The 237886-nt window shown below is 40.8% G+C and overlaps 2 protein-coding genes, 1 long non-coding RNA gene and 1 other non-coding gene across 11 annotated transcripts; 3 read left to right on the forward strand and 1 right to left on the reverse strand.

The window, feature by feature from the left end:
- Positions 1-2937: 2937 nt before the first annotated feature.
- On the forward strand, positions 2938-135287 carry Osbpl9 (oxysterol binding protein like 9). 6 transcript variants are annotated; one of them, XM_027402438.2, is made up of 25 exons: positions 2938-3084; positions 30021-30071; positions 45733-45811; positions 67363-67439; positions 85914-85982; positions 91292-91387; positions 92720-92767; positions 94056-94085; positions 95215-95265; positions 103276-103314; positions 106573-106663; positions 107649-107753; positions 110873-111032; positions 124154-124266; positions 124370-124488; positions 125377-125462; positions 128551-128722; positions 130053-130137; positions 131121-131231; positions 131448-131511; positions 131619-131759; positions 132747-132825; positions 133945-134036; positions 134647-134782; positions 134958-135287. In XM_027402438.2, exons 1-25 carry the CDS (start codon positions 2974-2976, stop codon positions 135030-135032), a joined length of 2280 nt encoding a protein of 759 aa, XP_027258239.1. In that variant the 5' UTR covers positions 2938-2973; the 3' UTR covers positions 135033-135287. The 6 variants fall into 6 exon arrangements, with proteins under 6 accessions (XP_027258239.1, XP_027258240.1, XP_027258242.1 ...); XM_027402439.2 differs by lacking the exon at positions 103276-103314; XM_027402441.2 differs by lacking the exon at positions 85914-85982.
- Positions 135288-135861: 574 nt separating this feature from the next.
- Positions 135862-200989, reverse strand: Nrdc (nardilysin convertase). 2 transcript variants are annotated; one of them, XM_027402436.2, is made up of 33 exons: positions 200499-200989; positions 186828-187095; positions 183624-183757; positions 182715-182784; positions 182488-182569; positions 181257-181410; positions 176013-176086; positions 173909-174004; positions 172551-172673; positions 168055-168112; positions 167187-167260; positions 165915-165984; positions 162583-162660; positions 159955-160075; positions 159817-159875; positions 159519-159573; positions 155908-156012; positions 153356-153479; positions 150560-150646; positions 148956-149075; positions 147279-147330; positions 145363-145513; positions 143894-144021; positions 142907-143069; positions 141309-141340; positions 140960-141098; positions 139146-139193; positions 138810-138862; positions 138386-138469; positions 137512-137602; positions 137222-137338; positions 136479-136568; positions 135862-136404 (listed from the first exon to the last, which is right to left on the reverse strand). In XM_027402436.2, exons 1-33 carry the CDS (start codon positions 200834-200836, stop codon positions 136210-136212), a joined length of 3633 nt encoding a protein of 1210 aa, XP_027258237.1. In that variant the 5' UTR covers positions 200837-200989; the 3' UTR covers positions 135862-136209. The 2 variants fall into 2 exon arrangements, with proteins under 2 accessions (XP_027258237.1, XP_027258238.1); XM_027402437.2 differs by lacking the exons at positions 182715-182784; positions 183624-183757.
- Positions 200990-201019: 30 nt separating this feature from the next.
- Positions 201020-201614, forward strand: LOC118238297. Of its 2 annotated transcripts, none has more exons than XR_004768178.1 (2): positions 201020-201272; positions 201444-201614. It is a non-coding gene; the product is annotated as an uncharacterized LOC118238297 (long non-coding RNA). The 2 variants fall into 2 exon arrangements; XR_004768179.1 differs by having other exon boundaries at positions 201447-201614.
- A 1042-nt stretch (positions 201615-202656) lies between these two features.
- LOC113834320 lies at positions 202657-202760 on the forward strand. Its single transcript, XR_003482772.1, has one exon. It is a non-coding gene; the product is annotated as a U6 spliceosomal RNA (small nuclear RNA).
- Positions 202761-237886: the final 35126 nt, after the last annotated feature.

Here is a 237886-nt window from a genome sequence, read left to right on the forward strand (position 1 = left end):
TAACAACGCTTAATATGCTACATCATATTAAGGGTTTTGTTGTGTTAGACCCCCGGAAAACTCAGGTATCTGGGGTCCCAGGCCACGACCACGGTTACCCCAATCACCAGGCAGATTCGAGAGCTTGATGCAAACTGCATGAGGCTTTATTGGTTTTTTTTTTTTAACGAGCTAACCCCATGTTAGCTTGGGTCTTTCACCCACCTGCCATGGCGGATGGCTAGAAAGACCCCTGGAACTGGCTGCTGAGAGATCTTGTAGGGCAGCGTGAGGGGAGTGTCTAGGGGTACACACAGGCTCAGGATTGGTGTGCCTCCAGGCTTGGAGAGCTTGCTCTGTGTTGATTGGCCAATTGGTTGTTATGGCCCATAGGCCCGCCCAAGGTGGTTGCTATGCTCTGCAAGTCATTGCTGTGCACTTGTCCGTAAAGCACACCCAGAGTCGTAAAGCATAGAGCCACTAGCTAACTTCTGATTCGTTCCTTGTCACGAGGCAGGCACCTAACCTCTAGTGACTAAGGCAAGGTCATAGCAAGCATGTATTACTGTCATGGCTGCCGAAATGGGGGGCTGGTTCCTTCAGTTGTCTATTCCTGCCTTCCTCTCTATCTTCTGCAAATGTTCTCAAAGCCTTAGAAGAGTGCTTAGGGCAAAACAGCATACATTTAAATGTGGTCCTCTGATTCTGGGAATTGAATTTAGGGACTCACACATGTTAGCCAAGCACTCTACTACTGAGCTACATTTCCAGTCCATGGTTATTAAGTAAATGGTTTGTGGAAGGAGGGGGTGACATCTTTTTTTTTTTTTTTTTTTTTTTTTTTTTTTTTTTTTTTTTTTTGTTTTTTTCGAGATAGGTTTTCTCTGTGGCTTTGGAGGCTGTCCTGGAACTAGGAACTAGCTCTTGTAGACCAGGCTGGTCTCGAACTCACAGAGATCCACCTGCCTCTGCCTCCCGAGTGCTGGGATTAAAGGCATGTGCCACAACCGTCTGGCGAGTGACGTCTTTTAAAGTATAAGGAATGACCTACAAGTTTCCTTCAGTGAAGGCAGGTGTGATGGCCATTCTTGGTTGTCAACTTGCCTACATATGGAATTAACTAAGAATCAAAAATGGCTTAATTGGATCATTTAAAGTGGGAAGATACACTTCTAATCGAGATTTTTGAGGTGGGAAGACCCACCTCTAATCTGGGCCACACCTTCTCCTAGAAGCCTGTATCAGGGCACAGACTAGGAAAGCTCCCTCTTTTTTTTTTTTTTTTTTTTTTTTTTTTTTTTTTTTTTTTTTTTTTTTTGCCTGCTTCCTCCAGCCCTCCCTAGTAAATCCATTCCTTCAATGGTATTAGAACCTACTTTTTCAGGATTCTGGCATACACTGAAGACCAGCTGAGACATCTAGCTTCTTGGATTGAAAAATTACTGGATTCTTAGACTATCTGTACATAGGCAGCCATTGTTGGATTAGCTGGACTGAAGCCTGTCAGTCATTATATACATTTATATGTATATATGTATGTACACACACACACACACACACACACACACACACACACACACATTCCATATGTTCTGCTACTCTAAAGAACTTTGATTATTATAGCAGGGGTGGAGCGCTTGCCTGGCATGTATGAAGCTGTATGTTTAATTCTCAGTCCTTACTGGGTTCTTTTCCTTTACAGTACAAAAAAAAAGTATATGGTTATTTTTGCCTGCATGTATGTCTGTGTACCACATGTGAGCCTGGGGCCATGAAGGCCAGAAGAGGATTTTGTATCCCTGGAACTGGAATTACAGATAGTTTTTAGCCTTCATTTAGGTGCTCGGAATCTGACTTGGGTCCCCTGGAAGAGCAGCCAGTACTCTGAGCCATCTCCCAATCAATCACTGCATTCTTAAAAAAAAGAATTCTTGCTCTGGGTCGTGGTGGTGCATGCCTTTAATCGCAGCATTCAGGAGGCAGATCTCTGAGTTTGAGGGCAGCCTGGTCTGCAGAGTGAGTTCCAGGACAGCCAGAGCTACACAGAAAAACCCTGTCCCAGAAAACCAAACCAAACCAAATGAACAAACAAAAAAACAAGAAGAATATTTTTAGTTGACACTTGCCTTTAATCCCAGCACTTGGGACGCAGAGGTAGGCAGATCTCTGTGAGTTCAAGACCAGCCTGGTCTACAGAGTGATTTCCAGAACAGTCAGGACTACAAAGAGATTCTATGTCAAAGAAAACAAAAAGTTCTTATGTGAATAATCTTAAAGAATGTCTTATGTAGTCCATATTACTCTTGAACTCATTATGCAGCCAAAGATGAGCTTGAACTAAAAAAAAAAGATTTATTTTTAATTATATGTACTTTTAGCATGTGCGTCTCCGTGGGATAGTGATATTTGCATGCAAGTGAAGGTGACCTCAGTTCCAATGGCCTGGAGTTTATAGGCAGTTCTGAGCACCCCCCACCCCTCGTGTGGGTGCTGGGAACAGAATTCGGATCCTCTGCAAGAGCGGTACTTGCTCTTAAACCGCAGTGCCTCGATTCTGCTTTTGAGATTACGGTTCTTCCTTCCTTCTTCCCTCCCTCCCCATTTCCTCTCTCCCTCCCTTCCTCTTCCTTCTTTCCTTCTTCCCTCCCTCCCTTCTTTTTCTTTTTTTTTGGAGACAGCCTTACTTAGCTGAGTTGGCTTTGAACTACTGACACCATCGCGCACGGCTTGGAAACATAATATTCACGCTTGCTTTCTTAGCTCGCTCTCCCCCATAACAACCCGCTCTACACACAATAGGCAAAGAGAGAAAGAAAGCATGCTTGACTGTGATTGCTAGGGGCGTGGGTCCACCGGCTGCAGGAGGCCCCGCCCCTGACCCCGCCCACCCAAGTCCCGGTCCCGCCTAGGCTCTCCGGGGCCCCGCCCCCTGCATGGCGAATGCCTTATAGGCGACTGACGTCAGGCCGTTTGTTGTCATTGGCGGCTCCCAAGATGGCGTCTATCGTGGAAGGGCCGCTGAGCAAATGGACTAACGTGATGAAGGGCTGGCAGTACCGTTGGTTCGTACTGGACTACAATGCAGGGCTGCTCTCCTATTACACGGTGAGTGGCTGAGGCCGCGCGGCTGGAACGGCGGGCTACGGGGAGCCGGGACGGGGGTGCTCCGCTGTGGGGACCGCCGTACGCGAGGTTCCCTTGTGGAGGAGGGCTTTGCGTGCGGGTAGCCAATGACCAGGAGGGAGATGCGGACCCAGCCAGTGAGCAGCGCCGGCTGGCTGATTCATGGGCCGGGGGGCGAGCCGGGTGCCTCAGGGAGTGGTACCGGGGCAAGGTGGGGTCTGCGCGGTGGCGAGGTGCGGGTGGGCGTAGCCCCGGTGCTGCTTGTCAGCCGTGCGATCCACACTTTCATCCCGTTGCCTCCCTGCTGGACACCGGCCGCACCCCTTAGTTCCTCCGGGGTTCGAAGAGCGCTGCCTTCTCGCAGCAGTGGTCAGACGAGCCTGGCCAGGTCCAAAGGTGACCCTCGTCAACAGCACGGGCTCTCAAGTCCCTCCCGTCTGTCCAGCTCCGCAGTCCTACATACTCTGGGGATGCACCCTTCTTCTTTCCAGCGGGGCGCGAGTGTAACGGACTCTTAACTTTTGAGAGCAGAGGATTCCCTCTGCGCGAGTCTTGGCTCTGGTTGCGGAGATGTAGACAGGGATGGTGCGGTTGCCTTGAAAGTTGTGTTCTGGGGAGGGCCGACTATGCGCTTTGACTGACTGTTGTTGGCAGGAGTCCGTGGCCCTGGGTAGGTAGATGAAGTGCTGTGAAACCTGTGTTCTGACTGCCTCTTCCACCCCCAACGCATTAGGGATGGAAGGTGGATGGTGTTAGAGAAATTACTAACGGGGCTACTTCTTTGTATAGTTAATGATCGCCTCTGAGAAAAAGAAAAGCACTCAGGAGGACAAAATATAGAATGTCTTGAAGGCTTTAGAAAATGATAGAAGAAAAAGGAAGAAATACAGTTATGGGAGAAGGGTTAGTGTTGATGAGAGAAATAGGGATACATAGTTTATTCATTCATTTAAAAATATCATTGAGTTTCTGTTCTGCTTGTTCCCATGTCCTCAAGAATCAACAGCGGTGTAGGCACTGCCTGTCTTCTCGAGAGCTTTTAGTGTAGTCTAGTGGGCACCTTAATTCATTTACTTGTAATTCATTTGCAAGATAGGTATTCATTATCCCCATTTACTGTCCCTATTTTACAGTTTTGGAATCCGAGGCTTCAGGCTTTTAAGTAATTAGCTCAAGATCACATAGGTAGCTATAAATGGTGGAGGCAGGATTCCCATCAAGTTATTCTTTTGCTACAGGAAGGGAGAAAAGTAAATGCTGCAAGTCATTAAGGTGGGCCTGCAAGAGTAAAAGAGCATTGCCTTTGTCATTCTTCCGATGTGAACTTCTTGTCTCTGCATCATCATCACCATCATTATTTTGGTTTTTCCAGACAGGGTTTCTCTGTGTAAGCTTGTCCTGGAACTCACTCTGTGGACCAGGCTGTCCTCAAACCCACATAACTCTGCTTCCCAAGTACTGGGATTAAAGGCGTGTGCCACCACTGCCCTGCTATTATTTTCATTTGTTTTGGAGCCCCGGGTCTTGAACATGCTAGGACAACACTTTACCACTGACCCAAAATTCCTAGCCCCCCTTTCTACATTAGTTTTAAAAGATCAAACTTTACTGAGACATAAACATTGCTCAGAGTTGAATATAGTGACCCATATATGTAACCTCCTAATTTCCACGTTTTGGATTGCAAATTTTAAGGCTAAGCCAGGCTAGGGTACTTAATGAGACCTTGTCTCAAAAAACAAACAAAAGCAAAAACAAAAAAACCTCAAACCAAAACCACTCAAAAGCAAACACACACACACACACACACACACACACACACACACACACACACACACACCACATTGTTTAAGATTATATAGGATGGAAAACTGAAGAATTATGAAATCCTATGACTCAAAGAATAATATCAAGTGAATGTGATTATCCAGCAAATTCCATGGAACCTAGCCATCGTATTCATGATGAAGTAATTTCAATTAGTGGCACTTTAGAATTAAGTTCCTCTTCAAATTTGTGTGTGTCTGAATCTAGGGCCATCCTGCAGAGGTCCCAAGTTAGGGCTCTAGGGAGCTCCTAGCCCCGACAAAATGTTCCTTTTCCTTGTTTTCTTCCCCCCACCTCTATCCCTCTCCCCTTCTTCTCCTCCTTCCTCCCTCCCTGTCTCTCTTGTCTTCTTGTCCTTGTAGATTTGGAGTGCTTGGACTTCTTGTCCTTCTGACTAAATAGAAGTTTTTCATAGACTTCTTTTTTCTTCCTTAGTACTGCCCTCCCTTCTGAGATTAGATTCTATGAAACATCCTTGCTAGGGGAAGGATGGATCATATTTCTCACTAATGGCTGTTTAGAAACATTTCTCCTCCATGCTTCTGTTATTTGCTTTCAGAGAAGTGTACTAGCTTGTGAGAATAAAATGATAGCCCAAAGGAGAGTAAGAGTCCAGTTGAATTCGGGCATCTAGTTCTGTCATTGTTTTAGTACATCAGACAAATTAAATCAAATCCAACAGAGCAGCTGTCAGTTAGTGACGATGCCTCTGTGTGTTCCCACTTCCAGACACTTGCCAGTTTCTGGGTACGCTCCATGAGGAAGAAGGCTCTGACTCTTATTCATATACATCTTTCTTATTTGCAAAATAATCTTCAATCTCTTGTGGACCTAATAACTTCTCTGCATCTATCTCAGGAATTTCAAATCCAAATTATCTTTCCATGACCATAATAATCTCTACTTGGTCCAAACTGTCTAAGCCCAGGTCCTTTATAAAATGTGGATTTACTGAGAGCTTTTCTGGGTCAGTCTTGTCATAGTGTCAAGACATACCACACTTGGTTCTTAAGTCCCTCCACGTCAAAGGGGGTACATCACTGTACAGGCGATACTAGTGTGTGACCCTTCCAGGCACATGTGCAAGCGCCAAGCTGGCTCCTGAGTCCTGTGCTTGGTTCAGGTTCCCACAGGGCACAGAGCTGTGATAAATGCCTGTTCCAAGGCCAGTGTTGGGAGCCAGGGTAGCGTGGGAAGGCCAAGGGTAGGCGGCAGGTACAGAAGAAAAGAACACAAGCCACCATGGCTACATTGACCCAGGACACACTTGCCAGTGGTGCCACATTTTAATCAGGGCAGCAAATAGTCACTTTATTCTTTGTTTCCAAAATTACTTGAGCTCTAGGATGGCACTATGATTGTTGATCTCTTCTAGGCTATCCCAGAAAATTCTAAATTAAACTAGATTGCCCTTGCTTTAGAGTCAGCTCTATTGAGAGTCAGTATTAAATAATTTCAGGATTGAGCCAGAGCTTCACCAGAATTCACCAAATTCTGGGGATGGAATGATCCTTTTTTAAAAAAAGTAAAATTTACACTTTTCATTTGTGCATGTATATGTGTCAGTGTGCAGGAAGGTTTATGCCACAGCTCCTATGCAGAAGTCAGGACAACTTGAAGCAGCCAGTTCTCTCCTTCTACAATGTGGGCCCCAAGAGTAGAACTTCGGTTGTTAGCTTTGGTAGCAAGTGCCTTTATCCACTGGGCCATCTCTCCAGCCTGGAATGATATTTTTACTTTATTCTTTTTGTTTATCTTATAATCTCTTTGCCAGGCTGACGATTGTACCCACAGCCTTACACATGCTAGGCCAACATACTACCACCAATACGTCCCCAGCCCAATGTTTTGATTTTGAGGGAAAGCTTACTGTTTTGTTACAGGGACTCTTTTTCAGGTCTGACTCATAATCGAGAGTGTGTGTGTGTGTATGTGGTTTTTGAGACAGGGTCTCACTAGCCCTGGCTGGCCTAGAACCCATAGAGATCTGCCTGTTTCCATCTCCTGAGTGCTGGGATTAAAGGTTTATGCCACCACACCCAGCTTAACTCAGTCTCTTACTCATTAGATATAATATATTCTAGTGCTAGTTCATTTAGCAAGCATTTTTGGTACAATTAGTGTAGATGTTTGGAGTGCAGGTGTGATTCCTTCATGTAGGAACTTCTGGTCTAGCAGAGCAGCTACCTAAACATAATTTTTAAGCAATATGACAAATGGCTGCAGAGATGGCTTAGAGAACAAAGTGCTTGTTGTACAACCACAAACCAGAATTCAGATTCCCCATATCCTATGTAAAAACTGGGCAACATGATGGCTGCTGTAATTCTAGCACCTTGGAAGCAGAGACAGGGGATCCACTGGGCAAGCTTGCTGCTAGAGTAGGCATTGGTGAGCTATGGGTTCAGCAAGAGACCCTAACTCAGTAAATAGAGAATGATCAAGAAAGATACCGGGTTAACTTTGGGTCACCCCCCCCCCACATGCACACACATATGTGCCCCCACACCTGTGAACACATGTACACATAATACGCATTACACACGTGCACACAATACACAAAATCAGTGTGACAGAGTCAACAATAGAAATAGAAATCTGCAGAAATATTGCCTAGAAAAGACCAGAAGGATAGCAGCATTAATGTAAAGATATATTTGAGAGCTGATCAGAGATTGATCTAGAAGGTATTTGGAGTCATAGTTCAGGCCTAGAGATAGATAAGAATTTATTGGATGATAGCACAAAATTGTTTCATTGTATTAGTGTTATTATTATTTTAGTTTTTCTTAATTGTTTACGTATGGGACATGTATGTGTCCACCTGGGTATGTGTCAGTGTGTGTGTGTGCATGTGGAGGCCAGAGGGTTGACATTGAGTATCTTCTTCAGTCGTGTTCCTCCATGTTTATTTATTTAAACATTTTTTATTTTTCTGTACATGGGTGTTTTGCCTGCACATGTGTCTGCATCATGTGTGTGCCTGGTTCCCTGAAGGCCAGAAGGAGGGAGTCAGGTTCCTTGGGACTGGAGTTACAGCTTGAGCCTCCATTTGGTGCTGGGAATTAAAAATCCAGGTGCTTTGGAAGAGCAGTCAGTGCTCTTAACTGCTGAGCCATCTTTACAGCCTCTTCTGCTTACTTTTTGAGATGAAATTGAACCTGGAGCTCATCCATTTGGCGAGGCTGGCTGGTCAGTAGGCTCCAGGGATCTACCTATTCCTGTGTCATCCCACCCCCGACTGGTGTTTCAGATGCATGGTTGGTATGCTTGTCTTTTATGTCGGTCCTAGGGACCCAAACTTAGGTCCCCATGCTCATGTGGTGGGCAGTTTACTGACTGAGCCATACCTTTAATTGCCCCCACCTTTTTTTTGAGAGTAGACTTTTGTGTCCAGGCTGGCTTCAAACTTGCATCCTCCTGCATCCACCTCTTGAGCAAGTTCTATTTTTATTATTAGATGAGATAGTCAGAGAAAGCTAAGGATGTGGGGCTGGAGAGATGGCTCAGTGATTAAGAGCACTGGGTGTTCTTCCAGAGGACCTGGGTTCAAATCCCAGCACCCACACGGCGGTTCACAACCGTCTATAATGGGATCTGATGCCCTCATCTGGCATGCAGGCACACATGCAAACAGAACACTGTATACATAATAAATAAATAAATCTCTAAAAAAAAGAAAGCTAAGGATGTAAATTTGAGAACACTATGTGAACTATCAGCCATAGTTCACACAACTATCAGTGTGAATCATGGTCATGAAAAAGAGACAGAAAGGAAGGAAGATTGCAGGAGATACAGTTTTGTGAGGAGTTAGAAGATGAGGAAGTTGGTTAGAGTTGGTATAATTTGCTGTAGAGTTAGCAAATGAGATGGAAGCCACCCATATTGTTGTAATAGCTAGAGTGGCGGAGGACATAGCAGGTAAAAGCATTGGGGACACACATGATGTTTGGAGTATGGCCCTGTCAGTGTACCCCTGACAGTTTTAGCAGGTTAGGATAGGCTTTCTAGAGGAAACAAGGTGATTGTGACCTGATTGGTGAGTACTGAGGTTGAGCATGTGAGCAGGGAGGGAGCAGGGCTGGAGACGGGGAGTGAAAGCTTTTAGAAATAAGGAGCCTGTTGGCAGTGCAGCGCAGGCTGGAAGTCTATAGTGAGATGACCTTGCAAAGCAAGCAGAAGTGGGGGTGTGTACTAGATCATGAAAGGCTTTCTTGGCATTTCAATTTGAAATGCTAAGCAATTTGAACTTTATCCCTAGGGCTCTGAAGAGCCATATTCTAAGTACTTTTAATATTCAAAAGACTTTTACTGTAGACAATTTTGAACATATATAAAAGAGGATAGAATAATAAATTATTGAGGTCTATCCATACAGTTATCAGCATATGGCTAATCCTGTTTATTAATATTCCCATCGATCCCAGCTTGATCCTTCCTTCCTTCCTTCCTTCCTTCCTTCCTTCCTTCCTTCCTTCCTTCCTTCCTTCCTTCCTTCCTTCCCCCCTCTCTCTCTCTCTCTCTCTCTCTCTCTCTCTCTCTCTTTCTTTCTTTTGAGACAGGGTCTTGTGTAGCCTAGGCTGTCCTCAAATTCTTGTGAACCCAAGAGCTTCTGATCCTCCTGCCTCTGCCTCCAGAGCAGAGGGATCACAGATGTATGCTGCCACACTCAGAGGATTTTTTTTAAAGACAGGGTCTCGTGTGTAGTCAGAGCTACTTATTTTGTTTATTTGTTTTGTTTTGTTTGGTTTTCCAAGACAGGGTTTCCCTATATGGCTCTGGCTGTCCTAGAACTTGCTTTATAGACCAGGCTGGCCTGTAACTCAGAGATCTACAATTTTAAAATTAAAATTGTATTGTGTATGTTCATTTGTACATGTGTGTGCTCATAGTCAGAGAACAACTTACCATAGTTAGTTCTTGCTGTTCAGCATGTGGGTTCTGGGGTTAGAACTCAGGCTTGATGATAAGTACCTCTACTCTGGACATCTCAATGGTCCAAAGATTTTTCTTTTAAAAAAATGTTACCAAAATCATTCCCTTGGCAGTTGCTTTGAGTAAGCGTTCTGAAAAAGATCTGCACATAAAATTCTTGAGTACCTGGGGCTGGAAAATAGTTCAGTCTGTAAAGTGTCTGCTGTGCAAATATGAGGACCTAAGTTTGTGTCCCCAGCACACATGTAAAACACTGGGCAATTGCTGTTTCCCAGAGCTGGGGAGGTAGAATCACATCCTGGAGTTTCTATCTTAAGAGCCAAGATGAATTCGGGAAGGGTGGTAGTTTTGGGGCTTGACGGGTTGAAGTGAAATGTTAAAGGTGTGGAGTTTGGGCTGAAGATAGATGCTAATTTTTTACATATGAAGAATTAAGTGACTGAAAACTGCTATCTTTGGAGACAATTCAGGAAAATACCATTAGATTAGTTACTGATTGCCTTATATCCAGTTACTCCAAAGCATAGCAACGACAAACATTATCATGTCATAGTTTCTGTGGGCCAGAACTTTGGGTATTTCAAACTCAGGGTCTCATGAAATCCCAGTCAAGACATTAGTCAGGATTGCGGTTATCTGAAGCACTTGGCTGGGACTGCTTCTGAATTTCCATTGGTGGAAAGCCTTGGTTCCTTGCTGGCTGTTGGAAGGTGGGTCCAGTTCCTCAGCAGGTAGCCCCTCCATTGGGATACTTGAATGCTAATATGCTGGGGAAGCCAGCTTCACCCAGGTCATGTAGGAAGCCATCATCCTTTCATGACCACTCAAAACATTTCTGCCATTATTGGTTCAGCTCATTGATCCTATAGATGGAAATTTTACATATGGGGAGAAAATTAGGCTTTGTCTTTTCAAAGATATTGTACTGAGATTGTAATTCATGACAGCCATGTTTAAGGGAGTGATAGATAGAAAAAGAAAAAAAAAACTTGTACAGGAGAGTGAAAAGCAACAGCCATAGGTAGAAGAAAATGGTAGTCTTGGAAGTCAAAGCGGGAAGCATGAAGTGGTCTGAATACTGGTGAGACATTTGTACAGATGGGATCCAATACATGCCCCACAGGATTAATGGACTTGGATATCACTGATGACGTAGTGAGAGCAGCTTCTGTGATGTGGTAGGTGTAGGAGGCTGACTGGAGTGGCTAGAAGACTACACAAGTGAGTGTAGGGTATGCAAGATATTCCACTGCAGAAAGAAACATGGCAGAATGGATGAGTGAAAGGACAGGTCCTGAGTAGCAGCAGTGTGTTGTAAGGTAGCCAGGTCTAAGGTAACAAGGAGAACAAAATGGATGTGAAGAGTGAAGACAGGATAATGGCCATGGGAACTAGGAAAAGGAAAAAGCGGTTGTGAGGAAAGAGCTGGGGCTCTAACATGGGTGACTGGGAAGATTAGAACCAAAGACTTAGCAAGACTGGGTCTGTGATGACTTTGTATTAAAACCCTGTTAGTCAAACAGTTTAGCATTATTTGACAATTGATGGCGATGTCTAGAGGATGGCTTTTTAAAAAGTCTGTCTAACTTACTTGGATTTTAGGTTTCTTCTTTTTAAAGATTTATTATTTTTGTATATATGCATGTTTTGCCTGCATGTATGTCTGTGTACCATGTGTATGCCTGAGGCCCACAGAGGCCAGGAAAGGGCATCAGATACTCTGAAATTGGAGTTACTGACAGTTGTAAGCCACCATGTGTATGCTGGTAATAGAACGCAGATCTTCTATAAGAGCAGCCAGTGTTCCAACTGCTTAGACATCTCCCCAGTTCCTGAACTTTAAGTTTTTGAAGCGCTAATATGTGTCTATCTCTCTTGTAAATATATAGAGGTAGTTTCATTTTCTAGAACAGTGTTAACATCGATCTTATCATATATTCAAAAGTAAAAATTTTTCTTTCCCAAGTAAGCTTTTTTTTTTTTTTTTTTTTTTTTTTTTTTTTTTTTTTAATGATAGATCTTGGCTTCCTGCATCCTGAGATTACAGGGCATGGACCAACTAGCACACTCAACCATAAACTGCATGTAATCAAATGAACTTTTCTTTAAGCTTGTATGGTATGCATCAGTGCATGTTGAGTATGTCTGAAATGCTTGAGGCCAGAAGAAGTTTCCATTTTAGAATTTTAAAAATTATTTTGGAGGGGCTGGAGAGATGGCTCAGAGGTTAAGAGCACTGGCTGCTCTTCCAGAGTCCTGAGTTCAGTTCCCAGCAACCACATGGTGGCTCACAACCATCTGTAATGAGATCTGGTGCCCTCTTCTGGTGTGCAGATATACATGGAAGCAGAATGTTGTATACATAATTAATAAATAAAATCTTTAAAAAAATTATTTTGGAATTTTCACCTACCATGAAATATTTTGGGATTAGGGGCCAAGTCCAGGTTTAATGAGAGATCTTGCCTCAAAAAGTAAGGAGAGTGATTTGGGAAGAGAGAGTGGACTCTGGCCTGTGTACACATGTGAACATGTATACACACACAAATTTCAGATTCTGGAACATTTTGAATTTCAGATTAGGGATGCTTCATCTATATGTAAAGTAGCTTTAGATTTGTAAAAGGAATGAAAGCAAAAGTGCATTTGAATTTAAGTACCTCAAAGTAAAGAGGTAGTACTCTTTCGTACTCTGCCAGGTGTGTCCAGGTTTTGACAGTGTTATCACCTACAGAGTTCATTGCTGAGAACTGAGTAATCAGTTGCACACTCCCCAATTGCAGTAGAACCTGGCGTTTTAAGCAAGTTAGGGTTCCAGTAACAGTTATGCTGAGGATCTTGCTCCATTTGGGTTTCAGGGTGGACATGGCTATACAAGCCTTGTTTTTTGTTTTTTCTCTTTTTTGAGACTACAGGGCTTTTCAGTCTAATTTTTTGGGGGCATTTAGTCATTTATATCTGTACAGCCAACTAGCCATATCTCTAGTACATTCTTTATCTGTACAGCAAGCTTGTAACCTCCTGGATGGCAGTTTGTACTGAACATTATAATCTTCAGGACCCACAGTGTAGCACATTCCAGGGAATGGAATGTCCCTGTTCCTTCAAACCGGGCTTAGAGGTGAGATACAGGAGGCAGTTAGGGATTCCAGTTTACAGAGCAGAATTTGTAAGGTTTGCAGAATATATTAATTGCAAATATGCCCATGTCTATGTCTTGTGTAAAACCTACTTGAATTTATAGTAACTATAGTGGCTTTTAATCATCTGGAGGCTGAAGAACTGTGAGATCTGCTTCTTGTGTTAGTTTAGACAGGCTGTCAGTTCTTGCCGCTGTTGTAGGGAGCTGTTTTGTTTATTTGTATTTGTATTTGTTTTGTTTTGAGACAGGGTTTCTCTGTGTAGTCCTGGCTGCCCTGGAACTTGCTCTATAGATCAAGCTGGCCTTGAACTCAGAGATCTGCCTAACTCTGCCTCTGGAGTGTGGGGATTAAAGGTGTACACCACCACCCAGCTCTTGTATTTGTTTTTGTTTGTGGAGACTGGGTCTTGTCTGTAGCCCCGGCTGGCCTGGAACTCATGGGGCATAGACATACATGCAGGCAAAACATCTGTACACATTAAAATGGAAAAGGAAACCAAAAGAGAGAAAGAATTGCTAGTCTTAAATATGCCATGTCTTTATGTGGCAAATTACCTCCAATTAGATATGTAATAGGCAATTGCAACCAAAACTAGAACAACACGTAAGTGATTTAGATTAATACTAATAGAGAAAAACAAACAAATGGCCAGCTGAATAATTTGTGTTCCTTCTTAATGACTTCATTATAAAGGACTATCTTCTCAGACTAGGACCATCCCACTTCCTATTCTCCCTGCCTCCCTACCTCCCTCCCTCTTTTCTTTCTTTTGAGACATTCTTGCTAGATAATGCAGGGTAGCTGAGAGCGCCTATTGTTCTGCTTCAGCTTTCTGAGTGCATGAATTTCTTTTTAAAAAGAGAAAAATTAAAAAAATTACTGCTTTTAGAAATTAAGTTTATAAGGTACATGGATTCATATAAATGGAATCATATTCAAAGAAAGTATTTGAGTTACAAATAATTTATTTTTTTCTCCTCACCTGAGAAGGTTAAGTTCGTTATGGAGGCTGATTTTCTAAGTGGGGTGGGGTGACAACGCCTTTATCCCAGCACTCAGAATGTAGAGGCAGGGGCATCTGGATTTCAAGTCTGTCCTAGGCTGCACAGTGAGCTTGAGACCAGCCTGGGCTACATGAGGTCCTGTCCCAAAAATTGTAAAAAGGGGTAGGATAATTCCTGGATTTTGTTCACATAAAGCCTCTATGTTCACTTATTTCTTGATGTTATTTTAGCTGTATTGTGTTTTTTGAGACAGGGTCTTGCTATATAGCTGTTTTCAAACATGCCATCCTCCTGCCTCCACCTCTTGGTAGGACACAGCTGACTTAGCAGTAATTATGGCACAGCTGGTTATATAAATATCTGGGTGAAAATGTGCTGTGTCCCCCTGAAGCTCTGTAGGATTTCACACTCCCCTTCCTAGTTCCTCACAGGAGTGGCCTCACTACCCAGGGACAATAAGCTAGTCTTGCTGGCAGTGCTCAACATCCTGCTCTCTCATGTATTCTAGATACTTGTTTTTTGCTCCCCTCATATGGAAGAGGCCATCCTCTGTGCACTGGGTTTCATTGGCTCAGAGTTTTCAAGGACTTCATTCTGTGGGTTTTATCCTCCTCTGCTTTATCTCCTCTTTCTCATTGTCTTAAAGCCCTAGCTCTCTGGGCTTCCATTGTCTGTTAAAGATCTTACAAAGCAGTAAACAAACATTTTAGTTGTAACAGCTTAAAAAAACCCCACCTTTTAAAAAAATCAATTTCATTGTTATTTTTAGCTATGTCTAGTTGTGTGTGTGTCTGCATGGGAGTGTGTGCATGGGAGTGCAGGTGCTGGCAGGGCAGAGGCTTCCTGGAGCTGGACTTACAGAATGCAGGTCCTCTGGAGTAGTGCTCTTCACTGAGGAGCCGGCTTTCCAGCCTGTAACAGTCCTATGTAGATTTTAGGTTGCCTGTTGTTTTTCATCTTCCTGAAGATTGTTACCCCCCACCCCCAAGCTGAGGATGGAACACAGACCCTCATGCTTCCCACCCTCAACACCTCAACAGCTTCATTTAGATTTAATTTACATGCCATACAGTTTATTTAGTGAAAGTAATGCGATTCACTGGTTTTTGTGACAGTTCCCACAGTTGTAGAAACTTTTCTTCACTATTGAAACTGTTTCTGTTAACAATCATTGGTCTCTTGCCAGCATTTCATATGCAAACCCCTTTAATATTTTCAAGGTTCATACAAGTTTGGTGCATACCAATACCTTTTAATCACTGAGTGCTTACTTGTTTATCGGAAGATATTATATTGACTCCTCATCCCACTTTTTTTCTTGTTGCTTAAAAGCTTCTTCACACAGTACATTTTTTTTATCATATTCTTTCCGCTCCCCCAAATCCTTTTAGGTCCCCCCTTCCTCCATACCCAGTCAAATTCATGTTCTTGTTTTCTTTGTCTTTCTCCCTCAGACAAAACATACCAAACAAACAAAAACCCCAACAAAAAATGAAAATCAGAACCAACCAATAAACAAACAAACAAAACTGACATAAATGCCAAACAAAACAAGCAAAACAAAAAATACACAAAATACACAAAAACCATGGAGTACCGTTTACTCCTGAGCATGGAGTCTGTCCTAGTGTGTGATTGGTAGACCCAGTATCACCCCAGAACCAACTTTCCCTTTCCCAGCAGCCTTCCATGATTACAAATAACTTCTTGGTCAGGGGTGGGGCTTTGTGTTCAAGTCACCTTCTCCGTGCTGGATTTCATGTGGTTTTAACTTGTGCAGATCTTATGCATGCTGCTGCCATAGTCTCTGTGAGTTCATAGGTATATCAACCCTGCTGTGTCTGGAAGATGTCACTGGAAATTTAATTGTGTGCATATTCCACATTTTCATTATCAGTTGATAGATGAGGAGTTGTTTCTGCTTTTTGACCGTTAGGACTAATGCCGTTATGAGTTTTGGCATGCAAGTTTTGCTGTAAGCATTTTTATTTCTTGAGCATAGATCTAGAATTGGGATTGACCTGTCATGTGGTTTCTTTGTTAAACCTTTTGAGTAACTGCCAGACTGGTTTTGTTGTTGTTGCTGTTTTGTTTTTGTTTTTCTACTGGCTCCTACTAGCTGAAATAAGAGTTCCAACATTTGTTACCTCTATTTTGATTCTAGACATCCCAGTGGGTATGAAGTACTCTCTTTTTTACTTGTATTTTCCTTATGGCTGTTACAACTTTTCAAGTGTTATTGACCGATTAAGTATCTTCTTTGGAGAAGTATTGATTCATAGCCTAGCCAATTTTAAAATCAGGGTTTCTTTCTTACTTTCTTTTTCTTTTTTTTTTTTTTTTTTTTTTTTTTTAAGTGGCCAGTGAGATGGCTCAGTGGGTAATGGTGCTTGCTGCCAAGATTGATGACCTGATTTGGAGCCCTGGGACCCACATGGTAAGGGGGAGGAGAGGACTGACTCCATCCAGCAAGTTTTCTTCCTGTCTCCATATGTGTGGTATGTATGCATGTGTGCACACGTGCACACACATACAATTAAAAAAAAAAAAGACCTTGATTTTTGTCTTTTTTTTTTCTCCCCACTTTGTTGAGACAGAGTCTTTCCTTTTCCGAGACAGGGTTTCTCTGTATTGCTTTGGAGCCTGTCCTGGAACTCATTCTGTAGACCAGGCTGGCCTAGAACTTACAGAGATCAGCCTGCCTCTGCCTCCTGAGTGTTGGGATCAAAGGCATACACCACCAGTGCCCGTCAAGACAGAGTCTTATGTGGGTAGCTGGTTTCAAACTGACTTTGTAGCTGAGAATGACCTTGAACTTCTGACTTTCCAGTTTGAGTACAGGTGTGTGCTACCAAGCCTAGCTGAGTTTTCTGTTTTCAAGATACCAATTTTGTATCAGATACTTAATTTGCAGATGTGTTCTGCTTGAGACTTTAATTCCTTTTTTCTTTTTTGGTGCAGCATTAAGGATCATACCTAGAGCTAATGCATGCTAAGCAGGCCGTCTGCCATTGACCTGCAAGCAGCCGTGATGTGTCCTTGTTGGTGGTTTCCTTTGATGCACAGAATGTCCAGTTTATTCTTCTTATGGTACCTATGCTTTTGGCATCAAACCTTAGATGTCATTGCTTACTCAAATGTTATAAAATGGCCTAAGGCCGTACCACCTGGGAATGTACCTGATATTGTCTAAAGTCACTAGATATTGTCCATGTGCAGTTTTTTGCTTTTCTGCATTTTTGGCTTTTATTATCTTTTTTTAAACCTGTGTTTTATTTTAAGAAATTGATAATTTTGGCTTCAAGGTTTAGGTCTTTGTTTTGTTTTGTTTTTTGAGACAGGGTTTCTCTGTGTAGCTTTAGAGCCTGTCCTAGAACTTGCTCTGTAGACCAGGGTGGCTTCGAACTAACAGAGATCCGCCTGCCTCTGCCTCCAGAGTGCTGGGATTACGACTACCAGGCTCTAACTTTATTCTTTTGTATATATAAACCAGTTATCCCTGTACTATGGAAAAGATTATTCTTCCATTGAATTGCCTTGGCATCTCTCATGGTCCAGTTTGTATTATAGAGAAAAGAGGTTTATTTAGTTCACAGGGTTTTGCTTTTATTTGTTCATTTTGTGAATTTTTTGAGATAGGGTCTTATATAGGCCAGGCTGTCCTTGATCTCACTTTGAGCTGAATCTGGCTTTGAACTTGCGATTTTTTTGCCTCTACCTCCCAACTGCTTGGTTATAGGCATGTATTACCATGCCTAACTAGCTCACAGTTCTAGAGGCCATGAACATGGTACAGGTATCTGGTGATGACTGTATGTGCCAGAGTGATGAGTGGGTACGTACAGAGACTAAACACACAAGGATGCTTAGCCTTCTAAGATCCCAATTTTGTGGTAATTAGTCCATTTCTAGGAGATGAGCATCAATCCCTTCTAAGTGTGGTCTTTTGTGACTGTTGTTTCCTGAGAGTTGTGACCTCAACTATCTATAGTTGTGTTCTCAACCTGTGGTTTGCCACCCCCAAACTCTTAAAGGCTCTGCCATCTCCTAATAAGATTGCATTAGGACTCTAGTGTCTAGCGAGTGAACTGCTGAGGACAAATGAATTAACTATAAACATGTGAGCTTATTTTTACATATTTTTGTGTGTGTGGTGCTAGGGATCAAACTCAGGAACTCATGCATAGGCAACACCCACTGTGATGTGGAGCTGTGCCCAGCTGGAAGTTGACTTTTTTTTTTTAAGATTTTATTTATTTATTATGTATACAACATTCTGCTTCCATGTATATCTGCACACCAGAAGAGGGCACCAGATCTCATAACGGATGGTTGTGAGCCACCATGTGGTTGCTGGGAATTGAACTCAGGACCTCTGGAAGAGCAGTTGGTGCTCTTAACCTCTGAGCCATCTCTCCAGCCCAGGAAGTTGACTTTTTAGACTTAGGACTAGTCTGCTGATTAATGTTTATCCTCATGCCACTTCATACTTTCTCAATTACTGTAGCTTTGCCCAAAGAGTTTCAATTTTGTTTCTGGTTTTGGAGGTTTTTGTCCATGGTTGGTCTGCTCTCTTGCTTTTGAGCCCAAGATGAGGAACAATCATCATTGCTGGGCTCTCAAAAGCGTGGCTATTCAGGAAGCAGAGAAGGAGACTTGCTGAGGAAGGGGCATGTCCCTAGTGAGCTGCTGCCTTTACCTAGGCCCATTTTCTAACATTTCCATTACCCATAACCCCACTATAGTAAGGATCCAGTGAGGCATTCATTCACTGACTAGGTGAGAGTCTTCAGGGTCTGATCTTACCTATGGCAGCCAGACCTTTCACGTGCATCTCTCGTGGTACACACTTTAATACCCACATTATAACAGAGACCATTTTGCCTTTGAATTTTAATCATCTGAATTTGGGGGCTAAGAATAAATTTCTGATAGTTACCGTCCAGCATGACTAACCTCCTGTGTTGTGTGTTCCTGCATTGTAACTTTCAACGTCTGCTTTAATTTTGTTTTGTATTTTAGTGTCAGAGTCTCACTATATAGCCAGGGCTGGCTTCAAGCCTGCTTTCAATCCTCCTGCCTCTATCACATGCATATTGGGATTATGGAAGTGTACCAACATACCTGTCTTTCCCTTTTGTAAATCTGTAAATTTTGAAGTCATTAGGACTAGTAAAGAACCAGGGCTTGTTTGTGCTTTGATTTTAAATTGCCTTACAAAAGTGGCTTTCCTGTCTCTCTCTCTCTCTCTTTTTTTTTTTTTTTTTTTTTTTTTTTTTCGAGACAGGGTTTCTCTGTGGCTTTGGAGGCTGTCCTGGAACCAGCTCTTGTAGACCAGGCTGGTCTCGAACTCACAGAGATCCGACTGCCTCTGCCTCCCGAGTGCTGGGACTAAAGGCATGCACCACCACCGCCGGGTGCTTTCCTCTCATTTTAAAAGCAAATGTATACCTTGTCTAAAGTCGTGGGGAATTTCTTAACCTCTTTGGCATGACTTTGGATTCTCAGCCACCTCCTTATTCTTTTGTAATCACATTTCCCTTAAGCACCAACATTTGAGATAGAAATTCTTTAAGGAATTCTTTTTTTGAGGAAGTATTTGAATTTTTAAGATTTACCCTCTGTTTTCATATTAATATACTAGATTTCAAATGCTTTCCCTAGCTAACTTGGGAGCCAAATTTAAGTCTCTTTGCAAACACTTTTTCTGAATCCTAAACTCCAAAAATGAACAAAGAGTTTTGAAGCACAGCCCCTTTCTAAATTGGGCTCTTCAGAATGAATCCTGGGACTAGACAGCATCCAAGCTCCACGGTTCCAGCTATTCTCAGTAACCAGATTTGTATCTACTAGATTTGTATCTGTATTGTACATATTTTCACACACATTTATTTTAAAGTTTTTAGGGGGCTGGTTTTTGATTTACATGTGTGTGTGTTTGCATGCATGTGCATTTACATGTGTGCAAATATTTACCATAGCACACATGTCGAGGTCAGAGGACAACTTGGGGTAGTCAGTTCTTTCCTTCTACATGTAGGCTCTGGGAATTGTCATTATTTTGCAGTAAGTGCCTCTCCCTACGGTGCCAGAGCTCACTCTTTAAAATGTTAGGGGCTTTTTCTTCTTCTTCTTCTGTTTTTCTCATTTTATTTTGTGCCCATAAGGTCCTCAGGCGATTTTTGATAAAGACAGGAAATTGAATGATAAATAATAGATTATAATTTCACAGTTTAGTGGGAGAAGTACTAATATTGAAGCACAAACCACTTGGAGTTTAACACTTCCCCATTATTCCCCTCAAGTCAACTCTCTTTAAAAAAACATGAATCAATATTTAGTGTTTTGGGCAGTATTTGGGGAAAAAAACAAGTCTGCCTTGAGGTCCAGCACACATACTGATGTGATGTGAATAATTTGTGAAGTGTGTGTTGCTCTTTAGTATTTAATATTTAAGTTGATAAAGAATGCAAAGCCCTAAGTCATCATGGTTGTCCTTAATTGAACCTGTGGCTCTGTTCCCTGAGCTATTAGCCTGAAATTCTCCCTTGAAGATAAAATTGTCCTTTTTAAAAAGAAGAGTGAAAGAGTGGAGTCTGTTGTTACATGCCCTTGTCATCCTAGCGCTGTGGAGGCTGAGGCAGAAAGATGGCCTAGAATTCCAGACTGTGCTGGGATACATAGTTTCAGGCCAGCCTGGGCTATAGGACACTCAGGTTTCAGAGAACCCCAAACAAAACAAAATGAAAAACAGCTAAAGGGCTGTGCAGTGGTGGGGTGCTTGCCTAGCCTATGTGTCATCCTAGATTTGGGCCTCAGCACTAAGAACCAAAACCAAATGATGCAAAAAGCTGCAAATCCAAGGTAGTGAAAGTGTTCGGCTTTGGTGCAGCAGGTAAACTGGAGATAAATAGATAAATACCTGAGCACCAGCTTTTACCCCTAATTTTGAAATCCCGAAAGCTTTGAATTCTAAAAGCTTTTTCTTTAAATTTATGTGACATTTTTTGTTTGAAAGCAAAGCCTGTCTTGAATTAATGTGTAGCTATTTATAATCTTCATTACACTTATAAATATTTATATGCTGTACTGCAGAAATAGTAATGTGCTTGTGAGATTTGCATGCCTGGTTACCCCAGAGCGTACTGCAGGTCTGGTTCTTACTGTAATTTATGTAATGTATGTATATTACCTTTTTGCATTTGTGAGTTTGAAAAGATCCAAAAAGCTCTTGGCTTAAAGGATGCTGACATAGGTTTGTGATCTGGTGATCTGGGAGTGTTCAGGAAGGCAGGGTGCTGTCCCCTAACAGCAGTCCATGGGGGTGACATCTATCCAACTGAAGACAGGACAGTCACACATTTTACATTTATTCTCTATGGCACAGAGACACTTTAAGGTAGATGTAGATTGAGCAGGCTTGCCCTGACTGTTATAGATGTGCCTGGGATTTGCCTTCTGTTTCTCTCATTTGCTGTCTGTGAATGTCCATGGCCAAGTTCCTTAAACATTTCCCTTTGCTTTCTCAGCTGTAAAATAATGTGATTAGGGCTGGTGGCATGGCTCGGCAGGTAAAAAAGCTCTTGCTATGGGAGCCTGACACCCTGAGCTCAGTCCCTACAACTCATGGTGGAAAGAAAGAATGGACTCTTAAAAGTTTTTTTTTTTTTGTCCCAGCACTTGGGAGGCAGAGGCAGGCGGATCTCTGATTTCGAGGCTAGCCTGGTCTACAGAGAGAGTTCCAGGACAGCCAGGGCTACACAGAGAAACCCTGTCTCAAAAAAAAAAAAAAAAAGTTGTCTTTTAACTTCTTTCCACATGTGAACCTTAGCATGCAACCCCTGTTCCCCCACCACATACACTGAAATAGATGCTATAGAGAGTCCTTTGATGCTGGGTGTGGTTGCTCTTGCCTGTAACCCCAACATTTAGGAGACTTGAGGCAAGAGAATTGCTGTGAATTCCAGGCCAGTTTGGATTAGAGACTAGAGTGAGACCCTGCCTCAAAAAGTAAAATAAAAGATCGGTTTCATAAGCTCATTGTGACAATGTAAGCGTGGCAGGAAGTAAAGCCCTAGCATAGTGTCTGGTCTAGAACACGGTAATGATAACAAAGCCAGCGTTTACGTTTGCTTTAGTATTACTCAAGAAATGTACATGCTGTCCCATTATGAAAGCCTGTGTTCCAGTTCATTATTTCATAGCAAGGTGTGCAGCGGTTCCTTTGGCCGGCTGAGTGCTACATCAGTGCTTTCAGTTTCTGAAAGTAGGCAATATGGGATGCCAAGTTTATATGCAGCATCAGGTCAAGGGGAGCTTCATGTTACAGATACTTAATGGCATCGATGTTGACAAGAAGATGCATTATCTCCATGTCAGAGACACACACATTGGATCAACAAAACTTCTATATTGGCCTTCTGATTCTAGTTTTGACCTGCTTTCTGTAATGCTAATTCTATCAAGTAAAAAAAAAAAAATCTACTTTAAGTCTATAGTTAAATAAGTTTTCACATTTGTTTATGACCTCATTACTGTATCCTAATCAAAGCACAGAGAATTATTGTCATTGTGCAAAGTTCCTTCCTGTCCCTTTATCTCTCCCACTTCCAAGAGCAAATGTTTCTGTCTTTATGGTGCACTGGTGTATTGCTGTCCTGCCGCCAGGATTGATTGGTGGTGCTTCCAACACTGGCTAGGCACACACCTTGTGGGCGTAAGCCAGCAGCAGTCTCAGCGCTGAAGCATTTTGACATTTGTTGCATTCTTTGTCCACATGATGCCCACTATTATTTACTAAATGTTTTTAGTTTTGCAGAAGGGTGGTTGGGTGCCAAATTAGGGGGAAAGATACAAGAATAAATCAGACACTCCGTCTCTTTAGAAAGTGATGAGGCACTCATATCCATTATCATTCGAGACAGTAGGAGTGCTGTTCTCAGACACAGGTCAGAGGTCTGATCAGAAGTCAGCTGCAGCTGTGGAGAGATTTGCAGCAAATCAGGTGAGATTCTTGTTTAAGACAAATGTATTTTAAGCAAAGTAAAATTAACATTCAAGTAGAAGATTAAATGTCTTTATATAACAGGCTTGGGAGACATTCCTTTGTGAAAGGATAGCAGGATTGGCTTAAATGGCAAGCTAATCTTCTCCAGTGAGTTTTAAATATGTTTGTGCAAAACTTTTCCTAACACATTTACTTTTGAAGCAGTGTAACCCATATTTATATTTTAATTAAATAGCTTTTAATAGATAGCATGGTATGCTGGCTTCAAGCCAGATTCTGAGTCAGTTAAGGCCTCTCCCCTTCTTTCTTTGCAGTGCTTAGATCCAGGATCCAGGACCTTATGTGTGCTAAGCAATTCATCTATCACTGAGCTGCATCTCCAGCTCTTCTTATCTTTGAGTAGCTAATGTATGCTAAAAATATACTGAGCTGATTTTCTTAAAACTTATAAAAATGCTGGAGAGCTAAGTAGTTACAATTAACATACAATTAAGTAGATACTCCAGGATTGAAGAGATGGCTCAGCAATTAAGAACACGCTTCTGCTTTTGAAGAGGACCTAGCACCCACATGGTAGCTCATAATTTATACAACTCTAGTTCCAGGGGTTCTGACGCCCTCTTCTGGCCTCCTCGGGCACTGTTGCTCATACATAAAATAAATAATATAAAAAATAATTAATAGTATAAATAGTATTGTAGGGGAAGCTGTAGCCACGCCTTCTTAGGGGCTGGCTACAGGTGTGCCTGACCACGCTTGTGAGGGCATGGTCAGAGTGACGTAGTTTGACTGCATTTGTTCTTTCGGTTTTGCTTTGGTACTTGTTGTCACTTAGGATAATATATATACCTAGTTAGGGATAGCTTCCTATTGTTTATGATTGGGATTGGAAGGAGGTGTTCAGGCTTGGACACCTCTTTCAGATGACTTTAGGGTTTAGTTAAAATAGATAGTTAGGATGTGACATAAGCAGATTGTTGTATCTTCTTATATTTTACCTTTATGATTGTTAATTTTGGATACTTTACACTGTTAAGTTTTATTCCTCTTTTAGACTAAAAGGGGAATTGTAGGGGAAGCTGTAGCTACGCCTTCTTAGGGGCTGGATACAGGTGTGCCTGACCACACTTGTGAGGGCGTGGTCAGAGTGACGTAGTTTGACTGCATTTGCTCTTTCGGTTTCACTTTGGTACTTGCTGTACAGACTGCTGCCATGCCGGCTGGCTAGGTCGCTCTGTAAGTAAGGCTTTTCCCTATTAAATACCCTTATATTTCTACCTGACTCCGTATTGGTAATTTCCCACTATATAGTATAAAATAAGTATAAGTAATAGTATATATAGTATAAAAATAAGTAATTAACTTTGGCATTGTTTTGATTTCATGTTTATATAGTATTATTAACCTGTAATGGTTTTATGGTACTTTTCAAAATGCCGATGAAAAAATTTGGTCAAAAAAATCTGAAAGTGGGGGTGGGGAATTGGTTCATCAGATAGAGGTGCTTATCAATCTTGATAACCTAAGTTTAATCTCCAGGATCCATATGATAGGAGGGAAAACTGACTCCTAGACATTGTCCTCTGACCATCTGCATGCCCCTCCCCCATAAATAAATGTAATAAAAAGGGAAAAACATCTGGAATGTTGCTTCCCAGTACTTAGGAAGTGAAGGCAGAAGGATGAAGAGTTCAGGCTTATCCTCAACTACATAGCAAGTTTGAGACCAGCCTGGGCTACTCTGTCTCGACAAAAAACAGCTTGGAAGGTTATCAGAGAAAGAAAAAAAAGTTTCTTTTTTTTTACCTGGGAGTGTTGAATAACTTGAATTGGGGCTAAATAAGCATATTTCAAGTAAATTATGTTTGTTGAATGAGTTGGATACCCAAGAGAGGAGCCTGGGGCCATGCATGCATTTATTTAACACCTCTCAGGTCCCAGATATTAACCAAACTCTGGGAGATAGGCTGAAGGTAATAATAGTGAAATGATAATTAGGCTTCTTCCTATTTGACAGGAAAAACAGGGGCACAAATGTTCATAACACACTGTAATAACCAGTGCAACAGTAACAGCTGTCAGCCTAGGTGAGCAGTTTCTTTCCTTTTCCTTCCTTCCTTCCTTCCTTCCTTCCTTCCTTCCTTCCTTCCTTCCCCCCCACTTTTTTTTTTTTTTTTTGTTGTTGTTGTTTTGAGACAAGGTTTCTCTGTGTACTGGATGTCCTGGAACTCACTCTGTAGACCAGGCTGGCTTTGAACTCACTGAGCTCTACCTGCCTCTGTCTCCCAAGTACTGGGAGTAAAGGTATGCGCCATCACCGCCTTACTGAGAGCAGTTTCTTGTGTGCCAGTGAGGGAGGGGAAAGGATGCAGAGGAAGAGTGTGAGCAGGAAGGAGGGGAATTACAAACTTTTGGTGCTTTTTCTTCTTTTTCTTGGAGTGGTCTTTTTGTTATTTAAAGCAGATGTGCGCACGTACACAGGTGTGCCTGATTTATGTAGATTGGCAAAGTTGATGAGGCATGTTTGAAATAAAGCATATATAAGGAAAGGAAATATCCCTACCTTGAGTCTGCAACTTTGATGAACCAGATCAACCACACATTAATAAGAGAAAGTGTATCCAAGTTTATTAGGGCACCTGGAGCTACACAAAAGAGGAATCAGATGCCTGTGACTTAGCATCTTTTCGAAAGGAAGAGTAAAGTGAGGAGCTAATGACAGTTCTAAGGGGGAAGTAAATGGTTTTGGGGGTGGAGGACCTGAGGAACAGGCAGTGACCTGAGACTGAGTTCCGCTGGCTCTGGGTGGTTTGATTTTCAGTGTCTTCCTCTGTGCTCACCTGATTGCTAATCACCCTTGGTTAATGCAGTTTTAGTAAGGAAGTTACAGATATCCTGCTCCTGTGCAGTGGATCTGCTCCTTAGGAAGAGACCTTGGGCTGCTGCATAAGTTTTAGGTGTTAAGGTGTCATATTTGGGAGTGTTTGTTCTTGTTACCAGAGTTATTACGGTTGAAGTCTGGGCCCTAGAGCCCTGACAAGCTACACTCAGTCCACCTGCCCTCAGTGAGCCCATTAAAACAGCAGAGAAAGAGTTTGTTCAACGTGGCCATGCTGGGTCGAGGAAAAATGAAGAGGTCCAGTGACCCACTCGTTCCAAGTTCATCTTCAGGGTCCAGATTCCAGGCTTAGATTTAAATAGAGGGCAGAGGCATGCATAACTAAACAGTTGAGTCATGGTGTAGTCCTGCCCATCACTGACCCATCATTGACTTCTGGTTCCTCGTCTGTCTTCCAAGAAGTTAGCATTGTGTGAAATCTGTCCGATAAATAAATCTCTCTGCAGGCACCAGCATTCCTGGGAAATTCCAATCCCTTGGGGTCCATGGTCTCAGAAGTCTGATACCTGAAGGGAGGAGGCACACATGCCTTTCTTTAGAATACCTTTGCACTTGCCTGCATCTTTAATTGTGTCACACATGAGAATAGGACCTGTTTAGTTTTAAAGAGTTTAAACACTACAGTTTGTGTTTGCTTTACTTAAGGTAGGAGCAGGGAAGGGGTGTAAACCTTGTGCCAGCTCTACACAGGTGTCCTGCATGACTTCCTTGTTAAGTACTTGGGACAAATTCTTGAGTGTAAGTCATGTCTTCATTTTACAAACAGGTAAACTAAGGTGAGAACAGAAGGGATCTGGTCAAGGCTACACTGTAGGTATACTGGCAGAGCTGGATTTCAACTGTACAGCCACCTTGTTCCATTATGGTGCTGTCTACAGATACATTCGTGTGTGTGTGTGTGTGTGTGTGTGTGTGTGTGTGTGTGTGTGTGTGTGTATGCTAGAAATTGTAGGGATTGAAATGATTTTGTAATTTAAAGACTAAATTTCATATAAATGGTATCTTGGAGCCTAAATGGAAAATATTTTGAATATTTTTTAATTAACAAATTTGTGTGTGTGTGTGTGTGTGTGTGTGTGTGTGTGTATGTGTGTGTTGTATAGCAGATATGCCAAGGCACAGGCACAGTATGCAGGCCAGAAGACTTGGGAGTCAGTTCTCTCCTCCCACCAAGGGTTCCAGGTCAAGCCATAGGGTTTGTGTAGCAAGCAAGCAGTTTTAACCACTAAGCCATCTTGCCCTGACCTCGAAAATTAAGAAGTTTTATTTTATGTACATGCTTGCATGTATGTAAGTGCCTGATGTGTGTACAGTGCCCATAGAGTCAGAAGAGGATGTTTAATCTCTGGAACTGGAGCTATAGGTGCCTATGTGGTAACAGGTGTTACCGTGTGGTCCTGGGAACTGAACCCAGGTTCTCTTTCTGCAAGAACAGCAAGTGCTATTAACCAGAGAGTCATCTCTCTGCCCCCTGTAGATGACTCTTTAAGTAGGATACTGAAGTTCATCTAAAGTGATAAAACATACTCAGAGCACAATAGCTCAGCCCTGGTGGGCAGCAGCTTTAATATACTGAGCTGGATGGTTCTTAGTATGCCTTTAAAATGACTTCCCTATTACAGATATAATTTCTCAGAGTCTGCTGGGAAAGAAAATATTTATTATTCTTTGAGATCAGAGAATAATGAAAAATTTAATTTTTATGACATTCATTACGGCATTTGGTTGGAACACAGAAATCCAGGGAACTTTTATTTCCCCCACAGTATTATCAAGGGAAAATTGTCTTTTAAAAAAATGGCTCATGGCTGGAATGGTTATAACATAGTCCTGGGCTTCAGCTAGAATTCTCTGAGGGTAAGCAGGAATTAGCTTGTTAAGGGACCTGGAATGTGTGCAAACACTGCAGGCAAGAGAACAGGCTGTAAAAATCCCTAGGCATGAAGGTGGCTGGCTGGTCCAGGGGGTGGATCAGATCTTAGCAGGTTAGGGCCACTGAAGGTTGTTTTGCTTTACATATTTACATGTATATTTTCTTTTTTTCCCTTTATTTAGATGTGTTTTGAAACAGTCTCAATATGTACTCAGGCTGACCTGAAGCTTTCTGTGTAGATCAGCCTGGCTCAGACTTCAGAGCAGCCCTGGGGGTCTTGATAGCAGGATTCAGTGGGCACCTCCTGGGGGTGGTTCCAGATGATTGTGTTCTGGAAGAAACAATGAAACTTCGGGGGGAGGTGTGTGTGTGTGTGTGTGTGTGTGTGTGTGTGTGTGTGTGTGTGTGTGTGTGTGTGTGTGTGTGTGTGTGTGTGTCTGTCTGTCTGTCTGTCTGTCTGTCTGTGTGTCAACTGCAGGGGAGGGGTGTGTGTGTGTGTGTGTGTCTGTCTGTCTGTCTGTCTGTCTGTCTGTGTGTCTGTGTGTCTGTGTGTCTGTGTGTCTGTGTGTCTGTGCGCACCCACGCAGTTACAGCAAAGGAGACAGCTTACTGAGAATGGAGCTGCAGGAGGGTTGGGCTGGATCACACTGCTGCAGGTTCCTTCACCCACTGAGCCAGAATGTATTCACTCTGCTGCCCAGGCCCAAACTCTCTTCTCTTAAGCCGAGGTTTGAAACTGGAGATCTCTGGTCCCGTCTGAGTTGCCCTCTGGAGTTTGTGACACTTTGTGCTTGTTTTGCTCTGTGTTAAGACTGTGTTAGGCTTTTCTTTTTTTTTTCCACGTTTTATAAGAGTTCATCGGTTGTTTTGTAGAAAGCTTCATATTCTGATTCTCGGGGAGTAGGTCCTTAGTGAATTGCTTCCAGTTGTGTCTTTTAGTGTTTTATAGTTCATAGTTGAAATGGTAGCCTCGTCACTGGCCTGTCTGGCCCTGTGTCTTGTGATTTTAAAACTGCTTTACAATTTTGATGGCTCCAGGATGAGTATACAGGCTTTCACCTTTTTAGCTTACTTTGCAATCTAATCTCATTGGTGGTTTGTAACCTAATGAATGTTTTTGTATCCTGCCTTTATTGTTTTGGAGAGAAGATAAATATAGGTCCATAGAAGGGTTGTTAAATGCTTAACAGATGCTTTTCTTAGCAATGTTTTCATTAACTGTGTATTATTAGTAAAGGACTCTTTAATTGTGCTTGGTAGTGAGGATATTCTCTTCCTAAAATGTATGTCTTTGTTCTTGCATTTATTTGTAAGTAGAATAAAAGCAGACTGTCTTTAGTACATCCATAACCACTCTGAACATGAGTTTCCATGGCTTAGAAATTTGGAAATTATAGGGTATCTGTGGCTTCAAGTGGGACAATTATGCAGTCATGTGGATTTCGCTTGTTTAGATTTTTTTCTCATATAGGTAGGATATGGAAAATACTAGTTATTCCACAAGTATTATATATTTATTAAACCCCCTTGCCTATATTTTACTTTATTTTGCATTGCCAATTTACATTCAGGAGCATTTCCTGAATGTCAGCTCTGTGCTTGTTGTGACAGCCTGTGTCCCTCCTCGTCTAGTGAGGGGACAGAAGGGACAGCAGTGTCTCACCAGGAAATGCTTTTTGAGCACCTAATGTATACCAGCACTGTACTAAAGCATAAGATAAGGCAAGATAGACTTGTCAGCCTCCAAGGAATGCCTGCAGATGTACATGCCACAAACAGGAAACACACAGGAGGCTGGATGTTCAGGGGTGAGACTCCAGGTCAGATGGCTAAAGCACTTTGATGAGTGGCAACGAAACAGGAAAGGCTCTAGATGAAAAATGATGTCTGGGAACTGCACAGATAATCTTGAGCACCATTTCTAAAGTGTGATCCTTTCTTTTTGTCAGCATCATCGGGGAGAGATTCTTAAACACGTAGGTGAGAAATGCTTTTTTACAATGAGGGTGTGTAGAAAGTTCTGTGCTCAGGTTGATTTGTGTAAACTAAAAAAAATTTTCATTGAAAAGCTGGTCATTCCCCTACAAGAAATGATTTCTTTTGGGGCAGGTGATGGGCAGAAGGAATGGCCAGATCTGTAAATTTTACTTGATTTTTAGCTTCCAGGTGACATTAAAAACAGTTACCTGTAACCTTTTATTTACTGAATGTTTTGTTTTTCTTTTAGTCTAAGGACAAAATGATGAGAGGCTCTCGAAGAGGATGTGTTAGACTCAGGGTGAGTATTCCTTCATTTTATGAAGACCGATTTCAACAGAAAATACATATTTTGATGGCATCATGGAGCCTGGATTTAATTTAATTTCCTTACTTAGCCATTGGGTCAGATGACCAAGTCCCACGGAGGGAAATTGGGTTTCTCCAAATAACTTATAGAAGTATCAGGACCAGGACTAGACTCAGTTATTTTGATCTGTCGTTTAATCCATGATTTAAAGCACCTCCTGACTTTCCTTTAAAACCTCATTTTACATGGGATAAGGCTAGAATTATACTGTTGGTGTTACAGCAATAGTAGAAAAGACTCAGAAAAACCCTCATTAGCTGCTCTATTTTCTTTGCTTTTTTTTTTTTTCAGTGCTGTTTAGTAGTGACGTATAGCAGTGCCGGACAGTAGAAAGATAATTTGAACCACACATACAACTTAAAAATTGATGCTAGTCCAGCATCCCCCCCATCTGTGATATGCTGGTGCATGTGTGTGGGGGGGGGTGGGAGGGTGGTCAGTACTGTGAACCCAGGGTTGCAGGGTCTCCATGACACAGGGCAGCAATGGGATGTCCAGGAAGAGTCCCAGTGAGGGCCCAGCATCATTCAGCAGAGATCATGGGCCTCAGAGATCATGGGCCTCAAACCAGACCAATGGCTCTTTGTGATAAATGCCTGCATGTAAAAATGTTTGGATAAAGGGGTTTACTGCATGACTCACTGTGTCACGATGCAGCTTTCATGAGATTTTACTCTTTTTTTTTTTTCTCTTAAATTTTATTTTGTTTTATTTTGGGGGCAGGGGGGATGGGTGGGATCAGGAAGCATAATGTGAAAGACACAAAGAGTAAATCATAAGAAATATTGGTGGTAGCCCACATTTGAAAGGTAAAATTAAACAGATGAAATTAATGAACTAATATATCTAAAATATTATTTTAACTTGTAGTTAATATAAACTTTTTGTTGTTGTCTCTGTGTGTGTTTGTCTCTGTCTGTCTGTCTGTCTGTCTCTCTGTTATGATAAATCTTTCCTCCACCCACTTGAATTCTGTCCGCCACATGGATGGCCAAAATAATACACAGAGACTTATATTAGGTACAAATGCTGCTTGGCCAATGACTAGGATTTCTCATCTGCTAGCTCAGTCTTAATTATCATAAATCTATATATTTTATAAGACTTATCTTACAGAGGGTGCCTTCCGCTGGCACCCTCTCTTGCCGGTAGATCACATGGCGACCCCAGAGCAGAGACCAGGAGGAAGAGAGAAGGGATCCACTTCCTTCTTGCCCTTGTTTATGAGTCTCCCTGTGCTATGTTAATTCCTGCGTGGATCACCACTTCTTTACTACATTTCCTCATTGGCCAAACAGTACTTTACTTATCATCCAGTAAGACAAACACATACACAGAAGCACTTACCCCATCCCCTCTCTCTCTCTCTCCCTCTCTCTCTCCTTTAAAGACAGGATTTCTCTGTGTATCCCTGACTGTCCTGGAACTCATTCTGTAGATCAGGCTGGCTTTGAAGTCACAGAGATCCACCTACCTCTGCCTCCTTGGTGCTGGGATTAAAGGCGTGCTGTCACCACCGCCTGGCCCAGGTGGAACTCTTGAGTTTGAGGCCAGCCTGGTCTCCATGTTAATCAGAATTACATAGTGAGACCCTGTTTCCAGAGAAAGGCAGACATTTGGCATGACTCTTTTCATTCTGGGTCTTGGAAGCCTGGCTTGTCTTTTGCGATGATCACACATCTGGAGGAGGTGTGTTCCGTGTTTGTCTGTGGCTAGTGGTGCCTTACTGAACAGCACAAGTCCGGTTTCACATGCTGCTTTTAGTTGCTCCTTCAGTTTCTGCAGCTTTTGAGTTAAGGAGAGCTAAGGAGCAGTCCATGGCCAGGGGCATGGCTCCAGATTCACTCCTGTATTAATTCCTTTCCCCAACTAGGTCCCCCGCTTCTGGAAGCTTTCCACATTTCAGAATTCTTTTTGCTTGTATGCTTTCTGTCATCGCCCCTCCTCCCTGCCCTTACGTTTTTTATTTGTGGTGCTTTGAACTGATGGTAGGGTATACCCTTACTTTTGAAGATGTCAATATATTGGTAAACATTGTTACCTTTATCGTCAGTTCTACCAAGAATTGGAAAACAATCACTTTATTTTTTGGGAAACAATTCTAAGTTTAGGCATAAAGGGAAAAAGTCTTGAGTCGATACAGGAGTAAGTATGGCTGGTTTGCAGAATAGAAACTAGACTAACATGAATATATGACAACACAAAGATTTTTTAAAAGCAACTTAGGCTGTTTTTTAATTTTTTATTTGGTCTTCTTCCTTGTTGTTTTGAAATAGAATCTCACTGTCACAGGCTGGTCTTGAATTCATGGTGATCCTTCTGCCGCAGCTTCTCCAGTACTGGGGTTGCAGCATGGTAAATCATACCTGCCTTTTGTATTTTTAAATTTTCCTGTGATCCTTCTTGTTGTGGTCAGATTGCTTTCCTGAGTACTTGTTATTGATCCCAGTTCCCACTGGGTCTGATTTTAACTGCTTTTTTTTTTTTTTTTTTTTTTTTTTTTTTTTTTTTTTTGGCTTGAGGTAGGCCTGTGGTGAGGCTTGGCAGGGCTGTGTTGAGACAGCAGGTCAGCTGATTGTATTTGGAGTTAGACCACTGTCTTGTCACAGTTAATGTGCTGGCTTAGTTCTTGGTTTTGGTTTTAAAATATAGTTGAGTTCTTAACCCTTGTGCCTAGCACTCAGGTTAAGAGAGAGAACTTTGCCAGCTGCCCGAAAGCTCGGATTATGCCTCCTGTCTCCTAGCTATTTGCCCTCTGCGTTGCTTTATAATTTTATAGTGTGACATCCCTAAATTTTGTAGTTTTTAGATTGAATATTTTAGATGCTTTACTGTGTCCTTCTGTCTCTGTCTCTGGAGTGCTGTTGGGATTACAGTGGCCCAGCACCCGGCAGTTCTGTATTGCTTATTTAAAAATTCTGTGCATTTTGTTCACAGTTTACCCAATGAGGAATCCTACCCTTAGACCTCTGGGATTTGCATAGTGTGCATTTTCCTGATAGCACTCTGGTGCAGCTTGGCACCTTTCTCTCCTCTGTTTCTGCTCTGATTGGTGGTGCATCCAGAGACTGAATCAGACTCACATTCTATCCTGTTGACCAGACTGTTGGTGTTGTGTCCTTATAGCAGGAGACACATGTGTCCAGTTCTTGTTCCCTATTGATAGTAGTGGATGATAATGCCTGGTGACTACTTATACTCATTAACTCACTTGGAGTTGGCAAAATTTAGATAGTCTATTTTTATGTTAATTTTGTGAGAGCTTTCTTCCCCTCTATTATCTGTTTACCTAACAGTGTGGTTCAAGTAGGCAGGATAACTGCTTCATTATTTCCTTTCACTTGCCCAGTTAAGATAATGACTTTGTTTCAGGCCACAAAGAAAAAATGGAAACAAGGACCTAAGTAAATATTTGTGTACCATTTGTTCATAACAGTATTAGTCACAATAGTCCAAAAGCTAAACATTTTAAGGGCCTTTACATAGAAAACTGAATATTATATGTATTGTATGTGAATATACCCAGAAACACAGTAGAATATTGTGATGGGCTACCTCAGTCATCGATTTGAGATCTAGAATCACCAGGAAGATGGGCCTCTGGACATGCCTGTGGGGATTATCCTGATTAGGTTAATTGAGATGAGAAGCCCTACCCACTGTGGGCAACACCATTCCCTAGGCTGGGATCCTGGACTGTATAAATGAAGAAAGGAGCTGAACCAGACCTGTTAGGCCTTGCATTGCTTTTGTCTCAGGGTGTTTTATCACAGCAACTGGTCTAGAAACTCAGAGAATATACTATCTAGCCTTTAAAAAAAGAAAAGAAAATTTCACATATGCTAACGTGATGGACCTTGAGAGCGGTATGCTAAGTGAAATAAACTAGCCACAAAGCACAGATAACATTGTGAGTCCTATTAGATATGAAGAGTCATCCAATTCCTACGAACTGGAATAAAATGGTTTCCAGTCTAGGTATGGGAAATAAGTTGTTATTTGGTGGGTATGGAGTTGTTTGAGTTTAGAAATGTAGTTTCTGGCTGGATATTGGTGGCACACACCTTTAGTCCCAGCACTCTGAAGGCAGAAGTAGGTGGATTTCTGTGAGTTTGAGGCCAGCCTGGAACAAAACAAAAACAAAGATAAAAATCCAAAACAACATATGTGGTCTGCCTTGAGAGGGAGCCAGGACCTGAGGGCCAGGACCCAGAGGCTGGATACCCCAGAGACCTAGGCTAAAACCAAACATGACTTTGGGAGGGGTAGTTTCTGGAGATGGATGGTGGTGACAGTTTCATAGCAGGATAAATGTCCTTAATGATATACAACTAATTTGTTTTGCCACCATATACAAGAACATACATTGAGTTCTCCATAATCTCTCTGTCTCTGTCTCTTGTTTTTTGAGGCAGGGTTTCTCTGTGTAGCCCCAACTATCTTGGAACTCTGTAGAACAGGCTGGCCTCCAATTCACAGAGATCTACCTGCCTCTGCCTCCCAAGTGCTGGGATTAAAGTCCTGTGCCACCACCACCTGGCTTCACAGTTCTACTGGTAAACACCTCACTTGGATTTTCTAAGGCTTACAAGGCTGAAGTCAAGAAGTTGACTGGGATGGGTCCCTATCTGGAGGATCTAAGAAAGAACCCTTTTTGGACTGTTGGCCAAATTTAGTTGCTTGTAGTTAAACTTCTGAGGTCTCTTTGTTGCTGTCACTTGTGGCCCTTGCTCTGCTTTTGGGGGCTCTGCTTAACTGTTATGTCTCTTCTCTGTAGGAGTGTGTGTCCCTCTGACACTTCCCATTCTGCTGCCAGCTACAGAAAGCACTGTCTTTAAAAGGCTTATGCAATTAGGTCAGGTCAGATAATCTTTTTGCTGTTTCATTTAACAAAAGCATTGCAGTGATCTCATCGTATCCGGTTTGCATCTATAGTCCCAGGAGAAGAGATTATCCAGGAACAAGTATCACTCTTAGAATCCTGCCTGCCACATAGCAGGACAGAGAACCTTCAGAAAGGTTAAATCTTAGTAATTTATCAAGGCCACACATTGATGGTGAATCAGAGACTGAACTTTGGTCTGTTCCATTCCCAAGCTACCTTTGTGTATTTTAGGGCTCCATTGTTATTGTTATTATTATTATTATTATTATTATTAGACAGGGTCTCTAGCTCAGGCTGGCCTTGAGTTCCCTGTAAGACCTTGAACTGAACCTCTTACATCTTTAATGCAGACATGCCAGCCACATTGTGGCAAAGCAGCAGGAAATCAGCAGGGAAAGTAGGGAAGTGAAACACTTCCTCCTTCTCTGTCTCTTTCCCTCCCTCCCTCTGTCCCTCTCTCTTTGAGACAGAGACTTGCTTTGTAGATAGGCCTGAAATTCACTATGTAGCCTAGGTTATCCTCAAACTCATGGCATCAAGTGCTGTCATTACAGGTTTGAACCACCATACCGGTCAGCAAAATTTTGACATTGTTGGTTACAAAGTGTGTACCACTAGATGGCACCCTTGACCCGAGGAAGTAGGATGGTTGGTGCTTGAGTCTGATCTAACACTTTACCTCTGTGTTTTATCTGAAAGCAAAATATAAACATTGTAAGGAAATATTTACAAAATGGGTAAGTAACAACATTAAAGAGGTGTATGAGGTAGAGGCAAGAGCATGGCATCTTTGGAGTGGAGATTAGGAATGACCTAGGCCTTTTTAACCAGCCTCTGAATTGAGCCAACTCTTTCCATTCACTTTTGAGCTCTTACAAAAAACATAACTGGCTGGAGAGATGGCTCAGTGGTTAAGAGCACTGGCTGCTCTTCCAGAAGACTCTAGTTCAATTCTCAGCACCCACATGGCAGCTGAAAACTGTCTCTAACTCCAGTTCCAGAGGTTCCAACACCCTTACACAGACATACTTGCAGACACCAATGCATATAAAACAAAAATAAATAAAATAAATAAATAAATACCCCAAAACAAGACTGAGTATCATACTATTCACTCAAAGAATTTTCAGCATCAAATTTGTGATTATATTTGAAAAGTAGTAGTGATTGAATCTAGTGCCTTGGAGATCCTAGATGTGCAACCCGCCACTGAGTGGTATGAGTGGTATTCCCAGCTGCCTTTTAAATTTTTTTGAGACCAGAGTTTACTGTAACCCACCACAGTGAAGAGTACAGGCTGAATATCTCGTATATGGAATGTTTGTATCCCTCTTTGGGACTTTGGGATATTTGCATGTATATAAAGATCTATTTTAGGGGAGGGACCCAAGTCTAAATGTAAAATTCAATTAAGTTTCACATATACCTTATACACATAACCCACAGGTAATTTTATACCATATTTTTGTGCCTTAATACATGAAACCAGGTGTAGAATTTTCTGATTGTGTTGCCTGGTTGACCCTCAGAAAATTTTGGATTTTATAGTGTTTTGGATTTCAGATTTTCTTTTTTAAGTCAGGATGCTCAACTTGTATGACAAATCTGCCATGTGTAGGGTATAAATGGATTTTTTCCCTGTGCGAGCTGTCATCTGTTCTCTTTTCTCTTAGCTCATCATGAGAGATCAGCAGCATACCACATTAGATTATTAATACCTTCAGTGCTGATGGATACTAATGCTTTATTTTAGCCCTGTGACATTTTCCCATATCTCTCATATTGGGCTGCATCTAACAATAAGTGGCATCCTAGAGTGGATATCGGGAGGTGATTTAGATTAATGTATAAACTTATAAATGTCCTCTTCTATCCTGCAAGCCTATATCCTACAAGAAATGCTATCATTGTCTTGTCATTTTATGTTGAAAAATTACTCCATTGATTTAGGGCTCACTGTTAATGCAGTAGCCTTTTGCCAGCTCTGTCTGTTTCCTATGAATTTGACATTGAAATGTCCTTGAATTCCCAGTTCTCCTGCCTTTGCCTCCCAAGTGCTGGGATGATAGGCGTTTGCCACCATACTCAGATCAAAATAAACTTCACACATACACATTTTCTCTCTCTCTCTCTCTCTCTCTCTCTCTCTCTCTCTCTCTCTCTCTCTCTCTCTATCTCTCTCTCTATCTCTATCTCCCTGGCTCCTGGAGCTCACTCTGAAGACCAGACTAGCCTGGAACTCAGAGCTCTGCCTGCCTCTGCCTCCTGAGTACTGGAAAATAGGTCAATGCTATAGACCTGACCAAATGAGCATTCCTAAACCTCATAAAGAGTGTTTGTTCAGAGGCTGTTATGTACTTAATAATGAAGCAGTATATGAGTTCTTTCTTTCTCTTTTGGATGCATGTTCTCATGTGTTTTTGGGTGCATGTACATCTATGTGTGGAAGTCTGAGGTTGACATTGGGTCTTCCTTGATTGCTCTCCACCTTATATTAAGGCAGGGTTTCTCAAGTGAACTCTGAGCTTGCCATGCTAGCCAGTTTGCTTCAGGGTCCCCTGCCTCTCCCTTTAAATGCTGGATTCCTAGGCAGAACAGCATTCATGTGGGTTCAGGGAACCCAAACAAAAGCTTCAGGGGTCTTGACAAAAGCTTTCACAGTGAGCGCTTCAACTACCGGTCATCTCCTAGTCTCACAGTCTTTGTAAATCGGCAGCAAGATAGGGACCTGCATTTGCTGTTGCTTCACTGTTATACTCTGCAGCTCCCAGAATGTGAAATGAAGAAAAAGCAAAAGATGAACTAGACTAGTGGGCCCAGCACATGTGGTAATATGAGAATAAGGAACAAAGAAAAAAAGATCAGAATGGGAGAATAATAGTTACTCATATTTGAGGATATGATTATGTGCATAAAATCCACAAGAACTGGTGGGATGGCTCAGTGGGTAAAGATGCTTGCTGCCAAGCCCGATGACTTTAGTTCTGTTGCAGGGACCCACATAGTGGAAGGAGAGGACCATCTCCAACAAGTTGTCCTTTAACTTCTACATGTGTGCCATGGCACATAAGTACAGCTCCCCGCCAATAAATAGATGAATGTGAAAAAATTATAGAAAATTTATTTGTATAACTAGCCTTGTAAAAATTTTGGATGTTGAGGGACGAGAGAGATGGATCAGTGATTCAGAGGAACTGAGTTCATGACCCATAGCTCCAGGATAACTAACACCTTCTGGCATCCTCGAGCATCTTTACATAAGCAGCATACATGCCCAGAGATACACACAGACTTGTAAATAAATAAAAAGAAGTCTTAAAAATATGTGGGGCTAGGGGCTGGAGAGATGGCTTAGTGGTTAAGAACACTAACTGGTCTTCCAGAGGCCCTGATTTCAATTCCCAGCAACTACATGGTGGCTCACAACCATCTGTAATGAGATCTGGTGCCCTCTTCTGGTGTGCAGATATACATGGAAGCAGAATATTGTGTACATAATAAATAAATAAAATCTAAAAAAATTATATGGGCTGGATGTGGTGGCACATGCCTCTAAACCAGCACTCGGAAGGCTGAGGCAAGTGGATGTCTGAATTTGAGGCTAGCCTGGTCTACTAAGGGAGTTTCAGATCAGCCAGAGATATACAGTAAGATTCTGTCTCAAAAACAACAGCACATTGGATATGAGATCAAAAAGTAGTAACATTCCTCAATAATTCCCATAATCAATTAGGAAGAGAATTAAAGAACAGTGTTTGTAATTATAGGTAGAACTCACCTAGAGATATGTTTTACAAGACAAATGCATTATTTTAAAGCAGAAAATTTATAAGCTATTGTTGAAAAATTATAGGGAGACCTGAATAACAGCAAAATTATTACCACAATCAAAGAGGAAAAGGCAGCTGTGGACAAGAGGAAAAATATAAGGCATATGTTTGACAAAGGATTAATATCCAAAAAGTATGAAGAACTACAAATTAAGAACAAACAAATACACAAACAAAAAACTAAAGAAAACCTAAAGAATGCATGAAGTCAGAAAGAAAACAAAAAGTATACTTAAAATAAAAATGTATATTCAACTCATATAAAAGGAAATAGGAGGGTAAAATAGATATGTTCTCAGAATGGATAATAAGGGTAGATTCTCAATGTTGAAGGTGTTTTTGTATGTGTAGCTTTTTAAGACTCCCGGAAAGCTCAGGCCTCCAGGATCTCAGCCCAGGACCTCGGTCACCCCAATCACCATGCGGAATTGAAAGCTTGATGCAAACTGCACGAGGCTTTATTGTTGTTTAATGAGCTAACCCCATGTTAGCTCGGGTCTTTCATCCACTTGCCATGGCGGATGGCTAGAAAAGACAGCTCGAACTGGCTGTATAGAGATCTTGTAGGGCATCATAAGGGGGGTGTCTAGGGGTACGCACAGGCTCAGGATTGGTGTGCCTCCAGGCTTGCCCTGTGTTGATTGGTCAACTGGTTGTTATGGCCCATAGGCCCTCCCAGGGTGGTTGCTATGCCCTGCATGTCATTGCTGTGAGCTTGTCTGTAAAGCACACCTAGAGCCGTAAAGCATAGCACCACCAGCTAACTTCTAATTGGTTCCTTGCCACGAGGCAGGCATCTGACCTCTTAGTGAACTAAGACAAGGTCAGACAAGCACATGTTCGGCTGTTATGGCTGCCGAAATGGGGAGCTGGTCCCTTCAGCTTCAATAAACAAATGGTGAGTGTAAAAAAAAGTTGTGTGGGGCAGTGGTGGTGGATGCCTTTAATCCCAGCACTGGGGCCGGGGCAGTGGAACTTAGAGGTCTGCCTGGTCTATAGAGTGAGTTCTAGGACAGCCAGGGCAGAGAAACCCTATTGTGTGACCACAAGAGATGAACCGTAGTCAGTATGGTCGAGATATCTTTATTGAGATAAATACCAGCCAAACGCAAGCCAGAGCATGCCCAGGGCAGCTGAGCAGCAGCGAGGCCAGGGAGAAGGGGCTTCCCATGTGCTCCCTGTTCCTTAAGAACCTATCCCATGTCATTCTGACCTCACCTTGACCACGCCTTGACAGGCGTGGTCAGGCACACGTGTAGCCAGCCTCTAACAGGCGTGGCTTACTGTCCCCTACAAAACCCTGTCCTCAAAAATAACCCCCAACCTCCAACCTCCCCCCTCTTCCGCCCAAAGTTGGTTAGTATATTACTGGTTCCTAAAACCATGCCTGAAAAACTCAGTACTTGTTGACTCAATGAATGAATGGCTGAATGATGCTACTGCAGGCTCTCCATTCAGCACCTTTGTGAGCAGGCTGAATACAGGCATTCCTGCTTCCCTTTATACATTGGCTTCTTTTTTGTTTCCTCTTGCATGTTCCTTCAGGGTGCAGAGACACCTTATTTCTTTTATATTTCCTAGCTGTCGGTATTCCTGGCCCAGTATAGGTATTCAGTAAGTTTGCTGAAGTAATTAGTAAATATTGCTTTGGATCAGGAATTGCTAAAACTGGTGTCTGCCTTTTAACTGTTATCTTTGAACAAATGCTTTACCTCTTTGAGGCTGTTTCTTCTTCTTCTTTTTAAAGAATTATGATATATATATATATATATATATATTATATTATATATATATATATCATTATGCCTGCATGTATGCCTGCAGGCTAGAAGAGGGCACCAGATCTCATTATGGATGGTTGTGAGCCACCATGTGGTTGCTGGGAATTGAACTCAGGACCTCTGGAAGAACAACCAGTTCTCTTAACCTCTGAGCCATTTCTCCAGTCCTTGAGCCTGCTTTCTATTCTCTAAATATGAGTTACCAGTTGTTCACCCTAAATTTCAGCAACAATGTTTAAAGCTCTATGTAAATGTAAAGTTCCACTGTCATTTCTGCAGCGAGGGGCAGTGTGTGGTTAGTGTGTAGGGGTAATCATTATGCTGTGTGCTTAATATCAGGCATATTCCTTTTAGGGGGTATGTGAGCAATTTATGCTCTGGAGTAATCATTTCTTTATTACCTTTGGAATCAGTTCACCAACCTACTTTTTTCTTTTATGTAAAAAAAATATGCAAACTGGCCAGAATCTTGTCTTGTTTTGTAAATCATGAAAGCAAAACTGTTTTCCATTTTAGGTATTCGGACCATTATTCATGTTTAAAGTATTTTGGGGTATATAGAAAAAAAGAGAAAACTTAGAAATCCATTCTCTTTGTCTTACTTAGTGTTTCTATTGCTGTGAAGAGATAGCATGATCGTGGTAACTCCTTTTTTTTTTTTTTTCCTTGAGACAGGGTTTCTCTGTATTGCTTTGGAGCCTGTCCTGGAACTTGCTCTGTAGGCGAGGCTGGCCTTGAACTCAAAGAGATCTGCCTGCCTCTGCCTTCTGAGTGTTGGGATTAAAGGTGTGCACCACCAACGCCTGGCTCCTGGCAACTCTTATAAAGGAAAATGTTTAGTTGGGACTGGCTTACAGTTTCAGAGGTTTAATCCATTATCCTCATGGTGGGACATGGCAACATGCAGGCAGACATGGTGCTGGAGAAGGAGCTGTGAGTTCTACATTTTGATCCACAGGCAGCAGAAGGAGACTGTGTGCCACACTGGGCATAGTGTAAGCATAGGAGACCTCAAAGCCCACCTCCACAGTGACATACTTCCTCCAACAAGGCCACACCTCCTAATAGTGGGAATCTCAATGGGCAAAATATAAGATGAGTCTGTGGGGGGCATTCCTATTCAGACCACCCCATTCCACACCCTGGACCCCGAAGGCTTGTCATAATGCATCATATAATACAGAAATGCATTCAGTCCAACTTTGAGAGTTCTCATTGTCTCTAACAGTCTCAACCCTGTTCAATAGTCCAAAGTTCAAAGTCTCTTTTGAGATTTATGCAGTCTAACTTTAATCCCCTGTAAAAATCAAAATGAAAAAAAAAAAAAACCAGATCACATACTTCCAACATAAAATGGCACAGGATATTCATTACTATTCCAAAACGTAGGAAAGGGAGCATAGTGAGGAAATATTGGACCAAAGCAAAACTGAAAACCATCTGGCCAAATGTAAAACTCTGCATTTCCATGTCTGATGTCAAAGTGTTCTTCAAATATCCACCTCCTTTTATCTTTGTTGATTGCAAAACACTTCTTTTTCTTGGACTGGTTCTTGGACTCTTAGCAGTTTTCCTCAGCAGATATCCCATGACTCTGGCATCTCTAAAATTATGGAGTCTCCAAGGCATCCGGGCTTCACCTTCACAGCTTTACACAGTGGCCTCTCTAGGTCTCCAACACAGGGACACTTCTGCCGCACACCTGGCCTCAGTGACTTTCCTTAGTCATAGAGGGAGATTCCATAGCCCCTTCCTTCTATCTTTTACTCTAAAGCCAAAACTGCATGGCCAAAGCTGCTAATTTCTGCTGCTTGCTGTGGATGGAACATGGCCCCCTTGTTTAGTTACATCTTCACTAACTTTCTGTTTTTGATGGTTTCCTTCACAGCCTAAGCTTGTCTGTCCTAGAACTTGATCTGTAGACCAGGCTGGCCTTGAATTCAGAGATCCACTTGTCTCTATCTCCTGAGTGCTGGAAATAAAGACATGTACCACTATGACTGGACCTAAGTTGGTGTTTAATTCCTTTTCACAAGTTGGAAGCTTAGCTGGGTGGGGTCTTGCTCTGAGGTTACCACTTTTATTTCATTTCTTAATCAGTTTATATCCTTGAACATAGGATTTAGCTCCATTCCACTTCCCAGTGCCCCTTTTCTCCTCAAATTATACATTTTGTGTTTTTTCTTTGCTCAGCTTGTTCCTTTTCATTATAGGTCTGTATAAGAGTGACCATTAATAACCACAAACAGACTCAATACTAGGCTGGTTTGAGATTTCCTATGCCAATGGAATTAATCCAAAACTCTTCAAGTTAGCCTCAGGCAGACTTTTTGGACAAGGGCATAAAACAGCAACATTCTTTGCCAAAATATCACAACAATAGTCTCTAGGCCACATACTAGCATTCTTCTCTTCTGAAGCTTCTCTCAGGCCCCCACAGTTCAGATCACCCCAGCATGACTGACTTCCATGTTCCTACTAGGATGGCCCATTAAGCCCCACTTAAAGCATTCAACTGCTTTTCTAATCTACAGTCCCAAAGTCTGTATTCTTCCAAACAAAAACATTGCCTGGCCTATGACAGTGATACCCCAGTCTCTGGTACCAATTTCTGTCTTAGTTAGGGTTTCTGTTGCTGTGAAGAGACAGCATGATCATGGCGACCCTTACAGAGTAAAACATTTAATTTGGCTGGCTTACAATTTTCAGAGGTTTAGTCCATTTTCATGGCAGGACATGGCAGCATACAGGCAGATGTGGTACTGGAGAAGGAGCTGAGAGTTCCGGGATGGAGACAGCTCAGTGTAGAATCATTGCCTAGCAGCTGAGATGCCATAGTTTCAGTCCCCTGCACTGAAGGAGAAAAAAGTAAAGGTAAAAGTTCCAAATGTGCATAAAGTTATGGGATGAGGGCATTTGTGAGCCCTCCTGATGCCTGTCTTGAGTGATTAGATGATGGACAAACTTAGATTAAAGAAACTTCAAAGAACAAAGGAACAGACATTTGGAAGTGGGTATTACAGCTTGGTTGAGTTATAATTTACATACTGAGCCTGGGGATGTATCTTAGGTGGTAGAGTGCTTGTCTAGCATGTGGACTGGATCCCCAACAACAAATAAACTGGGAATAATGATGCATACCGTTAACCCTTGTACTCAAAAGGCAGAGGCAGGAAGATAAGGCATTCAACGGCATCCTTGGCTACATGGAATTAGAGGCCAACTTGGGCTATATGAGACCCTATATTAAAGAAAGAAAATTCACATACTGTACAGTATTGGTTTAAAATATGTGGTTAATGTTTTTGGTATATTCATAGGATTGTTCAGCCACCACAAGGGTATGGTCAGTTTTAAGAATGTTTTCATTACTCCATGAAGAAATATAATGCCAGCCAGGTATAGTGTTGTGTGCCTGTAATTCTAGTGAAAGACTGAGATACAAGAATTTATTGAGCTCAGGAGTTAAGGCTTTCTGGGCAAGATAACAACACCTTGTCTCCAAAACAACCCTTCCCACCCCTGCTCCCTAGCGTTCAGTCCCTATTCACCACACCCTCAGGGAGCTACTAAACTACTTTCCACCTCTGTATTTGTCCATTGTGGTTATTTCCTTAGTGACAAGCTTCTCTGATACTGTTTCCAAGATTCACCCAGGAAGAGGTCAGTGCTGGGAGTGTGCTGCACTCTCCTGTCTGTGTTTTATCTTCTGTTCTGGAGCAGAAGGGCTTTAAAAGCAAGGACCATTGTTCCATGTCTTAGAGCTAGCCCACATTCCTGTACTTGGCTATTAAGTACTACTGTATTTGTGTCTGGACCCATGGAATGTTTGGTTTATTAGAAATTCATGAAGTTAGCCTAGTTAACCACTCCTGAGTGTTGGGATTAAAGGCGTGTGCCACCACCACCCCACTCTGCTGTGAACTACTTGTTAGGTCTAGATTAAGTCTGAAAACATTTCCTTATTTGAGAATGGGGACAAAATTTCTTACCTACTCTGAATTAAGCAAGCTAAATAAGGTGTGTAGAATTTAGATGGAAGTAAGGTTTAGCTACATGGTATCTGGGAAGAAATGAATAAATGTTTGGCTCTATTAATATTTTTGAGACAATAGTAGTCACCCTACATACCACCTTTTTGATGTGATAAGGTTGTTGTTGTTGTTGTTTTTTCTCCATTCTTTTGACCGTTTCTTTCAAGGTATCTAATAATGGACTGTGTGAGAGAAATGTGTTCCTGTGGTGTGGTGTGTTCTCTAGCCCCTCTTGGATATGCAAGATATTGATTCCTTGAAAAGATTTCTCAGTAGACTTTGATTTTTGTATAGCTTCCCCACACCCATTAATTCTGGTTGTCTGAATAGGATGCATATAGTTGTATATAAAAAATGTTAAAAGTTCTTGAAACAACTAACCAATGTAGTTACCTGCCCTCGCTGCATTCTGAAAGTTATGTTTTCCTTTAGAAAACATGTGTTTGAGTGCTGTGTGTCAAAATAAGTAAAATTGTCCTGGTTCCCAAAACATCACAGCAGTTTAGTGGGAGGAGGCGGACATAGGAGCACACAGTAACTCAGTGTGAAAACTGCAGCGCCCACCAAAGCACAAATATTATGGGAGCATCTGGTCATTGGGCAGTGTTTTGGAGCAAATGTCAGCTGGTGTTTCTGCACTAACAAGCGCAAGACAGAAGCAGCCTGATGAAGAGCACCTGCCGTCTTTGAACTGCACAACAACCTGGGGCAGTATAGGTTTCTGACTCCCATTTTAGAGAGCAGTTTAAAGCTCAGGAGAGCTCCCTGGCTGGCTGTTAAGCAGATTTCAGATTCAGCATCTGTGTTTGTCCCCTCCCACTGCATCCATGTCCCTTAGCAAGGCATAGAAAGCCTCTGTGCAAGGTACTGCTAAGGCATCCCGCCAGCCCTTCTCCTTTAGTTCTTCCTCCTTAAGCAAAACAAGGTTCTCGGATTTCTCTGTTCGTCTAGCCTGTTTCCAGTGTCCTTAGTGCTTCGGGTATTCCAGGGCCGGCTGTAGCAGTAGTGAATATTGCTGATGTCATTGTTTGCCTTATTGGGATTTTGCTCTTTGTTTCGCAGGGAGCTGTGATTGGTATAGACGATGAGGACGACAGCACCTTCACAATAACTGTTGATCAGAAAACCTTCCACTTCCAGGGTGAGCTGAAAGGAGAGATTCTGTCTCTTCATAGTCCCGCCTGCTCCTTCCCTTCTCTCCTGGGTTGTTTGCTGAGTGACTTGAATGGTTTTGCAACTGATCCTGCGTGAGCGAATGCACAGGAACCTTCTGGATGAAGTGGTACTGCAGGTTAGGCAGGGGTTTGTGTCTGCAGTGGATGCACATTAATTTGAAGCGACTGTGGATCTGGCTGCAATTGGAGATAAAAAATTTAAAGGATAAAAATCAGTGAGAAGCAAGCGTAATGGGCTGCTGCTGCTGCTGGCTTGTGCTCACAGAAGGTTGCTGATCTTCTTTATCGAGGAGTGTGCTTCTGCTTCTGCATGAAGAGTCTAAAAGACTGAATGTGAAGGCTGCCGTGTTTGTCCGTGTGAAGCTCAAAATGTAAATTCAATTGAAGCTAGAGGCAACCTTTGCGGGAAAGGTTTCGCTCTGCTTCAAGAACTCCAAGTTTGCATTCATTCCATCTGCATTTCTGTGTCTTGTCTGCCAGCCATCATTCCTCTACTCTTATCCCTTCTGTAGTTAATAACTCCAATGCCATCTGCCACTGCTATGTTTCGGCATTGCATGCTATGGCTCACCGGTAGAAAGGGTAAGGTACTGTATGATCATTCACATTTCATCTTGCGTTGGAAGCTCTAAACCTGCAAATCAAAGCTGATCTAAGCGATCTGGTCCTATGACCCTGTTGTCTGTTAGGAGTGCCTATTATTGTTGGTGCTGGTGTTTTTGTTATTTTGTCTGTCCAGAACAACCTCTGTTTTAGGTTTAAAGCAATCCAGGAAACTTGGAAATGAAACTATTTGTAGATGTTAGCACTTTCTCTGAACTTGTGATTATTACTGTTATGGTTGCCAGATACATCAAGGTGAATAATTACTAATACAGTTATAGCTTAAAAACTGTTTTAGTTATGAGGTCTGTTGGTGACCATATACACTATGTGAAGGTGTTTAGGCCACTGCTGTCCTATACTAGGACAGTATGTTGTAGTTGTTTTTTTTTTTTTCATTGTTTTGCTTAAGAAATTGATGTGTAGAAATGAAAGATGCTGCCGATGAGCAGTAAAGAAAGGTCAGTGTATGCCACAGTACATGTCTAATGTGTCGTCATGCTTATTCTTAAAATATTAACCATGCTTTAGGATATTATTTGTTTGGAACTGCTTAAAAAATGGTGCTCCCCTGGAAATTTCCACTCCATTTAACTTCATAAAACCTTTTAACCATATTATAAAGTAGCCCTGGTTTTTAGGCTAAATATACAACACTGCTTATAAATCAAAGCAGATAACTGTGACTCTTTACTCCACCCAGCTGAAGTTGAATACTTCACTGCAGTTCTAGCAGGAGCTGCTGGGTGCAGGGGGGCTGCAGCACAGGGTTCTGCGGTTGCTGGGGAGGCCCCTCTGGGCTAGAGCAGCTTTGTTTGCTTGTTGGAAAGAGAGCCTTGGATCTCTGAGCAAAGGCACCTCTACCTTACCTTAAATTATTTATGTTAAACTGATCTCCTTAGCATTTTTATATTTATGTGGCTTGCTGATAAAACAAGACATTGTTTAAATGATAAAGATAAATAAGAATTTTAAAAATGAACCCCAGTTCCTAGATTGTCAGCTTGTTTGTTTTCTTCCCTAGTATTTGTGGGGTGTTAAGCAACGTGGGCTTGTACAAAGAACTTAGACTGTTCATTGGTTTAGTCGATTAGGAAGATTGCTTCACTTAGAGACACTCGCTTAGCAGAAAATCTGCAAATTTTATGGAAAACATTTCAGTGTCTGATAGAGCTTAAATTTTATGCTATTCTTTTTGATCTTAAATTGCTGATGAGAATTGAAAGCAAGTTCAGGTTGATATATATTATCATAACAAGTTTGAGTGTTACCTTTTTCCTGTGTGAAGTTAGAACTCGGAGTCTACAGAGTGAGTTTCAGGCCTGCCTGGGCTGCAGAGTGAGACCTTATTGTCAAAAACTAAATAAAAATAAATAAAAAGGAATTTTTATTGCCGTGAAAGACCATTAGGATGACATTTTGATCAGAGAGTGACATGATGAGATTCCTATTTTACAGGGTTGCTCCAGGCACTGTGTTGAGAATAAGGTGCAGAGGGCCATAGACCCAGGAAATCATTTAGGAGGCTACTGTAGACAAGAAGAGAGAAAGAGTGAGAGTTTCCATACTGCACCAGTGGGGGTAGGAAGGTAGCAAAAGTGGTCCAATTGTATGTGTGCTTAATCAACTTTAGTGGAGTATAATTAACGTGAAATAAAATTTATGCATGAGGAGCTGATGAGATATGATGGCTTAGTGGGTAAAAGCTCCTGCTGCAAAAGCTTGATGAGTTTGATCCCTGGGGTCCAGTTAAAGGTGGGAGGAGAGAACCAACTCCATACAGTGATCTCTGGTCTCACACATACTGTGGCATGCCTGAACTCCCTCCATCATACATGTATTCATGTTACACATACACTGAAACAGTAATAATAATAATAAATTACAATTTAAAAAATACCTTCAGATAAAAACATTTAAAAATATATGTATCATATATTTTAGTAGGTTTTGGCCAGTTTATTTAAATATAGCTGCTACCACAATCAACATAGATTTCTATCACTCCAAAAGATCGCTGCCCTTTCAGATACCCCCTCCTATGCAATTACTGATCTGCTCTCCATCAGTAGAGGTGAGCATGCCCATTGGGGAGTTTTACACTAATGGGACCATATTATGTGTATTCTCTTTTGCCTTACTTTATTTTAGCTAAGAGCAGTGTTTTAAAGTTCATCCATATTGTTGCATAACTTAGTTACTTTTATATAAGCTAAGTCATATTCATGTTTTATGTTGTTTTATTTTTCAAAACAGGGTTTCTCTGTGTAACAGCATGGCTGTCCTAGAACTTGCTGTATAGACCAGGCTGGCCCCAAACTCACAGAGATCCACCTGTATATGCCTCCCAGTGTTGGGATTAAAGGCATGTGCCATCACTGACCGGCCAATGATGTTGTATTTATTGTGAAGGTTGAGTTGTAGCATATGATGGAAAGGCATGTTCAGGTTGACACAGAGTTTTGGTTGGGGTAAAAAGAACAGAGTTGCCATTAACTGAAGAGGATGATTCTGAGAAGAACTAGTTTGGAAGAAAGGAGAATTTGGTAAACCTGATGACTGTGTAGTTTGGATATGGAATTCAGGGGAAATTTTCTGGTTAGAAAAATAAACCTGGGAACTCACTGGCACAAAGATGGTATTTATGGCTGTGAGAATTTGGGAATAAGAGTAGAAAGAAAAAAGTCCGAACACTGAGCTGTAGGCACTTTAATGTGTATTTTAGAGGCTTCAAGTTGAGGCAGAATCTGCAAGAGAGACTGGTAACAAGAGGGTACAAAAGCAAGTGGAATCTAGAGACAGTGCTTTCTAGGAGGGAGAGGGATCAGCAACTGTGCCAGATGCTGCTGACAGACCAGGGAAGTGAGCAGGAATGGATGATGTCACAGTGGAGTTAATCGTGAGTTTTTGACACCCTCGAGAAGAGCCACTGTAAACCAAGACAGAGTGCTTTCAAATTCTGAGCTGATAGCAGGAACAGAAGAAGGGATTTCAAGCCATGGGAGTTTGGAGAGATTTTAATTATGTTTAAGGACAAAAGGAACATCAATAGCATGTTTCTGTGTTGACAACAGTGATTCCATGAAGAGGAAGAGCTGATGATGCTGGAGAGAAAAGGGGTGGGGTGGTGGTAGTTGAGTGGGGTGTTGTTGGCTCAGTGTTCTGGAGAAGGCAAGAGCTGATGGGACCTACAGCACAGCTGCAGACATTGCTTTTGGCTGGGAGGATAGACAGATCTGTGGTGAAATAGCTGTGGCTGGTAATGGGGCCCTGAACAGATCAAAGCAGTGGTAATGGGAAAGCAAAGAGGAATAGATTGACATTTGTAGTGGGTAAATCAGCAGGAGCTGGTGACTGGTTTAGAAACGTGGGAGGAGAATTTAGTAGTAATGGTGTTCTTGGCTTGGTTCTTGATTGAACTTTGTCACCTCTGAAACGGTCTAGAACTAGTGTCTTGAGGAATTTAGTTTGGAGATACAGAGATGATGGGAACTGAGCCTGATATCAAGTGCAAATGAAGATAGTTATTAGCATGTTGCTATTAAGTAGAACTAGAGGTTGAACGTTTGAATGGCTAAGTAGGATTGAAGCTAGACAAAAACTAGCATTTTGAGGTCTGCATGTCTGATGACCAGAGTTCAATTCCTGGAACCAACATGATGAAAGGAGAGAACAGATTCGCAAAAATTACCTTCTGACCTCTGCACATGTGTTATGGCACACATAGACAAACAAGCACCATACACATACAGCATGAAATAAAATGTAGGATAATAACGAAGACGAGCAATGTGGAAAGGGGAAGCTGCTGTACTTGGTCCAGAGACTTGTTGAACGTTGGCACATTCTTCACTTCTTTTCAAAAGAAGTCACATTTACTTTTTCTTACTCAATGGGAAATGAGTATGTAAAATTTCCAGATTTTAAAACATTTGAAAAAATGTTGGCCAAACTGTGCCTTTGTGAGCTACATAAAGCCTTTTATTTTTAAATCTTTGGTGAAAAACATTGGCAGTAGTATCTATTGTCTGTTTTGGAGGTCACAGGGCGCAAAATCTAAGGTCAAATAGGATGGAATGCCGGCAGACTGGGAAGAGCAATCAGAGAAGTTAGGATGGAGGCGTGTGTGTGTGTGTGTGTGTGTGTGTGTGTGTGTGTGTGTGTGTGTGTGTGTTATGTGTGTAAATCAGGTCTACATCAGATGTCTTTCTCTGTCACTCTCTTGTTTTTTTGAGCCAAGGGTCTCTCACTGAACTTGGTGCTCACACATTGGCTAGTCTGGTGGCTAGGTCAGCAAGCCCAGGGGAACTGCCTATCTCAGCTTCTAAAGTTAAGGGGTTCTGGGAACCCCTGACTTTTCATGTGAGTGTTTGGATCTAAGCTCAGGTCTTTGTGCTTGTGTGGCAAGCACTTACCTCATTGAGGCATATTCCCAGCCCAGAAACTAATCATCTGAAATTGTTGTTTTCATAGATCAAAAGTAGTCTCCTATCAGCATTTTATATGACTCAGACTAATAGAAGAGATGAAGGTCTGTAGTTCACTTTAATGATTAGAAAAGTCCAGTTGTTTGAATTTTACTTCCAAATAAAGTTGTAACTTTTTTTGTCTTCATTTTGAGACAAGATCTCATGCAACTTAGGCTGGCTTCAAAATGAGGCTGAGAATGACCTTGAATGACTTAGCAGTCTGCCTGAGCTTCCCAGGTGCTGGGATTGCAGGGGTGAGCTACTATGTCTGGCTTGTGAAGTTGTATCTTTGATTTAATATATGTAATGATTTATAACATTATGGATATTGGGATAATAATAGCAAACACTTATTGAATGTTTATTTTATACGAGACATTATTTGGAATTCTACCTTTATTAAGTCATGCAGCACACTACATTGCAAAGTAAGTACTAGTGCCATTTTTATTTTATAAATAAGGAAGTTAGGGGCTAATGTAAAGCAAAATGAAAACTGAACACAATATTTAGTACTTTATTTTTGAGACAGGTTCTCATGAATTCTTGGCTAGCCAAGAACTTGCTCTATGGCCAGAGAGGATGACCTTGAACTTCTGATCCTCCTGCCTCTACATCCTGAGATGTGGGATTACAGGGCTGCATTACCTTGTTCAGTTTATGAGGTGCTGAGGATCAAACCAAGGCCTTCATGACTTATTATAGACATAAGTCACCTAGCTATCATGAGCTATCATTTTATCAGGAAGGAATTAATGTAAACTAGGAGGACCTTCAAATAACAATGCAGTTGAATGCAAGTATAAAATACCATGCAATGTTTCTGTGTTCCATTACTTAGAAAGCAGTAGCAGTGCTGTGTTGCTAACAACTATCGGGTTGCTACTAAGTTACTGATACGAACCAGACGTTGTTCAACAAAGCTACACCACTTATGTAATCGCTAAACCCATAATCATAGATAGCTTCACTTCTAAAGTGGGAGAAACTGGGTTTTAGGAAGCTCAAGTGGTAGAGCCAGGTTTTGTGCTTAGATCCATCTAGGTCAGTGGTTCTAAAGTGTGTTTGTAGACAAGCTAATGGTGAAAAGTCCTGGGTGGGGGGCTGGAGAGATGGTTCAGTGGTTAAGAGCACTGATTGCTCTTCCAGAAGACCCAGGTTCAATTCCCAGCACCCAGATGGCAGCTAACAACTGTAACTCCAAGATCTGACACCCTTATATAGAATATATGCAGGCAAAACACCAATGCAAATAAATAAAAAAATAATAAAATGTCCTATTGGTCAAGTATATCAATGCATTGATGTCTCCAGTACACTAACTAACACTGGCCAGCTTTGCACACACCTGCATGGTCAGTTGTTTAGAATAGATAGTTGTTGTCATACTAAAGGTTTAAGTGTCTCCTGCTTGGAGAGCTGTTAACCTCAGCATTAACACTGGTAAACGTGGTACTGTCTTCTATTGACTTGTGATAGTGCCTCTGTAGTTTTATGTTTCTGATTTTTATATGGCAACTGTTCCGAAACAAAAATCTACAACACAGTTCATGTAAGGGAAGTAAATCAGCTGTAATTAATTCTGTAATTAGCTGTTATAATTTCAGTGGTGCTTGGGATGTTTGTGGAGGGTGGATAGGGCTGGATTCATTTGTTGGGAGTTTGTTGTATTACTGTGGGAGGATTAGATCTCACTAGTGTACCTATGTTCTTCTTAATTTGCTTTCTGTTCATGATCCTCCCTAAATATTTGAAATTACAATCTTCTCAAGTCTAATTATGGACTCTAGTATAATGAGTAGCTAGACCTCTCCAATCCAGTTTTATTTTTGTTAGTAATTTACAACTTATTCCACAATTTGTTTTTCTTAATTGCTAATGTAAAATGTCAGTGTGACAATCTGGGAGAGTAATGTAAGGGTGATGCTAAGTATCCCTCCAGTCCTACTGCCTGAAGGGGAGAATGATCTGCTGTTTGTCACCTCCCTGACCCTCCAGTCCTGCGTTTGTGTAAGAACAAGTCATCCTGTGGCTATTAGTAACGTCTCTGTAGTGGTGACCAGATACTTGATGGAAACAACTCATAGGGAGGAATTCTTATTTCAGCTCTTGGCTTCAATGGCATTAGTACATCATGCTATGGAGGGTTTGACAGAACAACGAGTGAACCAGAGTTCATTTGGGGTAACTTCAGGAGCTCGGCAGCTGTGTCATGGAATGCCCCGCCCCAGAATGGGCGGTGACTCTTGGAAGCTGCATCTGCAGAGGTCCCTGCTGGAGCTATCGATTTCTGCCCCAAGCAATTGCTGTTGCTTAGATAGCTTGGTGCTGGGGAGGGGGAGGGGGATGGGGGATGGGGAGGACCTTGTGGCTCTTAGTGAGCAATCTTTTTAGTTTGGGGCACATTGCTCGGTGTAAAGAGTGAGTAAAGCTACATAATGAAAGGAACTTTTCCTCTTTTTACAATAACTTGTAGAAATACTAGTGTTCAATTTATTTCTTCTACTCTTTTTGGTTTTTCTAGACAGGGTTTCTCAGTGTAGCCCTGTCTGTCCTGGAACTTGCTCTGTAGACCAGGCTGGCCTCAAACTCAGATCTGCCTGCCTGTGCCTCCTCAGTGCTGGGATTAAGGGTGTATAGCCCTTGCCCAGCTCACCCTCTCATTTTTAAAAATTGATTTGTTTTTGTGAAGTCGGCAAGTACCTGAGTGTGTATTGTAACACAAGGAATTAGGCTATCTTCTCGGTGTAAAAAGAGGTGAACACAGTGAAATTCACTGATTAAGAAACTAATTTCAAATTCTCGTTCCAGCAGCAACTTCTTGGTTGTACACAGTTTCTGATACTTTCCATATTATGGGTTAAATGAGTTAAAACCTTGGCAATTCCCGATAATGCCTGGATTGCACTGACCCTTGTTTTGAAGTTTCAGATTGCCTAGTTCTGCCACGGTTTCTTTTCAGCCCTTTTGTTAACTCTTACACATTCAGGGTATGAATATTCATTTTCATGACCATTATACTCTTACTAAAACACTCCATATGTAACATCAGTTTATCATATGAGCTAAAGTTATATTGTATATTGCTGTGTGTGTGTGTGGTTCTCATGTACCCAGGCTGACCTCAAGCTTGCTATCTGAGGATGGTCTTGAACTTCAGATTCTCTTTCATTTCCTAGTTATTGGATTGGTGTGTACACCACAATACCTGGTTTATGCAGTGCAGGGGATCAAGCCCCACAACTTTGTACATGTTTGGTAAGCACACTACCAGCTGAGCTACATGCTTAACCCACATTTTCTTAAAATTAAATTAAGGGGACCTTAAGACAACTTGACTGACATTTGGAAAGGGCTCAAATTTAAATGAATATAGACAGCTGTCTGGGTAGGCTGCTGGCTGCAGTGAGGCCATCTTCAGGTGAATGCATTGTTGGAGAAGTCGGGTATTTGTTATATAAAGGCTGTTGATCCAAGTGCTTGCGTGCGGGTGATGGAAGGGATATGGGCAGGGATGTGACAAGTGGCTTTTGTTTTGCTTTTTTTTTTTTTTATAGAAGATGATTGGAGATTTTTTATTCCTAGAGAAGGTGATTAGAATACACAGTAGAAGTGAACCTCTGGTGAATAAAAAAAAATGACTTGTGGAGAACCAGCCACTAAGGGTCAGCGTAATGTTATGCTAGGCACCATAATCCTTGCTGGGACTACATTCACGCTAATGAGGTAGAGGGTATCATGCTAGCAGCTAGGGTTGTTGTCAGGATTCTTCTGTGCTCAGTGTGTATCCATGCAGAGATGCAACACTGTGCTAGGCCCACCGAGGCAAGGTTAACTGGGATGATGGTCAGAAGAGATGGTAGTGAATCATTATCACAAGACATTCACAGGTCTGTCACCAACTGTTAGGGAGGCTTAGGAGCCTGGCCACAGCAGGCATGGGAATGTTCTTTGAATGGAGTTAATGAGCAGTGTGTGGGAGTCAGCCATTGACCTGACTCCATCTTAATTCGGTTCTGTTCATACCATTCAGTTCTCTTCTTATGCCGACAGAGGGAGCAGTTCAAAGGTTTTGAGGGTAACAATCCAATATATCTTCTCTTAGTTATTTGTTCTGTTCACAAACCTGCTTCCAGTTGCAGAGAAGGAGAACTGATGAGCAAAGGGGTCCATACCAGGCTGGTGAAACCCACAGAAACAGCTGACCTGAACAAGGGAGAACTCTTGGTCCCCAGACTGATAGCTGGGAAACCAGCATGGGACTGATCCAGACCCCCTGAATGTGGGTGTCAGTGAGGAGACCTTGGAAATCTATGGGGCCCCTTGTAGTGGATCAGTACTTATCCCTAGCATAGGAATGGACTTTGGGAGCCCATCCCACCTGGAGGGATACTCCCTGAGCCTAGACACAATTGGGTTGGCCTAGGCCCTATCCCAAAGAATATGACAGACTTTGAAGACCCTCTATGGAAGGCCTCACCCTCCCTGGGGAGCAGAAAGGGTATGGGATAGGTAGGGTGTTAGTTGGAGGGGCAGAGGAGGAGGGGAGGGAGAGGGACCTGGGATTGACATGTAAAATAATTTTCTTTCTAATATAAATAAATAAATGTAAAAAAAGAGAAACCTGCTTTTTCTAAGAAAAATCAGTGTGGAATATGAGGTATTCAGCATTGGTTTAAGCATAGTGATTTGGCAAAAATATAAATACCGTGTTGTAATGAGTGCTGAATCAATGACATTTTGTTGTGTCTAAATTGTCTTTTACAGGACAATTTAGGGCTGAAGCTTGTGGAATGTACAGGATTATAACTACAGTCTTGATCTAGAAGAAGTGTATCCTTTCTGAAGGAAAGGCAAAGATATTATGTTAACAGTTTAGCGCTAAATATAGAAGAGAGAGGAAGTGGCTTTGCCCAGAGCAGAATTCTTTGGAGAAACTGGAGCCAGAGTAAGACCTTTTGAAGGAATATTATACATGATAATGCAGAATGCCTTCCTGCTACTCTGCTCCAAAGAAACATACACATTTCTTCTTTTATGTGCAGAAGGAGAATGTGTAAAGGAGAATGTCTGTTTTCTCTAAGCATTTAATTTAAAAATTTAAAATCATACATCAATTATTATAACTTCTTGATAGGATTCTATTACTTAGATCTCATCTATTTGATCTTGTTTACTTCAAAAGCAAATAAAAGAGTTAATAGCTAATTCTCTTTTTCACATATGTTGCTTGCTTTGTTTTAGTCTATTTCCCGAATTTTACTTATTATTATTATTGTTATTATTATTATTATCAGCAGCAGCAGCAGCATTATTGTCATGCCTTACTCTGTAGCCTGGCTGACCTGGAACTCTGACTCAGCTTTCCAAGTGTTGGGCTTACAGGCACAAGCCACCACACCCTGCTTTTTCCAAGTGCTGGGCTTATAGGCACAAGCCACCATACCCTGCTCTTTCTAAGTGCTGGGTTTATAGGCACGAGCCACTACACTCTGCTCTTTCCTGGATTTTTTTTTTTAAATAGGCATTGATTTTTCCTTTTAGTTTCCTTTCATCTATTTTCTTTTCTTTCTGACGTGTTCTGTATTTCCCCTTGTGGGCTGACACTTGGCTTTGGACTCTTAAAATCACCTTCCTCTGCCCCACTCTCTCTTCTTGACCCCAAAATGCATTAAAGATATATTCTCATTTTTGTTTTTCCCCTGAGAGGGAAGTTTTTTCTAATAACATGTGTATGAGTACTTCTTGTTCATAAATTCAGTAAAACTTTTATTATTTTCTTAAAGATGAGACCTGCTATATATAACTTTGGTTTGCTTGGTTATGTATCTCAGGCTGGCCTTGAATTCACAGAAATCCTCTTGCCTTACCTCCAGAGGGCTGGGATTACAGGCATGTACAATTAACTTAGAACTTCTAGGACTGGAGAGATGGCTCAGTAAGTAAAGTGCTTGCCACACAAGCATGAGGACCTGAGTTTGCTTTCCAGAATTCTAGCAAAGAGCTGGGTGTTGAGCTCCAGGTCAGTGAGGTACCTTGTCTGAAAAAATAGTGTTTGAGGAAGATACCTTACTCCACTCATACACACACATATTCATGCACACATACAGATGTACTCCCCCAAATGCACATGCCCCTACATACATCTCATGTACACACATACTTACACACATGTACTTGCGACACACACACACACACACACACACACACACACACACACACACACACAAGCATGCACACACTTTAACCAGAAAACAACCAATTTCTGACAGTGAGGCTTTTCAGACCTCAATAAAAATTTTGAAGCCATCTTATTTTTCATCTTGTATATTCTTTGCTGTGTTTTGTTTGTTTAAGATCTTGCTGGGCTGACCTTGAACTGACAGTTCTCTTATTCCCGAGTGCCAGGGTTGTGTGCATGTGTCATAGCCCTTGGGGTTTGCCAGCTAGCCAAGCCGAAGCCTGCTCTTGCTCTCCATCTCCTTGTTTGTATTCATGTGGCACTTTGTCCATTGGATGCTCCTTCTGTCTCCTGAGTCCGTGACTTGACTCAGGCCTGTATCATTTCCTTCACACTTTCTGCTGCTCCACTAACTCCCCCTCTCCCCTTTCCCAGTTCCTGTGCTGCCCAAGCACTTTGCTGTTGAATGTCTGGGTGAACTCTCTAAAACCACAGCCTTCCTCAAATCTCCTGTATTCCCATGTCTTGAAAAAGGACTTAAAGTCTTGTTTTATTAAAGTTCAGGAATAGTGACTGACTGATACTTTTACTTCTTCACTAAAACCTGAAGTTAATGCAGTATAGAAAGCCCCTGTAGGAGCTAAAAGTATTAGTATATATTTGCATATTAATTTGTCAAGAATTTTCATTGAGTAGGAATAATTTGACAAGAATGTGATTGGTGAATGAATTGAAAAGAACTCACGGTTTTCATTGTCTTTGACTGAATGAACACACAGTTGTCTAATACAATGCTGACTCTGTCCTGGAGACTCACAATATTGCTTCATATAATCAAAACAAGTTGTGGAGGAGAGACACATTTGCAAATATTTGCATGCATTTTGACAGTTTAGAGACTTCAGCTATAACTATTAATAAATCTTTGAAGGAGCCAATTATGGAATATTTAATAAGATCAAGCAAAAATAATTTCTTAGAAATAATTTTTTGAGTATGGTAGTACATGCCTTTAATCCCAACACTCGGGAGACAGAGGCAGATGGATCTCTGTGAGTTTTGAGTCCAGTCTGGTCTACAGAGTGAGTTCCAGGACAGCCAGAGTAAGTAAGTTAGACCTTGCCTCAAAAAACCAAAGAGAGAGAGAAAGTGTGTGTGTGTGTGTGTGAGAGAGAGAGAGAGAGAGAGAAAGAGAAAGAGAAAGAGAGAAAGAGAGCCTAACTTTTGATTATAAACAAAATGGAGCACTACACTCAGTAATATTATTAGTGTGTCATCAGTTTTCACTCAATAATTATTTTGTTGAACAGTTATTTCTCTGATAAGATTCTGCCTGGTTGGGATATGACAAGAAGTAAAAGACTGACTCCTGCTTTGTTTGTTTGTTTTGAGACAGGGTTTCTCTGTGTAGCTCTGTAGGTCAGGCTGACCCCGACTTCACAGAGATCCACCTGCCTCTGCCTCCTGAGTGCTGGGATTAAAGGTGTATGCCACTCCCACCCCCCAGAAAAACCCCTGCTTTTGTGGAGCTTAATATTCCAGTGACAGGAAAGTTGGACAATAAAGAATAACCATGAACCAGCATGAATGTTAAAAGCATAAGAAAACTAAAGAAACAGCAGGGCAAGGTAGTGGGAATGGAGGATGCTGGGTTAGGGGGCAGTCTTCTGTAAAGACTTATGATGGTTAGGGTTAATCGTTAGTTTGACAGACCATAAAAGAGAGTCCTGGACCCCGGGCATGCTTATGGAGGGGGGTTATCTTGACATTCATTGATGTGGAAAGACCTATCTTAAATGTGGGCAGAACCATTCCCTGGGCTCATGGTCCTGGACTGGATAAAATAGAGGAAGAGAACTAAACCACAGTATGCTTCACTGCTTTCTGCTTGTGAACAGATGTGATGTGCTGCTTCAAGCTCCCGTTGCCCTAACATCCCTGCTGTGCCTTGCACTCTGAGCTAAAATAAAACCATCCTCCCTTAAGTTCTTTTTATGAAAACATTTAATCATAGCATCAGGGGAAAACAAACAAAAAACAAAGACAAGGCTGGTCAGGAGGCTTCATTGAGAAAAGGCATCATGCTAGAAGACAAATGACCATTTGTTCTGTAATTGTGAGTACTGGTTATTTACTAAGAAAATGGTAGTGTTACAGAATTAAGAAAATGTGGACCAGATTCTAGTCCAGACATAGCTGACTTAGAGAAGTGGGGGTGAGATGGGGTCATAAGCCTGGAGCATTCTATCTGGTTTGATTGAAAGGTACACAAGGTATAAAATACACATATCTTTTCATCTGCTCTCCCCTCTAACTTCTATAATAAGCAGCTTATTAAAACCACAATTCTGAAAATTTCTGGCTATAAAAACATTGGCTTAGATTTGGTCGTTCTCTTTCCATATCACCTTACTGCCTTCTAAAAATAGCTTCTCCTGGGGGTCTGGCTCAGTGAGCTAGCTTTGGTGAAACATGCTATTCTGAGGACCTGGACTGACCACTGTGCCAACAGAATGAAACATTTTGACTATTCAATATGTCAGTTGCACTTTGAGCTACCAAATTATCTAAGAGGAATGGTTGTATTTAGTATCCATCCATCCATCCATCCATCCATCCATCCATCATGTGATGAGCAAGGTGGTTTGCTAGGTACTTGCAATAGAGCAACAAATTAGACTGACCAAATTCTGTTTTCTGGGGACTTAGAATTCAGTGGAAGGAGTAATAAGTAATCCAGTAGGATATTATATATATGCCAGCAGTTCTCAGAGTTTCTTTTTCTTTTTCTTTTCCGAGACAGGGTTTCTCTGTGGTTTTGGAGGCTGTCCTGGAGCTAGCTCTGGAGACCAGGCTGGCCTCGAACTCACAGAGATCTGCCTGCCTCTGCCTCCCAAGTGCTGGAATATATATATATAATATATATATATATATTATATATATATTTTGATTGATGGCTTAGGTGTCTTATTGGCTAGCTCTCAAATATTAATCCATTTCTATTAATCTGTGTATCTCTATGTGGTCTTGGCTTTCGGGTGATGCCCAGGTCTCTTGCTTCCTTAGCAGCTACATGGAATCTCCCTGACTCTACCTATTACCTTTCTCTATCCCTGTTTGGATTTCCCACCTAGTTAAATCCTGCCTGTCCATTGAACAGCTTTATTCATCAACCCGTAAGAGAAACATATATTCACAGCATACAGAAGGACATCTCTCATCAATGCTGACTTGCTGGGAAGTCCCTGGGATCCCCTATCTCCATTTTCTGGTGCTGCCATTACCTTTTGTTTGGATACTAGACATCCAGATTCAAGTCCTCATGTTTGTGTGGCAAATTTTCCTATTAAGCCATCTCCTCAGCCATACTCCCCATCATCATAAAAGTGAAACATAAAGAGAGAACATGCTGGGCTTCATAGTGTACACCTTTAATCTCAGCACTTGTGAGGCAGGGAGGGGCAGGTAGATTCCTACCAGTTCCAAGCCAGCCTGGTCTATAAAGTGAGTTCCAAGCCAGCCAGGGCTATATAGTGAGTCCTGGGAGGGGTAGAGAATGAATATTAATAACATGTTGTAAAAGCAAGTATTGTTTTGTGAATCTAATGTTCTGGTTTTATATGTACATATGTATTTATATACATGTATATATGCTAACCAGGCCATGTTATAAATATGTCCCTCGTTGTGAGTCAAACGCAGCTTACTGGCTTAGAGGGTATAAAACAGGTTTCATCATGTATGAAGAGGAATGGTGGATGCTAGAGAACACCTTGAGATGAACTGGATGTCTAAAACCACATGGGCTGGGGATGTAGCTCAGGTTGTAGAGTGCTTGTTTAGCATGCCCAAAACAGGAAGGGAGTAATCCCAGAACTTGGGAGTTGGAGGCAGGAGGATCAGCAGGAGGCAGGAGGTTCAAGGTGGTCCTTGGCTATGTAGTAATTTCTAGCCTTATCTGGGGTACGTGAGACCCTGGATTTAGAAAGATGAATAAAAGGAAAAGGACTATTATTGACATGTACATGAACTGTTGGCACATTAGTAACAATGTAGTCAGTACTTAGAGTTGTTGTAACTAACTTACTAAGTCATACTCTTGAACACTGAGCACAGCTCACTCAGAACTAACATAAAAACTTTCATTTTCCTTATGGAGAGCAGTCTGTGCAGGTGGTCTGTGTCTTATGTCATTAATATATTTCTCATAGGAACAGATACCTTGTTATGATTGACTAGCCAGTCACCTCATTGTACACAAAGGTATCTTCCCCAGTAGATTTCCTAGGGCAGAAGTTGTTTACTGACGCAGGAGAATTGGAGAATATGTACTAAACCAGTCAGAATAATAAAATCTAGAATTTTCAGCCAGCAGGGATGATTTCATTCCAGCCCCTAATTTAGAGACACAGCAGTGAGTACTTGGGTGCTGTACAAGGCTTGCTAAGGTCAATGACAGTACAGGTAGCCTGGCATGGGCTGTGTTTTCTGATGCTCACTAGCCCTTCTCTCAGTCACTCATGTACTTTATTTAGTCTGTCCTTTCTGCTTGGGATATTCCTGTCAGGGCCTCTCCTCTCCACATAACCTGTACCCATACCCTGTCTTTGCTTCTGATTCCTACTAGTCTGTAAAATTCAGCACTAATCTTACCTCAGAGCCTTTCTTGAGCCCCCCCCCCCCACTCCTTGGGGTAGTTTATGTCATTTTTCTTTATAATTAGGGGTTTTGTGTCCCCCTTAGGAGATTTTTTTTTCTATAGAAAAATTAAAAAGACTCTTTGCCTTCAAACTCTGATTTTCCTTTCAAATTAAGAACTAAGAGTATTTGGATTGATTATGTTTACAAGGTAGGGTCAGATTTCATTTTTCTTCATTATTATTCCTAAAGAGTTGTTCCTTACTGCACACTAGTGCACTTTTGTCTCAAATCAAGTGTCTACATACACAGTGGCATCTATTTCTTGTTTTTAATGTTTCACTCATTTATTTATATTTGTTCCAGGGCTAGAGAGAGAACTCAAGTTAAGAGCACTGGCTGCTCTTCCAGAGGTCCTGAGTTCAATTCCCAGCAACCACGTGGTGGCTCACAACCATCTGTAATGAGATCTGGTGCCCTCTTCTGACTTCCATGCATACATGCAGGCAGAATACTGTATAATCTTTGCTCCAATAGCCAAGGATAACCTTGAATTTGGATCCTCCTGACTCCCTGGCTGCTGATAGAACTAGCTCTCTCATGTCAGAGAAACTGGAGTAGGCGAACAACTGGGTAGACACACAGACACAGGCAGGCACTTAGATCTGAGGGCCAAAGTTTATTTTTGTGTGTGTGTGTGGGGTCATGCTCATCAGACTTGGTGGCAAGTGCCTTTACCCAGTGAAACATCTCACCAGCCAAGATTGAGATTTTTAAATACAACTATTAAATTGTAAAATGGACATTATAAGACAAATATAACCTAAATAAATGGAAACATGATATTCATGAAGAACTCCCATTCTATAATGCTCAATTTTAATTCAATTTCTAGACTAAATAAAATGATAATTAAAATTCAAAAATCTGAATTTTCCCAAGCTGATTCTAAAACTTTTCTAGAAACGCAGAGTACAGACAACAGAGCATGACCTGAGTTTGCTCCTGGGACCTACATGGTAGAAGGAGAGAACCTGCATCTTCAAGTTGTCCACTAACCTCTGCACAGGCACACACACTACAAATATGTTAATGCCTAAAAACAAATTTAAAAATTATCTCAACCTTATAGTATTAAGAACCTTCTGAATTCTTTATTTCCCTAAATGGAAATTTCCTGAATATGTACAATATAGCCATTAGCATTAGAAATGTTAATGTAAGGAGATTGGCTTTGATATATTAATGCCACCTGATTCATTGATTCTCAAGTTTCACCAGTTGCCCCAGTAATGTCCTTTATCCCAAGAGAATCTAAGTTGGTAGCTCATGTTGCTCGTGCACGAGTGTGTGTACCCGAGTGCATACACACACACACACACACACACACACACACACACACACACACACACACACACACACACGCCTACATAGTTCTGTATGGTTTATCCAGCCACTTTACTCTGGAGTATTGAGAGTGCCTTCAGTATTTGTTGAAATATTTGATTCTATAGTGAGTAACCTGCCTGGGATTTCGAGAGCTTCTGAAATCTGTGGCTTAATGTCTTTCATCCATTTTGGAAACTTCCCAGCCAGGTAGCGTCACTAGCAGTGAGCAGTGCAGCTTCGTTAGCTGTGACTCCTGAGTGGTGATTTAAGAACCTCTATTCAAGTGAAGTCAAGATTCTGATTCAAGTGACACCACAGGATTTCAGGAAGTTAGAATGAAGCAAGACTGGGGTTTATTACAAACAGGCATCATGCTCTCTCTCTCTCTCTCTCTCTCTCTCTCTCTCTCTCTCTCTCTCTCTCTCTCTCTCTCTCTGTGTGTGTGTGTGTGTGTGTGTGTTGAGGATGGGGATATTGTACACACAAGGAAGTGCAGACTTCTTGAGAGAGGTTAACTGAAATTTCTTAGGAGCACAGGTGTGTGTGCCTTTTGTGGGTTTTGAACTGAAGCTGTGTTTAAAAGATTAAACTGTTTTGGTGTATTTTATCTAATGGTAAATGAGAGTGTGTAAAGTGATTTATGGAGATGTATTGTAGGGGTTTGCAGATAAGGTGTGCTGATTATGTAAAAGTGTAGGACAAGAAAGGTCAGAGACTCTTACAACACATAGGTCATACACTGTAAGACATCTTGAGTGTTGGCATGATTCATAATCGTGGTAAGATTTTCTCAGAAAACTCATACTGTGTGTGGTTACTAAGAGGTCATGACATGTGTTTTGACTGTAAACATGTTTTGTAATCTTGTTCATGAAATTTTTCTTAGAAACAGGAGTTTCATGCCCTTTGCAGGTATTGTCAGAATTCTTGACACTCAGCCAGCTAGGAATGGACACAGGATCCAGGGGAATGATGGGCTCTTCCTTTCTCATGTCCTCATATTTATTCTTGCTTTTCTCTTTCCTCAGTGGGGTTTCTTGTCTATTCTTTATTTCCCCCTGCTATTCCAGTCATGGGCATATATTAAATTTTCTTACCTTTTTTTTTTGCGCCCCTTTATCTGTACTTTCAAATTTGTTTACTTACGTGTGTGTGTGTCACATGTGTGCAGGTGCCCACAGAGGCCAGAAGAGTATGTGAGATAGTTCTGGAGTTTCAGGAAGTTATGAGTTGCCCAGTGTGGACACTGTGAACAGAACTCAGGTCCTTTGGAAGAACAGCAAGCGCTCTTCACTTTTGATTTTCCAGCTCACCATGAGTACTCCATACCCTTGACTGGCTGCTGCTGCTGTTTCTTATAATCTCTTCCAGCTCTCTAATTGTCTTGTTAATTGTACTTAATGTGCTGTTAAACTCATTCATTGAACTTTTTTTAACATTTTATTTATTTATTATGTATACCAATTCTGCTTCCATGAATATCTGCACACCAGAAGAGGGCACCAGATCTCATAACGGATGGTTGTGAGCCACCATGTGGTTGCTGGGAATTGAACTCAGGACCTCTGGAAGAGCAGTTGGTGCTCTAAACCTCTGAGCCATCTCTCCAGCCCCAAGCTCTTAATTTTATTGTTATAGATATTAAAAATGTATTTCACTTTGAGAATTCATATTTGGTTATTTTAAAAATACAATGATGCTCAAAATAGATGGTTCAGCATGACCTTAATTTAACCCTTAGAACACAGGGGAAGGTAGAAAGAACTGACCCCCCAAAATTGTCCTCTGACCTATATGCAGTACCCATACAATAATAATCAATTTAAAAAATTAAAAATAGCACCTTGTTACTTATAAATCTGGTCTTGGTTTCAGTTATGTATGGTTACATCTGCAGCGGCACCTCCATTTATGTGTATTTGCTTGTATGCTGGACTATATTTGAAAAATTGTTTATAGAAATACAAGTCAGTGGTGGCACACACCTTTAATCCCAGCACATGGGAGGCAGAGGCAGAGGCAGGCAGATCTCTGAGTTGGAGACCAACCTGGTCTACTATAGAGGGAATTCCAGGACACCCAGAGTTACAGAGGGAAACCCTGTCTCAAAAACAAAATAAAACAAAACAAAAGAACAATGAAGGAAGGAAGGAAGGAAGGAAGGAAGGAAGGAAGGAAGGAAGGAAGGAAGGAAGGAAGGAAGACAGATAGTCAAGTCAGTGACCAAGATGAGGTTGCCATCCTGTAGAGGAGATTTTCACCAGCTTTGGTAGCCAGATGCCAGAATCACTAACGATATGGGACTCATTAGTCTATTTCAGGTATCAGGATTTTCCTGGACCACACAGATGACCAGGCAGTTGGTTTAATTCTGATTTATCCTTAGTTCCAAAGTGAAGCCATTTTGGGATCCAGTCCAGACATGGTCTAATTTACCAGACTCCATTTTGTTCGTAACCCTTTAATACAGTTCCTCATGTTGTGCTATTACCCAACCATCAATTATTTTCATTGTTACTTCTTAACTGTAATGTTTCTACTGTTATGAATTATAATGTAAATATCTGTTTTCTTATGGTATTAGGTGACCCCTGTGAAAGGGTTGTTAGTCTCTTAGAGGAGTTGCAACCCACAGGTTGAGAACCGCTGTGCTTGTGGGTCCTATCTTCAACTTTTCTCTTAAAAATACTTTCAGGTTTGGTGTTGGGCAGTGGTGGCACACGCCTTTAATCCCAGCACTCAGGAGGCAGAGGCAGGCAGATGTCTGTGAGTTTGAGACCAGCCTGGTCTACAAGAGCTAGTTCCAGGACAGCCTCCAAAGCCACAGAGAAACCCTGTCTCGAACCACCCCCCCCCAAAAAAAAAAAAAAAACTTTCAGGTTTGGTTTCAATTTTGCCAGAAAGTAGAGTTCCCAAATACCTTTGGCACACACACTGACAAATTTTAAGTGCATCATCCGTATACAACTCCTTCTTAGGAATTTACAATGCTGCCAGGCAAAGAGCAGACTTCTCCTTCAGATGTTTGCTTTCTACAAGATGCTGACTGGTAATTCTTTACTACCTTGGTTTGTGGTAGCTTCAACCTGATTTTCTTTTCTTTTTTTACATTTATCTAAGTTAAATTTATTTCTTCACTGATACATTAAAGCAAGATCCTGCATATGGGCTAATGTTATGCCTTGGTGCATGTATACATTGTGTTATTTTCAATCAGGCTAAGTGTACCTATGGCTGCAAACATTAATCACATCTTGATGGTAAAAACTTTAAAAATATTTTCTTTTAGTTATTGGTATGTGTTGTTGGAAGTTTTTCTCTGTCTCGCCTGGTCCCACTGGACTGGTTTCTCTCCTGCTGTTGTGCCCTTATGAAATAACACTTAGACAATTACAATTCTTTGGCCAATAGCTCAGGCTTATTACTGGCTAGTTCTCCCTTATATAGCAACCCATTTTTATTAATCTATGTATTGCCACAAGGCTGTGGCTTACAAGTAATGCTCCAGCGTGTTACCCTTTGGTGGCTATATGTGGTCTCCCTGACTCTACCTTCCTTCTTTCTGCATCTTTGTTTGGATTTCCCACATAGCTGTATTTTGCCTGGCCATTGGCTGAAACAGCTTTATTCATCACCCAATAAAAGCAATGCATATTTGAAGCATATAGAAGGACATCCTGTATCAGGCATTGACAGTCACCCAACAGTACAACAGCTTACCAGAGCTGCTTGCTTCTAGCTAATGTAACTTAATACCCAGCAGCCTACCTTTTCCCCATCCTCCCTTCTCTCCACTCCACTCACCCTCTCATAACCTGCAATCTACCATCTATCCTCTGCTTGAGGATCATACAAGTCAGATCATATGGTGCTTTTGTGTCTATGCCTGGCTTATTTCACTTGTTCCATCTGTGCTGCCACAAATAACAGTTTTTATTTTTGCTAATGACTGGCTGGTATTTCACTGTATATATGTGCCACCTTTTAAAATCCATTCATCAGTTAATGAAGCTATTAAAAAATAATCAGCCCAGCTTTTTTGGTTGATCTCCACGGGAACATTGGTCTGTGATAAAAGTAACCTACCTATTATTAAACATAATCATTCCTTTTGGTAAAATTGTTGTAAGTAGTTTGTAATTCTTCCTAGATATTGGATCTACTTAAGAAATCAGATACTTCCTTAAGTTGAACCTGTTAAGGAAATGACACAGCGAACTCTAATCTTTTGTTCTAGCTCGAGATGCAGATGAACGAGAGAAGTGGATCCATGCCTTAGAAGAAACCATTCTTCGACATACTCTCCAGCTTCAAGTAAGAGGCTTTACATGGTGTTTGGATATTTTGTGTATGGCTTTCTTTTTGGGGAAAGGAGGGTTGTTTTTTTTTTTAAAAAATAACTGATATAAAACAATGAGAACTCTTAATTTCTGAGTTGATTATTCTTGCTTTTTAGTGTTTTGTAGAAAAGTCACAATCATTTATTTTTTCTGCTTTCTATAGGGCAAAATACAGATTTTTATCAGGAATGAAGTTATTATAAGGCGATTTGAATGTGAAATGATATGTTAAAATGTGCCAGATTCATTTTAAGTGTTTTGTGTCAATATTGAGCTATTGATAAAACCAAATTATAAAGTCAGGCATAATAATTGCTAAGTGTTCAGGAGTTTACCTCATTTTCTTGTTAATAGAATTTGGTCATTGCCACATACACCTGGTCAGTACTAATTAGGATAAAAATGAAAGAAAACTAAGCACAAAATGGGTCAGGAAAAACAGTCTAGCTGATGTCTGGATTGCACTAGAGTCCCTCCCCATTTCTAGACTCTGCTTACCCTGATTAGGACTTATTCTCCAATGGCTTCCCCCTGTGGTAGTGAGATGGTTACAGCAGTTTTCAGCCTCATATTGTAGGAAGTCTAGGTCCATAGTCAGTAAGAGTAACGGGTACAGTGGCTGAGTGGCAGAGGAATGACAGCAGGAGGACCACTGAGAGTTTAAGGTCAGCCTGGGCTACAGTCTGAGATCCTGTCTTAAAAAAAAAAAAAAAAAAAAAAAAAAAAAGAAAAAAAGTAGCTGGCGTTGGTGGCACACACCTTTAGTCCCAGCACTTGAGAGGTAGAGGCAGGCGGATCTCTGAGTTTGAGGCCAGCCTGGTCTACAGAGTGAGTGCCACGATAGGCTCCAAAGCTACACAGAGAAACCCTGTCTCGAAAAACCATAAAAAAAAAAAAAAAAGATGTACTGGAGAAACACCTTGCTAATAGGTTATTAGATGTCTTTACCCCATCCCTGCCCTAGCAGCTTGAGAACAGGAAACAGCTTGAGTGACAGACACAGCACATGCCTCTTCTAGCACAGAGAAAATGCTTCTTAAGCCTAGCCTCTAGGAACTTACATGTGTGGCAGATAGGGGATTTTGTTTTATTTTTTAGTCTTGAATTGTAGAAAATGGGTGCTTTGTGACCCCCTTCTACTTTGTCTTACCCAGAAACTGCTTGATTTGGTAAGGTTCATCTCAGGTCTTTCCACACAGTGAGCTCCCATCACCTAAAAGGGCTTGAGCAGAGGCTTAGAAAACAGCATTTGATGATGTAGTTATTAAGGGATGGAAGAAATGAATATGGAGTTGAAGAGGTTGGTAGATTACTCTGAGCTATGATTTTTAACAGCAGTTTCATGGTTGCCATCCATTTCTTTTTAATTTAGGTAGTTCTATAAATAATATAGATGTGGGGTCCAATCAGAAGGTAGTTGTTTTACATTTAATTGCATTGAATGTGACAGATGAGACTTCCCTCTTACTGGCTAAACTGACACACAGGTGTCTGGTGTGTCTTCAGCCTGCCCTTAGAGGCCTCTGCTGTACAACCCTGTAAATCCATCGAGTGCTCTTACTTGCTTGCTTTCCTTAACGCTTTTTAAAGCTTTCAGGCCTCTCCATTCTTCTGAATGTGAATGATTTAATCCTGAGTGCTGGGATTAAAGGCGTGCATCACCACGCCTTTAATCCCATTTTCATAGCTTCAGCTAAACTCTCTGTGGATGACTCTCCTGTCTTCATAACGATTTCAGTCCCTCTGCCTTAGGAAATCAGGAATTTCCTCAGCAGGACGAAGGCTGAGCTTCCACCCCTTTCTTTCTCAAACCCTCATCTTTAAGCCTCTCTTGTCTTTGATGATGCCAGCCTTGACCCTGATCTAAGGGATGGATGTGAAAGCTTGGTCTTTGTATGCTCAGTCTGTGTGACCTGCTAGAGCTGGGCTGCTTCTCTCACAGAATCATTTTCCTCTCTTCCGTCACTGGGTATCAGTGCAGTCACACTCAGCTTAGGTTTTCAAAATATCTTGGCAGCTCTGTTTCTTGTACTATCCCAACCTATACTCCTTAATTTATTTTCTTTTTCATCCTTTAAATAAACAACTGTCATTAATGATCCTGAGGCATTCATAAATGAGGAATAAGAAAAAAAAAAAACCCTCTAGAGCAGTAGTTCTCAATCCCTTTGGGGTTGAGTAAGCCTTTCACAGGGGTCACATATCAGATGTTTACATTATGGTTTATAACAGTAGCAGAATTACAGCTATATTGTATCTATTATATTAGAACACTCTGCAGTGTAATCTAAGCAGTGAAATCTGAACACTTGTTTTTGCTGGGAGCGGTGTGGGCTTCACGTATATCCTCTCTTCTTACTCATACATCCCCCTCTTAAGCTTATGAAGTGCTTGAAATTAGAGAGAGACTCATTTTACTGATAATATGCTCATGGTACAGAGGGGACAGGGTCTGAGACAAGGTTTCTCTATGTAGGTTTGGATGTTGTAGAACTTCCTATATAGGCTAGGCTGGCCTTGAACTCACATAGATCCATCTGCCTCTGCCTCCCGAGTGCTGGGATTTAAGGTGTCACCATTATTCCTGCTTCAACCTCAGTTTCATCATCTTTAAAGTACCATAAACCCTCAGCAAAGGTAGCTGTGTGGTGGTAATTTGGTATCTCTAACCTGCAGTGTCTGCACACAGTCTTCCATTCCGACTGTCATTTCAGCTAAAGCTTTCTTTACCTTTTCTTCACCTTTGTTCTCTTCCTTCTTTTTCTGGTTCACCACTGCTTCATTGTAAGTATCAGCACATTGTAATTAGAGTGGTCTGGAGATGGAAATACAACTGAAAATCTCTGTCCATTTAAATCCCGTGAAGCTGAGTTTCCTACAGTTATATATGTATGTACTGTAGGCTCTTCCCTCTTTTTTCTTTCTTCTCTCTTAGCCTCTCCCACCCCTTTTCCTTTTCACAAATTTTTTATTGTTCTTTATTAAATTTGTTCTCTGACAAATTTGTTTTCATCCCCACTGCTGTCAACTGCTTCCCCCAATGATTCTCTTGCCACATCAGGTCTTTATGTTTTGTTTTGTGACCCACTATCCCTGTTTTCATGCCTTTATAGCCTGACAAGTTTGGAAGCTTTTTGTAAAGAGCCAGAAGGTCATTGAGTCTCTTACCTCCCTCTCCAGCCTGTGAGCAGCTCACCTGCTTGCTGTATGGGTAATAGGCAGTATTACTAACTTAAGTTTGGGCTCAAATTTTGAAAACATTCTTGCAGGCCCCAAAGGGGGTAGTATTTGAGTTTTATGTTACAATACTTATTGTAGACAAGTATAAAGCAAAATGTAAATGCCTCAGGTTTAAACTCTTATAAAATCACTCAAAAGGAACTTCCAAATGAAATGCAAATATAGCATAAAGCAACAGACTCTAAACTAAGATTTCTTTAAGCTCAGCTCAGTGGCAAATGCCTGTACTTCATTTAGTAATGTAAGGTTTTAAAAATGAAAATCTAGAAGTTCTTTCAGAATAAAGTTAAGTGACCAATGCAGAATCTTACCTATGAAAATTAGGGAAATAGTACATCAAAAAAAGCATTAAAATTTGAATGGTACTAAAGACTCATAGAGGAAAACTAGTCTCTTGTCCTCTGACTTCCCTGATGTGTACCCCATACAGTGTATTGAGGCTGTTACAGCACGGTGCCTGACAATTCATTACCCCAATAGACATTTTCAAGCACCTAATTGTTATGCCAGTCCCTGTGACAAGAAGTTGAGGATACAGTGGTGAGCAAGGCTTTGCACTGTCATAGGCATTGTGGGCCTGTGGAGGGGCTGCTAATTCTAATTCTGAACAAAACATTTCCGTTTGACAGTGTGTTAACTGCAGTTTCCCTTGGTGAAACATGGCAGCTTTGATGGTAAGATAGGTAATGCTTCTTCCTTATGCTGAGTGGTATATGTACTCATCTGGCCTCTGTTCCTACATAGAAACTGACTGGCTGACTTCAGTTTAAAATTTCTGAAGACTTAGGCTAAAATACTGGGGCTGTTTAGACTTCCGAAAATTGAATAGTCTTTTATCTGTTCTGGTCATTTGGCCTCTATGCTAGGTCAATGCCTAGAGAAATTGGTTTGACTTAAAATACAACAGAGCATTATATATTTTAGCTTTACATTCAAAGAAAAAAAAAACCAAAAACAAAAACCCCAGGAGATTCAGTGATTTCCTGCTTATCGTATCCCTGTTCCACATATGCATAGCTTCCCCTGTTATCAGTATTTCCCACCAGGATGGTACAGTTGTTATCACTGATGACTTCTAGTGATTCATCATCACCTAACAGATAGGTTTTGTTTTCTTGTGGTTGTTTTGAGTTTTTTGAGACAGGGTCACATGTAGCTCAGGTTGGCCTCCAACTCACTATTTAGTCAAAGATGATCTTCTTGTGTTCTACTCCTAAGAGATGTTATATGTAGTATTTGGAATTATACAGACTTTTGGGATAGGTTTCTAATACTGAAGAAAATATACATGTGTGCTGGACATCTGGGAAAAGGGAACTTTGAGAGACTACCTTCATCAGCTTGCCTGTGTTCTGGGGGGGGCATTTTAGGATTGCTAATTGATGGGGTGGCAGCCTATCATAGGTGATACTGCCCTTGGGCAGGTTATAATAAAGCAAGCTGAGCAAGCACTGGAAGCAAACAGTAAGCAGAGTTTCTCTGTTGGTTTCTGTTTCAAGTTCTTGGGCTGAGTTCCCTGGTTTCCCTCAATAATAAGGTTCCCCTTAATCTGTAAACCAAACAAACCTTTCTCACCCTGGTTGCTTTTTGGTCACAGCTTTATCACAGTAGCAGAGAAGTGTGATAACATGACTTGATGGGTCATTTTGTTTTTTATTCTTTATTTTTTATTATTGAGGAGTAAATCCAGGGCCTCGTGGGAAACCACACAATCACTGAGCAACATTCCCAACAAGGCCACACCTCCAAAATCCTTCCCAGATAGTTCCAATTAGAGAACATGTGTTCAAATATATGACCCTTTGGGGGCCATCCTCATCCAAACCACCGCATTGTATCACATACGAATTAAGACTCAAAATAGCTACTCAATAACTCAAATAATAAAAGCGTATTATAGCTGTGATAAGTTCCACAAGAAAAGTTTCATGGAATAATGATGACCTAAAAGAAGAATTTACACTGTGTAGAAATGAAGGTGAGAGGTAAATTAAGAGTCAAAGTTGTTGTCAAGGAGATAATGTGAAAGGAACAGCAGCTGTCACAGGGTCCTGAAGTGGGAAGGTCCTTGGCAAATTAAAGGAGCTTGAAAAGTACCTTTGTGTGGAAGACCGAAAAGTAGGGAGTATAAGTTGAAAGATGCAGGAAGGGCTATAAACCTCTGTATGGGTCAGTGTTAAATGTTGAGTTATATCCTTTTGTACCGTGCAAAGGTATGGAAGTTTGTTAATTGGCAGTGAGATGTTATGGAAATAACACTTTAGCTCTTAGGTTGAGAGTGAATTGGTAGATTCAGGAAGACTGTGGTAAGGAAATTATTCCAAGAGGGACCATTATTTGGGATATGAGCAGAGGTGGAATTGAAAGCACATTGAGGAGGTAAGAATTACAGAAGTTGGTTGATAGATTTGGGTATGGACTGGGGAGGCAGGCCCCTGAGAAATGATACACTTTTGGTTTGCCTTTTAGAGTGGATAATTAGTGGTTTCATTTACTGAGATAGAGATCATGGGAGAACTAATTCTGTGCTTATAAAAGGGAAAGCAGAATGAACTTCGAAACAATTTACATCAACTAAAAATACCAATGAGTTCAGCAGTGCAGTTGGAGTGTCGCGAGTATTTCTTCAACTGTGCGCCACAAAATTACAGCCTTAGAAGGGTCGAGATACCCAGGAAAAATAGAAAAGGAGATTGCTTTCCAGATCTATAAGCCAATCACTGGTGTCTGTGATTTCCTGCATTTTGGGCCTCTGCCCAGGTGCTCCCAGCCTGAACTTCACAGTTACAGCATTTGGATTCTTGAAGTTCTTCACAAGCCACCTACACTCCTTACGGCGCTGTCAAAACAGTAAGCCCACGGACACTCCACCAACAAATAAAACAGACACCCAAGCTCTTGTTTACTAGTAGGTTGTAGTGTTTCCTCTTCTCCCGCCTTAATCGACGACAGGAACAACTTTTGGAGGCAAAATCAGTAATCAAGATGGAACTTCTGAGCTCAGGAGCTGCCAAAATACGGCGATGGCCAGTGAAGCGAGTTTCCCCGGCCTTTCCCCCTCTCTCGGGGGAGGGGGTGGGCGGGGGTGGGAGTCCTGAGGGGCTCGGCTCCTTCGGCCTTGACGCCTAACGGGGCCAACCGCCAATCGCCAGCCGCTCACCTCCCATGCAGGTGACCTGTGGCCAATCGCCAGGGGCCTCTTTGCCTGGGCCAGCCAATCGGGGCGGCGCCTGGGCCGCGGCGCAGGGGGAGGGCGGGGGAGGGCGTCCTCCGACTGCTCTGGACTGGGACGCCAGCCGCTGAGGGGCATCCGGGGCGGGGACGGAGCCCTCCTCTCCCCTGGGACGGAGGCCGGCTGCGGCGAATGGCTCTCCTGCTGGCGGCTTGCGGAGTGAGTAGACCCCTCGGGGCCCCTGGTCTAGGGGCCGCCTTCCCTCAGCCCACGCCCCCAAGCTCCCCTCGGAGGGACCCGCTGTGCAGCTTAGGAAATATTTCTGTGGAACTCGGTTCTCCTTTCGAAGGTTGACTCACAATGACCAGTCACAGTTGAGCTCCAAACGCGAAAGCTCAACTCTGATCCTGCGCCTGTTGGTAGAATCTTCACTTGCAGGCCAAGTAGAATTTGGGATGTTTTGGCGTTGTGCTGGTGCTTGGTCCTGCATTTGTGTGTCGGTCATGGATGCTGCTGTTTGTGGGTGGGTGAGGAAGGAAGTGGTTTTGTTTTTTAGTAGCTGCTGGAAATATTTTGGAAGCTTCAGGATAGTTTTTTGGGGTTCACGGAACAACTGTAGTGCAGGTTTTAGGTTTTCAGCCTTAGCTTAGGTGTGAAAAGTTGCCTGTGATTAATACAGCGGGAAGGCCCCTGCCGCGGTATTCCTGCTGTACTTGACATTTTCGTTTTCCCTCAATCATAAAAGATTGAGAGTTAAGTTGAAAAACATTTTCTAATTTGCAGGCATGATTTTCCATGATTAAATTATTTTCCTTTTTAGCTGTTTTTAAAGCCAAATGATTATTACAGGTTACTCATTGGGGAAGTTTGTGAGGGTCTTAAAGTGGTAGTTGCAGATTAAAAGCCTTCCCATCGACTTTAAAAACAGGAACTCTGATGAAGTTACTCATAAGTCATCTTTCAGAACACCGCCTGTGTTGGAACAAGCACTAGAGTCCTTTAGTAACCAGTACTGACATTTCTTGTCCTTCACTTTTACTTGGGGATTTTTTTTTTTAACTTTTATTTTTGGTGCATCTCTACAAGAGATTACTTAAATAAAAGTCAGATGGTTTTCCCTACTCCAGGGTAGGCATACATCACTAAAAATGGAATTTTAGTTTGAGAATTTAAACAGAAACATTTTTGTTTTAACTTGGGTGTTTCCTGAGTGTCCTCAGTTTGGTTTGAGCAGGGATGACATTATCCTTGAAGCATGTCTCATTTAGTAAATAGGATGAAATATACTTTGGGCACAGTCAAGTTGAAGATAGCAGGGAATTTAGATTTGTTTGTTTGCTGTGATCTCACCATGTTCTGCTTATTGGAAAGCCAGTAGTTGTGTGGTTTGCACTTTTTTGAAACAGGGTCTTGGTCCTTGAACTCTTGGCCTTCCTTCTGGGGTTACACATGTGCACCACCACACCCATGTTTTGCACTCCTGATTTAGAAAGGTAATAATCATGACAAAGCAACCCATAATCATGCATTTATTATAAAATATTCCAGGATGGCCTCTGGGATGTGTCAAGTTCTGTCACTAAATGCTGTGTTATGGAGAAGTAACTGATGTTTGTAATAATTCTTACACTACAAGGAAATGTTTTTATGGTTACTATAATGTACGCAGCAGAAAATTGTGTTTTGAATTTTTTCCCATTAAAGATTTTCCCATTAAAGAATAGTGACTGTTATTCTTGAAGCTAGTCTTCGTCTTTAATTATTTTAACTCAGTCTACCATCTACCTTATTCTCCATGTCTAAAGCTCTGTCAGCCTTAGTAATATTAATATCTCTTGGGTTTGACCCTTTTTCTTGTACGATAGTGCTCTGAGTCCTTCATCTCTCAGCTGGACTTTTGGGAAATCTGACCTAGTGTGTGAGAGGCAAGCCACACCCATCCTCGTTACTCAAAAACACATTGAGTCACTGCCATGCTTCTGTTTTGGGTGCCTTTCCAAGTCCAGTTCCTGGCATGCCTTTAAGGCCCTCCATAGTCGGGACTAATTCTTCTCACAGCTGTCTGAAACCAGTGGTAGGCACTCAACTCAAGGCATTCCCTGTGATCGGATTTTCATCAGATCATGTCTAGTCTCTGAGTTCTTTCTCTTCACACCACCGTTTTCTCTTGCTTAGATTACCACCCACATTTCAGGTGGTTAAGCTCTGGTTTGGCCCCTAGTGCATAGCACCTAGTCCCCATTCCTTGCTGCCTGAAGATAGCAGGAAGAGAGTGAGTTACTTTGTGTGTTATTACAGAATTTGTCCATGTCTCTTACAGTTTTTGCTAAATTGTAAATTGTTTGCTCATATGTATGATTCTTTTTTTTTTTTACATGTATGATTCTTGTTAGGTCATAAATTTGCTAGAAATTAAAGGTTTGTACTCATTTATCTTTGTCACTAATGGAATGTCTGGCTATGTGGACTGGGCTCTTATGTTTCCTTATTCATAGGGTATAAACAAAACAGGTTAGCAAGAGAAATTACTTTTTTTTTTTTTTTTTTTTTTCTGATAGGTTTTTTTTTCTAGTAGCCTTGGCTGTCCTGGAACTCACTCTGTAGACCAAGCTGGCCCAATTCAGAGTTCCTCCTGCTCTGCCTCCCAAGTGCTGGGATTAAAGGCATGAACCACCACCACCCAGCAGGGTTCTGGTTCTTAAAGCTAGCCATCAGGGAAAGGAATTCTAGTTTCTCCAACTGCTTTGGGAGAAAAAGGGAACATGAAAAATTCAGAGACTACTTCTAAGCCCTTCCAGGGTCCTTTATTTCAAGGTGTAGCATTCACAAGTGCCATACTTGAGGTTTGGCTTTCTGAGCTCCAGTAGAACATGATAGGTGTTTAGAAAATGGGTAAGTTGTATAAACTGATGACATGACTGCTCATGCTATGGTTAAGGGGAAGATTTTTATTGTATATATGGGGAAAAGAACAGGCATTGCCACGAGAGAAGCAGGAGCAGAAGGGGGACAGAGGAGAGCAAGAGATGAAGAAAAAGAAAGAACCAAGAGAGTGCATGGCTGACATTGCAGGGTTATAAGGAGAATGAGAAGCTCGGGGAGGGAAGCTCCTGAGCAGGAAGAAGTTCTCTCTCTCTCTCTCTCTCTCTCTCTCTCTCTCTCTCTCTCTCTCTCTGTGTGTGTGTGTGTGTGTGTGTGTGTGTGTGTGTGTGTGTGTGTGTGTGTAACTAGGATGTTATTATGGACCCTGGCATGTATATAAGTTACTTGTGATACTGAGGGAACCTGGAGGCCTTCGTGTGTTTTGGTATGCTAATAGGCACCATAGACAGCATTTGTCCCTCTGCCAGTGTAAGGGAAATATCTCCTTTGATAGAGGGGAACTAGCTCCACAAATTCCTGTGGAATGCTGGCTTTTGTCTAACCAAAAGAATTTGGACAAATGGAATTTCCTTTGGCCCTGACATAAGTGATCCAAATATGAGCCACTATAATATCCTAAACATACAAACCCTTTACTCCATTGTTTTGGAACTAGATTTTTTTTTCTCCTGTGAATTAAAATGTTTCTTGGGTCAATTGACTGAGCTGGTTATGTTACATGAATAAATAAAAGGCCCAGAGACATATATTGGGGTTCAACCTGAAGATCAGGGAAGCAAAGGAGCCAAGCTACAAGAGAGCTCTTACCTCTAAAAGGGCTGGGGCATTCCTATTCTCAATGTGGCTGGAGAATGAATGCCTGATACTGAGACCTTGCTCCTGTCTTAGATACCTCCCTAATGTTGGGATTAAAGGTGTGAGATCCCAGGTGCTGAGATCATCTTTGTGTAAGCTGTTTCTCTTTTGGACCAGGTCAGTGGTGGTCTCGTGCAGATCTGGGTGGTCTTGGACTCACAGAGATCCATCTATCTCTTAATCCTGAGTCCTAGGATTCAAGTGTGTACCACTACTTCCTAGCTTCTGGCTGCTGGGATTAAAGGTGTGTGCCTGGTTTTATGGCTTGTATCTGACTTTGCTTTCTGAATCCTCAGGCAAGCTTTAATAAATCGTAAATAATTTATCATCACATGGGTTACTTACAAGTATTACAGGGAATTGGAGAAAATGTTTAGAAACAGTGCTGTGATGGTGGGCAGATTCTGTATGTCTATATGTGGTTTCCGTCTGACTTCTGATGTACCTGAAACAATACCAATAGCAATACTAACACAGATTGGGTTGGGTGTACAGTGTCATGGGAAGAAGCATAACATTGGTTAGAGCAATCAAGGGAACTTAGGAAGGCGTAAAATTTTAGTTTCTTTTTAAAAATTTTTTCAAGACAGGGTTCTCTGTGTAGCGCTGACTGCTCTGGAACTCGCTCTGTAGACCAGGCTGGCCTCAAACTCATAAAAATCTGCTGTCTCTGCCTCCCTAGTGCTGGGATTAAAGTTGTGCATCACCACTGCCCAGTTTAGAGCTTGTTTTAAACGTTGGTTGCCTTAGTCTTTATAAGTTTCAAGGTTATAGGGAATGAACAATAGTTCACTTGAATTTTAACATCTTTTGTCATACTCTGGAAGACCTTGTAGTTGGAACCTACAACTTCCTGTTTTTATTTAAATGAGATCAGCTATAGATCCTCCCAGTGTAATGAAATTTTTGCTGTCTGCATGAACAATCATTAACCTGGAGGCATTTGCTTCAGGAAATCCTAGAACAGGGAGGAAGGAAGCCTAAAATCTAATTGATCTCCATTCTCCCCCACCTCCCACCACCACCTTTTATAAGTAATGGAGGAAGGTGTCTTCCAGAAACCAAGTGATTTGCCAGGTCTGGAATAACTAGGGATTGAGCCTGAGTCCAGGATGTATCCTGGTGCCCTTGGCACATCTCTATCCATTGCTCACCTTGCCTCTCAGACTTTAGGGCTTCTCCTAATTCAGCCACTAATTTGGTTTCCTTTGAAGTCAGCATCTAGATCTGAAAAATACTCCTCAATTGATGATTCTCAGTCTGTATCCTGTGCTCTCCCTTCTTCCAGAATCATTCTCTGTTCTGTTTGTGTGCCTGGGGAGGCCTTTCAGCCAGTGTTACAGGCTCTCTATCCTTGGGCTTTTGTTGGCTTTATTTAGCCAATGGGAGGCAGTGACAGAAGACAGAAGAAGGAAAATGAACTTTTAGAGGTTACTGCTCCCAGCACCTCTCTGCTTTGCAGCCAGTTGTCCTGTAGCTATTGTGAACAGTCCTTGCTCTTCCTTCAGGCCCAGAGTGATAAAGCTTCCTCGAGGTTCCTAATTCCTGGACTTCCACAGAATCTTTTGTTGGCTTGCTCAGCCCTGAATAGTCATCATGAAAGAAGAGTTTGAAAATTGCATTTGATGAGCCAGGGCCCACTGTTCTAATACAGACTCATGCCTTTGTGCAGAGCCTGGATTCCCCAATGTTGCCCCTTAAAACTCCTCTTACCCTCATTTCCTCTGAGTCTTCTGGTGCCTTTCCCATTGCACACTTATAATACTCTGTTCAAATCAGATCGTCTAGACCAGTTGTTTTCCACCTTCCTAATGGTTTGACCCTTTAATACAATTCCTCACTTTGTGGTGACTCCCAACCATAAAATTATTTTCATTGTTACTGTAACTTTTCTGCTGTTATGGCTCATAACACAAATATCTACATTTTTTGATGGTCTTAGACCACCCCTGTGAAAAGGTCGTTTGACCCTAAAGGGGTCATGGGCTACAAGCTGAGAAACCACTGTTTTAGACAGATGTTGATCTCAAATAGATGGAAACTCTTAGGTCAGTATCAGTTTGTGCTTCACCTTGGCATCTCCAGGGTGTCTGGCACAGAGTGTAGTCACAGGAGATGCCAATGAATAAGTAATATTGTAACATAGGATTGTAAAGCCTAGAGTAGTACATGTAAAAATGTGCTCATGACAAGACTTGGCACAAGAGAATGAAATTTGTCACTGCCTGATCATCTTCTGTGTCACATTGCTGATTATTGCAGTAACCTTTAGTCCTGTTGCCTCTTTTTATATTAAAATTCCTCATTATCATTGGACCTCAGCATCTGTGTAGCCTTACTAATGGAGTGATGTACTGTTTCAAGGGATACTGATGTAGAACTTGCGGGAACTTCTTTATCTTCTTTATGTACTGTTAAGTAAGCATAGTGAAGGATTCAGTAATCACCATCTTTTTATTTTTAATTTTCCTCTTAAGCATTTGCCACAAACCATGCACTAGCTTGGTGAATACAGTAAAGAAGAATGAATCCAAGTTATCTTGGTGGACATCCAGGCTTTTAAATTGGATAATTTTGTGTGTACTTTGAGCAACTTTAACAAAACTGAGCCTGTGTTTCCTCCCACTGGACATCCACAGGCAGCAGAAATCAGTCATACAAAGACAGTTTGGCAAACGTGGTTTAAGGGACACAGCCAGGACAGCTTGGAACCTCTTCCTTTAAAGGTGGTTTTGGTATGAGTAGTTTATCATGCAAGTCCCCTTGTGAGTTAATTTGACAGCTTGTTATCTGCTGTGCAGAAGTCAGGTCATGTCAGAAAAACATAGTGGGTTTGTTTAGAAAATATTGCACAGGGGCTGGAGAGATGGCTCAGATGTTAAGAGCACTGGCTGCTTTTCCAGAGGTCCTGAGTTCAGTTCCCAGCAACCACTTGTGGCTCACAACCATCTGTAATGAGATCTGGTGCCCTTTTGTGGCCTGCAGGCATACATGGAGGAAGAACATTACATACATAATAAATAAGAACATTTTTAAAAAATAGAAAAGAAAACATTGCATAATCACAAGTTGTTGGGAGAAGTCTCAGTGCTTGCTTAAATGCTCAGTTTATGGAATTACATGGTTAATTTTACTTCCTCCTGCTTGCACATAGAGCATATTTCCAGGAAATTTACTAAAATGATTGCATTTGGTAGGACTTTAAGAATAGATAGAATAAAATGTTGATAGTCTCAGACTAGGGAAGGGAAAAATGTTTGTTCCTCTGCTTCACAGTTTACTTAAATGCTGAGATAATTTAACCTGATTGATAACCTGAGAAATGGCTTAGAGGGTAAAATAAAGCCCCCGCCATGCAGGCCTGCTGACCTGACTGTGAGATCCCTGGAACCCACATAAAGGTAGAGGGACAGCATCTACTCCATAAGAGTTGTCCTTTGTCTTCCCTGTGGCATACTCCCACCCAAGAATAATAAATAACAAAATAAAATAAAAAGCCTTCAAGTAGCCCAGATAACTCAGTTGTCTCTGAAGAAAAGCATTTACAAACACCTCAAGTTTGTGTTCTTAGAAGTTGAGTCATGAGTGTGTTGGCAGAGAGATCATGGGATTGCCCTTCAGTGTGTTGGCTTTGTGTTTTGTTAAGGGGCTCATTTTTTCCAGTATGCCGACAGTCTCTGGTTTCAGGTTGTTTGCTGCCTGGCACTTTACCTTTAAGTGATGTTACAAATTTGGCTGCGATTCATTTTGCTTCGAAATGAGGTCTGAGTAGTTTCAGCAATGCCAACTCTTTTAGCATGTTTTAGGATTTCATAGATAACCTTAAAAGAATAAAACTGGTGACTTTGCATATTTTTAAAAAATATGTATAATGTGTTTTCTGAATATTTTCCCATGAAGCCTTGATGTTTTTATAAAAGAAATACTTAGAAAAATTAAATATGCCAAGCAAAAACTGTGAGAGTCTCTTGGTCTCCCTGTTTCCTCAGTCCTACTTGAGAAGTAACAGAATTTCATCCCCCCACCCCACCCCATCCCCATATGATTTCAGGAAGAGATAGGGTATGGGGTGTATAAACTTAAAAACACAGCTTACAATTTATAACTAAAATGGCTTCTAAAATATGCAGTTTCAATGTCATTCATGTCTTTGAGATAAACATGTTAGTGCTAACTATTTTTTTTATTTTTTAACTTTTTAAATTTGAATTAGAAAGAGGATTGATTTACATGACAATCCCAGTTACCTTCTTCCTCCCGTCCTCCCCTACCACCACCCCCAACTAAAACCCTACCCATCATATATCCTTTCTGCTCCCCCTGGATGGTGAGGTCTTCCATAGAGTGACATCAGAGTCCATCATATCCTTTGGGATAGGACCTAGGTCCACCCCCGTGTGTCTTGGCTCAGGGAGTATTCTCTGTATGGAATGGGCTCCCAAAGTCCACACCTATGCTAGGGATAAGTACTGAACATCTACAGGAGGTCCCATAGATTTCCGAGGTTTCCTCACAGAAACCCATGTTCTTGGGGTCTGGATCAGTCCCATGCTGGTATTCTAGCTATCAGTCTGGGGAGCAAGAGTTCCCAGATGTTTAGGTCAGCTGTTTCCGTGGGTTTCACTAGCCTGGTCTGGACCCCTTTGCTCTTCACTCGTCCTTCTCTGCATCTGGGTTCCAGTTCAGTTCGGTGATTAGTTGTGGGTATCTGCTTCTACTTCCACCAGCTGCTGGATGAAGGCAAGTTTGTCCTTTCGTGATTGGGTTACCTCACTCATAATGGTGTCTTCTAGTTCCATCCATTTTCCTGCAAATTTCAAGATTCCATTTTTTTTTTTTTTCTGCTGAGTAGTACTCCATTGTGTAAATGTACCACATTTTCTCTATCCATTCTTCGGTTGAGGGCCATCTAGGCTACTTCCAGTTTCTGGCTATTACAAATAGTGCTGCTATGAACATCGTTGAAACAGATGTCCTTGTTGTATGAATGTGCTTCTTTTGGGTATATGCCTAAGAGTGGAATTGCTGGATCTTGTGGTAGACTACACATCAGAGAAATCATCCACCATGATCAAGTAGGCTTCATCCCAGGGATGCAAGGCTGGTTCAACATACGAAAATCCATCAATATAATCCACCATATAAACAGACTGAGGGAAAAAACCCACATGATCATCTCACTAGATGGCCAGAAAAGGCCTTTGACAAAATCCAACACCCCTTCATGATAAAGGTCTTGGAGAAATCAGGGATAACAGGAACAGAATAAAATATATATAATAAAATATAATAAAAGCAATATACAGCAAGCCAACAGCCAACATCAAATTAAATGGAGAGAAACTCAACCCAATTCCTCTAAAATCGGGGACAAGACAAGGCTGTCCACTCTCTCCATACCTCTTCAATATTGTCCTTGAAGTTCTAGTTAGAGCAATAAGACAGCAAAAGGAGATCAAGGGAATACAAATCGGAAAGGAAGAAGTCAAACTTTCACTATTTGCAGATGATATGATAGTCTACATTAGTGACCCGAAAAACTCTACCAGGGAACTCCTTCAGCTGATAAACACCTTCAGCAAAGTGGCAGAATACAAGATTAACTCAAAAAAAATCTGTAGTCCTACTATATACCGATGATACATTGGTGGAGAAAGAAATCAAAGAAACATCACCCTTTACAATTGCCACAAACAACATAAAATACCTTGGGGTAACACTAACCAAAAACTTGAAAGACCTGTACCATAAGAATTTTGAGACTCTAAAGAAAGAAATTAAAGAAGATACCAGAAAATGGAAAGATCTCCCATGCTCTTGGATAGGTAGGATCAACATAGTAAAAATGGCAATCTTGCCAAAAGCAATCTACAGATTCAGTGCTAACTATTTTATAAAGGCCTATACACTTCTGTTTCCATGATTTTGGCCTTTCTTTTTTGTTTGTTTTTGGTTTTTTTTTTGTTTTGTTTTGTTTTATTTTGTTTTGAGACAGGATTTCTCTGTGAAATAATCCTGGCTGTCCTGGAACTCACTCTATAGACTGGGCTGGCCTCTGACTCACAGAGATCCACCTGCCTCTGCCTCTTGAGTGCTGGGATTAAAGGTGTGCACAACCATCTGGCTCCACTTTAAAAAAATAATGCAACAAAGCAAAAACTTAAGAATTAAACAGTTTTCTGTATAAATTTAAAAATAGAAATAGTTTTAGTGGTTTTATGGTGGTTGTTTAGTTGTGTTTAACCATTATAATCTTTGGTGGAAGGGAAGCTTTCTTTATGTTGTTTGACTCTTGGTTATCAAGGTAATTACTAGATGCAGCTTACATTTTGTGCTTTAGGCATAGTAACCAATAGTTTTCTGAGCATCCACACTGGGTTTTTCCCCTGATGTGTTTACTGGCTGCATTTTGCCAAGTTTTGCTTATTTCTGTTACCATTTTTATACCACCCATTATCTTCTTCAGGTTTCATGAACTTATTGTTAGTTTTCTTTTTTAAAAGGAAGGTTAAATTTAATACTTGTCTTTTTCTTGATTGTATATTCGATAAGAAAAACTGCACTTGGCTTATGGTATTATTCATCAGTCTTATTTTTATTTTTAAAGTCCATCAAAATGATTTGTAAGTACTGTGTGGATCTTGGGATTAAAGGAAGTGAATTCTGGCTCTCTAAGTCTCCAGATCTAGTAAGGAAATTGAACAGCTATAATCAGGTTACTGGTCCATTTTGTTGATAGGGAAATGAAAGCAGGGACAGTGAACTGGCCTGACCACACAGGTAGTCTGTTAGGAAATTACAGAGTCAGTATTCAGAACTTGCTCTGTCTTTAACACTTGTTTGTGGTCAGTTCCTCTATTATGAACTCCTTCGATGATTTTCAGATTGCATGTTAAGTATCCCCAGCCTACAATCTTTTCAAATAGTATTATAACTTAATAGAAAAGTATAGTAGTATTTGTAGGTAGAGGAGTGAGTTAGAATCCAATTAAAAATTCCAGTTGGAGGATGGAGAGGTGGCTCAGTGGTTAAGAACACTAGCTTGTCTTCCAGAGGTCCTGAGTTCAATTCCCAGCAACCACTTGATGGCTCACAACCATCTGAAATGAGATCTGGTGCCCTCTTCTGGCCTACAGGGAGACATGCAGACAGAACACTGTATACATAATAAATAAATAAATCTTAAAAAAAAAAAATCCTAGTTGGGGAGGAGTTGGAGGAAGAGAAGCTGTAATCAGAATATACTGCATGAAAAAAACAACAACAATTTTTAGTAACAAAAGAAAAAAATACGGAAGATCTGAGTGTTCAGTAAGCATTTGTGAAATAGGCTCAGTGTCAGTCTATCTCACTATCTTTCTTCTTTTTCTTCTTCTTCTTTTTTTTAAGGCAAGGTTTTACTTTGCAGCTCTGGCTAATCTTGAACTTTCAGCTATCCTCCTGCCTCAGCCTCCCAAGTGTTGAGATTCTAGGCCTGAGTCTTGCACATAGCTAATTTACAATGTTGTAAGAAAATGAGAAATAACTGTATAATAGACTTTATAGTATAGTACTCTGGAAAAAAATTCAGTATGTCTTATTCATGGTAAACCCATAGTGTCAGTATTGTTCACTTAGAAGTAGAGAAAAGACCTTTTAGGGCATTCTTGGGGTACCCAGCAGTTTTTAGTAAAAGAAACCAATAGCTACTGTGTGGATAAAAGAACCTAATTTTAAGCTGTATATAGCCATGGAAAAATGTCTTCCAAGAAGGTACAGTGGAGGAAAGAGTTTACCACTGAGGTCAGTTTTATGTGTGTTTAAATTGACCATCTTGTCTCCAGATGAATTGAGACTTGAATGTTATATCTTTAGGGTTAAAAATACATATAGAGATACTTACCTTAAGGGCTCCTCAGTAGCTCCAAGGCCGTTCTCTAGGTGACATGGCTGGACCACAGGGTATAAATGTTTCAGCATGCTCAGGCGACAAAGGACATCATTAGCATCCCTCATGGACTCTGCAAATTACTAAGCTGTTTCTTTAGTATACTTTTTTGTTATTAAATGAACTTTTAAGTCATCTGATAGGAAGTCAAAATGGTGTCATTACTCACAGTGCTTAATATGCTAACTTAATTTTCTAAGAAATAGAAAAGCCAGTAATTTTGGCGACTTTTATTTTTAACTTGTCACTTGCTTGTGTCCTTGTTGTCCTCTGTCTAGTTACAGGTTTTCTCTTAGTCCTTTGCTTGATTATTGATGTCAGACTCACAGCATGGTAACTTTCTACTCTCTCTTTTCTTACCTTTATGGAAGATCAGTACCACACTTGCTTTTTTCCAGTCTTCTGGTATCTCTCCAGTTCTTGAATTTTCAAAAATAATTGTAAGTGATTGAATCGTAAGTATGCCCTCTGCTTCTTTGATTGGGTGAGAGGTCATCTCAAAGGTGTCATCCCCAGTTGTTGGCATAGACTTTGCAGGTGCTCTTATTTTAATTAAAATGGCATTTGTGTAAAAATTTATTAGGGGTATTTGTTTTGCTAATAAAATGTCCATATTCTTACTTATTTTCATTAGGTGGGTTTTCTTTAGAGTTTTCCCTTAATATTTTAAGCTATTTTTTGTTGTTGTTTTGTAGTTCTACTGCTAATGACTTACTCTTTATCATTTTGACCTTTCTATGAAGACATAAAGTTTATTTCAAATATATTTTTTAAACAAATTATTCGTTTGAGGCAGGAGCTAATGTAGCTCAGGCTAACTTTGAGCTTGTGAAACTCCTGCCTCCACCTACTAGATTCTGGGATTCTAGGCATGTGCCATCACACATGGCTTCCTTTTCTGTTTTATGGAGAATATATATATTTTTTATTGTGTGCTAATTTGTCCTGGTTAAGAAAAATCCTGCATATAGCAAACTCAGCCCTTCAAGTTTTCATTAAGAAATAAGACTTTGATAGGAAACTGTCTTATTTTCACACTTTTTTGTGTTATTTATTACTCAGTCTTCCTGTTCAGTGTTATTCTTAGTTCCTCAAGATACCCATAAGTTTCTGTTCTTTGTTGGGGGGGGGTTCTATACATATTGTCTCTGTGTCCTGGGACTCGCTCTGCAGACCAGGCTGGCCTCAAACTCAGAGATCCACCTGCCTCAGCCTTCCAGTGCTGGGATTAAAGGTGTGTGCCATAACCGTAAATTTCTTAATTTCTGATTTCTGGTCAAGACCTTAGGCCACCTTTGGTCACTCTGACCTTTGTTTATTGGTTCACCACTGTCAGCAGGAGTTAATTTAAAAGTTTTACTGCTTGCCTAAAAGTCTTACTAGGAGAGTCTCCAAAGCAAGCTATGATTTGCATGTGCCCAGGGTTTAAAGTGGCCCTTATAATTGTAATGCTCTTTTTAATGGGGGTGAAAAACATATATTTAGTGTTCCACCTTAATCATTAGTAGGAATTGATTTCATTTATTTTGCTGGCATGTTAGCTTTTAGGTGTCCCCTGAGAATATCAAGCTAACATATCCAGTTTATTAGAAATTAGAAAATACTGATTCGTTTTCTTGTTATATCATAGACCAATTTTTTTGTTTCTCAATGACTGCTTTTAATCTTTTTAAAATTTGTGTTTTGAGAGAGTCTGGCTGCTCAGAACCCTTGATCTTCCTTCTAAATGCTAGGATTATGGACTTTTAGTTAAAATGTAAAGTGAATTTCTATACAGACTGATAAGTAATAGAACTGTGCTCCATCAGTATTGTAAGGCAGAGAGCAGCAAGGTCATGATTGCCAACACTGTAATATGGTCACTTCAGTGATTGCAGAAGGACATGGACAAGAGAAGAAAGGAGAGAGGGAGCAGAGAACAGAAGTACAGACACAGAGAAATCCACAAGGAGCATGGGGAGCAGTAGTTGACATTCGGTGCAGCTGCTGCATGCTTTCATCTAGCACTGAGACAGCCCTGGAGGGTGCTGATGAATGAATGAATGGATGGCACAGTTCCTGTCTTTTGTGCCTTTCTTCAGAGAAGTCAAAGAGTAATGTGCTCAGGGTTAGATACAACAAGTGCAGAGAACTGTGAATGCATGTTTTACTCCCAAGCTGCTCTCTAGAAGTGTGAAATCACAATTTTTAAAGGTCTGCCCTGTTTGCAGCTCTTTCCAAAGACAGACAGACCACCCTCAGCTTGGGGAAAGTCTGTGTTCTTAGTCTTATTTAGAAAGAAATCTCCAGCACCAACAGGATATCCTGGCTCACTGGGTAAAGGCCCCGATGCAGAACCTGATGATCTGATTTCATTTCCCAGAATCCACATGAAGGAGAAACAGAACTGACTCCTACTGGCTGCCCTCAGACATCCACACATGTGTAGTGCCGTGTGTGTGTGTGTGTGTGTGTGTGTGTGTGTGTGTGTGTGTGTGTGTGTCTGTCTGTCTGTCTGTCTGTCTGTCTGTCTGTCTGCGCACATTCGCACACATGTATGTGCACAATAAGTAAAAGTAATTTTTTAAAGTTCCACTAAAAAAAGGTCCAGTGTGAATAAGTGTAATGTCTCACTGTTCGGAATATTGGCTGGCAAGAACAGGTATATAACACAATTTTTAGAGTGTTTTGTTGTTGTTGTTTTTTTATGTGTGTGTTTGTGTGTGCGTTCATGTGCATGACACTGGATCACCATGAAGTTGTGAGCCACTGTTTGGGAACTGGGAACTGAACTACCGCCTCTTCAAGAACAGCAGCACTTTGAGCTGCCTAGCCATCTCTTCAACCTTTTTTAAAAAATAAAAATTCAAAAAAGACATAAAAGTATTTTTATTTTTATATTACAAAATATAACCAGAAAATGTAAAAGTCTCTTGTCATCCCATGAGATAAGGAGAGACAGGACAACTCAGAGACATCACATCTAATGTCCAAGCAGGAGGATAGAGGTAGTGACTGATGGTGGGACTGGGGGTAATTCTAGTGCATTCTTAGTCATTTTAAGAAATGTGTCATTACTGTCACCTGCCTGTCCATGCTACTGATAAATTTGTACACATTATTTCATTGGTTGTAGATAAATTAACTCTCTTTTTAAAGCACACCTACAATTCTTGGGTTGCTGTGCAAGGGAGCTTAGGCCAGCTCTGTGATTTCAGTCTGATGACCACCATCACAAACCTCCCCATAAGCATTCCACAACCTGGGGTGAAGCCCAGGGTCTGTTCTGTTGATGAAGGGAAGTTGTGGAAGATTGTCCAGGGGACTGAGAGAAGAGCCCTGTGAGGTGCATAGATCCAAGGTTATTTCCTAGGCATTAATTAAGGTAGGGTTTAGACTTGAAGTTTAAATACCGTGTTTCTCTTCTGTAAGAGAGTTTCACTAACTGATTTGTCTAAAAGATGCTAATTAATTTGCTGGTGGTGATAAATGTAAATGAATTTAGGGGAGGAAATTTCTTAGCGATGACCTTTCCTCTCCCGATAGCCTTCTGTTCACTCTCGGGTGTGTAAGTAACTGTTGAGTAAGAACAGGGTATTTCACTGGTTAGTTGAGCCTTGATAGTTAAATCGTTGTTAATTATGTCATAATACTCTTAAAATGAAACAAAACAAAAGCCAAGCCAAGCATCTATGTTTTCCTATGTTGTCTCAAGAGTTAAATGTGACGTGTAAACTCCATTCTGCTCAGCAGACATTTCTAATATGAAGTTCTCTGGGATACCTTTTAAAATGAAAGAGTGTGGCTGGGTGTGGAGGCCCAACATGATTAATCCCAGCTCTTTGGAGGCAGGTACAGGCAGATCTCTGTGAGTTCTAGGCCAGCCAGGGGTACATAGTGAGACCCTGTGTTAAAACAAGCAAAACCCAAAATAATGTGTTTATATATAATTTTGTTATTATATAGGTTGTGAATACATTGATTATAATTTTTGAATATTGTTTTCATATATATCATTTACTGGGAATGGATTTCTCAAGTACTTTCTTTACATGCATTAAAATGCAAGTAAGGCAAAATTTATCAGCTTTAAATTTGAAAAAGAAAATAATTACAAGATAAATTGGTTTTTCCCATAGTCATAACAGGCTGCAATTTTTAACAATGTTAATATTTTGCCATGTTAGTCGATTTTAATTTGAGAACAATGGTAAATAGTAGTAATGTGATGGTGTTAAGTACATGGGCAGCTGCTGCTCTAGAAACAGGAGGCGGAGAAAAGGAGACGGGGTGAGCTGGGTTAGAAACTAGGGACTAGGTTTGGAACCCATGCTTCGTCATCTCAGTTTGATGTTTTGAAGTAGGGTTATGTCACGCCTTAACAATGATGAATGAAGTGTTACGTGTGCCCAGGTGGGATGTTGCTGTAATATCAAAGAAGCTTCAGTGTCAGCTCACGAAAATGGAGAATACAAAAATAAGCAGTATGCGTTGGCCAAAGGCAGGGAAGACAGGGAACAGCGGAAGTTTGTTGAGTTACACCATCTGTTTAGTACAGTTCTGTGTTGGCTTAGAAGTCGATGGTGGTAGTTCTTGAGACAGGACAACTGGGTGTGCAGGTAGACACCAGAAGCTGGGAATGTGGTTCTCTCTGAGTGCTTAATCTTTTACAACTAAGATTTGTTCTTTTAGTCAGAGATGATTAAGAACTCAAAATTTCTTTTGAACAAAGTCAAAACAGGAAGCTTACGGTCTTTTGGGAACTTGAGGTGTAGATGTACAAAAAGTAGGATATGCCATTGCTGGACTTTTAAACTGATAAGTGGGGCTTCTAAATACATAAACATTTACACCCTGTCCATAGTGTAGTGGTCATGCCGAGACTGAAAGTGAATAGAGAACTTGATGAAGCGAGAAGACTCAGGAGTTGCACTTAGAAAAGGCTGTGAGGCTCTTTAGCCCAGGCTAGTTGTGAATGTGTAATTCTCCTGTCTTAGCCTCACTAGTGTTAGGATTGTTCATGTGTGCCACCATGCTCAGCTTTCTTTAATTTTTTTTTAATAAGAAAAAAAGGATGGAAAACTTCTGAGCTGATAAAGTGGGTTAAGAGTCTTTAATTCCAGTACTAGGGAGTCAGAGGCAGGTGGATCTCTGTGAATTTGAGGCCAGCCTGAGCTACAGAGCAAGAGGGAGTTCCAGGACTACAGAGAGAAAACCTGTCTCGAGAAGCCAAAGGTGGGGGTGGGGTGGGGGTAGTTAATGGACCAGTGAGTTAACTCAGTGGGTTAAAGCAATTGCTGCCAAGCCGGAGTTCAATTGCCAGGACCTACGTGGTGGAGGGAGAAAACTGACTCCCACAAGCTGTCCTCTGGCCTCCTCACACATTGAGCCCTCACTTCCAACAATAAATAAATGCAATTTAAAAAAGAGCATGAAGATTCTGGGAACAGGAAAAAATGGGGGAAAATAGGAGGTTTTATATTTCTTAGCTAAATGACTGTGGCTGTGGTGGAAAATGGAGCCAGTTGTGAGAGGTTGGAGGGAGTGATTTTTGAGGACCGGGAACCAACCCTTTGAGCAGCAGCACATGTAATTGGTGAAAGGGATGCTGGTACTGTACTTGTCTTGGAAAATTTAGTTAAATAAACTCATTTATGTAAATATACTGCCTGTTTTGAAAGTTGGAATTACTCATTTATGAAGAATGAGTTTCCTGTAATGAAACGTGTTGCTTGGGCACTGCCAGATCATTGACTTTGTTTTCCTTTAGGGCCTGGATTCAGGATTTGTTCCTAGTGTCCAAGACTTTGATAAGAAACTTACAGAGGCTGACGCTTACCTGCAGATCTTGATAGAACAATTAAAGGTATGGCATGTTCTGATGTAAAGTTGCTAAGCTGGACTTCGAAGAAGTTACTTGATGGTAGTTTACATCCCTCATGGTTTTCCGAGACTTTTAAAGCTGACTCCTTAAAAGATCTTTTCCTCTAATTATGTTGATAAAATTTATGTTCTATACTTTTTGGTTATTGAGGAAAAGGTACATAGGATGTCATAAGACCTTGGGTTCTCCCTCCCTTTCATTTTTTTAGTAAGTTGACTGTATTTCTCTTTGAATTAAAATAATAGGTCATAGGAAGAAAAAGAAGTCATTAACATAGAAGACAAAGCAGAAAAAAACTTGGATTTCTTGTGTGGCTAGTGTCTATTATCCTAACCCTCAGGCTGAAGCAGGAGGATCACCTATTTGAGGCTAACTACATAGTTCCCTGGCAGCCTAGGCTACAAATTAAGACCCTATTTTCAAAACAAAAAATTAAGTCTTGTGGAGGTGCTGGGAAGCTGGCTCAGTGCTTGATGTGCAGGCATGAGGTCTGAGTTTGGTTTCTCAGAACTCATGTAAAAACTGGGCACAGCAGTACATGTCTGCAACCCCAGCATGGGTGATACCTCAAGCTTTCTGATCACCATTAAGTCAGGTGTGTGAGCTCCAGAGTGGTTGAGACAGAAATAAGTTAGAAAATGTAGAAGAAGACACTCACTATTCTCTGGCCTCCATATGGAATGTTCGTGTACACACTTGTACACACACAAATGTACGTACATGCATACTACACACGTAAAAGAAAAAGACAGTTCGAAAAGTCATGGTTTTGGAGATAGATGGCTCTGTTAGTAAAAGTGCTTGCTAGGAAAGCAAGAGGCCCTAGTTCAGATCCATAGCTAGCACCTGGGTAAAAAGCCAAACATGGCCACGCATGCTTATTACCAAACCACTGCAGCGTGGAGACAGGCAGATCCTGGGAGCTTGCTGGCCAGCTAGCCTACCCAGAACAAGTGCAGTTAGTCCCTGACTCACAAAGCAAAGTGGAAAGTGGGAGAGGAAGACACTGGATGTGATCCTCTGGCCTCCACATGTGCACACACTTGCATGAATTGCACATATAGACAGAAATCATGGTAGTTTTTTGGGAGTGAGATAATTCTACCATAGCATTTGATCTTAGCATTTCACAGTCATTCACACAGAAAAATGTGATTTGATACAGAGCCTTGAAAATTTTTATGCTGTGTTAAAAATACATATGTTAGCCACAGCAGAAATGTTTAGCAACTAAGGTTTACTTTTCTGTTTGGTAAGTGTACACAGTGTAATAAAATACCTTGATACTAAAATTGTCTTTTTCATACCCTGTAGCTTTTTGATGACAAGCTTCAAAATTGTAAAGATGATGAACAAAGAAAGGTAACTTCTACAACCATAATTTTACTTAATTTTTTAAAACAAAAAGTTTTTTTTTGAAAAGTAATGAAAGTATATCAGTATTTTATTATAATAATATTGTTGAAGCCAGGGAGAGCTAAAGCATACTTAGAATCCCAGTTCTGGGGAAGCTGAGTCAGGAAGATCAGGGGTTCTTGGCCAGCTTGCACTACCTACCAAGATGCTATATAAAACAAAACAAAATGGATAAGATATGGTGGCGCGTGTCTTTAATCCCAACACATGAAGCTTTGTGAGACTGAGGCCAGTGAGGACTACATAGTGAGACTCCATCTCGAAACCAACAACAACAACAAAACCAAACCTACCAAAACACCAAAACAATATTATTGATCTACTATATACTACTGTAATGTGCCCTCAAGTTTTCTGGTAAATTTTCAGTTACACCTTGATAATTAAATAAATGACAATGTTCAGATTTTAATATAATTCTGTCTTGCAAGTATTAGATGTTTGGGAGTAAATTCTCTATATGTAATATGTTGAAGATAGAAAGTTATTAAATTTCTAAGAGTTGGAGGCCCACACCATTAACCCCAGCACTAAGGAGGCAGAAACAGAAGGATCTCTGAGTTCTAGGCCAGCCTGGTCTACATAGTTTGTCCCAGGACACTCAGAGCTACACAGTAAGACCCTGTCTCAAAAAAACAATAAAACAAAAAGTTACTGTTTTCGAGTGGTCACTTCAGATGGAGAGGACTGCTCAGAATGAGCAGGTGGCAGAGAGAGATCCCAGTGCTTGCACTGTGCCCCCCAGGCCTTCTGTATGGTTTCTGTGGGTATTTGTGGGTATTCATAGGTACAGTGTCTTCTCTTTTCTTGCCCTATTGCTGGTGCAGCACTTTTATTGTTGTTTTGCTTTCCTGCTAACAGTGGCTGTGCAGTTTTGGTTTTACTTCTAGATTATTTAAAAGACACTTTAGGGAAGTGATTTTTTTCTTTTGAAAAATCATGAATTCTGTAATAAATATCTGTTTTCAGGAAAGGTATAAAAATGTTTTATACTTTCCTACAAGTCTTGAAGTGCATGAATTTTATGAGTGTCTATCCATGAAATATTTGGAATTTTGAATTTAAATATTGGATTTAGACTAAAATATAACAAAAAGGTATTTCCTTCCTAATTTGATTACACTAACTTAGAATAGTGTAAATAAAAAAATCTTTAAATGCTTAGTCCCTAAAATCAACAGTATGTACCTCTTTGTGATTCTCATTATTTCTATTTAAAACTTATTTTTCACAGAAAGTTGAAACTCTCAAAGACACAACAAATGTAAGTTATATATTAAACTCTGACTTCAATTTAGAAGCTGCTTTTAAATGTCCTTTTTTAACCTACTGCTGCTAATAAGAAAAAGCAGTGACTTCATTTCTGTGGATTTTTATGAGGGTGTTTAATAATTGAATCATGGGCCAAGGACTTTATTATCCTTGTGGTTGAAATTGATCTCGTGTACCATTTTATTTATTTCTAGTCTTAACTTCAGTGGTATCATGGGAGGTTGTTGTTAAGCATGATAGCATATACCTGTAATCCAAGCAGTGGGGAGGTGGAGGCAGGCAGAAGGGTTAGGAGTAGAGGCCAGCCTCAGCTACTTAGTGAGTCTTAAGCCAGCCTGGAACATTTTTGAGAACCTATCTCAATAAAAACAACAACAACAACAACAAAAATAGTATCCCGTATCTGGGATACTTGGTACTAGAAGTATCTTTAATAGATCCTTTGCACATGCATAGTATAAGATAAATAGATGAGGGGACTCAAGTCTGAACACAGGATCCATTTATGTTTCTTAAATATCTTACCTTGCAATTGATGCTTGCAATTTGACTCCTTTACACCTGAAATTGAGACTTGCAATTTCAAGGATCAGGGAAACTCAACCTGTACATACTCTCCGCTCTAAAATACAGTGCAATTTGAGTTTCCTTAGTGTACCACCCTTTGATGTTATCCAATAGACTACTAATGATATTTGTGTATCTTTATAAAAGTATTTTTTAAATAGGCAAAATAATATTTCAGATCTGAGTATTGTGACCAGATCCTGTACTGTGTCTTGCTTTAGGAATTGACATTGGTGTTGCTGCTGTTGATCTAAAGAATTGAAAAGGCTAGTCAGACTTACGTATCTTTCTTTCTCTTTGAGAGAAAAATAATAGATATTATTTGATATACTTGATAGTGTGATATTCCTTAGTAAATGATAGAGTTGCTAATAAATAACTTGTCACACTGTCAGCAAATCAGGACTCACCAGATGCACAGAGGAGAGTATTTGATGTGTAGACTTTACTCCTATGAGTATTTGAACTGATTTTTCAAAAATATTTTAAGCTCTAATATCATATAACTATTTTATTTGCAGCAAGATCCTAAAATCAGTGTTTTGTCTTTATAGAGCATGGTAGAATCAATTAAACACTGCATTGTGTTACTACAGATTGCTAAAGTAAGTACATTTTATTTCCTTTCAAAGTTTATACTTTAAAAAATTGTTTTGGAATTTTTCTTACTAGACGCAAAACTCAGTTCTGAAACATTGCCTTTCAACAGTAAACTGAATTGTGGGATTCTATATTTTATTGGACAAATACTGAGTTTGGATGTTATCACACACACATTTGTCTGTTTGCCTGTTTTCTGGTAATAATTTCTGGTGGTTGCTAGGAAGGAAGGGAGCATGTTTAAAGCACTCATTTTTTTTTTGCTTTAACCATGACTGCAGCTTGGAGTGGGAAGCTATATTTTGTTAAATCTTTTACATAAATTTTTCTTAGAAATCAAGAATTAAACTTTTGTACAGCTATTTTTTATACATAGTAAAGAATATAATCGGTATATTTTTGAAATTGGTATTTGATACAGGTTTTATTTTTTGTTTGTTTGTTTTGGAGGAGGAGAGAATACTGAACTACATTGGTGAACCACTCATTATTTGTTGTTATCGATGGAACAAAATGGGTAATGAATTATCGTGGGCTAAATACTAATGTTTATCTACTTTTATGAAAGCTTTTTTTGGTATGCTCAAATATATAAGCCTGGAATTTCCAGAAAGAGAAATATGTTTGAGAATAAGCACTTGGTAAAAAGCCTTTCACGCACTGTTATACTTGACATCCATGCATCTGTCTAGATCTAGATGGTAGAAGCAGGCAGGTAGCGATCAGGCTTGAAAATAATCAATGGTCTCTTTTACTCATTCACATGTTTTTATTTGCCCAATTTTAGAATCTCGTTTTTACCTCACCTTGTTAGTGACACAGTAGCATAGGACAGGGTTGGAGGCATGAAATTCAGACTAAGGGTTTGTTTAGTTTTTCTCAGATCTAAATTTACATGACTGCATGGAAAGGACCTGCAGATACTGGGGGAGGGGACAGGGAGGGAGGAATTACACACTCATCAAAAACTGTATTTAGTGTGGTGCCAGAGGAAATGCAGTTTAGACTTAAGGGCCAGCCTGGGTAGTCTCCTAAAGACATTCACAACTTTAGATAGCTGTACTTGGTGGGTAGCCTTTTCTTGGCTCAGTGACTACGTCTTAGTTACTCATTAAGAAAAGTTTATTACATGATTTATTTATCATGTGTGTAGCAGTCAGAGGGCAACATGTGGGAGTTGATCCTCTCTTGCATTCAGTCTTAGGTCATGTGGGATTCGGTCTTCAACCTTGGTGTCAAGCACCTTTACCTGCTGAACCATCTTACTGGTCTTATCAAGAAGATTTTTGATGTTCTCTGCCTTTGAACTGTATTACAGTTCAGATTATTCAATTTCTTTTCTGCTAGTTTCCACACTTTAATGTTTTAGTCTAGGTTGACAGGTCTACTTTTGAGGGTATTTCAGAATGAGTAGTGGTATTCTGGAGTCATTTGTACTTCAATGGATTCTAGAATGAAGTTTTACCAAGTACCACATTGTGAAGCCCCCCCCTTTTTTTTTGTACAAGTAGGACTTTTAAACATTTTGGCATGCTATATGACTACATCTGTAAGCTTAATTTCAGTGTACATCATATCAGTTGCCTTCTCAGCTCTCTTTTCTTTCACACTTGGAAAGGACCACTTGGCACTATAGCATTTGAGCCATCGTTGCTCTTTCATCTCCTGCCTCTGCTTGATCACAGTATTCGATAACAGGGGCCTATTTGCCTTTGCTTTTCTCTTCAGAGAAGGCAAACTTCTTCTCAGTTTTAGGGACCTTTGCTTCTGTTGGGTGGCTCCTCTCACAGATGTCCACCAGGGTGGTCTCTTACTTCACTTCATTCAGATTTCTGCCACACAAAATGTCCAAACTCTTTGAAACAATCTCTGTGTCACACTGGTCTCTTTTTCTTCATGACCTTGCATCACTGGCTACAGCTATATGATGTGTTGTGCTCACTGACCTGTATTTTCTGTGTGAGAGCATTCTGTGTCCTCAGGGACTCACCTGCCACTTGCCTTTATCAACTCAGACTTTCAAAACAAAATATCATAGAAACTGGATTTTCTTACAGTTCTGGGTGTTAGAGGATAATGCTCTAGACCCTTTTCAGTTTCTGATGAGGGGATCCCTTCTCAGTCTAGCACTTGCCCTTTTTATTTGTCCTCCCAAAGCCTTTGTGTGGTTATATGTTCAGAAGAATGTCTGCTGTCTATGATCATAAAGATTTTACTTGTGTGTTTCACTTGGATTGTTGGGTTTTTGTTGTTGTTGTTGTTACAGTATGAGTAAAGAGTCCAAATTCCTTGTTTTTTTTCTTTTAAAGTGGATTTTCTATCATCACAGCTGAACTTAGATTATATGTTAGAATTTATGTGGGTATGTGGAATGTGTTTAATCTTTGATCTTTTTAAAAGTATGAATGGCTTAAAAATACTGGAGTTCATAATTCTAGTCAAAAGTTACCCCGAATCATGAGGTGCTCCTGCTTATTTCAGTGACATATTTCCAGATCTTGATCATGCTATGTGTTTAAACAAGTTAGTAATAGCCCTTGCGCTTGTCACCATGTGCACAGAATCTGGGGGTTATGTGGGATGACAGTGGCCCTTTTCTTAAGTCTCTGGTGCAGGAATGCTGGATACTTGGCTGTAGATAATCCTGATCAGCTGTACAAGATAATAGACCAGCTATCTACAGCTTCTGGTGGCTGATAAAGCATTTAAAAGGCTGTGCACTTATGTAGATTGCACACACTTCAAAAGGCAAATGAGCTCTGATTTAGAATATCCTGTAAGATAACATATATGAGAAAAACATTTTGAGGGAAAATTGTCAAATGTAGTTCAGTAGTTTATTTTATTTAAAGATTTATTTGTTATGTATACAGTGTTCGTTCTGCATTTATGTATGTCTGCACACCAGAAGAGGGCACCAGATCTCATTATAGATGGCTGTGAGCCACCATGTGGTTGCTGGTAATTGAACTCAGGACCTCTGGAAGAGCAGCCAGTGCTCTGACTGAGCCATCTCTCCAGCCCCCAGTAGTTTATCATATAGAAATTAGTGCTAGGTTTATGTTGTGCTAGAATTTTTATTTGTTTTTGTTTTAAGGTAGGGTCACATGTAACACAGACTGTCCTTAAACTCAGTGAACTGAGGATGAAGTTGGTGAACTGTGCTCTGCTTTGCCAGTGTTGGGGCTACAAGAGTGTACAGACATTCCCAGTTTATGCAGTGCTGAGGACCAAACGGAGGTTTCCTGTAAAGCTGAGCTATGTCCCCAGCCCTAGGTTCTATAGATGAAAGTATACCAGTGGTAATGGTAATTTGTAACAACCGCCTTAAAACTGAGTCTTAAAATAGCTCTAGTTGCTTATTTTACACATAGATAAATGTGTAATGTGGACAGGTCTCATGACTTGTCCCTTATTCATCCATCATCCATCCTTGTGTTGGCTTCACTGGGGGCTGGAGGATCCGCTTTTCTTTATTTAAAGGCTTCCCTCCCTCCCCCCTCCCTCCCTCCCTCCCTCCTCCCTCCCTCCCTCCCTCCCTCTCTCTCTCTCTCTCTCTGTGTGTGTGTGTGTGTGTGTACCATATGCATTTAAGAGCCCAGTGAGATCAGAAGAGAGATTCAGATCCCCTGGAACTGGAGTTCTAGTGGGTGCTTGGAACTGAACCTGGGTCCTCTGGGAGAGCAGCAAATGCTCTTAAGCTAAGCTGTCTCTCCAGCCCTGGAGGACCCACTTTGAAGATGGCTTACTTACATAGTTGTAAAGTCGTTGGGAAGTAGAGTTCCATTCCTCTCCATATTGTATTTGTGGTTGTCCAGGCCTCCTCACAGTGTAGTAGTCTCTGAAAAAGCAAAGCCGGTTACAGTGTTGGAAGTCACACATAACTTTTCTTAAATTTACTTATTTTTCTTATGTATGTGAGTGCTCTATCTGCATGTATGATTTTATGCTAGAATAGGGCATCAGATTCCAGTAGAGATAGTTGTGAGCCATCATGTGGTTACTGGGAACTGAACTCAGGACCTCTGGAAAAGCAGTTAATGCTCTTAACTGTCAAGCCATCTCTCCAGCCACTCATGTATAACTTTTGCTTTTAGTGGGGATAGTCACTAAAGCCCACACAGGTTCAACAGTGGCAAAGATATGATATTTGCCTAACAGACCATTTTTGGCACATTTGGTCTTCTATATTTCATATTCTTTTTAGGATTTATTTGTTTTTATTTTATATGCATTGTTGCTTTTGCCTTCATATATGTCTATGTGAGGGTGTTGGATCCCCTGGAACTGGAGTCACAGACAGTTGCAACCTGACACATGGGTGCTGGGAATCGAACCCTGGTCCTCTGGAAGAACAGTCAGTGTTCTTAACCACTGAGCCATCTCTCCAGCCCTATATTTCATATTCTTAAAGTCTTAGAGAAAAATCAGTTTACTGTTTAGAAATTAGAAGATGAAAACTAAATGTCCTAAGTTTATAATCTGAGCAGGAAACTTGAATTTTCTTTCTATAATTCTAAATGATTCATATTTTTAATTTTTCTGAATTAGTGAGACTTTAGAATTTCAAGTGTGTAGTTAACTCAGTTGTTGACATAAAGGGGAAAATATCAATTTGAATTATGTAGATATTAAGTGTAATTGCTCTTGGAGATTTGTAAGGAATGTGTGTAGTGGGCCAAGAGTTCCTAGACCATAGCAAGGCTGGCTAGGACAGATAGGACACAGCATTTAGTCACAGAGTTGCATCAGCAAAATCAACAAAGGGAGAGGCACAGAAGCAGCTCTAGAAACCAGAAACGTTTCCGAGTCTTCTGCAGTGAAATCCTATAGGATGTGCCCTGTTCCTACAGTGACAAACTGCTGTGAGAATTGCTGTTTACCAGGGAAGCTTGTCAGAGACTCTGTGCCCAGGTTTTTTACTAGAGCTCTAAGTAGACACTCCTACCATTCTAGACTCTAAGTGTAGATCATCTTGTTTACTCAAGAGGCTTAGTGACCCACTCTTTCCTGGTGCTTTGAGCCCTTTTCAGACTCAGTTCTGAGGTAAGTGAGTTGTTTGTTTTGGCTTTCCCAAGGAGCTGTCTCAGGTCTACTGTAGTAGCTCTTTTCTGCATATGCACTTAAAAAAATTATGCCGAATCTTCAAATTCTTCCTGATTGACACTTTGATATGCAGATTTCTGAAAGTCTGTATTAGTAGATAAATATTTGGGATATAATTTGACCATTATGTGAATCTTGGAAGCTTCTAGGTAGGACAGTTAACACAGTAACACTTTATTTATATGTATTATCTGTGTAATGCTAGAGGGTGATTGTGGTTATGCTTGCTACTGGAATTACTCTAGCTGACACACTGCTTGTGTACCTGGTTTCTCTTTGCATCATTGTTTTGGAAAGCCTCCCAAGTGTCTAGTGGAAAAAGCAAAGGCTAATAGCTGTTACCTTATCCCATTCTGAGTCTCTCTGATGTCTTCCTTTGGTACTGCATGTCCTAGTTCTGGTTTCTACTGCTGTGACAAACAGCATGACCAAAGGCACCTTGGGGAGGAAAGGGTTTATCTCTACTTGCATTTCTCAGGCCACATTTCATTGCTAAAAGAAGTTAGAAACTGGAGCAAAAACCATAGAGGAATGCTGCCTACTGGCTTGCTCTCCATTGCTTGCTCAGGCTGCTTTCTTATACCACCAGGATCTTCTGCTTAGGTGTCACTACCCACAATGAACTACCCCTCCCCATCAATCATCAATCAAGAAAATGCCCTACAGTCTTGCCCACAGGCAGTCTGATGGAAACACTTTCTCAATTGAGTCTCCTCTTCAAGTTGACAAATCCATCTGAGACACTGCGTTTATATTACATACCTCATAAAAACTCTGAAATAGGTACAGTTTTGCATGAGTGAACATGAAGAAACCCAAGAAATGTAGTTTACTGAGGTTGCAGTATTCTAAAAGGACACTAATCATACGACATAGTTTATTAAAAATAAGTTTATTTATTTAACGTCTGGCCTCAGCTTCTCCTCCCTCCTCTCCTCTCGGTCCCTCCTCCGTCTCCTCCATCCTCCAATCTACATCTCCTCTGTTTCTGTTTAGGAAAGGGCAGGTCTTGCATGAGTGTCAACAAAACATTGCCCAGTGGTGGTGGCGCACGCCTTTAATCCCAGCACTTGGGAAACAGAGGCAGGCAGATCTCTGTGAGTTAGAAGCCAGCCTGGTCTATAGCATGAGTTCCAGGACAGCCAGGGCTCTTTCACAGAGAAACCCTGTCTTGAATAAACAAACAAACAAAAAACAAAACAAAACAAAAACATGGCACATCAAGTTGCAGTTAGACTGAGCACTTCCTCCTGTGTAAGCCTGTAAGAGAGTCAGAGACAGCCCCTGTTCCCAGTGTTGGGAGTCCCACAAGAAGGCCAAACTACACAACTGTAATGTATATACAGAGTGCCTAGGTCAGTCCCATGCAGGCTGCCTGGTTGTTGGTTCAGTCTCTGTGAGCCCCTATAAGCCCAGGTTAGTTGATTCTGTTTTCTTGTGGTGTCTTTAACCCCTCTAGCTCCTACAATTCTTTCTCCTCTTCTCAGGATTCCCCAAACTCTGCTAAATGTTTGGCTGTGGGTCTACATCTGTTTCCATCAGTTGCTGGATGACACCTCTCTGATGACAATTGGGCCAGGCACCAATCTGGTCACAGGAGATGGCCAGTTCAGGCTAAAGGTGTTTTGCTTCCTTAGATTTTTCTGAGTATGCATTTTTCTCCCAGAGATCTTTGATGGCTTTCCAGATGGTACTCAACCAGGAGACACTCTTCCATCCTGTGGCTGAGACCATCCCAGAAGACTACTAATTCTTCATGTTCACTTCATGTTCATGTTCTTCTGTGCCCATGTTGGGCACAGAGCCTGTTAGAAGGCAAGTGGGAAGGAAGAGTACAGAAGGGAAGAGTCCAGGATCCACCAGACACAGTTCTAAGTCCTTTCTCATGCAACTATGAGGAAGGATTTTGTGTCACCAACTTTTCTACCACCTTCTTCACACTATGAGGCACAACCTTGGAGAGGCAGGACAAAATGGTAGTTAGCCAAGGGCGTGAATTCTGCAGTGAGGCTGCCTGTATTGGGAGCTCACCTCTGTCACAGTATCCAGTGGTGACAGTCATACTGCCTGTGGGCTTGGGGATATAGTTCAGTTAGTAAAGTGTCAGCCTAGCATGCACAGAATGCTGGGTTCCTTCCATAGCCTCATGTGAACCAAGTGTGGTGGTATAAGCCTGTAATTGGAGACAGGAAGATCACAAGTTCAGGGTTATCCTTTAGTCCAGCCTGGGATACAAGACCGTGTCTCAAAAACCAAACAAGCAGGCCCAAACAAAACAAAACAAAAAACACCTGTTACAGGATTATTGATGGATAAGTAAATGTACGTAAAATACTTACAGGCAGTATTAGCTCTGACATCCTCACTCCATATACAAATGTTAAGTTTGCTGAAACAAAAATTAGAACATATCTCTAGAAAAGTATTGGTGTAATTCTGAGGTTATAACCAGGTATGTGAAATAATGACCACCCTGAGTCATAGTTCAGACAAGGGTCATACCTGTAAAGTGCAGTAGAAGTTTAGGAATTGTGAGGAATTGGCATAACTTACTGTAAAGTTGAAACTTAGAAATTTTGAGGGTCTCTGTCCTTGTGTTAGCATATCTGCTCTTAATTGTTGCTACTAATGTGAGTAAACTTTGGTAGGATATGTCCATCGCTGAGCTCCAGTCAGTGCATCTCCAGAGATAACTGTCATGCTACTGTTCTTCTTGGATGTGTTGCCAGTGACAGAATTGTGTCTGGTTAAGAATGAGTACCACATGAACTGAAAATCTCAGTGGGAGCAGAGAAATAATGTTCTAACTTCATTACTTACCTAGCAAAAAAGCTTTCTTATTAGGAAAAGTACACAAGGCATTACATAATGTGAGAATGAAGTTAATATCTTTAACATTTTTCCTTAAGGACCAGAGTAATGCGGAGCAGCACGCAGATGGAATTATAGTAAGTCTAATGTGGTCTTTGTTCCTTCACTCTTACAGCGCATTTATAACCAGTCATGTCAAGAGAAGCCTGAATTTCTGTTCACTTTCAACACCAACTCCTCTCTTCACCTACTCACTGCTTTTTGTTTTTAACTCTTGCAATTTTCCTTGAGCTCCTAAAGTTGGCCATCTTTCAACAATCATTTGGAGGGGAAATGGCAGTCTTAAAATTAAATTGTTCTAAGTGTTGGTTCTGTGAATTAATCACTTTGCATGTGTCAACTTGAAGGGTTAATTAGCTTTCAAAAGGCATCGCTCACCAAGCTGCATTTCTTATCAAAGTTTTTTTCTCAGATTGAAGCAGAGGGAGGGGTGTGCAATATTGAAATGTACCTTCATCTAATCAAAATACATTTATAGCTATATGTTCTCTTGTTTGCTTTTTAGATTTTGTATTTGTCATTAGTACTGTGCTGTGTAATGTATTCTTGGTAGACCAAATAACATGGGTTCTTTTGACATAGTTATTTTTTTATTCCTCAGCTTTTTGCCCTTCTATTACTCTTAACATTTCATTTATAAATAAGAAATTTATGGCTAGATATCTTAGCTGGTAATAAAAGATTTTAACAATATGTAATTTGAAGACTGGGGAGATGGCTCAGTTGGTAAAGGGCCTGCCATGAAAACATGAGGACCAGAGTTTGGATCCACTGTACACACATAAAAACCAGGCATGGTGGCACGCATCCATAGCCATAGCACTGGGGGAAGGGGAGAAACCGATGGGTCCTGTCTCAAAAAATATGGTGGAGAGTTATAGAAGAAGACAACCATTATTGACCTCTGCCCTCTATGCACAAGGGCACATGTGTGGACACACAGACACACTCACTGCACTCACTGCACACACACACACACACACACACACTCTCTCTCTCTCTCTCTCTCTCTCTCTCTCTCTCTCTCTCTCTCTCTCTCTCTCTCTCTCTCTCTCTCTCTCTCTCTCTAGGCTGTTTTAGGCCTTGATCTTCTGCCTCCATTTTCCAAGTAGTTAGGGTTATGAGCAAACACCAATGGGTTAGATTAAATTCCCATATTTTTTAATGCAAAGAAGGTTAAAAGTTTTTGTAAAATTTGTTTTGTTTGAAAGCCTAATATTAGAATATTTCATCTAGAAGAAAATTGAGTTCCGGTTCCTGATTCTAAAGGTAGTTATTTCTGAGTCTCTTCAATGGGAAAAAATAGTATGTTTTCATTCACGTGTATCAAAGTATTAATGAAAAGACTTTGCCTTGGTTTAGTTTTGGCTTTGCTGTCCTGGAGATCAAGCCCAGGGCCTTATGCATGTTAGGGGAATGCTCTGCCACTCAGCTGTAGCCCCAGTCCTTTGTGACAAATTTGGAGTCCTTAGAGAGGAGCCCTGGAGGCAAGCAGTTTATCCTCAGAACAGCTTTTGTTGTGTTTGTTTGTTTCTCAAGACAAGAGTTTCCCTGTGTAGTTTTGGAGCCTGGCCAGCTCTTGTAGACTAGGCTGGACTCTAACTCACAGAGATCCGCCTGCCTCTGCCTCCTTAGTGCTGGTATTAAAGGCGTGCGCCACCACCTCCCAGCTCCTCAGAATAGCTTTAAGGCTTGTAAGAGTAATGACCAGAAAGCCATTAGATCAGTGGTTCTCAACCTTCCTAATGCTGCGGCCCTTTAGTACAGTTCCTCGTGTTGTGATGACCCTCAACCATAGCATTATTATTATTTTTTTTTTTGCTACTTCATAACTGTAATTTTGCTACTGTTACAAATCATAATTAAATATTTTTGGAGATAAAGGTTTGTCACAGGGGTTGCAACCCACATGTCAAGACCTGTTGTATTAGAGGCTGTATAATCCAGGCCCTTGTTCCATTTTATTCACTGGGGGAAACTGAGGCCCAGAGAGGGTGACAGGCTTGAGTAATTCAAGGAATTAAAACTCCAGGTCTAGGTTTTAGTACATTCTCTACATCCCTTTACTAGATATTTGATTATTTAAGATTATTTTCATGGTGTCATCTTAAGTGTTCTTTGGTTTTTCAGTTAATATCTATGGTAACTACAATCAGAATTCTTATGCTCAAATTACTTAATTTAAGAAAATCAGTGAATACTTTTTAAAATAGAGAAGGGTTTTGATAACCTGAAAAAGATTTTAGACATTAAATGACAATAGTTTAAAAAAAAATCCCTCTACCTTTATCTCAGTTTTTGTTCTCAGTTTTCATTGTTAAGTGGTTTTTAAGGTTTTATGGATACATTTGGGGGTCATTCAGTAGCAAAGATCTTGTTTAAACAAGCCAGGCATGGTAGCAAACCTCTATACTCACAGCATGAAGGAAGCTGAGACCAGAAAGTACAAGTTTGAGACCAGCCTTGTCTACATACTGAGTTCCAGGCCAGCCTGGACCACAAAACAATACTTTGTCTCAAAATCAGTCCTTTAATTCACCCAGACTGCCCCCCCTCTTTAAAAAAACAAAGTGAGGCTAGGCAGTGGTGGTGCATGACTTTAATCCCTGCACTCAGGAGGTAGAGGCAGGCAGATCTCTGTGAGTTCGAGGCCAGCCTGGTGTAGAGTGAATTCCAGGTCAACAGGGCTCCACAGAGAAACCCTCTCTCAAAAAACAAAACAAAGCAAAAACCCCCAATCAAAGTAAGCTATGGATCTTTGGGTTTAAAGTGCATCATGCTGTTAGACTGTCAGAATAACTTCTTGATTTAGAATCAGAAATCTATATTTTTGTACTTGACCCTAACTTTATCACTACATGTTTGAGTACCCAACCCCAACAAAGTCCTCAAGGAAGGCTTCTTCCCATACTCAGTACATTGTATAGTCAGCCACCTCTGCTGTGTGCTGTCCAGTGCTGGGGCAGGAGATGCCATTCCCAGCAATACAGACCATTATCTATTGACTGGTGTGGTATTTAGTAACAAGAAGCAACACTGGTGAGGTAAGCGTTTGGGAGCGCTGAGTTGAACTGAGGTGGTTGTTTGCTTTCTCACCTTGCAGGTTCCCATTTAGCTTCCTTCTATGACTCACTCATTTTTCTTCCTTTCTATGCTTTGTTGGGAAAAACTCATACTTTTGTATAAAAGGATCAGTTTCCCCTTTGCATTTTGACCAACTTACCTATATACTATCCTGTGGGTTTTGCTGTTAGAAATGTGGCATTTTCTTGTTTGGGGGGCCAGCATGAGAAGAACATTTAATTAAGAATAACTCTGTGTGTTTCTTATCTCAGAGTACTATTAATCCTGTAGATGCAATATACCAACCTAGCCCCTTGGAACCCGTGATCAGCACAATGCCTTCCCAGACTGTCTTACCTCCAGGTACAGTATTTGGAACCATGTTTCACAGACAGTAGTGGATATGAAGAAATTAATCTGTTTGATAATCACAGTAATCTTAGATTTGCTATGTATTTTGAAAATAATAGCAGTCACATAATATAGCTGAAAATAAACTGGAAAAATAAGACAATGTCTTGGGTAGTGGTGCTTTTGAGGTCAATGGAAGGGGTTTTGGTTTTCAGAGGTGAGGACAGCATAGCAGTGAAGGTGCCAATTTGCTGATAGGACTGAATTCTATGACTCAGAATTCGTAGCCAAGAAAATGTGTAACCCAGAAGTATGTAACATGGGTTAGTCTTCATAATTCTGAACAATATAAATACTTGACAACAGTAGACATTAATGAGAAAGGGAATGTATATAAGATGCCCTACTAGTTGAGAGGAGAATAACTAATACTATTTAAAGAAATAAAATTAGCAGAGCTAGGTGCAGTTGCTCACACCTGTGATCTCAGCACTTAGGACATTGAGGTAAGAGGATCCCCAAGAGTTGAGGCTAGCCTAAGCTAATAGTAAGTTCTTTTCTCAAAAATCCATTTGTTGTACCATATATTTCTGTGTTCTCTCGGTGGCACAGACTGCACTGTATAAAGGGAAGTCTTCCACAAAGACACCATGTGACATCTTCTATGAACTTCTACTCTGAGAGTGAGCTCACTGTCACCGGGCACTGACAGGGAGTGGGCCCTGTGTCTGATTTTGCAGGTTTCAGGAGCACAGTATTGTCAGCAGCATTATTGCTTTAACAGAGCAGTTGTGCTGGGTGTTGGCCACCCTAACCGGTTGTGCTGGTGCCGAAAGTGTCAGTGACTCTGAGAGGCTCGGAGGTCATAAAGAGAAATAGCATGAATTTGACTTAGTCTAGAAAAATCCAGATCTAGAAGTTTTGTATTCCAAACAGTTGTAGTTGTTGAGTACATGTTGGGCTATTTTTCTAACTTATTTCACATATTCAAACCTAGAACCTGCTCAGTTGTGTAAGTCAGAGCAGCGTCCATCTTCCTTACCTGTTGGACCTGTGTTAGCTACCTTGGGACATCATCAGACTCCAACACCAAATAGCACAGGTACAGATTTGTATGACCTTTACTTCTTGTAACTTTCAATTAACATGTGGGGCAAAGGATGAAGAAATGTAATAGCTGCTGACACTAGCAATTGCTTAGTTTTTAATTATATATAGTTCCTTCTTGAAGTGGGTAGCTTTGTGATTGAACCAAGAGTATTAATAATTATAATTTTAAGTTTTTTATATGTAGGGCTCTCTTTGTGTACCCTTTACTGAGGGCTCCTGATTGAATCTTAGCAACAACAAAAACAAACAAACAAACAAACAAATAAATAAATAAAACTACTCACTTTACACTTGGACACTTTTTCATGGAAAGGCACCTGGTGTAGACTGGAGCTAAAGGCCTTGTTGTTATTCCCTGTTCATTTACATGTGTGTGCACCTGCACCTCTTGTGTGCAGTTCTGTTCTCCCTCTGCTCCAACCTCAGTGAAGTCGTAGGTTCCTGTGCCTGGCTCTTATAACAGAGATGACAAGGAGCTTCCCATGGTTACATGGTTCAGTCAGCAGCATTCTTTTTGTAACCGCCTGAGCAGTTGTTACTGGTTAGCCCACTGATGGTTTCTTTGTAGGGTGATGCATCAGTGTACTTTTTAGGAAACTTTTATCAGTAACATTTTTTCAGTTTTGCAACATTAAATATGCCATTTTACATTTTATTATTTATAATGGTCTTTTTTCTCTGATATTCAGGGCTACACCAGTGTTAGATACTAGATATATTTCTTCTATTAAAATTACATTTGCATTGTGTTACCTATAGAACCAGACTCAAGGAAGTGCAATAACTACTTTTGACTTTGTTAAAACAGGAGGTTTAAAAACTATAAGTCCTAGTGAACAGGTGGGACCTTGGCATCCTTTGTCACTCCACAGACACTTGCTTGGTAGAACTTTTCTGTGTAACAGTGAAATATTATCGTGTGACTTTAGCCCACATTAAATTTTGGGGCAGTGGGTGCTGCTGTACTTAGATCTTTTGTATCTAACAGCATTAATGCCTTCTAAATCTTGAAAGAAAAAAATGAATTAGCAGTAGTTCTTTTACTTGGAAAATACCAATAAGCAATTTCATTAATGAGGTTAAGGTTTTTTTGGCTTCTGTATTTTATGAACTATGTCATGTCTTAGCTTAAAAACAGAATCTGTAGCTGAGTGTAGTGTAATTGGGAAGCTGGGTCAGGGGAATTGCTGCAAGTTTGAGGCCAGCCTGGCCCTTATGATGAGTCACAGGCTAGCCAGGACTAACATAGCAAGAGGTTCTGTTTCATAAAACCAACAAGAAAACAAAAAAATCCTGTAGCTTTGCTTATTTATTTTTGTTTTGTATGATATATGTTCAAATTGTGAAGTGGTCAAAAATTTCTCCACTTGGAAATACATAAAACTTGTTAGTAAATGAAAATGTGTAACATTCCTGTATGTCAACTAGTTTTAATGTAAATTATTTTCAGATGGTGAGGGTTATTGTCTGAGAATTATTTCTGAAGAAGACACTTCACTGTATCTTAACATTTTAGAGATGTATTTAAGGATATTAAAATTAGCAGATGATTTCTGTCTTGTTTTCACCCTAATTTCCCTATTTTCTCCATCTCTTTTCTTCCTTCTCTAGCATAGAGAAAAATATTTTTCTCTGATAATAAGGTGTGTTGAAATCTTAGTGCTTGGGCTTGCAGTTCCCATTCAAACTTGTTTTCTTATGTTTTCCATTGTGTGGTCACCTGGAGTATTTGTTACTTTTTGTGTTTCATGATCTGTTTTTCCTGTTCCAACAAGAGTTGTTTGGTCCCTTATTTTTTTGTTTGGTCCCTTATTTTTTGCTATTGAGGAACAGAGAGAATTTAATTATTTGGTAAGGCAAGTTACCTTTGGAATTTCTGCAGTAAGCTTTGCTTTCGGGAATAGGCTGTTTTATCTAGAAGGGATCTTTGTGAACATGGTTCACAGGGTATCTGGTTGGTTTGTTTATTAACTGAATCAAGACACGAGAACAGGCTAAAAGTCTAGGAATAGATCTTCATTTGCTTTTGTTACTGCTGTCCTTGTTTTCCTTGTTAGTTGTTTTTTGACAGGGTTTCTCTATGTAGCCTTGGCTAGCCTATAACTAGCTACGTAGACCAAGCTGGCCTTGAATTCAGTCAGAGAGCTGCCTCTGTCTTTCAAGTACTAGGATCAAAGGCTTCCACCATCATGCCTGGGTTCCTTGGCTTTTGGTTGACAGCAATAACAGTATCTGAACTTCAGTTTCTACCTGGCATCCATAGTATATTAGTCACAAATAACCTGACAGACATTCAGTGAATTATCTCTATACACTGATGTTTGTTTGTTCTTGCTTTATTACTGAACAGTGTACTAGATAGTCACTTCAGAGATTAGATGATAGTCTTTCCTTGGGCTCTCCATTAGTTCTGGCTTGTTTAGTTAGATTCTGTCACTAGAAAGATGCTCTTCTTATCTTCCTTTTCTGCATACTTGCCTTAGTAGCTCTGTTTTATCTCTGCTCTGAGCCATAGGCACCTGACTTAGGTTTAGGCAGAAGAATCTGGGGTTCACGGAGAGGTTTTATATTTACTATGATGAGTGCCATGAAGAATGAATATGAGTGTGGTATTCCGAGCAGTATCTGACAGTCATGCAGTCTTGGTCTTGCATTTCTATGGATGTTAGTACCTGAGTCTATGGTATGAAGAGCCATGTCTCCCATGGGTGCTGGTGTCTGCTGTGAGATGCCAAACACCAGCACATATACAATCAACACAGAGTACAAGTTAATCTTGAATTACAAGTGGAGGTATAGAATTTTTCCATTTGTTTAAAAGGCCATATCCAGACTGGGGTTGTTATTGCTCAGTGGGAGAACATTTTCCTAGAATGTGTGAAATCCTGGGATCAGTCTTCAGTACCATAAAAAGAAAAAAAAGTTGTGTCTCCATCTTGTAGTACAATTTGCCTTCTTATTTTCATTGTCTAATTTAACTGTTGATTAAGAAAATAATGTAGAGAATTTTATCAGTTTAACCAAACCTGGTCTTGACTTTAGGAAGGTCTGTTGTGGGCCCATCTCCCTAATTACCGTCATTTTCCCTAATTGAAAACTTTTGACTCCTAGGCAGTGGGAATTCACCACCTAGCAGCAGTCTAACTCCTCCCAGCCATGTCAACTTGTCTCCAAATACAGTCCCAGAGTTCTCTTACTCTAGCAGTGAAGATGAGTTCTATGATGCTGATGAATTCCATCAAAGTGGTTCTTCCCCAAAGCGCTTAATAGAGTAAGTATGTGAGTAATGTATATATTCAAATGGCTCTTGGTTTTTAAACAATGTAGTCGTGAAACTGCTATTAGTGAGACTTGCCTTGTAAAGTCTGTGAAAGGACTGCTTGCTTTTCACTGGCTTATTGAGCAAAGTCAGTTCAGTGACAGTTTTGACTTGGACTACTGACTTAGTAATACAAACTGAATAAATAGCATCAGCTATGGTAATGTGCCAGTAATGTTAGGTCAGCTCTATATATTTCTGTAGTGGCATTGTCATCAGGAAGAAGATGAACTGAATAAGCCGTGAAGTGTTGTGAAGGAACAGTCACTATTGCATTGTGTTTGTATTAGAGTGGGGATACTTAACAACTAAAAGCAGTATTTTACTGGGTGGAGGAATGATAGAAAATAACTTAGTTTTTTGGGAGAAATAGACACACACACACACATACACACACACACACACACACACACACACACACACACACACACACACACTCATTCCATGGTATGTGGTATATCTATTTGAATGATTATAAACTGGAAGCTTATAAATAATAGGATTTTACTTCTCATAGTTCAGTCCAAAATCTGGGTGTTGGCAGATTTGTTTGTGATAGGAGGCTTGCTTTCTGCTTCACAGGTGACACTTTCTAGTAGTGTTCTTGTATGGTAGAAGGCAGGGCAGCTCTCTGGGGCTTCTAATCCCGTGCACAAGTTATTACCTCATGACCTGATTGCTACTCAAAGGCTGTACCTCTCAATACTGCCACATTGGCAATTCAAATTTCAACGTAACAATTTAGGAACTGGAGAGATAGCCTGGGGGTTAAGAACACTGGCTGTTCTTCCAGAGGACCCAGGTTTGATTCTTAGCACCCACATGGCAACTTTTATCTGGCTGTAACTTCTGTTCAGCAGGGTCATGCATGCATGCAGGACATGTAAGCTCACACAACCACATGTACATACACACGTTTCCAAGATAGCATGCAGTAAGGTTATGCATAGAAATCCATAGGACATTTTGAGGTCTTGAGCTAGGGGAAGGTTTCCAGAGAGGAGAGAGAATGTGATTTGAAGGTGTGATGAGGTTAAGTAGAGAGAATGGGAATGGGCCTCAGCAGAGGGAGGAATGGAGAAATGGAACCCTCCCTGTTAGAAAGGTGTAGAGCTGGACTGGCTCTCCTCAGAAGGGAACCTGTGTCTAAAAAATTGACAAGCAGCCTTGGAAGCAGTCTGCAGCACTGCTTCCTTTCCTGTTGGTGTTTAGAAAGCCCTGCTCACCATTGCCCAGTGTCTTAAGTGTCTGTGTGATGGAATTTGCAGCATTAATGGATAGGCTCTGCACGTCAGATTGTGACATGACAAATTGGCCCTCATCTTCAGTTACTACATTAGCAGTGCTGTGGAACATTCAGCAAACAGGAACCGCTGGTGGTGAGGGGATATTTGCAGTATCATAGGGAATCTGAACCAGCACCCACCGTGTGACATCATTACCCTGGTAGAATGCAGGCCAGAGATAAAAAAAAGAAACATGAGCTCAGTCAGCTACACCAGCAAAGACTAGAACCCACAGATGAAGATAGGCAGTAAGCTCCAAATGAAGAAAGAACAGCATAAACATTTGAAAACATGATGACAAACTGGTAAAAAAAATATTTGCATCTTTTATGGACAAAAATATAAATTTCTCCTACACATAATGATCATCTAGAGACTAAGATTTAACATAAATAAGAGAAAAGCAGTCAAAGGACATGATAAAAGATATGTAGATAAATACACATTCATGCAAAGTAGCTGTCCAGCTTTTTAATAATTGTCCATTGAGAGTACGTTGAGGTTCTGTTTTTTAATATAGATAGACACAAATTGAGATGGTGTACACCAGCCCTGCTGGTGAGGGGTGGCTGTCCTCATTCTAGTGGAGGAGACATGAAACAGACTGAATGAGGGGTGGGGTAATCTTTATCACAATTACAAGTGCCGTCTTTAGCCCAACAGTTACACTTGTGGACATTGGTCCTATAACTAACTTATACGTGTGAAATATGCTTACAGCACTGCTGATTGCAGTGTGGTTTGTAATACTTGCAACAATCTAACTTTAGGAGGCTACTGAAGAATGATAATAATATGACCGTGTATAACAATAACGATGCCTATGCAGTGAGATTCTCTGCAGCCTTTTAAAAAGGAGCCTGTTGTTCTGAGTGTGGTGACGCACACATATGATCCTAGCACCAAGAAGACAGAGGCAGGCAAGTCTCTCTGAATTCAAGGCCAGCCTGGCCTACAGAGTGAGTTCCAGGCTAGCCAGGGCTGTGTAATGAGACCCAGTTTAAAAAAAAAAAAAAAAAAGTAACATGTTAATAAATTGTAGAACCTCCTAGTGAGTCTAACTGAAAAAAATAAGGTGCAGGGCTGTGTTTACTACCTTTTATGTAAAGAGGGAAAAATACATTTTTTTCTTGTCTGTACTTAAACACTAGAAAAATATATAAGAAGCTTGTTAAGTACCTAGTTGGGGAAAGCAGTTGGTTTTAAAGCAAATAGTTATATAAGCAGAAGCAAGCACTTTCTTAACTATTCACAGTTTAGTTCTTGTTTTGTTTGGGGTTTGTTGCTATTGTCTGGGATGGAAATTGAACCCTGGTCTTTGTGGGTAGGAAGCATTTGCTTGATTTCTGAGTTATACCCACAGCCCATATGAATTGTTACTGCATAAAGACCACAAATACAATACAGGGAAAGGTAAAAACAACAACAACAAAAACTCCAGCAGAGACCAGAGTTTTCCCAGTGGCAGGGTCAGGATGAAGAAAGCCAGGAATAAAAATGAAAGTGTTCATTTTCATGTTAAGAAGCAGTAGTTAGAAACCCTGATTTGTACATGGCATCTCATCTATTTCTGTTTTGTTTTTTTTCTCAGCCTTCCCTCGCTCCCTCCCTCGCTCCCTCCCTCCCTCCCTCCCTCCCTTTTTCTGTGGATTCATAATCCATACAGTTGCATGAACATTTGTGTGCTTGAAACCATCAACACAGTCTCACAAGCACAACCATTTCAAAGTTCTGTTGTATCTGTAGTCCCTTTTTCCTTCTCCCGCCACTTACCTTCTTATCCACAAGCAACCACTGACCTCTTTTCTGTCACTTCTGTTTTTGTTTTTTTTCTTTCTTAAGACTGTTTCAGGGCTGAGGTATAGTCAGTCTAGTGGTTAAGTGCTTGTCTAGCATGCATTAAACTCAGCACTGGGATGGGGCAGGAAGCAGTAACAACAACAAAAAGGACAAAAAGAATGTTGTATTAGCGTGCCATACAGTGAGCACCTTTGCCTCCTTTACACAGCATTTATTTTGAGTTCCTCTTATCCCTGTGTTCCTGTCACTAGCTCATTCCTTTTTCTTGCTGGGCATTTTTCTGGTGTGAGACTATATACTACTGCACTAGTTTCTTTATTTTTTGATAGGCTGCCAAGCTGTTAACAGATTTTAGTTGTTCCAAATAAAACCGTTGCAACATCTTTTGTGCCCCTCCCCCCCAAAAAAGGGCCTGATTGTAAGAGTACTTGACCTGTTCATAGTAGTTTGGTGTGACTGAAGTGCAAGGTATACTGTTTTATTTATTAAGCTTTTAGGAAATTTGAACATTGTCCATGAGTGTTGGCAGTTGCTGGCCAGGTCTGCATTTTGTGGCTGGGTGCCCCAAATTATTTAGTGTTGGGCAGGGGGTGCTGGACTACAGGTAGAAAGAGAAGACAAAACCTGGTAGTAGATTAAGAAGCTCAGGTGACTTGCCCTGTGGTGGTCTCTGAGGATGGAGTGAGGTGTTGGAGACCCTCTGATCGGTTTTTCCTCATTAGAAAATGTTTGACTTGTTTTACTCCATTAATTGAAAGCTAGCTTCATAACATCATACAGAAAACGTTTTCAACTTGTTAACTAATTAAATAAAAGGCTTACTGACCTTTGTCCAGGTAGGTTTCGATGGTTCAGATGTCTGAATCAGATACATTGCCTTATGAATCTGTTGTATTTGGTGACCTTAGTCAACTTACTTAGCCTATATAATCCTCATTTTTCTCCTTGGTAAAATGGGGACAATAGTAAGTTCAGTGTGGAGGAGCTGTTGTGAGAACAATGTATGTCGGGTGTGCTGTGCTTAGCCTAACTGCTCTCACAGAAAACACATTACTTTCAAGTCACTTCTGCTTGTCAGAGTCACAGTTGACTTTACTTTTGCTGGACATTTCTTCCTGCTTTTCCTGCTTTCTTGGAAGTTGGGACAGTTGCTGTAGGTTGGGTTTTGCTTTGTGTGGCAAGATAAATTTGGGGCTGTGTATGAATTGCAAGCAGTGTTTCAGCCAAGCCTTCGTCATTGAAAGTTCTTTCTTTCAGTTAAAAATGTGTGTAGGATTCTGGTGTTGTTTTTTTTTTTTTTTTTCCTTTAAGTATGCACATGAATTAAGAACTGCCATTCATCTGTAATAGTGACTCAAAACCAGTAGTTGTCAGGAAAACAGTTATTGACTTGTGAACTTCATTTTAGTAAGGGAAATTCAACTTTTAAATTTGAGGGAAAGTAAATTTTATGTGGTGTGGAGTGTGAGTTGGGAGGAAGGGGAAGGCCAAATGAACACGAAGAGTTGGGTCTTTGTCTTGCTCTTTGTTTCTTCTAATCTCTCCCCTCTTAGCTTTTAAATGTTTTCATATGTTTACTGTTTTTAACCTCATTTCCCTCTCAAATTCGTGACCTTTTTCTTTAATATTATTACATAATACTATATATGTAGTTGTGTGTGTGTGTGTGTGTGTGTGTGTGTGTGTGTGTGTGTGTGTGTGTGTGTGTGTGTGTGAGATTAAGGCTGACCATAGTGTTGATAACCAGTTAGGGGCTCCTGGAGAAGACTTTAATCCCCCTCTCTCAGTAGTTGTTAATTACTTGTATCTCTTCGACTAGGGGTGGGGCCCTGTGAGATTTCATCCATCCACATTGGCAGGTCAACCGGTGTAGTCACTGTTGAGTCTGGTTAGGTGGCCATATTGTTGAGATATTATGGGTGTGTCCATATATTTATACATACATACATACATACATACATACATACATACATACATACATACATACATACATGGTACAGTTTTGCAGTACACATCCTGGTCCTCTGGCTCTTAAAAATCTTTTCATCACCATCACAAAACCTCCCTTGATGTTCCTGAGCCTTAAGTGTGGCATTTGCATTGTGAGTGTATCAGTTGCCCTCTGCATTTTGACCCATTGTGGCTTTGTGTAATTAATGTTCTCTGCTTGCTACAAAATGAAGCCTTTTGATGTGAGGTGGGAGCTGCACTTATCCATTAGCAGGATGTGTATTTAGATTGCAGGTAGAGAGTACAGTGGTTTGGGAAAGTAGCAGTAGTAGCAGGTTCTCCTGTGGGTTCCATGGCCTCACATAAGTAGTTGGCTAGGTTCACATGAATTCCCTCCTGTTGAATGGGTGTTACGTCCAGTCAAACAGCCATTAGTTACCACAAGGCTTTACAGCTGGATAGGACTATAGATTGCTTTTCTGCATTGTCAGCCTGCTTATCTCCTCTGGTGCTATGAAGGCTAGTTCTTGGAGAAGGTGTCCAGGTCAGATCCAGCTTATTACCTCCAAGTCCTGTATCCAAAGTATTTTCGGCAATGGGACTTCAAGTTCTGGGAGGACAATAGCAGTAAGTAGCCTATGATGATGTTTGGGGATTTGCTTAGGCTTTCCTAACAAACAACTCAAAGGCTCCCGTGTCTCTTACTGGGGTTTTGTTAGTCTAAGCTCTTGGGGGAACATTATCACCTTAGGTGACTTTCATAACTTCATTTAAACTATAAACACACATAAAATGATTCCCTATGGCTTTTTCTAACATCTCCCCTTCCTGTCTGTGTTGCCCCGCTTTCTCCCCTGACCAGTTAAAGCTCTCCTCCACTGTTTCCATTTCCCTCGTTACAGCAACCCATGCATCCTGCTCTTCCTTCCTCTAAAGCTCCTTCCTTCCCCTACCTCCATGGGTTCTGTACTTTGCCTGGCTTCTGCAGTTACTCCATGTTATATACTTACACCTGAAGCTGTGAAGCTCGAAACCACAGATGAAGGAGAACATGCAGTATTTGTCTTTCCAGGTCTGCTTTACTTAACTCAGTATAGTATTTTCTATTCCATCCATTTCTGCAAATTCCATGATTCATTTTCCTTTACTGCCAAATAGTAATATGTTGTATGTAAGTAATCACATTTTCATTATCCATTCACCGGCTGAAGGACATTTGAAGATACTTTTGTTTCCTAGCTGTTGTAAATAATGAACACAGCTGAACAATGAGTAGGATATCTGGTTCTTTGGATGGATATACATACCAAAGAGTGGTATACCTGGGTCATATGGTGTACATTTGAGAATTCTCCACACCTGATTTTTCTCAGTGGCTATACCACTTTGCATTCCCACTAACAATAAATGAAAGTTTCCATCTGTCTGTCTGTCTGTCTGTCTGTCTGTCTGTCTGTCTGTCTGTCTGTCCATCTATCTACTTATCATCTATCTAATCTATAATACTCACTGTTAAGATTCATAGCCCATTTTTTAGTTAGGCCATGTTTTGACTGTTTTCTTTGTATATCTGGATATTAATCCTCTATCAGATGTATAGCTGGCAAAATTTCTTTCCCACTCTGTGGGTTTACTCTTCCTTTGCTGTACAGCTTTATACTTTTTATGAGGTCCCACTATTTAATTGTTGGCCTTGATTCCTGGGCAAATGGAGTGCTATTTATAAAGGCCTTTGCTACTCTCTATCTTGTAGGGTGATGCCTGTGTTCTTTTCTAGCAGTTCCAGTGCCTCAGATTTCCCTGTTAACTTCTGATTCTGCTCATTTGGGTCATACCCTATGCCCCACACCTACCTCTTTCTCTTTCTTCTCCCTCTCTCTCCCAGACCATACCTCTGCTCACTCTAATAGTGCCCATCTGGCTGGTGGTTCAAGGTACCAGATGGGTCCAAGTTTTCTCCTCAGAGCCCAGAGCACACAACCCCAGGCCTGTGTATGGGTCTCCTTGTCCTGTTCAGGTCGCGATGATGCTGGGTTGGGCCATGCATCCGACTGGTGCCATTTGGCTGAATTCTGACCACCTCAGCCACACAGTGTAGGGTGGGGGTTTTCCTGGAGTTCTGAGCTGCTTCCAGTTTTCCTTTTCTTGAGATCTTCTTTGGTACATTTCATCAGTCAGTAATGTGTTATTTAGTTTTCATGAGTATGTAATATTAGAGATTTGTTTGCTGTTGATTTTCAGTTTTACTACATTGTTTGATAGGATACATAAAAATTCCAGTTTTTCTGAATTTGGTAAGATTTGTTTTGTGTCCCAGAATGAGATCTATTTAAAGAAGCTTCTGTAGATTTGTGAGTAGAATATATGTTCTTTGGTGTTTGGGTGGAATATTTTGTCGATATCTCTTAGGCCCATTTGCTGTATAATGATGTTTAATTCTGAAGTTTATTTTTATGTCTGGGTGACCTATTGAAGGAAATAACCATCTTGAAATCACCTACAATTAAGCTGGAGTTTACCTTTGAGTCTTTTCATTGTAGTAGTACACTTTTTGAGAAATTGGGTGCTTCAGAATTTGGTGCATATATGTTTAGGACTGAAATGTCTTCTTGGTTAATTGTTCCCTTGATTAAAATAATGTTTCTTTTCTGGTTAGTTTTAATTTGAAGTCTACTTTGTTGAATATCAGGATAACAACACCTGCTTGCTTCCCTGTCCCATTTGCTTGGAATCCCACCCCCCTTTTATATAGTATTTTCAATTTAAGGTGATGCTTGCCTGTCTTATAGCCGAGTTTCTTCCAGACAACAGAGAGATAAATTTTGTTTCTTACACATTCAGCTATCTCTTGTCTTTTGGTTGGAGAGTTGACACTGTTAATATTTGAAGTTAATATTGAGCAGAGTGGGTGATTTGCAGCTGTTTTATTAGGTGGATATTTCAGTTGTTAATAGTACTTTGTGTTTGAATGATTATATTTCGTTTTTCTCTTTTGATGGTCTCTTGGCTGTGTTTGTTCCTCTCTTCAGCCAGAAGTACTCTCCCCAGAGCTCCGTAGTGATCATGGATCTTTTTAGCCTACTTTATCATGGCAACCTTGTCTTTCTCCTTCACCTATGGCAGTTAGTTTTTGCTGAGTTCAGTAGTTAAGGTTGCTGTACATTGTTGCAGGTTCTTCTGGCTTTTCAAATTTCCCCTGAGAAGAAGAAAAGGTCTTTCCTTTTTTTGTGACTTGTATTTTGTTTTTTGTTTTGTTTTGTTTTTTTTCCCTTCTCTTGCAGCTTTCAAAACTCTTTGTTCTGTTGTATATTTAGTGTTTTAACTATGATGTTCTATAAGGGATTTTATTATTATTATTATTATTATTATTATTATTATTATTATTATTATTAAAGGGGAGTTTTTTTCTGGTCCTCTTGGGTGTTTTGTGTGTTGCTAACATCTGTGTAAATGTGCTTCCTTAATTTTGGGAAGTTTTTCTTCTGTGGTCTTATGAAGACCTGGTGTATACCATTGACCTGGGGTTCTTCTCCCTCATCTATGCCTATAATTTTAAAAATTAATTTTTAGTACCTTTTTGGAATTTTAATTTTACTAGATATATTTATTTTCTGTGTATGAGTATGTAGGTGCACTCTGTGTGTCTGTGTGTGTGTGTGTGCAGTGCCCGCAGAGTCAGCAGAGGGCATTGGATCCCCTAGAGCTGGAGTTAGGGATGATTGTGAACCACCATGTGTGTGCTAGGAACTCTACAAGGTCCTCTGCAGGAGTGGCACATGCTCTTGACCTATGAGCCATCTCTCCAGCCCCAGATTTGATGTTTTCATATTATCCCACAGTTCCCACATGGTCTTAGTGTTTTCATGTTTCATACTCTTAGTTTGTGTGCTCTGATTCCTCTATTTTATCTCAGTTTCTGGTATCTGTCTACCCATTGTTCCATTCTAATTGTAAGGCTTCCCCCTGAGTTTCCTCATTACCCCCAGCTTATTGAGCTGTGTGTCTTTGCTAAACTCTGTGGAGTCTTTGAAGTTTATGATTATTCTTTTAAGTTCTGTGTCTCAGGGTTCATCTAGGTAATTCTTGTTGGAGGGTTGGTGGGTTTGGAGGGATATATACTGGCTTGGCCTTTCATATTTTAGTTTTATGATGAGACCTGGGCATGTGACCTTTTTTCCTTGGTTGTGTGTCTGATGTGAGATTCTAGGCTGCCTCTGTTGAGTGAAGTTTGGTTTTGTTTGTTGTTGTCCACACCTGGCTAATTTCCTATGATGTATGAGGTGTTGATCAGCCAATCTTCAGATACCAGTGTTGATTTTGGATTGGAAGAATAGGGGTGATTCCATTTCAGTGTTAAGCAAGAATTTATGTAAATGGTATAAATGACTGACTCTGCTTGTGTTGGTTGCAAGCTTACTACCCAAATCTATACCTGGCAGTGTGGGTGGGACAAGGGTCTTGGACAATTCTAGATTAGCTTGATGTACAGGCTGTGTGGCCAAAGCAAAGCCTGAGGGCTGGGAATGGCACAAGTGAACGAAGTTCCAGTACTTTGTTGAATATTGTGTCCTAACTATTGAGAAACCATTAACCGTTTCCAAAACAAATCTTTGCACTTTAAAAAATTTAGCATAATTTTACCCATGTTTGCCTAGGGATCAAGAAATACATCACTCAACAGAAGTGGGAAGGGGAGTCTTATGTGCAACCTTGAAACTATGGTAATGATGTGCCTTAATTACTGCCATGCATAACATGATAGGTTTAGCAAATAAGCGTTTAGAAAAAAATTGCAAAGTAAAAGATTGATTTTCGCTGGGCGTTGGTGGCACACACCTTTAATCCCAGTACTGGAGAGGCAGAGGCAGGCGGATCTCTGTGAGTTCGAGGCCAGCCTGGTCTCCAGAGTGAGTGCCAGGATAGGCTCCAAAGCTACACAGAGAAACCCTGTCTCAAAAAAAAAAAAATTCTTTTTAAAGGTTCAGCTGTTAAACATTACATTAGCTATTTTCTTTTTAATTTATTGTCACAGTGTGAGAGTATGTGTGTGTCTGTGTCTGTGTATGTCTATACCACAGTCACATGTGGAAGACAGGATAACTTGCAGGAGTCAATTTTCTCTCTTCCCTGTGTATCCTAGGATTGAATTCAGGTCATCAGGCTTGGTGACAAATGTCTGTACCCATGGGGCCACGCCACCAGCCCAACATTAGCTGTCACTCTATAACAGGATTGAGATCTTTTGCCAGTCAGTAGATTCACCTGCCCATCTTCTGAAATCTTCCAAAGTAAACCTCAGCAACACATGATGAACTACTTAACAGTGTCACCCAAAGTCTCTGGTGTAGTTGAAGGGTTAGTTACTCTTGACACGTTCATAATTAACTCTATCATAAGCATGTCTGTAAAACCAGCTGCACAATTCTGGCCCTTCTCACTCTTCTCTCTTTTTGATTCCCTTCTCTCTTTGTCTCCTGCCCCAGTACACAGTTCATGAACTGATCTAAATGTAAGCACCATGTTCAGCCTGGCATTCTGGGCTCCTCTCCTCCTTCAATCTTAGAGTCTACTTAGATAGTCTCAGCTTGGGTCTCAAGCTCGTGGAGAATGTAGATACTTTTGGTTAAACTAGGTTCTTTTTGTTGTGCTGTTGTTGATTTTTACTTGCTTTCTATTTGTAATGAGACTAAATACTCTCAGCTGGATATATTGGCTAGCATTGCATATTGTCTCATAATTGGGGCCCATGTTCTCTGTTGCCTGCCATCTGGGCTTTGAGCTGTGACACCTGTCACTGCTACTTCCAGTTTTCTAACTCAGGTCAAGTTCTTGTCCTTCTGTGTTTCTCTGTGTAACTCTGATGGAAGAGAGTTCCAGAGTCTGAGCCCTTTCATTATTGTCACTCAGCTCCTTAGGAACGGTGAAACTGTTACAGTTAGGAACTCCCTGACTGTTACATATTGCATAGCTAGCCAGTGTGGTTCCATGACTGTACATCAGATGAGCGGTAGTGTGGGAAAGAACTTGTGCCAGATGTGCTTTCAAAATAACTTCTCTACTTTGCCATCTTAGGACATCAGGCCTTCATTGACCTCTGTGTTCTCACAGTGGCCATGCTTCTCTGGGAGGGTTGTTACAAATACTTCATAAATTATACTAATTAATTTTAGAGCCTTAAACTGTTTTCTTATGATCTTGGATGTACAAGATAAATGTTGTGTCCGATCCTATTCTTTGTTCTGAATGAGAAGAGCTGTGGAATGGCTGGAAACTAATCCCGTGCTCTTGACTGTTTCCCGTGCCCATGCTGGTCTGCTGCAACCGTGGGTAAAGAGAAAAGGCACCGCATAAATCACAGGCCTTTGAGGTTTTTCCAAAATAAAACTCATGTTGTATAGGAGTGTTGAGGTTTGAAGATTGATTTGGTAAAGTTCTGACATAAATTTAGTATAAAGCTGAGTTGGCTTAAAAGATTGATTCTGTTTTGATGGTCTGTCATAGAACCACACATTTTGACAAGAATTCTCATGCAGTTCTTTCATGTAAAACTGATTTGATTTTTTACCTGGGTCTTTCACTCATTTCATTGCTTCCTAAAAGTACTAAGGTGCACTTGATAGTACTTATGATGTATATTAAATAAATTAGCAGAGAGGCAAATAAATAATTACCTAAGGATTTTTGCTAAATAGGTATCCTAGACAAATATAATTAAACTAGGATACATGCATACACTGTTCTAAATTTTAATATTTAATATCTAAGCAGAGCCCAGAGGATTTTTAGGTGAAAATATTCTGTGTGTGTGTCATTCTTCATTTGTTTTACAAACCCAGAAGGGTGCAGCCTGAACTGTGTGCTTAGGGAGTGATCCCATAGAAGCAGCAATTGGCACGAGTGTGCTGCTCTGGTGATGGCTACTGGGGGAGACAGGTGCTCTGCAGGGCAGGAGTGCTGGGCACTCCGCACTCGCTCAGTTCTTCTGTCAAATAGCTTATGAAGTTTTTCAAAGGTCAAAAAAGGGCAACAAGGTAAACTATTCAACTAGCGTGTACAGTGTACACTGCTCACAAAGATTTGTAGAAAGACGGCTTATTCTGTAGCATTTTAAGTGTCTACGTTATGAGAAATTTGGTTTATGTTTCTATACTTTACATAATTGCTTGCCCTTATGATTATTTGTTTTTTTTTTTGAGACAAGTTCTCACTGTGTAACCCTGGCTGGCCTGGAATTCTCTATGTAGACTCAGCTGGCCTTGAACTCACAGAGAATAGCTTGCCTCTGCCTCTCAAGTACAGGGATTAAAGGTGTGCACCACCGTGCCCCGCTTATTATTTAATTTATATATGAATTCTTGGGTATATTTTGATAATTTTTAGGGGAAGCTCTCTTTAGACCTTAAGCCTACTCATAAAATCAGTTGCTATAAATTTACCTGTAAAAATAATATTCTATAAAATGTCAATTCAGATTTACTTTTTAAATAATGAGAAAAAAGTATTAATCCTCTATGGACTACCTCAAGGATCTCAGAAAATAAAGACCCAAGACAAGGGATGGATGTTGCCATTTCGATTTTTTCCCAAAGAGTCTCACTGTGTAACTTAGGCTGGCCTCAAACTGAAAGCAATTCTCCTGCCTCAGCATCTCAAATGCTGATGGTCATAGGTGTGATTGCACAGCCCCCAGCTTGACTGTTGCCAGTTTTGAGGAAATTGCCAGTAACTGGCCCATCTCCATGTGCACAAAGAAGTGAGAACGTGAAATCAGGTTTCGAATTTAGATGCAGAGGCAGAAATCTTGCTGACTTGATCATGGCCTTCAGCTGGGCTTCGTTGACCACACCCTGTGCACAAAGTTCAGACCTCAGTGTAGAATGCAGATGGCTGCTTGTAGGAGGAGTCTGGCTGTTTCTGCCCTCTGTCTATTGGTTTCAAATAACTTGTGATCAACAGCTTTGTTCCCTGTTGCTTTGTTTAGCTATAAAAGCTGATCTGTTTCACTTTTTTTTTTTTTTTTTTTTTTTTTTAATTCAGTTCTTCAGGATCTGCCTCAGTCTTGACACACAGCAGCTCTGGAAATAGCCTAAAGCGCCCAGACACCACAGAATCACTGAATTCCTCCATGTCCAATGGCACAAGCGATGCTGGTGAGGGGCCTCTGAGAACTTTGTTTTCTTAGAAATGTTTGCAGTACTGGTAGGGCACCATCAGCCCCCCTACACCAGCCTAAGACGGCCTACTCTGTTGTAGATCTTTTTGATTCCCATGACGACAGAGATGACGATGGGGAGGCAGGGTCGGTGGAGGAGCACAAGAGTGTTATCATGCACCTCTTATCACAAGTTAGGCTCGGAATGGATCTTACAAAGGTAAGAACCAAATCTGGCCTTCCATCCTCATCTTCCAATTTCCACGGGTTACACATGGGTTGATTGGTAGGTGGGTGTGCACAAAATGAGCATAGTGATCCAGTGTGTGTTTTGCTTGTCTCCCCTTTCATGTGTGTGTGCAGTAAGTAAACAAAACATTTCTGTGGATGAGTAAAATGTTAGTTTTCAGAGACATTAGTGGTGAACTGTGTGGATTAAGAATTGAGATTAGCCGGGCAGTGATGACTCATACCTTTAATCCCAGTACTCAGGAGGCAGAGGCAAGTGGATCTCTGTGAGTTCGAGGCCAGCCTGGTCTACAGAGCGAGTGCCAGGACAGGCTCCAAAACTACAGAGAAACCCTGTCCCTGAAAAAAAGAAAAAAAAAGAAAAAAAAGAATTGAGATTGATTTCCAGCGAATGGATTCATGCCCCCTGGCATGAAAATATTTATTTAAAATTAAACCATTGCAGTCTGATGGGTTCCACATAATTTCCTGGCTAATACCTGTCACACTCTGGTTTTGTGTTTCTGTCTACTGTATCCATGGTTGAGGGAGTGGTTGTCCCCCACCATCTACATGTCTTATTCTTCTGTGTCACTTATATCTTATTTTACAGCCTTACTGTCCTCTGAGAAGCAATTTGAATTGTTTCTTAGTTCTGCCTTCTTCCTAGTTCTCAGAGCATATTTTCCTCAACACCAGAACGCTTAAATCTTGTGTGATGTTTGTCACATTCCCAAGGGCAGGGCATCTTGGGAAAGAGGTTCGGTAAAGCAAAGCTGGGGACCTGTGGTGGTATGACAGGATGGATGAGTGTCTTTCCAGACTGCAGAAGTCTGTTTCTCCTGGAATTTGATCTTCAAGAGTCAAACGTGTTTTGCAGGTAGTTCTTCCGACGTTTATTCTTGAGAGAAGATCTCTTTTAGAAATGTATGCAGACTTCTTCGCACATCCGGACCTGTTTGTGAGGTACTTGGCTGAGTGCAATAGTTTGTAATCTTTACAGATGTTACTCTTGGTAGCCTTCTGTCTCGGTGGCACAGCTGGACCCTCCACATCCTTTCAAATATTTGCAGTAGAAGTTGAGTCTCCTGAGGGCATGCTGCTTAGGTCATATGGTGGAGGGGGAGGGCCATCAAGTCAGCCACCTGGAAGCTCTTTAAAGCCACGTAGCTAACAGGTGAGCCCTGGAGCTTAAAAGGCCAAGGCTATGAACTGATATGAAATTCAGTTAACTTTGCTTAGCAACACTTTCTAAAGCACCTGACATTTGGCAGGTACCTTGTTATAACCTGAAGAAAGGAAAAGTTTGAAAGTCTAATTATTGACTGAATCATAAGCTGTCATGTAAAGCCTCCAGCCTGAGCTGCACACTCAGGCAAAGGAGTCACATCAGGGAGAGAGACGAAGTTGCATTGATTTCACTAGTAGCAGGCAAACTTTCTTAGCAGGATGAATTCTAGTCTGTGTTCTCTGACTTCATCCCTTGCTCTGGAGGAATCGAGGTTTCCTGAAGACAGATGGGCATAACTGGCATTTCATAGTAAATGGACACACTAGCTAACTGCAGAGGGCTGAGGGAGCAAGATTTAAGAGAACCATCTAACCAGTTCTCAAAGTGCAGATATTTAAAAAACCTCTGGTAGTGTTAAACTTAATATATAATTAACAGATGAGGTCCATTGGTAATGCTGTCAGGGGATCAGATGCTTAATGACAGTAACTTTTATTTATGGAAATTTAGAGTTTGTTTTCCTCAGAGGAATCACTTTAGAATTTTAAGAGTACAGCTAAAACATGAAGACGTCAGATAAAATGGAATACTGAAAATGCATGATTAACTCCAAAAAAGGAAGACTAAATAATGAATCCAGGACAAAGGGGCCAGGTAGAAGACAAGCCATCAGTGTCAACTGATGTAGGTAGACCACACCCTCTTCAAAGTAGACAGCAGGTGTCAGACTATATAAAAAAGCAAACTTTGTCCTTGTGCTCTTTGAAGGGGGAGCTCTAAATATAGTACTAATGCTTGGTTAAAAGGAAGCTGCTAGGGTTGAAGGTGTTGCTTGGTGGTGGAGTGCTTGCCTACCAAGTGTGAGGTCCTGGCTTTGATCTATAATATTGCAGACGATAAAATGATACTATACTGCTCTGGGGTCTGGGGCGACTGCATAAGGACCTAGGTTCCACACCCATATGAAACAGGGCATACTTACACATGCCTTAGCCCTCATGCTATGGGGGCAGAGAAGGGAGGCTTGCTGGCTGCTAGCCTGTGACCAGGTCTGCTTAGAGACTGTGTGTCAAGGGTGAGGAAGAGAGTACTAGAGCAGGACACCTGACATCTTTCTCTGGTCTTTAAGACAGACTGTCCCTGGGATCATGGACCTGCACGCTTGTCTGTCTATGCACCACACATGTATTTATCACACATACTCATAAACACCCCCCAAAAAGGGGGAAATTACCGTGTGTCACAGTCAATGTTCTATTGGTATGAAGAGACACCATGACCAAGACAACTCTTATGCATTATTTAATTGGAGGTTTGTCTACAGTTTCAGAGGAATATTATGTTGTTATTGTGGTGGGGAGTATGATTGATGGCAGGCAGGCAAGCAGACATGGTCCTGGAGAAGTAGCTGAGAGCTTTACATTGCAAGCAGAGAGAAAAGACATTGGGCATGGTGTGGGCTTTTGAAAGTTCTAACCCCACCCCCAGTGACAAACCTCCAACAAGGACACACCTCCTAATCCTTCCAAACAGCTAATGACTGGGGACTATGCATTCAGATTCAAACCACCACACCATGTAAACACTGAGCACAGCAAAATTGTTATGGCTGTATTAGTATCAAAGGAGCAAAGAAGATATATGTCTATAGTCCTAGCATTCAGGAGGTAGAGGCAGGAGCATTACTGTAAGTTAGAGACCAGTTAGCATACATAGTAAGCACTTGGGTTAAAGAGTGAGATCCTGTCTTAAAATAAGCAAACAAATCCAGAGACAAATGGGGGCAGTTTGTAATGATGGAAGAATGAATTTATCAAGGGACAGGCCTCAAGTATAGCCCAGTAGTAAGGTAACCCCCTTTGTAGCTGTGAAGCCCTCACATGATGGCCAGTACACCCAAAAAACCAAACAAACCAAGAATAACCACAGGGAGAGGTAAGCCAGCCAGTTCCTCTAGAGTTGACTGGAGAGTCATCCCAAGAAATCATAAGGGATAGAGAGATGCTTGTTGGTTGAGAGTTCTGGCTGTTCTTCCAAAGGACCCAGGTTGCGTTCCCAGAACCCAGACATATGTAGCTGACAGTAATTGGTAGCTCCAGTCCCAAGAGATGCAACATCCTCTTTTGGCCCCCCACAGGCACCAGGAATGCAAGTGGTACACACACACACGGAAGCAAAACACCAATGCATGTAAAATATAATAATTTTTAAAAAGAAAACCAGTAAGCCCATAGAATATCTGAACCAATTAAAAGCAATTTTAATCACATGATGTTTTTTGACCATAAAAGAATTAAGCCATCTGGGTATGGTGGCACAAGCCAGCTCTTAAAAGAACTAGGCAGGAGAATCAACTCAAATTCAAGACCAGTATAGCTACAAATTAAGACCCTCTTTCAAAAACCAAGCAATGATTACATTAGCCATTGGTAGTTTGGAATGTAGGAGGTCTCTCTGGCAGTGAAGCAGCACACTTGCATAAAGTCCTAGAGCAAGCAAAGACTTGGCCCCAGAAACTAGCAGTAGTGTTTGCTCAGGAGGGTGTGGAGTCTGCAGAGGGAGCTGGGGACTCTGGGAATGAGGGAAGTGTTCTGTGTTCCAATTCGGTAATGATGAACTAAATGGATATAAACATTTGCTAGAGTCTTCTGACCAAACACTAAAGCGAACGAATTAGTTATATGTGTTGTGCCTCGGTGTCAAATTGGGATCAGCATCTACAGTGTGTGTTCTATGTGGCCCAAGGTAGATCATGCTGGGCATGTGACACCAGTGTTCATCTGCCAAAAAGTAGAATGTCACATTTATCCTTGTCTTTTCCAGCATTAGCGACCAGAAGGATCCCAGGGATCGAATGGTTCAGGTTGTGAAATGGTATCTCTCAGCCTTCCATGCAGGAAGGAGAGGATCAGTAGCCAAAAAGCCGTACAATCCTATTTTGGGTGAGATCTTTCAGTGTCACTGGACATTGCCAAATGATACTGAAGAGAACACAGTGAGTGTCCCCCGTCTCCTCCCCCCCCCACCCCCCCCCCCCCCGTGTGTGTGGTTGAGTGTGTGCTGTAAACAGGTGCGTGGTCAGAGGACAACTCTTAGAAGGCAGTTCTGGGTGGATCCTGGGGAGTGAACTCAGGCCCTCAGACTTGATGGTCCTGTGTTACAGTTTTCAGTTGTTTCACACTGTGTGAAATAATTTACGATTCCCATTGTCAGGACCAGGTAATGGTAAAAGGAGTGATCTTAGATGCTCACTATGCAGCCATGAGCATTTTCTGTAAGTAGTGGAGAAGCGAGGAGTCAAATCGCAAAGGCCTTGTAAGCCATATGTAAGTTTGTGACTTATTGGGTCTCGGTTTTTCTTTAAGAAAAGATCATCAGAATGATTTTTATGGAAACTAAATTTGGAACCAGAATGCTCAAAAAGGCAGTATTCTAGAAAGAAAAAAAAAAAAAAATGGCTGGTTCCTGCTCTGTTTGCAAGGTGGAATTGATGGGTGGGAAAAGAGATGGCAGAGATGTGTCCTTGAACCTGGATGTCAGCAGCCCTGGGCGTCATTTTACTGCCAAAGGAAGGATAAACCAAGATGAATTGAATGTTGGACTTGCAAATGGAACTTTCAGAGTGAAATTTGAGTGTGGTGCTTGCTAGAGAGGTCTGAAGGAGAGAGATTTTAGTGTGTCTGGATAGTCTGGATAAAAGTATACAAGAGAACAGTCAGCTAGAGAGGAGAAGGTGACCTAGAACTGAGCCCAGGGCGCGGATATTTATGTTTGCTTCTTTATTGGGGGTGGGGGGTGTGAAAGTAGAAACAGCTTGCTGAATTCTCTGTTTTTATATGAGTGTTAGAGATTGGCCTCAGGTCTCCAGGCCTGCGTGGCTCGTGCCGTTATCTGTTGCCATCTCACAGGCCCAGAGCTCTATTTAGAGTTGTTTTGCAGACAGAGACCAATAATACAATGTAGGCCATGTAGCTAGCTACTAGGCAAGGAAAAGGAAAAGTCCTCAGTCCATAGTGCCTGGCCTATAATAACCTGGAAAATGAGGCCTCCCTTATCTATTTCCAGGAAACACATTAATGTGTAGTCCTTACTAAAGGACTGCCTACCACCTTGCTCATTCACAAGGATGCCTATGCCAGGACTGGCTTCATGGCCTGCCTCACATTAGTCTAGTCGGGGAAACTACAAATCCCTAACTGCAGTGCAGTTAAATGTCATAATGGAAATGTGTGTGTCCAGAAGGGACCAGAGATGCTGCTTATTAGGTTTTGCATCATCATGTTTTATCCAAAGAGATTTTAAATTGATGTTAAATTTGCTTCCAGGAACTTGTTTCAGAAGGACCGGTTCCGTGGGTTTCTAAGAACAGTGTAACATTTGTGGCTGAGCAAGTTTCCCATCATCCACCCAGTAAGTTACAGGTTTTTCCTGCAACTTTGAGTCTTAAACTATCCTAAAGTCTGTCATCCATCCAGTGTGTGACAGCCAGGTCAAATGACTGTCACTTGAGTACTGTCCTTCCCATTACCTGAACTGGAAACTCTGTCTGTAGTCTCACAGACTCAGCATCACTAATTTAATGTGTACAAAATGAAGGGGTTTGGGAACTAACGTCCAGTGTTTTTTGTTTGTTTGTTTGTTTTTCGAGACAGGGTTTCTCTGTGTAGCTTTGGAGCCTATCCTGGCACTCTCTCTGGAGACCAGGCTGGCCTCGAACTCACAGAGATCCGCCTGTTTCTGCCTCCCGAGTGCTGGGAGATTAAAGGCGTGCGCCACCAATACCCCGCACAGTGTTTCTAAAGTCACCTTACCCATGGCTGCTTGGAGACCATTTGTAGTTTTTGGTAGAATACATAACCTCAACATCTTTGTTCAGTGTAGTATTAAGAAAGGAAATACTGAACCAGGCATAGTGACACACACCTTTAATCTCAGGACTCAGAAATCTGAGGCAGGCAGATCTCTGAGTTTGAGGTCAGCCTGGTCTACAGAATGAGTCTCAGGACAGGCTCCAAAGCAATACAGAGAAACCCTGTCTCAAGAAAAAAGAAAAACAAAAAAGAGTGGCAGTATTGGAGGGGCCCAGATTCAGGGAGTGGGAGAGCATAAGCATCTTTGCTGAACAAACCAGATTGCCCTTTAGATTTTAAGCCTTCTGGATTGGCCATGAGCCTGTGTTTGTGTGTGTGTGTGTGTGTGTGTGTGTGTGTGTGTGTTTGGGTGGAGGGTGTCCTGCCCCCTGGCTCTGGGTGTGCATGCTCTGGGGAAAGGGTAAAAGGCACACACACCTAGCATGGCTTGAGGCTCTTCTCTTAGGGAAAAGGCTTTTCTGTGGGGCCAGTCATTTGGAGCAGTGCCTATGTAACACTCATGGAAAACACTTTCTTTTTCAGTTTCAGCCTTTTACGCTGAGTGTTTTAACAAGAAGATACAATTCAATGCTCATATCTGGACTAAATCAAAATTCCTTGGGATGTCTATTGGGGTACACAACATAGGCCAGGGTAAGTGTGTGATAGTGTGAATTCAAGCATGTACTAGATACTCAAGGAAAAGTGACCCCTGGAAATAAGGTCAAGTATCATAATTTACACGTAACCCTGAATTTGGAGATGAGAACAGGGGTGGGTATGTACCTTACCGTTCCTAAAGTGAATGGAGCTCCATACCTGTCAGGCCTGTAGCTGCTGCCCTAGCAGAGGCTGTTGTTCTCTCCGCAGGCTGTGTCTCTTGTCTGGAGTATGATGAGCATTACATCCTCACATTTCCCAATGGCTATGGAAGGCAAGTAGACTATGCTTCTCTCATCAGCAACAGCCTTGCTGTTCTTAGGCCATGCCCCTCCTCGCTCTCCCAACTGCCCATCTCACCTGAGAACCTTTGATTTGTAGGTCTATCCTGACAGTGCCCTGGGTGGAATTAGGAGGAGAATGCAATATTCACTGCTCCAAAACGGGTTACAGTGCAAATATCGTCTTCCACACTAAGCCTTTCTATGGGGGCAAGAAGCACAGAATTACTGCAGAGATTTTGTAGGTATTTTGTTTTCCCGCCTTGGTGTTCCACTTTTCTGAAGTACTTTCCTCTCTTGAACTTCTGTTAGAAACTAAGCAAAGCCTGTCTCCATCTTAAAAAAAAAACAACTCAGGTCAAGAGACCTACACCCTGGGCCCAGAACTGTTGGGGGTGGTGGGCGGAATCCCTCCCAGAGGACTTGTACTGGGGAATTGAAAGACCCCCTAAGTGTCAGGCTCCCTGTGCCATAGACTCCAACCTTCTTGCCATGAAAACAGGCTCTGTAACCCCCAGTAAAATGTCTTCATAGACCCCTCATTTCTGTTCCTTTGTGAGGGAAAACAGTAGCCATCACACAGATATCTGGCACTTTGTTTTCAACAGTTAGGACATGGGAGGCAGCTATGTCTGAGAAACGGAGTCGTGGACTCAGAAGCTGCCTGTAAAAGGAGTCTGTCATTTTGTGCCCAGGGACTTTTCTCTGTCCTAGAACAGTGTCTCAGTTGGTTAGTCAGTTTTCCAAGAGGATTTAATTTGAATAAATCAGCTGTCACTCCCCCCCCCAAAAGAGCAGAATGGGACCCTGGACAGAAAAGTTTACTATTGATACAAAAGTGGGCAGGCCTAGTGACACAGTTCACACTGTCATTCTGCTGCTTCACAAAAGACAGGCTGTCAGAGGGAAGTTCCGCATGGTTAGACCTCTTCCTAAAGGGTGTTTTTTTGTTTGTCTTTTAAATGTTTGGAGCATGGCCCTGAACTTGATGTAATTTATAGAAGACATGGATTTTCTTCTGCAGTATTTGTGTTCAGTCCATTGCTACATACCACTCGTCCTCTGCAGCACACTGTCCCAAGTAAAGAACAACAGGAAAGACTGTCTCACTGTGAAATGGGACTGCAGCTGCTCTAACCAGACCTCACAGTTGCCTTCCCGTGTTCTTCTGACCTCTTTGAGTAGCTTTCAACTTGAGACTAATATAAATTGTTTCTTTTCTGTTTAGTTCTCCAAATGACAAGAAATCTTTCTGCTCAATTGAAGGGGAATGGAATGGTATCATGTATGCAAAATATGCAACAGGGGTAAGAAGTTCAGTCCTTTGTCTAAGCTGCATGGTATGTAGCCTGCCCTTTGTACACGCTTAAAGTTCCTTCACCTGGAACTTTAACCAAGAGCAGCTGGCAGCTCTTCTGGGTGAGCCTTCCCTACTGCCTACTCACTGTCCTACAGTGCAGGTAACAGAATGGCCTTCTGTTCTCAAAACACATAAGAATACTATGAAGCAATGCTTGGCAGTCACCTAGTAGATGTTCAGTCAGTCTGTTGTCAAAAGGTTTGTAAGATGAAATGTGCTTAATTAGGCCTACTGTTGCTGTGATGAAACACCGTGACCAAAAGCAACTTGGGGAGGAAAGAGTTTATTTCACTCAGTTTCATATAACAGCTCTTCATTTAAGGAAGTGAGTACAGGAATTCAAGCAGGGCAGGAACCTGGAGGCAGGAGCTGATGCAGAGGCTGTGGAGGGGAGCTGCTTACTGGCTTGATTATCATGGCTTGCTCAGCCTGCTTTCTTATAGAACCCAGGACCACCAGAACAGGGATGGCACCACCCACAATGGGGTGGACCCTCCCACATCAATGACTAATTAAATGACTACTTGCCTACAGCCCAGTCTTACAAAGGCAGTTTCTCAGTTGGGGCTCCCTCCTCTCAGATGACTCTAGCCTGTGTCAAATTGACATATCTAGCCAATACAAAGTGCTAATTTGTGCTTTACACACTCAGGTGTATGATTAATAAAATTCATTGACTGGCTTTGCATCAAACAAATAGGATAGTCCTGCCATGAAGGAGCTTGGTTTTTATGCACACTCAGTGTTTCAAAGCCAGGTGTATAGATCAGGGAGAGCTGGTGAACTGGAGTTGAGAGAGGATTTGCAACCGATCCTCCTTGAGGCCGCTGAACATGAAGATTACTTGATAGAGGTGGTATAGCAGCTCTCTGACATGTAGTGAATACACAACCATGCTGAATGTGTCTGCTGAAATGAGCCGTTAAACTTTTAGAATTATTTTAAACTTAAGTTGCACATGAAACTTCTGTGCTGAGATACGTGGGATTTATGTGTTAGTCTCCTGGGAAGTTGACTCTGTAGTAACCCTGAATAATAAAGCATCATTTTACCTCTTGTTGTCTAGGAAAATACCATCTTTGTAGATACCAAGAAGTTGCCTATAATCAAGAAAAAAGTGAGGAAATTGGAAGATCAAAACGAGTATGAGTCCCGCTGGTAAGGAGCCATAAGTAGAGCAGCTGCCATGGTGCTTCCTGCTTGCCTAGGCCCGGGTCCAGGTGGGTCTGGGAGACCGCATTTAAAAACAGTGCAGAATGAGCGCCAGGGACTGGACCCTTTGTCAGTACCCATATTTAAGTTTTCTGACTTCTCTCTGCCTCTTTCCCTACAGCTGAAATAGCGGTGACATGAAGGAGCCACTTCTTATGCCCTTAAGTCCCTGCAGTTGACCTCTTGACCCTTTCGAGATCACATTCTTAATCTGAGAGTTTCTTTGGAATGAAAATTATCAGATTCCCTCAGTTAACCCTTTCAGTTTATAGTAAAAGACACTGAACCCTAAGAAATAAACTGACTCCCTGGAGTTGTACAGAGAGCCAGAGAGGAGTTCAGAGGCAGACACCTAAGTCTTAGCCCTTGCTGTTGTCCTATCCTGTCAAGCTGTCTATCCTCTTCCTTTGTTGACAATTAGCAGTTACTGCTCCTGTTACTGTTAGCAGCTTAAGGAGGATTAGTCTACACTGTGGTGCTCCCTGCTTGCTCAGCAGCCAGTTAGGTGCCTGTAGGCTTGCATTCTCCAGCTCACAGCCTCCTTCCATCTCTTTAGCCTTTGGAAGGATGTCACTTTCAATTTAAAAATCAGAGACATTGATGCAGCAACCGAAGCAAAGCACAGACTTGAAGAAAGACAAAGAGCAGAAGCCCGAGAAAGGAAGGAGAAAGAAATTCAGTGGGAGACAAGGGTAAGTCCTGGTTTCCTCTGTAGCTTCTTGAGCAGTAACTTTTTCATTTCCGTCAAGACTGAAGAGGTAAGCCTCAGTAGTTTTCCCTGGTAGGGACCTGACACTCAGTTCAGAGTGTGGGAATGGGCATGGCTAAAAATGTGCACTATCTAACTAAATCCTCTTCCTTTTATAGCTCTTCCATGAAGATGGAGAATGCTGGGTGTATGATGAACCACTACTGAAGCGTCTTGGTGCTGTGAAGCATTAGACTGGCAACTCACTTCGCACCTGGTGACCAGGGCAGTAGGCGTAACTAAGCAACAATCGATCTTCCTTCAGGAGAAGCTGTCACTTCCTTTCTTATTGCAGTGGTTCCTATCTCAGGGATACTGGACTTGATGACACAGACGAACAATTAAAGTGGAAAACACTTCACTTTTGTCCTCTGTGGCAGTTACAATTCTGGCTTCAGTCCTGAGAAAAACTTCAGGTTTTGAAACAAGATGTCTCTTCCTTTTCCAGATCCCATGCTTCATTTACAGTCAAGACAGACCCAGGTCTTAGTGTCCTGTCCTCAATTCTGTGGTTCAGGCATCACATCTTTTCTCCTAGTTCATATAATATAGAATCTTGGGTTCTAGATACACACACACACACACACACACACACACACACACATACACACAGAGTACACCTGACAGGTTTTCCACCAGTACACCCTCCTGTAAATACTGTTTCCTCAGAGTTGTTTTAGAAAATTAGAGCAATGTATGGAAATCAAGTATTAGGAAATTTCATGGTTTCACCTATAATCTTTATTTTAGAATTGAACTATTATTAGATTGTATCTAAACCTGGATTAGTATAATTATATGCAGTGCTTCTTAAGGCTTCATAAAATAATTTTCCAACCTTTTTAAAAATATGTTTCTTTCATTGTTTATATAACTAAACTTGGAAACCAATTTGGCAACCTCTGACTGAGGCAGATCCCTCCCCCTCCTCTCCCGGGCTCAGCTTGAAACACCTGCCTTGCAGGGTTCGAGGAGCACACTCTTTAACACCACCCCAAAAAAGCCACATCAGATGGCTTGATCTGAAGGGAAATACAGAACTATGTTTATTTAAAAATACATTAAAAAACAAAACAGGGCAGTTTGGTGCTATAACAAATTAGTTACATGTAGGCACACGAGAACTGGGTTCTCCTCCTCAGAGGACACAGGCCAGGCAAGCTGCTGACATGAGTGTCTGGGGCTACTAGCTCATTGCCATCCAGTGCAGTAACCCTGGGTTAGTCTTGCAGAGGAGAGAAAAGTAAAACAAATCCTAGGTTACCATCGAAAAAAATCCAACGGAAGCCCTAAGGCAGTAAGTAGTGTAACTCCATAAAATTCACACACGTCTTTAAAATACACGTTACTTCAGGCCAATGAGACTGCAGTTTATTTGACTATTTTGTGGTAGGGGAAGAGGCTAAGTGTTGATGTGAAGGCCCTGATATCAGTAATGGGGATGGTAGAGTCTGCCAGGAGAGAAGAGGGTGGCAGGTAGGTCAGCTGCATCCCTTCACCAGAATTGAAGTCCTCACGAAAAGGGGCGCCATCCTCTTCCAGTTCATACTTCCCATATCCAACAACCTGGAAAAAGCAAAGACTGGGGTGATTAGTTGCCAGCTCGGTGTCAATGACTCCAAATGGTTGGCCGTACTCACATGAACGCTGAGCATTTTACTTTCAGGTCCTCTGTGAGCCTTGAACCAGCTGACCAGGTCTGACTTTGAGAAAGATTTCAGTGCTTCAATCTTGCAGAGAAGACAAGACAGGAAAGAAACAGGTGTAAGAGCATCATCATTGGCAGACATGTGTCCCAGTCCTCAGCATCTGAGTTTGCCTGCCCCCACCCTTCCACAAAAGAACAGAGCAGCTGTCTCCATTAGCAAAGGTGTGATTACAGCTAAGGATTGCTGCCGATGCAAGAAACCCAGTCTTTATCCTGTTTCATGGGGCCCCTCATACCCAGCTGTTAAGACAGTTAGCTGGCTCACAGAATTGATATTCACTGCATATCTGAGCGAACCAAAGTGCTTTTGTGATGGTTTCACTAATTTCAGCTAAAAATGGCAAAAGACCTGAAAGAACTCCATGTTCATAAAAGTAAACACACTAAATATTCCTTGGTAGAAACCCATAAATTCCCCCCATAAAATCTCATCATAAACTTCAAAGTGGAGCTGCTCTGGCTGAAACTGGTCCATGTACACTGATCCATGTACAGAGGTAAAGGTTAGCATCGTACAGAGAAACTGCAATGACTCTTGACAACTGAAGATTTAAGAGAAAGACAAGCCAGGACACATGGCCTAGGATTCTCCACATAACTGTTTGGGCCTTCGACTCTGTACAGTTGAGGGCCTCCCATGTCTTTCAGGGATGTCCTGGTCTGAAAAATCATTACCTCATGAGCAAGGCGGTCAAAAAGGTACTGCTGTGTCACCACTTCATTCCAGTTTCTGTCCACCTCCTCCCCAAGGTGGGTGTCCTCACACTCCTTCAATTTGATCAGAGCTGTGACCTGTCGACCATGATATCACACCCATTCAGAACAAACTTGACTTGTGATAGGCATGCCAGCATGGCACCTGTGCATTTTGGGTTTTAAAGGGACATTGGGACATGAACATCCTAGCAAGCATGGTAGTGACCAGCTCTGGTGTCCTCAAGGCTTAGAGAATGGGCAGCAGGCACCTGAGTATTGAATGCTTCTTCAGTGAGGTTCTCAATCTTCTCCTCAAAGCTGGAGAGAAACTCTTCTATCTTCTTGTCAACAGTTTCAGAGCTGAAACAATTTGGGTAGAAGCCAAAGTAATTTAGGCCCACTCGTATAAAGGCTGAAAGTTTTCTACCCTAAGCCAGGAGAGCAAAGAAAATGAGGAAGAACTCTTGCTCCTCTCTTTTCCAAGTCCCCACACGACGACACAATAATAGCTAGCTGGGCCACGCCACAACTAAAACTGGCAAGGCCTTACACCTCAGGTGCAGAGGGTGTGGCTTTTTTTAAGAGGGTGATTATGTGTATGTATGTTTTGCTCACAAAAGTCAGAAGAACGCATTGGGTTCCCTGAAATTAGAGTTACAGACACTCGTGAGTCACAATGTAGAGCATGGGAATCAAATCCTAATCCTCTCCAAGATCAGGTGCTCCTACCCACTGAGCCATCTGGTGTTTTGGGGCTTTAAGGCCTGGGCTGGCCTTGATTTATTCTTGACTGCTTCCCAAGTGCTGGGATTACAAGAGGATGCTCTCATGCCTGGCTTTATGTGGTGCTGGGAATCAAACTCAGGGCTTTGTGCATTCGGTGATGAGCCACATCATCAGTCCAACATCCCTTTTCTCTAGTCCCCCTGGTAACAAACTCTAGTAAGCCCTGCAGAGGGACCTATAAGATTTGAGCCACACCCTATGGAACAAGTAAACCCTCTGATTAGACCTAGATGTGCTGTCCACCCCTTCCAACTAAAAGCAAACCATGCTTCGTCACAGTTGTACCAGATTCAGGAAAGCACCTGCAGTGCCTCACCCCCATGTCTAGAACAGGAGTGCATCCATTTACTCTCTTACTTGTATTTGGTTGCCTGACTCCCAACAGTTACAGAGAATCCTAGAATCCCAGATGTGTTCCTACAGGTCGGGTAGACATGGTACCTAAAAAGCCAGACAGAGGTGTTAGAGGAGTTCATTTGATTACCTGATTACTGTCCAGAGAGGCACTGAGCATGGGCTGAAGGGCTTCTGCCCTTTTGGAAGACCCAAAAGGAACATAGGTATGTGTGTGCAGCTGCTGTAGGCTCAAGTGAAGGTACCTACCCCAGTGCTCAACAAGCTCACTTTTCTGGCTTATCCAGATGCCTCAATGAACTGATCATAGTCCAACATACAAACTGCAAAAGTACTGACATGGAGGTATTATACTGTAAGGTATGGGAGGGCCAAAGCAGATTGACAAGCTGTCTACAAGGGAGCTCCAAGCCCTCATTGCTCTTACCCAAGGGTCTGCTTGGTTCGAAGGAAATCAAAGCAGGGCTCTTCCATGTGCATCTGTAATTCAACATACTTTCCATCAGCTCCATTCCCAGAAGAGAAACCTCAATTCTCACCCCAAGATGTAATATATATATATATATATATACCTCCAAAATCCTCCTCCCATACAGGCCTAAATGGTCCAGGCCCCCTGACTGTTCATATCGGATGAGAATTAGTGGCCACCTGATCTACCAATTACAAGTTTCTGACTACCACAGGTCCACAGCCCTTAGGCAGGAAGGTTGGCCTCATGGTAGGTAAACCAGGAATCCTGACCACCACTTCATGCACTTACCACAAGCAGCTCCATAAGAGTGTATTCTTTTAGACTCCTGGTACCTGACTGAAGAGAAAACAATGGCTTACAATTACAAGCAAGGATTTTGCGATCCATCTTAGCAACTACTTTCTAACAGTTATGTTTACTATACCTTCCCACTAGCCTGAGAACAGGAATAGTGCTGGAACACCTGTATTGTTGGCACTGGTATAGACTTCTATGTAGACATGGGGGAAGCCAACAATACTTAGCCTGACAGTGCCTGCCTGCAAGGCTCAGGATACACTGTATAATCACACAGTTCAAGGCCCTAAGGAGGGCGGCAGGAAATGCTGAGTGTGGAGGATCCTAAATCTGTTTCTCACCTGAATAAACAATGAATTTATTGTTCTTGCAGTCAAACACATAGACACAAACCAAGTGCTATGGAAATACCCAAGAAGTCTGGAGAATAGCAAATGAACTCAGAGTAAAAGGATGGGTGGAGCCCAAACAAGGATGTTGCTGCTACATGCTAGAGTAGGTCTCTTGCAGACTTCTCTGACAGAGTCATTCCTTATCTCTCCTACTTCAACAGAGGAAGAGGACAGTCTGATTCACAAGCACCAAGAAGTCCTATTTCCCTCTTAATAGGGCTACCACATAACTGGTCGAGTGTGTTTTGTGAAGAGGGAAGCAGATAGTGTGAGACAACCATAGCATCAGGCAGATGAATATGCTTCTGATAACCAGGACAATGTCAAAATAAGAAACATGGAGAAGAGGAATGACTGGGAAGATAGCTCAGATGGTTATGTGCTTGTCCTACAAGCACAGGACACGAGTTCAATCCTTAGAATCCACATTTTGAAAATGCTGGGGTTGGGCTGGAATTAATTCCCAGCACCCAAATGGTGGTTCACAACCATCTGTAACTCCAGTTTCAAGGATCCAACACCCTTATCTGGCCTCCGAAGGTACACAGACACACGTTCAGGCAAAACACCTATACTCATAAAATAAAACTAAATAATTCTTTTGAAAAAAAATCTCAACACGGTAGCATGTGCTTGTAATCCTTGGGCGCATGGCCACTGGCCTTGCCTACTTGTTGCACTCCAAGCCAGTGAGGCACCTTGTCTCAGTGCTTGTGAAGAAGGGGGAGGGTTATGGCACCTTCGGAAGGATCCCCAAGGCTGGCCTCTGACCTACTCCCACATTCTTCTGCAGAAACATACACTACAATAAAGGGAAAGACTCAGGACCAGCAACACAATAAAAAGTAAACAAAACCAGGCTATCCAAAGGCTACTGCAGGCTTAGCCAACATGGAGGCTTGGGAAGCGCTTTTTTACAGACCTCTTCCCCACTGCACTGTGGAAAGAACACACGCACACACACACACACACACACACACACACACACAAAGGAGATCTGAGTCCCAGAGAAGAAAGAGTTCTGCCTTGGATTTATCCTCCCACAAAAGGCAGGTGATGACTTTTCGCATCTGGCAGTAATTCTGTTCTATGCCGACTGCTTAGCTAGCTAGGTTCACTTCATTTCTTTCCAAGTTGTCCTTTAAAAACTTCTTGCTGCTTGGGTTCTGTTCCATTGCATTTTATTATGTGTTCTACATTACCAACTAACCAACTAGTTGATTAATAAAACAATACTCATGATTTTTTTTTTCTTTCTAAGAGAAGGAGGCACATTTTACTGACATTTTGTAAGTGCAGAAACTCCAGGAGGGCAAATGGCCTCCAGTTTAATGCAACAAAAGGGCCTTTAACGCCATTGGGTAAACTCATGCCTAGGTACTGCAGACCTGCTGTGCAATGGGGCCAACTCACCTGGTAGTACACAGTGACTTCAGAGTTGGCATCACCTTTATTCAGGGCTCTGACTTTGCATAAGTGGTGGCCACTTGGCAGCTGCACCACCTGGAACTGCACAGGCATCTCCTGCTCCAGGGGCGTGAAGTTCAGCTTGCTGCAAAAGAGTCAGCATGGGTCACAGAGGCAGACTTATGCTCTCTCCAGTCCCAAACTGAAGACCACAGGCTTCACCTCCCTTCTGAATTGTTGTTTACACTCTGCTCAAGAAAACCAAGCACAGGGAGGGCCTGGTAGAGCCTAGAGTTACAGTAAAGTTCTGTCTGGGAGGAGCACTAAACCTCAGAGGAAACAAACCAATACTTACTCAACAACATACTTCAGGAAATCCATAGACTCCTAAAAGGTAAAAAAGAATAATTTCAATTTTTTAATTCCTTGCAGCACTTAGGACAGACAGCATTAGGAAAGCAGAAAGTCACCTAATCAATGGACAAGCTATGTTTATCAAATACTAAGTGACTCAAGCTGTCGCCCCTTCCCCCCCCCACTAGTAGTGTGTTTGCATTTTAACAGCTCCCTGTTTCACATTGGCTTATCACATGCTTATGGCCAGTGCTGTACTTTGGAAGTCTGGGCAGCTGACACACCCTGCTATGCTAGAGTGATCAATAGAGCAGCACTTGGCTGACTACATCCCTTCTGTTCCTCCTGAGACCATTTTGCCTATAAGATGCTAAGTGCAGTGAGCTCAACTCTGAAGTAATCTCTCCTGCAACTATTTCATGACACCAAATCCTCAGCCCAAACCCCTAGCTGGTCCTCCCACTATGTGACACAGGCAACTTAGCTAGTCCTGCTTTTCTTGCTATTGAGTCTCTGGAAGGTCTTTCTGCTAGCGGGACAGAAACCAAGGCTGGTAAACAAGGAAGGAGAAAAACAGAAGGTACAATTCCGAGAGTGACCATTTTTATATTCTACAAAAGGCCACTCCAGCACAAGTTCCTCCTACTCTGCCTCACCCAGCCAGCCAGGGAGTTTAGGCATCTTCTCCCCAGTTGTCTCCTAAGCATTTTTCTTTGATTTCATCATTTTCATATAACATAGCTTATCACTTAACAAAGTGTACAGTTCTTTTTTTTTTTTTTTTCCCTCCAGACAGGGTTTCTCTGTATTGCTTTGGAGGTTGTCCTGGCACTTGCTCTGTAGACCAGGCTGGCCTCGAACTCACAGATATCCGCCTGCCTCTGCCTCCCAAGTGCTGGGATTAAAGGCATTCATCACCACTGCCCGGCTGCTGCAAAGTGTACAATTTTTAATCCCAGGACAATTTCTAATCCTCAGGAGGTGGAGGCAGGCAGATCTCTGTGAGTTCAAGGCCAACCTGGTTTACAGAGTGAGTTCTAGGACAGCTAAAGCTACACAGAGAAACCCTGTCTTGAAAATCAATATATAAAATTTGGTTAACTATAGTCAAGCTTGTGTGACATATTTCCAAATAACTCCATCTTGGAAAATCAGAATTATATACCCATTAAATACCGCCCTTCTTCCTCTCCCCCGCCCCGCCCCCCAGCCCTACCAGGCTCTGGAAACTACCATTCTACCTTTTCTATCCATCTTACTACTTAGATACCTCAAAAATAAGTGGATGTTTCACTGCTTAGCTTGGCCAGGCCTAGCATGTAGGTTCTGGCTGTGCATGTATGTACACACACTATCACTCTGCTCTTCCTATTTTAATCTCTACATTATGGTTTTCTCATATGATCTTCAGCATACCTAACCAAAGCAAAATTAATAACAAACCCCTTTCACTCGGTCATAAAGTCTTCTTCATAAGACGTGGCCTGGCATCAGGAGTCAGGAACTCCTACCAGAATTTGGCTAAGCTGGCCCAACAGAATCTTTAGGGAGAACAATGTAATTCACAGGTCCCTCCTACCGTAAGATCACCTCACTTACCGTGCTGGTGACATTCCCTTGTACCAGGCCCTCAACAAAGAGCTGGGATTTAAAATCCTTGACAAAGTTCATCAGAGAATCAAGAGAAAGGCCATCCATCAAAGCCCGGTACTTGTCAATCATAGACCAGCGGGAATATTCCAGGATTAAAAGCCTCACATCTCTGTACAAAAGGACATTTAAAAACAAATGTTATAAGAAATGTATCGTAAGAAAAATGTTAGGTCAAGATATGTAGAAGTGTTTCAATACATGTGATTCCCATTATAAGATGGAGAAAAATGCCAGAATGGCCAAAGTAGCAATTAAACTGCATACAAAGTTTTCAATGGTTTCATTCACCAACACAACGCACCTTCCTGTCTCAGGTATAGAGTGAAATATTTCACATAAGTTGCTAAGTTAGTCAAATTTAACTAATTGTACACAATTTTTGTACACAAATTTTTAATTATTGCTGTTTTGTTAGAAAGTCCACTAATTTGTAATTCTAGCTAATACTACAGTGTCTATGATTGCAGTGACTTTAGTGCATGATCAGACTAACTTCACTCCCCATCTCCAAACTGCTGGAGTAATAGCTACTGGATTTCTCTAGTTCTTAATATCTGTGATTCAATTTCTTTGCCTGTGTTTAAGGTCAGGCTATTGCAGGATGCCTAAGCAATGAAGTCATGAAGCGGCTTAAAGCCATGTGGACAAAGGGCTGTGTCTCCTCTCAGGAGCCTTTTCTACCCTTCTCACAAGGGTTCCTCTATCAGCTGATGAGGAGTAGATGAGTACCCAAGGCACCTTTTTCTGATTCACACAGATACCCATGCAGGCTGCAATTAGCCAGGGATCCATGTCACAGAGGGTTCAGCTCCTTCTGCACTCTTCTCCACAGTGGAGGTTAAAAGACTGACGCAGTGAACACCTCAATTCAGCAACTCATATACCTCCTCCTAGAAGTTAACCATTTTTTAGGCATAGCCCGTGTCCACCTACTTAGCCAGAGTCTCAGGTTTGATGAGGATGTTGAAGTAGGTCTTCTTCAGTTGCTCAGTTATCATTGTGAAGACAGCAGGTGTAGAACTGAACTCAGCCAGGTAGTCAATGATGAGCTGAAAGAGCAGCTAAAAGAAAAAGCACTTTAAGCAGCAGAGCATGGAAAACACACTCAACTTTGGGGTGGAAATGCTTTTCTCCAGTTAACACAGGGCCAGGCGGAGAACAGGCACTGCAGGGGACCCAAGAGAAGTGCTCAGGACTCAGTGCCCAAAGGCCAAAGCTGAAGCAATGTGTCTTCAGTTTTCGTCATTTTCCTTCCAAACTACCTTTAAAATGTGCCTTTAATTGAAGGGTATTATATTTGCACATAAAGTTAGGAAGCAATGACAACTATTTAATATTAAATTGTCTTATCCAAGCCAGACATGGAGGTGCACACAGAGGAAGGGGGGTCTCTGAGAGTTCTAGACCAGCCTGATCTACAAGAGCTAGTTCCAGGACAGGCTCCAAAGCTGCACAGGAAAACCCTGTCTTTCAAAAAAAAACAAAAAAGAACACCAATTTTCTAAGATTTGTATTTTTAAACAGTGTTCTAAACTTATTTCCCAAATGACACCCACTGTATTCTGGGATTTAATCTGTTTGAATCTTAACCTACACTTGAAGGGAGACAAAAGTAAATCACTCCATAGTGCCTCCTGCTGGGCAGACGGGAGAAGTATAAAGGAAGAATTAGCCTTGAGAGTTTTGTCAGGACAGGACCGTATTCTGCAGTTTCTTCCCTATGCAACCTTTCTTACATGAAAAGCCACTTCACGGAATATTAATGTCCCTCCTTAAATTTGTTATGCTCTTTTGTGAGAATTTACCTCAGACCAAACCTAAATGCCAATGTGGGTTTCAGAGAAACAGCAAACAGAAGTGAGATCAGACCTAAAGCACAGGTGGTTTCCTGTGCCTGTACACATACTACCACAGCTTATTAACATATATTTTTATATGTAACATATATATTCACAAAATTCTCTGGGCTGTCGAGTTGGCTCAGACGGTGAAGTGTTGGCCACACAAGCATGAGGACCTGAGTTCCACTCTAGCTAGCATCCATGTCAAAATCAGCCAAGCACCTGGCAGCCAGAGACAGGAGGATCTTCAGAGTTGAGAATCAGCAAACCCCAGATCAGGGCAAAGCCTGTTCTGGTCTGCTTCTCTGTTGCTGTCATAAAACACTGACCCAAACCAACTTCCACATCACAGTCTACCATTGAGGGAAGCCACAGCAGGAACCTTATTAAGTATGTTCAAAGTTAGACAGTTGTCATATGCAAGGGAAGCCTTTGATACTGCCCACTGGGAAGCCCTTCTATCAAAGTACCACATTTGGGCCTCTGGTTAGTGCTTTGGGGCAACAAAGGTAAATATGGTATTTCAAACCTCCATCTGAGAAAAACAGTTGGCACACTTACAGGTAGTTTGTGGTTGAATCCTTTCACTCGAATAATTAAACCATGTTCTCCAGCTACCAGTTTATACTCCAGCTGTGCCACGTCAGCTTCATAAGCTGGCTCAGCAAGGTTATGAGTAAGAATATTGACGAAGATGTCAAAGAGGACAACACTGGAAAACACAAAATGTAACTAGCATTATTAATTGACAGAAAGATAAGAATTTGTCTATCAGAGTAAGAAACTTGGCCCTTAGTAAGGTGTCCATTTCTCTGCTCTGAAAAATACAACCCATAAGGTCTGAAAGGAATTCTAGCTTACTCAGGAATCAGTTTCACAGGGGAATCACAGTCATTTAGCACCAGCCAGCAACCCTGGCTACCAATCAGGCTTAGGCTTTCAGACTCCATCTTTGTTGGAGGCCAACATGGTCTACAGAGCAAGTGCCAGGACAGGATCCAAAGTTACAAAGAGAAACCCTATCCCAAACCAAAAATAAAATAAAACAAACCCAGAAATGCACTAACATTTTCTGAGCCTTTCCTATAAGTCACTTTTTGAGCCCTCTGATCTCCCCAGCACAGTTATCTATATAAACAAACACATGAGTAATTTATAAATTAAAAGTTTGGAAGCTGGGGTTGGAGAGATAGTTCAACATTTAAAAGCTCTTGCTGAGGACCTGAGTTCAATTCCCAGCACAGATAATTCACAACTGCTTATGATTCCAGCCCCAGGGGAACTAAGGCCCTCTTCTGGCCTGTTCCAGAGCCTGCACCCACATGCTGCGGCACCACCCCACCCCTGCCATACCCCCACATACACATGCAAACACATACAATCTAAAATAAAATAAATCTTAAAACCCTGCAAGTCTTTAGGTGCTATATCAACAGAAATTCCATCAGTCTTCTTTGTAGACAGACAGACAGCCCCTCCCCAGCTCTATTCCTAGTTTACAGTGAGGGTTAGCCCAGTAATTCTGTGATTTGCTTACAAGCTATTCTAATTGTTTAGAGCACAGAAAAATCAAGCAAGCAAAACTCATAAAGCAGCTAACAGAGCTCAAGTACTGAAGGAGAAAATAACCAGTTGTTCAGGCTAAAATAACACTGTTTTCCAATAGTTAAAAAAAAAAAAAGTCAGTGTGCTGGCCCTGAGGAAACACTTCCCAGAAGAGTCTGCCTCCCTGGTGCTGATCTCTTCTTAGACATAGCTGATTCCTCAGCTCCAGCTGACCAGACACCACAGATTCTTAATTCCAAGTATCACACACAAGGCCCCACAGAATCTTTGTTTCTGCTTAAAACTTCATAAGCCAGGCTTCATCATCCGCATCACTCTTAACATTATCCTCCAAGTTCCCACAACAGCTCACCAAGCTTTGAACACTCCAGGGCTTCTCTAGCCCACAGTCCTTCCACAATCCTCCCCAAAACCTGGTCCAGTCTGTCACAGCAATACTCCACTCCTAGCACCAACTTCTTAGTTAGGATCATCGCTGCTGTGATGAAACACCATGACCAAAAGCAACTTGGGAAGGAAAGGGTTTATTTTGCTTACACTTCCACATCACTGTCCACCATCAAATGAAGTCAGGGCAGGAACCAGGAGGCAGGATCTGATGCAGAGCCCATAGAGGGAGGCTCCTCATGGCTTGCTCAGCCTGCTTTCTTAGAGAATCCAGGACCACCAGCCCAAGGATGGCACTACTCACATCAATTGTTAACCAAAAAAAAAAATGTACCACAGGCTTTCCCTCAGGCCAATGTGGTAGGGGTATTTTCTCAATTGAGGTTCCCTCTTCTAAAAAAAAAAAAACTCTATCTTGTGCAAGTTGACATAAAACTAGCCAGCATAGTCAACAGTTTAATTTTTTTCTCTTTCTTTTTTGAGGAAAAAATAAAGATAACAACAACAAAAACCCAACAACTTACTTTACTGCAGACTTCTGTATCAAAGGTGAGATCAGATGGAAACGTATATAGGCTGGAAGAAGAAGACCATGGATAAAATATAGAAGGCCAGAGGCTCAAATATTTTAACACCTACTATTTTCCCCTAATGTGGCTTTTAAAGTCTAAATAAACTAGTCCTTAAAGCTTCATTACATGTTTATTCTCTTTTGTCCCTGCATATTTTATTTTTATTCTTAAAGCTTTTAAAGGGTATTTTTTACCATTCCTATTATCAGAGGCACACTTTAACCTATGGGAATATCAGACATATGAATAACTACATTTATCAGTAACTTCAGACAGGTATACATGTTAGGAACATTAATCAAGAAACTCAGTGTTCACAGAAGTCAGAACAAGAGCTTTTTTCTAAAGAAGCTGAATAAATGGCAATTACAATTTCTATATTTTTTTAAAGATTTCATTTATTTATTATGTCTTCTGCCTGCATGCCAGCAGAGGGCACCAGATCTCATTCAAGGTGGTTGTGAGCCACCATGTGGTTGCTGGGAATTGAACTCAGGACCTCTGGAAGAATAGTCTGTGCTCTTAACTGCTGAGCCATCTCTCCAGCCCCTCTATATTCTTAATAAACCATTCAAGAAAAACTGTGATGGCACAGCTCAAATCCCCAACTCTGGGAGACTGAAGTGGGGGGGGGGCACCATTTGGAGGCCAGCCTGGATTATATACTGAGTGGAGTGTTGGAGAAAGGAGGCATGGAGAGAAGGGTGAAAGGGAGGCTGTTCAGGTCATTGATTAAATGGCAGTCTCAGACTATGATTCCAAGACACACACAACAACAACATAGTTCGGGCCATCACCTAAAGGATAAGGGATTTAAAGAGTCTGTTCAGCCTCACACTACATACGCTTTCTACTAAAAGCAAAGGGTAGAGATAAGCAGCTGAGGAAGATTTCATGTTACAATTTTGGATTAGACTTTCTATTATATCTAGGAATAATTTTCCTCATATCTTATTCTGTCTTTAAACAGCGTTCAAATATTATAATCAATCCTTTAAGGCAGTCAAATATCTGGTTCTAATTTCATTTTTCTGGGAGGAAAAATACTTAAAAACAATTTCTAGAATTGAATTTTTTTTTGGGGGGTGGGGTGAGACAGGATTTCTCTGTGAGCTTTGGAGGCTGTCCTGGAACTAGCTCTTGTAGACCATGCTGGTCTGGAACTCACAGAGATCTGCCTGCCTCTGCTTCCTGAGTGCTGGGATTAAAGGTGTGCGCCACCACCACCCAGCTAGATTTGAATTTTTTTTTTTTTATTTTGAGAGTGTGTGTGTGTGTGTGTGTGTGTGTGTGTGTGTGTGTGTGTGTACATGTGTGTGTGAGAGTCAGATGACAATTCTTAGAATCTGGTTCTTTCCTCCCACCATGCAGGTCCTGGCGATCAAAAGCCAGAATATCAGGCTTGGTATCACAAGTGCCATCTCACCAGCCCTAGAACTGAATTTCTATTTCCTGGAGAGCGGTCTGTCTATGCACACTCCTTTAAACATAGGAGCACACTATTAATCTGTAAGTGTAAAAGAGGCTTCAGGGGAAAGTGATGGGAAATGGAAGCAGACAACAGGAACAGAAAGGCTGCCACACAAGAGAAAGATTTCCCTACTTCATTCCTTAGAGGGCAGATCTTACCTTTGGGGATTTTGAATTTGTTGTCTTTCTTATACCATAGGCAACCTTGTGGAGTATTCACAATTTTAGCAGGGTATTCAGTTTCAGGGCAATCAAAAGGCTTCAATGTAAAGTCCGTGGCTAAAAAGAACAAAAGAATGATCATTTTTCAAATATTGGAATACAATGTACACTTAGCCTTACATTATATGAAAACTGAAAGTGTCTAATTTCCAACAGTAGATTCTTCTCTCTCTACATTCAGCTTCCGTCCCTTTCTCAAGTAATTATTACATAGGAGAAGACGACTTTTGAGTCAGGGTACTTGTATAGCTCAATCTTTGAATGAACATGTTCTTCAATAGCTATATCTTTTGCCATAAGGACTTGTAAAGGTTACCAAGTAGTACTGCTAAAAAAAAGCCTAACATCTTTTCAAATTAATGGCAAACTGCTTAGTAAACATGTTGATTAGGTAAGAGATAGTTGATTTAAAGAAAATGGAGAATAAAAGATGTACATAATGTATTTATTAAAAAGTACTGATGGGGCTAGAGAGACAGTAAAAAGCACTGGCTGTTCTTCCAGAAGATCAGGGTTGAGTTCCCAACACCTACGTAGTCAGTCTCAACCATGTAACTCAAGCCATGTGGGTGCTGGGAACTCAACCCTGGTCCTCTGCAAGAGCAACAAGTGCTCTCAGCCACTGAGCCAGTTCTCCAGCCCCTTGACATAGCATTCTAAGGACTCACCACACTGTAATATATATGAATGCTTCCTTTCTTTACATGACTGAATAGTATTTTAAAGTGTGCATGTACCACTTTGGTTCATTGGCCTATGGCTCTTGTACCAAGTGCTGATGTGAGGGTGCAAGGACATGGATGTGAGTATCTCCATCTCTTATGGACACAGATGATGCTGGGAACTGCTGGGAAGGAAGGTGTCCCGAGTAAACTATAGCTACAAACTTTGTAAAACCTCCAGTTTTTAACTTTCTCATTGAAACTCAGAAATATATTTGCCAATGCAAGCTAATAGATAGGTCTGCAGATATAGGCCTACTTAGAACAAAATGTTTTGAAATAACACCACTTCTATATGCAATTAAACATCTGGCTATTGTCTATTCACATAGACTTTGTAAGTTTTCAGCATTCACCACAGCAAACTCAAACCCATTATGTTGACTTCCCAATTCATCTTCTCTTTAATACATTTGCTCATGGGGAGGGGAGGAGTAGGGACAGGGACAACTTGCAGGAATTGGTTCTCTCCTTCCACCATATGGAATCCAGGGGTGGAACTCAGATCAGACTCAGTGGCAAGCACTCTTACTTGCTAAGTTATCTGGCTGGACCTGTTTCACAGCCTTCTAAAGTTTCTTCCTGTGAAAGGATCAGCTATGAATATTGAGAGCCTGGTTCCTCTAGTGACTCAGATAAGTCACTTTGCATTTCTGAATTTGTTTTTTCTCCACTGGAAAACAAAGAAAATAGTAATTCCCACCCCCAGAATACTGCTGATATCCTAAAATATGAATTCACGTGTAAACACCATGTACTCCACAGCTGTGTTTTATTAGCACATGGACCGTCATATACTATGAGTACTATTTTACTGACCTATGTACTTGTTTTCAGCTGGAAGATGAAGATCTGGATTTAAGTCAAAATTAGTCTTCCACAGTTCAGCCCAAGAGTTTTCAATATCTGTAGAGGGGAAAAAACAGATGGATCCAACAAATAATGCAATGCTTAGAAATCTCTTAACAAAGGCCGACCTGGTCTAGAGTGAGTTCCAGGACAGCCAAGACTGTTTCACAGACAAACCTGGGGGGGGGGTAAAGGGGGAGGAAGGATCTCTTAACAACCCAGCCATGAACTGGCCTTCACCACTAAACTTCCCCTCAGGCATAGCTACAAAACCTAGGGACCCATCGGCACTGCCATCATCTGAGACAGTGTTTGGAACGCAGAACTTGGATCCTACCCAGACTCTGATTCAGAGTCAGTCTTTCTTCCCTCCTCCCTCTTCATTTTTGGAGAAAAGTCTGATTACTGGAGATCCTTCTGCCTTGAGTTCCTGGGTACTGGGATTATAAGCATGTGCTAAGCGACACACATGCACAGTGAGTCAGACAAGTGTTCTTTAGCCTTTTTCTTTCTTTCTTCTGTGTTTTTTTTTTCTTTTTTAAGAATAGTTTGGTATTTTAGTTTGCATAGAGCAGGAGCTAGGCAGTTATGCCTCCAGAGACACATTTCTCTAAAACAGTGGTTCTCAACCTTCCTAATACTGTGACCCTTTAATACAGTTCTTCATGTTGTGGTGACCCCTAATCATAACACTATTTTCATTGCTACTTCATCATTGTAATTTTGCTACTGTTATGGATCATAATATAAATATCTATGTTTTCAAATGGTCTAAGGTGGTCCCAGTGAAAGTTTTGTCCAACCCCCAAAAGGGTCACAATCCACAGGCTGAGAACTGCTGCTCTAAAACAAAGTGAAACCAAGGGCTGCAGCGCACTTGGAGGTGAAGGCAGGAAATTCTGAGTTCCAGGCCAGCCAGGCCTACATAGCAAGACTTTGCCTAAAAACAGTAAGTAGTATCAATGAATAACCAGGTTTAAAAAAAAAAAATCTACCTACCAAATAACCAATTAAGTAGGATATTTTCACTAATTCAAAAATATAAATATAGCAGAAAAGAACTGCTCACAAAGTATGTTTCTTTCAAAATAAATTTTTCAAAACTTATACTTTTTGCCAGGCATACTGGTACACTCCTTTAATGCCAGCACTCAGGTAGAGAGTCAGGCAGATCTCTGTCAGTTTGAGGCCAGTATCCTGATTGATTTTTGCCAACTTGACATGAGCACAGACATATCTAGGAAGAGGTAATCTTAATTGAGAAAATACCTCCATCCATATTTGCCTATAGGAAGGTCTGTGGGTATTTTCTTGATTGATGATTGATATGGGAAGACCCATCTCATTGTGGGTGGTACCACCCGGGCTGGTGGTCCTGGGTGCTATAAGAAAGCAGGCTGAGAAAGCCAATAAGCAGTCCTCCTTGAGTGATCTCTGTTTCAGTTTTGAACCCCAGGTTCCCACCTCAAATTCCTGCCCTGACTTCCCTTGGTGATGGAGTGTGACCTGACAGTTGTAAGAAGAAATAAACCCTTTCCTTCCCAAGTTGCTTTTTTGGTCATGACATTTTATCACAACAACAGAAACCCTAACTATTGTACCAGGAGTGGAGTATTGCTGTGTCAGAACAGGCCATGTTTGTCGGGAGAATTGTGAAAGGACTTTGGAACTTTGGACTAGAAAAGCCATTGTTCATAGCTTAATGAGCTATTGTGGGGAGTTAGAAGAAAATGCTAAGAATAGTTGCAGATGAGAAAAACCTTAAGACAGCCATCCCCAGCCTGGTATGATAGCACATCTATAATTCCAGCACTCCTAGGGAAGGGCAATTTGAGGCTATCCTGGTCTACATACATAGTAAGTCTAGGATAGCCAGGGCTAATATAAAAAGACTCTTGTCTTTAAAAACAAAAATAAAAACAAAAAAAAAAAACAAAAGGTAGCAATCCTGGTCTATATAATGAGTCTAAGGTCAGCCAGGGCTACAAAGTGAGGCTCTGCCTAAAAAATTAATAAAAATTAAAATTACACACACACACACACACACACACACACACACACACACACATATGTACACACACATAAAATTAAAAATTTCCAGCTGATGGGGCTGGAAAGATGGCTCAGTAGTTAAGAGTACCTGCTGCTCATGTACCCACACAGCAGCTCACAACTGCCTGTAACTCTGGTTCCTTAGGATCTGACACCTGGCTTCCATAGGCATCCACATAAGTAGATTGCACATAAACTCATACATGTACACACATGCACACACATAAATAAATCTTTTTTTAAAAATCCCCAGCTGGACCAAGGGGGAGCTCATGAACACCAGACTAATAGCTGGGAAGCGAGCATAGGACTGACCCCAGACCTCCTGAACATGGGTGTCAGTTAGGAGGTCTAGGCAATCTATGGGGTCTCTGGTAGTGGATCAGTATTTATCCCTAGTATATGAATGAACTTTGGGAGCCCACTCCACATAGAGGGATACTCTCTCAGTCTAGACACACAGGGGAGGGCCTAGGTCCTGCTCCAAATGATATGACAGATTTTGAAGATCCCCCATGGAAGGCCTCGCCCTCCCTGGGGAGCAGGAATGGGATGGTATAGGGGATCAGTGAGAGGCAGGGGAGGAGGGGAGGGAGAGGGAACTGGGATTGACATGTAAAACAAACTTGTTTCTAAGTTAAATAAATTAAAAAAAAATAGTTTTATTTAAAATCTCTAGCTGAGTCAGATAGACTTAACAATCACAGTCTTTACCTTCTATACTGTACTGAGTCCCAAACCACTTCTCCCTGAGATCACATCTTCCTTCATTAGCACCAGACAGAAGAACAAGGTTTGCCTTCTGAGGAACCAGCTTATTAAGAGCTTCAGCAATGACCTAATAGAGGGGACAGGAAGTGAGATGAGAGAAGGGAAGAGAAATATAAACAGTAACAATTTAAGTTAATACACTCTTGTTAGAAAAACAGTTGCAAGTTACCCTAGTGTCTTGATGTCAGTGAACTGTTTCTAATTCATGAACCTCCTAGTTTTTAAAACTCTTAAGTTTATTATTATTTCAAAACCTTATTTTTACTTCCATTGAGATATAACTGACAAAAATCAAGTTTGTGTCCTCATGGTGCTTTTAAACGCTGCTCATCTGGCCCCTCATGCTCTAATGGGACTTCCAATAAATAAGCAAGTCTGTCACCTACTGTGCTATCACTAGGTGGCAGGAAGCAGTGATTAACATAAGCTATGTCTTGGGCCAGATAACTCTTCATTGTTGGGTTCTATCTTGTGCATTTTAAGAAGGTTCGCACAATCTCAGTCTTCTACCCACTAGGTCCTAGGAGTACCCTATACCCCATCCCTAACTGTCCCAAACAAAGTATCTCTAGACACTAACAAATGTTCAGTGAGGGCAAACTACCCCAGGTAGACAAAAGCTACCCCATAGGAAGATGCTTGTTCTTAACTCGTTCCCCATGAGTGGAGGAGTGGCTGACCAATTGTTCACTTGCACACAATATTATACGGAAGTCTTTTTTTATCCTCGTAGCCCTGGGGATTAGACCTAGGACCTTGTGTGTGTGTGCATGTTAGGCAAATCCTCCGCCACTGAATTACATCCCAAAGGTTCTTTCGACTTCTTCTGCTCCCTGAGTGCTGGGATTAAAGGTATGTGCCACCATGCCTGACTAAGTTTTAAGATTTTTAACTGTCGCCCCTCAACTGAAGAATGTATAGAGAAAATGTGGTACATTTACACAATGGAGTACAACTCAGCAGAAAAAAAAACAATGGAATCTTGAAATTTGCAGGAAAATGGATGGAACTAGAAGAAACCATTCTGAGTGAGGTAACCCAATCACAAAAAAACATGGTATGTACTCACTCATATGTGGATTTTAGACATAGAGTAAAGGATTACCAGCCTACAATCCACACTGCCAGAGAGGCTAGTAAACAAGGAGGACCCTAAGAGAGACAGACATGGTCCCCCTGGAGAAGGGGAAAGGGACAAGATCTCCTGAGCAAATTGGGAGCATGGAAAGAGGGGGGAGGGAGCTAGGAGAATGAGAAGGGGAGAAGGGGAGGGGTGAGGAGGACATGAGGGAGCAGAAAGGTTGAGTCAGGGGAAGAATAGAAGATAACAAGAATGGAGATACCATAATAGAGGGAGACATTTTAGGTTTACAGAGAAATCAGGCACTAGGGAAATGTCTGGAGATCTACAAAGAAGACACCAGCTAACAATCTAAGCAACAGAGGAGAGGCTACCTTAAATGCCCTCCCCTGATAATTAGATTGATGACTGACTTATATGCTACCCGATAGCCCTCATCCACCAGCTTGTGGAAGTAGAAGCAGACACCCACAACTAATCACCGAACTGAACTGGAATCCAGATGCAGAGGAGGAGTGGTGAAAAGCAAAGGGGTCCAGACCAGGCTGGTGAAACCCACAGAAACAGCTGCTCTTGTTCCCCAGACTGATAGCTAGGATATCAGCATGGGACTGATCCAGACCCCAGGAACATGGGTTTCAGTGAGGAAACCTTGGAAATCTACAGGACCTTCTGTAGTAGTTCAGTACTTCTCCCCAGCATAGGTGTGGACTTTGGGAGCCCATTCCACATAGAGGGATATTCCCTGAGCCAATACATACGGGGGTGGGGGGGGCTATTCCAAAGGATATGATAGACTCTGATGACACCTTATGGAAGGCCTCACCATCCAGGGGGAGCAGAAAGGATATGTGATAGGTAGGGTTTTAGTTTGGGGGGAGTGGTAGGAGAGGAGGGAAGGGAGAGGAAACTGGGATTGACATGTAAAATAATCTTGTTTCTAATTCAAATAAAAAAATCTGCAAAAAAAAATTTTTTTAGCTGTCCTGGATTTCCAATTAAAAGTAGGCTAGGCAATTTTTTAAAAGAATACTTAGAATAGAATCAAACTATATAAATCTTAGAAAATGCCTTAAGTGTTTTAGTACTTGAAAGTTTTTCATCCTTTATATCAAAGATAAACAAATGGGGTTGGAAATGTAATTCATTATATGACTGCTTGCCTAGTGTGCAAGAGGCCCTGTATCTGACACCGGTACCACATAGGTTATCTTCAATTACACAGCAAGTGTGAGGCCAGCCTAGGATATATGAGACTGTTTCCAAAACACAGAAAAGATGGCCTTGTGTTAAACAAACAAAAATCCTGACTAAACTTACCACATTCTCTCCATTCTCACAGTTCTTAAAAACAACTCTGCTGTTTTTCACTAACTCTTTCCTAAAATGAGTTCTAAACTGGACTGCTCCTTACTTCTGGCTTGTATTCGAACAGAAGCTGATCTCCGGTGAGAAAGTCCTGAAGTGGGTAGAGCTGCATGTTCTCACACATGTTCTCCACATACTCCACGGGATCTGTCTGTAAAGAAGTACAGTCACTGTCATTTCATAGGAGAGCTGCCATTAGTCCATCACAACACGCAAGGAGGAGCATTTGAGTGGCTCAGGACTCCAAGAGAGCAACCCCATGCTGCGGTGCCAGGAAACTTCACTTGCAAAGTGCCACCCTGAACCCAAGACCAACCTACTCTGCTCCAGTCATACTAGCCTCTTCATGAGAACAGCCCAGCCCCACAATGAACTCTGTCAAATGCCTAACATGACTGTTATGTCCATACAGATGGGGACTCAAGACTGAAGCACTACCAGTTAAAAAGTACTTGCAAGATGAATCAAACTACAATGGGTCATTAGATAATAGTGACAAGTAGAAAGCACAAGAGTAGTATCAACAGAAGGAGACAGGACTGGAGAGAGAGAGGTCAATAGGCACAGGCCCCACAGGACAGGAGCAGTGACGGTGCTCTGCAGAGCAGCAGGGTAACTACGGGGAACAACAAATACTTCAAAATAGCCAGAAAAAAAAGGAATTTAAACACTCCCTAAATAGATACAAATGTTTTGGTAACAGATATGCCAATTACTCTGATCTCAGCATTACACATCGTATATATGTATTAAAATCATACTGTACTAAAAAATGAACATTTATTATACTGTATAAAAAAGTTTCTAAGAAGTTATATTAATCAGTATGGTATCTCAATAAAAGTTAAAAAAAATGACCAGTTCTTTATAAGGTAGAAATAATTTTCCAGAATAAAACAAAACAAAATAAAACAATCAACTCAAGTGTTTACTGCAGACCCAAATACACTGTGATGATTTGAATGAGAATACCCCCATAGGCTCATATGTTTGAATACTTGGTTCCCAGTTGGAACTATTTGAGGATTAGGAGGTGTGACCTGTTAGAAGAGGAGGTGTGTTCCTGAGGGTGGGCTTAAGGTCCCAAAAACCTTCCACCTCCGAGGCCACCACCCCCTGTGCAGTCTTGGCCTCCTGCTTGCAGTTTGAGGTATGCAGCCATCCTCCATCATGGACTCTAACCAACCCTCTGGAATCATAAGCCAACTAAATGCTCTTTTATAAGTTGTCTTGGTGCTGGTGTTTTATCACAGCAATAGAAAAAAAATAACTAATACATACCCAAACTCTGTTTTTACTTTATTTTGAGACAGAGCCACACTAAATTATCCAGGATAGCCTTTAACTCACTCAGTAACCTAGGCAGGCCTTGAACTTCAAATCTTCCTGCCTCAGCCTCCAGAATAGTTGGGAATACAGGCTCATGCCATCAGGCCTGGCTCTGTTTTACCTTTTAATTTAAGATTTATTTATTTACGCCTTTAATCCCAGCACTCAGGAGGCAGAGGTAGGTGGATGTCTGTGAGTTTGAGACCAGCCTGGTCTACAAGAGCTAGTTTCAGGACAGCCTCCAAAGCCACAGAGAAACCCTGTCTCGAAAAACCAACAACAACAACAAAAAAGATTTATTTATTTATTACATATATGGTGTTCTGCCTGCACACCAAAAGAGGGCATCAGATCTCATTATACACAGTTGTGAGCCACCATGTGGTTGCTGGGAATTGAACTCAGGACCTCTGGAAGAACAGCCATTGCTCTTAACCTCTGAGCCATCCCTCCAGTCCTGTTTTACCTTTTACATAAGTTATTTTTAGTAGCTTCTTCCTTGAAATGCAATTGCTCTAACCAACATGGTAGAAACCTGAGCAATTAAACTCATTTGCTCTGACAAAGGGACCCTACCTCAAAGCTGACCTGTGATGCAAAAGCAATAGACTGGTACTGGTAAAACGTATGACAAGGCTTCAATCTCTAGCCTCACAAAGGAAAATATGTACACACATTTTTCAGTTATAATTTTAGATTTTAGACTTAACTTACAATTCTAGATTTAACATTGGAAGCTATAATGCATAAACCACAAAATCAACCCTTTTAAATAGTTTTTATATTTACAAAACTGACCCATCATGATCACTAAGTTCCAAACACTTTCATCATTCCCCAAGCTCAGAGTACTCACTGCCCTCAGTTCAATAGCCATCATCTGTGTTCTGTTCCTCTAAATTGTTTTTAGCAAAATCTCAATCATTCGATTTTACCAATAAAGACTCAGGAGCCAGGTGCCAGCAAGCTCAGAGAGGCAGAGAAAGCACCCAGCTGACCTCCCTCCTCCACTGAAGTCCCTGGGGGGTGGGGGTGTCACCTGTAGCTCACTCATTTGTATACAAATGCTCACTCTGGCACTCTGGTACCTCCCCTTATGATTCTGACTCCCATGTTTGCCACCATAGCTGATGGGAAAACACACTCCTGGTAAGATGGCAGGACAAGACTTTATTTTTGGGTGGGGGGGTTACCAACTCTGTATCAATCAATCTACTTACAGGGAAGAGTGCATGCAGGGCCCTCTAGGGACTCAGGTGAGACACTGCAGCCTTTCTGCTTCACAGAGTAAGACTTTCATTTCACTTTTAGATGGCTTCAAGGATAGAAAACACACTACAGAAGAGTCAATACTAACTGGAGTTTCTGCAGCCTTCCTCTTGAACTTACATCTTCCCTGCTTATGGTATACACTAACTGACAGAACAGACTTAGGTAGCCATCAAAAAAAGCCATCCTTTTCAGATGGTCTGACTAGCTATAAATCAGAGTTCTCATAGCTAGGGCCCTTATATCAGTGGACAAAATCAGGGAGACCCTGAGTTTGGTTGGGATGAAATTACTTATTTTTATTATGACTATCAGAGGCTATATACATGGCTTAGCGGTAGAGTACCTCCCTAACATGCAAAAGGTCTAAGTTCAATCCTTAGTACCATGTAAAGATAATAAGTATCAATATCAGTAGTACCCAAGATAATATGAGCAATGTCTATGACTACCACCCACAAAAATCACAATATAGTTATCATAGATATTTAAAATACCATGTATAGTCACTGCTCAAATGTTCTTAATATTACACATAGTAATTACTATTGATTACCTAATATAATGTCTTCATAATATTTGAATTCCCAAACTACTGGATTCCGTGGCAAGCTCTCCATTGAATGTTTATCAAAGGGATAGACAAAACAGGTGATTACATAGAAAATGGTCACACATGATGATCTATGTAATGGGCCTAGTCTTGCCCTGTAACTATAGTGCTAAACACAAAAGTGTCAAGGCCATCTTGAGAGGCACAATTAAAATTCCAGTGACACGGGCTGGAGAGATGGCTCAGAGGTTAAGAGCACCGGCTGCTCTTCCAGAGGTCCTGAGTTCAATTCTCAGCAACTACATGGTGGCTCACAACCATCCGTTATGGGATCTGGTGCCCTCTTCTGGTGTGCAGATATATATGGAAGCAGAATGTTGTATACATAATAAATAAATAAATAATAAATAAATAATTCCAGTGACACTTTCATAAAGTAGGACAATGATCACATCAATTCCAACTTGTTCATAGATAACATGCAAAAATAATTTGACTTCTAATACCTGTTCTTGGTAATGAAATTCATTATCCTCAATTTTCTGAATCTCTTCAAAAACTCTGTAAAAGAGAACATGACAATTAGAAGATAAATTAAAATTTCTCATTGCAGTCACCTATAAGAAAAGAGACATAAAAATAAAAACAGCACTCAGATGGAGAGGGACCAGGATACAGAACCAATAAAGGGCACAGTAAGAAATGACATAACACCATCTTGTAGGACTAAAGCATGTCTGTTGGCAGTCTGAAACCAAAATTGTACTAGGATCAACTCAGTTTCATTCTAAGAAATTTTCTTACCTTTTCTCTGGGCCTAGCTCCTGCAGCATTTTTAAATACTGGAAGACAGCATGAGCAACCTGGAAGCAGAACACTTCATTAGTCTTTTGCATAAAGCAGAATCTAGAGAAAAGAAATGTATTCCATTTAATTACTTACCTCAAAAAAATGCTCATACCCCTCATCAGTCAATGTAATAGAAATGCTGAACACAGAGTAAGTCGAATTTTGCTCAAAACCTGTCTCGCCATTTCCACCAAACAATGCAAGAGCCCAGCACCTACAGTTGGAAAAATTAACCTAATCAGTAAGCCTTTAAATTAACAAAGTCAGCCAGCTTCCTGTGTAGAATTTTGGAACCTGAGCTTTTGATGTACACAAGTACTTTTATGTATTAAAGGGGTTTGGTTTGTTTGAGACCAGCTCTCACAACAATAGCTCTGACTGGCCTTGAACTTGAGCAATTCTACTGCCTCTGCCTCCCTAGAGCTGAGATTACAGGGTTGTGGCACCACCTCGGACAATAGTAAGTTTTCCAAGTTTAAATTTTAGGAATTACAGTAGATTTAGAAGTCACCAGAACCAAAGAGCAGTCATATTTTCCTGTACAAGCAGCTTTATGATGTCAATGTGATTCTTAATGAAAAAAAAAAAAAAAGAAAGAAAGAAAAACATACAAATTGCCAGGCGTTGGTGGCGCACGCCTTTAATCCCAGCACTCGGGAGGCAGATGCAGGTGGATCTCTGTGAGTTCGAGGCCAGCCTGTTCTCCAGAGCGAGTGCTAGGATAGGCTCCAAAGCTACATAGAGAAACCCTGTCTCAAAAAACCAAAAAACAAAACAAAACAAAACAAAAAAACCATACAAATTAACCACTACATACAGTTACTAGGAAACATTTCACTTACCATCTTTGATTCTGTCTCCTAAAAGTCTTGAAACAAATAAAATATAACCCAACTCAGAAGGTCAAATGAGTTTACTTAGAGACCTTAAGCTATCCTATATGGTTATCCAATAAAGCAGCATTGACAGTAGATTGTGTCCTGGCTAAAATAACACCAAAAACTTAAATCAGAGGGTGTATACCAAAATGAAGAGTTTGCAAAATGAAGAGTCTTAGTAATAACTACTCTTTCAATTTCTGTGAATGTTCTGAAACACAATGATATCTTTCGTAGTATTTTTATAAATTTTTCATTCCCAAATTAGTACACAGAAAAAAACAAAAAATTAAAAGTACTGATCCAGATTCTAAAGTTCTATTTCTATTGTTTGGTTAGAAATGAAACAGCTGCATAAATGCATTGGGACACACTCTGCTAATGCAGCTGCATAAATGCATTGGGACACACACTGCTAATGCAGCTGCATAAATGCATTGGGACACGCTCTACTAATGCAGCTGCATAAATGCATTGGGACACGCTCTACTAATGCAGCTGCATAAATGCACTGGGACACGCTCTACTAATGCAGCTGCATAAATGCATTGGGACACGCACTGCTAATGCAGCTGCATAAATGCATTGGGACACGCACTGCTAATGCAGCTGCATAAATGCATTGGGACACGCACTGCTAATGCAGCTGCATAAATGCATTGGGACACGCACTGCTAATGCAGCTGCATAAATGCATTGGGACACGCACTGCTAATGCAGCTGCATAAATGCATTGGGACACGCACTGCTAATGCAGCTGCATAAATGCATTGGGACACGCACTGCTAATGCAGCTGCATAAATGCATTGGGACACGCTCTACTAATGCAGCTGCATAAATGCACTGAGACACGCTCTACTAATGCAGCTGCATAAATGCACTGGGACACGCTCTACTAATGCAGCTGCATAAATGCACTGGGACACGCTCTACTAATGCAGCTGCATAAATGCACTGGGACACGCTCTACTAATGCAGCTGCATAAATGCACTGGGAAACGCTCTACTAATGCAGCTGCATAAATGCACTGGGAAACGCTCTACTAATGCAGCTGCATAAATGCACTGGGACACGCTCTACTAATGCAGCTGCATAAATGCACTGGGACACGCTCTACTAATGCAGCTGCATAAATGCATTAGGACACGCTCTACTAATGCAGCTGCATAAATGCATTAGGACACGCTCTACTAATGCAGCTGCATAAATGCATTAGGACACACTCTACTAATGCAGCTGCATAAATGCATTAGGACACACACTACTAATGCAGCTGCATAAATGCATTAGGATACACTCTACTAATGCAGCTGCATGGGGGGAGTTGGTTTTTTGAGATAGGATGTCTCTGGGTAGCCTTTGCTGTCCTGAAACTCACTCTGTAGATCAGGTTGGCCTTGAACTCATAGATCTGTCTGCCTCTGCCTCCTGAGTGCTGGGATTAAAGGCCTGTACAGCACCACTGCCCAGCTGCATATACTTTTCTTAACTCCACATGGTTTTCTTAACTCCAATATGATTTTTCTACAGTCTACCTTTTGGGTTGGAAACCCTAGAGAGTCACAGCATTTAAATAGTTGACTTACTTATCCAAATTATTTTATTAGAACTAATCTTCTTATATAAGTATGAAATCAACTGTTAATTCCATATATAAATTTTTAACTTTGTAATTATTTCCAATATGAGCTAAAATGCTTATAAGAAATGTTAGTTACTATGACTATAATTAGCATTTTGATTCCAGACCTCATGGCAGCTAAAGCAGAGGAATGCATGGTAAAATCTACTGTTTATTATTCAGAGATTGATATAGAAATGCTTAATAATTGAATACTTGCTTTTTTCTAAGGTAAGAAAGAATGCTGCCTTTGCCTTCATGTCCAACCAGCCAGGAAATATAATGAAGTGGTTTCACCCTAAAAAAAAAAAAAAAAAAAAAAAAAATTCTAGGTCAGAAGTCAAAAGAAGTTTTAAATATAGCATGTTTGGGAATCTAAGCTTATTCTCATAACATCAGTAAACAAAAGTTTTAATCAGTTAACAGCCACAACCATGATATAAAAACAGAAAATGGAAGACACTTCATATGAAGTCACTTTTTGCAGGAGAGAGGAGTAGGGTTTTTTGTTTGTTTGTTTGTTTGTTTTTGGGGGGGAGGGTCGAGACAGGGTTTCTCTGTGTAGCTTTGGAGGCTGTCCTGGAACTAGCTCTTGTAGACCGGGCTGCTCTCAAACTCACAGAGATCCACCTACCTCTGCCTCAGGAGTGCTGAGATTAAAAGGTGTGAGCCACCATCTCCCGGTGAGGGGTGGTATTTTTGTTTTTTGAGGTTTTTTTCATGAGGGCGGTCGTGTGTGCATGCGTGTGTGCTTGTGTGTTCGTGTGAAGATGTGTGCACTTGCATGTGTGTGATCAGATACATATACACGTGTGCATGTAGAGGCCAAAGAAAAATCTCAGGTGTCAGCTTTATGTTCTACACCCACCTTCTCTGAGACATAGGCCTGGGGTGTAACAATTAGACTAGACTAGCAGACCAGTGAGCCTCACAGACCCTCCTATCCCTGCTCCCCAGCTCCCTCTACCATAATATAGATTATCATTGTAGAACTCTGGGCAATCAGTGCCCAGAATCAGATTTGTGCAAAATCTTCCAGGTTCTAGGATAAAAAATGTTATACTAAAGGTTGGAAAATCTCATTTAGTTTCAGTTTCCTTCAAATAAATTAGAATCTTGAACCAAAGATAGGATTTAATGTATTTTTCTTTGCCTCTTTGTCTGACTAGCCACCACTACTCACAGTTACTACCATATAATAGTCAACATAAAAATATGTTCTTCAAATTCTTTTACCATGTTTTCTACTACAGTTTAAAGGTGTGTTCCCTAAATTAAGATACCCCCCCCCCAAAAAAAAACAGGACAGTTAAAGAAATCTAATTAGGTTACAAAATTCAAATTAGTAGTATTTTTGCAACATAATGAACACACAGGGACTATTGATACTGGCTAGCATGTCCACCAAAATTTAGTAAGTCCTTGAAAATCAAAGTATTATTTAAACTCTGCTAAGCAAGTGAACTGAATTACACACATACTAGGGAGGCACAGGGTACAGCAACTACTGAATGAGCCCAGCTGACTGAACATCTGCAGCTGAACAAAACTAACAATGTTGCATTTGGTCAACACTGAAGGGGAAAACACTTTGTATCTCTGTGAAAGACAGCTCTCCACTGAAGTTAATTTATTAAGAATTCACATATTTGTGGTATAAAGATGACTGATAATGAAATGTTAAATAAGGCATCAGGCCTTATAAAAATAGCTTGATGGCAGCAAACAATTAAACAAAACCTTACAACAACTTGTCACGTTTTGTGATTTTCAGTATTTCTTCAAATACTTGGTGATTAAGAGGATTAAAAAGTCTATTGACAGTGGTATTGTGACCCCACTCCCATAGGAGATGTTTTATATTTGATTCTTTTAGTTTATAAAATCTTTATTTTTACTTTATGTGTATGGGTGTTTTGTTTGTGTGTGCACCACATGCAAACAGTATTCATGGAGGCAAGAAGTGGGTGCCAGATCCTCTGAAACTGGAGAGATAAACAGTTGTGAGCCACCATGTGAGTGCTGAGGCTCAAACTCAGGTCCTCTAGAAGAGCAGTCAGTGCTCTTAACCACTAAGCCATCTCTTCAGACCCAGTATACTCAATAGTTTAATGCCTGGAGGATATAAAATGAGCTATTAATGTTGGACCATCTTTGAGGACAGAGACAAAGACAGAAGAACTTAGTTAATGTCCTTTTAGTATTAGCTTAACAATGTCAACATTTCTTAAGACATTCATAACTACATATATATATGCAGTTCTTTGCTATATTATTTTTGTAATACACGATTTCCTGCTTTCTCACTGTTTGTGTTAATTTCAGTGGACTTGATTGTTCAAATATTCTAGCATGTAACAAAAACTACTTACTGAGCTCAAGCATTACACACTGCTTCATTTCCTTCTGCTGGGTTTGCCCACACAGCTTTGCTTTGTTGGGAGTAGTTTAAGACGGGCTGGTGAGATGATGGTTAAGAGCATGTGCTGCTCTTACATAGGACTGGCCTTGGTTCTCAGCATTCATGTTGGAAAGTTTACAACCACCAGTAACTACAGCTACAGTAACTACACCAGTAACCACCAGATCCAACACCCTCTGCTGGCTTCGTGTGCATTCGTGTGTACATACCCATATGCAGACATATATATAATTTAAAAATAAGCCAGGCTGCAGTGGCACATGCCTTAACTCCCAGCATTTGGGAGGCAGAGGCAGGTGGATCCATGAGTTCAAACTGCAAGTCAAAAAGGGACATGAAGAGAAACAATGTTTCATAAACAAAACAAAACAAAACAAAAAGCATATTTTTAAAAATAAGCTAACTTAAATCAATCATTTGCATTTATTTACTATAAAGCATTTGTAGAATTGACTATCCCTTACTTAAAAACAAAACAAAATGAAACAAAACAAAACTGATTGCTCACGCTGTACTGCTCAGACATAAACTAACATTTTTACCCCAGTTTATATAATGTCCCTAACTCACAGAAGTAAATCCTTGGAACGTAATGAGATTCAACTTTTCATTTTTTGAGTTTTTTGTTGGTTTATTTTTTGTTTCTCAAGATAGAGTTTCTCTGTGTAGCCCTGGCTGTCCTGGAACTCGATCTGTATACCTGGCTGGCCTTGAATTCATAGAGATCTGCCTGCCTCTGCCTTCTGAGTGCTGGGATTAAAGTCATGTGCCGCCACCACCACCTGGCTTAACATTCAGTTTTGACAATTAAAAGATACATACCATGAACAAATAAATCATAAATTAATATATTTTATTCTACAAGAATTAAAAAAATTAGAAAAGTAAATATTAATGCCAAATGTTTAATTTCAAAGACTCAGGTAAAGTAACTCATTATAAAAAAATTCTAGTTTTCACATTAAGAAAAACCATGAAATACCTAAAGACTTGAATAATCTAGTAGCTAACTTCCAATTTATAAGACACGCAAGTTTTAAATATAGAAACCCCAAACTTAAAGCACCCAGCCTTCTCTAAACTGATCCTGACTCTATATTTAATGGAGTGAACCTCCTTTTAACTCTTACCTGTAATGTTGCTGTTGAGGAGGAAGTGCCCATGTGATGGTCAGAGCATGAATTTTTCTGATTGGAACAACTAAACAAAAATGCCAAAAGAACTATTATCAGTATTTTTCCATAATGCTTTCTGTTATAAGAACATTATTTTTTGTTCAATGTATTTCATCCTCTAGCACTCAAAGGATGGTTAAATAAAATGCAGTTGTTACTTCAAGTTGCCAATTTTCTAATTTGAATAATTCTGTTTTAAGCAAGAATGAAAAAGAACAATGAGAATGTGAAATGCTACGAGGGATGAAAATCCCTTCGTTTAGGAAAGGTACAGGTCTACAAGTAGGAGGTTCATGTGAAATCCGCTCACCACTCTCCTGTGGTGCCTGCAGGGTCTTGATAAAACTCACTTGCATTTAAGTCTTCTGAGTCTGTTTCTCATGATAAAATGTGTGCACTGGCTAAAGTATTTCTGGAGATTATGAGTCTATAAATAGAAAATCTAAAGCTAGAAACAGCAGAAAATACTCTCTTGGAATATCTGGCTTAACAAGATGATGCCTGCAGCAGAAAGGGTGTGCCAAAGCAGTCACTGATCAGAGAAAGTGAGGAGAAACTGCCACTGGGGGAAGGAGAAGCAGAGAAGACTGAAACTGGGAGAAAGAACAAAAAAAAATCCATGATTAAAAGAACAAAGAAAAAGAGGGGACAGAAGAATGTCTCTGTAACAATTACTATTGGCAAATTAGAAAGTAAATCACAATGTGATCATACAACAACTCATTGTGCAATTACAGCAGATGCCAAATTTTAAAAAGAAAAATCAGTATTTAATAAGTACATATTTTTATAATCTTGAATATTTATGTTAATTTACCTATAAAGAATCAAAGGAAATTTGCCCTTCCAGTTCCCTGACAGCTGAGGATCTCTTCATTTAACACATACCATACGTATAATGAAGTTTAAAAAAATAATTTTCAAATTACTCTCTCTTCTACTTTTACTTTCTTTAAGGATAAAATGAAGAAGTGTGGGGAAAAGACAAGAACAAAAGGAATATAGGGAAACTGGGGGAAGCATGAAACAGACCAAGCAGCAGCAGGGCACCACAGCTTGCCAGTGGTCCCAATCTGCCCCTAACTAGATCTCCACTGCCTAACAAGTCCCTTTTCAACAGTCATAATTTCTTTTGTGTTTTGCATTTTCAAAGAAAATTGGCAGACTCAAATTTTAGGAAATGTGCTAAAGTTATTTCAAGCAATTTTAAACCTTGGGTTCACAAACCTCTGTAAAGTTTGTTAAATGCTGGTGTGTCAAAAGGATCCGTTAAATGGCCAAAGTTTGGTTTAGGTTGCCCACTGAAAAGAAAACAAACACATTAAGATAATTGAGAAAAGCCTTTACAAACAGTACCATTAGGGATGCTTCACTGACTGGCAGATATTTGTAAGCAATCTACTCTGCACAGTGCTGGCTGGCTAAAGACCATTCTTGGCATGAGCAAATGGGTTAAAGTCCTGACTGCACCCTGTTTTCTTCACCTCTGCACCTGAGAGACCCTGTTCCTAATATTTACTGCCTCTTTCAGTGCCATTCACTTCTAGTTTTTGCCTATAAGAAGTACTTTCAGTTAGTAAAGCTTTACTAGAAATAATATTTTCTAAATGTAGCAACTATATATGGAGTGATTAGGTATACATCACCATCATCTACAACATACTTCAATGGAAAAAACCATTCCACATTGCAAACAACTGACAAAAAAAAGGGGGGGAACCTTTCAAAACAAAATTCGTTAGGAGAGGTAGGTGTACATGATATGCTTTTCAACTCTTATTATAGTTCCAAATGCCCTGGATGGTAACAGAAAAGTGAGAAATAAATGTAATAAGAAGCATAAAATCTTCAGAATTATTGCTTATTATAAATTACAAGCATGTAATTTTTGAACTATGGAAATTGTGGAAACAGGTTCCTGTCTTAGCTTTTCTATTCAAAGGCTATACAATCTTGACTAAGCTAGTAGACTTCCTTAGGTCTCAATTTTATAACCTTAAAAAAAAGAAAAAAGGAGAAAAAAAAACTTTGGGACTCATACAAAAAGGTGTGCTCCTTAATGGTGGAGAAATGTAACTTACAGATAGTGACTTACTTGTTTGGTATCTGAGAGAAGATCTCCGTCACCCACTTTTCCAAAGTATCCAGGGTTTCTTGAAAAGGATAAGGCAGAGAGGCACAGGAGAAAGGACATACAATATCATTAGTCAATGCAGGAAACTGTAAACACACTGGTGGTTGTTTTTTTACACACATTTGAATTAGGCTAATACCACTGGTGTTAACCAGTCACGAGTGACTGGAAGAATATCAACAGATAAGAAAAACTGTACGACACCCATAGTTTTGTTAGACTCAGAGTTTAAAAACACAAAAAACTTTTGTTTACCACTAGGCAAGCATGAAGAGTCAAGAGGCATGAATACACCAACTGTCTTCCTGCACCCACTCTAAATACATCTTTTGGGAAGGTTTCTGTTCTCCCCAGACTAACCCTTCTCTGTTTGGCATCCTACAAATGCTTCCAGGCTCCACCTGACTGTATACATTCTTACTGTACTATATTTGCTGAGGCTTTTCCCAAAACTACTCTTGGCGTTCAGATATGTACGTCACAGTTAATCTTCATTGTCAGCTTGGGTGGATTTAGATTCAAAGAACACACCTGTGGGCCTGTGGGTGAGGTCTAACTTAGGAAAACTTACACAAATGTGGGTGGCCCCGTCCCATGAACTAGTGGTCCACACTGAATAACAAAGTGCCTTTGTGTGTCCAGGTCTGTGGAGGATGTGAGGCAGACCGGGCGCACACTCTCATTACAGCGAATTCTACCCTCCACACGCCAAAAAAGTCTTCCCTAAGTTGCTTTTGTCACAGCAATGAGAAAAGGAACAAATATAATGCATGGTTTCTAACTTTCAATTCCTTTCCTAAACTGAATAAGAAGTCTTTTGAAACTTCTATTAAAACACTAGTTGGAAAAGAAAACCTTTCAGATGTATCTAAGTGACTGGATAGTATGTGTTAGCTCCAACCAGATACATAAGTTTCAGTAACTCTCAATAAATGAGCCCGAGGTTTTTGCTCAGTGGCAGATCATGTGATTATCATGAGTGATACCCTGACCTTAATTCCCAGTACTGCAAAGAAATTAAAGTTGAGAAAAAAGATGCATGCAAATTAGACTAATCAAGACAAATTAGACTATCTTTACTTACACAGATATTTGAATTTTTTTGTTAAATTTATTTTTCGAACATGTTCATGTGTGTGTGTGTGTGTATTCAGGTGTACCACTGTGCATGAGAAGTCAGAGGGCAACTTGCAGGAATTGGTTCTTTCCTTCTACCATGTTTGTCCCAAGGACTGAACTCAGGTAATCAGGCTGAGCAGTAAGTACCTTAATCTGCTGAACCATTTTACTGGCTCTATGTAAACATTTGACTCTGTGTGTGGGGGTACAAATGGAGGCCAGAGGCTGACATTTGGTGTCTTCCTTAATTGTTCTCCACCTGATTTTTTTTTTGCTTGCCTTCAAAAAACGGCTTTTAATTACATTTATTTTGTGTGTGTGAAGGTTCACCATATAGATTTTGTAAAATGAACTCACATTTGGGATCTTAAGCCACTGAGCCATCTCACTAGCCCCTACCTTAACATATTCAACATGGCCTCCCTGAACCTGGAGCTTACCAATTCAGCTAGACTGGCTAGCCAGCAAGCCCAGGGATCCCCCCATCTCTGCCTCCCTTGTGCTGGGATTACAGGTGCATGACACTGTGCTTGTATTTTACTTGAGTGCTAGGGATCCGAACTCAGACCCTCAAGCCTATGAAACAAGCTCTTTACTAACTGAGCCATCATCCATCTCCCCAGACCCAGAAATTTGACTTTTAAATAATATAAGGAGAAAGCTTCAAAATCAATTTAATCTAGATTACATGTGATTTTCATCAAAATTCTATTGATTATTTAAAAATTTACAGTAAAACTTGGAGGCTAAGGACCTCCAAGTGAATCTCTGGGTTTGAGGCCAGCCCAGTCTGCTTCAGGACAACCAGGGCTATAGAGAGAAACCCTGTCTCAAAGGCAAACAAAAATCTGAAGCCAAGCAGCAGGTGGATTTCTATGAGTTTGAAGCCAGCCTGGTCTACAGAGTGAGTTCTAGGATCAGCTCCAAAGCTACACAGAGAAACGCCCCCCCAAAAAAAAATCTGTAATATTAATCATCATGTAAAACAGGAAAAGAATACAAAGAAACAATTTGCAACAACTTATAAATTAATCTATACTAAAAATAGCAATGTATGTTACAACAATGTAAAAATCAACTTAGAATCACATTTGTGGATCAAATGGGAAAAATGTTTCACATATAATCAGCTTTGAACTCTATTTTGAAGAGGTTTGGGCAAAATTTTAAAAAGAAGGAGAATCATTCAGGAGAGGATCAGTTCTTCAAAAGAATGTGCAGATTACAGTAATGTCAAAAGGGATGGTTTAGCAAGTGATTTTGAGAGGTCTAAAATGGTTAAAACCCAAAAAAAAAAAAAAAAAAAAAAAAAAAAAAAAAAAACCTACTGAGCTCCTTAAATGAGACACTGACATGAATCACTAAAGGAAAAGGAACAAGAGGAAAGGAGCAGAGGCATTGCTCAGTCTCATATGCATAAGATACTTCTATCATTGTGACAGAACTGCCCTGTAAGTTTATAATCATTAAGGATTAAATATAAAACCACGAATAGAGTCATCTGAAAAGAAAACACAACAGCCAAGCTAGGTATGGTGGCACATGCTTGAAACCCCAGGAGGTTAAGGCTGCATGAGACCCTATAAATAAACCTATTTCTATGAGAAAAAATTTGTATGAGGTGATCTTGTATTTCTGTGAACTTTGCCATTACTTTGTAACATGTTCAAAATTTAATTTCCTTCAAATTTTAAAAAATATTTTATTTTGGGGTGTGTGTGTGTGTGTGTGTGTGTGTGTGTGTGTGTGTGTGTGTGTGTGTGTGTGTGTACTGGTAGAGGCCAGAAGAGGGTGTGAGATCTCCTGGCACTATAGCTATAGGTGGTTGTTAGGTTGTTAGGCATGCATCGTGGATGAGGAGAAGCAAAGTCTGGCCCACACAAAGCACAGCAAACTCTCTTTGCTGAACCATCAATTTAGCCACAGTTAATTAATGTCAAACAATAGGGAAGCTAACATGTCATACTGATTCAGACAAAAATCCTATGAAAGTAATACAGCTGACCCTTGAACAATGTAGAAATGTTTGGGCAGTAAAATAAGAACAACCCACATATAAGCTCATCTCTATTGGAATATGTGCATGCTCTGTGTTTGTGCATATGTTCATACATATGCACTGTTTATATGCACGGAAGCCAGAGCAATACCAAGTGTCCTTCTCAATTGTTCTACATCTCATTTCTGAGACAGCGTCTCTCACTGAACCTGGAACTTACAAGTTCAGTTACACTGGCTGGGCAGCAACCCCTGAGATCTGCCTTTCTCTGCTTCTCCAGCACATTACAAGCAACACAGTGGTGCTTGACTTTTTTACATGGGAACTCAGGTAATCATGTTTACAATGGCAAACAATTTGCCTACTGAATCATCTTTCTAAACCCTGATATAAAACTTTTGAATATCCCAAAAATTGACCACTAACAGTGAGCTCTTAGCAGAAGCATTATCAATAACATAAGCAACCAATTAACACATATTTTAAATTCCATACATATTATATATAGTGAAAACTCTGTAAGCACCATGAGACCTTTCTTTAAAAAAAAAAATAACAAAACAAAAAACTACAATACAGTTTACTAGAGAAGGTAACTGTCTACTCGAACACAATCATCAGTGCTTTATGCAGACACCACAACATTGGTCACCATCACATCAACAGTGGAGGTAAATAAAAAACTATTCCAGTAGTAACTAACTAATTTCATGTAGTCATGCTTTAATACCACATCTTAACATCTGTTTACATTTCTTTTGGCTGTAAATAATGCAGTGTATTTACCCAAGTTTAGAATAATTTTATCTTTTTATAGATTTGGGTATATTTTATGGTAGTAAATAATAACTATTATCTATGTATTTTATGCATCCATGACATATCATTATATAGTGATATCTTGCTTATACTCTAGCAAATAAAGTTTGCCTGAAGATCATAGGGTGGAGCTAGCCACTAGTTAACCGTAGAGGCCTGGAGATCTGTATAGACAGACAGGAAGTGATAAGACTGGGCCAAAAGAGGAATATAGGTGGGAGGAGACAGGAATTTGGTCTCTTTTCAGTCTAAGGATTTTGTAGAGGTAAGAGCTCTAGTGGCTGGCTGCTCTGCTTCTCTGATCTTTCAGCTTTCACCCCCTAATATCTGACTTTTTTATTATTAAAATCAATTAGAACTCGTGTTGCATGTTTATGTTGGGTTGTTTATTTTTGACATTTCTAGGCTGTGTGTTTCATCTGCAAGTTTTTACAAAATGCCACAAACCTTCAAAAATAAAATGCAATTCAAGCCCTGCTAACTCAGAGTAACTATAAGGACATAACAGATAACTAACTACCTTTGGACTGAACAACTAAGGTCATGTAATGGGCAGAGTAGTAATGCATCCAGAATTCTCTCAGTCTAGCGTGTGTGTCAATGTTATTCTTCTTTGGTTCATGCTTGAGTGTCTCAGCATTTCCTGTAAAAAGACAAAAAAATAAAAATTATAGAAGTAACTAAATGTACTTTGTTAAAGGTCTTCTACCCCAACAATGAATGTTCTACAAGCCTAAAAGGCCTAGGAAATTACCCAAGTAACTCAAGAATTCTGAGCTGGTATATAATTATAAGCCAAGAATCAGTTCTGAAATAAATACATAGGAATTAATCAATGGTTGGGAAAAATTCAACAACAGACAATAATTGCCTAAATTCCTTGCTTAATAGTATAGTGTTGATTTAGGTTTTCCCCTCTAAATTATTGTACTAATATTCTACCTAATTCTTAAGAATAAAATATAAAAAGCCAGGATGCCAAAGTTACCCAACAGATACAGGAACATATAATAAAATAGCCTTTGATTAGATCAATTCATCCCAGTCTCCATGCTATGACAGGATTAATAGGTTACAACTGATTTCTACCAACAATAAAAGGCCATTATGAAAAACAGATACCAGTTCAACAGCTTACCAGTTAAACAAAATTAGGTCACAGCTCAAAAACTATTAGAGAAACCATTCCTGAGTGTCTGTTGATAAATGGAAACATCAGGTTGGGGTACAGGCTTTACAATCAGATAAACAGATACTCAAGCCCCCATCAAATATTTACCACCTGTGTGACTAAGCAAATTACACAACTCCTGAGAATGTTTCTCTTTAAATGAAGATTTATAATGATACCTATCTCTTAAAACTGTGACATGAACAAACATATAATGCATACATAGCTAGCAAAGTATCTGGCACCTGGACAACACTCCCAGACCATCCAATTTATTCTAACAACACCCAGTGTTAAAGAAGCAAGCACAAGCATGCTCACACCTTGCTATTTTAAGTTTTCTAGCTACCCTCTTGGAAGGTAAAAGCATTTAGCTATCCCAGCTTATTAATCTTTCTTCTGTTTTGGGGAGTTTGGGTGTATAGGTTTTGTTTCATTTTGTTATTGTACTTGCTTCTTTATGACACAGTCTCATATATCCCAGGCTGGCCTGGAGGTTGAAGATGACAATGAACTTCTGATCCTCCTGCCTCTACCTCCCTGAGGAATAACAAGAATGCACTCATCACACCTAATTTTATGCAGTTCTGGGGATCAAATCCAGGGCTTTGTGCTTTCTAGGCAAGCACTCTACTAACATTTCTAACTCTCTTTATCAGTTTGTATTATTCTCATTTTTTCTTACTGAGAAATTATAGTTATCTTACCCCAGAAAAATTTCCCCATAGGATGTCCAGGTCTAGCGAGGCTTCCAAATAACATTTCTTTTCTGTTTGCATCAGAAGGTCTTGCAAGCTGATATTCTGTCAGTTTTAAATAAACATTTATAATAAAATGAAATTTCATTATTTTCTTGATTGTCTGGAAATTCAAGCTTATAGAACTGAAAGCAAGGTAGTAATAAGATAAACTTTAAAAATATAAAACTGAAGTTGGTAACTCAACAACCTAAACTTGGTCCTATCATTTAATCTATCATTCTGAGTAAACTGATCACCTTTCTAGAGTTTTTCTCTTATTTTCAAATGAAGAAATGATCTGAATGGTTCTGATCTAGATAGATTGTTATATCTAAGAATTCCCTGAGGAAAGCAGTAATAAAATGCTCTATCAGTCTTCAGAGCTGAGACCTTAGTCATATATTTTGCTTAAATAACATCAAAGAAACTAAACTGATAAAGTATGATGGTTAAGAACAATTACTTTAAAGTCACAAGTATCCTTTCTAATGTTATAGTTTCAATGTTTTTATCAACCTAAAATTCATATGCTAAAACCCGATCTCTAATGTGACAGCTTTCAAAGATGGGAATGTTAAGAGTGTTTAGGTCATGGGCCCTCATGAATAAAATGAGTGTATGTATAAAAGTGATCCCAACTCTGGAGAGATGGCTCAGCCATTGAAGGCTCAAAACCAAAATGACAAAGCGACCCCAGAGAGCTCCCCTGCCCTTCTCCTAGGACTATGTAAGGACATAAGGTAAAGGTGGCAGTCTGCAAATTATGAAGTAGCCCCTTCACAGACACTACATCTGCTTGTGCTTTCATACTCAACTCCTTAGCCTCTACAATGGGAAGGTACTGCTTTCTGTAAGCCCTCAGCCCACGGTGTTGTATTAAGGTAGCCCAGACAGACTAAGACAGCCACAGTCCCAGCTGTATCACTGAACTTGGACAACTCTGAGCAAGTTATCTAACTTTCCTGATTCCATAAAGGGACCTAACATGACCAAGAGCATATGACTCTTAGATAAGATATAGTCTTTCAAAAAAATATTTCAGAACACCTACTGTTCATCAGCCACAATAAAAAAAAAAAGTTGGAAGCAGAAATGTGAATAAAAGCCCTGTACTAAGTTTATATTGTCATAGGGGAGATAAACAATAAACAACAAATATGTTTGTGTTAGTGATGGATACTGTAAAGAAAGACTTCTTAAGAAACTCAAGCTGAGCTTAAAGGATGTGTGAGATTTTTCTGAGTATAGAAAGGGAAGGATAACTGGGGATGAACAAAACATTCTAAGGGAGAAAGGAGAATATGGCACCTCTGATAAAGAGACAAGTCAATATGATTAAATAAAATTGAGAATTAAAAGGAAGACAAAAGATCACATGGGTATAGCTTTTGACCATATAGTCATAAGAGACTACTGATATCTGGGGAAACCACTGACTCTGTGTTATCAAACTCTCTAAGCCTAGTTTCAACAAGGACAATAATGCAAAGAAGTACTCAAGAGATGCTAATTATTAGTTATCAAGGAATCAAGCACTCCAGAAATTTGACAGGGAATGGGAGATAGGACACTATTAGATTTGCATTTTAACACAATCCATTCTTTATGCCAATGTGTATAACTGGCTGATGAGAACTAAGAGGAAAGCCAGGAAGGCTTACCAGGCACAACTGTTACAGCTGGTAAGAAACTAGAAAAAATAGAAACATTAGCAGAAGCCAGCATTCAAGAATATATGTTAGTTATAAATTATAAAGGTGATACACTAAAAATACATTGTACTCTGAAGACAGTATTTTTCTTAAGTCTATGACAATATGAAAGTGTGGCTGTAACCTAAGAAAAATAATTACATCTTGGCTGAGGTGTGCACGTGCACATGCATGCAGCAGTGCAGGAAAGGCCTGGAGGAGAGCCCATCCCCAAATCTTTGACATGTGCCAATACATTAGCTTCATGGTAACAGGGGCTTTGCAGCTATGATAAAGGCAGGAACCCGGAATAGATTCATTGTAACAGTCAGTTTGAATAAAAGAAACAAATGGTTACAAAACATAAAAAGTTTCTTTACCACTGTCAACAGCTTCAACCTCCCGGTCAATTGCATCTCTGATCATTAGTGGGTGGATGAAAAACTGGGCCCATCTGAAAAGTAAAATAGGTATTTCTAAGATTGTTCAGTTTCATTAAACATCCATTTTCATTAACTATTTTTACTCAATTCGAGAATTATCTCAAAACCTACAAGATCAAAATAATAATAATAATAATAACATAACAATAACAATAATAATAATGATGATGATGATGATGATGTATGGTTCTATATTTTAAAGTCTAAAACCTCTTTGCTTCTTTATAAAATAAAGCATTCACTCAGAAAGTACTTAGGACATAAATACACAGATTAAAATCTTTTCAGAAATGTCCCATTCCATATCCCAGTGCCAAGGACCACATGCTAAGAAAGCACTCTGCTACTGAGCTATAGCTCCATGTTACACTAAATACTGCTATGTTGCCCAGGCTGGCCTCTAACTCCCCACCCTCCTGCCTCAGCCTCCCCTAGCTGAAATTACAGATATCCAACACCCCCAGCTCTCTCTAATACACAATCTTTATACCAAATCCACACTTTTGTACACTAAGTAAACAAAATTCACTCTATTCATTTAATAGTGTTATAAATGATACTTTATATTTCAAAAAAATTAGAATTTTAGTTTTATTTAGATTTACATGGCATGTTTATGCACCACGTGTGTACCTGGTACCTACAGAGGTCAGAAGAGAGTTGGATCCCCTGGAACTCTAGTTACAAATATTTGTAAGCCACTGTGTGGTTGCTAGGAATCCAACCCAGGTCCTCTGCAAGAGTAACAAGTGCTCTTAACCACTGAGCTAACTCTCCAGACTTTAAAAATCAAAAATTTAAAGGCTACTGATACTTAAGCTCACCACAGAACTGTGCTGGTATTTTTTATTATTTGTGTGTGTGTTTGTGTTTATGTATGTGAGAGGCAGAGACAGAGACAGAGAGAATATGAATGAGTATGACTCAGAGGACAACTTTCAGTCATCTATCCTGTCAAGGCAGGTCTCTCTGGCTGTTTCTGAGGTGCTGCACACTCCAGGCTGGAGCTTCCAAAGCATGGATGGCTCAACTCCCACCTCTCCCTTGGAGTGCTAGGATTACAGATGCTTGCAAACACATCTCATTTTTTTTCAGATTGGATCTAAGCATTGAGCTAAGGTAATTAGACTTGAGTAACAGACACTTTTACCCATTGAGCCATCTCGATGGCCTTGGTTTTCTTAATATATTTATTTAATATATATTATATATATATTATAGATGAACATCAAATACACAAATTACACATGTAAATGTCATTTACATAAATGTATAATAATATAATTGACATTGTTTTTGTTAAAGCATTAAAAACTATTTGCTTGTTGAGACAGAGTCTCACACTACAGCCCAGCTTGGCCTTGTACTGTGGCAATCCTCCTGCCTCAGTTTACCAAGTGCTAGGAATACAGGTCTAAGTCATCATACCTGACTATTTTTGTTTCATTTTTTTAAGTCGAGGATCTCACTATGTTACCTGATCTGGCCTTGAACTCCTGAATTCAAATGACTCTTTTGTTTCAGCCTTCTGAGTAGTTGAGATTACACAGATGGGTGCCACTGCACCCTTCCCCAAACTGCTCTTTGTCCAGGAAAGATAAAACAATTGAAAGACTAACTTCCTGAATTTTTTGTTATGTAACTTTGCTCTGGTTTCTACATATTCATTAAGACATTCACATTCTTCCTAATAGTATAACTTGAATAAAACAGGAAATGGTTTTACTTAGTTCTAAAAAAGCAAAGTCACAAGAAAATACTTCAAGCAAAACTTAAGCAACACAGGCAACCAATAGCTCACATCAGGTTCACAGCACTAATCCTGCACATGTATACCCCTATGATCCAATGTTGGATTAAATGGTGATCACTTGACACACAAGAAAATTAAACACAGAGAAAAATTAAAAATAAAGTGAAAACTTTTAGCACATGGGATTCAATGTAGCAGGACCACAAATGAACAAATATATATTTTAATGTAATTTTTATTTTTCAAGACAGGGTTTCTCTGTGTAGAGATTCTCCTGTCACTGCCTCCCTCTGCCTCCTGAGGATTGGGATTAAAGGAGTGCACCACCACAGCCCAGCACTAATCTTTTTTAACTTCTCAACTACTTTTGTTTTTTTCCACCAAAGGGAACAAATACCATCACTTCCATTGAGAGTGAATGTTTTAAGCAAAACTATTTTGTTCCTGAACTTTATATAGCTGTAAATATATAGTACATAATTGTGCATTGTTCAATTCAATGTTATGATAGTTTGCCCTATGGCAAATATGGGCAAATATGACTGTAGTTTATTATCACTATTGTTATAGTATTCACCGGAATGAATTTATGAATCTACTCCACCACTCCACCACTACTGACAGATATGTAGGCTTCAGAACCAGAGTACTACAAACACTGCTACCATAAGTTAGTTTTTCTGTACTGTGTGTTGAGTCATATGCAGAAGTTTCTCTAGGTACCAGCTGGGAAAGAACTACAAAGGAATAGCACACACATACATTACCAAATAATAGCCAATTTTCTTGACATAGCAGTACCATTGGTTCTGATCCCACCACTCCTCTACAGCCTTACTTTCCTCTCATAATATCAGAGTTTAAATTGTTCTGTAATTTTTGAGATAGTTAAATCTCACAGCTTTGATTTATATTTCCCTGATTTCTAGTAAGGAATTTCTAATAAAATGAACACCATTTTATATAGTTATATCAGGAATTTAGTTTTTAAATATTCAAATCTCTTTTTGAATAGATGTATTTTTTAAGAATTTATTTATTTATTTATTTATTTATTTATTATGTATGCAACATTCTGCTTCCATGTATATCTGCACACCAGAAGAGGGCACCAGATCTCATTATAGATGGTTGTGAGCCACCATGTGGTTGCTGGGAATTGAACTCAGGACCTCTGGAAGAGCAGTCAGTGCTCTTAATCTCTGAGCCATCTCTCCAGCCCTTAGATTGTATTTTTTAATTATAACAATACATCTAATAATATTATGTTTTATATATCAATTTAAACCACACTGAATACTTATATACAAAAATCTAATAAATTAAAAATCAGTAACTATTTAAAATATAGGTCCTTTGTTAGTTATCCATCGAAAATATAGTCTCCCATACTTTTTATTTGCTTTGTGGGTTTTTTGTTTTGTTTTGTTTACCAACAGAGAATGTTGCTGAGGGATCAAACCAGAGCCTTGTTATTGCTGAGCCAAGTCCTCACCTCTCCAGTTTCTTTTCATCAATATAATATACTATTTCCTGTATGCTCTTTGGTTGTTTGTTTGTTAATCTTATTACCTAAATTGTGGCTTTAAAAAATAGCTGCTTTGTGCACTTTTTAGTCTACAATCGACCCAGAACATTTCTTGTGTGTTTTTGAGTTAAGGAGTCAGTTTTATTCCTATTTTCATGGACACTCAATTGTCTTGGAATCATTTTATTAAAAAGCCCTTTCACTACTTTCTCATAGTGTCTCTGTCTAAATGTTCACATATATGTTTTCTACTTTTGTGATTTATTATTATATCTGTCTCTTTGCCTAACTATCACCAAACATAATAAGGTCACAAAGACTGACATTTCTTCAAAGTTTCGTTATTTTTGTTCTCACATTTAAGTCCGTGAGAACAAAATTAGAATTAAATTTTGTAAACAGTTGAATAAAGAATTTTGGTTCATTCTTTTGCATGTGGACATTGAGTTGTTCTGGCACAGTTACAAAAAAATCTTTTTTTTCCTACTAAGTTGTCCTGGCACTCTACTCCTGGCAGCAAGTGTGTTGGTTTATTTCTAGAGTCCCAGTTCTAGTCCATTGAGCAGTGTCTATTCTTATGTCAGACCCATATTATTGGGATTTTTACAGCTCTAAGTCTTGGAGAAATGAAAGTCCAACTTGTTCTTAAATATAACTTGGGCTATTTTTGCTTTTTCCATATGAATTTTAAGATCAGCTCACTGATTTCTCTATAGCAGCAGTTAAATTTTGAAGGGATGAATCCATACATCAGTTTGGAAATTATTGCCATTCTTAACAATAAGATGTTCTGCTCCCATTCTTAACAATACCAAGTCTCCGGTTGGAGAGACAGCTCAGCAGTTGTAAGCACTGGCTGCTCTTCCAGAGGATCCAGGTTTAATTCCCAGCACCCACATGGCAGTTCACCACTGTCCGTAACTCAGGTTCTAGTGGATCTGACACATTCATACAGATATACAAGTAGGCAAAACACCAATGCACATAAAATAAAAACAACAACAGCAAAGCCTCAGGCTCATGGCATAGTTTATCATCCACTCATTACTTATCACTTATTTTTTGACTTGCCACTGCCACAAGTCTTTCTAAGTTTATTCTGAAGTATTTTATTCTTTAAGATGCCATTATTAAAGAAGATATGTTCTTAATTTCACTTATGAACTGTTCATTGCTAGTGTAGAGAAAAATGAGGGAGCTGAAGAGGTTGCTCAGTGGTTAAGAGAACTTACTGTTCTATCAAAGGACCAGAGTTTGGATCCCAGAACCCACAGCAGGTAACTCACAAGTAACTCCAACTGCTAAGGATCTGACACCCCTTGTGATATGTGTGGGGACACACACACACACACACACACACACACACACACACACACACACACACGATGAATCTTTAAAAAATAATGTGAGGAGGAGCTGGGAAGACAGTACAATCACTAGAGTGCTTATCACAGAAGAATGAAGGCCTGAGTTCAATCCCAGCAGCTACATAAAAGCCTGGCATGGAGCCACACAACTGTAATCTCAGCACTAGCAAAGCAGAGACGGGAGGATCCCTGGGGTTTGCTGGCCAAACAGTCTAGCCAAACCACTGAGCTGCAGGTTCCTGAGTTCAAAACTGACGTGGAGACAGGAGTGGTGGCACATGCCTCTAATCGGGAGGCAAAAAGTAGATACATCTCTGTGAGTTTAAAGCCCAGCCCAATGTACACAGTGAGTTTCAAGACAGCTATTCATATACAGTGAGACCTCGTCTCAAAGAAAAAAAAAAAAGAACATTTAATAATTTATTCGGTTTCCTCAAATATTCTGACAGTTTAGAGAACTAGATCACTTCTTGAAAATACCATAGAACATGTCCAATATTTCCATTTATAAATTGTTATTAAATAATAGTTACCTATCCAGGGCTTCCTTGAAGTACTTTCTCTGGACATCAAACTGAAAGACTGTTCGTTCACAATCAGTTGAGGCATTATCACTACCTCCATGTTTCTTGAGGAAGGCATCAAATCCATTCTCATCTGGGTATTTCAAACTACCCATGAATACCACTAAATGAAAAGAATAAGAAGTTACACAAAGAAATAGACAACATTTTTTATTATCAAAAATGAACTCTTCTATGCATAAAAGATAAAGCAATGAAAAAATAGGAAAAAAGATAAAGCAACACATTAACAATGGCTCTGTCTGACACTTTGCTACACGGACACTGCAACATTCTACAAAGCTCATGTTATTTCCATTCCAAGAAAACCCAAACATTTCTTAAAAATTTGCTTATATAAAAAAAGGTTAAAGGTTAAACATATGCTTATGTGCAGATTAACCACTACCACAAAGGATGTCAGGTAAGAAGTTTACTTTCAAATAGCTTAGAAACTAAAAACACAAGATGACTAATGCAGAAAAGCAAGTCTGTGTTGTGTGTAAACAGCTGTAGCTGTGTAATGTCCACAGTTTTATTGAGGCATACTCGTAGCTAAACATATGGTTCTTTTTTGTGGTATATTAATCATGACATTTTATTGTTTGTATTTTCAATGCTCTGATGTCACTGGCTACTATTAACATTGAAATAGACTATTCCACCAGAGCTAGCCAATTCCTAGAGAACGGCAACTGTCTCTTGCTCTGTTCACTGTACCATTGCCAAATAATGATGCCTACAGTAAAAACAGGCTTGGGGTTGGGAAGATGGCTCAGAGGTTAAAATACTTGCTGAACAAATGTGAGATCTGGGATTCAAACCCTGGAAACTATGTAAAATGGCAGGTGGGTGTGGCAGCCCCCTGGTAATTCATTTCAGAAGGCAGAGATAGAGGCTCCCCAGAGCAAGCTGGCTAGGGAGACTAGCAGTATCAGCAAGCTCTGGGTTTTACTGAGAGACCCTACGTCAACAAATAAAGTACAGGCTGAGGAAGATACCGTTTTCATTCAAATCTTTACTATAAGTATAATTAGATGGAAAGTCTTTCCCTATGTTTATTCCTAAATCAATATTTTCTTCTTAGCTTTTTCTTTGTTTAAATGTACTTCAGCTAATTACTAATCTCTGAAATCAATTCATACAAATTTAAAGGGAAAAGGAAAACCACACCCGGGAATGATATTTTACAAGATCTTACTGTGCTCCAAAAAGTGTGCCAGCCCAGGCAGGTCATCTGGATCAGCAAAGCTCCCAACTCCAACACACAGAGCCGCTGCAGACTGGGGTAAGTAGAACACATACAAATAGTAGAGTCAATCCTAAAGCAATACTAGTACCTTAAGGGTTCATTCGGAGAAGTTTTCTAACAGAAAAGAACAGAATTCTTTCCCTGGGAATCAGGAGGAGCAGCAAAGTGAAACTCACCAGAACTGTGTCAGTTTCACCCTGCTGCTCCTCCACTTGCCATCCTGCCAAATGCTCAAGAGGTGCAGACCTAAGGGAAAAAGCAGAAACAGACAGAGACAAGGGAGAGGCCAGCCACCGAGACATCATTTCATATTGCTGAGTCAGAACTCTGAACCAAGTTTGTTCCCTGAGTTACTAGATTTTGGAAATCTGAAGAACTAACATATCTAGGTAGAATAAAGAGCTCTAAGCAATTTAAAACTTCTACGTTCAGAAACTCAGTTACAAAATGTGAAACTTCTCAGTATGTTACTTAGAAGGTTTTACTACTAAAACAGGATGAGGGATAAAATAACAATTTAGAAAAATATCTAATAAAAAGTAAGTAAATGGTTAAAAGAGAAAATTTTTGTTATTAAAAAGCTACAGGAATAGGATTTAAAGAGGCTTTTTAGTTCTTCACTTTGTATTGAATACACACATATATATCATATATTTCTTATCAATAAGTATTTGCCAAATTCCTGGGGAAAATTAATTTTTAACAAAATAGATGGCCAAGATGTACACAAGACTCTGTTTCAAATGATTTTGACATACTATCATCATTAGTTAAAAGATTTTTAAGTAGAAGAAATAGTCAATTTGAAAATAGGAAAGTAAATATTAACTTTCCCAACTTTGTATCAATTTTCGGAACTCATCCATTTGGTGAAGCATTGTTTGATAGGGTTATCCCTTTTAAAGATAGCATGTACTTGGCATAAAGCCAACCTTGCAATTTTAGAAGAACCAAACAGCCTCACTTGATACTTCAAGTCCTATTTTTGCAGACTTAGGCACATAAGCCCATAGAGAACATGGAAGGATGTCCACTTCTTCAAACCACAGTCTAACCTGTTCTGTGATGTTTAATAGATGCCTAACCTGCTTTCAGCTCCAACTACCCCATAAAGATTTCTTGTCTCGACCAGCAGGGTTGAAGACATTTTTGAATAAGTTGACTTAAACCACAGTCTATCAGTCAGCTTTGACCACAGCAAATACAGGTTCTGCGATTGCTAGAAAAGAAATTCAGACTTGAGAATTTTCTACCCAAGAAATTTATACTTGAGAATTGAGTTATAAAACTCAAAATTATGAAATCATAATTCAAATATATCATACTTAAACTTCAATCGTGTTAATTTATTAACTTTTCAGATCAAGAAAAACTTCTTTTTGAAGGACAGAAATGGGGACACTTAGAAAAAAAAATCTTCAGGAAAGGAATTAACTTTAATTAGATAAGGTTCTCTAAAAGCTAACAGTTTTTTTTTTCTTCCCATTTATAAGGCTCACATTTCTCAAATAAAAATTAAATCCTAAAATCACTTCAGAATCTATGCAATTCTCAAGCCACCTCTCACCTAAACTTGTTCATTTTTCCTTCAGATGTTTATGTACCACTAAGTTAGAAATCGTCTCCCACTGCTATTAATCATGGAATCTTTTCTTCCACTAGGACACCCACTGCTTCAGAACCAAAATGATCTGATCTCTTCAAACCTAACCGCTTATCAAAAAAGTCCAAAGCATAGGGGAAGTTACTTGTGATTAACAGAAAGACAGGTACAGAAACTCAGAGGTAAGGATCTAAGATTAATAATATACTATTATTTGGGGAGCTAAAATAGAGCTCAAAAACCGTGTGAACTTAAGAGTGGGTGCAAGAGGAAGAAAGTCAGTGTAAGAACACCCAAGATACCAGGGACAGACCTAGGCTACAACTCCATTTTGGTTATAATTTCTCCATTCTACTACTACTCTATTAAGAATTAGAAATATTAATTCCAAATTTGCCTATAAAAACTTTAAAATAGTCTACCAAGTGGGATATATACAAATTTATTCAGTGTTTTGAGTTTCACCTCTGAAGTTCTCCAAGCTAACACAACTTGGCCTACAATACAACACACACAAAAAAAGCTTCTTAAAAACTTAACTCAGGGCTGGAGAAATAGCTCAGAGGTCAAGAGTACTGGCTGCTCTTCCAGGGGTCCTGAGTTCAATTCCCAGCACCCACATGGTGACTCACAACAATCTATAATGAGATCTGGCACCCTCTTCAGCCCCACAGGTACACTTTCAGGCAAAACACTGTATACATAATAAATAAAATCTTAAAGAAAAATTCTTCTAAAAAAAAAAAAAACAAAACAAAAAAAATGGAGCAGGGAGTAGTGGTGCATGCCTTTAATCCCAGCACTCTGGAGCCAGAGGCAGGTGTTTGTGAGTTTGAGGCCTGTCTTATCTACTTAGCAAGTTCCAGGCCTGCCAGGGCTACATAGTAAGACTCTTGTCTCAAAAAACTTGGAAAAAAGAAGAGGAGGAGGTGGAGGGACACTCAAAGAATTAATTTAAGAGAATTATTAAAGCCAAGAGCAGTGGAACATGTCTATAGTCCCAGCTACTGGCAGTACCACTTTAACCTAAGAGTTTGAGACCAGCCTGAACCATTAAGTAATAAACTCCCATCTCAAGAAGGGGATGAAGGGCACATAGGCATGATATAGCTTATCTATGATCATAGTACTCTGAAATTCTAGCACTCAGGAGGCTGAAGCAAGAAGGTAGAGCATTCAAGACTAACCTAAGTTAAATAACAAGAACTGACTCAAAACACCACCAACAACAGTCATTTCTACTTAAAACTTACATGTCCAAATCTTTGGGGTTAAACACTTTTTTTAAAAACTAGGAACTGAATCTTGTTGATGACTGATGATGATAATGATGTGTGTATGTATGGTGTACATCGAGTACAAGTGTGCATATGAATATGCAGGTCTGAGAACTTTCAGACATTGGATCCCTCCTCTGTTCTGTGACTTCCAAAGATCAGATTCAGGTCATCAAACTTGCATAGCAATCACCTCTACCCACTATGCTATCTTTCCAGTCCCATGGGTTGACACCTTTTATGTATTTTTTGAGATCTAAACTAATAATCTAACTATAAATCCTGTACATTAAGACTATACCATGCTGTTGTATTGACAGTCAACTTTAAGCAGAGCATGATGCTGCATGTTTGCAATCCCAGCACTTGGGAAGTAGTGTCTAGAGCAGTGATTCTTAACTTCTAAGCAGTGACCCCTTTATCAAACCACTATCTCCAAAAATACTTACATTACAATTTATGACAGTAGCAAAATTACAGTTATGATGTAGCAATGAAATAGTTTTATGGCTGGGGGCATGAGGAACTGTATTAAAGGGTAGCAGCATTAGGAAGGTTGAGAACCACTGCTCTAGAGGATCAGGAGTTCAAAGTCATTCCATCTACACAGAGTTCAAAGCCAGCCTGGACTACATCACACTGTATCTCAAAACAAACAAACAAAACAAAACAAAACAAACAAAAACCCAAGAAACTAACTTTAACAAACATTTGCTGGTCAGTTCTACTATAATATCTCCAAAATGTTACCTACCCTGTAATAGAATTCCCTTCTGCAAAATAGATGCATTCTTCAAGAGATATGTTAAGGACAATCTCCCTATCAAGACCCACATACGAACCCTAAGTTCAACTCTCTCACTTAAACTGTCCTGATGTACTTATTAATTCCAATTATTGACACTTTCTCATAGGTGAGATCAACTTCAATTACCTACACTGGAATTACCCACAGGGTAACTTAGAACTCTGAGGCCAGGTGAAGATGTTACACCATTAGCCTTGTTCTCCTTTCTCAAGTCTCTCCAAGGATGGTATACTCTCTTATTCCTCTATCTTCAGCTAAGAATTGTACAGGTTCTCACCTCCTGACAATTTTTAAAACATATAATGTACATAAATACATATAAACTCAAATATTGCCATTTTTGCCTTTAATGAGTGGGTTTTACATTTTTTGTTTTCTTTACTCTCTATAGTAAGCATTTATTACTTTTATGACCAGAGTAAACTGCATTCAAAATATAACTTTTATATAGACTAAACCCTTGCTAAAAAAAAAAAAAAAAAAAAAAAAATTCAAAAGATAGCTGTATACTTCCTTTTAGCTACTAAGAAATAAACCCCAAGTTCAATCATTACCCCAAGGAGTTCCCAAATGAGAAAGACGATATAGACATGACTCACACCTGTTTCTCAGTGGTTTTCTTCCTCCCTTCTACCCTCTCGTCCAGTTCTTCCAGTTCGTTTTCCTCATTATCAAGATCATCATCATGTTCATCATCATCAAATTCATCTTCATCATCAAAACCTTCTTCATCGTCCTCTATCTCAGCTCCAGAGTCTTCATCGTCATCTTCCTCTTCATCTTCATCTGTTGCAATTCCTGTTTTACCCTCCATATTACTTAGATCTGAAATCAAAAGTGCCTGCAAGCCATTCTGTAGTTTGATGTATCTGGGGAAAACCAAGACAAAATAAAACACAAAGCATTTTGTTTCAACTGTTCAGTAAAAAGAACCCACATATGTGTAATACACACACTGAATACTATATACCTCTGCTTACCCCAAGTTTCAGTTACTCACCATCAAACATAGTCCACACACACTAATTAACACATTTTTAAATTGTGAATCACTCCATCCAGTTAGGGCAAAAATAAACATTTCATTAAGAATAATCATGATGATTTGTCCTGAGGTATGTATGTATGTATGTATGTATGTATGTATGTATACACACACACATATATATAATACATACAAGGCTATATCATATATTTACTATACATACACACATATATATGTATATATTATCATCCTAGTCATTTAATAGCTGTCAGGTTTTTGTTGTTCTTTTGGCTTTGGTTTGATTTGATTTGGATTTTTGAGACAGGGTCTATCTATACAACCCTGGCTGTCCTGAAACTCATTGTAGCCAGGCTGACTTTGAACTCACATGTGAGATCTGCTTGGCTCTGCCTCCTGAGTGCTAGGATTAAAGGTGTGCAGCATCACATGCAGTATCACAGGCAGCAACAGCTGTCAGTTTTAGCAGACAGACATTAACATGCTTGTGTCCCAGTGCTCGTGTTCAAAAGTAACCTTTAATGGTCTCCAAAGCCCAAGACAGGCAATGCTGGTGATCTGGACACAAAGAGAACCCATAAAAGTGCCTTCTTTAAGAAAAAAGTATGCTGAAGTAGCCCAAGAGATCTACAGTAAGAGCAAATCTTCTAGCCATGAAGTGTGACCTCAAACTGCAAAAGCTGCTCTTATTTTACTTAGAATAAGGGTAGAAAAGACACTAACTACCACAAGTTTTCCTCTGACCTTCAAATATGCTGTATTATGTCCATGTGCAAGTGCACACACACACATACAAACAATTGTTTTAATTTTTTAATTAAAGTAAATGTTATTTCCAGAAGAGGCCTGATAACTGAACACAGAAAAGTACAGCTGGTGCCTAACTAGAGTCTCCACCCCTACTGACTGGTGTTCATGGAAGTTACTCTCCATGCTACCAGAAGATAAAGGTAACCAACAACTCAGCTACAACCCTGCACTCTACAACAGTGACTTCGTGTTTTTATGGGGGTGTGTGTGTGTGTGTGTGTGTGTGTGTGTGTGTGTGTGTGTGTGTGTGTGTGTGTGTGTGTGTGTGTGTGTGTTCCCTGTGCTTTTGTTATTGTTGTCATTGTTTTAATCTAACTTGTTTTTTCATTTGCTTGTTTGTTTTCTTTTTATTTTTTTTTTGGGGGGGGGAGTTCGAGACAGGGTTTCTGTGTAGCTTTGAAGCTTATCCTGGCACTCACTCTGTAGACCAGGCTGGCCTCAAACTCACAGAGATCCACCTGCCTCTGCCTCCCGAGTGCTGGGATTAAAGGCATGCATCACCAACGCCCGGCCACTTGTTTGTTTTCTAAAGAAAGAAATAACGAAGGCATTGAGTTGGATAGGTGAAGAGGTAGAGGAGGATCTGAAAGATGGAGGAGGGGAAACCATGATCAAAATATTGTGTGAATTTTCAATTCAAAAAAGAGGGCCTGAGCCGGGCGTTGGTGGCCCACGCCTTTAATCCCAGCACTTGGGAGGCAGATGCAGGCAGATCTCTGTGAGTTCAAGGCCAGCCTGGTCTCCAGAGCGAGTGCCAGGATAGGTTCCTAAGCTACACAGAGAAAACCTGTCTCAAAAAACCAAACATACATACATACATACATACATACATACATAATCAAAAAACTAAAAGTCTCAAGTACAGCAATCACTTGTACTTGATGAGACAATAAGAGTAGAGAAAAAGGGCTGGAGAGATGGCTCAGTAGTTAAGAGCATTGACTGCTCTTCCAGAGGTTCTGAGTTCAATTCCCAGCAACCACATGGTGGCTCACAACCATCTGTAATGTGATCTGGTGCCCTCTTCTGGCATGCACTGTATACATGATAAATAAATCTTTAAAAAAAAAAAAAAAAGAGTAGAGAAAAATACAGATGTTCATGAATCTTAACCCAGTACTTTGTGATAAGATAGTCTATATTTACATACAATATATAGACAGATAAAAGAATGTTAAAAATATTTCAGAGGGGGACATGAGAGGATGGGAGGGAGAGGGAACAGGGAGATTGATATGTAAAATGATTGTTTCTAAATAAAAAAAGAAAAGAAAAATTTATATATCAAAAAAATATATTTCAGAGAAGGACCAGAGAGAAGGCTCAATGGTGAAGAACACTGACTACTCTCCCAGAGAGGACCTAGGTTCAATTCTCAGCATCCACATGGCAGCTCACAACTGTCTGTAACTCCAGATCCAGGGGATCTGACACCCTCATGCAGGAAGGCAAGCAAAACACCAATGCACATTTTTTTAAAGTAAATTTTTAAAAACTTTCAGAGAAAAAAATTTATCATAATATGAGTGAAGAAATTTTACATAATAACACACTAGCACTTCTCTTTGTTTCTAATTTAAATTTAAAAAAGAGAAAAGAAAACAACACACTAAATTCAGAAGTTATGAAGAAAACCATCAGGGGGTCGGTGAAATGGCTCAGAGGACAAAGACACTTACTGCCAAAGCTTGATGACCTCAATTCAATCCTCAGGGACCACATGATGGAAGAAAAGTAGTGAACCTCACACACGTACCAAAGCACACTGCACCCCACCTCACCCCCAACACATACAATAAATTAAATGTCCTTTTAAGAAAAAAATGGAAAGATGATACTATACAGTGGTCCCCTTATCTGAGGCTTTGTATCAGCTCTACATATCTAATAACCAAGACTAAGCTACTAAAGGGAGAACAGTGATGAACAAATGATGAGCTACATCTTAGGCAGTATGCAACACAAAGGTATGGGATTTCATCACTATGCACTGAATGCTCTACAGTTTTAAGGCAGATTATTTCTGCAAATTCTACTTAATGTTTTGGACTCTGGCAAATGTAACTGAAATCTCAGAAAGCAAAAAATAAAATAAAAAGATGAATATTAACTTAAAACTTTTATAAGGTACCACAAAGTGAAACAGTAAACTAAATACTAGCAGAAAAGATTAATAATATAAAATTGTTCTTCTTAATACATATAAGTCTTTATTAGCTTGGCACTACTATATGTAAAATAGCAAAGTGTAATAAAGGAGATAGTTTGCTTCTTTAAAAAAAAATGTTCTTCTGCGGTTGAAGAGATGACTCAGTAGGTAAGGGTACTTTCTATACAAGCATGAGGATATGAGTTCAAATCCCTGGCACTCTCATAAAAAGCCAGGCATGTCTACACATGCCTGTGACCCCAACTATTTGTATTTATTGTCATTTAACATCTTTTAACTACTAAAAAAGAATACAAAAGTTCTATATTCCCTTTCTTTATAAATTTAAACAAAAAAAAAACTGTACTTTAGGTTAAGAATAAAGGTGTTTTTAGTGGAGTTTTCCTTTTAAAAACAAAATTACCCAATGTTTTGTTTGACCATTTGCTGTAACTCAACAATAAGTTTTAAGACATTTTTCTATGTCAATATACAAAACAACCTCACTGGATGGTGACTCATGCCTATAACCCCAGCATTCAGGCACAGTGCTATTATTTCAAAGCCAGCCTGGTTTACAGAGCAATTCCAGACCCTGTCTCAAAATTTAAAAGAAAGAAAGAAAAGAAAAGAAAGGAGCAATTATCTTCTATAGCTTGAATTATCCTCATTGTAGAACTGTACCATAACATAACCTTTAAACAATCTGTGATAAAAACTATTGCCAACTTTTTGCTATTATAAAAGCCATGCTACAACCTGGACATGGTGGCACAACTGTAAGCCTAGCCTTCAGAGGCAGCAGCAAGAGAATCACAAGTTCAAGACCAGCCTAGGTTGCACAGTGAGTTCCAGGTCAGCACAGACTACATAATGAGATCCTATCTCAAAAACAAACAATAACCTTATACAAATATCACTTAGTAACTATAAATTAGATAGTTAATACTTAAGTGCTTGCTATACACTAAACACAAGCTTCCATATCAATTAGATATACAATATTGCCATGGGTTATTATTTCTATCATCTGTACTTCTTGTTTTGTAACTTGCCTATTTATACTTATTTCTAGGAAATAAAAGTATTTTTGGAAACTGGTCAGATATAAATTTAATCTAAAAAATGTCTGGGAAAAAATATTACTAAGAGTTCTACAAAAATGCCTAGCAGTCATGCATTCATATACTCTATAAATGCTATTAGAGAATATATAATGTGCTAGGCACACAGTGACTATAACAGACATGTACTCCATATCCATAAAGTTTTAGTCTGCAAACATTTACTGAGTCAGTAGAGGAACAGCTAAAAAACAAAAAACAAAAAACGGAAGGGCTAGAAAGATATCTCAGTGGATAGGTGCACTGGCTGCCCTTCCAGTGGACCTGGGTTAGATTCCAGCACCCACATGGTGATTCACAACTGCCTATAACTCCAGGTCCAGCTCCCACACTCTTTTGGCCTCTGTGAGCACCAGGCATGCACATGACATATACACACACAAAACACTCAAACACATAAAATAATTTTTGATGACTCAGTGGTTAAGGCTGCTTTTCCAGAGGTCCTGAGTCCAATTCCCAGCAACCACATGGTGGCTCACAACCATCTGTAATGAGATCTGGTGCCCTCTTCTGGTCTGCAGTTACACATGCAGACAGAATGCTGTATACATAATAAATAAATAAATAAATCTTTAAAAATAATGTTTTAAGGGAATCCAGGTGTTATGACACACACCTTTAATCCCAGTACTCAGGAGGCAGAGGTTGACAGACCTCTGTGAGTTTGAGGCCAGCCTGGTCTACAGAGAGAGTTCCAGGACAGTCTGTCTCAAGAAAACAACCACAAAAAAGTGAAGAGGGAACTTACCACTTCCGGAAACCCTGGTGCCATCTGTGCCAGTGTACACACTACTCAACACACAACTTTGCCTTGGTCTTGACATATGCTAAGAATCTAAGCAGTAGCCTTCAGATTAATCTTAAAACTTCCTTCTCCTTATGCCATTTTCACACAAAGAACCCACAAATTCTTACTGGCATTCATCAGCTGTCACCTATTTTCTTCATTACTCTCTTCATTACTATCAAAACCATCAATGCCCTGCTTTTCTATTTTTGTGATAAACACCATGACCAAAAGCAATCTCAAGAGGAAAAGGTTCATTTCATCTTACAGCTTATCATCTGAAGTGAAATCCAGGCAGGAACCTGGAGGCAGGAAGTGAAACACAGACCATAGAAAATCACTGCTCATTAACTTGCCCACCGTGGCTTGCTCAGCTTGCTTTCTTATACGACCCAGGACCATTTCAGTGGGCTGGACCCTCCCAAACCAATTATCAATCAAGAAAATGCCCCCACAAACTTTCCTCCAGGTCAATCTGATGGAAGCATTTTCTCAATAGAAGGGTTCCTTCCTTCTTTCCAGATGACTCTAGCTTGTGTAAAGTTGGCAAAACAAACAAACAAACAAAAAACAAATACATCACTATTAAAACATAATCTTTCCTTTCTTATTTATCTATAAGTTCTCATGTTACTATCACAACAAAACTTTCAAAGTCCCATAGTCTTTAAAAAAGTTCATTTTTGTTTTTGTTTTGTTTTCTTTGGTTTTTGTTTTCTCTTTTAAATTTGGTTTTGTTTGGGGTAGAAGCTACAAGGAGAAAGAGGACAAGAGGGGGCAGGGAGGTAAGTAGAATTGGAATGCATGATATGAAATCCATGAAGAATCAATAGAACTAATTTTTTTTTTAAATTTCAACACTTTAGAAGTTCAGTATCTTTAAAATATCCAACCTTGGAGCTGGAGAGATGGCTCAGAGGTTAGGAGCATTGGCTGCTCTTCCAGAGGATCTAGGTTCAGTTCCCAGCACCCACATGGCAGCTCACAACTGTCTATAACTCCCGTTCCATGAGGTCTGGCACCCTCACACAGACACACATGTAGTTGAAACACCAATATACATAAAATAAAAATAAATTTTAAAAAATATCCAGCCTCTCTTTAAAAACCCAAAGTGTCTCCATTGTGGGCTTCTGGAAAATCAAAAGTAAGTTACATATTTCTTATTCCAAGAAGGAAGAACCAGGGCAGTTATAATTAAATCAAAGGAAAACCAACCTCCAGCACTGTAAATTAAATCCTGTTAGCTCCATGGCATGGTATTCAATAATGATTTCCTGGGCTCCAAAGAGCTTAGGCAGCCCGCTTTTCTGACCCTTGTCACTCACAGCACACAAAGCTCATCTCAGGCTGGCTCCACACTCCACAGCTGCTACAGTTCTTGGCAGTCATCCCATGTTCTGACATCGCCAATATGCTGGGGTCTCCACTGCAACTGAGGCTGAACCTTCACCAATGGCCTCCTGGCCTCTCAGCAGGGACTCTGACCCTGTCACATGTGCCAAACCTCAGCAGCTTTCCATGACCCTTCATGCTCTCAAAAATAACACCAAGTGGGAGGAGTCTCCTACACACTCCCCAGTTTGGCTATCAGCTTAAGATGCAGCCTTAGCCATCCTCTGGACTACAGCTTCTGTGTGCTGACCCTAAGGAAACACTCTGCAGCAGATTTTCACTTCAGTGATACCGATCTTGTATTAATAATGATAATTCAGCACCAGCTAACCAGCATCAACTGTCCACTAAAGCAATAATTTTACTTCATTGGTACTAATCTCTTGTAAGTCAAAGCTGATTCTTAAGCCCCTGATGCCAAAACCACAGATTCTTAATTCAAAATATTACACAAAGAGCCTTAATAGAGTCTTTGAGGGATGCCCAAACTTCCCTCTAAAACATCACAAGTCAAGCATCTGCACCTCTTTCAACATTCTTATCTTTCAAGATCCCCCCACAACAGCCCATTAGTGTCTGAGCATTCAAGGGCTTTTCCAATCGGAGTTCCAAACACAATCCTCCCATAACAACATGCTCAGGTCTATCACAACAACAGTCCCTTCTCTGGTGCCAATTTCTGTCCTTTGCTTTCTGTTGCTGTAATAATAAACACAATGACCAAAAGCAAATTAAGGAGGAATGTGTTTATTTCATATTACAGCTTACAGTGCATCATGAAGGAGAGTTTAAGCAGGAACCTGGAAGCAGGAACTAACGCAGAGACAATGGAGGACCACTACTTACCAGTTTGCCCTCCCAGGCTTGCCTAGGGCCACCTGCCAAGGGTGGCACTGCACACAGTGGACTGGATCCTCCCTCCTACATCAATCATCAAACTAGAAAATGCCCTACAGACTTTCCTACAGACATTTTCTCAACAGCAGGTTTCTCTTCTGAGATGACAAAGCCCAATCAGTACAACCAATTGAGGTTTTCTTCAGACTAGCTCCCACTCACTACTGAGACAATCACTTAAATACACCGACATGCCTCCAGGAGGGAATCAGCCTTCATCACCTTGTTTGCACATTACAACATCTTTTCTTATACTTTCTCCAATTCCACACTCCTTCCTCACTTCACGGAAGATTTTTCTATTTCTTCAAAAGCCAATAATTCCCATAGATGATATGGATCTTGTCAATTCCCAACCATCTGAGGATTATCTTCACCTTCAAATTCTTTAAGTGCTAAACACACCATCTCTTCTACCCTGAAAAAGCTTTCCCTCTACTCTAGGCAATTCATTATCCTAAAAGTTCTCATCCCTTCCACTTTAAACAATCTTCTTGGATTAGAAATGGCTTGGCAATTAAGAGCATTGGCTGTTTATTCCAGAGAACCTGAATTCAATTTCCATCACCCATATGGTGGTTCACAACTGTCTGTAACTCTAGTTCTAGGGGGTCTGAAGCATCCCTCTTCAGTCCTCTTCAAGGTACCAGGAATACATGTGGTACACAAATATACATTCAGGTAAAACACCCATACACATAAAAAAATTTAAAATAATTGTTTTAATCTTGGGGTGCTGGAAGTATAGCTCAGTTGGTAGAGTATTTGCCTGGCACTCACAAGGCCCTGGGTTTGAGGCCCAGCACTACATAAACTGGGTATGGGAGCATATGCCTATAATCCCAGCACTTGAGAAGCAATAGGACGATCTGAAGTTCAAAGTTACATACTGAGATTAAGGGCAACTTGGAGTATATGAAACTCTGTAGATAGATAGATAGATAGATAGATAGATAGATAGATAGATACATGCATACATACATACATACATACATACACAGACAGACAGACAGACAGACAGACAGACAGACAGACAGACAGACTGACTTTTAAAAAAACTTGAAAAATACCTCCCTGGTGACCTAAAATTTCATGCTTCCCATTTATTCTTAAAACCAGTACAACATGGCTTCTGCCTATCATTTGTTTGTAAGTATTTTCACCAGGAATAACTTCTTAGGTCTCTGAATGATTTCAATTCTTCTGTTACTGCACAGCATCAAGTAATGAGGCTGACTGACAATTTTTTAGTGGGTCTTCATTTAGGTTTTCCTTCTGTTTCTTCCTGATGGTCGGTTTCTATTTCAATTGTTTAGGATTGTTCTACTGTCTCTTAAGGGTCCTGAGCCTTAGAGAGATTAACCTGCTCAAGGTCACATATCTTAGACTGGAAACTAAATACACAGTCACTTTACATATAACACCAATTGCATTCTATTTCACTGTCCGCTCCCTGACTACCACTGCAGGTAACAGAATCCCAAATATGTCCTCTTCTGACCTCTAAGGGCACCAGACACACACATGGTGCACATGTATACATGTAGGCAAAACATTCATACACATAAAATTTAAAAATCTAAAAATAAAATTTTAATGGGGTTGGAGTGTGGATTCAGCTATCAGACCAAAAAATTGAATGGCTCTAAATTCCTAGAATTTGTATACAAGTAAACACAAAATGACTTATTTTATAACTCAAAGGGCCTATAATCTCACCATTAATTTGTATGTATGTGTATGTATATATATATATATATGTATATATATATATATAGGAAATTAATCCCTCATATATTCAATGAAGCACTTATTAGACCACTGGATAACAAATTTGGATTTGTCTAAGGTTTCTGCTTCTAATCGAATCACCTCACTACTAAACTAAGAAATCAGAACATATTAGTGTCCTCAATATAGCTGGATTGTGCTCTTCCTGTTCAACAGCATGCAATAGTAAAACAACATAATCAATACTCAGAAATAGCCTGTACCTCATTCACTATGCTTTGCTTCCTATAATAAACACACTGAGATAACCAGGCCAGTGAGCTGGCTCAGCAGGTAAGGGCACATAGCAAGCCTGACCAACCAACCACCTGGGTTGAGACCAACCCCAGAACCCACACAGTGGAAGGACAGAACCAACTCTGCAAGTTGTCCTCTGACCTACACACACACTGTCTCCCCCACCACATATACAAAAATAAATGCAGTTATTACTTACTTCTAACAGTCTGAGTAAAACTTAAATTAGAAGGGACTGCCTTTTCATGTTTCTTTTACCATCCCCCACAGAAATATAGAAAAAGAGATTAAACAACGTCTTTTATCCTCATTTAAACTTCACTGCATTATACATTCACTGTTAGAAAAGTGCCATCTGTCAGGCGTTGGTGGTGCACACCTTTAATCCCAGCACTCTGGAGGCAGAGGCAGGTGGATCTCTGTGAGTTCGAGACCAGCCTGGTCTACAAGAGCTAGTTCCAGGACAGCCTCCAAAGCCACAGAGAAACTCTGTCTCGAAAAACCAAAAAAAAAAACAAAAAACAAAAAAACAAACAAACAAACAAAAAAAGTGTCATCCATCTATAACTTCTATCCTAGCCAATAAAGATTTGAGTAATCCAGAAAAAGAGGGGAATTAACGCTTACCTGGTATTTAAGCAACCACCTAAAAAAGCTTAATAGGGGCTGGTGAATTCCCCAGGGTCAAGGCACTTGCCACCTTGCCTAACATTCCGGTTCAATCCCCAGTACTCACAAAGTAAAGAAAACTGACTCCTGACTCCTACACTCTTACACACACACACACACACACACACACACACACACACACACACACACACTCTCTCTCTCTCTCTCTCTCTCTCTCTCTCTCTCTCTCTCTCATTAAATAAATGTAATTCTGGAGGCATCTAGGAGGTATTGCTACCATTTTAAAAAGGCTAAATATAAATTATATAAAGAGAAATAAAATTCTGCCAACTATTAATAAATGCAAACTGATACATCTTTGATGGCATTATTTCATTATAATACTTCTCTAAACAGGTCTGGTGCTCATTCACATATTCAAAAGACTTAGTATGATGGCTATGTACTGCAACAGATCATGGACAAAGTCCTACAGAAATACAATGGAAAGAATCAGTTTTGGCTAGAAAGGTGTGGCACGAGTTAGCATCTATATGCAAGTATTAGAAAGGTAATTTAATTCTGGAGGCTGCAGATATTTGATACATTTGTTTTGGAATACAAACTTCACAGAATTTCAATTCAAAGACCTAATTCTGAAGTTTTCCACCTTTATTTTACAGTAACAAAAATAAAAAACTTTTTCTTCAGCCGGGCGTTGGTGGCCCACGCCTTTAATCCCAGCACTCGGGAGCGCAGAGGCAGGCAGATCTCTGAGTTCGAGGCCAGCCTGGTCTCCAGAGCAAGTGCCAGAATAGACTCCAAAGCTACACAGAAAAACCCTGTCTCAAAAAACAAAAACAAAACAAACAAACAAAAAAAAACCACCTTTTTCTTCAAAAGTCAAACTGGAAGACAATGTGGTAGGACATGCCCATAGTCCCAGCATTCAGCATCAGCCTAGTCTACATAGTAAGTTCCAGACCAGCCAGAGTTAGTGAGAGCCTGGGGAAAAAAAGGGGGGGGAGTAACTTGAAACCTTAGTACAGAAAAAAGGTAAAGGTGGACAAAAAGATCATGATTTAACAAAGGCCATAAAACAGAAATGTAACAATTTACTCACAGTAACTCTTATCTCTCTTTTTTTTTATTTGGGTTTGAGTGTGTGTGTGTTTGTAATTCAGAGTAACTCTTAAGCATTACCTCTGTCTTTTTGTTGTTGTTTTTTATTTGTTTGAGACAATGTTTCTCTGTGTAGTCCAGGCTTTCCTGGAATTCCATTTTTGTAGACCAGGCTAGTCTTGAACTCACCTTCCTTGGCCTCCTGAGTGTTGGGATTAAAGCTGTGGGCCACCACATCCAGCTGAATTATCTCTCTTTTGAAGTATTCCTTTTCCTTGTACCACAAATTAGCTCAGTAGTTTATTCAGGTAGAGTGTGGGTCACCATTCATTACAGATGATTGGATGATTAGAAGGAATTTTACAAGCTACAATTCAACCAATTGATACCCAAGTCCACTCTCATACATTTTTGGAAGAAGCTATCTAGCCACTCTAGCTTATCACTCCCTACTTTATTCTTTAATCTACTCTAACATACATAGTTCCATTAGGAACGCCATAAACTTTAGGTCACTGGTTTTGCTTCCCTCTCTACAGTTTGTTTTTTGAGCCAGGGTCTTATGAAGCCCAAGCTATATAACCAAGAATGGCTCCTGACTCCTGATTCTCCTTCCTCCACCTCCCCAATACCTCCCCATGCCCCATCCTCATTTCAGTTTTTAAAATGTCTATATCCTCCTACACTGTGAGTTTAATCATTGCTGTATGCCACCCTGGATAAAATGTTATTTGTTGCAGTGCATATGCCCAAGCTACAGAAATGCTATTTTAGCACCTGGCACATAAATTTAGTAGGTATTTAAGTCAATTTACAAAAAATAAGGTCAACGAATACATCTAAAACATTCAGAACAGTTATCTGACATTTAGCTTTTTATTAGGTAACTTTGTATGAACAGGGAACAAAAACACTAAAGCCTGTACTGACAACTTAATCTGGGAGACAAAAACCAAACATTATTACTTTCTACTTGTTCACTTACATGTTACAACTGCATCTTTGACAAGAAAAGTTATATCTAATTTATAAAGATTCCTTGACCCTGTCAGCCTGTCAAAATATATATGTATATATAAATTAAGTTGGTCTTGAAGTGGGGGGCTGTGTCTCTGCTTTCTGGACCTGAGTTTCAGTTGTCTATAAGATAGGAATGGGGAAAAGTAGAAAAGGTGATCTCTAGTGTTCTTTTCTACTCTTTAACCCACTGCAGGCTTATATAAATTTGGACTTAAGACTACTTAAGCTTCTAACTCAGCATGAATAAGAACCTCACAAAATATCAGCAAATGGCCAACTGGCTTTTGTCTCAGATGGCCAGTTTCATTCAAGTTCCGATAGTTGCCTAATTCTAAGCAACAAAAACTCTCTGGTTTTCAATTCCCTCAACAAGTAAAATGAAGCTGTTAGATAATATGAACTATTTCAAAGATAGCCACATTTCATGAAACAAGCTAACTCTTATGTTTATTCAGGTGAGAATTGAGTTACCATTCATTACCAATGGAAACGCGGCATCCCATAGGATCTTACAAACCTACTACCATTCACCCAACAGAGGCCCAAGCCCTCTCTAATCCTTTTTTTTTTTTTTTTTTTTTTTGAAAAAGGCATCTAGCCATTGTTGTTATCGAGAACTACTCATGGTCACAAGCCACTCCATCTTAGCCCAGCTATGGTGTAAAGTTCTTTTACTAAAACCATACCATCCCCCCCCAAAAAAAAGAAGAAAGAAGAAGAAGAAGAAGAAGAAGAAGAAGAAGAAGAAGAAGAAGAAGAAGAAGAAGAAGAAGGAAGAAGAAGAAGAAGAAGAAACAGAAGAAGAAGCAGAAGAAGCAAACAAACAAACAAAAAAACACCATACCATCCTCTTCGTAATTTTCACTCCGTCTTACCTCTCTTTTACTTAAGGGACTTTCATATACCTTTGGATTGAAATAACAGACACATCTCAAATAGCATCTCCTCCAAAACTAAGATCGCCAACTGTCAATCTTTCCTTGTAACACACCAACTCCCCACCCCCTTACCATCCATCCTGTCTTTTTCACGAGAAAAAATTAGCCGGGAGATGGTGGCACACATCTTCAATCCCAGCACTTGGGAAGCAGAGACAAGGAGGGTCTCTGAGTTCGAAGCCAGCCTGGTCTACAGACTAAGTTCCAGGACAGCCAGTGCTACACAGACACCCCCAAATTTCCCCTGCCACCTCCACCCAAACACACATTTGGGGTGAGAAGTAATAACGCCCTGTTGCTCCTCCGGGAGATACGGAGACCAGAAGTCATGGCAGCACCAACCGAAGCCCGCACCCTGCTCTGCCCAGTCCGAGCCTCGTCCCTCACCGGTACTGCTTGGGGTCGCTGGGAGATTTGATGATCTCAGGGTCGCCGGCATTACTCAGAGGGGCGACCCGTCCCTCCTCTTCAGCTTCATCCGCTCCTAGACGGGCAACCCGGCCGCCCTCGCCCAAGTCCTGTCCATTGGGCTGCAGGTCTGGGCAGCTGCAGGTGGACTTCGCCTTGTTTCTTCCAGGCATGGTCAGCGTAGGATAGGGTATCGCAGATCCTTCGCACAGACCCCGTGCTCCGATTCGCCCCAGAGCCGTGAGCTCCCGCCCGGCCTCACACCACAACTTCCTCCCGGTGGCACAGACTGCAGCAACCGTGACTCTCCTCAGCATTCACCAGCAAATCGTAGCGCTGGTCATCCCGCTCCCCAGGCCCACCTCCTCCTCCTACTCCTCCTGCCACTCCTCCTCCGCGTCCCAGGGGCGGCGGCGGCGGCCGGCGTTGTTGCTGCCGCAGCCGCTGGGGAGGACAGGCCTGAACCCCTCCTCCAACCCGGCCTCGCTCACACCGACTTCCTTCATCCCACCCTCCTGACAGCTAATGACGCTATGGACTCTAGCCAATCACAAGGCAGGACAGCCGTCACGTTTTCAGAAACAGCCAATAGAAGCAGGGGAAGGAGGGGCGGGGCCAATAGGAACCGGCTGAGTTCCTGACGCACCCAGAGAGCATTTCGAAACCTGATGTGGGCGTGGCGAGAGAAAAGAGGCGGAGGATGATGGGAGAAGCTTGGCTGCGATTGTGACGTGCGCCGGTGGCTGTTTTAAGGTAACCGCGTAACGCTCCGCGTCTCTGAGAAAATATTCCCCGGCGAGACGACGCAGAAGTGAGCCGAGATAGGAGACGCTGGTCTTCCTTTTCACCCATTTGCGAAGTATTTCTTGGACTCTGCTCTCAGAGTGACTCAGCAAGTTTTTTTTTTTTTTTTTTTTTTTAAAGCAGAGCACCGGAAGTCTTTTCCTACCCTATCCTGAGATGGACGCTGTTCTTGTTGGTCACTAAGCACCGGAAATAACAATGGGACCTTTCCATCCTGCAGGCTGCCAAGCTGTTGGTGCTTTTCTCGCCCAAGGTTTGGTTATCTCACTCCCGTATGTGATTTTTTTTTTTCTTAGCTCCCCCACAAGCTAGAGTCCTCGGCCTGCCTTTTAAAGTTTAGCCAAATGCAAAAACACGTTAGGCTGCCGCCCTCAAGTTACTTTCCCAAGTTTTGTTGTTTGCCAGAGCCCTCGCTGCGACTGGAACAGACACTGTAAAATAAAAAGCTGTTGACAAGATACAGTATGCTGACACCATTAGATAATGAGGTCATACCCCATGAAGGAAATAAACGTTTTCAACATGAATAAACGAAAAAAGACTTGAAACCGGTAGATGCGTTCATTAGTGGTTGTCTTTCCTGCCTCTGAACTTCAGGTGCTGAAGATAGAGTCATGTACAAAACAAATTGTTGCAGGTATAGGTAGCCCATGCCTTGAATCTCAGCAATCAGGAAGGCAAGAGGCAGGTGAATCTCTTTAGGTTCGAGGCCAGCCTGTTTTACATAGAAGTTCCAGGCTAGCCAGGGCTACCTATTGAGACCCTGCCTTAAAAAATAAAAATAATAAAAATCCTTGCCTTCCCGAAGTTTACTTTCTTATGAAAAGAAACAGGTAACATTCAAAATGCTAAGACTACAATGCAGGATAGGATAACGTGTTGGGGAGGTGTACTGGGACAGAAGTATTTGAAAGTATTTAGATATCCTGTTTTCAGTACACCTTCATAGATTTGTCAGTTTTTAAGCAATTCCACGGGACTCTCATTCAAAGCAGCTTCATCTGTGTCCTAAAATGGCTGCCCAGTGCATTATAAAAGCAATAGTAGATGTTGAATAGACACCTAAGTGACACAGTCTATGCTTTGCACAAGGATGTTGTATGTGTGCTTTTTTTAATCTCCAAAGCTATAATGCCAAAAATAAGAAATCTTCAATTTCAACTGTCAATTTCATTTTCCTAATGAGAAAAGGAGTTTAGACCCTTAATTGAGATTTGCTGGGTTTTGAGCATATTCATTTAACCAAGTTAGGTCCTGCTAAGTGCCCAAAATTGGAAGTAACAAATATTTCCCCTTTCTCTTGAGCTCACAAGAGAGCTATTGGAGAGATGGGCATTAAAGAAGCACAGGGAATGATCAAATGGACCAATACAGAAAAAATCAGCACAGTCCCTGCTCATGGGTGACAGGCAAATTCATGAAGAGTTCCATATTTTATGAAGTACCCTGATACCTTGATCACTTGCTTCAATGCTTTCCTGTCTCTTTCCCCCTCTAGTCCCAAGAGCAGACATTAAGTGCAAAGATGGCATCTCTGTAACTTAACATTTATACCTTTCAGTGTAAAAATTTGAGTATAAAACTCCCAAAATGAAGCATACAAATTTTAAGTCTATAATTACAAATAACTCTAGATGGAGATGCACAAACAGATATGTCCTATTCAGGGAGTTTTCCCAAAGAAGGGGAATTTAAACTGAGAATTGGTGTGGAAATGAACTTAATGGAGCTGGTTAGACTGAGCGTGGTTAGACTGGTGATCTGGAAACAAAGGGACAGGGTTCAGTAGCAAAAATCAAACAGAACATTCCAAAGAATAGACATCGTTTTGTTTCATGCATCATTGGATTCCAAGATCTTAGAATGTTTTCCAACAAGCTGTAGGTACTCACTAAGTTTTGTGTGAGCAAATAAAGAGAAGGAATAATCACAATTGTTTTCCAAGTAGATCACTATGGTCGATGAGTCATACATACATACATACCTAGAAGCAGTTGAAGGCTAGAGAGATAGCTGTGTTAGGACCAGAGCTCTGATCTCCAGAACCCATGTAAAAGTTAGGCAGATGTGATCACCTAAAATTCCACCACTTGGAAGGAGGATTCCCAGGATACCTTAACTAGCTAGACTGGCCAGAATTGGCAAGCTCTGGATTCAGTGAGAGTCCCTGACTTAATAAGTTAAGTAGAGAATGATTGAGGTCAGACATGACATCAATTTCAGGCCTCCATAGGAGTGTACACATGTCCCTTACACATACATGAACAAAGGAAAGAACAAAAAAAATAAAAATAATGAAGCCAGGAAGAGAGCAGAGAAAGACTGTCGTGAGAAAATAGAATAGACATGTCAGTCGTCTGACCTGGGAATATTCAGGAGGCTGAGACAAGAGGATTACTTGAGGCCAGGAATTGGAGACTTGCCAGGAAAAACTCCCGAGGTCTCCCAAAAATGAAAAGAACAATTTCAAAGCTATTAAAGTAATACAGGAGTTAGAAAATGACTTTTAACTACAGCAGTGATAGTAGAGTTGGAGAATTATAGACAAACATGAATTTAGGAGGTTGAACTGTTTTAGATTTATTATATTTTGTTATTTGTGTTTTGCCTCTGTGTGTGTGTGTGTGCGTGCCTGGCACCCTCAGAGACCAGGAGAGAGAATCAAATTCTTTGGAACTGGAGTTGATTGTAAGCCGCCATGTGGGAGCTGGGAACTGAACCCAGGTCCCTAGCAAGACTATCAAGACTATCAAGTGCTCTTTTTTTTTTTTTTTTAGTTCGTTAGGGAACAAGCTTGTTTCACATGTAAGTCCCTTTCCCTCTCCCTCCCCTCACCCCCATCCCTCCTCCCCCACCCCCAGCCTACCCCCACCCCATCCACCCACCACTCCCCAGGCAGGGTAGGGCCCTCAACGGGGGCTCTGCAAAGTCCACCAAATCTTCCTGTGCTGGTCCTGGGCCCTTCCCCATGTGTCCAGGGCCAGAGTGTAACCGTTCATCCCACCCATGGGATGGGCTCTCAAAGTCCCTTCTTGCACCAGGGAAAAATACTAATCCACCACCAGAGGCTCCCTGGAGTGCAGAGGCCTCCTTATTGACGTCCATGTTCAGGGGTCTGTATCAGTCTTGTACTGGCCTCCCCGACAGCATCTGGGGTCAATCTCTCCCTTATTCAGGCCAATTGTTCCTGTGGGTTTCTCCAATCTGGTACAGATCCCTTCACTCTTCATTCCTCCCTCTCTTCAACTAAATTCCCGATTTCAGCTCAGTATATATCTGTGGATGTCTGTCTCTGCTTCCATCAGCCACTGGATGAGGGCTCTCGTGATCAGTCAGCGGAAAGGGAAGGAAGGCCTATCAAGTGCTCTTAACTGTTGGGCTAGCTGTCTCTCCAGCCCCAAGCTAACTGATTTTAGTGATTTTTTTTTTAAGTTTTATTTTTATTTATGGGTGTTGCCACATGTGTACCAGTCCCCAGGGAGAGCAGGTAGAAGGTAACAGATCCCCTGGCACCGTGAGTTATAGGCTGCCTGGAGCCACTCAGCCTGAGTGCTGGAGTCTGAACCAGAGTCTCCTGGAAAGGCAGCAAACACTCTGAGCTGCTGAGCATCTCTCCAGCCCCAACAGTAACGTAAAGAAGAGTGGCATCAGGGTAACTCCTTGCTAGCTAATTTTCTGTGTTGAGTGGAGCGTGGTGCTATAGCCCATACCAGCAGGTGAAAAGGTATTCCAAAGAGACAAACATGTGACCCTTCCTTGGCTATTATTTCCACAATGGTCCCCGGAGAATTGGAATTTCCCAGTCATCTCAGGCTGGATGACTTGATGCCAGCTAGAGGAGGAGCCTGTCTCCCAGGAAGTGCTTTCACACAATTCTGAAAGCTTGTCAGGCCACCCTGCAGGAGAGGCTAGGGCCAGACAATAATAGGCCAGCTGTGGAGGGGACCACACCTTGACCAGGACTGCTTAGGGGCACTCTATTTAAGCCCAAACCTCATGTCAGGGCCCAGATGATCGGACTTGGTAGGTCACTGGACTTCACAGCAGTTTCTCTTTTCAGTGAGACTATATTGGTTAAATCTCTTGTCTCTGCTTTACACTGTCATTTGTCTTTGTAAGTGGCCTGATAAGGGCTAGTGGCTGAGCTGAACTTGTCTGATTTCCCTGGGTTTTGACCCTCCTGATTCTGCTAGTAACTTGGATAAGAGGAAATTCTGGAAGAGAAACAGTTTGGAGGGGAGAAAATATTAACTCGGCGAGGGACAAATTTGTGTTATTTGTATACCTCACAAATGAGGTCAGATCTGGAGTCAAAAAAGAAGACGAAGACTGGGGAGAAGTGAGCCTGAGACCAGTCAGTTCCTAGGCAATCAACAAAATTTACTAAAATCCTGTCTCAGATTAAAGAAGGAAAGGAGGGAAGGAAGGAAAGAAGGTAGGAAGGAAGGAAGGAAGGAAGGAAGGAAGGAAGGAAGGAGGGAAGGAAGGAAGGAAGAAAAAAAGGAATACAGGGGAGCTGGAGAGATGGCTCAGTGATTAAGAGCACTGGCTGCCCTTGCAGATGACCTGGGTTCAGTTCCCAGCACCCCATGATGTCAGCTGCCTGTAATTCCAGTTCCAGGGAATCCAACATTCTCTTCTGGCCTCCAGAAGCTCTTGCATGCATAAGTAAATAAATCTTTTCAAAAAGAAAGGAAAGGAAAGCAAGAAAAAGATTAAGGTCCTAATCCCTAAGAGCTTGTGGAAGAGGGAAAAACTCACAAGGAAGAAAATTGAAGGAAAGAGGCGTGATGGAGCTTCCAGAGGGGTAATAGAAAAACCAGAAGAATGTGGTACCACAGCAAAAATTTCTCTTTGATGCTAAACCTAAAAAATTCTGAGACTACAACAGACATCCAAGTTTCAAATTAAGTGTATAAAATATAAGAATCAGGGGCTGTGAGATGATTCAACAGGTAAAGGGTGATTGCTGCAAAGCCTAACAACCTGGGATTGATCCCTGGGAGCTATACAGTAGGATAGAACCAAAGCTAACTAGTTATCATCTGACTTCTACATGGCATGTGCTTACCGGAGTGCTGAAACACATATAATAAATAAATGTAATTATTTATTATTTAGCAAGAAGTAACGAAAGTGCTTTAGCTTGTTTTCTTCAGCTGTAAAGATGAATATATAAACAACTAAAGTCCATAAGTGACCTATAGCCTAGCTAGGACTTCCAAACCAGAACTATTGTTTGCCCATTGAAAATAATTTTAAGCTGGGCACTGATGGTGCATACCTTTAATCCCAGCACTCGGGAGGCAGAGGCAGATGGATCTCTGTGAGTTTGAGACTAGCCTGGTCTACTGGAGCTAGTTCCAGGACAGCCTCCAAAGCCACAGAGAAACCCTGTCTCAAAAAACCAAAAAAAGAAAAAAATGTTTTCCAAAATTAAAAAGCTTTTGAGATCACAAGAGTATTATAAATTGTGTGCATGCATAGAGGCGTGTGGGGGCGGGGAGCATGCATGTAGAGGGCAGAGGACAACATCTAGTGTTGTTCCTCAGGAATTGTCGGTCTGTCCACCTTGTTTTTTGAGACAGGGTCTCAAAATGGACTAGGTGCAGTAGCCATCTGTAGTAGCTGGTCTTTGAGGTGCCAACCTGTATTAACCTGAGAGGGGGAGTGTGGATTGAGAAACGGCAGGTAAAAGGTACTAAGGAGAAGATAGAGACACAGGATAGAATCAGGAGGGCCATCCAATGAATACTGAACACCCCAAATTTATTCTTAAACTTTCTTAAGTACCCTAACCAAAAAGGGGGAAAATAGACTTCTTTATCAAGATACAAGGAAAAAACAGACTTTCTTCCTTAATTCTCCACACATTTGGTAACCATGCCTTAGACTAAATCTCTCATTATCTGGCCTTAAGGGTTAAGAGTAACCACACCTCAGACCAAATCTTTTGTTATTAAGACATCAATGACTAAGACCAAACATCCCGCAGTAGCCATACCTTAGACCTTTAGGTCTTATGACTTTAACCTTGGAAGAGTAAGGATAGTTTTGAACTCTGACCTTAAGCCGAGATGTAGCCAAGCCATTTTTATTTATTTATTTATTTATTTATTTATTTATTATGTATACAACATTCTGCTTCCATGTATATCTGCACACCAGAAGAGGGCACCAGATCTCATAACTGATGGTTGTGAGCCACCATGTGGTTGCTGGGAATTGAACTCAGGACCTCTGGAAGAGCAGTCGGTGCTCTTAACCTCTGAGCCATCTCTCCAGCCCCGAGAAGCCATTTTTATGGGTCTGGACAACTAGGCTGGCTGGATGGTGAATCCTAGGCATCTGCTTGTCTCTACCTCTCCAGTCATGGGATTTCAAGCAGGCACTGCCATGAGTGGCTTTCTCCAGTCCGGGGATTTCAAGTGCACACCACCATGAGTGGAATCAAGCACCACTAAATGCTTGCCAAATAAGCACTTCACTGTTGGGCTCTTTCCCTATCTCCAAGATACCATTTTAACCTCACTTACCCAGACTTTCTCAGATTATTTAAACAGTTTTTTTTTCTATCTCCACTCCATCTTCAGTCACCCCAAAATCTTTCCTAATTTTTATCCTCAGGTTACCTCCTAATGGACTTCATAATCCTTCCTTTTGTTCTGACAAGACTTCAGAAATCATGAAAATTAAAAATAGCTCATTTCTATGATTAATGGCTACTTCTGAATGTCATTTTTAGCTCTTTAATGGCTGTCTATCTACCTACCACAGGGACAGATCCAAACCTTACTCTTAAAATGCAAAGGTTAGTTCTTTTTCTTTTTTAAATGCTGATGATTTAATAAGAATTCGCAGAATTTCCTCAGATGATGAAAACAAAAAGAAAATTACATAAAGTCTTATACTTGAAATATAAAAAACATTCTCCTTTTGAAGAATGGAGAAGCCAAAGTTAAGGGAAAAAATATGTTCCTCATACAGCAGACCTTCAAATGCCAAAAGCAAAATTGGTTAAGAGACTTTAGGCTTTTAGGTAACTTAGTTAATTCACACTATATTTTTAATTTGTTCATTACATTCATAATTTTATGTCTGAATATATTTTAGTATGAGTAGGGTATTTTATATTATTTTCTCCTGTTTACTAGCATATGTTAATTGTGCACAAATTAATGGGACTCTTATGACATTTTCATGCACATGTATGATGTACTTTGATCATATTACTGCCTCTCCAGTCTCCTTCCTCTTTCCAAATATTTACCCTTGTACTTTCATATCTCCCCCCACACACCCCATTAAGTCTAGATTTCAAAGGTAATATCTGTGAGTCAGGATATAAGAAGTGTGGAGAGTGTGGATTCCACATTGAGTAAAAGAGTGATGGTATGAGCCCATTAAAGTTTCAAGCCCCAAATTATTCCCTTTACTGTACATTAGTCATCCATTATCCTCTTTATAATGCCTCCTAAATACCAGTAACACTCTGAGGAATGAAAAACACCATTGTGTGATGGATTTCTCTCTCTCTCTCTCTCTCTCTCTCTCTCTCTCTCTCTCTCTCTCTCAATCTCTCCCTCCCTCTCTCCCTCTCTCCCTCTCTCTCCCTATCCTCCCCACCCCCTGAGTATGCTTTGGGCAATCTGAGATTAGTGAGGTGAGTGAGGAGATGGCCAAATGTGGAAAAAAATGTAGAGGGAAAACAAGGGGAGAAAATAAGGAAAATAATATCTTCAATCCTTTCCAAGGCCCACAATGTAAGACATCATATCTTTGGAGTTTCAATTAATAAGTGTCACATTCATTGATTACTAGTAACATGTAGAAGCTTTGTATCTATCTAGTTCAAGAAGTAGGTGTGTCCTCATGGTGGTTAGCTTTAACTGGCAACTTTTAATGAACCAGAATTACCTATGAGAGATTGTCTACATTGGGTTTGCCTGTGGGCATGGGGAATTATCTTAATTAGGCTAATTAATGCAGAAAGACCCAATCCACTGTGAACTACACCATTCCTAAGCAGGATGTCCTGAACTATGTAAGAATGGAGAAATTGAGCTCTAAGCACAGGCAAGCATGTATACGTTCATTGTTCTCTTCTCCTGACTAATTATTAGAAGTTCCTCCTTGGCTTCAGCCCAGTGGTGGACAGCACTCTGGAACTGTAAGTGAAAATAAATCCTTTCTCCCTGATGTTGCTCGTTGTCAGGGCATTTTATCACTACAATAGAAATGAAGAAAGGAATTTAGTGTTTGAACCTTTGCTATGGAATAATCTTTTTGTACACTGTGAATATGGGTCACTCTGATTGGTTTAATAAAAAGCTGAACATCCAATAGCTAGGCAGGATTTTTTGGGGCACAGAGAACTCTAGAAAGAAGAAAGACAGAGTCACCAGCCAGACACAGAAGAAGCAGGAAAGCAGCATGGGCAGTACAGAGTAAAAGTAATAAAGCCACAAGGCAAGAAGTAAACTAATTTAAGTTATAAGAACTAGTTAGAAATGAGCCTAAGCTATTGGCAGAGGTTTCATAATTAATAATAAATCTCATGTCATGATTTGGGTGCTGGCAGGCAGGACAGATACAGACAGCCCTATAAACCTTAAAAGAAATTAAGAAGGGCTCACAAAAACATGTTATGTCACATGAAGGATTATTCTGTAATACATCCAGGTAATGGTCCCTCCTCTTTGTTCTAGAGACATACATTTTGAAACTCCCTGGAAGAAAACTGTTGACACAAGAATTATGTCAGTTAACATAACTCACCTTTCAAGACCCTTTCAGTGGCTCCTCTTTTATTTTTTTTAAGATTTTATTTATTTATTATGTATGCAACATTCTGTTTCCATGTATATCTGCACACCAGAAGAGGGCACCAGGGATGGTTGTGAGCCACCATGTGGTTGCTGGGAATTGAACTCAGGACCCTTGGAAGAGCAGTCAGTGCTCTTAACCTCTGAGCCATCTCTCCAGCCCTCAGTGGCTCCTCTTCATACTTTCGATGAACATTATCATCTGCTCTAGTCCATAGGGATCACTTGGGCTTTCTGTTCTTCTATGTCTATAATCTTAGCTACTATTGGGGCCTTGGTTCATCATACTCTCTGTTTTGTTCTTTTATTTATTTATTTTTTGAGAGTCTCTACTCAGGCTGGACCCCAACTCCCTGTGTAGCTGAGGAGAATGTTGAACTTCTGATCTTCCTGCCGCCACCTCCTGGGTGCTGGGATTGTGAGCATCTACCACCACACCTAGTTTATGTGGTACTGAAGATCAAACCCAGGACCTCATGCTTGATAGGCAAGCACTCTACCCGCTGAGCTACACCACTAGCCCTAACACTTGTTTTCTTGTTGTCCTTGAACAGACCAAGGTATTTCTTTCATCAGGGCTGTGGTGGTCCTCTGCCTGTACATTTCTTCCTTTAAATTTTATATCACTGGCTCCTCAGCAGTCATCTGACATCTCAAACACCATTCTTGTTCATGTGTGCATATGTGCATGTGCATGAGAGAGACAGGGAGGGAGGGAGGGACAGACAGACAGACAGAGACAGAGACAGAGAGAGGACATCCTAAGTGATGTCCACCTTCTCTCTTTGTAGTCTCTCACTGGTCTGGGCTTTGATGATAAGACTGGACTGCCTGGCTATCAAACCTACTGGCCATTGAGCCTAAGGCATCTGCCTGTCCATGCCTCTCTAGTGCTGGAAGTTAGTGCCACCATGGGTTCTGGGGATCAAACTCAGGTCCTTATCTGCAATGCAAGCACTTTAATGCCTGAGCCACCTTTCCAGGCTCCTCAAATACCATTCTTTAGAGCTTTCTCTTAACCATCCTAAAAAAGTGCTTATTATCTATTCATGTATCAGCTTGTCTCTATATTATAAGTCCACTAGAGACTGAGTACTTTATCTTATTCCCTTCTGTGTTCTTAAAATTAAGGATCATGCCAGGAACATATTGAGCATTCTGTAAGTAATTTCTTTGTGAGACAGTCTCACTTGTAGCCTTGGCTGGCCTGGTCTATAAGTAACTTCTGAACTGATGAATTTGTGAAACATAAAAGTGGGCACTACTGGAATCTCAAAATCCCAGGGGAGGTAGAAGAGTGAAATTAGCATTAAACTGGAGAAAAAGACTTAAATCATTGGACCTAGAAGGAAAGACGAATAGACAGGAGCAAATGTAATGTTTAAATTAAATAGTGTTAGGAAGAATGAAGCAGCATGAATTTGAGTGTTTTTTGTTGTTGTTGTTGTTTTTCGAGACAGGGTTTCCCTGTGGCTTTGGAGGCTGTCCTGGTACTAGCTCTTGTAGACAAGGCTGGTCTCGAACTCGCAGAGATCCATCTGCCTCTGCCTCCCAAGTGCTGGGATTAAAGGCGTGCACCACCAACGCCCAGCTAATTTGAGTGTTCTTAACTTGCAGCCCAGACTCCATTTTCTTTTTGAAATATAATATACAGTCAAGGCAAGGACCAAGCAGTGGAATAAGGGGTCTTCCTTATAAGGGACTTAGTAATAAGATATTTGCCTCAATTATAGTTGAAATTTCACTCACCTTGAAGTCAAACTGAGCCAATAGTTTTTGAGTAACTATAATATTTTATGCGCAGTCATGAATCTTGAGTCAAGCTCTAAGACAGTGATTCTTAACCTGTGGGTCCAGCCCCTTTGGGGTTGAATGACCCTTTCACAGGGGTCCCCTATAAAACCATTGGAAAACATAGATATTTTTATTATGATTCATAACAGTAGCAAAATTATAGTCATGAAATACCAACAGAAATAATTGTATGGGTGGGGGTCACCACAACATGAGAAACTGAACTAAAGGATCACAGCATTAGGAAGGTTGAGAACCACTGGTCTAAAAGAGAACTCCTTAGACTGCTGAAGATGATAGTGGGGTCCTTTACCTTTATCCTAAAACCATTGAAAAGATGGGATATTTATGTCATTTCAAAATATATCTTCAAAGGGCTGGAGAGATGACTCAGAGGTTAAGAGCACTGACTGCTCTTTCAGAGGACCTGAGTTCAATTCTCAGCACCCACATGGCAGCTCAGGACTGTCTGTAATTCTGGTTTCAGGGGATCTGACACCTTCATACCAATACAAATAAAATGAAGCTAAATAAATTATTTAAAAATATATCTTCAAAAATAGGTATTAATTAAAAAGAGATAATGAATAATTTTATAATAGAAAAACCTTGTCAAATATCACTTACCCAAAAGAACACAGTGATAGGATAAATTGAAATTATTACCAGCTGACATTTGCAATGAGGGAAAACTGTCATAACTTCTGAGGTATTTGAAGGGACCAGACCCTCACTCAGACCCTGCTTCAGCAGCCTTGACAGGCTACAGAAAAGACATGTAGGCCTCTGACACATGTCTCCAGATCCTCTGGCCTCCCAGAACCTAGGGCCAAAACTGAACACAAAGAAACTCCAGAACCCACCCCCCCCCACCCCCCCCACCCCGCCAGCCTCCTAGATGCTTGGTTCCTGGGAACTGTTTGGCCACAAAAGAAACTCCAGGGGAGACCAAAATCTCCCCTGTAGTCTTCAGGACACAATTCTGAAAACTATTGGTATCTATGTATAATATGCTACCTGCAAGTAACAAGACAAAGCCATAGAAACCACAAAATGTTCCCTCTGAGCACTAACCAATGAGAATAATTGGTACACAGGTATTTCATGCCAAAATAGGACTTTGAGAAATTCTCCTAATTGTTCCCAAATGTTAATCAATCAGAAACCAGCCCATACCTACTGATGTAATCCTGTGATTTTTGTCTTTAAAACCTAGCAGAAGACAGGGAACTTCACTCTCTCTGGAGGCTGCTGTGTCAGCTTGCTAGATGGGATCCCTGTCATGGTTGGATGAACAATAAAACCTTGCTTTTACAGTTCAGTGGGTCTATCTTCCTAATTGTCTTTGGGGATCTTCAAGACTTGGGCACAACAGTGTTTCTGCCAAAAATCCATAACCTAAATTTGATCAAGAGAAAATATCAGACAAATGCAAATTGAGGGGTAGTTGATCAAATAGCTTATATATAATATTTTTTTTCTGAGATGGGGTTTCTCTGTGGCTTTGGAACTGGGACTAGTTCTTATAGACCAGGCTGGTCTCGAACTCACAGAGATCCACCTGCCTCTGCCTCCTGAGTGCTGGGATTAAAGGCATGCACTACCACCACTACTACCAGCACTTATTTATAATCTTAAAAAGTGTCAAGGTCATGAAAGCTAAAGACCAAGGAATTGCTGAGATATGACAATTCAATGTGCAATGATTCATGGCATTAATGGGAGAACTGACTAAACTCAATGAGTTCTAAGGATTAGATGACAACTCTTGTAGTATGGCTTTTCCCTCTGGATGTAATGTGACCATCTTGTCACCATCTGGTGTGGTATAGCCTGTGGTAATGGTGATGAAACTTGTTACTGCTTCATAGTCAAAGAGGAGGAAGGAGCAGGGGCCCTTCACCCAGGGTTCCAGCACTTCCTCTGTCCCTCATTCCTGCCCCTAGCTACAAGTGATCTTGGGAGTTCCTGGAATACACAGATCGTGGAAGGTTAGAGCAAGAAGGTGGTGACTGCATGCAGATACAATCTGCCAGAATTCCTGAAAAGTAAACTGGGGGAGGCTAGAGAACAGCTACCAGGAGAGGTGAGTGTCAGCTGAAAACCTCCCAATTAACAGCACAGCAACATAGGAAACCCTTCAAAATAGAAGAGTGGTGAAGTGCTAGACTCTGTTCTGGGGAGATCAAGGGAGATCAGTCAAAGGAAAAGACTAGAGCTACACTTAAGATGGAGACCCTCAAGAAATTGGCACTTAGATGTCAGTGACAGACATTTTAAAGAGAAGGAAAAAAAAAAAAACCAAGGAGGAAGGGAAACAGAAATTGTGTGATCACTGAGCAATGGGAGAAGTCTGTTTTTAAAAAAACTCCTACTGAATCAACATCTTGATTCCCCAACTTTTATGAACCACACCTTTGGGGGATTCAAAGTAAGTGCCACACAATATGTCCTGATGACACTGGGCCACAGAATATCTCCAAACTGCAGGGTGAAATGTTGAATCATAACCACACAAGTATTCAACAAGGTCTGAGCCGGAGCCTGTAGGGAACAAAGATACATATTCTAAGATACATACCCAACCTTAAGAACAACCAAGGGCCTGGCTTGGTGGCACACGCCTTTAATCCCAGCACTTGGGAGGCAGAGGCAGGCGGATCTCTGTGAGTTCAAGGCCAGCCTGGTCTCCAGAGCGAGTGCCAGGACAGCCTCCAAAGCCACAGAGAAACCCTGTCTTAGAAAAAAAAAAGGGGGGGGGGCTGGGAGCTGGCTCAGCAGTAAAGAGCACTGACTGCTCTTACAGAGGACCCAGTTTGATTCTCAGCACCCACATGGTGACTCCCAACTGTCTGCAACTCCAGTTCTAGGGAATCCAGTACCCTCTTCTGGCCTCCACAGGTGCCAGGCACTCAAGTGGTACATAGACATACATGCAGGCAAAATATCTATATGCATAAAATTAAATAAATTTTAATTTAACTTTTTTAAAAAAGAGGACAGCCCAGGGAACAGGGCCAGGATTTGCAATCTGACTATTGAAGGACTGCTTAGAGAGATGTGACCAATATCTATGATTTAACCTGTAAAGGACCACCCACTGGCAGGACTAGTGTCTGTGGTCTGACCTCTCAAGGACTGCCATGGGTGTGACAGGCATCTAGGAGCCTAGCAAGGAGTGCTGAGGGAGTTGACACTGACACCTGAAAGCAGGCTAGACTGAATTCAGGCTGAATACTCCCTCCAGACATCTCCATATCTATCTCTCCTTTATTTAACACCCAGACTAGCTCTCTCTCTCTCTCTCCCCAGAACCAAACATGCTGAAGAGGAAAAATGGAAAAACAATTAAATTCACAATTACCTTAAGAGGATATATCCTGTGATAAAACTAACCAAAGAAGTCCAAGACCTCTACAATGAAAACTTTAAAATGCTGAGAAGTCAAGTTGAAGAAAACACTGAAAGAGAAGAGGTCTTCCCATGAATTTTATTGTGAAAATGGCTGTATTACTAAAAGCAATCTACAGATTCAGTGCAATCCTCATCAATAGTGTAATGTCATTTTTTCTTTTTTTGGTTTCTCTGTGACTTTGAAGGTTGTCCTGGAACTAGCTCTTGTAGACCAGGCTGGTTTCGAACTCATAGAGATCCACCTGTCTCTGCCTCCCCAGTGCTGGGATTAAAGGCGTGGGCCACCAACACCCAGCTGACATTTTTAAATAGAAATTGAAAAAGAGTCTTCAGCTTCATTTGGAAGCACAAAATCTTCCAGATAACCAAAGCAATCCTGAGCAAAGGCTGGTACTGCCACCATCCCTTATTTTAAGTTATGCTACAGAGTCATAGCGATTAAAAAAATACCATGAAGGTAGCACAAAACAGACACATTTATCAATGGATTTGCATAAAAGACTCAGATATAAATCCACACAGCTACAGACACATGAGAAACAGAAACTAAGACTGCATTGAGGTTGCATCTCACCCTAGTCATTATGGCTGTCATTAAGAGGATAAATAAGGGCTTGGAATGTAGCTCAGTTGGTAAGAGTGCTTGCCCAGCATTCATGAAATCTTGGTTTAGTTTCCAGCACCTCCTAAACCTAGATGTATTGGTATATACCTGTAATCCCCCAGGAGGCAGGTACAGGTGGCTCAAAGAGTTTGTGGCCATCCTTAGTGACTTAATGAGTTTGAAACCAGTCTGAGATACATGAGACTGGGAAAAACAAGGAAAGATAACAACAACAAGTGGTGGTGATGATGTGGACAAAAGGGAACCCTCATACACTACTAGTGGTAATGTAAGTTAATCTAATTACTATGGAAATCAGTATAAGTGTTTCTCAATGTTAGACCACCGGAAAAACTCAGGCCTCCAGGATCTCAGTCCAGGACCTCGGTCACCGCAATCAAGCTTGCTGCAAACTGCATGAGGCTTTATTGTTGTTTAACGAGCTAACCCCATGTTAACTTGGGTCTTTCACCCACCCACCATGGCAGATGGCTAGCAAAGACAGCTCTAAGGGGCTGCATAGAGATCTTGTAGGGCAGCGTAAGGGGAGTGTCTAGGGGTACACACAGGCTCAGGATTGGTGTGCCTCCAGGCTTGGAGGGCTTGCCCTGTGTTGATTGGCCAATTGGTTGTTAATCGCCCATAGGCACTCCCAGGGTGGTTGCTATGCTCTGTGCATCATTGCTGTGCACTTGTCCATAAAGTACACCCAGAGCCGTAAAGCATATCGCTACCAGCTAACTTCTGATTGGTTCCTTGCCACGAGGCAGGGATCTGACGTTCTAGTGACTAGGACAAGGTCAGACAAGCATGTGTTCAGCTGTTATGGCTGCCGATAGGGGCAGGCATCTGACCTTAGTGACTAAGACAAGGTCAGACAAGCTGTTATGGCTGCTGAAATGGGGAGCTGGTCCCTTCATCAAAAAAACCTAAAACTTTATCTACCATATGAGTTAGCTACCGTATCATTCCTAGATATTTAACTAAAGGATTCTAAGTTGATATATCACAGAGATACTTGTTTGCCCATGCTTATTACAGCACCAGGCACAATGGCTAGGTTATGGAACCAATGTAGGCATTCAGCATCAAATGGGAAAAAGAACTGTGAGATAGACATATGTATATGACAGAATGGAGTTTTTTCAACTGTAAAGAAGAATAAAGCTATGTTATCTGCAGAAAAAAATGGGTACAAATGGAGATAATCATATTAAGTGATTTAAGCCAGTCTTGAGAAGGCAGATATCATGTTTTCTCTCATTTATGCCTCTTAGATTTTATACAGATACAAAATGTCATTTATGTCTTTGGGAAAATAGAAGTGAAGCTGTCTGGGGAGAAAAGGGGGACTAATGAGAAAGAGATGGGTGAAAACAGGTTAAAAGGATGTGAGGAAGGAAAATGCTCAATGTATAATACATACATGAATGAAAATGTCCTGGTGTAACATAGTACAATTAATGTTAAATAAGAAAGAAAGTGGGAAATTTAATTTAAGGTGGGACTCTGAGCAGCTTCCATGAGGCCATTATCGGTGAAGCAGTATGACTTTGAAATGATGAGCTGTTTGGGGTCACCTACATGCCTATAAGTAAGTCCAACAGACTGATTGGCTTGTCAAATTGGATTTTGGTGGAACCTTAATTTGGTCTATTATTGGTGCTCTATCTGGGATGAACAGGTATTTGTTCATATCCCTCCTCCAGTAAAAAGTAACCCAGCAATGCACTGTTGTTAACATCCTGATTAGGGCCTGAGTCTGTCTGTTAATGGTAGAATATATGCTTAGCATATACAAAGGCCTAAGTTTGATCCCTATGATCAAAAAATAAAAAAAAATGAAAAGGAAGAAAAGAAATCCCAGTTTTGATCATTTGCAGGTGATATGGTGTCAGATGGACACTTACTCTCAAAAGGCTCAAGGGAAAACAGCCTTTGTACTTGGAACTTTGCTGGAAATTTGAAATTGTTGTGAAAAAGAAAAAGAAAAAAATATTACTGAATGGTGACAAGATGAGTACCACTTAAAATAGTAGTACTGACTGCTGGTGCCTTAAATGCACAGTGTGATTCCTGGATTTGTGGGCAGACACTGTGGGCAAATTAGCAGGGAGTCGCCATCTAGCCACGCCCTCCGAGATCCTACTTAAGACCTCCTACAGGCCTTCACTGAGCATTCCTACACAGACATATCATCCATTCCTTGCCTGGACTGGAGATACATGTTGTTTTTCAAGACAAGTTTTCTCTGTGTAGCCTGGCTGTTCTGGAACTTGCTCTGCAGACCAGGCTGGCCTCAAACTCAGAGATCCCAAGTGCTGGGACTTAAGGCTTGCCGGCCCCGCCCACCCCCTTACCCTCCCACGCCATTTTTTTTTTTACTAGTTGTGTATCCTTAACAAATAAAACCTTTGACATCAATGATCTTTTTTGTTGAGTAGGGCATGAGTGGACTCAGAGGATACTAAATTTTATGCAATCAAATGTTACTATCCCAGTAAGCAGATTGTCTTGTTGGGATCTAATGATTTTCCAGTAGATGGAAAGCTATTCAGGACTTGAGTTGAGATCTGAACACACTGAATGGATCTTTGGGATTCGAAATTGGAAGAACATGGACATGATAGGCAGAATGATGACCTCCCAAAGATGTCCATAGTAGGCAAATGCTCTACCGCCTTGCTTTCTTGGTGAGTAATCACATATAAATCATATAAAACCATGACACTTCAGTACTGTTATCATTTTATATAATTTTATGTTCCTGTTCAAATCTTCTTATGAATATTATCTTCCTAACTATATTGCAACCAGTTTAGCAGTAGGTACCATTTATAATAGCTTTTCTCCTCCATGTGCCTAATATATATTTTGCAATTACATTGCCACATCAAGGCCAAGGACTGTCAAAGATTAATTATCAAGCTTTTCTTGCATATCACATACAATGCATTGTAAACAATAATTTCTTACAAGCATAGGATACATTGCAGCTTTATAAAACACCTACACACCCATGATCTCATTTGTTTTCATAATAACTCTGAAAGGTTGGCCCTGCCCATGATTAACTCAGTGAAGACCTACTTACTGGTAGTCATGATTAACTCAGTTAAGAACTACTTACTGGTAGTCATGATTAACTCAGTGAAGAACTACTTACTGGTAGTCACATAATTATTGAATGGCAGAATTGGAAGGCAGATCTTGTTCTCCATATTGCTAGCCCAGTGCTTTTTCTGCTCTACCACAAGAAACAGATAATAAATTTTCACACAGAGATGGTTATAGATACTGTATTAGTTATCTGTTGCATATGAAACAAGTTGACACAAACTCAGTGGCTTGGATAACACAAGTGTTATCATCTACTTCTATAGAACAGAAGTTGGATACAAGGCACACTGCACTAAAATTAAAAGTTGAGCCGGGTGTAGTGGCTGACACATGCCTATAATCGCAGCAATCAAGAGCCAGAGGCAGGAGGATCAATACAAGTGTGAAACCAGCCTGGTTTACAGAGTGAGTGTCAGACGATCCTGGGTTAGAGAGTAAGATGCTATTTCAAATAAAATTGAAAGAAGAAAAGTAAAGGTCCTGACATAATTGTATCCACTTTTGCTTGTCTTTATTCTATGTGCTAGGGATCATATTAGGCAAATTCTCTACCACTGAGCTACACCCCCCCCCCGTTTGCATTCCTTTCTTAATGCTCTAGGAGACTATTCCTAACTTCCAGATACTTCTCAAATTCTTTGGCTTGTGTCCCTCTTCCTCATCTTCAAAGCAAGACACATGGCATCTCTCGTAGTTATGTCTACCTCTACTGTACTTTGAAAGATCCTGTGTTGAACCAACCAGATAACCCAATATAATCTTCTTATTTCAGGATTACCTACCTAATAATCTTAATTCCTTCATCACACTTAACTAACTCATACCTGACATTTATAATATATTCTCATATTACACGGATTGGGATATGGACATCTTTGGGAGGTCATCATTCTGCCTATCATGTCCATGTTCTTCCAATTTCGAATCCCAAAGATCCATTCAGTGTGTTCAGATCTCAACTCAAGTCCTGAATAGCTTTCCATCTACTGGAAAATCATTAGATCCCAACAAGACAATCTGCTTACTGGGACAGTAACATTTGATTGCATAAAATTTAGTATCCTCTGAGTCCACTCATGCCCTACTCAACAAAAAAGGTTTTATTTGTTAAGGATACACAACTAGTAAAAAAAAAGGGGGGGCTTTAGTCCCAGCACTTGGAAGGCAGAGGCTGGTGGATCTCTGTGAGTTTGAGGCCAGCCTGGTCTACAGAGCAAGTTCCAGGACAGCCAGGCTACACAGAGAAAGCTTGTCTTGAAAAACCAGAGAAAAAGACAAAGAGAGAGGAGGAGAGAGAGAGAGAGAGAGAGAGAGAGAGAGAGAGAGAGAGAGAGAGAGAGAAAGAGAGAGAACTCAAATTTAAATCCTAATACTCATTTTCCCATTACCCTTTCTCACTTATATCTGAAATTAACTACCAAGTCTTACATCTAATACTTGTCATTGAAACCTTAATTTGTTCCTTTATCCACTTATTATAGACTGTTTAAAATGCAAACCCACATAATAGAGACAGTACTATTACAGCAAATATCTGCCATTTAATGGGTCCAATATTGTACTTTCCACTAATCAGAAGTCAACTCTAAGAGTCCATGACCTGGAATAATTTTAAAGTTGATAAAACCACACACTGTAACGCTGGTATGTGAGGTAAATTGGCCTAGCCCAACCTCTTAGCCTCTCAGGCTTAACATTGCAGCATTACATTCTTCCATTCCATACATTCACACATACACATATTTTATTTGGAAATTATATTCTCTGATGACATTTTCATGATTTTCAATTGCATTTAGGAATTTTAATTTTTTCATACAATATATTTTTATCTTGTTCCTCTTCCAGTTCCTCCCAGATGCTCCCCATTTCCCTACCCACCCAACTTTCTTCTCTCTCTCTCTCTCTCTCTCTCTCTCTCTCTCTCTCTCTCTCTTAAAAAAAACCCCAAAAACTCCAAGCAAAACTCAAAACAAAAAAAAAAATGAGACAAAAATGCCAAAATGAAACAAAAGAGCCTACAAAACAAACAAACATGGACTTTGTTTTTTATTAGCCAATACTCCCAAGGCCTGATGACATTCTTTCTGTTTTGTCTTGTTTTTTTCTTTTTTTTTTTTTTAAAGATTTATTTATTTATCATGTATACAGTGCGCGTCAGAAGAGCGCACCAGATCACATTACAGATGGTTGTGAGCCACCGTGTGGTTGCTGGGAATTGAACTCAGAACCTCTGGAAGAACAGTCAGTGCTCTTAACCCCTGAGCCATCTCTCCAGCCCCTTTTTTTTTTTTTTTTTTTCAAGACAGGGTTTCTCTGTGTAGCCCTGACTATTCTGGAACTCACTTTGTAAACCACTTGGCCTTGAACTCACACCTGCCTCTGTTTCCAGAGTACTGGGATTAATGGTGTGTGCCAACACTGCCCAGCTGCCTGATGGTGTTCTTACGGCAAGGGCTTTTCATCAAGGGTCTCCAGGTAAATTCTTTGGTGATATCAGGGATCTATTATAGTGACAAGTTGTCAAGGCTGGTCTCAAATCAGCTTGTGAAGTTTCGTAGTAAATACAGGAGCCTGGATAAAACGTAATACTTAAGAGCCATACAGCCTAAGGGGAAAACATGTTATTTCTCTAGGCCTCAGTTCCTAAAGAAGGGATATTGAATCTCCATTGAATTGTAATGATTAATTAAAACGATGGATATATACATGTTCTGTGTGGGGCAACTGATAGGTGTGTACGTGGATATGTGAGCAGATAGTTTGAAAAAAAAAAAAAAGGAAAGTGCAAAGGGCCGGGGCTAGATCCTTCACTGCTAAAATCACTTACATGATTTTGGGCAAGTCTCTTTGCTTTTGGTTTTTGGTTTTTATCTGTTTGGTTTTTGTTGTTCTGTTTTTGAGGGTTGTTTTGTTTTGTTTGTTTTTCTTTTTTTTTCTTTTTCTTTTTTCTTTTTCTTTTTTTTTTTAATTTGAGATAGGGTTTCTCTGTGTCGCTCTGGCTGTGTCCCAGAACTCTCTTTGTGGACCAGACTGGTCTCCAACTCAGAGATCTGCCTACCTCTGCCTCCTAAATTCTGGGATTAAAGGCCTGTGCCACCACTACCCGGCCATTGGTCAAGTCTCTTAACCTTGGTTCTCTCATCTACAAAACACAGATGCATAGAGAGATCCTGAGGATTCAGTGTCATTGCACTCAAAGAGCGTTTGTTACAAAGCCTGGCCCATAACAGTGTTTTCAAGAACTGCTGCCTCAGGTTCCTGCTGGTTTTGGCATCGATGATTTCCTGATCAGCCACAAGGGGGAGGTAGACACACAGAAGTGGATGTCTTTTTTTCACTAGGACTCTATAGAAAGGATTTCGTCAGAATAGCCCCAGGCTTCTTTTTAATCACGATTCTTGTTCTTCCAACATGAAAGCCTGCGGTTGGTGGTGGTGGTTGTGGTGGATTTTTTGTTGTTTTCGTTGCTAAAATCTACCCCTCTTTCCAAGTTCCCAACTAAAAATGGAGCAAATGGAGCTAGGATTCCACCAAAGACCAAAGTCCACAACTGGAAATCCATAAGCTTACAGAGCATAGGTGAGGGGGAACTTACTGGAGTGGGGGTGCTCCCTCGAAGGCCACAATGGAAAGTCTTTACCCAGCAGGAATAATGGCGGTCCCACAGCTCCATAAAGGAGGCCCTAGTCTTCCTTGGTGCGAATACTCTAGTGGCTAGAGTCTAGTCCTCCCTGAGGTTACAAGCAATTAGGACGAGAGTGGCATTCAACAGGTGGTATGGAGTGTCTGAGTATTCAAGTGATCCTCCTTGCCTCTTCAGAAGAGGTATAAACGGTCAACAAGCCCAGCTGGGTTGATCTTTTACAAGTGGGTATAGTTAATCTTCCTAAGGTGGCAGTTGTTTGGCTTAGAGAATAATCATGTAAAACAGTTGTTTTCAAAAAGAGAGAAAACCAAAGAACAGTCAATGGATATTCTTTAATGGTGTGAATTTCACTTCCACTAGGAGACTATATTATCTAGTGCATAGAATATGGCTACCTACAAGAGAGAACATTAATACTCCCTTTCCCCTGACTCCTCATTCTAGACATCAGAGGATGCTTTCTGTCTACTCACTGCTCATATGACGGATTTCTTGTCTTTCTGAGCCTAACCACCTATCCAACAGCATACTTCTAATTGTTTCCAGGAAGTTCATGGGGTCCCAGTGCAAATAGGTCTCCTAAAAGTCTGATTTAGCATCCTAGGACACCAAGGATGTAGATTAGGCTTTGTTTGTCGTCAAAGGATCACTTTGAAGGTGTATTTGGTAAAAATTGAACTCTCAGGCCAGGCAGTGGTGGCGCACGCCTTTAATTCCAACACTCAGTAGGCAGAGGCAGGTAGATCTCTGTGAGTTCGAGGCCAGCCTGGTCTACAGAACCAGTTCTAGAACAGCCAGGGCTATATAGAGAAAACCTGTCTCAAAAAAATAAACAAAAAAACTAACTCCTATCATTAGGGATGTAGAAAGCAAGGGTGAGGACGGGGAAAAGAAAGCTGTGACATTGTCATAGCTAGCATTTGCTATGCCCGCTCTACTGGATAGTCTAAAGACATTAACTCATTTAGCACTATAGCAGCCCTATGAAACTCCCCTCCTTTATAGATATGGAATCTGAGATAGAGAGACATCAGGTGATTTTTTTCCAAAAGTTGAGTCTCTGATAAGGGGCTGAACAAGAATTCAATATACATGTTGTTTCCAAAGACAGCTCTCTCTTTCTTCCCCTTTCTCTCTCTCTACTCCCACTCCCCTCTCCTCACTGTCTCTCTCTTTCAAGCATCTCACTCATTAGTCCACTGGAATATGCTTGCCTGGAACTCACTCTGTAGACCAGGCTGGTCTGCAACTTGTAGCCATCCTCTCATTCTGCCTCCCAAATTATGAGAGTGCACCACCACACCGGCTTCCAGACATTTTCTTTCTTTCTTTCTTCCTTCCTTCCTTCCTTCCTTTCTTTCTTTCTTTCTTCCAATCCTTTTTAAAACTTATTATGTATACAGTGTTCCACCTGCATACATGCCTGAAAGGCAGAAGAGGACACCAGATCTCATTACAGATGGTTGTGAGCCACCATGTGGTTGCTGGGAATTGAACTCAGGACCCCTGGAAGAGCAGTCAGTGCTTTTAATCTCTGAGCCATCTCTCCAGCCCCAGACATTGTGGTGTGTTTTTTTTTTGGGGGGGGGCAATTGTTTTTGTTTTTTTGCTTGTTTGTTTTTGGTTTTTCAAGACAGGGTTTCTCTGTATGGCTTTGGAGGCTGTCCTGGAATTTGCTCTGTAGACCAGAGCTGGCCTCAAACTCACAGAGATCCGCCTGCCTCTGCCTCCCGAGTGCTGGGATCAAAGGCGTGTGCCACCAATGCCTGACCTCAGACATTGTTTTCTTAACCATTACACTTTTCTGGTGAAGTTAGAGTTGATGCTGTAAACTGTAATGATATCAACTAAATGGAGGGGGTGGAAGAGACTTAAGGAATTGTTGGTAATTTCAGTGTAATGCTGAGTGTCAACTGGTACCAAGAGGCAATGAAATGCACCAGTTTTAAGCACAGATTTATGAATGAAATGGACCCTATGGGGTGGAATTTGCCAGCTGAATTACCTTGCCTCTCTCAATTTCAGTTCCCTCATCTATACAGCAGGACCAATAACACTCCATGGAGTTGCTGTAAGAATTAAATAAGATCAATAAATATATTACTGTGTCTGGAATAGAGTATATGCTTAATAAATAAATGTGTTTCATAAATACTAATTAATAAATTAACCCAGAGGGACATGGGGTACTTGTTAGAGTTTAGGAATGTTGGTGCCAAATTGTCATCCTCTATACCCAGGTATCTACCTTGAAAGTAAACCAATCTCCTCCCATTGGGTGCCCACATTATTTTTGTTATCTTTATGGTATCTCTTTAACTCTGATACTGTATTTATTGGTTTATTTGTCTCTTTCCCCTGCCAGGATCCATGAGTCACATTCTTATCCTTAGTTACTATTTGATGTAGCACACACTAAGTTTAGTATTTGCTGAATGACGAAGTGACTCGTTATTCTAAGAAACCAGGTGTAACAGCATGATGGGGGATGTCCTTCTGTATATATGTTTCTCTTATTGGTTGATGAATAAAACACTGATTGGCAGTAGCCAGGCAGAAAGTATAGGTGGGGCTACCAGACCAGGAGAAGGCTGGGGGGAGGAAGGCAGAGAGAGGCTGGCCAGGGAGATGCCATGTTGTTGAAGGAGTAACATGCTGGAATACGGGTAAGCCACAGCCTTGTGGCAATACATAGATTAATAGAAATGTGTTAATAATTAAGAGAGAGCTAGCCAATAAGAAGCCGGAGCCATCAGCCAAACAATTTATAATTAGTATGTCTCTGTGTGCTTATTTGGGGCTAAATGGCTGTGGGACTAGGTGGGACAGAAACCTCTATCTTCAGTAGCACATACTTGCAATGCTAGCACTTAGGAGGTAGAAACAGGAGGGTCACAAGTTCAAAGCCAACCCAAGCTGTAGGATATCTTGTTCCAAAAACAAGAAAGTAAATAAATAAATATCCCTAGGAAATTATTCTCTGAGTTTTGTGTCAATTCACACTGACAAAACTTATGTGAGAAAATTACTCTGCTCTTTTACTGATCATCTTTCTTGTTTTGTTTATTTAAAAGACCCCAATGTATACTAGGTGTTTAGCAAATATATTTCAATGAATGAACCAGTGAATGAACAGTCACAGTACATTGGCAACCTTGCACAGCAGAGAAGGCTATGGAGTCAAACAAGCTGAGTTCAAGTCCTGGCTTTAGTGCCAAGAGACTAACATTCTCCATGAGTCTAAATTTCTTCTTGTATAATACAAGGGTAATCCAATCTTTCTCATAAACATTGTGAGGACTAGGTGAGATAGCACTGCCTGCCTCCCAGTTAGAGCTCAGCAAGTGCCAGCTCCATAGTGCCGAGAGAATGTGGAGGCCAAGGACTGGGTCTTTAGCTTTAGAAGGCTTAAGAAACTATTATGTGGATGGGTGGAGAGGTGGCCTGTGTCCAGTCCAGAGGATGACACACCAAGCACCAGATGATCTTCATACATTCTTCAAATGCCCCAAGGCCTCAAGCCGAAGAAAAGATTCAGGCTCGGGATACTTTGGTACAATTTTCAGAAGGATTCATACTCAAGAGGCAAGACCTGAGCAAACTACATGCCAGAAAAATGGAGGAGGGGTTGGAGAAGCATGCCTGCCTGCCACCAAGCCTGATGACCTGAGTTTAATTCCCAGAACCTCTGACTTCAGTGTGCCTGCTGTGGCATGCACTCACCCAGACACTTACAAGCAAAGTAAATAAAAGTACAATAAAAATAATGTTTTAAATAATTAATTTGAATGGCAGTACATATGACCAATATACACTGCTTTTTTTCCTGTTCTTTGTTTTTATGTAGATACACTGCTTTTATACATGTGCAACTGTTAAAGAATAAATAAATGATCAAGTTTTGAAACAAAAAAAGAAACTATTATAAAGATAGTTTACAATAAATGTAGCTTTGTGGGGCTGTGTCAAATAAAGATTACTTGACATTGTCCTGGGAACTGGCCTTTTCCTATCCCCCAAGAATTGGTCCCACTTAGTCCACTTGGTTTCAGACTCTCATCATCTGATCCAGGTCATCGTATATACCTTTGAGATGTTCCCTCAATGTTGCCCTAGATTAATACTCCCATCCCCACACTCTCACACTACCCGTCTCCTCAGCTGGAAATGCTTCCTTTTCAGCTTTTCCTATTTGCTCCTTCCTATCCATCAACATTTAGCTCAAGTCTATGCCCCGTTGGTCCTTTCACAGGTGTCTTCTTAGAAACTATCCTGGCTTTTGAAATGTACCTTCTCTTCCCATTCTGAAGAAAGCAATTCCCTCAGCCCCTGCTTCCCTAAAGGAGTGATGTTTATGAAAAATAGGGTTTTAACAAGCTGACTTTCCTAAAAGATGTCACCTTAGTAATGCCTGAGGATGAGGTCACTAACCTCTGGATTCTGATTCCCGAGATGCTCCGTATTGTGAGCTTCCAGTGTCCATGACTCTAAGAGCTTTATGTGATTTGGGGACTATAAACTAGTATAGCACTGTGAGGGGTTCTGTTGGGGGGACTGTGGGAGGTGGGGTTGTCTCTGATTCTTCTCTCCTTGAAGGGATTCATTCAAACAAGAGACACAGACAGTTTGACAGAGATTTATTTAGCAGAGCAGCAGGGTCTGTTTAGGACAGAAGCATACGTTTAGTTAGAAACACCAGGAAAAGCAGTTACTACAGGAGACTGAAGTGGGCTGCCCCATGGGAAGAAGCAACCGAGTGGGATAGGCATTGTCGATTTTAAGTAGGGTGTATGAATATTTATGAGGTGGGTAGAATATTCATGACATGAGGTGATGCTTGTTCTGTCCCAAATCATGGTGGACCAGATCTTCTTTTTAGATATTTTTCCCGTGATTCCGACCAGGAGGGATAGCTGTCAAAACCATAACGAAAGTGATAGCATAATGACCTTAAGTTTGAGGATTCAGACCCATTGTTACCATACACATGTGGTTTAATGCCCTGGTGTCTTAGTTTCTATGGGAAGAACCCAATTATCTTCAAGAGTATTTAACAACAAAGGGACATTCTTAGTGTTACCAAGATGTAATCACATCTCACCTTGATTACCTCACGTCTTCCTTAACTCTTTGCTTATTCAGACAGGAGTGGTCTCCTTCCTGGAATGGGTGAAAGCCTTCTTAGAAGCTGTTCTTCATTTTAGTTGTGATTAGATATAATAGGTGCAAGAATGCATGTAATACTACAATGGCTTCCATATGTTCCTGGGCCAGAAGGAAGAGGCCTTTCCTGGGAGCCACCTGTCGCTTGCCAAGAGAGGTGGAGCATTCCTCTTAGCTGGTCAGCTCAGCTGACCATACCCAGTTGCAAGCCCTTTTATTTCTCATCCCTAGTGTTCCCCACCCTGCCCATTTTAACCCTAACATTCCTTTGAACTCCAACATTTGTTTTCAGTGTTTTCCTTTGGTTTCTGTTGTAAGGGAAGGGGAGAAATGGGTTTAGTTTAACATTGTACAGTCCATCATCAAGGAAAGCCAAGGCAGGAACCTGAAAACATGAACTGAAGCAGAGACTATGGAGGAAGACTGCTTACTGGCTTTCTTCCCATGGCTTGCTTAGCTTGTGCCTTTAATTTTTAAAAAAAAATACTACTCAGGACCACCTGCCCATGGGGAGCACTACCCACAGAGGGCTGGGCCCTCCCAAACCAATAACTAATCAAGAAAATGCCCCTCTACGGGCCAATCTGATGGGGGTAATTCTTCAGTTGGGGCACCATTTTACCATGTGACTCTTAGCTTCTGTCAAGTTTGTAAAAACTAAGCATCATACATAGTAACAGTTTGACCTTGAGCTTCTGTCAACAAAAAGGAACACATGGAATAGTCAAAACAATGTTTTATGAACAGTTTTAAGTTTCATCTAGTTCCTTGAACAGGGCCATATTTTGGGGTATTCTGAGATACCTAAAAAAGGACTTTTTACTGGGAATGTACTCAGTTTGTACAATCATGGCCAGTCTTCATTTTCTTGCTGATCAAGACCTGGGGTTTACCTGTTTCATTGTGATGACTCACTAAGTCTGAGGCAATAAGAAAAGAATAAAGGAGTGTGTGGCCCTATATGGACCGAACTGTGCTACCTGCCAAATTCATACGTACATATCTTAAGCCCCAAAGTGACTGTATTGGGAGGTAGGATCATTAAGGACATAATCAAAATAAATGAGGTCATACAGATGTGTTGTGGAATATTATTTTAACTGGGCAAAGATGTGTTATATTTGTTTATGCTTACTTTAACAGTGTAAAGGTGTGTTACTTTTATTTATGCTGTGTTTGTTTAATTATGTAAAGATGTGTTGCATTTGTTTCACCTTGCCTGCCTAAGGTACTTGATGGATCTAATTAAAAGCTGGATGGTCAATAGTTAAGCAGGAAAATGATAGGCGGGGCTGACAGGAAGAGAGAATAAATAAGAGGAGAAATCTAGGCTTGAGAGGAATGAGAGAAGAATATCAAGGTCCGGTCTGTATTCGCCCCACACTGCAGGGGCCGTCTATTCTTGACTGAATTCTTTGGGGCTTCGATCAGAACCAGCAGAACAGCCCTGGGTCCAACCCTGAGTGGAGGAGTGTGGACGAGGGATAGGCTAACTACCTAACAGCGCTAAGAAGGAGACAGAGACATCTAGTCATATCAGGAGGGCTCTCTGTCAATACTGAAGAACATGGTTTATTGTTCCATCATCTTAAGTAACTATCCAAAGGTGGGGGCAATGGCTGAAGGCATCTATTATCATGTATAAAGAGCTGATATCAAATATTTCCTTTAATCCTAGAGATACTCCTAAGCAGCACATACTCAAGCCCTCAGGTACTCCACACCAGCATGTTTTACTAGCCCTCAGGGTGGGTGTAGACTTACCCTGGCCCAAGTCTTTTGTTATACAGAAATTGGAGCCATTCCCCATGGAGGCCAGGCATCCATTGGTAATCAGCTGATATCTGAAAGACAGAAGAAGAGAGGAGAGAATGAGGGAGATGCTTAGAGCCAGAAGCCAGGCAGCTGCTAGGCAATCAGACATAAGAAGCCATGAAAGTAAGAAAGGTAAAAAGCCCTGAGGTAAAAGGTAGATAAAGAGAAATTAAATTACATGTTAATAAGTTAAAAGAGCTAGCCAGGAAGGGCCTAAGCTAGGCCGAGCATTCAAAACTAATAATAAGTCTCCATGTCATGATTTGGTAGCTGGTTGGTGGCCCAAAAGAAAAAGCCTGGTTCAAGGATGAAGTTCCAATCCTGTATGGCCAATGTCCTTCCAAGAATAGACAGAAACAGTTTTGGTACTAGCAACTGAACACAGGCTAGCCACATGCTAATTATTGAAATGTATCTCTAGCCACCCACTCTGGTATGGGATTGAGCTTCCCATAAGCAGGTACTCATGGAAGGCCACTACTAGATGCTCCGTCCCACATCTTTAATTTTTTAAAACAGGGTCACCTGTTTTATCCCAAGCTGGCCTAAAACTCCCTATATAGTTGAGGACGACCTTGATTTTACCACCTCCACCTCCTAGCTTATACAGTGCTGGGGCCAAGCCCAGGGATTCACACATCCTAGGTAGGAACTCTACCAACTGAACTACATTCCCAGCCCTTTATTTTAAAAGTTTGTTGTAAAAATGTATGAAAAGTCTACAAAATATGAGACCATGGCTAAAAAAATAATAATTTGCAGATCAGAGTAGCACACACTTGTAACCCAGCACCAGGGAAATAAAGACAGAAGATAAGGAGCTCAAGTCAACATAGTGAGTTGGAGGTTAGCCTGAGCTACATGAGACCCTGTCTTGGTTGGGGGGCACTTGTAAAGAATGATCATAAAACAAATATGCTTCTACAAATAGCTCTGGTTAAGAAATAGGATACCACCATATGATTGGAGTCTCCCATGGGGCTCATTTTTCTGTATCTTGTTTCCTTCCCCACAGGTAATTCCCACCCTCAGTTTCTTAGTACGAATTTTACTGCTTTTATTTATAAGTTCTGTCACAGAGGCTATGTACCCCTAAACAATATTGTATTAGTCAGGATTCTGGCATCAGGATAATTTCAGGAGAGTTAAAACTATTTACAAGGGTGCCAGCAGGGTATGATGAGAACATAAGAATAAATTATCTGTAGCTGATAAGTGTTCTTCCCTCGAGGAGGATTGAGTAGGGAGCAGAGAGGACGAGGGGAGGGATAGGAAACCAGAGACCTGGTGGGTTATGGGAGGAGGGATGCCTGATAAGAGCTGAGACACCCAGAGAAGGGAAAAGTCAGACTACAGCAAGGCACACAGTGTAAGCATCACACAGATTCAAAGCAGTAACAAAAAAATGCAGTCCCCTGGCTTAGATCTAACAAGTACATGCACTCCATTAGGAAGAATATTATACAACTTACAGAAAGACGTTAAAAGCCTAGGCAATGGGAAGCTGGACCGTCATCGAGGATAAAAACTCTGTTATAAATTGTCAATTATTACAAGATTAGAAAAAAAGATCCAGAGGAGTAGAATGTAGCTCAACAGTATAGCATTTGCTCAGTGCATGCAAGACCCTAGGTTCAGTCACCAGCATCCACAAGAAGAAGAAGAAGAGAAAAGGGAAAGTCTAGAAGGACATGTTCTGCTATGGCATTGATAATGATAGACGTATTTTCATAATTTTTATTTTCACTTATTTGTGTCCTCTTACTCTTAAATAATGTACTGTTTATCCTTATATCCTTAGTCTCCAGCCCAAGGCCTAGCATGCAGTGTGTGCTCAGGAAGTAATTACTAAGTGAATGAGTAAAAGCACATAACACTGTAGAGTAAATTAGTGAAGTATGAATGGGACATTCTTGTTATTTTCTGCTATCTTACCACAACACCCAATAATCTTTGGCTCTTGAAGACTTCTTTTTGATGCATCTCCCCTGGAGGAATGACATATTAGGCCATTATATCTCAGGTAATCTCAACATGGAGATTAGCTTATTAGTCTCTATTATGTTGTAGGATCTGAGCATGTGGCCATTTACTTTACATGTATGGGTACTGTGTGTGTCTGTCTGTGTACTGTGTGCCTAAGGATGCCAGAAGAAGGCATTGGAGTCCCTGGGACTGGAATTACTGACAGTTGTGACCCACCATGTGAGTGCTAGGTCCTCCTGAAGAGCCTGAGGTCCTTTGAACTGTTGAAGCATCTCTCCAGCCCTAGGGCGTGGTCATTCTAATGCTGGGGAACGAATAATGCTCTGTAAGGTAGCATAAGCATCAGTTACCTGATAAGTGATGCTATTTGTGTGCGTGAATGTATGTGCGAGCGCTTGCTCGAGTGTGTGTGTGTGACTAGAGCTGACCATGGAGTCTGTGCCAGGCATTGATCTGAGTACTGATGTTACCTCATTTTATCCTCACAATTGACCTGTACGATCAGTACATTTTTTACAAATGACAAGTTTGTAACAGAGGTATCATGTGAAGCAGGGTAAGTGGCTAGCCCAAGGCTCGGTGTAAACAGCATAAATATACAAGGCAAGGCTGCTGCTACCATGAAACCTTCATGAAACAAATGAAATATTTCCTGATGATTAATGCAATGAAGAAAATAGAAAAAGATGAGGGGATTTGACAGAGACAAAGGGTTCTCTAAGGAAGCAACATTGCAGCATTGCTTTTCCCAGCCAGTGGTCTGTGTTCAGATCTATCTTGGTTTACCTCCACATGTTTCAATAGTACTCAATATTGTTAGTAGGACCCACAGAGTCTCATTTCCTTTGTTCATGTGGCCCCAGGCCCCTTAGACATGTTTGCCTATTGCTTTCTAGGTTCATCACAGGAGGAAAAATGTGTACCTTGAAGGAAAATGTATTCTGCATCATTAGAAAATCCACTCCACAGTAACCAGACAATTGCAGTCTAGACCAGCGAGTTCTTTGACAAAAGGAAGCACAGCTGTGAGCTACGGGGACACAGACATACAAAAGACAATGTATGCAGAAGTTCCAAACTCGAGTTTAACCTTGTCTTTTTTTCTGATCAGCAAGAGACTGCCCCTCCCCCATTTCACTGGCAGTCCTCACTCTGTCTACTACTGTCATTTGAAAATCCCCCCACCCCCCCACCGCCTCTTTCTTTCTCTCTCAGGTCTCCTGTATCCCGGGCTGGTCTTGAACTGGTCCCTGGGGAGTACAACTCATTCTTCTTCTTCTCTGTCCAGGTTTTAGGTATATTTTGTGGAATGTTCTGGCTACACAGCTAAGGATGCTCTTAATTTTTTGATCCTCCTTCCCTACTTTCCAAGTGTTAGGACTAAAGGCAGCAGCATCATACCACCTTATGGGGTGCTGGGGATTGAACCCAGGGCTCTGCACATGCTAAGCAAAAACTCTACCAACTGAGCTACATTCTCCAACCCCAGTACTTTACCTTCTGTGTGCATGTAAAGGGTCTTCCAGTTCGGGACAGTGGGAGACCAGAATCAAGGTGTGTCTACAAGGTTGGTTCTACTGAAGGCTGCGGTGTCCGTGTGTCCGTGTGTCCGTGTGTCCATGTGTCCGTGTGTGTGTGTGTGTGTGTGTGTGTGTGTGTGTGTGTGTGTGTGTGTGTGTGTGCTCTGCTCCATGCACATCTCCTAGCTTCTGGTGTTGGCAGCTGTGTTCTGCACTCTTTAGTTTGCAGCTCCATGACTCGTTTCTGCTCCATCATCATATGCCATCTTCCTTGTTTCTGTGTCCTGGTATACAAATCTTCCTTTGCTTGCCCAAATAAACACCCAAGTCACCCAACTTGGTAATTAAAATCACAAACAACCTCTTTCCAAATAAGGCCGCATTCTCTGGTCCCAGGAATAAGACAAACTTTATTTTCCTGGGTGGTGAGGGGTGTGATTTTGCATGATGGCATCTTTGTGCAGGGGATGGATGGTATTGTCCCTTTGCTCATGGCTTACTGGCAAGATAACACCCATGTGTGAATTATACAAATATTCTTTCCCCTAATAGAAACAGTCACACACAGAAGTAAGGCTTTTTGCTTAGAGCCTAGGCTGGATTTCTATCCAACCCCCTCCAACCTTCTTGCCAATACATAATCTATTCGGCCATATGTGCCAACCCTTGCCTGCTCTGCACTCATCTGGCTGCTTCCTCCATCTCTCCTTCCATTCTCACATGGGGGAGGGGATCAAAACCCATACCTGTTCTCCTCCATCTAGTTTTTGGCTATATTTTGTGGAATGATATGATTCTGTAACTACCTGATATTTTTCCTACCTAATAACTCTTCCCTTCTCTTCTGGAAGCCAAACCCTATTTTCCTCTGTGGCTACCACTTGTAGCCTACTTGTAGTTCATCTGGTTTGGATGCAACTAAACCCTGCTCCAGGCTTGATCAGAACACTTCATCCTTCAACATAATGATTGATCTTAGACTAGTCATCCTAGAGTATTGATTCTATTCTATCCATGATCTATGACTTTTGCTCAAACTGTGAAGCAGAGGCATTCTGTCTCTGTCCAAACAGCTGTCGGGAAGGATATGCCTGGAACAGTCAGAAAATAAGGCCACCCAGAGGAGAGTAGAGCTAAGACATAAAGACATAGATAATTGTTATAGCTTAATCATCTAGTTCCAGCTTTGCTTAAAGCCAGATAGATATGTCTGCTGGATTTTATATGAGCTAACAGACTGGTAAGCATGTGTTTATATCTCTTGTAATTAAAAGAATTATCCTTTTAAAATAAAAAAATATATTACATTTGTTTGTATGCACACAAGTGTGTGAGCACATGAGCCACAGTGTACATGCAGAGGTCAAAGGACTTCTAGGAATCAGTTCTCCTCTTCCATCTTGTGGGTTCCAAGGACTGAACTCAGGTCATCAGGCTTGGTGGCATTTACCTTTAATCACTGAGGCATCTCTCTGAGCCCATCACTGAAAGAATTGTGACTGCATACAGTATCCAATGCTTCCATTGTCTCTACTCTATCTTTCTGGAGCCCTGTGTCCACCTGGTTCACCAAGGTCTACATAGTGAGGAGGCAGTAACCAGGATAAATGAACAGGATTCCCCATAAAGAAATGGATAGCCCCCTCCCCACCACCACACACACATGACACTAGGGAAGACTGGAATGAACCTGATGCCTGCTTAGACTTGTAGAAGTGAATAAGAAGCAAGTGGCTGAGGTGTAAGTAGAATGCACTGTCCACATTTTTCTGGAGTAACCAGCCTGTGTTTTTGTTTCACTTTTGGTGAGCTCCACCACTTTCCAGCTGACAGCCCCACTCTGTGGGAGTTAATTCTGACCTAGGCTTCTGGAGACAGATGTTATGCCGAGATCTCGAAGTCCCTCAAAATCCAACAAGGAGACTGAATCCCATATGTAAAAACAAAGAGCCCTTAATTCAAGTTCGAACCTGGACTCTTGGTGTGTCCAACACATTGGCACAAAGAGCCTTGAGCTCAGTTGGGATGGTGTTTTTAATCATAGCAGAGGTTGGGGTGGGGGATTTCTAAGTTTCAGGACCTCTGATTGGCTGACATTTATCCAAGGGTGTCTTGGTGAAAGGGAATGGGTATGTGCTGAGCTAAGGAACATCCTGTTATCCTATCTACAATGGTTAGGTATTTTCCCCTTGGATGGTCCGTTCCTGGGTGGTGTCTGGATGGTCCCAGTTTGTGGTCTTTCCTGGAGTCAGGTATTGCCTGAGGGTAAACAGAAACTTCAGGCCTACTTTCTTGTTAGTCTCTATTGAGCCTATCATGGCAGGTATGTATTAAACTGCCCTGGGCCCTATGACAGACACTGCTCCTTACTCTCTACCACCACTGCTCAATAGCCCTGGACTATGACCAGCATCCTGACTGGCTCTCCAAGTTCTCTTGCGTCACGAAGACTTCCCTAGTTGTTGTGGTCTGCCCTAACCACCCATTATCTCTTTCTGAGTTCATCAAAATCTTGTGTTGCATCATGACTTTTGTTGCGTTATACTGGGCCTATTTTCACAAGTCCCTTTAGGGTTTTTGAAGAAGGCAAGGCTTTCCTCCCAAAGTTCTTCTGGTGCTCTCCAAGTCCAGAAGAGGGCATCAGATCCCCATCAGAAGAGGGCTAGAGTTGCATGTGGTTGTGAGCTGTCCAACCTGGATGCTGGGAACCAGACTCAGATCCTCTTCCAGAGCCTCGAGTAAGGTGCTAATCTTAACTGCTGAGACATTTTTCTAGGTTCCCACCAAACAAAATGGGGTGCCATCTACAAATATTTGCAAATGGAAGCCTCTGCTTCCACATTGTGTGTGCCACTGTATACCCATCACCTCTTTGTACTTGTACAAGTTCAGAACACTGTGTGATGTTATATATTTAACATTCACTGAAGAGAAGTGCAGACTTATTTTAAAGCATTAAACGTCTTCTTAGCTAGCATGTGATTCGGAGAGACAAGAGGGCTAATTTCTCTGTTTATTTCTATACAGGGGTGACTCCAGCTTTTGCTAATTGCTCCTCCTGAGGAATTCTGCTCAGCCTGCTGTGGTGCATCTCCTAAGCTGGCGTGAGACCAGCCCGGTCCCTGGTTGAATAAATTAGCAGAGACAATCAGGGGAATTGAAGATGGCATGCAGACTAGGTAAGGCGACATCTCTCTGTGACTTCAGAGTGTCTCTGTGTTATGAAGAAATCTCTGTTGCTCAATTTTGCCTGGGGATTTAATTTTGAGGGTGGTGAGGGGGAAAGTGTTCCTCTTCTTTCCCATGAGCACAGAGGAAGCCAGTTGTAAGTCACAACGGATTTCTGCCCTTTCCTCCAGTTCTGTCCAATAGGCAGAGTTCAGGATTGGGGCTACCTGTTTTTTCAGGGGGAGATTCTATCTTGTTCTGAAACCACACAAGCAATTTGCTGCCTTCACTCTGTCTTGAGTAGGTTGCTTCATAGATACAGGCCTTAGTTTTCCTCATCTGAGTACTGGGAATAATAAAACCCAGACCACACAGTTGTGTCAAAGACAATCAGAGCTTAGGTAATAAAGTGGCCCAGGCATTTTTTTGGTCATCTATTCTTAACTGTAGTGACTATGGGGTCTCCTGTCCGCTCCTTCACAACAGCTCACTGCTTTGTTTACCCAAACCCCAGCACACAGAGCTTCTCCTCCTCCCCCTCTCACTCCTCTTCTGTCTCCTCTTCTTCCTCCTCTCCCGTCTTTCTCCTTCTCAGCTTTTAGCTTCCAATACTTCTCTGAAGCCAACCAGAGCCAAGGTGTGTTGACCCTAATAGTTCTAGTTTTGTTTCTATGGCCAAATTACATATTGGGAGTTTGAGAGGGGAGGAGGAAGGAATCAATGGAAACGGATTCTGGGAGGGATTCTTTTCAGTCTCGTTCTGGGGCGAATAGTCCCTCCTCAACCTTACACAATATGTGAGTGAGCCCTTACTTTTTAATTGGTTTTGTAGAGGTGGGAATATTCTTTTTAAAGATTTTATTTATTATGTATACAACATTCTGCTTCCATGTATATCTGCACACCAGAAGAGGACACCAGATCTCATAACGGATGGTTGTGAGCCACCATGTGGTTGCTGGGAATTGAACTCAGGAACTCTGGAAGAGCAGTCAGTGCTCTTAACCTCTGAGCCATCTCTCCAGCCCCTAAAGGCGGGATCTCATGCATGCCACTGTTATCTAGCTTATTTTACTTTTTTAGACATGAGTTCCTGGAACTGAACTCAGATAGTTAAGCTTTGACCACAAGTACTTTTACCTGCTGAGCTGTCTGACCCACCTGATAGAGGACATGTTTGATACACTATTCAGTCAGGTGCCTGATGGTGGCCTGGCCCTTTATGGGGTCTAACAAGTCATACAAGAAAAGCTGTTTAAACCATATTCCCTGACTCTCTTCCTTTTTCCTGACTGTAATCTTCTGCCCTGGCCACTTCCTAATTCCAGGCTCCATTTCTACTTAAATCTGATATATTGCCCCTTCGTATGTGGTGTTCTCAGCCCTCGACAGACTGTGGTCCTTAGTGTCCTTATGAAGACACAGAATTATATTTGTCTCCCTGTCACTGCCTGACTGGGATGACATCATGTATTCAGCATCACACATCTGGCACCTGTGTACCA

The sequence above is a fragment of the Cricetulus griseus genome, chromosome 2 (genome assembly GCF_003668045.3).
Source record: "Cricetulus griseus strain 17A/GY chromosome 2, alternate assembly CriGri-PICRH-1.0, whole genome shotgun sequence".
Lineage (NCBI taxonomy): Eukaryota > Metazoa > Chordata > Mammalia > Rodentia > Cricetidae > Cricetulus > Cricetulus griseus.

Excerpts from the sequence above, each read along its gene's own strand:
- Nrdc (XM_027402436.2), bottom strand. The coding sequence starts at position 200,836 with ATGCTGAGGAGAGTCACGGTTGCTGCAGTCTGTGCCACCGGGAGGAAG. Across the intron at positions 182,785-183,623 it reads GTAGTTGGAGCTGAAAGCAG|GTCTGCACCTCTTGAGCATT; the intron begins GTTAGGCATCTA and ends TTTTTCCCTTAG. Across the intron at positions 138,863-139,145 it reads CTCTTATGGAGCTGCTTGTG|ATGCACATGGAAGAGCCCTG; the intron begins GTAAGTGCATGA and ends GTTGAATTACAG.
- Osbpl9 (XM_027402438.2), top strand. The coding sequence starts at position 2,974 with ATGGCGTCTATCGTGGAAGGGCCGCTGAGCAAATGGACTAACGTGATG. Across the intron at positions 85,983-91,291 it reads TTGAATTTTCAAAAATAATT|GGCCTGGATTCAGGATTTGT; the intron begins GTAAGTGATTGA and ends GTTTTCCTTTAG. Across the intron at positions 128,723-130,052 it reads ATGATACTGAAGAGAACACA|GAACTTGTTTCAGAAGGACC; the intron begins GTGAGTGTCCCC and ends ATTTGCTTCCAG.